This window comes from Salvelinus fontinalis, chromosome 18, assembly GCF_029448725.1.
Source record: "Salvelinus fontinalis isolate EN_2023a chromosome 18, ASM2944872v1, whole genome shotgun sequence".
NCBI lineage: Eukaryota > Metazoa > Chordata > Actinopteri > Salmoniformes > Salmonidae > Salvelinus > Salvelinus fontinalis.
The window spans coordinates 5,418,998-5,707,355 of record NC_074682.1 but is presented as its reverse complement, the minus strand read 5'-3'; the positions used below and the strand labels follow the sequence as shown (position 1 = coordinate 5,707,355).

The 288,358-nt window shown below is 41.8% G+C and overlaps 1 protein-coding gene, 1 long non-coding RNA gene and 1 other non-coding gene across 3 annotated transcripts; 1 reads left to right on the top strand and 2 right to left on the bottom strand.

Annotated features, from left to right (window-relative positions):
• The first annotated feature begins 26,794 nt into the window (after positions 1-26,794).
• Positions 26,795-30,294, top strand: LOC129815943 (uncharacterized). The gene is made up of 3 exons (XR_008753497.1): positions 26,795-27,140; positions 28,538-28,589; positions 29,782-30,294. It is a non-coding gene; the product is annotated as an uncharacterized LOC129815943 (long non-coding RNA).
• Positions 30,295-148,550: 118,256 nt separating this feature from the next.
• LOC129814845 (neurexophilin-1-like) lies at positions 148,551-246,565 on the bottom strand. The gene is made up of 2 exons (XM_055867931.1): positions 246,104-246,565; positions 148,551-150,388 (listed from the first exon to the last, which is right to left on the bottom strand). Exons 1-2 carry the CDS (start codon positions 246,155-246,157, stop codon positions 149,513-149,515), a joined length of 930 nt encoding a protein of 309 aa, XP_055723906.1. The 5' UTR covers positions 246,158-246,565; the 3' UTR covers positions 148,551-149,512.
• On the bottom strand, positions 182,100-182,153 carry LOC129816064 (U7 small nuclear RNA). The gene has a single exon (XR_008753508.1). It is a non-coding gene; the product is annotated as a U7 small nuclear RNA (small nuclear RNA).
• Positions 246,566-288,358: the final 41,793 nt, after the last annotated feature.

Here is a 288,358-nt window from a genome sequence, read left to right as displayed (position 1 = left end):
CTACAGCGTGACTACCCAACCAAGCAAGCAACCGGAGCTCGGTACACAAAGGAGGGAAGACAACAAAAGGCTTCAGACGTTGCCTCTCTCAGGTGTCCCTCAGTCTTCTCCTCTTGGCCATTCGACACAGAGTAATATGGTGCCTCCTCGCCAACAACAATATGGTGCCTCCTCACCAGCTTCTCCTCTTGGCCTTTCGGCCCCAATTCTCCCCACAGGATGAAGCCAACCTTCTCCGCGCACTTGGCACGGAATGCCTTGACAAAATCGTCAAAAACATCTGCACCAGTGACCCCATTCCAGGGAAGCCAAACGACACAGATGTTCTTAGCAGACATAGAAAACGCCTTGGATGTATACCCGGGTACTGTCAGGCTTTTCCTGTTGAAACGAATGTCGAATAGACGCGTGACAAGGTTCATCCGTCTACAACAGCAACAAGTGCAAAACGACTATGCAAAACTTGCCACGGCTTTGAAAATAGAATTCAGTAGTTCTGCGACTCGCAAACACAACAGCTCACAGGCTAACACCGTCAAACAAGCTTGGAACGAACACCCACAACCATACTATTATAGGCTTCGTTCAGCTTACTTTGGCCTGCTCACTGAAACAGGAATGGAAGAGCTATTGCCATTCAAACAAATGGTTCTGTCGAACATGTATCCCTGCTTCGTTAACTACTTGGGCCCTACAGCCCACGTTGGTTTGCTAATCTCAGAACTGAGAGCTTTTGAAGCATCAGAAGTGAGCTGCGCTAAGAGCCCCGACATTGAGCAGGAGCACTCGCTCCAGTTAGAGGGTGCGTTAACCTGTTGAGGACAGAGGGCGCTGTTTTCACTTTGGGGGAAAATCGTGCCCAATTTAAACGGCCTCGTACTCAATTCTTGCTCGTACAATATGCATATTATTATTACTATTGGATAGAAAACACTCTCTAGTTTCTAAAACCGTTTGAATTATATCTGTGAGTAAAACAGAACTCCTTTTGCAGCAAACTTCCTTACAGGAAGTGGAAAATCTGAAATCGATGCACTATTCTAGGGCCTGCCTATAAAGGTCCTTGATATTTATTAGAATACATGCACTTCATACGTCTTCCACTAGATGTCGACAGGCAGTGAGAGAAGAAATGGAGGGTGTAACTTGATCTGGGGTCGAATAATAGCTTTCGGAATGACGTGTCACCAGTTTCCTGTTTTCTGGAGAGTGCGTGAAGGGACCTGGATTTGCCTTCTGATAAGCTGTCGTTATGGACGACTAATATCTCCGGCTTTGATTTTATTTGATACATGTGACAATATCATCGTAAAGTATGTTTTTTCAATATAGTTTTATTAGATTATTGAAATTTATTCGGGACGTTAGGCGTGTTGCGTTGTGTGCCTTTGTTCAGGAAGGAGAGCTTAGCGCCACTTTGCTATCTTTCCGTGCTAATTGACTGGAGAAGAGGACATTCTAAATCCAAACAACGATTGTTCCCGACAAAGGACTCCTTGTACAACATTCTGATGAAAGATCATCAAAAGTAGGATCCATTTTATGATGCTATTTCATATATCTGTCGAACATGTTGTACTAGTCGTTTGCGCCCAGATTTTGGGTACTCTCTTGCTATACCTAAGCTGGATGTCGTAATGAAGTTATTTTTAGAATTCTGACACGGCAATTGCATTAAGAACTAGTGTATCTATCATTTCCTATACAACATGTATTTTCTAGTAACGTTTATGAATAGTTATTTGGTCAGAATAGTTGGAGTGTCATAAAAGTATTCGCACATTCTGGGAAAAAGATGCTACGTTAGCACAATGTATAACCACTGATTTCAGCTCTAAATATGCACATTTTCGAACAAAACATAAGTGTATGTATAACCTGATGTTATAGGACTGTCATCTGATGAAGGTTAGTGAAAATTAATATCTTTTGCTGGTTTATTCCCTATCGCTAACGTGCCTATTGCTATCGCTAACGTGCCTTGAAGAATGAATGCGGTAGTTTTGTAGGCTATTGTAGTAAGCTAATACAATGCTATATTGTGTTTTCGCTGTAAAACACTTAAAAAATCGGAAATATTGGCTGGATTCACAAGATGTTTGTCTTTAATTTGCTGTACACCATCGATTTTTCAGAATTTTTTTATGATGAGTATTTATGTATTTGACGTTGGTGTCTGTAATTACTCTGGCTGCTTCGGTTCTATTTCTGGCGGTAGCTGTGATGGTAGCTGCAATGTAAAACTGATTTATACCTCAAATATGCACATTTTTCGAACAAAACATAGATTTATTGTATAACATGTTATAAGACTGTTAAGTTGTTTCTTGGTTAGTTTGGTTGGTTCTTGGTTAGTTAGGTTGGCTTTGTGCATGCTACCTGTGCTTTGAAAAATGTCTGTCCTTTTTTGTATTTGGTGGTGAGCTAACATGGTGTTGTTGGTGGTGAGCTAACATGGTGGTGTTTTCGCTGTAAAACATTTTAAAAATCGGACATGTTGACTGGATTCACAAGATGTGTATCTTTCATTTGCTGTATTGGACTTGTTAATGTGTGAAAGTTAAATATTTCAAAAAAATATTTTGAATTTCGCGCTCTGCCTTTTCAGTGGAATGTGGGAGGAGTTCCGCTAGCGGAACGCTGGTGCCAGACAGGTTAACAGAGATGGGAGCGTTGAGTGATGCACAACAAAGGTATCTACCACGAAACCACAATACTAATAAGCACCGCGGTCAAAATAGCTATGAAGTACGTCACCGGCGAAACAACTACCGCTACACTCAACCTCATTGCTACATTCCTGCACCCAACCTACACAAAGTGTCAAGGCACAAGGGTAGCAAAAGGTTCGATGACGAACCAAGCATAGACCAATACTCTCTAGAAGCTCTGCTAAGAGAAGTACAAAAGCGGCAACATTTTGAGAAAATAGAAAAAGATAAGTCACCATGACTGAAGTGGTTCCTCCTTTAAAAGTTGCATCATACTACGGCACACCTTGCGTGCTGCCACAGAATTCTGTGGCACATCATTACATTTTCAGCCATTTTTTTCTGTTACTGCAAGTTACTGCTAGTTTGACCACCAGAGGGCATCTTTGAGATGCATTTGATACTATTCCGTATTTTTTGTAATAACCTAGTATATGGGATTGATTTTAAGAAATTTTGCTTAATTGATTTGATTAATATTATGGTGTTTCTATTCAGAGAAAAATGAAAAAGAACCCTCAGGGTTTCTGTTAGGATCGAATGGAGAATATGGCGCTGTACAACGTGACGGTCGGGAGCAGGCTACAAGATTGGAGGATTCTAAGTTGTTTGCCTTCATTAGACAACTTTGTTACAATATTTCTGTAAATCAGTGATATGTATTCCCATAGTAATTCGTTATGGATCCATAACTATATCAACATCTGCAATTTAAAAGTATTTTTTATCATTATTTTATTAACAAAATTTGTTTTTGTTTATTAGGCTACTGTGCAGTCTACAATACATACTGTAGTAAACATGGGAAAGTGCCTAATTCCTTACATAAGGGAGAGCAGGCCATGTCTGTACTACAGAATGTGGGGCACGCGTGGGAGACCGGTGTTATTTCATAGTTGTGATGTCTTCACTATTATTCTACAATGTAAAAATAAAGAAAAATCCTGGAATGACTAGGTGTGCCCAAACTTTTGACTGGTACTTGCTTAATATTATGGTGTTTCTATTCCATGAAAAAATAAAAAACCCTCTGGATTTCCGTTAGGATGGTACAGAAAATATGGCGCTGTACAACGTGACGTTCAAATTCAGAGCGTTGTCAGATTGTCCGTTTATAAATTCAGACCGTTTTGCTCTCGGAGCGCACACTGGATGTTCGGGCCGAGGAGTAGCAACCCTACTCCTCGGCCCGAACATCCAGTGTGCGCTCCGAGAGCAAAACGGTTTGAGTGTTCTGGCCTTACAACGGCAGTCAAGCACCCAAGCTAACGTTGGCTAGCTTGCTAACTACTTCCAGACACAAATGAGACCACTCTGGCCATTTTACTCACCCTAGCAGAACTGGTCAGGCAGTTTTCATGTTAACCAGAGCATTGGTGACTGTGACTGTGCTGCTGGAAACAATTTAGCTACGCTTTTTTTGCCAACGTTTACTGACACCGGCCATATTCAACGGGTGTTGAGCGCTCGTAAATACATTATTCTGCGCTCTGGTACACTCAGACGAGAGTGCTCTGAAATCGGTGTAGGTAGCCAGAGCGAATTTACAAAATCACCCGAATGTCCATTGAGAACGCACAACGACTATACCATTTAGCTAAGCTAAGAATGACGGGAATAATCAAGTCAATAAACATTGGGTAGTTAGATAGCCTGTACTTAATATACTGGCAAGTTCTATGTACATCTTCTAACATTAGGTAGCTAGCTAACATACTGGTACATACTGCTGTAATGATATGCTTTGTGGTTCGTAAGGACAGCGTAGCTAACAAATTGTCAGCCAACATAACGTGTAAGGTAACTTATTTGAAAAGTCATTACTTTATTACATTGAGTAGCAAGCTACCCCTTGGTCATTAGGGCAAATCTGGTCTGTGATAGGAGGGGGGGGGGGGGGTTTCACACCTAGCTCGGCTATTAGACTATTCTTTAGTAAAGGTTGAATAGTCTATTGTTCAGCTATTAGCCCCCCGCCCCAACTTGCAACAATCTCGTTCCTTTCCCTCTTCCACGCATCATCATTCTGCGCCTGAGTGGCTCGCTTGTGGGCGTGCTGGCAGGATATGGCTGCATTTTCGGTTGTGCGTCAAGAATTCTGCATACAGTAGCACGTTTGTATGAAGGTGTGGTTATTCACAGGCAAATTGTTATTTAACATTTTTATTTAACCTTTATTTAACTCGGCAAGTCAGTTAATAAGAACAAATTCCTATTTAAAATGACGGCCTACCCAAGTCCAACCCGGACGACGCTGGGCCAATTGTGCGCCGCCCAATGGGACTCATATGCTATGGAGGTACATTTGTGTCTTTTTGTCGAGAGCAAAACTTTTCTTTATTTTCAATCAAAAGTAATTGTTCTGAAAGCAACTTTTTTCTGACACAAAGGAACTCATAGCGGACACCTACGAAGGACTGTGTGATGATGGCGTCTCAGGTAAGCAGCACTGGGCGTTCTTCCGTCCAACTTCTACATAGCTAGTAGTTAGCGCCTACGATTCAGTGTCGGTTCATAACATTCTACTATATTACATACATACATACCGTAGAATGATAAATCATGCAATTATTATTCTCAAGCTAACCAAAAGCATTTAGCTACGAACGCCTGTTCTCGCCATTTTCAGTTGAATTAATCTAACTTTCTTTGATGGCAACTCATAAGGAGGCCATGTCATATTTGTTTCATAGTCAATATATAATCATATTTCATGACAGTGTAACGTTTAGCTTTTTTACAGAAGGATGAAAGAACACAATATGTCTGTCACGAAGAGTTAGGGAGTCTTTGCAGCGTGTAGATGGTGCAGGTATCATTGCATATTCCCCTTCACCCAATGAACAACCACAATACCAGTCTGGTGTTAAGCTTTCTGTGCTGTATTGACGTATCCTGAAAATGGCATCTGCTGTTTTAGATTGAACGGTCATATCTCAGTTATTGTTTTCATATCTACAAAAAAACAAGCTATTTTCTTTACTTTCAGAGAGTGAGCTGATCAAGGGGTTGAAAATGTAGTTATTGCCAGATGTTCACTGTCTGAGGAACAGGCCGTGGAAGCTTTATTGCTGGCAAAAGTGTCCATAACCAGAGGTAATTAAACTGTTCTGTGTTCTTATTCTCTCTTCATCTCTGCCTGTCTTGTTGTACATGGAACCTGTCTAACGTGCATTCATTAAAAAAACCTTAAGATGTCAGCAGCTAATTTTCAGATTTACACCACATAAACACAGCCATAGTCACTGGACTATCTGTTGTTGCCAAGTCATGATTTCCCTGGGGGTTAGCCTTGCAATAACCAAGTGGTGAGACACATAGCCCTCTATATTTAAATGTTTCAGGTACACTCCGATAGGTGTCTGCGTCACCTACAGTATCTTCTATTGACGTTATCATCTATTGTTTGTCCTCATGTGTCTGTTTTTCAGCATAAAGTACTCTGTAGCCACTTAGTGTGGACACTACGCTATCCATAGGCTTCATTAATTTCATTCAGACTTGAAGTTGATACAACAACTATGATAGCTGAGGTTCATAGATAGATTCTGAACTCATATTCATACCAAACGTTTTAGGGTCCATACACAGATTGGTTACATACTGTAACTAGCTACACATCCATAGGATACTAGCATACAGTCAGCTGCAGTGCAAGGCAAGCTTATACAATTGTACATTCAATTTGCAGTAAATGTATTAGCTAGCTAGATTCTTTACATCCACTGTTTCACAAGACAACAGCCTGGTTTGCTGGTTTTCTCAGGTGTCCCTAAAACATTAAGCAACATGAATTACAAATTAATTCTCCTGTCATAACACTAGCTAGCTAGATGGCTAGTGTTAGCTAGCCAGATAACTTGCTAAATGGCGATTTTTGTAAATTAACTTTGACAAAAAAATATGCACACGTTTGTCTCTACATTAACTACATTAACTTCTTGCAACTATAGGGGGTGCTGTTTTGCATTAGCATAATTTTCTCTACAGATTAAACTGCCTAGTACTCAATTCTTGCTCGTACAATATGCATATTATTGTTATTATTGGATAGAAAACACTCTCTAGTTTCTATAGCCGTTTGAATTATGTCTCTGAGTGGAAGAGAACTCATTCTACAGCACTTTTCCTCCCAGTGAGTGAGTTTTCAGAACTCTTGGCCTCTGGTTCCAGATCAGTTTTAAAGCCACTGTAGATCCTATGAGGATACAAACACTGCCCACGCCTTCCTCTAGATGTCAGTAAGTGGTGACAATTTGAATGGAGTCGATTGCGCAATCATGGGCTCTATAAATGACCAAATACCGGAAGTAGCGTTCCTTTGGACTCTGCGCTCAACGCAAGAAGGATATCTGACTGGCCTTTTTCCAAGCCTTGGTTTAGCCAGTAATATAGCGTCGGTCATGTTTTTACTCGTTACAGGTGTTAGAAACATCATAAGGTAGTTAATTAATGTGACTACTATCTCCCCTGTCGCTGTTATCAATGACAATTGATTAATTAATTTAACTCATGTTGCAACATATGGAATGGAATCTCCAAAACACTATTCTGATGGTTAACACACATGCCACTAATAAATAGAAACCTCCATTCAGGAGGAAAGTTATTAGAAGTCATGAACCATGATCACACTGCGTGCGACTGGTTCAGTGCTTATAGTGTACTTCCTTCATGAGGTTAGCTCCTCCGTGGATAACATAGCTATGAAATAGCTCCTTCATATCTATCGCCACTACAATGGTGTAAGACAGATTGACTTGTAGTAAAACCACTACAGGTCCCCTTGGCATATGGCTTGAGGTCGGCACCGATTCTTACTGACACACGGTCATTGACACAAGTGATCTGATGAAGTCAGACTCATTCTGAACAGGTTGCAGCCTACTAAGATACTTGGTTTTCTTTCCCTTGGCATGTGCGCTTGTGTCAGCATAATTTCATGAGGATTTATACTAGGATCACTTAATGGTCAGAGCAAACTACCAGTCTTGTTAAAGTTGAACATTTACCCAGAAGCCCTTTGATTTTACAGCTACATTAATCACAAGTTTCTCCCCAGAGGTCCATAGGTCATCCCTGTAGACTGTCAGAAGCTAGTGCCTTACAGCTGTAGACTTATCATGTAGTTATCAACTTAGGATAGTGCCCTAAGCAACACACCGCTAAGTAAGATCGCCCTAAATATGACATTAGACAAAATGCCATGATAGTGATTTAGCCAAGACCGTGGACATATATAGAATGTAGTCCAATTAGATTGTTACAGTGTGGTAACTATATCTTGTATATCTTTTTTTATTTATTTTTATTCATTTTTGTTTCATTTGCTTTGATACTTAGGAAGTGATAGAGCCACAAATAAGTTCCCCATACAACCACCAGTTAGTGCCACAACACCGCTCATTTGGGGAAGAAATGTAATGATGTATTGCCTGAGTGTTGTACGTTGTTAATGTCTGCCTAAGTTACTGCCTAGATCCACCAGCCTGGACAACCGGACGATAGGTCCGGAACAACTATCCACAACCAGGACATCCCCTGGCCATTCTTTTGGTGCTATGCAGCTTGCAGAAATCCTGCCAGGGTAAACCACCAGAGAGGACCTGCTACGATTATCCACAAACCAGGACATCCTGGGTCATTTTTGCAGAATTTGCAGAATCCTTCCAAGATTGAACCCACCAAAGGGGCTGTGTCATGACTGTCCTGTGAGGATCACAATGGATCAGATCAGCTTGGTAATGGCTGACAATAACCAGAACTTCTCTCACCCGCAGAGGGGAGGAGGGAACTGGTGTGGGGTTTTTAACACCTCCACACCTGGTCATAAGTTAAACAGGAGATGACTCTCTCTCTACCCTATAGTATCAACCAAAGGAATATCTTTGTTTCACAGACTGTTCACACTGAGTACTCTCACATGGTCAAACGTGGATAATGGAACAATATTTATAATATACCAATGTGGGGAACGGTCAGTGGGGAGAATATAATATTGCTTTTTATTTTGTGATGTCATTAAAAACTGTATGGACAAACTATTGTAGCTGGGAAAGTATATACCCTTTATCTGTCAAGTTTCCATCCAATACATATGAAACGTGATGAAAGCATTTCTGTTAAGATGGGAATGTGATTTTAGGAGGTATAAAACAATCTCCTATAAACTGTGCATATGTAAGTAGCCACGCCCCGAGTGAGGTCGGAGAGTATGTCAACTAAATTAACAATAGACCAGAAAGCATGGAGCGGTCGCTACACATCTGAAATGGTTGGAACCTTGAACCTCAACACGAAGTGAAGAAAATGAACTCACCCACCAGACCAGGACATTGCCAGTCTGCAGCTGCGAGTGTAAAGTGGTTTGGAACTTTGACTATCTTTCCGAGGTGGAGAGAGGAGAACTCCCATCTCAGACACTGGTACAGCTACGTAGCTGTTCTGAGGAATGAACACCCCATGGAGATTGGACAACTAAGAAGGACATAGAGATCTCTGGTGGACCATCAGAGCATGTACAACTGGGAGATAAACAATGAACGAAGGCATTTCACACGTACATACATTATGATTTCTTACTCCAAACGGGTGGCGGTTTGTGTGCAAAGTATCTGATTAATGAGAGAATAGCTATAGAATGTCTCTCCCTCACTGAATAATGAGCAAGGTTTTGGTTTTTGCAGATGGAAGGAGTAGACGACATTCAGAATGATGCATATGATAAGAGGTAATGATTATTAAGATGACTGTTTATCGATGAAATACATATATACCTTATAGAGTTTAATTCAGGAGATGGTAACTCTTTAAACAACTTCTTCCGTGGTGCCCCAAATCCTAATGAGTTAATTGTTACATGATGAATTTAATTGTGTAACAATTAAATATAGTTAGTGGATTAAATAAATAAGTCATCAGATTAATGAAGGTAAAGTCACGACATATTGAAGGGGTTCGATTAATCGCGCCTCTAGCGTATTTTGCACCAGCTGAACGTTTGGTCATGTAGTGTACCACCACTCATTTCAGCACTGTGAACCTTTCGAAACAAACAAGTAGACTATACAAACATGCAACATAGAAAATGACAAGAACCTGAATGCTTGTTTATTTTCACACAGTGAAAATAATGACCGTATCAGAAGATGGGCTGGTAGCACATCCAGAATAACCCACGGAGGTGTTTACTCATTCATGTTCCCCCCTCACATGGGAAACACAGACCAGCGAAACATCTGGTTCCACCATAACACAGAGCAAAGTGAAAACCAAAACAGCGCAGCTTTAAATAAAGGTTAAATTAAAGAAAATGTAAGCTTCTCACAGACCTGGGTGCAATACAATAATGATTTCAGAGACTTACTTACTTTTATTCAGCTTGCCTGGCACAGTGGAACCATTGGAATAGTCACAAAAGTGCAAACCCCAAATCACCAGGCAGACTAGAGAAAATACTCAAAGTATTTGAAAGATTTCAAATAGTGTTTGAACCCAGGTCTGGAGCCAAGTGAGAACCAAAGCTTCTCACAGTGCCACCATTCTGTCAGCAGGGAACACACAGGTCTCACAGGAATGAGAAACGGAGGCAGGGAAGGAGATGACAGTCACAGGGCACCAGGTTCAACAAAGACAAAGAGAGAAGGAGAAAGAGAGGGCAGACGTATTGTATTTCTTTTTATGTGTGCTAGAATTGGGCCATGGCACTTTTGGCATTTGTGTCACAGTCTTTTGAAAAATGCATCAAAGCCAATGGAAAAAGCAGGAGAGACCGGGACTCTGGGCCTACGGGTAGCCAAAACATAGGACAAGGATTTGAGGCTAGGCTACTCCGGCTGCCTTCCTCCCTACTCACACAGGTGGCTTTGAAATTCAATGTCACATCTTATGAAAATAAAAACGGTCTGAAATGATGGAAATATGGACCTGTTTTTCTTCTTTAATCGGTGTACACCAAGACAAACTTAATTAGAAAGGTTGCTCAATTGACATATCAAAAAAGGCACCAGATGTCATTCAAACCTGAAGAGATGAGGTGAGTGTGAAGTACAGCAACCACAAAGAAATAGCCTGTCCATCTTATGTAGCCCCGCCCACCTGACCTAGTTTCTTTTCTACTTCTGGCCCGTTCTCAAACAAAAGTAAACCCATCGTTATGAATTACATTTGTAAAAACGATTACATAAAGAGCACTGATTTTGATAGGTTCCTTCTATGTTAAGGAAAAGGATTGAAAAACATGTTCACATAGTATAGGCACTTGGAAGCCAGCGTTAGCATAATTAGCATTATCATAGACTTAACATGGCGGGGGACATGCACACACACACCTGATCTCGCACTTTTCTCTCACTCTCTCTTTCTCTCTTCTTCTCTCCCTCTCTCACCTGTCTCTCTATTGTCGAGAACTGTTTTATAATTTAATATGTTTCTTGTTTGTCTATCTTTTTGATGTATTTGTCTACATGTTTATATATGTTTACAACAAGCAAGGGGAAGATATCAGAATAGGGGCATTGGGGAATAATAACATATTGTACGGGATACTTTTGTGCTGTAGTGAAGTCGTCTCTAGAGTAATGCAAGGTCTCTTTCATGATCATATGAAACGTCAATTGCTATGGAAATGTTACACACATAGACACTCAACTATGCAAATTGGCGGAGTTATTATTTATTTGGATAGCACACATTATAGTCTTACTCTTATACAGACATCGTACTCACTCTCACTAAATCACATACAATATCACACACATCAACCTACTCAGATTTACTACACACATAATATATTGTGTCAATTTTCTAACATCTGTTGCATTGGCTCACAGGCAAACAGGCAAGGGAAGAAAACAAATATTGCTAGAACCTATTTCTTGAATTCTAAATAGCAGACATTTGAAAGCTCTAATTTTGACCATCATAATACCTCTGACGGCAGTAACTTTACAAGCACTAATTATGGTCAATTTAGACTGAGAAGAGTATCTAGTTATGGTAATGTCACGTTCCTGACCTTATTTCCTTTGTTCAGTCTTTGTTTAGTTGGTCAGGACGTGAGCTGGGTGGGCATTCTATGTTTTGTGTTTCTATGTTGGGTTTGTTGTTTGGCCTAATATGGTTCTCAATCAGAGGCAGGTGTTTGTCATTGTCTCTGATTGGGGACCATATTAAGGTAGCCTGTTTTCACTGTTTGTTTGTGGGTGATTGTTCCTGTTCGTGTGTTCATCTGTTCTGTGTTCCCATGTTCCCATGTTCAGGACTGTAGCTTCGTTGGTTTTCGTTTGTTTATTGTTTTGTTCGTATTGAAGAAGTATTCTAATAAATGTGGATACATACCACACTGCGCTTTGGTCTACCTCTCCTTCTACCGACGGAAGCCGTTACAGGTAAGGGGTGAAATAAGTATAGCTAGTTACAATTGTAACGGTTTAGCAGATTTTTAAAAAAGATCAGTCTTTACATGGCTAAAAGAAAGGAAGTATAACGTCTACTGTTTACAGGAAACTCACTCTACATCTTTAGATGAAGTTGTGTGGAAAAAGGAATGGGGTGGTGAAATAATTATCTGTCATGGACAAAGGAACTCAAAAGGTGTGATATTAATTAACCAAAATGTCGATCTGAATGTGTAAATAGTCAGGACTGATTCGCAAGGAAGGTGGATCTTTTTGAAAATGAAAGTGGATGAAAAAGAGATTTGGCTCATTAATCTATATGGTCCAAATCAGGATGATCCATACTTCTTCGAAAATATTTATACCAATTTATTGAACTTACAGGCAACAAATGATCAAATCATTATGGTAGGAAACTATAACACAGTGTTAAGTCCCTCATGGACCGTAAAGGAGATCACGCTACAAACTATCATCACCGTGTCCTTAAGGAAATCACAAATATTATGGACACATTAGAAATAGTGGATATTGGGAGACTAAAAAACCCCGACCTAGTGAGATATACACGGAGGAGACAATCAAGCTAGTCGTCTTGACCACTTTCTTGTCTCTTTCTCTCTTGCATCAAAGGTTAAAAAAGTTTTAATAGGAGACACAGAATGTGATCGGATCATCATCTAATTGGTCTTCACATAACTTTCCACGTGGATGGGGATATTGGAAATGTAATCAAAGTTTTCCGGAGGACAATTTATTTTTACTATTAATAATTTTTTTCCAGGATAATATAGGTTCAGAAAATCCCCTTATTGTTTGGGATACCTTTAAATGTACCTTCAGAGGTACCTTCAATTCAATATTCATCAATAATAAAAAGCAGTTTCTGGCTAAAGAGACAAGACTAAGAAGGGAAATACATGAACTAATAGTACAGGTAGATAGCAATAAACTATACTACAGATACAAAATAAGTTAGAGGAAAAACAAAAAGAACTTGATGAACTTATTCAAGAACGATCTAATGTAATCTATTACAAAAATAAAGCAAACTGGATGGAATATGGAGAAGAATGCACAAGATTCTTCCTGGAACTCCAATACATGAACACTAACAAAAATAATTTGCAGAAACTTGTTACTGAAGATGGAGTCATCTATGATTCTCCAAATTATATTTGAACCTGTTTGGGATAGGGGGCAGCATTTTCACGTTTGGATGACAAGTGTGCCCAGAGGAAACTGCCTGCTACTCAGTCCCAGTTGCTAATATATGCATATTATTAGTAGATTTGGATAGAAAACACGTTATCGAACAAATCAAACATTTATTGTGGAACTGGGGTTGTGCATTTTGATGAAGATCATCAAAGGTAAGTGAATATTTATAATGCTATTTCTGACTTATGTTGACTCCGCAACATGGCGGGTATATGTTTGGCTTGTTTTGGTCTCTGAGCGCCATACTCAGATTATTGCATGATTTGCTTTTTCCGTAAATCTTTTTTGAAATCTGACAAAGCGGTTGCATTAAGGAGAAGTATATCTATAATTCTGTGCATTATACTTGTATCTTTTATCAAAGTTTATTATGAGTATTTCTGTAAATTGATGTGGCTCTGTGCAAATTCACGGGATGTTTGAGGCAAAGCCAAATGTAAACTGAGGTTTTTGGATAAAAATATGAACTTGATCGAACAAAACATACATGTATTGTGTAACATGTTGTCCCGGGAGTGTCATCTGATGAAGAATATCAAAGGTTAGTGATTCATTTTATCTCTATTTCTGCTTTTTGTGACTCCTCTCTTTGGCTGGAAAATGGCTGTATGCTTTCTGTGTCTAGTTGCTGACCTAACATAATGATATGTTGTGCTTTCGCCAAAAAGCCTTTTCGAAATCGGACACTGTGGTTGGATTAACGAGACGTTTATCTTTAAAATGGTGTCTAATACTTGTATGTTTGAGAAATTTGAATTATGAGTTTTCTGTTGATTGAATTTGGCGCCCTGCAATTTCATTGGCTGTTGGCGAGGGGTTCCGCTAGCGGGAAAAAAAGAGGAAGCTAAATATTTTTAGGCAGATGTTCTCTTTTCCGTCTCATCCTCTTCCACTGAATGAAGATTACAGTAAGGAATTCTTTCCAAATAATATAAAAAATAGAAAATTAACAAATGTACTGAAAGATCAGTGCGAAGGCCAAATTACAGAGGTATTCTGTGAGGTACTCAGCAGGAAGGTCTGATTTCTCTATTATTAAAACAAGACCCAGATGGCAAATATAAAGACCCAGTCTATCTAAAAAACTGGAGGCCCCTTACACTTCAATGTTGTGATGTAAAAATACTAGCGAATGCATAGCAGCCAGAATTAAAATGGTTTTATCAGGTATTGGTCTTCCTGATCAGACAGGTTTTTTACATGGACGATACTTTGGAGATAATATGCGACAACTACTAGAAAAAATAGAACATCATGAAACATCTAAGAAGCCAGGCTTGGTATTTATAGATTTTGAAAGGTATTTGATAAAGTAAGACTGGATTTTATTTATAAATGCCTGGATTTTTTCAATTTCGGTGATTCTCTTATAAAATGGGTAAAAAATCATGTCTAGCAACGCCAGGTGTAAATAGTAAATAACGGCTACTTCTCAGAGTTTTGGATTGTCAAGAAGAGTTAAACAGGTGTCCGCTGTCACGTTATCTATTCATTATGGCCATTGAAATGCAAGCTATTAATATCAGATCCAATAACAACATTAGAGGATCAGAAATCCAAGGCTTAAAAACAAAGGTGTCCATGTATGCCGATGGCGCAAGTTTTATATTAAGTCCGCAAGCTACATCCCTGCAATGTCTCATTGAAGATCTAGACAAATTTTCTGTACTCTCTGGACTAAAACCTAATTATGATAAGTGTACAACATTACGTATTGGATCTTTTAAAAATACAACTTTTACATTACCCTGCAGTTTACCTATAAAATTGGCTGATGGTAGAGTAGACATACCTGGTATTCATATCACAAAAGATATAAAATAAGCTCTCCACAATGAATTTCGGTAGAAAACTTGTAAAAATAGACAAGATCCTGCAACCATGGGGAGGTAAATACCGGTCTATTTAAGGAAAAATTGCCCTGATTAACTCCTTAGTCACTTCTCAGTTTACTCTGGTGCTTCTAACTCCTTATTTATACATTTTTCAAATCATATGAGCAAAAATATTTAGCTTTATCTGGGACGCTAAACCAGACAAAAAAAAGCATGCCTACCTATATAATTAATATGAATTGGGTGGGTTGAGATTATTAAATATAAAAGCACTAAACCCCTCTAAAAGCTTCACTTATTCAAAAGTTTTACTCGAAGCCTAAATGGTTCTCAAGTAGATTACTAAAATAAGCTCATCCATTGTTTAGAAATGGCCTTTTTGCCTTTGTGCAGATTGCCATTTCTCATTTTCGATTAATTGAAAATTATGCTCTTTTCAAAGTATCTCTGTTTTTCAAGCAAGCATTGCAGAGCTGGGTACAATTTCAATTTCATCCCCCTTAAAAGATAGAACAAATATTACAAAAAATATTATGGCTTAACTCAAATGTGCTGGTTGATAAAATACCTGTATTTATGGGAAAGATGTTTGAAAAGGTTATTTTGTTCTTAAATTATATTGTAAATTGGAATGGTAGAGTTATGTCCTTCATGGAGTTATCCTAATCGTACAGGAAGGTCTGATCAATCCAAGAGTACAACCAATTGATTACAGCATTGCCCCAAAAATGGAGGAGGCAGGTGGCAGCGGGAGGAGGTAGGGAACTGGTCTGTCTGCCCAATATAAACAATCAAAACTGTCGGAGGAATAAAAATAGCACAAATCAGAAAGTATACCAGTTTCATTTGAGGACCAGGATGTTGACTGTGCCATACAGATTGCAAAATAGTTGGGAAGAGATTTTTGATGTACCGATTCCATGGTTGATATGTAAAATGACACAAGATTCAAGACTTCGTGCTTTTCAGCTAAAATTATTATATAGAATTCTTGCCACCAACAAGAATTCTGCAGATTTTGTTGTGAGGATACAGAATCAATAGACCATTTATTTTGGTATTGCCCTCAGGTAGCCTGTTTCTGGTCTCAGGTTCAAGAATGGCTGAAAATGCATAGCATTGATCTAAAATTGACCCTAGAAATAGTACTGTTAGGAGATCTGGAGAGACCGGGTCAGTTAATTACTAATATACTAATACTCTTCGTAAAAGTATTTATCTTCAACTCGCAATCTGTGGATTCTATTCGATTAGATAGATTGAAATTGTACGTTAAACATCACAGCATAGTTGAAAGATATACACTACCGTTCAAAAGTTTGGGGTCACTTAGAAATGTCCTTGTCTTTGAAAGAAAATCAATTTTTTTGTCCATTACAATAACATCAAATTGATCATAAATACGGTGTAGACATTGTTAATGTTGTAAATGACTATTGTAGCTGGAAACAGCTGATTTTTTATGGAATATCTACATAGGCGTACAGAGGCCCATTATCAGCAACCATCACTTCTGTGTTCCAATGGTACGTTGTGTTAGCTAATCCAAGTTTATAATTTTAAAAGGGTAATTGATCATTAGAAAACCCTTTTGCAATTATGTTAGCACAGCTGAAAACTGTTGTCCTGATTTAAAGAAGCAATAAAACTTGCCTTCTTTAGACTAGTTGAGTATCTTCAACAAACATTTCTCAATGGCTGGCCATGCCTTCCACCTGGCGACTCCAACCTTGGCCAACAGCCCCACCCCCCCCGCTGCTACTCGCCCAAGCCTCCCCAGCTTCTCCTTTACCCATATCCAGATAGCATATGTCCTGAAAGAGCTGGAAAACCTGGACCCATACAAATCAGCTGGGCTTGACAATCTGGACCCCCTATTTCTGAAACTGTCCGCCGCCATTGTCGCACCCCCTATTACCAGCCTGTTCAACCTCTCCTTCGTATCATCTGAGATCCCCAAGGATTGGAAAGCTGCCGCTGTCATCCCCCTCTTCAAAGGGGGAGACACCCTGGACCCAAACTGTTACAGACCTATATCCATCCTGCCCTGCCTAGCTAAGGTCTTCGAAAGCCAAGTCAACAAACAGATCACTGACCATCTCGAATCCCACCGTACCTTCTCCGCTGTGCAATCCGGTTTCCGAGCCGGTCACGGGTGCACCTCAGCCACGCTCAAGGTACTAAACGATATCATAACCGCCATCGATAAAAGACATTACTGTGCAGCCGTCTTCATCGACCTGGCCAAGGCTTTCGACTCTGTCAATCACCATATTCTTATCGGCAGACTAAATAGCCTCGGTTTTTCTAATGACTGCCTTGCCTGGTTCACCAACTACTTTGCAGACAGAGTTCAGTGTGTCAAATCGGAGGGCATGTTGTCCGGTCCTCTGGCAGTCTCTATGGGGGTACCACAGGGTTCAATTCTCAGGCCGACTCTTTTCTCTGTATACATCAATGATGTTGCTCTTGCTGCGGGCGATTCCCTGATCCACCTCTACGCAGACGACACTGCACCCGCACGCCCGACTAGCATCACCACCCTGGACGGTTCCGACCTAGAATATGTGGACATCTATAAGTACCTAGGTGTCTGACTAGACTGCAAACTCTTCTTCCAGACTCATATCAAACATCTCCAATCCAAAATCAAATCTAGAGTCGGCTTTCTATTCCGGAACAAAGCCTCCTTCACTCACGCCGCCAAACTTACCCTAGTAAAACTGACTATCCTACCGATCCTCGACTTCGGCGATGTCATCTACAAAATAGCTTCCAATACTCTACTCAGCAAACTGGATGCAGTTTATCACAGTGCCATCCGTTTTGTTACTAAAGCACCTTATACGACCCACCACTGCGACCTGTATGCCCTAGTCGGCTGGCCCTCGCTACATGTTCGTCGTCAGACCCACTGGCTCCAGGTCATCTACAAGGCTATGCTAGGTAAAGTGCCGCCTTATCTCAGTTCACTGGTCACGATGGCTACACCCACCCGTAGCACGCGCTCCAGCAGGTGTATCTCACTGATCATCCCTAAAGCCAATACCTCATTTGGACGCCTTTCCTTCCAGTTCTCTGCTGCCTGCGACTGGAACGAATTGCAAAAATCTCTGAAGTTGGAGACTTATCTCCCTCAACAACTTTAAAAATCTGCTATCCGAGCAGCTAACCGATCGCTGCAGCTGTACATAGTCCATCTGTAAACTACCCACCCAATTTACCTACCTCACCCCATACTGCTTTTATTTATTTACTTTTCTGCTCTTTTGCACACCAGTATCTCTTCTTGCACATGATCATCTGATGATTTATCACTCCAGTGTTAATCTGCTAAATTGTAATTATTCGATTTATTGCCTACCTCATGCCTTTTGCACACATTGTATATAGATTCTCTTTTTTCTACCATGTTATTGACTTGTTTATTGTTTACTCCATGTGTAACTCTGTGTTGTTGTCTGTTCACACTGCTAATCTTTATCTTGGCCAGGTCGCAGTTGCAAATGAGAACTTGTTCTCAACTAGCCTACCTGGTTAAATAAAGGTAAAATAAAAAATAAATAAATAAATCTGGATCATCAGCATTTGTGGGTTTGATTACAGGCTCAAAATGGCCAGAAACAAATAACTTTCTTCTGAAACTTGTCAGTCTATTCTTGTTCTGAGAAATGAAGGCGATTCCATGCGAGAAATTGCCAAGAAACTGAAGATCTCGTACAACGCTGTTGAACTTCTCCCTTCACGGAGCAGCGCACACTGTCTCTAACCAGAATAGAAAGAGGTTTGGGAGGTCCCGGTTTAGAACTGAGCAAGAGGACAAGTACATTAGAGTGTCTAGTTTGAGAAACAGACACCGCACAAGTCCTCAACTGGCAGCTTCATTAAATAGTACCAGCAAAACACCAGTCTCAACGTCAACAGTGAAGAGGCTTCCTCCGGGGTGCTGGCCTCCTAGGCATAAGCTAGATACGATTTAGGAAATACAGATTTATTATCGGTGTTTTTATTAGGTAGGAACATTTCCCCACTTTTCTACTTAGTTTTTTTTTTGGTTTTGAGTTCTGTTGTCAGTGGCTGTGTTCTGTCAGAATGTTTTGAAAACAATTCAAACAGATTGTGTTGAATAAAAAATTGTCATTCACTCACAGCCTTAACTGCCAATGCCTTCTGTTTATGAACAACCATTCCTCACACCTTCTGCTCCGAGGGATGGTGAATATCAATGTTAGTTGGATTTTACCTCTAACAAGCATCTCACTGTCAATGAAAATGGGATAAAATTATCAAATGATAATGTTTTCTTCAACTAGGTAAGCCAGTAATGACAACCTGGCAAGGGGCAAGTGCATGGCCGTATAAAAGTACAAGTCAGATATTGACATAGACAGGTTGAATAGATGTAATACAATGGTCCGATTTGGCTCAGTTGTTGCTAGCACCATGCTTTTACCATCACGGTCCTGGGTTCAATTCCCACGGGGATCATATGTATGCACTCACTGTACTGTAAGTCACTTTGAATATGTGTCTGCTAAGTGACATTTGTTTACTTTCATGTCTGTAACTGTTTCAGTGTAGCCCCTGGTCATTCTGCTCCAGTCCAGTTGTATAATAAAACCATGGCCACAGAGGAGCAGAAAGTAGTCAAAGCAGCATCCATCATTTGTCAGGGAGGCAGCTGGGTCATAGCCAGGGTCAGTGTGTTGCTCCAGACCTGGTTTAGTTGAAATGAGACATCTGTATTCCCCTAGCAAAGCTAGGCTAACCCTTGTCACTGAGTCTGCGCCTGCGTATCAAATTGCACCCTACATAGGGGATAGGGGGCCATTTGGGACACATGCTGGGACTCACATCTCTCCACTCCTTTCCCACTCTCCACTTTGCAGCCTGCAGGTAAATCAGGCATCCTATTAGAACATGTAAAGGGGTTGTGTGTGTCGGGTCGTGCAATGTATCGGGGGTATCCAGGCCTGGGCTGGCGGCTGGTGTGACCTGGCTTTAGTAGAGGATGGTGTGGGGCATGGAGAGGTGTGTGTGTGACTGCGTGTCATCCATATGTGCGCATGTGTGTGTGTCGTCCTCATCCGTTCTAACAGAGAAATTTAATCAGAAGCACTCTTCCTGTTAACTGAATCATAAATGGAAAACATTTAAATGTGCTGGATTGATATTGCACTCTGATTCTTCTTTTGAACACAGAGCGGAGCAATCCTTTGGGAGTACAATGGCTGATGCCTGAGACTGATGGGGAAGGGGCTAAAAGTATTGACTTTTTTTCCCCCTCTCCTAATGCATCTCATTTTCCCATCCGTCTTTTGTTTGAACACCTTTCCTTCCCGACCGTCGTCAATTTCTCTATCTCGATCCCTCGCTGCGTGTTGAAAGTTGGCGGCCATTACCGTTGTCATGATGAGGTACAAAAATAGCATATTGTTCTCCTGAGAAATGTCAAATACAACTTCTTTATATAAACTCACATGGATTTTTCTGGGCATGGCACATCATAAGATTGAAGTAGAATGATTAGAACGGGAAGCTCTAACTCTGGCAATTTGACTGGTAAACTCATGGGTACACTACAATGGCTGCCTGGTATTGTGATGCAATCATTTCCATGGTAATTTGGAATGTTCCATCAACTGATGCTGGATCGCCATGGTAATGTAGAATGTTCATTCAAATGATGCTAACTGATACGGCTCATGCAATGGAATGTACAGTTGAAGTCTGAAGTTTACATACACATAGGTTGGAGTCATTAACTTATTTTTCATCCACAAATTTCTTGTTAACAAACTAGTTTTGGCAAGTCGGTTAGGACATCTACTTTGTGCATGACACAAGTAATTTTTCCAACAATTGTTTGCATACAGATTATTTCACTTATAATTCACTGTATCACTATTCCAGTGGGTCAGAAGTTTACATACACTAAGTTGACTGTGCCTTTAAACGGCTAGGAAAATTCCAGAAAATTATGACTTTAGAAGCTTCTGATAGGATAATTTACATCATTTGAGTCAATTAGAAGTGTACCTGTGGATGTAGTTCAAGGCCGACCTTCAAACTCAGTGCCTCTTTGCTTGTAGACCTCCACAAGTCTGGTTCATCCTTGGGAGCAATTTCCAAACACCTGAAGGTACCACGTTCATCTGTACACACAATAGTACGCAAGTATAAACACTATGGGACCATGCAGCCGTCATACCGCTCAGGAAGGAGGCACGTTCTGTCTCCTAGAGATGAACGTTCTTTGGTGCGAAAAGTGCAAATCAATCCCAGAACAACAGCAAAGGACCTTGTGAAGATGCTTGAGGGAACAGGTACAAAAGTATCTATATCCACAGTAAAACGAGTCCTATATCGACATAACCTGAAAGGCCGCTCAGCAAGGAAGAAGGCACTGCTCTGAAACCGCCATAAAAAAGCCAGACTACAGTTTGCAACTGCACATGGGGACGATCATACTTTGTGCAGAAATGTCCTCTGGTCTGATGAAACAAAAATAGAAATATTTGGCCATAATGACCATCGTTATGTTTGGAGGAAAAAGGGGGAGGCTTCCAAGCTGATGAACACCATCCCAACTGTGAAGCACGGGTGTCACGATCGTCTTTAGGTGAATGAGTGGACCAAGGCGCAGCGTGATACAAATACATCTTCTTTTATTAGAGAAGACGAAACACGAAACGAACACTTTTGCAAATACTAAACAAAACAACAAACGACCGTGAAGCTACAAATGAAAGTGCATACACAAGCTACTAACGTAGCAGCCTATGGCTGCCTTAAATATGGCTCCCAATCAGAGACAATGAAAGACAGCTGTCTCTGAGAACCACTCAGGCAACCATAGACATACCTAGACACCTACACTGAACACAACCCCATAAACTCTACAAAACGCCCTATACAATACAACCACCCAAGACGAGACAAATACACACAAACATCCCCCCTGTCACACCCTGACCTAACCAAAATATTACAGAAAACAAAGATAACTAAGGCCAGGGTGTGACAACGGGGGTGGCAGCGTCATGTTGTGGGGTGCTTTGCTGCAGGAGGGACTGGTGCACTTCACAAAATAGATGACATGAGGGAGGAAAATTATGTGGATATATTGAAGCAACATCTCAAGACATCAGTCAGGAAGTTAAAGCTTGGTTGCAAATGGGTCTTCTTATTGGACAATGACCCCAAGCATACTTCCAAAGTTGTGGCAAAATGGCTTAAGGACAACAAAGTCAAGGTATTGGAGTGGCCATCACAAAGCCCTGACCTAAATCCTGTAGAAAATTTGTGGGCAGAACTGAAAAGGCGTGTGCGAGCAAGGAGGCCTACAAACCTGACTCAGTTACACCAGCTCTGCCAGGAAGTTTTGGCCAAAATTCACCCAACTTATTGTGGGAAGCTTGTGGAAGACTACCTGAAACGTTTGACCAAAGTTAAACAATTTGAAGGCAATGCTACCAAATACTAATTGAGTGTATGTAAACTTCTGACCCACTGGGAATGTGATGAAAGAAATAAAAGCTGAAATAAATCATTCTCTCTGCTATTATTCTGACATTTCACATTCTTAAAATAAAGTGGTGATCCTAACTGACCTAAGACAGAGAATTTTAGGATGAAATGTCAGGAATTGTGAAAAACTGAGTTTAGATGTATTTGGCTAAAGAGTACGTCAACTTCCGATTTCAACTGTAGCTGCTGTGATGTCAACTGAGTTGACTCAACAGATCACAGCAATAATTGAAGGGTACACTTCCTGCTTTTACTTCCTGGCATAGGAACACTCAAAATGGCTGCCAGTCCACGCATTATGCCATCGTTGACTTGAATTGGGACATCAGTTTTATTCATTATATTTATCTGCATCAGAAGCACAATGGTGTGCTTCTGTGTTCTGGATGTAGATCTTGCTACTACTTAGATTTTGTAATGTTTTGGCCCATGCATTCTAATTAGTATGGTCGTGTGGATATTGACGTACAGGTACATCCAAAGCCATGCATTTAAATGGCTCTCGGTACTCCCTTTGCCCTGTAGAGGACATTAACATTAACAAATTGTGTCTCATTACTTCCATACGTAACACCTTGTCTCTGTCCAGTTGTGTTGTGCTGTCTGGAGAGTATCTATTTCCCCTGAGGTACGACCTTTGACTCAGGGATGATAATAGTCATTGATTGGCCCGTAATGCAGCGACTGCAGACCTTTAAGGTCCTTAACAGCAGTAATGTAATTACTAACTTCCAGAATGCAATGTTAAAAAGAAAAACACGCAATCACTGCGACACACTACAGGTGTGGCCCCCTGCTGTAGCCACACACACACACACACACACACGCACACGCACCTGCTTCATCGTGTATATTCCCCATTATCAAGTCAGTGTCCGCCCTGAGATTGGAAGGTTGGGGGTTGATCCCCGGTCGAATCATCCCAAAGCCTCTTTTGTACACTTTTGGTGTTCCCGGTCAAAAATGACTGGTCATTAGAAATGAATAGGTGAAACTACAATTAGTGTATACAATTGAGTTCAGGCACATGCCCGTTAATCAGATGGACACCCTTCCTCTCCAAGAGCCCCACATGCATGTGTGTTTGAGCATGCACGCACGCACACACACACACACACACACACACACCTTGCTCCCCTTCTTGGCTTCCATGGCAACCCCCACGGGAACCTTTCCCCAATAGAATCCTTCCCTCACGGGAACCACACATGTTGGCATTCTCACAAACAATCTCAACATTGTTTCAATAATATATAGAACTTTTCTCGCAGCTCTGGTATATAAAGCTTTTTTGAGGCCTTGGTCACAATTCATTCTGTGGCAGCACAATGACCAAACTATATACTGTATGTGAGGCTCTTGATCATATCTTTGCTCATGACAATGGTGAGGAGAAAGAGAGTCCTTGTTAAACTTTGACACAAAGTAGTCTGTGATAAACAGCACAAAATGTTCATCTGAGTATTTGTTATAGTCAAAATAATCCATACATTATGCTTTTTTTACTCAAAACGAGTTGTATGAGCTCAGGTCAATGAGGCCTACAGGCCATGAATAGCAAATAGAAGTTCAAAACTTGTAATGTTCATGATAACTTAAGGTGATAAAAAGATCTAACACAACATTAGGTGATAACACATGTGTTATTCTGGATTTATAATCAGCTATAATGGGGGCGGACATTTTGAACCTGGATCCCAGAATGAATGAACATGAAAGGAACACAACAGGAGTGTTAAGTTCATATGAACTCTGCAACGCTATCAAAGAACAGCTTAGATGGAGTTGTACTGTGAGTGTGGCCTAAGTTAGCCTCTACTATGACCCCTGGAAGTATCCCAAAAATGATTTGATCGGGAAATGATTCATTACTAATAGCCTTACTGCTATTAGCCCATACCAAAAGCATTGAATAACAGATTCACAACATTGAACAACAGCCCCCCCCCCCCCCCCCCAAAAGAAAAATCAAAAGGAAGTTTGTTCTGAAGTGTCTGTCCTTTATCTGAGACATGTAGAAATATCAGAAAACATTTTTCTTTATTTACTTACATGTATTTAACCCCTTACACACCGCTCGAGCTCTGTCACCTTTCACTGCAGATGCGGAAGTGCGACCTCAGCGGATGCGGTGGACTGAGAAACATCCAATGCAAAAAAAAAACATATCTCTATCTTAAACTGACAGATTTTTCTGGGGAGTTTTTATTATTATGCTAATTAGATTTTCACGAGGGCGTGGACATCGACTCTCGGGTTTTTAAAAACACTAATTGAACCCAGGTCTGGGTGTCCCTGCCACTCACTCACCCCTCTCTCTCGTCTCTTCTTTTTCCTCTGACCCCCTTCTGCAATCTAGGGAGCAGGGAGGGCTTGCAACAGGTCCCTGCTCTGCCCTGCACTTTCACTCTACTGTACATAAATCTGCATAAGAGAGCTGGTTCCTACATGGACACAATAGCATACATTTAGTTAGTTTGTATTTAAAACATATCTCTTTTTTTATGTGGAAGTGTTTTGGGATCTGGGATAAATATGCTGATCAGGAAAATAGTTGATTTAGATTTCAACCCTCTTGAGTCAGGTTCAATCTGTAGCACTTGGCACACATTTAAGTGCTTTAGGATAATAATCAGGGGTGTAAATCGGGGCGACCTGGTTCTCCAATGGAGGGAAATCATTTTGACAGGTGAATTCGAAATTTTACATTAGTGGATTCCCACAGTGACTTTTTTTCAATTACAACCGTGCTAATAATCAGTAGAATATTGCTGACTCTCTCATGGATGATGCCCATCATCTGCCCAATGTCTCACCACTATGCTGGCTGTAGTCTAGGCAGGTTTGTGCATATACCAAAGTAGCACATTTAATACCTTTCATAACACATGATTAAATACGTCATAATACATTATTCAATAGAAAGTCATATGGTGATAGACTCCCTGTGTCACTGCAGTACATATAGTTACCGAATATTAAAAAGCACTGACGCAGTCCTAGTGCTTTGTTTTCTGTGTCGCGCCACAGACATGAAAATCAAGCTGCGGGCGACCCAAATTCTTAAATCGACAGACTTGACTTGGCAGTCCACCAAAATAGTCATACATGCAACAGCAATATCGAACCGAGCTCACAGAATACGCACGCTTTGTCTCGTGTTGGTTGGAGTCACGATAATGTAGGTAGGGAAACTTTCCCAGCTGCAGGTACCGCAGATGTTTCAAAGTCCATACTAGGAATACATTAGCACTAGCGAGTGGACAGCTTCCTGTTTGCGTCCAAAATGGCACCATACTATTATTATTATTGTTGTCCTGTCTGTCTGTTTCGCTGCCCAGGCAACGTGTTCATGTTCTGCAACACTGGCAAAGGCTGGATTACCTTTTTGCGGTGACCTAATCATCTAGTCTATCAAACAGCTTAGAGTCAGATTTAGACCAGCACTGTTGACTGAATAGGCCCCTGAGTCACTTATTGATCTCAGAAAGCCGTGAACAACATGTTCACATCTTATATCACACGTTTATTATTAGGCTAGCATAATCAAAATCACTTATTTATAAGCCTATTGTCCATTCATGTAGACCTACTAAAATGTGGAATTAGAAAGGAATATTTATGGAAAACATTGGTCAGAACAACATAGCCTAGCTAAATAGGCTACTTAATCTACTTAATGGGTTGCTTCTACTGTAGGTTACGTTTTCACCAGCTGCTGGGGTGGTACCACAAGTAGCATGTTATGACACAAGGCCTGGCAGCGTAATTAAAATAACGAGATCATAATATAATAACGAGAGGATTGAATCAGCCTCACTCTCTCTCTCTCTTTGACTGTTTCTCTCTCTCTCTGTATCACCCCTGCCTTCGTGGTTTAATTTGACGTTTCAACATCCCATCTATCCCTTAATGTGCGTTTTCTATTTAAATTCCTGTCGTCGTCACCCTGCTGTCCCGGAAGTCTGCGGTGTCTTATCCTGTCACTCACATTGACAGGCAGCCAGGCAGAGGCAGGCAGGGAGGAAAGGAGCTCTGTGTGGTTGGGTGGGTGGGTGGGTGGGTGTGGGGTTGGGTGCGTGTTTGAGAGAGGCAGGAAACCATGCAGTGAGCGAGCGAGCAGCGATCTCTCTCTTTACCCTGCTAGTGTCCTTGCCCGCTCAACCCAGCCTGACAGCCTCAGCGCCTCACATGGCCCTCTGGCTCATACATATGTAGGAGGATAGGGAGAGGAGAGGAATAACAACCACAGAAAGTGTGTGTGTGTACCATATATTTTTCTTCCTGAATATGTGACAGGCAGCCCACATGCGTACACACAACAATGTGCACACACGTCGTGTGGCTCGAAACACCAATATATCCTCCTTACTTCCTTAAGCTCTTCCCTCAGTTCTTCTTCCTGATAATAGGTGTGCCTGTCTTACCAAGGGACCCCACATCAGGTAGGACCTCCTGCATCTTATCTGTTCATTTCTCTGAAGATGAAACATGTCACCTGTGCATTTTATGACCGACTGTTTCTGCATCTTGGTTGATGAGCAATATGTTAAAACACAATCACTGTTTAGTAATCAGCACTGTGGTCGTTCCTGTTTTGATCCAGTATTTGGACACTGAAGTCATCCCTTTGTTCTCGTAAACTCTCTGGTCTTTGGTCATTATTGGGGCCACATGATAGAGAGGAGAGGGACGTGCTGGCCTGGCCATCAGTCTGTATGTGTTTGTGTTTGATCATGCAATAGGGAGGATTAGACACTCTGTCATTCACTATGAAAACTGAATAGTGAGTGAACGGTCGTGATATGAAGAGTTTATTTACAAAATGCTATATATATTTTTTTAAATCTGAAATTCTTACTTATGAGTACCTTATGAGTACCTTCACTTACGAGTACCTTCATGTGTGTTAAATATTACTGTTTTTAGCAAAACAATGCACGAATGGAATGTTCGTGTTCTGTGTGTTTGACTGTGATATGTGGTTGTCTCACTTGTCTCACTCTCAATCTTAAGAGGAACGCTCTACTGTATGTCGCTCTGGATAAGAGCATCTGCTAAATTACTCAAATGTCAAATGTGCATGTTTTACTTGCAGGTCTCATATTACTGTATTGAATTATTTAAGAAACAAACAACAATAATATTGATGTCTCAAATGTAGCATTTTTACATTTCTTTATAAGCAATTTAGTTTTTCGTTTCAATTCTTTTTGTAAAACCTAGCCGTATCAAATCCAATTTTATTGGTCACGTACACATGGTTAGCGGATGGTATTGTGAGTGTAGCAAAATACTTGTGATGGTCAAAAGTAGACACTATGTACTACTACCTATTTGTCCGCGAGTGAGGCGGATATATAGCATTTAGGGAAAAAAACACGATTGTTTTTTTATCTGAAATGAAACCATCAAGTGATACATTTTAATGAAATACATGTCTGTCATTGAACAACTCCATGCCATGATTAGATAGTGAAAAAACACACCAATCTTTTTCATAATTTCTTGAAACAATAAAAGCTAGCTTACCAACATTCCTGAAAAGGATATATAGCGTTTTGGAATGAAACTCTTCATATAGACAGTAGGGGGATGTGCTGGCCTGGCCATCATTGTCTAGATTCACTAGAGTGTCTTTGTTTGAGTATGACTGTGTAGAACAATGGGAACCAGACTTAGTTACTGTAATGAATAGAGGAAGTCTGCCATGAACTGTCTGTCTTAACCCCATCTCTCTCTCTGTCTCTCTGTCTCTCTCAATATCCCCCCTCCGCCTTCCCTCTCTCTCTCTCTCTCTCTCGCCCTCCTATCCTTCACCTATCCTCTCCATTTGGAACAGGAAGAACAACCCAGAGCCTTGGAACACATACGTTCCAGACGATCAGTACAAGGTAAATATCCCACCCTCCTCTTCACACCCACAGTAGTACTACACCTCAAGGCTACAGTACATCCCAAATGGCACCCTATTCCTTACATAGTGCCTACTTTTGACCATAGCCTTATAGGCCACTTGGGACGCAGCCCTAGACAGTGGCACTACACAACTACACTGATTACCTTAGTGGCCAAAGCAATCCAGACATTGAGGCCTCTTCTTACTCTCATAACAAATTGAAACGTCTCTATTCGCCATAACTAACACAATACATTTTGTACGGCTAGTTTCCCGAATCCACACACACGCATGCCTTGAATAAGGAGCATCACCTCAAACATCTAATGTTCATATTAAACAAGAGAAACACTAATGGAATGGAAAACAACTGAACAGAAACCTCAAAGGATGGTCTGTTTGAGTGGGTTTTTCCAAGGCTGTAGCTTTGTGTGTCTGTGCTTCTGTGCGTGTGTGCATTTGTGTGTGCATGTTGTGTGTCAGCCTTAGTGCCATAGTGAAAGTCATGACCGACGAAAGGTCACAACACACGCCATGTTTAATTCTCTAAAGCAGGCAAAGGTCTCACATCCACATTCCACTTTAGTCCACCACGATAATAGTATTGAAGAGAGGATGGCGAAAGAGGGGAAGGGAGAGGAGAGGAGGGAGACAAGGGGTTGACAGCCGACCAATCAAGGAAAATATGCAGGGTGAAAATAATCATTGGCGACGCTAAAACGTGTCGTCTGTCACGTTTAGTTGGGAGGCTGTGTAGCCCTGAACAGTGCTGTCCTTGACACATGCATGGACGCATGCTCACACAGCGTCCATGTTCATGACGTCTGCAAAGAACAGCAGTCCTGAGTTGCTCAGTGTGACGAGGTCGTTGGAACATGCTAAATAAACGAACATGCTAAACGAACACGCTAAACGATGTGTGTGTGTGTCCCAGGCGGCTGGGCTCATAGTAATGGATGGAACAGAATACATGGACTTGTTTCAAATACATCACACATGTTTTATAACGTTCCATTCACTCCATGCCATTATCATGAGCAGTCTTCCCCTCACCAACCTTCTGTGTGTGTATGTGTGCGCGCGCGTGTGTGTGTGTAAGCAGCCAGTTTTGTATTCGCTTTCCTTAAAACACACTGATGAATTTAATTTAAGCAAAACGTATTTAAATGTATTCACTCCCTCCGCAGTTGGTGGCCGTCAATATGGACTACAAGGCTCTGAAGAAGGAGGGCCCTGACTTCTAAAGGTCCTTCAGGCAACTCCAGGAGCACCAAGTTTGGCAGGACCTCCTGTCATCCTAGTGGCAGGGTCGGGGCAGCCTGAGCCTCGGTCGGGTCCTCTGTCTGTCCCCTCTGCTGTCTCTTCAGAATGCACAACATTTCATTATGACTGTCTTTTCGTGCACTAACCTACAGTTATAGAAGCAATTGTCTCCATGTGCACCAAAAAATACTGTTATTATAACCTACCTGTCTCTTCAGACACCACACTACAGTGCAAATCTCTTCATGTATAAAAACCCTATAGAGATGTAATGTAACAGGCTCACTTTCACAAACCCTACAGTTATTAGAACCTGTCTCTTCACAACCCACAACAGCACACTCATATATCAGTCTCTTTTTTATTTTCAGCAACAACAACCCTTACAGTGATGTATCCTTCTTCATGCCTCAACCCTGATGTTACATAACTGTCTCTTAACGCTATCTTGAAAACAAAACTATTAAACATCAGTCAAAGAGGTCTGGTTACGTTGATTCACATGGTCTGTGTATATACTGTACACTAAAGGGGGGCTATACATGCCTACATGTGTTGAGTAGAGCTTGAAGGGTGCAGTGGAAGAGAATAGGAGTTGAGTAGATTTAGAATTAATCAGACATTGTGAAGTGAAAAGCAGTGGATTTTGATAACATAGTGTAACAGATGTGAAATGGCTAGCTAGTTAGCGGGTACGCGCAACTAGCGTTTCATTCAGTTACGTCACTTGCTCTGAAACCTAGAAGTAGTGTTGCCCCTTGCTCTGCAAGGGCTGCGGCTTTTGTGGAGCGATGGGTAACGATGCTTCGTGGGTGTCAGTTGTTGATGTGTGCAGAGGGTCCCTGGTTCGCGCCCGAGGTCGGGGCGAGGGGACGTACTAAAGTTATACTGTTACAATTGGAATCACCAGTGTACAAACATTTGACTTCACAAATAAGTCAGCCGAACAGAAGACATTTCATGCTGTGAAATGCAGCTGTTGAGCACTAAAATAGTAACAAATCACTGGGGGAAAAACTAGTTCAATCAACGTTGGTTCCAAGTCATTTCAACGTAAAAAAAAAAAAATTGAAACGTGACGACATCGAATCAACGTGGAAAATTGTCGTTAACGTAAGGAGAATTTAGTATTTTTTTCACCCAAATTTGAACGTTTCGTCAAGTGGCACGGTAAAATGTTTTGTTGATTTCCCATTGAATTCACGTCAGTAGACAACTCAACCAAATGGAAATCAAAACTAGACGTTTTAACTGACGTCTGTGCACAGTGGGAAGTGTTTGAGGCAGCTCAAATAGACAATTTGAGTAGACAAAGGACACATTGTGAACTGATTATTAGAGCTTCCTGACCACCTCCGGAGGGAGTCGAAGATGCATCTTGTGTGGATATCCTTGAAGTATAAACGAATCATGACAGCAGAATTGTATGAATTTGACTAACATTTCGGTTTTGCCTCCCTCCTAAAAAGAAATCACACCGGACAGTTAAGGTAATTATGGACAAAGATACCTTTACAATTCCTCCAGAAATAAGATCATGGTCTTCATTAGAAACCTTGCACCTACTGGCACTCTGGTTGGATGCCACAGTCCAATCGAAAATAGATAACGCATACAGTATAGAAATGAAGATATTTATGACGAGATATCGCCCCAAATGAGAGAGAAGGGGTTCTCCCATTCCCATGTCCAATGCAGCACAAAATCAAATATTTGAAAACGTCGTACAGAAAGGCGAATGACTGAAATAGCAGGAGTGGGAACGGGAGAACTCAACACCCATTTTATTTTAGAGCTGGAAGCAATACTGGAAGCAGTATTCCACCGCCTGCCCACCGTTCATTCTGGACAGCGCTGTGGAGGACTGGATGGCAGGAAGCTTGGCCCCAGTGATGTACTGGGCCGTATCCACTACCCTCTGTAGCGCCTTAAGGTCAGATGCCAAGCAGTTGCCATACCAGGCGATGATCGGTCAGGATGCTCTCGATGGTGCAGCTGTAAAACCGTTGAAGGATCTGTGGACCCATGCCAAATCTCCTGAGGGGGGAAAGGTGTTGTCGTGCCCTTTTCATGACTGTCTTGGTGTGTTTGGACCATGATAGTTTGTTGGTGATGTGGACACCAAGGAACTTGAAACTCTGGACCCGCTCCGTGCAGCCCTGTCGATGTTAATGGGGGCATGTTCGGCCCTCCATTTCCTATAGACCACTATCAACTCCTTTGTCTTGCTCACCTTGAGGAAAAGGTTGTTGTCCTGGCATCACACTGCCAGGTCTCTGACCTCCCTAAAGGCTGTCTCATCGTTGTCTGTGAACAAGGCCTACCTCTATTGTGTCGTCATCAAACTTAATGATGGTATTTGAGTCGTGCTTGGCCATGCAGTCGAGGGTGAACAGGGAGTACAGGAGGGGACAACAGCCATTAAACTCTGCAAATGTTTTAAAGTCCCCATTGGCCTCATGGAGAAATACCTGAGCGGTTTCCTTCCTCTCCGGCAATTGAGTTAGGAAGGACACCTGTATCTTTGTAGTGACTAGGTGTATTGATGAACCATCCAAAGTGTAATTAATAACTTCACCATGCTCAAAAGGATAATCAATGTATGCTATTTTTATTTTGACCAATCTACCAATAGGTATTTGGTATTTTATTAGGATCCCAACTAGCTGTTGCAAAAGCAGCACCTACTCTTCCTGGGTTCCATAAAAAACATGAAACATGATATAATGCAAAACATGAATAAACAAGAATAACTCAAGAACAGAACTATATCAATTAAAAATACATTTAAAAAAAAAGCCACACGTAGCCTACATATCAACACATGCACACAAACTATCTAGGTCAAATAAGGGAGAGGCTTTGTGCCGCGAGGTGTTGGTTTATCAATTTTTTTAAACCAGGTTTGCTGTTTATTTGAACAATATGAGATGGAATGGAGTTCCATGCAATAATATAATACTGTACACTTATAATATATACACTTATGTACACTTTCTTGAATTTGTTCTGTTTTTGGGGACTGTGAAAAGACCCCTGGTGACATGTCTGGTGGGGTAAGTGTGTGTGTCAGAGCTGTGTGTAAGTTGACTATGCAAACAATTTGGAATTTTCAACACATGAATGTTTCTTAGAAAATGAAGAAGTGATGCAGTCAGTCTCTCCTCAACTCTTAGCCAAGAGAGACTGGCATGCATAGTATTTACATATATCAGCCCCTCTGATTACAATGAAGAGCAAGACGTGCCGCTCTGTTCTGGGCCAGCTGCAGCTTAACTAGGTCGTTGCTTGCAGCACTCGACCACATGACGACAATAATCAAGATAAGACAAAACTAGAGCCTGCAGGACTTGCTTTTTGGAGTGTGGTGTCAAAAAAGCAGACCTCTACCCATCTTTACAACCATTTAATCAATATGTTTTGACAGTTTACAATCTAAGGTAACGCCAAGTAATTTAGACTCCTCAACTTGTTCAACAGCCATACCCTTCATGACCAGATTCAGCTGAGATCTAGAATTGAGGGAATGATTTGTACCAAATACAATGCTCTTTAGTCATAGAGATGTTCAGGACCAGTTTCTTTACGAGGCATCGGAAAAACGTACGTGGTCTTTGTGGTTGAATCTGTGTTTGAAATTCACTGCTCAACAGAGGGACCTGAGAGATAATTGTATGTGTGTGTGGTACAGAGATGAGGTAGTCATTCAAAAATCATGTTAAACACTATTATTGCACACAGAGTCCATGCAACTTTCTATGTGACTTGCTAAGCACATTTTTACTCCTGAACTTATTTACACTTGCCACAACAAAGGGGTTGAATATTTATTGGCTCAAGACGTTTAAGCTTTAGGTTTTAAAATAATTAGAAATAAAATTATATATATATATATATATATATATATATATATATATATATATATATATATATATATATATATATAGACACAGAAATACCTTATTCACATAAGTATTCAGACCCTTTGCTATGAGACTCGAAATTGAGCTCAGGTGCATCATGTTAAACATTACTATTATTATTCCCCTTTGACATTATAGGGTATTGTCTATAGGCCATCTCAATATAATTTTATATTCAGGCTGTAAGTCAACAAAATATGGAAAAACTCAAAGGATGAGAACCTTTTCTGAAAGCACTGAATATCATATTTTTATGACATTTATTATTTCAGCTGGAAAGTTGAAAGCTTCCAAAGTTTTGAATAGAAAAGACCATTCAAGACGGTCAAAATACTTTTTGGCATGAACAGCCATTATTGATGAATCTATATCTTGTTTTTTAGCGTATTAAACTGAAATCATGTTCTTGTATATGTTTGTAAGTGTCTATTTTTAATAAACACTGTTTGATTAATATGTATCGAGTGTGGTAAGACTTTTGCCATTTTATTGCTTATGAGCTTTGTTATTATTTTATTGACACAATTTATTAAACGTATGAGTTTAAACAGCAGGGGACCCCTCCAGATTTCCCTGGTTTTCATATAACTGAAATAACTGATTGATAAACGGAACTAGCCTTTTCACGTGTGAGTTCCAAATGTCTTTAACGGTCGCCCCAGCATGATTTTTTTTGATGCGCGTGATGTCAGAATGCACTCACTGTTACAAAATGTGATTACTACGCAACAAGTCAGTTAACCCACACTGCCCTGGTAACCAAGGCACGCTGCCTGGTAACCAAGGCACGCTGCCCTGGTAACCAAGGCACGCTGCCTGCTAATTATCTGAAATGGCTAGGTTTAGATTTGTCGATTTAAAATGATTTTCGAACAAGTTTTATTTTCTAGCAACAGTTTGAATCGAGGTGAGGTGTGTTCCGCCTGCTCATTAATTCACATAGAAGTAGCCCACTTCACTGTTGCAGACAATTGTGACTCATTATAGGAAATTAGGCACATGTCGCACGTCACTACTTCAAAGGAGAGGCATTTGAATGTAAACGTTTATTTTGTTTCAAAATGCTCTTTTTGGCAGTTTACATACACCCAATTAGTATTTGGTAGCAATGCCTTTCAATTGTTTAACTTGGGTCAAATGTTTGGGGTATGCTTTCACAAGCTTACCACAATAAGTTGGGTAAATTTTGGCCCATTCCTCCTGACAGAGCTGGTGTAACTGAGTCAGGTTTGTAGGCCTCCTTGCTCGCACACACTATTTAATTTTTGACCACATATTTTCTATAGGATTGAGGTCAGGGCTTTGTGATGGCCACTCCAATACCTCTACTTTGTTGTCCTTAAGGAGATCACGTCAGTGACTCAACCCACTCAAGTGACGCACCCCTCCTAGGGACGGCATGAAAAAGCACCAGTAAGCCAGTGACTCAGGCCCTCTAATAGGGTTAGAGGCAGAGAATCCCAGTGGAGAGAGGGGAACCGGCCAGGCAGAGACAGCAAGGGCGGTTCGTTGCTCCAGAGCCTTTCCGTTCACCTTCACACTCCTGGGCCAGGCTACACTCTATCATAGGACCTACTGAAGAGATGAGTCATCAATAAAGACTTATCGGTTGAGACCGAGTCTGCGTCTCTCAAGGATGAACCAGACTTGTGGAGGTCTACAATTTTTTTTCTGAGGTCTTTGCTGATTTCTTTTGATTTCCCCATAATGTCAAGCAAAGAGGCACTGAGTTTGAAGTAGGCCTTGAATTAGATCCACAGGTACACCTCCAATTGACTCAAATGATGTCAATTAGCCTATCAGAAGCGTCAGAAGGCAGAGTCAACTTAGAGTATGTAAACGTCTGACACACTGGAATTGTGATACTGTGAATTATAACTGAATTAATCTGTCTAGTAATAATGTACTTGTGTCATATACAAAACTGTAGTTTGTCAACAAGAAATTAGTGGAGTGGTTGAAAAACGAGTTTTAATGACTCCGCCCTAAGTGTATTTAAACTTCCGACTTCAACTGTATGTATGTGTTTGTGCGAGTCTCATCCATATTTGAAGCAATTGGTGATATTATCTCTCGAGGAGCTTATCAGTCATCAGTATTGTAGAATGTTTTAATGTTTGGGAGAACGCTGATTTTTTTAGACCCTATCAGTATCGACAAATGCCTCAATGATGCACTTAGTGAATGTTCTCTCTGCGTGGTGTTAAGGGAAAAGCATGTTACATTCGGCCGTTGTATAAAAAGTTGCATCGTTAAATCATGAATAAGTCAAAGTTCCATCGCTGCCCTAAGTTCCAACCGGGCCAAGATGTCTTTGGAATCAAGCTGTGTTAGCTTCTGCTGAGCTATCATGTCACCACATATGGACACTGATTAGCTTCCATGCTCATTTACGTAGCTGTGCTCTACCTTAATGACATTGAAAGTTACTCCTCTAATTTTGTTTTACACAAGCTACTGTATGTTAAAGTAATTTCGGAGTGAGGTTGGGTTTATGGAGGCCACATTCAATGTAGTACATTGACATTCAATGTTGTACATTGACAAATTATGGTGTCAAAGGGCACCACGATTTCAAAGTGTAGCTAGGTATCTTATCTTTCATTCATGATTCATCTTTAGAAGTTTAGAAGTATTGCCATTAGCCTTATAAATAGGATGCCAAATCAACTTCTCCCTTTGTACTGTATATTGTATTTTATAAATATGTTATTCACAATATATATGGATAAGACAATATCCAAATGTAAATGTTTCTTATATTAATATCTTGAATTTGGAGTTCTATTTATAGGGCTAACATATGATGTTTTGTGATTTATATTGCTTGAAGTGTTACCACACTAGTGGAAAAGGTGTTTTGTCAACCTTATGTGTAATCATTAGACCGATTCTGTTGCAAAACGTTGCGTCTGCTGCAAAACATTCTGCAACAGAAACCGTTTACTCCAAATGGAAAATGCTAATTCAGGTAGGTCACTCCCCGTTTGGTTTGTTTGGTTCTTAAATGGTAAACGGTTTCCATAATGAATACACCCTTGTTCGTGATGTCATCTGACCGCTGCACCTGATTTACCCAATTTCCTTATTAGTATGGGTAGCCCACGATAATTAACACAGAACTCAATCAATTTCAAGTTAATCAAGTGATGAGATTAAGAGGTTGTCAGTGTCTGAAGCAGGATCTACCCAAAATGCAACGAAGGATGGGTTATGTGTCAAACTGGCATCTTGGGCTAATGAACACAACCTCACCAGGGGTGCAGTAAGTCGTTTATTGGTAATTGTCAGAGAAAAGGGGCTTAAAAGTTCCAAAAGATTCACGCACACTTATGCATACTCCCAGCCCTTGATCATGATTCTCAGTTCCTTTGCATTACACGTGTCATTGGACGAAGGCGTCTTCTGCACGGGGGAGTTTGGTTAAGAGCCTCAGCGCTTGGTCTGAACATTAACCCGTACAGTTTTGGAAGCATAAGGACCTTATTTTTCATATCAGCGAGAAACCATTTTTTTTTTTAAATCAACGTTAAATTGATACACATCTTTATATTGTTCTTGTTCCCACACAGCCATATCTCCATGTTACATGGAATCTCCATGTTTATGGAAGACAGATGGAAGGCAGAGGGACCACCTGTGCTAATTGGCTATCTAGCATGCTCCGAACACCTGTGTATAACGGAAGGAGGTCGCCAGTATCGTGTTGCCACAGAAAAATGCTGTCAGCTGCAACTGTGATAAAGCTGGTTAAAACTACCCAGTTTTCCACATTAGTCTCCTTAAGAGTACATCTTAGGAAAGGATGCACCCAGAGAGTATAGTATAGTGAAGACTCTAGTTGAACATCCAGATTTCATTGAGGATTCGATAGATTTGAAAATCAAATGTGATGGTGTTCCTTTTTTTTCAAATCATTTACCTGCCAACTTGGGCCTATTTTATACATTTTTAATGATTTCCATCCATTTGTTGTTGCCTTATTCACTAGAGAGGCTGCTCCAGTGCCTGTGGATGATTACCTGAGTGATGTCCTATCTGAGTTGAAGGTGATCCTGGTTTCGGGTATGGATCTGACAAATGGTCAATGCCATGTCACAATCAAAGATTTTCTGTGTGATGCACCAACCATGCTAAAATGCATCAAATCCCATAGTGGATATTTTGCATGCAAAATATGTCAGATTAAAGGCTCTTGGAACGGAAGGCTAGTGGGGAACTCTGAGGGGACACATCCAGCGTGAAATGATGGTGAATTCAATAACTTGGCCTACGTGGCTAGCCATCAGCTAACTACACCTCCATTGGTAAACAGCAGAGTTTCTTGTATTTCAGGTTTTCATTATGTGCATATGGTGTGCTTGGGTGTCATGAGGAGGATGATGATTTTCCTTAAACAAGGCCCTAGAACATGCAGACTGTCTTCCTCTCAGAAAAACAAGTTGTCACAGGCTGATTTCCTTTCGAGACGTATTGCCAACCGAATTTGCCCGACATCCTCAGTCACTGGCAGGACTTGACCAATGGAAAGCCACTGAGTACAGGCGGTTTTTGCTCTTCACGGGTCCCATGGTATTGAACGATGTTGTTTCCAAAAAGGTCTATTGCCACATTGTATCCCTGTAGCCATGTCAATTTTGCGAGATTTCGATGACAGTAGATTTGACTTGATTATGCCAAACACCCGCTGATGCACTTTGTTGTGGTGAGCTAGTGTGCCTATGGTGATACATTTACAATGTACAATTTACATGGTTTCACTGACTTGGCAGATGAGGTTGCATTTCACAACTTCTCACTCAAGTACCTTAATTGCTAACATGCGGGATGGTTGCTTCCTCCTCCAGGACATTTGCCAAAGAAATAAGAGACGATGGAAACCTTGTCTGTGATGTCATTCACCATTCTCAAACTGACAACTTCTTCCTTCTTCCATGTGCCTCCAAAGACTTCAACATGGCAAGTATCTAAAATATCCGCAAATACAAAAAATAAATGATTTATCCCGAGGACCTCATCAGCAAGGCTGTGTCTGCCCTATCCAAGGCAATACAGTTACAGTTTTGCCAAGTAAGATCAGGGCCAGGTTTCCCAAAAGCATCTTAAGGCTAAAGTTCATTTTCAGAACTTTCGTAGGAGCATCGTTAAATCTCAAAGCTGTTTCCCAAACCAGCGATTACGAGCGATGCACATAAAATGCTCAAAATCTAACGGTTGCCTCAGACCAAAACCATGCTGGTCTACAACACTAAAACCACGTTGGTCTACAAAACCGTCATCACAAACATTGGCACGGCCTACAACCCCACTACAGGTATCTTCAAAGCACCAGTGAAAGGAATCTACTACTTCAGATTCGCCGCTACGGACTGCCGGAGCTCTACTTTGGCGGGTGTAAACTTGTATAAAGGGTGATGAGAATACCTCCATCATTCTTAAATGGAAGAAGTTTGGAACCACCAAATCTCTTCCAAGAGCTTTCTGTATGGCCAAACTGAGCAATCGGGGGAGAAGGGCCATGGTCAGGGAGGTGACCAAGAACCAATGTTTACTCTGACAGAGCGCCAGAGTTCTTTTTTTGAGATGGGAGAATCATTCCTTTATGGTAGAGTGGCCAGACAGGCCTTCATGGTAGAGTGGCCAGACGGAAGTGGCCAGACGGAAGTCATTCCTTAATAAAAGGCACATGACAGTTCGCTTGGAGTTTGCCAAAAGAAACCACAAGGACTCTCTGACCATGAGAAACAAGATTCTCTGGTCTGATGAAACCAATATTGAACTCCTTGGCCTGAATGCCAAGCGTCAAGTCTGGAGGAAACCTGACACCATCCCTACTGTGAAGCATGGTGGTGGCAGCATCATGCTGTGGGGATGTTTTTCAGTGGCAGGGACTGGGAGACAGGATTGAGCGAAAGATGAATGGAGCACAGTACAGAAGGATCATTGATTAAACCTGCTCCATAGCGCTCAGGACCTCAGACTGGGGCGAAGGTTCACCTTCCTACAGGACAATGACCCTAAGCACACAGGAAGGCATGGCTTTGAGACAAGTCAATGAATGTCCTTGAGTGGCCTAGCCAGAGCCTGGACTTGAACCTGATCGAACCTCTCTGGATAGACCTCAAAATATCTGTGCAATGATGCTCCCCATCAAACCTGGCAGAGCTTGAGAAGATCTGCAGAGAAGAATGTGAGAAATACACATGTGCCAAGCTTGTAGTGTCATACCCAAGAAAACTCGTGGATGTAATTGCTGCCATAGGTGCTTCAACAAAGTACTGAGTAAAGGGTTTGAATACTTATGTGATATTTCAATTTTTGTATATTTATATATACATATATATATATATACAGTGCATTCTGAAAGTATTCAGACTCCTTATTCAGACCAATTGGCTTTTTCCACATTTTGTTACGTTACAACATTATCTTAATTAGTCCCACAGAATTATACCTTTGGAGTAGCGGCTTCTATGGAGGAATTTTGAACGTCTTTGAACTTCTTAACGTTGGACTCACACACACAATCCCGTTGGCAAAGATTTCCAGATGGAAGACATGCAGTGGAATACGTTTCTGAATGACAGAGTGAGGGTTTTGCATAAGCGATTCGTTACGATTTTTGTGAGACTGGAAAAAATGTCCAGAACGTAAAAAAGTTATTAACCTTTCACGAGCCTCAACCCCGGATCCGGGAGCACCCCCCCCCCCCCCCCCCCCCCCCGCCCCCCACACACTGATTAGCATCGCTAGCATAGCGTCACAATTAAATAGTAGCATCTAAATATCATTCAATCACAAGTCCAAGAAACCTAATGAAAGATACAGATCTTGTGAATAAAGCCACCATTTCAGATTTTTTAAATGTTTTACAGGGAAGACACAATATGTAAATCTATTAGCTAAACACGTTGCAAAAGACACCATTTTTCTTTGTCCTCAAAATCGCACTAAACGGATATAAATTGCTATAAAACGGTTCAAATTAACTACCTTATGATGTTGTTAACACCTATAACGAGTAAAAATATGACCGGAGAAATATTACTGGCTAAACTAAAGCTTGGAAGGAGGCGAGTCCGATGTCCTTAGCGCGCCACGCGCAGGCAGCCAAAGGAAGTTACTTCTGGTATTTGGTGATTTATGGAGGCACTGATTGCGCAATCGACTCCATTCAAAGCGTCATCACGTACTGACACCCAGGGGAAGACGTAAGCAGTGTCTGTTTCTCCATAGCATTTACAGTGACCTTTAAACTGACTCCAGATCAGTTGCCAAGATGTTTGAAATCTGACTCCCTATCATGAAAAGTGCTGTAGATTGAGTTCTGTTTCACTCAGAGACAAAATTCCAACGGCTATAGAAACTAGAGAGTGTTTTCTATCCAATAATAACAATAATATGCATATTGTACTAGCAAGAATTGAGTACTAGGCAGTTTAATCTGTAGAGCAAATTATGCTAATGCGAAACAGCACCCCCTATAGTTGCAAGAAGTTAACTAGTTCCCATTCTATTAAAATAACGGTTCTGTTCTGGAACAGTATAGATCACTTTCGTTTTCAGTTTGGGTTCTGTTCCTCAAATAATTTCATTATTTAACCGTTTTTTTGTTCTGTTCCCTGAACTGATTCCAACCCATAGTTTACACACACATTGACATTTTGTGTACATTCGATTTACTTGGCATAGTTTTTAAGTTTGTATATTGTCGTGTTTAAAATTGCATGAGGAACGTAATCTCTCACCTCCAGCCACTACTGCCTTCAGGTTATGTCAGTATGGTGGCCTGCAATGCTGATTACTAATCAACCCCTTGTTCCCAAACTCTAGCCACTGAACAACCACCTTGACTTTTGACAGACTGGGAGGATCTTCTACCGTATTACTTAAACTGATCCTTTCAAATCTACAAGTATGTGGCTCGTGGGAAAGTAGCCTCAATCCAGACGAAATCACTCCATGTTTCACAATGTTTTTGTGTAGTGAAACACATGTGAAACTGGCTAGGGGGTAGGGGCTTGGGAGGTTAACTTTGCTATGTGGTAGAATTTTGGTTTAAAGTTTGCTAATGGGCTTAGGTCGACTTTTTAAATCTTCTTCATCCAAAACTCTACATATAGAATTTTGGTTTAAAGTTTGCTAATGGGCTTAGGTCGACTTTTTAAAATCTTCTTCATCCAAAACTCTACATATAGAATTTTGGTTTAAAGTTTGGTAGAAAGGATATCGGTTTTTGGTTTCCTTACATACAGTACCCTGGGTTTGTCTTTATTTGTAATATTTTCTACATTGTAGAATAATAGTGAAGACATCAAAACTATGAAATTACACACATGGAATCAAAAAAGTGTTTAACAAATCAAAATATATTTGATATTCTTCAAAGTAGCCACGCTTTGCCAGCTGTGCATGGTTCAGCTTTGCACGCTCTTGGCATTCTCTCAACAAGCCTCATGAGGTAGTCACCTGGAATGCATTTCCATTAACAGGTGTGCCTTGTTCATTTGTGGAATTGCTTTCCTTAATGCGGTTGAGCCAGACAGTTGTGTTGTGACAAGGTAAGCGTGGTATACAGAAGATAGTGCTATTTGGTAAAAAACCAAGTCCATATTATGGCAAGAACAGCTCAAATAAGCAAAGAGAAACAACAGTCCATCATTACTTTAAGACATGAAGGTCAGTCAATTCGGAAAATCTCTTCAAGTGCAGTCGCAAAAATCATCAAGTGCTAAGATGAAACTAGCACTCATGAGGACCGCCACAGGAAAGAAAGACCCAGAGTTACCTCTGCTGTAGAGGATAAGTTGATTAGAGTTAATTGTTAATTGAATAATTGTTTCACAGAGTTAAAGTAACAGACACATCTCAACATCAACTGTTGAGAGGAGACTGTGTGAATCAGGCCTTCATTATCGAATTGCTGCAAAGAAACCACTACTAAAGGACACGAATAATAAGAGACTTGCTTGGGCCAAGAAACACGAGCAATGGACATTAGACCAGTGGAAATCTGTTCTTTGGTCTGATGAGTCCAAATTTGAGATTTTTGGTTTCAACCGCCGTGTCTTTGTGAGACACAGAGTAGGTGAACGGATAATCTCTGCATGTGTGGTTCCCACCGTGAAGCATGGAGGAGGAGGTGTGATGTGTGGGGGTGCTTTGCTGGTGACACTGTCAGGGAATTATTTTGAATTCAAGGCACACTTAACCAGCATGGCTACCACAGCATTCTGCAGCGATATGCCATCCCATCTGGTTTGCGCTTAGTGGGACTATCATTTGTTTTTCAACAGTACAATGTCGATACTGCTGAACGTTACTCTCATTCTTGATCGACGTATTTGGGAAAGGTATTCTAATTGTACCAAGAGTTGCCATGATGTTGTCCAATATTATACTGCTGAGAATCTTGAGCATTCATCCTCCAGGGATAGGTCATGTGGGGCACAGAGGTCTCCTTTTGCCTCTTCAGATGAGAGATCCCTGTCACCAAAGCGTTGCAAAGGCTCAGACCCTTTTCCTATGCCGGGGGCAAGTATGATACATTTATTTTTCAACCGTTTTCTATGATATTGAAATTAGGCTGTTATACTGTATTTGGAAGTGTAGAAATGTAAAACTACTGTTTGGGAATTTTTGTGAGATCCGTGACCCTTTTGAAGGACAGCCGCCTGAGTCCAGTTGAGGAATTTGTCTTCAACCTGAATGATTTACTAAAGATGGAAGAGCAGCTAACGGAGAGTGATTTTCAAAAATACATGGTGAGAAATGAAATGTTTCATTGGTATGAGTTGAGTTACATTATATCGCATATTATATATATATTGTACTGGATGATCCAATACATGTGTAATGCATTAGTTTCCATTTGTAAAATTACAGATATCTCAAAGCTGGGAGGGAAAGACATACTGGACCAGGTGAAGAGTGATGTACCGGTAAACTATTACTATATTTGTTTAACATTTAAATTAGGTGTGTTCCTTGTAAAGTACATATTTTGTGTTCAATACAGAACCCTGACAAAAGGCCTTGTGTCAACGATGAATATGAAATGAAACAAAGGGAAGAGGGCCTTTTAGGTCTCCAACCTTTAATGATGCTGCAAAGGTACGGTGGAGTCCAATTCATGACATTTTACATGACATTTGAATTCCTTCTCTAGCTAATATTTGTTTTCCCCCTTTACTGCAGGTGAGAGTCTTAGCGAATCAAAGGGTACAGAGGCAGAAATACTACAGGCTACATAAACCTGCCTGAAATATGCACCTGACCGCAAGCGGGACAGTGGGAGGGCCAATGAGTAAGGATGAAAGAGTTCTGAAGAATGAAAGAGGGATGAAAGAGTTCTGAAGAAGTTAAAAGCATAAAATCTGGTGTGACAGTGACTTTTTTCTTTTTGTATATCCAAAATGGCAACACTTTACTTGACACTTAGCGTCATAACACGTTATGAACTGACATAACCTGTCATAATATGGTCATAACACTGTCATGACACATATATTTACATCTGTTGTGACATATATTGCGTTGTTTTATGGCTGGCTATGACCAGAGTCTTAAGAGTTTCAAAACCAAAAACACACAAGGCAAAACATGCAATTACATCATAGCTGACTTCTCCACAGTATTTTTGTTGTAATTTTTTCTGAAATTGACCATAATAAATGGTCATTTTAATTGCATACACATTGATGTCAGACATGCACCTAACCCAATGCTCTGTTGCTGATGACTGGGATGAATGCAAGAGCAGATTTCAGGAGCAGGATAAGGTTCCCTCTTTTTGACTGATGACTGATGTGATAGGCCTATCTGGCTCATATGATGCTGATGGTTATAATGCTTCATGACAGTGTCATAAATTGTATTTTCTACAAGTTCTTTAAAATATGGGGAAAAAACCTATTTAGTTTTTAATAAATGGTTTTTTTCTTCATAACCAGCCATAAAATAATGCAATATATGCCACAACAGAACTAAATATATGGGTCATGATACCGTTATGGACATATTATGACAGCTTATGACAAGTTATGTCAGCTGTTATGACATATTATGACATGTTTATGACCGTGTCATAATGTATTATGATGTTAGGTGTCACGTGACTGGGGGGTATTCTAGTTTATTATTTCTATGTGGGGTTCTAGTTAAATTTTTCTATGTTGGGGATTTGTATGATTCCCAATTAGAGGCAGATGGTAATCGTTGTCTCTAATTGGGGATCATATTTAGGTAGCATTTTTCCCACCTGTGTTTCTGGGATATTATTTTGTGTTTTGTCCATGTGCACCACGTAGGCACGTTTCGTTGATAGTTTTTTGTTTTGTTCTTGCTAAGTTTCACTTGATAATAAATATGTGGAACTCAACATCCGCTGCGCCTTGGTCCGTCTCCCTCTCCTCTCGAACGTGACACTAGGTGTCAAGTAGTGTTACCCTAATTTGTTTCCAAGAAGCCTGTGCCAGAAATGCATTGTTGGCCTTTTTTATGAAAAAATAAATTGGGATTGTACATCTATTTGGTGGAGCAATCAACTTTCATTTCAACCGTTTTTGGATTTGACGTGAAAAAAAGATGGCATTACAGTTTTTACATAGACAACGGATTACAAAATGCTGTTCCAAGTTACTGCTGTTATTGTGTTACACAGATTTTTTTGCCAACAGTAGTATAGACCCTAAAGCTCTATTTGCACGGGATTCGTTTTTTGGGGGGAGATAGGGTTATGCAATTATGTTCACAATGTCACGCCCTGGCCTTAGTTATCTTTGTTTTCTTTATTATTTTAGTTAGGTCAGGGTGTGACATGGGGGAAGTATGTGTTTTGTATTGTCTAGGTTTTTTTGCATGTTTATGGGGCAGTGTTTATTCTAGGTGTATGTAAGTCTATGGTTGCCTAGATTGGTTCTCAATTAGAGACAGCTGTCTATCGTTGTCTGTGATTGGGAGCCATATTTAGGCAACCATAGTCATTAGGTAGTTTGTGGGTGATTGTCTATGTCTATGTTGCATGTTAGCACTTAGTTTGTATAGCTTCACGTTCGTCTGTTTATTGTTTTGATTAGTTTGTATAGTGTTCGTTTCGTTTTCGTCTTCGTCTGATAATAAAGAAGATGTATTCATTTCATGCTGCGCCTTGGTCCTCTTCTCTTCCACGTTACAACGATCATGACACACAAGAACAAATAACCACATCTGTCATTTAAATCAAGTCCGAACCTAGTATTATCAGAGGACCTTGAAGTTAGTCAAAATCCCTTTTTTCGCCTGGAATTATTACTCTCCTGCCATGTAAAAATGCCTGACATGGCAGGAGAGTAATAATTCCAGGCAAATAATGGGGTTTTGACTAACTCCAAGGTCCTCTGATAATACTAGTGCTGTGCGAATCAACATCCCTGTGTTTTGAGAGAAATGTCTGAGTTTGACAGGTGTTTGCTCATGGTTTGAGCAAGAAAACAACTGATTCAATAAATTGATGCTTAAAACATCTCTTGGATAGGGAGCAGCATTTTCACATTTGGATGAAAAGCATACCCAAATTACACTGCCAGCTACTCATCCCCAGAAGATAAGATATGCATATTATTAGTGAATTTGGATAGAAAACAATCTGAGTTTTTAAAACTGTTTGAGTCATGTCTGTGAGTATAACATAACTTATTTAGCAGGCAAAACCCAGAGGACAAACAATTCAGATGAGGTCACTCTCTTTTTTGGGGGGATTTCATTGGGAATACAGATTTCTAATTGACCTTCTTGCAGTTCCTACCGCTTCCACTGGATGTCAAAAGTCTTTAGAAATTGGTTGAGGTTTTTTCCTTTGTGTAATGAAGAAGTACGGCCATCTTGAACGAGGGTCACTGGAAGTGTACTGTTAGTTAGAGGCGCGTGACCAGAAAGCTAGCTACAGTTTGTGTTAATCCTGTATTGAACATAGATCATCCCGTCTTCAATTTTATCGATTATTTACGTAAAAAAATACCTAAAGTTGTATTACAAAAGTAGTTTGAAATGTTTTGGCAAAGTTTACAGGTAACCTTTGAGATATTTTGTAGTCACGTTTCACAAGTTGGAACCGGTGTTTTTCTGGATCAAACGCGCCAAATAAATTCACATTTTGGATATATATCGACAGAATTAATCGAACAAAAGGACCCTTTGTGATGTTTATGGGACATATTGGAGTGCCAACAACAGAAGCGCGTCAAAGGTAAGGTGTCACGATCGTCTTGCGAAGAGAGTGAGGACCAAAATGCAGCGTATGGAAAGTACATCTTCTTTATTAAAGAAAGAAGACGAAAACGACACGAACACTATACAACTAAACAAAACAACAAAACAGACGACCGTGAAGCTAATCAAACATAAGTGCTGACACTAAACACTTAGACATAGACAATTACCCACAAATGCATGATGCCCATGGCTGCCTTAAATATGGCTCCCAATCAGAGACAAATGAAAGACATCTGTCTCTGATTGAGAACCACTCAGGCAACCATAGACATACCTAGACACATTCACTCAACCATAGACATACCTAGAAACATTCACTCAACACAAACTCATACACTACACCCAACACCCCCTTTACCATATAACCACCCAAAATGACAAAACACAAACATTCCCCATGTCACACCCTGACCTAACTAAAATAATAAAGAAAACAAAGAATACTAAGGCCAGGGCGTGACATAAGGCATGAATTATATTTTTATTTCTGTGTTTTGTGTCGCACCTGCAGATTTGAAATATGCCTCTCTCTCTTTGTTTACTCCGTTGCTATCCTCAGATAATAACATAATTTGCTTTCGCCGAAAAGCCTATTTGAATTCTGAAATCACAACCAGTGTAGCTTTAATTTGGTATCTTTCATGTGTGATTTCATGGAAGTTAGATTTTTATAGTAATTTATTTGAATTGGGCGCTCTGCATTTTCTCTGGCTTTTGGCCAAGTGACAGTAGCGTCCCGCCTAAACTCCGATTTTTGGATATAAATATGAACTTTACCGAACAAAACATACATGTATTGTGTAACATGAAGTCCTATGAGTGTCATCTGATGAAGATCAGCAAAGGTTAGGGATTCATTTTATCTCTATTTCAGCTTTTTGTTACTCCTCTCTTTGGCTGGAAAAATGGCTGTGTTCTTCTGTGACTTGGCTCTGGGCTAACATAATCGTTTGGTGTGCTTTCGTCGTAAAGCCTATTTGAATTCTGACATGTTGGCTGGATTCATAACCAGTGTAGCTTTAATTTGGTATATTTTATGTGTGGTTTCATGAAAGTTTGATTTTCTGCATTTTTTCTGGCTTTTGGCCAAGTAGGACGTTAGCGTCCCACATATCCTAGAAAAGTTAAAATGAAGTGCTGTGCATAGCCTATATATGAAGAGCTTACATGTATGTATTAACTATCACATTGGAAGCTTTCATTTATGCATTTTGTGCCAAATGCATCAGTAAAAAAACTACACTTTTGGAAAAGTTCACCTTCTCATCCAAAGCCTATAAAATCATCTCAAATGCATGTGCACTGTTTAGCTCACATCTGTAGTCTGGGGGACATTTAGCACGTATTCTACTGCGGATCACAAAAATTAAGATTATGATCACACTTTCTCAATTCAAATATTATGGCAACACCATACCAAAGATGGTTTGATATGGTTTAGAAACTTGGGAGCCAAGCTTGAGTTATAAATGTATCCTATTATCACGTGGTGTCTGTAATATTTGAGTTGTGGAGAAATGACCAGGCAGGAGACGGGAGTACAGTTAGTTTCGTTTAGTCAAAAACCTCTCCTGCTCTACAGTTCCCGGGCCCAATAGTGCGCATGTGCATTTCCTATTAGGTGTAGTAACGTAACACTGTCGTAATACATCACTGCTTAGTAACAGCATAGTAACTAATATAAACAGATGTAGATCCCAGACACTACACTCCTCCACCATAGTGTTTAACTCCCAGAGAACAAGGTAAATATGTTAGGGAACTACTAATGCAATATCTGAACAATGCATTCTTAAACATCTTTCAACTACTGGATTGAAGCAGACTTTTCAGAGCCCAGCACAAATCCAGGAGATTATTCTGCCCCGAAGATTGAATTTTTGTCCTAATAACTAACCCAGGTGATGTCCTTTGTCTCTCCTTTTATCTAGGACATATTAAACTATTTGTTTGTTTTACTGTCTGTTACCTGCCGAAACAGCTCAACTCACAGGTCAAGCTTTTGAGGTGCCCTTTGCTGTCGAATAGGATATCTCCGCTCCTTCTGGGCTTCCGGTGGTGGGCCATGTTCGGGTGGAAGGTCAGGCTCTGTCTCTCTCATACGTCCACAGTCAGGAGAATACTCCTGGGGGTCGTTATTGTTCTTGTTCTCTCGGCATGTCTTTGCTGGGGCGGTGGACCGTAGCAGTTGATCCACATGAACATTGACATGGCAATGACCAAATTGGACTTGGTAAGTCCTCTGTGTTGCAAGATCCCACCTGAGTTCCACAGGCGCTTGGGGTGTCTGAAATCACGTACCATCACCCTCTCTCCCTCTTTGAATTCTCTGACAGTCTTTGAGTGTCTGTCATGAGCTTTCTTCTGCTGTAGCTGGTGCTTTGCCACAGTGCTTGACGAGTATGGTTTCAACAATGTCAGGCAGGTACGTGGGTGGGGTTTCAGAAACCGTTCAACTGGTGTACATTCCGTTACTGTGTGTGGTGTGTTACGGTAAGTAAACAGGAAATGGGGAAGCCTTTGGTGGGTGGGCACAGACTGAACCTCGAGTCTTGTCCAGGCCTTCTTAAAGGTTTGCACGGATCTCTCCGCTGCTCCGTTTGATGCCGGATGGTAAGGTGGTGACAGGATGTGCCTTACTCCGTTGTTCTTGAGAAACATTTAAGAATCGTTTGATGTGAAAGGAGGGCCATTGTCCGATACGAGCTCCTTGACTAGTCCAAAGGATGTGAACAGGTGTTTGATTGTCTTCTCAGCTGTGGTCAGTTGAATGGGGAACATTTCCATCCACTTGGAATGGACATCGACGACAACAAGGAAATGTTGCTTGTCAATCTTGGCGTATTCCACATGGATGCATTCCCATGGTGTAGCAGCCCAGGACCATGGATGAGGCTTGTTGTGAACAGCTTCACAAGGTGAGCAGTGGCCTACTTGCTGTTGAATGTCCTGATCGAGTCCAGGCCACCACAGATAATTGCAGGCGAGTGCTTTCATTCGAGTGATCCTTGGATGTCCCTCATGCAGGTCAGATAGCAGTCTCCTCTGGAATTTGGGAGGTACCACCACCCTTGATCCCCACAGAACACATCCTTGATCAGTGGACAACTGGTCTTTCTTGTTAATGAATGGACAAAGGTTATCGTCATTTACAAAGGTTGGCCAACTGCCTAATGTACAAGACCTTGGAAAGCACTGTGTCTTTCCTCATTTCCTCTGCTATGTCTGAAGCAGATGTGGGCAGTTCGCCGATGAGAGAGATCTGGAAGACTGCTCTATCATCTTCACTGTCGGAGTCACTATTGCATGGTAGTCTTGACAGTGCATCTGCATTTGCGTGATCTCTTGGTCGTCTGTACTCAATCTCGTAATCGTAGGCTAGCAATATCAGAGCCCAACGTTGCATTCGAAGTGCAGCAAGGGTTGGTATGGCGGATTTTGGTCATTGGATGATGGTGTTGATGTGAGCCGCTTCATCAGACCACTTCCATATTGAGAACGTTACTGGTACTTCCTGTTTGATGTTTTTGCTCATAAGCAGAACTCAGGAGGATAGAGTTATGGTCAGATTTGCCAAATGGAGCGCGAGGGAGAGCTTTGTATGCGTTTCTGTGTGTGGAGTAAAGGTGATCTAGAACGCCTGCAGTTTCACAGGTCACATGCTGGTAGAAATTAGGTAAAATGGATTTCAGTTTTCCTGCATTAATATCACCAGCTACTAGGAGCGCCACTTCTGGATGAGCGTGTTCTTGTTTGCGTACGCCCCTATACCGCTAGTTGAGTGTGGTCTTATTGCAAGCATCAGTTTGTGGTGGTAAATAGACAGCTACAAAAAATATGATGAAAACTCTCTTGGTAAATAGTATGGTCTACAGCTTATCATGAGGTATTCTAACTCAGGCAAAACTTCGTTAATTTTAGAGATTGCGCACTAGCTGAGACATACACCTCCCCCTTGAGCTTACCCAATGCTGCCGTTGTGTCATGCCAATGCATAGAAAAACCAGCTAGATATATACACTGCTCAAAAAAATAAAGGGAACACTTAAACAACACAATGTAACTCCAAGTCAATCACACTTCTGTGAAATCAAACTGTCCACTTAGGAAGCAACACTGAGACGGAGTCTACAACCCACACAAGTGGCTCAGGTAGTGCAGCTCATCCAGGATGGCACCTCAATGCGAACTGTGGCAAAAAGGTTTGCTGTGTCTGTCAGCGTAGTGTCCAGAGCATGCAGGCGCTACCAGGAGACAGGCCAGTACATCAGGAGACGTGGAGGAGGCCGTAGGAGGGCAACAACCCAGCAGCAGGACCGCTACCTCCGCCTTAGTGCAAGGAGGTGCACTGCCAGAGCCCTGCAAAATGACCTCCAGCAGGCCACAAATGTGCATGTGTCAGCATATGGTCTCACAAGGGGTCTGTGGATCTCATCTCGGTACCTAATGGCAGTCAGGCTACCTCTGGCGAGCACATGGAGGGCTGTGCGGCCCCACAAAGAAATGCCACCCCACACCATGACTGACCCATCGCCAAACCGGTCATGCTGGAGGATGTTGCAGGCAGCAGAACGTTCTCCATGGCGTCTCCAGACTCTGTCACGTCTGTTACATGTGCTCATGTGCTCAGTGTGAACCTGCTTTCATCTGTGAAGAGCACAGGGCGCCAGTGGCGAATTTGCCAATCTTGGTGTTCTCTGGCAAATGCCAAACGTCCTGCACGGTGTTGGGCTGTAAGCACAACCCCCACCTGTGGACGTCGGACCCTCATACCACCCTCATGGAGTCTGTTTCTGACCGTTTGAGCAGACACATGCACATTTGTGGCCTGCTGGAGGTAATTTTGCAGGGCGCTGGCAGTGCATTTCCTTGCATAAAGGCGGAGGTAGCGGTCCTGCTGCTGGGTTGTTGCCCTCCTACGGCCTCCTCCACGTCTCCTGATGTACTGGCCTGTCTCCTGGTAGCGCCTCCATGCTCTGGACACTACGCGGACAGACACAGCAAACCTTTTTGCCACAGTTCGCATTGATGTGCCATCCTGGATGAGCTGCACTACCTGAGCCACTTGTGTGGGTTGTAGACTCCGTCTCATGCTACCACTAGAGTGAGAGCACCGCCAGCATTCAAAAGTGACCAAAACATCAGCCAGGAAGCATAGGAACTGAGAAGTGGTCTGTGGTCACCACCTGCAGAATCACTCCTGTTTTGGGGGGTGTCTTGCTAATTGCCTATAATTTCCACCTTTTGTCTATTCCATTTGCACAACAGCATGTGAAATTTATTGTCAATCAGTGTTGCTTCCTAAGTGGACAGTTTGATTTCACAGAAGTGTGATTGACTTGGAGTTACATTGTGTTGTTTAACCTGTTGGGGATGGGGGCGCTGTTTAGACTATTTATGCTAATGTGGCTAATTTTTTAAACGGCTTCCCACAAAATCCTTGATCGTACAATATGCATATTATTATTATTATTGGATGGAAAACAGTCTATAGTTTCTATAGGAGTTGAAATTTTGTCTCTAAGTGGAACAGAGCCCATTCTACAGCAATTTCCCTGACATGGAGTCAGATTTGAGAAATGTTGGCCACTTTTCTGAAGTCAGTTAAAAGGGCACTGTCGTTGCTATGACTATACGGACACTTCTTACGTCTTCCCCTGGATGCCTTTACGTGATGACGATTCCAACGGGCTCGATTGCGCGTTCACAGGCCCTACAAATGAAAAAACTCTGAAGCTAGTCATTCTTTGGGAGCTGCGTAACGCGCGTGGAAGACACCGACCCTCTCCTGTTCCAAGCGTTAGTTTAGCCTGTTATATTTCTCCGGTCATCTTTTCACTCGTTATAGGAGTTACAAACATCACAAAGTAGTTAATTTAAAGCGTTTTATAGCAATTTATATCCGTTTAGTGCGATTTTGGGACATTTATTTTTGCAACGATGTGAAAAGTTGGGCACGCTTTTCAGTTCATCCCGAACGTAGTTGACATTTCCACATGGCAAGAGGACAGCTTTCCACCAAAAGACGATTTCTCCCAAGAAAGGATCCTTTGCCCAAGATACTGATGGAAGAACAGCTCAAGGTAGGACATTTTTATTATGATAAATCGTGTTTCTGTCGAAACATTTTAGTGGCTTAGGACGCCATGTTTTTTGACGTAGCTTCGCTTGGCGCAAACTGTATTGAAAAGTAAGGATAAATTAAAAAATGTAATAACGCAATTGTATTAAGAATTAAATTGTCTATCAATCCCTGTCCACCCTATATTTTTTAGTCACGTTTATGAGTATTTATGTATAAGAGTAGATCACTGTCTAAGTGGCGCAAGGACAAATTCTGACCAGCTGAGTTACATTTCACATTGTCTAACCATGATTTTGGTGGCTAAATATAAACATTTTCGATCAAACTGTATATGCATGTTGTAATGTGATGTTACAGGAGTGTCATCGGAAGAATTCTGAGAAGGTTAGTGAAAAAATTAATATCTTTTGGCGATGTTGACTTTTATCGCTCACTTTGGCTAGAATCAATGCTGGGCTGCTAATTGCTATGTGCTAAGCTAATATAACGATTTATTGTGTTTTCGCTGTAAGACACTTAGAAAATCTGAAATATTGTCTGTATTCACAGGATCTGTGTCTTTCGATTCGTGTATGCTGTGTATTTTTACGAAATGTTTGATGATTAGTAGTTAGGTAAACACGTTGCTCATTGTAATTATTCTAGTCCATTTGTGATGGTGGGTGCAATTGTAAACTATGCCATATACCTGAAATATGCACTTTTTTCTAACAAAACCTATCCCATACCATAAATATGTTATCAGACTGTCATCTAATGAGTTTTTTTGTTGGTTAGGGGCTATAAATATCTTAGTTTAGCCGAATTGGTGATGGCTACTGGTGTTGGTGGACAAATAAAAGATGGTGGATTATGCTAATGTGTTTTTAGGTAATAGATGTACATCTTTACATATTGTGTCTTCCCTGTAAAACATTTTAAAAATCGGAAATGTTGACTGGATTCATAAGATCTGTGTCTTTCATTAGCTGTATTGGACTTTAATGTGTGAAAGTTAAATATTTTAAAAAAATATTTTTTTTGAATTTCGCGGCACTGGTTTTTCAGTGGGGGGGGGGGGGGGGTGCCGCTAGCGCCACGCTGATCCTAGACAGGTTAAGTGTTCCCTTTATTTTTTTGAGCAGTGTATATACATCGCACTACATTTACATTACAATTTAGCCATTCAGCAGATGCTCCATCTCACAGCAACCCACAGCTAGTACCATCATCTTAAGATAGCCAGGCGTGGCAAGCACACATCACAGTCGTATCCCAACCACAATACAATGCATAATACAATGCAAAATGCATAAACATTTCCGTGTGTCTCTTCACAGTCCCGTCATACCGTAAGGTGTTCTTTTAATCTGTTTTTATTGCTAGCTTTTGTTACCTGGGGTGGCAGAGAGTTCAATTTAGTCATGGCTCTATTTTTCCCAGACTCTGTTCTGGACCTGGGGACTGTGAAGAGACCTCTGATTGCGTGTCTGTGTGATACCAATGAGTGTCCGAACTGTGTGTCAACTGCTTGAAAAGACAGTTCGGTACCTTCAACACCTCGCACAAAGACCAATAGTGAGTGGGTGTGTCTGTGTGAACATTGGACATGTTGACTCAATCAGTCACTGTTGTGACAGTGGTATGGTAGTCCTGCGGTACAGGCTTGGTGGGCCAATAATTTGCATTCCCAACACCGCACCCAGACCTCCTGTCACAACTAACCCTGACCCTTGCAGCCATTAGCTAGCTTAAATTTTTTCTACAAATCAAATGAAATGTTATTTGTCACATGCGCCGAATACGACAGGTGTAGACCTTACTGTGAAATGCCTACTTACGAGCCCTTAACCAACAATGCAGTTCAAGAAATAGAGTTAAGAAAAGATTTACTAAATAAAATTTAAAAAAAGAAACACAATAAAATAATAACAAGGCCATATACAGGGGTACCGGTACCGAGTCAATTTGAACCTAGACTTGGCTCTCCGGTAATGCTTGCCGTGCGGTAGCAGAGAGAATAGTCTATGACTTGGATGACTGGAGTCTTTGACAATTTTTGGGGCCTTCCTCTGACACCGCCTAGTATATAGGTTCTGGATGTCAGGAAGCTTGGCTCCAGTGATGTACTGGGCCGGACGCACTACCCTCTGTAGCGCCTTATGGTCGGATGCCAAGCAGTTGCCATACCAGGTGGTGATGCAACCAGTAAAGATGCTCTCGATGGTGCAACTGTAGAACTTTTTGAGGATCTGGGGACCCATTCCAAATCATTTCAGTCTCCTGAGGGGGAAAAGGTGTTGTCGTGCCCTCTTCGTGAGTGTCTTGGTGTGTTCTCGACCTGCTTCCCGTCAATGTGAATGGTGGCGTGTTAACCTGTCTAGGATCAGCGTGGCGCTAGCGGCACACCCCCCCCCCCCCCCACACTGAAAAACCAGTGCCGCGAAATTCAAAAAAAATATTTTTTTAAAATATTTAACTTTCACACATTAAAGTCCAATACAGCTAATGAAAGACACAGATCTTGTGAATCCAGTCAACATGTCCGATTTCTAAAATGTTTTACAGGGAAGACACAATATGTAAAGATGTACATCTATTACCTAAAAACACATTAGCATAATCCACCATCTTTTATTTGTCCACCAACACCAGTAGCCATCACCAATTCGGCTAAACTAAGATATTTATAGCCCCTAACCAACAAAAAAACTCATCAGATGACAGTCTGATAACATATTTATGGTATGGGATAGGTTTTGTTAGAAAAAAGTGCATATTTCAGGTAGATGGCATAGGTTACAATTGCACCCACCGTCACAAATGGAATAGAAAAACTACTTAGAGCAACGTGTTTACCTACTTACTAATCATCAAACATTTCGTAAAAATACACAGCATACACGAATCGAAAGACACAGATCCTGTGAATACAGACAATATTTCAGATTTTCTAAGTGTCTTACAGCGAAAACACAATAAATCGTTATATTAGCATAGCACATAGCACATAGCAGCCCAGCATTGATTCTAGCCAAAGTGAGCGATAACGTCAACATCGCCAAAAATATATTAATTTTTTCACTAACCTTCTCAGAATTCTTCAGATGACACTCCTGTAACATCATATTACACATTCCATATAGAGTTTGATCGAAAACGTTTATATTTAGCCACCAAAATCATGGTTAGACAATGTGAAATGTAGCTCAGCTGGTCAGAAAATGTCCTTGTGCCACTTAGACAGTGATCTACTCTTATACATAAATACTCATAAACGTGACAAAAAAATATAGGGTGGACAGGGATTGATAGACAATTTAATTCTTAATACAATTGCGGAATTACATTTTTTAATTTATCCTTACTTTTCAATACAGTTTGCGCCAAGCGAAGCTACGTCAAAAAACATGGCGTCCTAAGCCACTAAAATGTTTAGACAGAAACACGATTTATCATAATAAAAATGTCCTACTTTGAGCTGTTCTTCCATCAGTATCTTGGGCAAAGGATCCTTTCTTGGGAGTAATCGTCTTTTGGTGGAAAGCTGTCCTCTTGCCATGTGGAAATGCCAACTGCGTTCGGGATGAACTGAAAAGCGTGCCCAGCTATTCACATCGTTTCAAAAATAAATGTCCCAAAATCGCACTAAACGGATATAAATTGCTATAAAACGCTTTAAATTAACTACCTTATGATGTTTTTAACTCCTATAACGAGTGAAAAGATGACCGGAGAAATATAACAGGCTAAACTAACGCTTGGAACAGGAGCGGTCGGTGTCCTCCACGCGCGTTACGCACCAAGAAAAGACTTGCTAGCTACAGGTTTTTTTTCTTTGTAGTGCCTGTGAACGCGCAATCGACCCCATTGGAATCGTCATCACGTAAAGGCATCCAGGGGAAGACGTAAGAAGTGTCCGTATAGTCATAGCAATAACAGTGCCCTTTTAACTGACTTCAGAACAGTGGCCAACATTTCTGAAATCTGACTCCATGTCAGGGAAATTGCTGTAGAATGGGCTCTGTTCCACTTAGAGACGAAATTTCAACTCCTATAGAAACTATAGACTGTTTTCTATCCAATAATAATAATAATATGCATATTGTACGATCAAGGATTTTGTGGGAAGCCGTTTCAAAAATTACCCAATTGCATAAATAGTCTCAACAGCGCCCCCATCCTCAACAGGTTTTAAGCCCTCCTTTTCATGTTAAAACTTTAGAATTGCAAAATGACATCAAATATATCGACAAACACTGGTTATCAACTTGATATAATTGTTGAATCTAACTACAAAGCAGGTGATGCAATCAAGACAACAAACTTGGTCCCCAATTATTTTTTTTTCCCAATGAAGTCCACAGTCTATCACAGGCTCTTGCTTCTTCACATGAGAGTTGAGGACTAAACTGAGCATGTGCACAGCGAGTCATATGATTCTAGCTTGTTCCTGATTGAAGATATGGAGAGTGTTACAACCATCCCTGGTCTCACCTACATGGGATGTCACTTTTCAACAGGAAAAGTTCGAAAATCGCTGGAGGATGTCTTTAAAGCTATCCCACTGGACACACCACATCCTTTGACGGTGGAAAGGTGGGTGACATTTGGTTGAGATGTTGATCAATGAGATTCCAACCTTTACTCACCCACTCGAAAAGACTACAGTAATTTGGTAATTTTGGTACTATCAAGTTTGAAAACTACTCAATAATTCAATTTAAATATTGGAGTGAGGTGGAGAACACATTGTGTTCTGATTTGACCAAAACACACTATGAATCCAACCAACAACCAATCCATGAAGGGTGGTGATTAGATGTTTAGAAGGAGTTGCCATTTTGTGATGTAGGCTTTTTGACATGAAATAAGGATAAGAGCTAAGAGTAGGAAAATAAACTGTATCAACTAGGACCTTTCTGATGTTGCACACTCTCGAAAAGCACCCTGGTTTGTATAATACAAATTCTACTGATGATGCAACATATATCTTCCAGACTTAAGCCCTATTCGCACCGACTAGTACAGTATTACTAGAAAACGTTGGTTATGTGATTATTACCTCAGAATATCCATTATTCCAGAGGAGGATTCGGACGGGATTTGTTTTTTCCAAACTGTCCCTGTAATTTTTTTAAATAAATGGAACATTATGATGGAATCCTGGAGGTTTTTTATTCTAGGCGTGAACATATTTCAACATTTCCAATTGTAACGATGTACGCTGAGAGTTGGGTAGCAAGTTCAGGGAGTGAATACATAAAAATAAATAAATGAACAAAACAAGAAACACAAACAGCGCACATGAAACAGCAACAATGACGACTGGGGAAGAAACCTAAGGGAGTGACATACATTTGAAGTCGGAAGTTTACATACACTTAGGATGGAGTCATTAAAACTAGTTTTTCAACCTGCTGTCATAAGGGGAGGCCCAAGGCAGGTTGGATTCATTTGTATACAGGGAGGGACCAGGGAATCTGGGTGGGCAGATAAGAGACAATTTTATTACCATGTGTAAACGCAACAAATCTCGATCAGATAGTGATCTGGTCATCTGGATTGGATGACAAAAACGACATGTTAGTGCAGTGTGTAACCACAGCTTCTGTGTCATAGATCTGTGAATTACATGTTATTCTGGGTTGCAAATAAAACGTACTGTACATCAACAGGATGCATTTGAATCCCAAAGGATAAAATATGAAAACATAAATGAAAACACTTATTTACAAAGCTATCCCTGATTGTGAAACAAACTTTGGAATAATATTTCCGGTTTGTTTTTCCTGGTCACGTGGGCAGTCAGGGAAAACACTTGGCCCTGATGATATACAGACGGAAACATGACTTTCATTTGCAAAAGATTCATTTGAAGAGAAAATGGCTGACTTGAAATCAATCACTTCAATCAATCACTGTTCCTTTTTCTCCCACATTGTCAAGTCAATTGAAAGAGTGTACCTGGGATTGACTATATAACACAACACATACACATGCAATCATATGTCAATCCACACTCCAAACTCACTGTAATTGTCTCTATGGCAAGTCATTCAGCTCTGATAACACACAACAAAACAGTCCATTCCAGGGTCTCTGAGTTTACGACAGAAAATATCCAGCAGAGTAGACATGGCTCAGGAGAGGAAGCTCCTAGCAGGGGGTCTAGGTAAAATATTGCCCACTTGATAGTGTGCTGCTGTGGATGGTGTCACACAGTCACAGTGTTGCTGTGTGTAGCCCGGTGTGTGTAGCACAGTGTGTGTGGCATGATGCGTTGCGTGTGGCATGGTGCGGTGTGTGTACTGTAAGTCTGTGACAGTGATTACGCCTCGGCCTCTCCGACGGGAGCTCCACACCACACAGTGCCACATGCACACACACACTCACACACACATTATCCGAGGGGAAGGCTTCACAGGGCATCATGATTGCATTCCCTCCATGTGTTATTCTATGTATTACTATCCGACTGGAGACCACAGGTAATTGTAATAGACGCACAACCCAGATTGAATTCCAAAAGTTGACATTTTAGGTAAAAAGGCCTCTATTAGCATCTGTTGTGTTTCTTTGCTTGTGTTGCTACCGTCTGAAAATATCTTGAAGTAACTTTTCACATTTGGACACACACACACGCTCAATCTGCACAAATGTCCCCTCTGTCTCCCTTTTTCAAACTTGAGATTTGTGGTAAAAGTTTCTCTGTTTGTCTCCAATCACAATCAGTCTTGTGACGATCAACGTCGGACCTTTGATGTACAGTATTAGGGCAACTGGGCCTACATCAACTCCGACATGAGCAGAGACCTCTACATGAAACGCAGAGAATTTGACCCCATGAAGAAAAAGCTACGGGAAAAATCGAATCCCACTCTCTCTGGTGTATTCCGCACAGCTACGGGTCAAATGGACGGAAAGAGACGTCACACTGAAATCAGCAAAAGAAGCTACCCGATTCCTGGATAACCTGGACAAAGAGAACGGTGGAAATGGCAATTCATTTTAACAGATGCATGGGGCATTGGAGTATTGAATTGTTTAGGCTACTGAAATGATGTGAACAATGGACTATTACGCCGCACCACATTAGACACAAAAGAAAAAGGTATGTGTTGTTAATGCCTTCACTCACACGCCTATTGGAAGACAATCACAGCACCACCCAGGCGATCTGCCTGAAGGAATAACACTTGAATGACTATTGGCTCTACAACCTAAATGACAACACATTCATTGGTGGGCTATAGCCATGATCTATTTGTTTAAGTAACGAACTGACAAGTGAACAAGACAACATGATGAGTGCTGTGATCTGGGTAATTATTTGTGAATGCTCCCCAGCTCATGGGCTATAAAGGTTTAAGTGGGCGGGGAGATCTTAAATGGTTCGTACGTATGTGAAAAAAGACTGAGAGCGATCGAATGGCATACAGCGTAAGATGCAGAAATTGTGAGCAAAGCCCACAAATATGCACCTTTCAATCATTATTTCTAGCTTCATGTTGGACAATAATATCTACATGAATTTATTAATTGAATCCAAAGGTGGAATGTACAAGAAATGTATATAGACCAACTGAACATGTAGACGATAAACCCTGAAAAATCACGTGAATAAATTACACTCGCTTTAGCTCTACCAGTGCCTAGAGTAGACTGATGTTGCATTAATGTTACAAGTCACTATACCCACCAGCTCTCAGTGATCAGCCTGCTCTGTCCCCCTGTGGATCAAGATGAGTGCGCCCCACATGTGGTTGCTTGCAGTACAACGTAACTGTAGGTTACTCCAGTGGTTATAGGCCTACATCTGTTTTCAATTTCTCTCTTTAATAGACTATACTGATGCCTAATGCATAAATAATCAAATTCATTTTATTGTCAATTAACAGTGATGGTAAGTGCTTTTTAAATCGTTTTTCTCATTATTGTCCCTGAGTGGGATCATCTTTAGAAGGGTTTCATCTATCTCAAAAGGTAGAACCATCCCTAGACAGGACTCCTTAATAATAAGCACTATATTTACTTCACAAACACTAATTATACTAGTTCACTGAACATTGCATGGACACTGTAGTACTAACACTCACTTCCCAGTGGTTGGGAATGGGTATGCGAGCGACCCAGACCCCTCTAATGTTGGAGATTACAAATACTGACTCAAATAAATTAAAAAAATAATCAATATAATACTTTTTTTTAAATGTTTCATTTTGTCCTAGTTGGGAAATATATTGGACTTACCAATGGAATCATAAGTCATAGTATTATAAAGCTACAAGCTTGGCACACCTGTATTTGGAGATTTTCTCCCATTCTTCTCTGCAGATCCTCTCAAGCGCTGTCCAGTGCGATGGGAAGCATCACTTTAGGCTTCTCCATAGATGTTCGATCGGGTTCAAGTCCGGGCTCTGGCTGGGCCAATCAAGGATATTCAGAGACTTGTTCCGAAGCCACTCCTGCATTGTCTTGGCTGTGTGCATAGGGTTGTTGTCCTGTTGGAAGGTGAACCTCCACCCCAATTTGATGTCCTGAGCGCTCTGGAGCAGGTTTTCATCAAGGAGCTCTCTGTACTTTGCTCTGTTCATCTTTCCCTCTATCCTGATTATTCTCCCAGTCCCTGCCTCTGAAAAACATCCCCGCAGCATGATGCTGCCACCACCATTATTCACCGTAAGGATGGTGCCAAGTTTCCTCCAGACCTGACGCTTGGCATTCAGGCCAAAGAGTTCAATTTTGGTTTCATCAGACCAGAGAATCTTGTTTCTCATGGTCTGAGAGTCTTTAGGTACCCTTTGGCAAATTCCAAGTGGGTTGTTAATGTGCCTTTTACTGAGGAGTGACTTCCGTCTTGCAACTTTACCATAAAGGCCTGATTGGTGGAGTGCTGCAGAGATGGTTGTCCTTTTGGAAGGTTCTCCCATCTCCACAGAGGAACTCTGGAGCTCTGTCAGAGTGACCATCAGGTTCTTGGTCACCTTCCTAACCAAGGCCGTCCTCCCCCGATTGCTCAGTTACCCCGGGCGGCCAAAAGTCTTGGTGTTTCCAAACTTCTTCTATTTAAGAATGATGGAGGCCACTGTATTATTCGGGACCTTCAATGCTGCAGACATGTTTTTGTTCTCTTCTCCAGATCTGTGCCTCGACACAATCTCAGAGCTCTTCGCACAATTCCTTCAACCTCATGATTTGGTTTTTGCTCTAGCATGCACTTTCAACTGTGGGACCTACACCTATAGACAGGTGTATGCCTTTCCAAATCATGTCCAATCAATTGACTTTAGATGGGCACAGATGGACACCAATCAAGTTGTATAAACATCTCAAGGATGATCAATGGAAACAGGATGCACCTGAGCTCATTTTCGAGTGTCATAGCGAAGGGTATGAATACTTATGTAAATAAGGTATCTTTTTTTATATACAGTTGGTCAGAAGTTTACATACATCTTAGCCAAATACATTTAAACAAAATTTTTCACAATTCCTGACATTTAATCCTAGTAAAAAGTACATGTTTTAAGTCAGTTCAGATCACTTTATTTTAAGTGAATGTGAAATGTCAGAATAATAGTAGAGAGAATGATTTATTTCAGCTTTTATTTATTTAAACTCATTCCCAGTGGGTCAAAATTTACATACACTCATTTGGTATTTGGTAGCATTGCCTTTAAATTGTTTAACTTGGGTCAAACATTTTGGGTAGCCTTTCACAAGCTTCCCACAATAAGTTGGATGAATTTTGGGCAATTCCTCCTGACAGAGCTGGTGTAACTGAGTCAGGTTTGTAGGCATCCTTGCTCGCACACGCTTTTTCAATTCTGTCCACAAATTTAATATAGGATTGAGGTCAGGGCTTTGTGATGGCCACTCCAATACCTGGACTTTGTTGTCCTTAAGCCATTTTGCCACAACTTTGGAAGTATGCTTGGGGTCATTGTCCATTTGGAAGACCCATTTACATCCAAGCTTCAACTTCCTGACTGATGTCTTGAGATGTTGCTTTAATATATCCACATAATTTTCCTCCCTCATGATGCCATATACAGTTCCTCCTGCAGCAAACACCCCACAACATGATGTTGCCACCCCCGTGCTTCACGGTTGAGATGGTGTTTTTCGGCTTGCGAGCTTCCCTCTTTTTCCTCCAAACATAATGATGGTCATTATGGCCAAACTTCTATTTTTGTTTCCTCAGACCAGAGTACATTTCTCCAAAAAGTATGATCTTTGTCGCCATTTGCAGTTGCAAACCGTAGTCTGGCTTTTTCATGGCGGTTTTGGAGCAGTGGCTTCTTCCTTGCTGAGCGGTGATGTTGATATAGGACTCATTTTACTGTGGATATAGATACTTTTGTACCTGTTTTGTACCTGTTTCCTCCAGCATCTTCACAAGGTCCTTTGCTGTTGTTCTGGGATTGATTTGCACTTTTCTCACCAAAATACGTTCATCTCTAGGAGACAGAACACGTCTCCTTCCTGTGCGATATGACGGCTGCGTGGTCCCATGGTGTTTATACTTGCATACTACTGTTTCTACAGATGAATGTGGTACCTTCAGGCATTTGGAAATTGCTCCCAAGGATGAACCCAACTTGTAGAGGTCTACAATTATTTGGCTGATGTCTTGGCTGATTTCAATGTTGTCTTGGCTGATTTCTAATGATTTTCCCATGATGTCAAGCAAAGAGGCACTGAGTTTGAAGGTAGGCCTTGAAATACATCCACAGGTACACCTCCAATTGACTCAAATGATGTCAACTAGCCTATCAGAAGCTTCTAAAGCCATGACATAATTTTCTGGAATTTTCCCAGCTGTTTAAAGGCACAGTCAACTTAGTGTATGTAAACTTCTGACCCACTGGAATTGTGATACAGTGAATTATAAGTGAAATAATCTATCTGTAAACAATTGTTGGAAAAATTACTTCTGTCATGCACAAAGTAGATGTCCTAACCGACTTGCCAAATCTATAGTTTGTCAACAAGAAATTGTGGTTGAAAAACGAGTTTTAATGACTCCAACCTAAGTGTACGTAAACTTCCGACTTCAACTGTATATACATTTTGCAAACATTTCTAAAAACCTGTTTTCGCTCTGTCGTTATTGGGTACTGTGTATAGATTGATGGGGAAGAATTTTTTAAAATCAATTTTAGATTAACGCTGTAATGTCTTAAAATGTGGAAATGGTCAAGGGGTCTGAATACTTTCCGAATGCACTGTATGTACTGAATATGGTTAAGGTGACTAGGCATCAAGGTATATGATCAACAGAGTAGCAGCAGCGTAAATTATGATTGCATGTGAATGTGTGTGTTTGTATTGTCAGTATAAATGCGTGTGCATGTTATGTGTGTGTTGGAGCGTCAGTTTGCGTGAGTGTCTAGAGTCCTGTGAATGTGCATAGAGAGAGTGCCAAAATAAACACAAGGGTCAACTCAGATAGTCTGTGTAGCCATTCTGTTAGCCAGGGATAGAAGCCTGTTGGTGTCAGACATGTAAACAATCTATGGCTTGGGTAGCTGGAGTCTAACAATTTTCCGGGCCTGATATAGAGGTCCTGGATGGCAGGGAGCTCGGCCCCAGTAATTTGCTGGGCTGTCCGCACCAACCTCTGTAGCACCATCGAGGGTGGTGCTGTTGCCATACCTAGCGGTGATGCAGCCAGTCAAGAGGCTCTCAATGGTGCAGCTGTATAACCTTTTGAGGTGTCGCACCTTTTATGTCCTTAGTGATTTGGACACCACGGAACTTGAAGCTCTCGCCATGCTGCAGCCCAGTCGATGTTTACCTCATATCTCAACACACAGATATACATTTCTGGGGAAATAAATGATGTTGAAGTATGCCCAACTGTTGTCTGGACAGGTCTTAAAGCGTATATGAGAGGTTGTATCATGTTTTACCCTTCACATAAGAAAAAGAAGGCCCGCAAATAATTAGAAACAGTACTAGAAAATACAGAAAATCCACAGCTTAGAAAGATAACACAGTTTAGATAGAAATGCTACCACCCTTCAACAGTTGAACACTTTGAAGCTTGAATATAACACAATCTGCAGAGATTGCTGCCATGATATCCAAGCAACAGTACGTTGAGAAAGGTGAAAGTGCAGGGAAAATGCTTGCTTGGCAAATTCAAATCAAATCAAACCAAATCAACGTTTATTTGGAAAATCTCCTGGTAATGATAGATTTGCAGAGGAATTTAAAAAACACTTTCGTCCCGAATTACTAAAGCCTATGTTACTTATGCTCACGGCAGCTCTAGAGAAAAATGAACTTCCCCAGTCACTATGTTTGGCTACAATCACCCTACTTAAAAATAAAATAAGGATCCATTGTCATGCGGATCCTTCCGCCCAGTATCACTCTTGAATGTGGATTGCAAAATCGTTGCTAAGGTATTGGCTTTTCGCATAGAAACAGTAATACAAAAGTTGATCTACTCAGATCAAACAGTGTTTATACGGAACAGGATGTCTTCAGGCAATATCTACAATTTTTTTCAATATAATCCTTCATAAGAACTTGAATGCTCTAAAAGTGGCAGAATCAATAGATGCTGAAAAAGCATCAGAGAGGGACGAGACAGGGGTGCCCTTTGTCTAGTTATGTATTGTCTTTAGCCACAGAACCCCTAGCATTTATAATTAGAATTTATGGCTCAATCCAGGGCATAGAGATAGGTGACGATTAACATTGTTGTAATTGTTATTTTAGTGCTGCTCTTTAATTATAGGTCACTTTTATTTCTTATTCATACTTTTTTATTTTTTTAAACTGCATTGTTGTTTAGGGCTTGTAAGTAAGCGTTTCACTGTAGGGTCTGCACCTGCTCGGCGCATGTGACAAATAAAATTTGATTTGATTTTAACATGTGATATCATAGTTTGCGGATTACAAATTTACTTAATCTATCTGAACCACAACATTCTCTGTCATTTATTGTACTACTGTTGTACACATATGATGCTGTATCAGGTTTCATGTTGAATTGGGAGAACTGAAATAAGGCACATTTCTAATTAGGACTTGTCACGGCTCCTCCTCTGCAGTGCAGGGGGCGGTTCCTCCTGCAGGCAGAGGAGGGTCGTTAAGTGATTGGAGCCACCTGGGCTCAGGGTATAAAACTGCTTACTAATCACCTCTGTCTCTCTCTCTCTCTCTCTCTCTGCTCCTCCAGGTATGCTCATGATTTGTTTGTTCCTTTTTAGTTTTGCATAGTTTTCACTCAGTCATGTTCACACACACATATTCATGCACCCGTGCACTTTACATACACCTTACATTATGATACATCCACACCTCATTCCTTTTTCTTAGTTTAAGTTAATAGTTTTGTTTATAATAAAGAACACTTTTAAATTGGCCTATACCTGTTGTTCGTGTCCCCTCATTTTTGTCACAGGCTATGAGCTATCAAGCTTACAAAGTCAATTTAAGTGGAAATGGACAAAAACACAAAATACTTGGATGTAAGACACATGAAATACGTGGGTGTACTGATACCATGCAATCTGGAGGAGGCATATAAAGTGTATTCTTTTCCTTTAATAGATAAGATTGAATGTTCATAGATGGAGATCTCTCCCTATTTCTATGTTAGGTAGGGTCAACATAATGAAAATGAATACTGTACATTACCAAGGTTGATGTACTTATTCCAGGACCTGCCAGTATTCAATTCCATCCAACTTTTTGAATAAAATAAATGGCCTGCTCACCAACATGGCAAGATCTCATGATTCAAATTGACTGTTTTACACTTTCTTTCTTTCTTACACAAAAAAAGACAATCCAATGATTCTCAATCCATCCGTAAAAATTTACAGAAATTCATGAGGTGGAAAGAACCAATATTGCCAGGCACCCCAATTTGGAATAACCCCACCTTAACTTCCAGTATTTAATGACAACACATTCAATCAACTACAATAATGATTTGTTCGATTTCTTTAAGTTCTTATAACTCAGAAATTGTGTTCTATCGCTTCAACAGAATATGGATGAACCTTAGTCATCTAGCATAGAAAAATACTAAAGGAAGCTGCTACTCCAAAGAAGTTGATTGCCAAGTTACAGTGCCTTCAGACAGTATTCATACCCCTGGGTGAGGGTGAGTCTGGGTGAGTCTATAAGAGCTTTGCACACCTGGATTGTACAATATTTGCATATTATTTTGAAAGTTCATCAAGCTCTGTCAAGTTGGTTGTTGATCATTGCTACAGAGCCCCTTTCAAGGCTTGTCATAGATTTTCACGCCAATTTAAGTCAAAACTATAACTAGGCCACTCAGGAACATTCAACGTTGTCTTGGAAAGCAATTCCAGTTTATATTTGGCTTTGTGTTTTAGGTTATTGTCCCGCTGAAAGGTTAATTCATCTTCCAGTGTCTGGTGTCAGCAGACTGAACCAGGTTATCCTCTAGGATTTTGCCATTTCATTTCTTTTTTATCCTGAAAACCTCCCTACTCTTTAACGATTACAAGTATACCCATTACATGATGCAGCCAACATTATGCTTGAAAATATGGAGAGTGGAACTCAGTAATGTGTTCATTGGATTTGCACCAAACACTTCGTATTCAGGACAAAAAGTTAATTGCTTTGCCGCATTTTTTGGAGTAATACTTTAGTGCCTTGTTGCAAACAGAAGACACAATATGTAAATCTATTAGCTAAACACGTTAGCAAAAATCAACATTTTTCTTGTCCACCATTTTCTCTCAACACCAGTAGCTATCACCAATTCGGCTAAACTAAGATATTGATAGCCACTAACCAAGAAAAAAACTCATCAGATGACAGTCTGATAACATATTTATGGTATAGGATAGGTTTTGTTAGAAAAATGTGCATATTTCAGGTATAAATCATAGTTTGCCATTGCAGCCAGCATCACAAATCTCACCAAAGCTCCTAGAATTACTATAGACAGCAACGTGTATTACCAATTTACTCATCATAAAACATTTCTTAAAAATACACAGCACATAGCAATGGACAGACACAGATCTTGTGAATTCAGACAACATTTCAGATTTTCTAAGTGTTTTACGGCGAAAACACAATAAATCGTTATATTAGCATTCCACATACGCAAACGTTACCCGAGCACTGATTCTAGCCAAAGAGAGCGATATCATATCATCGCCAAAATATATTAATTTTTTCACTAACCTTCTCAGAATCCTTCAGATGACACTCCTGTAGCATCATATTGCAACATACATATACAGTTTGTTCGAAAATGTGCATATTTAGCCATAAAAAAACGTGGTTATACAATGAAAATAGTAGCAAAACAAGCCTGGTAAAGTCGGTCGCCATCTTTGAGTGATCTAGTTTAATCAATAGCTAATCATATACTTGACTAAAAAATACAGGGTTGACAGGAATCGAAAGACAAATTAGTTCTTAATGCAATCGCTGATTTACATTTTTTAAATTATCCTTACTTTTCAATACAGGTTGCGCCAAGCGAAGCTATAGCAAACAAGATGGCGACATAAACGCTTAACATTTATCGACAGAAACACGATTTATCATCATAAATTGTTCTTACTGTGAGCTGTTCTTCCATCAGAATCTTGGGCAAAGAATTCTTTCTTGGGTCTAATCTTCTTTTGGTCGAAAGATGTCCACTTGTCCGTCGAAATGCCCACTAACGTACGACCGGGAGCCCGAAATGTGCCCAGCGCGTCAAAGTGCACAACAAAGCAATGCCTCAAAATCGCACTAAACGGATATAAATTGCTATGAAACGGTTTAAATTAACTACCTTATGATGTTTTTAACTCCTATAACGAGTAGAAACATGACCGGAAAAATATAACTGGCTACACTAATGCTTGGAAAAAGAGCCGTTCAGTGTCCTCCACGCGCATGACGCATCTGGGAAAGAGTTCCTACCTACACGTGTTTTTGTTTTATAGGGGCTGTGATTGGGCAATCGACACCATTCAAATCGTCATCACGTAAAGGCATCCAGGGGAAGACGTAAGCAGTGTCTGTATGCTCATAGCAATAACAGTGGCCTTAAAACTGACTCCAGATCAGGGGCCAAAATGTGTGAAATCTGACTCCATGTCAGGGAAATTGCTGTAGAATGAGTTCTGTTCCACTCAGAGACAAAATTCCAACGCCTATAGAAACTAGAGACTGTTTTCTATCCAATAATAGTAATAATATGCATATTGTATGATAAAGAATTTAGTAGGAAGCCGTTTAATCTGTAATGCAATTATGCTAATAAGAAAACAGCACCCCCTGTAGTCGCAAGAAGTTAACTGGTTTAAAGTCACCATTGGCCTCATTGTGAAATCTCTAAGTGTTTTCCTTCCTCTCTGGCAACTGAGTTAGGAAAGGTGCCTGTATCTTTGTAGTGACTGGGTGTATTGAGACACCATCCAAAGTGTAACTGATAACTTCACCATGCTCAAAAAGATATTCAATGTCCACTTTTTTATGTGCCCTTTTTCGCTAGGGATTGAAAAACCTCCCTGGTCTCTGTTGATGAATCCCTGTTTGAAATTCTATGCTCGACTGAGGGACCTTACAAAAATTGTATGAGTGGGTTACAGAGACGAGGTAGTAATTAAAAAAGGATGTTCAACACTAGTATTGCACACGGAGTGAGTCCATGCAACTTACGTGACTTGCTAAGCAACATATTTCTCCTGAACTTATTTAGGGTTGCCATAACAAAGGGGTTGAAAACATATTGACTCGAAACATTTCAGCTTTTCATTTTTAATTCATTAGTAAAAATGTCTAAAAACACAAGTTCACTTCGACATGATGGGGTATTGTGCGTAGGCCAGTGACACATCTACATTTGATCAATTAAAACATTTAGGCTGTAAGACAAAATGTGGAAAAACTCAAGGGGTGTGAATACTTTCTGAAGGCACTGTATATCAAGGGTCGATTGAAACTCTACCTGATGGTTCAGAACCTAGAAGAAAAAATGGGAAACAGATCTAAAAGGAAGAATTTAAGGAAAACCATTAGTCACAGATGTATAAATGTCCAAACCTGCGACATAAACTACTGCAATTTAAGATAATTCATCAGATTTACTACACTCCTGCCAAAATGCATGTATTGCATCGTCTGTTGTAGACGCATAAAGCACAAAGGAACACTATTACATATGCTGTAGTCATGTGATAAACTGACACCATTTTGGGATAATGTATGTGCTATCTTTTCATTGTGTCTAGGAATCTATATCCGTCCATCTCCACGATTATGTCTGTTGGGAGAGTTTTGTAATCTAGGAAAATCTCCACCCCCCCCCAAAATGTGTTTCCATCAATTGGAAAGCCTCATATTCACTCTCAATAACAAACCGGAGGACTGAACCATCTAGCTACATACCGTTGGATTTTCTATATTATAAATGTAAACAAAAACCGGAACTGTCTCATGACATTTGTAAACCATATGTTGATCACATTGGGGAATGTGTTGTATTTGTCGTTTTGTTTTTGTGTTGTGTTGTTTGTGGGGTGTTGTGAAAAACAATAAAAAAAACAATTTGTCAAACAGAGAGAAAGAGAAAGCGAGAGAGCAAAATGGAATACGTTTATGTTTTAGGTAAGGTTTCATTAACGTGAGAGATAAGTTGTGCACAGCTGGGAAATCCACATACACAAATAAATGCGTAAATAGGCCAGCTAAGCACCAAACAGTTGTGGTTGGTGTTGAAGAAATGAGAGAGACGGGAAGACGAGGGGGATGAGGATAAGGGGTGAGAAGAAGCCAGTAAAGGTGAGGGGAAGAAAGGGGGGAGAGGAGTGGACACGAGGAGAGAGGAGTGGACATGAGAGGAGAGGGAAGGAAGGGGAGAGAGGACAGAAGAGGAGAGGAGAGGGAAGGAAGGGGAGAGAGGAGAGGACAGGAGAGGAGAGGGAAGGAAGGGGAAAGAGGAGAGGACAGGAGAGGAGAGGGAAGGAAGGGGAGAGAGGAGAGGACAGGAGAGGAGAGGGAAGGAAGGGGAAAGAGGAGAGGACAGGAGAGGAGATGGAAGGAAGGGGGAAGAGGAAAGGACAGGAGAGGAGAGGGAAGGAAGAGTAGAGAGGAGAGGAGAGGGAAGGAAGGGGAGAGAGGAGAGGACAGGAGAGGAGAGGGAAGGAAGGGGAAAGAGGAGAGGACAGGAGAGGAGAGGGAAGGAAGAGGATAGAGGAGAGGACAGGAGAGGAGTGGACACGAGGAGAGAGGAGTGGACACGAGAGGAGAGGAAGGGGAGAGAGGAGAGGACAGGAGAGGAGAGGGAAGGAAGGAAGGGGAGAGAGGAGAGGACAGGAGAGGAGAGAGGAGAGGACAGGAGAGGAGTGGACACGAGGAGAGAGGAGTGGACACGAGAGGAGAGGGAAGGAAGGGGAGAGAGGAGAGGACAGGAGAGGAGAGAGGAGCGGACAGGAGAGGAGAGGGAAGGAAGGGGAGAGAGGAGAGGAGAGGGAAGGAAGGGGAGAGAGGAGAGGAGAGGACAGGAGAGGAGAGGGAAGGAAGGAAGGGGAGAGAGGAGAGGACAGGAGAGGAGAGGGAAGGAAGAGGAGAGAGGAGAGGACAGGAGAGGAGAGCAAAGAAGAGGAGAGCAAAGCAAAAGAGAGGAGGCCCGGGGCGGATGGATATACTGATCCAGCAGAGATAGGCGTTTCCTTTTCATAATATATGCCATCAAGCAGATGCTTTAATCTCCCTACTAGCTGGCACTTAATCTACCACTGGGCATGCTCACTATCACTGGCATGGCTGACGACACACTTTCTGGGACAGACACTCCCCACAGGGGCCTGGAGTTGTTCCTGGAAATGGCCAGGTTCTAGTTAAACAGTTATGACTATATCCCAGTTTTTCCTGATAAGGCCATTTAAGCTAGTAAGTTATTCAGAGAAGACAATCCTGTATTATGGACACTCAGGGAGAGTTTGGAGACTGTACTGCACTGCAGTCACAATGTGGTAGAATGATTCTGTCCAAACTTCCAGGTATCGTCCTCCTGAGCATTGCTCCTTACAGTTGCCACAAGCATGTTTACAGTCGCTAGGTGAGAATAGCTCACCGTGAGAAAAACAGGACAAAGATTTCTGCTGCCGGGGCACTTATTATGTACAGTATCCCTTCACATCGCAGGGAGGCGGGCAGTGGGAAGGAGGGGAGGGGGGGGGGATGTCTCGTGAGAGAGGAGGTGAAAACGGTTTGCAAGAATTGTTGGTTGCAGCCGGAGGTTGAATGTGAAAATCTGTTTATCAAGATTGTGTGTGGGGATGTGGATTTCTCACACACACACACACACACACACACACGCCTCTCTCTGTCAGTTGTGTGAGATGTGCCTGGTGTACGTCAGCACCTCTGTTGGGCCTGTCAGCCAGCTAATTGATGAGCTGAACACTTCCGTACTCTCCCCAGTGTGTGATGGATACACATACCCCAGTGGCGGTCGGTGCCGTTTAAGATGAGGGAGGACCATTTTTGTTTTTAATGAGCATAGCCTTATTTCTATAACAGCATATTGGATGACTGTCATTCATATTCCATTTAACCAGTTCAATGTAACATCGATAGGTTAATACAACCTTGGCTATTGTCACGTTCTGACCTTAGTTCCTTTTTTACGTCTTTATTTTAGTTCGGTCAGGGCGTGAGTTGGGGTGGGCATTCTATGTTGTTTTTTCTATGTTTTGTTCTGTTGTTCTATTTCTATGTGTTTGGCCTAGTATGGTTCTCAATCAGAGGCAGGTGTCAGTCGTTGTCTCTGATTGGGAGCCATATTTAGGTAGCCTGTTGTCTATTGTGTTTTGTGGGTGATTGTTTCCTGTGTCTGTACCATACGGGACTGTTTCGATTTTCGTTTGTTCATTCACTTTGTTATTTTGTATTTTTGTAGTGTTCAGTTTTACATATTAAAATGGACACTTACCAAACTGCATATTGGTCCGATATGTCTTACTCCTCGTCAGAAGAAGAGGAAAGTCGTTACAGCTATGAATGAAAGTTAACAACGTAGGTGACACAGGTCGAGAGGAAACAGTTGCAAATGAGAGTTTCTATTGGCAGAAACGTTTTCAACAGAATCGGCAGAATGATTACACTTATGATCACAGGCAAACATACACTACATGAGCAAAAGTATAGTACCAGTCAAAGTTTGGACACACATACTCAAGTTAGCCCTATTTGGTAAAAGACCAAGTCCATATTATGGCAAGAACAGCTCAAATAAGCAAAAAGAAACTAATGTCCATCATTACTTTAAGAAATGAAGGTCAGTCAATCCGGAACACTTCAAGAACTTTGAAAGTTTCTCCAAGTGCAGTCGGAAAAACCATCGAGTGCTATGATGAAACTGGCTCTCATGAGGACCGCCACAGGAAAAGACGACCCAGAGTTACTTCTGCTGCAGAGGATAAATTCATTAGAGTTACCAACCTCAGAAAATGCATTCCAAATAAATGCTTCACAGAGTTCAAGTAACAGACATCTCAACATCAACTGTTCAGAGGAGACTGTGAATCAGGCCTTCATGGTCTAATTGCTGCAAAGAAACCACTACTAAAGGACACCAATAATAATAAGAGACTTGCTTGGGCCAAGAAACACGAGCAATGGACATTAGACTGGTGGAAATCTGTCCTTTGGTCTGATGAGTCCACATTTGAGATTTTTGGTTCTAACCGCCGTTTCTTTGTGAGGCGCAGAGTAGGTGAACGGATGATCTCCGCATGTGTGGTTCCCACTGTGAAGCATGGAGAAGGAGGTGTGATGGTGTGGGTGTGCTTTGCTGGTGACACTGTCAGTGATTTATTTAGAATTCAAGGAACACTTAACCAGCATGGCTACCACAGCATTCTGCAGCGATACACCATCCCATCTGGTTTGCTCTGAGTGGGACTATCATTGTGGGACTATCACCCAACACACCTCCAGGCTGTGTACAGGCTATTTGACAAAGAAGGAGAGTGATGGAGGGCTGCATCAGATGACCTGGCCTTCACAATCACCTGACCTCAACCTAACTGAGATGGTTTGGGATGAGTTGGACTGCAGAGTGAAGGAAAAGCAACCAACAAGTGCTCAGCTTATGTGGGAATTCCTTCCAGATGGTTGTAAAAGCATTCCAGGTGAAGCTGAAGTTTCCCTCTTTTGAAATGCATACAAAATGAATCCCAAACATTACCAATAAACTTATCCAAACAAGTCAATCAACATTTATAATCAAACATTAGGTACCCTAATACGCAAATAAACAATAACATTTAAGACGGAGAATCGTTTTTGTCTTTACCGGAGATAGAACGTGCTCTCTCGTCCATGCGCATGGAAACACTACAACCAAAATAGGAGCCACTTAGATAAACTACAACTTCTCCATCATTTAAAAAAACAAACAGCCTGAAACTCTTTTTAAAGACTGTTGACATCTAGTGGAAGCCCTAGGAACTGCAATAAGCCCTAGGAACTGCCTGATAATAAAAGTGCCAGCCATTGAAATCAGTGAACATTTTTTTGGGGGGGATGGTTTGTCCTCGGGGTTTCGCCTGTCATTTCAGTTCTGTTATACACAGACATTATTTTAACAGTTTTAGAAGCTTTAGAGTGTTTTCTAGCCAAATCTACCAATCATATGCATATCCTAGCTTCTGGGCCTGAGTAACAGGCAGTTTACTTTGGGCACACTTTTCATCCGGACGTCAAAATACTGCCCCCTAGCCCAAAGAGGTTAAAGAAAAGGGCCACCTTGCTTGGTGGGAGTTCAGCCTCCACGCTGTCCGTATGTACTCCAGGTTCAGATGGTCGGTGAGGATGATGAATGGGTCCTTGGCACCCTCCAGCCAGTGTCTCCACTCTAATACCAACTTCACCGCCAGGAGCTCTTGATCGCCAACGTCATAATTCCTCTCTGCAGGAGACAGTTTCTTAGAGTAATATGCACAAGGATACAATTTATGGATTACCTTGTCGTTGAGACAGGACAGCCCCCACACCCAACTCTGAAGCATCCACCTCCACCAAAAAGGGTAGCATAGGATCTGGGTGTTTGAGCAATGGGGCGGAGGTGAAACGTCCCTTCAGTAGGTGGAAGGCCTCGTCAGGTGCTGGACTCCACACCAACCGACGGGGACCACCCTTGAGGAGAGAGGAGAGGCGATGGAGCTAAAGTTCCTGATGAAACGGTGGTGGAAGTTGAAAAACCCCAAAAAACGTTGTAACCCTTTATGGTGGTTGGGACTGGCCATGACCTGACTGCATCGACCTTGCTAACATCCATCATCACTCCTTGCGGGCTGATCTGGTAGCCTAGAAACGAGACCACTTCCTGATGAATTTGGAACTTACTCGGATGTGAGCTATGTGATAACCGAGTAGACCAGGATGTCATCAATATACATGAGCAACTGGCATCCGAGCACGTCCCGGAACACCTCGCTGACAATGCCTGGAACACTGACGGAGCATTGGCTAAGTCAAAAGGCATCACCAAGTACTCGTAATGAACAGACATTGTGCTGAAAGCTGTCTTCCATTCATCCCCCTCCTGGATGCGAATGAGATTGTATGTACTCCGCAGGTCCAATTTGATAAAGAACCGGGCCCCGCGGAGCTGTTCGATGGCTGCCGGCACCAACAGGAGAGGGTAACGGTCCTTGGTGATGATCTCATTCAGTTCTCTGTAATCAATACACAGGCGTAATCCTCCATCCTTCTTTACCACGAAGAAGAAGCCTGTAGACGCAGGAGAGGTGGACGTGTGGATGAAACCTTGTTGGAGTGCCTCATGATGTACTCCTCCATAGCCTTGGTTTCAGTCACCGACAGAGGGTAGATGAGTCTGTGCGAGGGCGCAGAGCATGCAAGCAGGTCGATGGCACAGTCCCAGGGACAATTAGGAGGGAGACAGGTGGTGCGGGTTTTGGAAAAAAACGCTGCACGTCCTGGTATACCTCCGGGATGTTGGGCTGAAGAGGGCAACCACAGGACTCTCAAGTGACGTGGAACCACAGGGGACGGGAAAGCAGGTCCTCCGACATTCGGGTGCCCGGTCCGTGATTTTCATCCTTGACCATGAGATGCTGGAGTTATGGTATTGGAGCCATGGGAGGCTGAGGATGGTCTTGTGACCTGCTGCATTAATGATGAAGAAGGGAATGTTCTCCTGATGGATGAACTCCACAGGGGGTGAGTGGTGTGGTGACGTGTGTGATGATCCTGGATTCTAGTGGTCGATTATCAAGGGCTTGGACCGGAAACGGAGAGGAGAGCGGTTATGAGGTGATGTTAAGAAAGGAGGCAAGGGTCTGGTCAATAAAGTTCCCCGCGGCAACCGAATCCACTAGCACTGTAGAAACAGTACATGAGGAACAGTCAGCTAGTGTGATCAACACTTAAAAGGGTTTGGAAGCAAGTGATGAAGGAGATGGAAGATCACGTGACCGTCCCTCTGCTCTCGTGGTTCCCAAGTTGGGACGTACCGGACACTTCTGAAGCTGGTGCCCACCTTGACCACAATAGGGACAGAGCCCCAGCTGTTTCCATCTGCGTTGGTCCGCCACGGGGAGGCATGTGACCCCTACTGACATAGGTTCAGGCTCTGATACAGAGTGTTCACTGAGGGACGGACATAAGCGATGAGGGTACCAATGCTCCCGAAGTAGGTTATCCAGCCGGATGGCCATCACGATGAGTGTGTCCAAGGAGAGGTTGTCGTCTCGACATACCAGTTCCGTCTGGACCTCCTTGCGCAGTCCTCTTCTGAATAATGTATGGAGCGCCGGCTCATTCCATCCGCTGGATACTGCTACTGTCCGGAAGGTGAGTGCGTACTCAGCAGCGGTCTGGTCATCCTGCCGTAGTTGGAGATGTCCACATTTCCTGCTGCTTCCATTTGTTGAGGCAGTATTCTGTAACGGACACGCTGGGAGTCGAGATGCAGGTGCAGCTGGTGAGTTAAATAATACAATGAACATGGACCGATACAAAACAAGAGTAGCGTCTGGACAAGGAACACATAACCAATACTGCCTGGAGATTGAAACTAAGGGAGTGACAGATATAGGGGAGGTAATCAGTGAAGTGATGGAGTCCAGGTGTGTCTCATGATGGGGCGCAGGTGCGCGTAACGATGGTGCCAGGTGAGCGTATTGATGGTTGTCAGAGCTAGTGATTAGTAAACCGGCGACGTCAAGCGCTGGAGAAGGGGAGCGGGAGTAGACATGACAACACTAGCTCCATCCTGATGGTGCCGTTATGTCGTGTCACGAAAAATATATATGTTTGCATGAGTAATGCCTAAGGAAATGTATTTCCATGTTTCCGTGCTTTGAGTTCAAAAAAGTTAACCCAAAATAAGCTAGCAGTGATATTAAAAGTCTTAAAAATTTAAGGAAGATATTCAAAAACCTCCAAATAACCAATAATTTCCATTCTCAGAGCATTAATACAACTTCCCAGGAGCCGGTGGACTAACCAATGGTTGTGTGCCACATCATCGACTGTGTAATCAACTATAACATATGTGGTTTGATACTTAAAATACCTATCCAGGTGTTGCAACATCTGTCAGGCATCAGGGACGTCTAAGAGTCTAACGTGGCCTGTGTCTCCATGAGACGCCATCTTAACCAGACTTCTTTGGCTTCAAATGCGCTATTGAGTCTTCACATGGGAATGAATGAATGAATCACGTGATCAATGGCTTTGTCCATTCATATAATCGTTGGTCTTCAGCACTGATTGTAAATTTGATGTTGGAATGCGCACGCATCACTCGATGGTAAACAATGCCATCCTATCTGCTTCTCCCAGATCATCATCATCCATCATCCCTACAAGTTTCTGTCACAATTTATTGATTCATCATTGTTATTTTTTTGTTTGTACTTCAGCTTTTAGTTGCCATGTATACAAAATAGAATTAAACACAAACAGAGAAAGCAGAGCATACACTCACTCGCAGTCGGACACACACTAGACTGGCAGGGACAGACCGCTATTACGCCACCAACGAACACACCACTCATGTTTTATTATGAGATAATTATTGTGCATTAGCGTGGGGTTGTGTAAACGCAGCCAGACAGCTCCACTTAGTAAGGCTTGAGTGCATTCATTACCTACTGTTAAATAAGACTGCTGCTGCAGCCATCCAGACATGATTATAGACGATGTGTACATTCTGGAAAAGGTTTGAACATGTGTTTTTATAGAAGACACAAATGACAGGTTACGGTCCAGACATTAAGCTTTTTACGCGTGAGTTACAAATATCTCTAACCGTTGCACCTGAATGAGTTTTTTCATGAGCGTGATGGCATAATGCTCTCACTGTTCTAAAATGTGATTGCTACGCAACAAGACAGTTACCCGCGCTGCCCTTAAACCAAGGCACGCTGCCTGCTAATTATCTATAGGCTATGTTTCAGTTTGTCAATTTCAAATTATTTTCGAACAAATTTTATTTCCTATCAACAGTTTGAATTGAGGTGTGTTCTGCCTCCTCGTTAATTCACATAAGAAGTATCCCATTTCACTGTTGCGGACAATTTATGTTATCGTGTTGTCGTTTCTGCTGTAGCACACTGTAGTGCTGTAGTGTGTAGTGTGCTGTAGTGTGTGTATGTATGTATGTATGTATGTATGTATGTATGTATGTATGTATGTATGTATGTATGGATCATAATGTATTTACTGTTTTATTCATTTTTTCAAGTACTGGTGACAAATCATGCATTCCGATTCTTGTATAGATTGTAATGGACTCGTATGATGTGTGTAAAATACTTTTTGGAATGTTGTACTGACTATGATGAGCTAATGCTAAGCTATTTGCCGGTTATGTGTGGCACCATGTTTGTTTGTCATCATACAATGCATTCTGGTTGTCACGTAAGCGTCTGTCAGACCAAAGATGTTATAACAAGGTGTAGTTAACTCGACTGACTTATGGTGCTTTCAAGACAACTGTGAACTCGGAAAAACACTAGGTAAAATCATGACGTCAATGATCTTCAGGTCGGAATGTCGGAGCTCTAGAAAGAGGCCCGAGTTCCCTAGTTGGAATTCCAAGTTTGATGATCGTTCAAAATAATTTTTCCCAGTCGGAGCTTGTTTTTTCGCGAGTTCCCAGTTGTCATGAACGCACTGAAGTCGGAAGTCGGATATTTCCCAGTTCCCAGTTGTTTTGAATACGGCATCAGATTATAACTTTGGTACCTCAGAGTTGCCAGCTCAGACACTCCTTTCCAGGGGTTTTATTTAGTGTATGAACTTCTCTTGTGTTTTCCCCCATTTATTGACAAATCCCCTGTAACGATCGTCTTGAGGACAATGAGTGGACCAAGGCACAGCGGGTGATGAATACATAATGAATTTAATTGGCAAGACGAACACTGACACGAAATACACTTGAATAAACTATAAAACAACAAACGACGTTAAACAGACCTGAACATGAGAACTACATAAAACGAACAACACACGAACAGGAAAAATGAATGAACGAACGAGACAGTACCGTGTGGTGCAACAAAACACAGACATAGCGACAATCACACACAAACAAACAGTGTGAACAGCCTACCTAAATATGGTTCTCAATCAGAGGAAACGTAAAACACCTGTCCCTGATTGAGAACCATATCAGGCTAGTTAACATGAACCCAACATAGAAACACATAACATAGAATGCCCACCCCAACTCACGCCCTGACCATACTAAACAAAATACAAAAACAATGGAAAACAGGTCAGAAACGTGACATCCCCCCTCATAGTAATATTTCATGCATCATATCCCCCCATGATGCCTTCCCCCATGGACTTGAAAACCCCCCACAAACCCCCATAAAATGTTTTCATCCCTGTTAAGCATTCACACTACAGTTAGGCTAGGCAGTAGGCTTGTATTTGATGAGATGATCTGTGATGTGATAACATTTTATTTGCTTTGTGATTCGTCAAAAACGGGGAACGACTTGTCAAGTCACGTGCATTCCTGTATACACTAACAAGTACATTGACGATTTGTAACATACTGAAAAGTGGCTAAACTAAGTTCATATTTTTCAGGCAATTTCTTGTTAAACACAAGAGCAGTGGACCAAGCCTTGTAGAGTGAGTAGCCTCTAATTTAATATCAGACCCAATGCTCAATCCATCTGTTTTACTCCTTCAATTTACTAAAATATTGCATTATTGGATGCTATCTGAAAGCCAGTTACCAATCTGTGTTACTTTCACTGGTCTCCATAATCTGTTTCCTTCAACTAAAACCCTTCTTCCCAATAGGAATACCTCATCACTACTGCTTAAACACACATATCAATCTCAAACAACATTTTGCTTTTCCCCCTATTACAAGGTTTAAAACAAAACAAACATGATAACTTTCTCCATATTGGAAGGCATTGTTCTCATTTTAGTATACCTTCAAAAAGTGACTATATTTGTATTACCAATCTCTGTTGGATATTCACTTTCTGCTTCAATATTTATTAAATGTTTATTATTTTAAGATTCATATGTAGTGCTTGGGAGGGATCAATATATATTAACTGGGTTGCACTGTCTTAGTCCCCAGTAGATGTTGCTCTCCGTCCATAAGAAGTCTGGCACCTGAGACCGTCACACCCTGATCGGTTTCACCTGTCTTTGTGCTTGTCTCCACCCCCCTTCAGGTGTCGCCCATCTTCCTCATTATCCCCAGTGTATTTATACCTCTGTTCTCTGTTTGTCTGTTGCCAGTTCGTCTTGTCAGGTCTTACCAGCGTGTTTTCCCGTCTACTTGCTTTCTCAAGCTCTGTTCCCTAGTTACCCCGGTTCTGAACATTCTGCCTGCCCTGACCCCGAGCTTTCCTGCCGTTCTGTACCTGCCTGACTCTGATTACGGACCTCTGCCTGCCTTTGACCTGTATTTTGCCTGTCACCTGTTTGGGTCAATGAATATCTGTGACTCTAGCTGTCTGCATCTGGGTCTTATCCTGAGCTCTGATAGAGACAACAGGGAAAGAGATGCAGTCTCCATTTTGCCTACTCACAAATTGGTTTAGAACTTCATCATGTGGGATGTCAACGGAAACTTTAGTTAACAGAAAACCATGTTCAACATTCATTGGTTCTATATAACAGGGTATGGACTTCAAATCGAATCAAAGTTTTTTTTGTCACGTGTACCGAATACAACAGGTGTAGACCTTACAGTGAAATGCTTACTTACAGGCTCTAACCTATAGTGCAAAAAAGGTATTAGGTGAACAATAGGTAAGTAAAGAAATAAAAACAACTGTAAAAAGACAGTGAAAAATAACAGTAATGAGGCTATATACAGTAGCGAGGCTATAAAAGTAGCCAGGCTACATAGACACCGGTTAGTCAGGCTGATTGAGGTAGTATGTACATGTAGATATGGTTAAAGTGACTATGCATATATTATGAACAGAGAGTAGCAGTAGCGTAAAAGAGGGGTTGGTGGGTGGCGGGACACAATGCAGATAGCCCGGTTAGCCAATGTGCGGGAGCACTGGTTGGTCGGGCCAATTGAGGTAGTATGTACATGAATGTATAGTTAAAGTGGCTATGCATATATGATAAACAGAGAGTAGCAGCAACGTAAAAGAGGGGTTGGGGGGGGCACCCAATGCAAATAGTCCAGGTGCCATTTGATTAGCTGTTCAGGAGTTTATGGCTTGGGCGTAAAAACTGTTGAGAAGCCTTTTTTGTCCTAGACTTGGCACTGCGGTACCGCTTGCCATACGGTAGTAGAGCGAACAGTCTATGACTGGGGTGGCTGGGGTCTTTGACCATTTTTAGGACCTTCCTCTGACACCGCCTAGTGTAGAGGTCCTGGGTGGCAGGCTGCTTAGCCCCAGTGATCTACTGGGCCGTACAGACTTATTTCAAAATGCATTAACAGGGTGGAGGAAATCTTCTAAGTGTTTATAGTTTTTATTGGTTAGGGGTAAGTCAAGTCCCGTACAATTATTTAACCTTATCATACAAATGATCCATCAAGGGACCACTCTGAACAGAATACTTTTTACTCCACTTACGTATGTCGACGTGTGGGTGTGCTAGTTTTATATTATTATTATTTTTCTATTCTTACTTCTTCAGGTCATCATAATAATAACCCATTATACAAAGATGTTACTTTATCTATAATAACTTTCATATCACCCTACATAATAACGTTATACATCAAACTCCACCTGTAGATCCAACGACGGTGTTGGACAGACACCTAGATAACGTCACAGATTGAAAAACAGCTCACAGAACTGGTTGGGGCATTCATTCACCTCTTTCACACGTCGTCAGTTAGTCCCCTGACAGCTTTCATTCACTCATTACTTAATAGCTCAATTTCAATCTTATTATCCACATTTCAATGTCTTTAACATCCACATTTCAATAAATAATTTTGTCATCCAAATTCCAATGAGTTTAACAGCCAAATTCCAATCAAACAGTTTATCATCCAAATTCCAATCAGATTAGCACATCCTTACCACACTCACACAACTCTCACCCAGGGACTAAACCCCTGTTCAGTTAGTTAGTCAAGCACACAGTACTCTCATCCACATTCACTTAGTACTATTCCCAAACACACACAGTAATCTCCCGTATTACTCAACATGACCTCCTATGCATACATATGTATCTTCTGCGGATTCCGTATATTCCATCGTCACCCGAGTCTCTACAGTATCTATACTCTCTCCAGTATCTATTGTCTCGCGTCTCTATAGTTTCTCAGTGTCTATAGTCTCAGTAGTCTATGTAGTGCATAGTCTACAGCAGTGGTTCCCAAACTTTTTATAGTCCCGTACCCCTTCAAACATTCAACCTTCAGCTGCGTACCCCCTCTAGCACCAGGGTCAGTGCACTCTCAAATGTTTTTTTTTTTTGAGTGGGAGTTTTTGTCACAACCCGGTTCATGGGAAATGACAAAGAGCTCTTATAGGACCAGGGCACAAATAATAATATAATAATAATCAATCATTTTGCTCTTTATTTAGCTATCTTACATGTAAAACATTATTTGTTTCATCGAAAATGGTGAATAACTCACAACGGGTTAATGAGAAGGGTTTGATTGAAAGGATGCACATAACTCTGCAATGTTGGGTTGTATTGGAGAGAGTCTCGGTCTTAAATCATTTTCCACAGTCTGTGCCTGTATTTAGTTTTCATGCTAGTTAGGGCCGAGAATCCACTCTCACATAGGTATGTGGTTGCAAAGGGCATCAGTGTCTTAACAGCGTGATTTGCCAAGGCAAGAAACTCCGAGTGCAGCCCAGCCAGAAATCTGGCAGTGGCTTCTGATTAAATAACATTTTCACAGAACTGCTTGTTGCAATTTCGATGAGGCTCTCTTGTTCAGATATCGGTAAGCGGACTGGAGGCAGGGCATGAAAGGGATAAGAATCCAGTTGTCTGTGTCGTCCGTTTCGGGAAAATACCTGCGTAATTGCGCCCCCAGCTCACTTGGATGCTTCACTATATCATTTTCTGCATTTTTGTTTTAGATTCCGTATCGCACAGTTTAAGTGTACCTATGATAAAAATTACAGACCTCTACATGCTTTGTCAGTAGGAAAACCTGCAAAATCGGCAGTGTGTCAAATACTTGTTCTCCCCACTGTAGATCCCCTGAACGCAGCTCACTTTCCAGATCCCAATCACCTGAATTCTGAACACCTGTTCACACACCTGTATGTCATTATCACACACTATTTATTTCAGTTCTTTGCACCCCATCATTGTGAGGTGTTGTTTGTTTTGTGACACACTTCTATTCGGAGCTCTGTTTTTCCTGTAATTTAATCCTCCCGTGTATGATAGAGAGGCAGGCAAAAACTAACAACGCCTTTTGCCTGCCTGTACTTTCGCCAATCGGATTTCCTGTTATCAACCTATTGCCTGATCTCCCGGACAACGTTACTAGCCTTTTCCCTGCCTGTACTGTTACCTTTTTGGAGTCCCTGTGTATAACCTTCTGCCTGCCCCTGGACCCAGCTCCCTGCCTCCTCCTGTGGTCCTTTACAATAAACACCTGCTGCGCTCTGCGCTTGAAACCAGCTCTCTGTCTCCCGTCGTGTTCATTACAGTCTTAGGTGACTTTTGGCACACCCCGAACGGGCTGTCATTTGCCTTTTACTGAGGAGTTGCTTCCATCTGGCCACTCTACCATAAAGGCCTGATTGGTGGAGTACTGCAGAGATTGTCCTTCTGGAAGTTTCAAAGGAACTCTGCTCACTCTTTTTAAAACTTGAGACATCTGTGGGGCATTGTGTTGTGTGCAACAACAAAAAATCAGCTCATGAAACACTGGACCAACACTTTACATGATGCGTTTACATTTTTGTTAATTGTATATTATGAAGGCAACAACCTTCTCTGTCTGTTGTAACGGATTTTGCCGTAACACAAGCAGGACGCAGCCTTCACATTGCATTAGGGCAAAAATATATTGTTTTGTGGGATGTAACCTCTATACGGTCATATAGCCAGAGTTGCTAAAAAATATATCTTTACCTCCCAATAGCCAATGTTTGCACATTAAATCGATTTTGACACCCTGTCTGTGTCTTGCTTGTTTGATATGCTACGTACGTATAGCTTGCCTAAATTCTGCATGAAATCCTGAAAACAACATGAACTTGCACGTCTGCCTGTTGTGCCGCGCGTGCTTGTGTTTGCAATAGATTACGGTTACAATAGAAAAATACGTTTCTTCGAACTGTCTTTCATGCAAGTGGCAGCAGAATCACTGAGTGAGTGAAAGGACTCGGTCTCGGATGGACAAGCGGTAGCGGATCCTTAACATGCTCTGAAATCTCTATCATTAGCTAAGGAGAAAAAAAATCCAGAACCGCAGAAACTCAGAGAAATGAAAAGCATTTGAAAATATAACTAATGATCAAAACTCATTCTGGGAATTATACAAAAAACATTAATAACAATAAAACATAATTAGCTATTCAACATGGAACAATCTGGAGAAAGTACTTTGAAAACATTTACAATGAATTTGAAATAAAGAATCTAAACCCCTCTGAGATAAACAGAAACTAGAGGATATAGAAATTACAACTAAGCTTAAGCAGAATCCTCTCGACTTCCCCATCACAACGAATGAAATAAAAGATGAAATGAAAACATAAAAATTAAAGACAGACTGAGCATTCCTTTTTATTTATTTATTTCACCTTTATTTAACCAGGTAGGCTAGTTGAGAACAAGTTCTCATTTGCAACTGCGACCTGGCCAAGATAAAGCATAGCAATTCGACACATACAACAACGCAGAGTTACACATGGAATAAACAAAACATACAGTCAATAATACAGTAGAAAAATAAGTCTATATACAATGTGAGCAAATGAGGTGAGATAAGGGAGGGAAAGGCAAAAAAAAGGCCATGGTGGCAAGGTAAATACAAAATAGCAAGTAAAACACTGGAATGGTAGATTGGCAGTGGAAGAATGTGAAAAGTAGAAATAGAAATAATGGGGTGCAAAGGAGCAAAATAAATAAATAAATACAGTAGGGGAAGTGGTAGTTGTTTGGGCTAAATTATAGATGGGCTACGTACAGGGGCAGTAATCTGTGAACTGCTCTGACAGCTGGTGCTTAACCTGTTGGGGATGGGGGCGCTGTTTAGACTATTTATGCTAATGTGGCTAATTTTTTAAACGGCTTCCCACAAAATCCTTGATCGTACAATATGCATATTATTATTATTATTGGATAGAAAACAGTCTATAGTTTCTATAGGAGTTGAAATTTTGTCTCTAAGTGGAACAGAGCCCATTCTACAGCAATTTCCCTGAAATGGAGTCAGATTTGAGAAATGTTGGCCACTTTTCTGAAGTCATTTAAAAGGGCACTGTCGTTGCTATGACTATACGGACACTTCTTACGTCTTCCCCTGGATGCCTTTACGTGATGACGATTCCAACGGGCTCGATTGCTCGTTCACAGGCCCTACAAATGAAAAAAACCTTTAGCTAGCAAGTCTTTTCTTGCTGCGTAACGCGCGTGGAAGACACCGACCCTCTCCTGTTCCAAGCGTTAGTTTAGCCTGTTATATTTCTCCGGTCATCTTTTCACTCGTTATAGGAGTTAAAAACATCATAAGGTAGTTAATTTAAAGCGTTTTATAGCAATTTATATCCGTTTAGTGCGATTTTGGGACATTTATTTTTGCAACGATGTGAAAAGTTGGGCATGCTTTTCAGTTCATCCCGAACTCAGTTGACATTTCCACATGGCAAGAGGACAGCTTTCCACCAAAAGACGATTTCTCCCAAGAAAGGATCCTTTGCCCAAGATACTGATGGAAGAACAGCTCAAGGTAGGACATTTTTATTATGATAAATCGTGTTTCTGTCGAAACATTTTAGTGGCTTAGGACGCCATGTTTTTTGACGTAGCTTCGCTTGGCGCAAACTGTATTGAAAAGTAAGGATAAATTAAAAAATGTAATAACGCAATTGTATTAAGAATTAAATTGTCTATCAATCCCTGTCCACCCTATATTTTTTAGTCACGTTTATGAGTATTTATGTATAAGAGTAGATCACTGTCTAAGTGGCGCAAGGACGTTTTCTTTACCAGCTTGTCTACATTTCACATTGTCTAACCATGATTTTGGTGGCTAAATATAAACATTTTCGATCAAACTGTATATGCATGTTGTAATGTGATGTTACAGGAGTGTCATCGGAAGAATTCTGAGAAGGTTAGTGAAAAAATTAATATCTTTTGGCGATGTTGACTTTTATCGCTCACTTTGGCTAGAATCAATGCTGGGCTGCTAATTGCTATGTGCTAAGCTAATATAACGATTTATTGTGTTTTCGCTGTAAGACACTTAGAAAATCTGAAATATTGTCTGTATTCACAGGATCTGTGTCTTTCGATTCGTGTATGCTGTGTATTTTTACGAAATGTTTGATGATTAGTAGTTAGGTAAACACGTTGCTCATTGTAATTATTCTAGTCCATTTGTGATGGTGGGTGCAATTGTAAACTATGCCATATACCTGAAATATGCACTTTTTTCTAACAAAACCTATCCCATACCATAAATATGTTATCAGACTGTCATCTAATGAGTTTTTTTGTTGGTTAGGGGCTATAAATATCTTAGTTTAGCCGAATTGGTGATGGCTACTGGTGTTGGTGGACAAATAAAAGATGGTGGATTATGCTAATGTGTTTTTAGGTAATAGATGTACATCTTTACATATTGTGTCTTCCCTGTAAAACATTTTAAAAATCGGAAATGTTGACTGGATTCATAAGATCTGTGTCTTTCATTAGCTGTATTGGACTTTAATGTGTGAAAGTTAAATATTTTAAAAAAATATTTTTTTTGAATTTCGCGGCACTGGTTTTTCAGTGGGGGGGGGGGGGGTGTGCCGCTAGCGCCACGCTGATCCTAGACAGGTTAATAATACCACTTCTCTCTCCCGGATCCAGGATCCTCCTCATCAAAAAAGCTGACTAGCATAGCCTAGCCTAACGGGACAGGGATATCATATAATATAATTTTCATGAAATCACAAGTCCAATACAGCAAATGAAAGATAAACAGTGTTTTACAGCGAAAACACAATATGTATTTCTATTAGCTAACCACAATAGCCAAACACACAACCGCATATTTTCACCATGTTTCTACCGCATAGGTAGCTTTCACAAAACCGACAAAATAGAGATAAAATTTGTCACTAACCAGGAAACAACTTCATCAGATGACAGGCTTATAACATGTTATACAATACATTTATGTTTTGTTCGAAAATGTGCATATTTGAGGTATAAATCATAGTTTTACATTGCAGCTACCATCAAAAATATCACCAAAGCAGCCAGAATAATTACAGAGAGCAACGTGAAATACCCATCATAAAACATTTATGAAAAATACATGGTGTACAGCAAATGAGAGAGAACCATCTTGTGAATCCAGCCAATATTTCCGATTTTTTAAGTGTTTTACAGCAAAAACACAATATAGAATTATATTAGCTTACCACAATAGCCAAACACACAAACGCATTTATTCACCGCAAAAGGTAGCTTTCGCAAAAACCAGCAAAAGATATAAAATGAATCACTAACCTTGAACAAATTCATCAGATGACAGTCTTATAACATCATGTTATACAATACAATTATGTTTTGTTCGAAAATGTGCATATTTAGAGCTACAAATCCTGATTATACATTGTGAATAAGTAGCATCGATTCACCAGAATCTCCAGAGATATGTTGGACACTCACCTAATCTGACCAAAGAACTCATCATAAACTTTACATAAAAATACTTGTTGTATGGCAAATGAAAGATACACTGGTTCTTAATGCAACCGCTGTGTTAGATTTAAAAAAATTACTTTACCATAACATACAGCGTTATTGCGAGACAGCGCTCTCCAAAACGGCAGAGAATAGGACTCAACATTTTACACAGAAATACGAAATAACATCATAAATGTTTTCTTACTTTTGTTGAGCTTCCATCAGAATGTTGTACAAGGAGTCCTTGGTCCAGAATAAATCGTTGTTTGGTTTTAGAATGTACATTTCTTCTGTCGAATTAGCAACCTTGGCTAGCCATGTGGCGCGAACATGCCCATCAACTCTTGGCGCAAAGAACGGAAAATTCCAAAAGGCCCAATAAACGTTGAATAAACTGATAAAACTCGTTTGAAAAAACCTACTTTATGATGTTATTATCACATGTATCAAATAAAATCAGAGCCGGAGATAATCGCCGTGTATACGTAACGCTTTCGAGCTCCGCGGCGCGCCTTGGTAGACAAAGAAAATTCCTGACCTGCCACTCCAAAAGCTCTTGTTCGGCCTCAGATCAAGCTAGACACCCAATTCCACCTTCCACTGCCTGTTGACATCTAGTGGAAGGCGTATGAAGTGGATGCATATCGATAAATATAAGGCAATTGAATAGGCAGGCCCTGAAACAGAGCCTCGTTTTCAGATTTTTCACTTCCTGCATGGAAGTTTGCTGCAAAATGAGTTCTGTTTTACTCACAGACATAATTCAAACAGTTTTAGAAACTTCTGAGTGTTTTCTATCCAATAGTAATAATAATATGCATATTGTATGATCTAGAAAAGAGTACGAGGCCGTTTCATTTTGGCACGTTTTTTTCCAAAGTGAAAACAGCGGCCCCCTATTGACAAGAAGTTTTAAAGCTAGTGAGGGAGATAAGTGTTTCCAGCTTCAGAGATTTTTGCAGTTCATTCCAGTCATTGGCAGCAGAGAACTGGAAGGAAAGACGACCAAAAGAGGAATTGGCTTTGGGGGTGACCAGTGAGATATACCTGCTGCTCTTCTTAACTGAATGCGTTCAACTGAAATGTTTCTTTGCATTTAACCAAGTCCCTTTGAATCAGAGAGGTGCAAAGGACTGCCTTAATTGACATCCATGTCATCAGCACCCGGGGAGCAGCTGTTATTGTTTGGGGTTTACTGCCTTTAGGGGGCAGAACAACAGATTTTTCCATCATGGTGGCTCGGGGATTTGAACCAACAACTTTTCGGTTACTGGCCCAACACGCTTAACGGCTAGGCATCTGTGTGTGCAGTAATATGGGGAAGATTTTGCAACATATTGAACAATAACTGAATTCTTACTTTAATAGACAAAATACCCTGAACAAATGTCAAATTGGCTTTTTCCCCAAACGGAGAGCATTTTAAGCTATCAAACCCAAAGTCAGCAACAGAAATATCCCAATAAATATTTGGTTACAACTTCTATGCAATTCTGACCCCAATACTGGTTGCGAAGTATAGGGCTGGGCGATATGGCCAAAACATCAGATCACAATATTTTTAAAATGTTTAATGGTATGATGGTATTTTATGTTTTTGAATTAATAAAATATCTAAATTATAGTAGTTTATGGCTCTAGGAAGGCAACACAAATAAGGGATTTCAAATGGGGCTTTCATTCTGATTGTGTTATAACGTTCAATCCACGTAAAAAAAATATATATGCTTATCTAGGCATACACCAGCACTGGTACCAGACTGTATTAGTTGGCTGCGTTTGTTCTGACTATTAATAAATTTAGCAAGCTAGCTAACATGAGCCAGCTAACTAGTGATTAGTATTAGCAGTTAACACAATATATACTGCCAAATTCTTTAAAACAACATTGGAGGCGGCTTATGGTAGAGAAATTAACATTAACCCTTTCATGCGTGAGTTCCAAATATCTCTAACGGTCGCCCCAGCGTGAGTTTTTTTATGCATGTGATGTTAGAACGTTCTCTCCATTCCAGAATGTGATCGTTACACAACAGTACATTTAATCCGCGCTGCCCTCAAACCAAAGCTGTTTTTATTTATAGGCTGTTTTCAACTTGTCAATTTCAAATTATTTTAAAGCAAGTTTATTTTCTAAGAACAGTTTGAATTGAGGTGTGTTCCGCTTCATTCACATAAAAGTAGTCATTTTTACTTTTGCGGACAAATTAATATTTCAGATATTTTTGACCCGGACAAAATTCCCCAAACACTTCCCAAATGTTTGTGCAGTTCTGCAGACATTTGCTCATCTCCCGTCCTGCACACACGTGTTCACATTTTCCGTCTCTTGCCTGCATCGCAGTCATAGTTGTTTTTGTTACCAATAATAACTTGGAAATGTGTGCGTTTCTATCAAAGTAAGTCCCTTATTACGTTATAATAGTTTCTGCATGTCATGTTATGTCGTTTCTACTGTAGCATAATATTTTTGTGTATATTCCTTATAACCGCGGACACGCGAGGTAACGCTATTCATTTCATAACCTTTATGGTGTTATACTTAATGCTTAGGTAGCTAGCTACATTCTATTAGCTCTGGAAAACAATGCTAATTGCGTCAGAGAAGTATTAGCATGTGTTGTATTTTGAAGCTACTCTGGCCTTATGACTCCCAAGTGGCACAGCTGTCTAAGGCACAGCGTCTCAGTGCTAGAGGCGTCACTACAGATACCCATATTCAAATCCAGACTGTGTTTCTATCAAAGTAAGTGCCTCATTACGTTATAATAGTTTATGTTTGGCGTGTTCCACTGTAGCTCACTGTGTGTATGGAGCATAATATATTTGTGTATTTTCCTTATAACCGCTGACACGCGAGGTAACGTTACCTTTATGGTGTTATATTCAATCGTGCTTATGTTGCTAGCTACGTTCTTCTATTAGCTCTGTAAAACAATGCTAATTGTGTCAGAGACGTATTGGCTTGTTGTATTTTGAAGCTACCCTGGAAAAATTGAAAAATATCTTCTTATACCACTTGATTGTTTTCTGAGTGCATTCCACAAAGCTCTTTATCATGTCAGCCTTATCCACTGCCCCCATTTTGAGGTTATAGTCAAGCACGCAGTCTAGTTTGATTTTTCTCTCTCTCCCGTCAGGTGGTCCACCTTCCCTGTGGCCGACATGGTTGCTATATGGACAGTGGAAAGGACATGGATGTCCTGTTTGTTATGCCACTTTACTGCCAGCTGTTGACATTTCTTATTTTGTATGACGGGTCATTTAGGATGGCAGTAGCATTGTTGATGAAATGGAGCCATCGCAGCAGAACTAGGAAGCAGTCTTGGGAAAAGAGGGTGGCAAAGAAGGGAGTGGCAAACATAGGACTTGTGTTCCAGTATTCTCTTAGGGAGTTCTTCTTTACTATCCCCATGAGAATGACTGTCACCAAGAAGGTATACATTTCTCTAATTGTGGTTGTCCTCCCCACTCCTGGCTGCTCTCTCTTCTCATGTAGCTCCAAGGCATAGCGATTGGTCTCTGCTATGTCTCCCACCAGCTCCTCTGTCCAAAACAACTAGAAGAACTCTGCCTCAGATGGAAATGGCAAGGGGCTTTGCACTCCAGACTGGGAATCATCAAAGCAAACAGCAGGGCCAGGAGGGGTGAAATGTCTGGCAGCCTTCCAGCTACCACAGAACTCCTGTACTTCATCCACTGTCAGTCTGCCTCCATCACCACCAGCATCTTCAAAGGGAACTGGGACGTTGTCAGTGGACAAGGGGTCCTCAGATTCATGGTTCTCAATTGTTGGGGGCAGCTCCTCACTGTCACTGTCAGAATGTTATTCCTGACTTTCAGACTCATTGTCAGAATGTTTTTAAATCTCCAGAAGTTGTCTCCTTTTGAAAGACATTGCTAATGCTACAGCTTAGCTCACTAGCTACATACATAAACAACAACACTGAATGGCTGAGAGTGGGAGTAAGAGGTTACGTGATTGACTGCCTGCACGCACCATTTGTATCATTAAATCACTGTCAGAAAAGTGTGGTAATTATTGATATATTTACTGTTTTATTCACGTTTTTCAATTACTGGTGATAAATCATGCATTCCGATTCTTGCATAGATTGTAATGGGCACATTTTGGGTGAAATACTTTTTGGAAGGTTGTACTGATTATGATGAGCTAAGCTAATTCCAGCTATGTGTGGAGCCATGTTTGTTGACATACAATGCATTCTGGGTTTCACGTAATCATCTTTCGGACCAAAGATGTTATAACAAAATGAGGTAAGGGCTCACTCATTTTTTGAGAACTTCAGGAAGTGAATGGTGGGATGTGAACGATGGTAGACGACACACCCCTTCAACATGCATACTATAAACAGACCAAACTCATCTTGTCTTCTATTATCTTTGGTTTCTGTGAGGAAAAAAAGTATGGCGGTGTGCTGAAACTAATCATCGTCGGATTACTTTCGATTTCTAGAAAGTGTTTTACTCAATTATTTAGATCAATGGTGAGCTCACCCGTGATGTGATTAATTATACATAGTAATTGCTATTAGCTAATTCATATTCTAGTTTATGTCAGCCGAGAGTTAGAAAATGTGACCGCTTGTGTTGCGTCAATCTTTCCTCAGTTAGCGCTAGGACAACTATAGCCTACATTTTTCCGATTTGGATGATTGTGTTATGCTATAAATATCTCTATGCTATCTGAACATTGCATCCAAAAATAAACTGCTCACATTCTCGACATAACTTTGTAAGGACTGTGTTTGTGTAAATAGTTTCTGAAAAAAAGTGTGGCCTGCTCAAATGCTGAATGTTGCGTCATTTGAAACTGGATGTTCTAAATAAGCGCACTAATCACACGGGGTGTGATCGTACGCTGCAGGGACCACTGTAGAACGATCACACCCGTGACAAGGATTAAATTCTCTGACAACAGCTCTGGTGGACATTCTCGACAGTCAGGATGCCAATTGCACGCTCCCTCAAAACGTGAGACATCTGTGTCATTGTGTTGTGTGACAAAACTGCACATTTTAGAGTGGCCTTTTATTGTCCCCAGCACAAGGTGCACTTGTGTAATGATCATTTTGTTTAATCAGCTTCTTGATATGCCACACCTGTCAGGTGGATGGATTATCTTGGCAATGGAGAAATGCTCACTAAAAGTGATGTAAACAAATTTGTGCACAAACATTTGAGAGAAATAAGATTTTTGTGTGTATGGAACATTTCTGGGATCTTTTATTTCACCTCATGGAACATGTTACCAACACTTTACATGTTGCATTTATATTTTTGTTCAGTATATGTTTTCCCCTTTCTCTAATCACCATTATTTAATTATTTTGTGTTGTTGTTGATGTCATCTCACTTCGCTTTAGCATCCGTGGCCTTGTCATTCATGCTATAATATCTTATCTGAATCTGAAAGAGAGAAGACCAAGAAAGAAAGAGACAAAGATAGAGATGAGAGACATAGAAGACCGACAGAGAAGACAGAAAGCGTGAGAGAGACAGTAAATGAAAGTGTCTGTACCTTCATAAAGTGAGCATAGTCAATGACGCATGCATAGGCGCTGGTACCTGAAATGATCACCTTGGGCCGGAAGAGACGGGCGGTCACTTCCAGCTGGTTGTAGTCAGTGAGTCATATGGCAGGCTGGTGAGAGGGAGGAAAGGAGAGAGGGCAAGAGAGATGGAGGGCAAGTGTGAGAGATGGAGGGAGAAAGGGATGAACAAGTACGTAAACACCTGTTAGAGACTGAAGCTTTACAGCTAAATGAGGGAGTAAGAAACCTATGCATACAGGCAGAATGCACTGAAAAGGTATACGTTGCTCCATATCGGTCCCATTCAATTGTCATCAACCCCAAAGCTTTGGACCCACAGCTTCTTAAGGACAGGGAAACCTGCTTTATTTAGACAGAGGAATAATCTCCCATCTCTAGATCCCTCCTCACTTCATCAAGGTGGTCTCACACACACACACACACACACACACACACACACACACACACACACACACACACACACACACACACACACACACACACACACACACACACACACACACACACACACACACCACACACCGCCCCTCACTACATCAAGGTAAAGATAATTTTGAGGATGGAGGACAGAGAGAATAGGACAAAGTGGTGTGAGTGAGAGAGTAGGATAGAGTGATCCCCGCCAGCCGGCATGTTAATTTCCTATTATCTCTCCTACAGTGGGGTCCTGCCCATTCATCCATCACACAGACACACACGCAGAGTAGAGGAGACACACACACCATTGATCACATCCCCATCACACCACACACGGATAGACACACACACACCCAAACTTTGCACACACACACACACTGGAGCGCACACACACACACACACACACACACACACCAAAGCCTTGATCAGCACAACACACTACATTGATCACCTGCAGTGATTCCCCTAAGATTTTTTTCAGCAGAGATGGCAAAGGTAGCACCACTGCACTGTAGGGAGATGAGGAAGGAGCAGTAGCTGTGGGTCTCATTCGCGCCCCTGCTCGCTCTGTTTGCTACAAATGTAAGTAGTAATTAGTCACTCTGATATTAAAGGGATATTGTGGGATTTTGGATTTTAAGCCTTTTTTTCTACTTATCTAGACTCAGATGATTTCATGGATACCATTTGTATGTCTCTGTGTGCAATTTGAAGGAAGTTAAAAGTAGTTTCGCGAGCCATTGCTAACTACTAGTGTTACCAACATGACTGGAAGTCTACAAGAACGGCCTGTCATTGCAGTAACACTAGTTAGCAACTTCCTTCAAACTGCATGCAGAAGCATAAAAATGATATCCAAAAGTTCATCTGACTCTGAGTAAGTAAAACAAGGGCTTAATTGCCAAAATCGCACACATTTCTGCAGAAATATTTTTTTAAAATGTGCAACGGTGGCCCGCCGACAGTAAACAAAATATAGGGGAAACACTAACCTGATCAGTTATCAGGAATGGATACAAACCAGTAAGTGCTCAATGAGACAGAACTACAGTACAGCACTGACCAATATGAACCAGTAAAATAGATCTAACAGGGCAGAGTAGGATATCTCTGATTATCTACTGTTACTACCTATTATATTATATCAGTGACGAGTAGCATTTATAGTAGTAATACTGCGACCACAGATGAGGAGAAGTAAGGCCATGAATGTTCCCCACTAGCGTAGCAGACGTGAGCAGTGAGGGTGCGAGGGTGTATAGATCAGAGAGTGTGGACACTGGACTGGGTTACATTAGGGCTCTCAATTCATATAGGAGGAAAAGATCCAAGGTCCCTTCCCTCAGACCTTCTGCTCCAAAGGGAAGGAGGTGAGGAGAGAGGACACAAGCAATCGAGGAAAGGCAAATTGAGAAAACCTAATAACCTGGGGTGGGGGTAGAGAGGGTCTCTACTTACATTGAGCTTGTAGGGCAGGGACTCAAAATAGATGGAGGTAGCAGAGATCCTGTTCGTGTCAGACATGTAACCATGGGTCAGACTGCAGAAGGACCACAACGACAACGTGTTAGGCAACATGACATTAGGTTATTTGGTATACATTTACATAACATGTTGTAACTTACAATAAATGTAATATATGCACAATATTTTTTTCTTCATATACGTTGTCCATGTCATCTAAATTAACAAGACAATACCTTTGAAAAAATATGGAACACACTATGATAGTAAAAGATACTGAGTTAGTGGCAGCCAGTGTATCACATTTCAGGTAAGACCCAAATGCAGACTGTGTTGAAGTAACAATGTTTATTACAGCAACAGGGGCAGGCAAACGACAGGTCAAGGCAGGCAGGGGTCAGTAATCCAGAGTGGTGGGGCCAAGGTACAGGACGGCAGGCAGGCTCAGGGGCAGGCAGAGTGGTCAGGCAAGCGGGCTCAGAGTCAAGACAGGCAAAGGTCAAAACCAGGAGAGCGAGAAAAAGCGAGACTGGGGAAAAGCAGGAGCTGAGACAAAGCGCCGGTTGACTTGACCCACAAGATGAACTGGCAACAAACAAACAGAGAACACAGGTATGAGTACCCAGGGGATAATGGGGAAGATGGGCGACACCTGTAGGAGGGTGAGGAGACAAGCACAAGGACAGGTGAAACAGATCAGGGCGTGACACAGTGACTTGGTGAGAGAGAAAGTGAGAGAACAAGATAGAAATGGAGACCATGAGATAATGTAGCAACAGTCATCAAAATTGTTAAAAGGTTTAAAATATCATTCTGGTAAATGCAACAGTTGGATACAAATACTCCAAACATTTGGGAAAAAAATGTATCCATCATATATTGATTGAATTATAACTAGAGATGCACGATATACCGGTGAAGATATCGGATTCGGACGATATTAGCTAAAAATGCCAACATCGGCATCGCGCCGATGTGCAAAACCGATGTCAAAGCTGACGTGCACACCTGTATAACGTAGGTACATGACGTAATGACGCCGCGTACAATGTTGCGCTACACGTGCAACACAGCATTCCTAACCTAGCCCACAATGTCTGCTGTGTGGATCGAGCAGTCAACAAGTCGAACTGCAATTTCAACAGCTTATGAGAACAAGTTTGAAACTTGGAAACATGAACACACTAGTTGGCTCCATTCGAACAACTGACTCGAGAAATAAGCTCATCAACTGTGCCTGCAGTAGGCGTGATACCCTCTGTCATGGCATTGAAATGCCTGCTCAACAAAACTGCCGAAACAGGCTGTGAACAAGCGATTCGGTGGCATTCTCTCTTTACTGTGTCACCACCATGCTCGATGCTATGTACAAGGACCGCTAATCCGATGCACTCAAGAAACAGGGTTTATGTGAAATGTTACATACACAGAACTTACATGCTAACCAGATCGGACACGTCGCGTACGTGAGTGTCGCAAAGTAAATTTAGAAATCATGTTGAAATCCACGTGCACTGCTCACGCGCACTAACAAGTGTCTGCAACGCCAAGGGCTAAAATAGAAGTCATTCCTATTTCTGACGCAGATCACGCTGAAAGTCCTGCATCTCCCATCTCCTCATTGGTTTATAGAAGCAGGTACCCACGTGCCATCTCCTCATTGGTTATACACACGTGGGTGATTGAAAGACGAACTTTGTTGCCGGTTGTCGTGGTAATACTATGAAAGTTTAGATGCGATCACCATATAAGTTCAAAGATGAGAAAGCCTGGAAGGAGGAGAGATGAGTAGAAACGATTCGATTGGACGTTTTATGTGTGGAATAATTGTCGGAGTAAAAGACCTTGTGCATTTCAGGTAAAATAACAACTCAATGTTTATATCCCAGGACAAATTAGCTAGCAACAGCAAGCTAGCTAAATAGGACAAATTAACATTAGCTAGCAAGTGCAAGCTAACTAGCTAAATTGCCATACATGTTTAATGCTTTTCGACCTGTCCCCAAATTAATGTCATTGGTTCAGAGTTTGTTTTGATATTTTAACCTGCGTGTCGTGATCGCGTTTGGTGTGGGGAAGGCAAAATACATTTATGCACGACAGCGCACGCAAGCAGCCGGTTTGGGTTCCGTGTTAGGAAGAGAGGCCACAGACAAGCAGAGCTGAAACTTCACTGCTTGACATGTATGATGAAATCCTGGTAGAGAATGACACGATTGCACAAATGAACAATGAAACAGCACAGCAAGTAAGTGAAAGTAATAGGTTTTGATTTTGTTTTACTGGTAATGGGGACATATGTAAATGCCAACAAAATAACTTTTGGGTCAGTGTGGTGTGTATGTGTGTGTGACCTTTATTTAACTAGTCAAGTCAGTTAAGAACACATTATTATTTACAATGGCGGCCTACCCCGGCCAAACCCGGACAACGCTGGGCCAATTGTGTGCCGCCCTATGGGACTCCTAATCATGGCCGGATGTGATACAGCATGGAATCGAACCAGGACTGTAGTGACGCATCTTGCACTGAGATGCAGTGCCTTAGACCGCTGCGTCCATGTGTGTGTGTTAACTATTTAACTGTCTGGAATGCTTAAAAGGCCGCTAAAATGTTAAATATCGGTATCGTTTTTTTGGCAAGGAAAATATCGGATATCGGTATCGGACAAAAATGTCATATCGGTGCGTCACTAATTATAACATATACAACATTTGCATGGACAAATAATTAATGGAGTTCAGGCAATTTGGTGGGAATTCAGGTAATCAATTTATTGTAAAATGTCACCACTTATTATGCACTCATATACAGTACCAGTCAAACATTTGAACACACCTACTCGTTCCAGGTTTATTTTTATTTTTACATTGTATAAATAATAGTAAAGATATCAAAACTAGGAAATAACACATATGGAATAGTGTAGTAACCAACAAAGGGTTAAACATATCAAAATATGTGTTAATATTTGCGATTCTTCAAAGTAGCCACCCTTTGCCTTGTTGACAGCTTTGCACACTCTTGTCATTCTAGAATGAATTGCAATTAACAGTTGTGCCTTGTTAATTTGTGGAATTTCTTTCCTTCTTAATTAATGCGTTTGAGCCAATCAGTTGTGTTATGACAAGGTAGGGGTGGTATACAGAAGATAGCCCTATTTCGTAAAATACTAAGTCTATATTATGGCAAGAACAGCTCAAATAAGCAAAGAGAAACAACAGTCCATCATTACTTTAAGACATGAAGGTCAGTCAATCCGGAAAATGTCAAAAATGTTCAAGTTTCTTCAAGTGCAGTCACAAAAACCATCAAGCGCAATGTTGAAACTGGCTCTCATGAGGACCGCCACAGGAAAGGAAGACCCAGAGTTACCTCTGCTCTAGAGGATAAGGTCATTAGAGTTAACTGCACCTCAGATTGCGGCCCCAATTATATATGCTTCACAGAGTTCAAGTAACAGACACATCTCAACATCAACTGGAGACTGCGTGAATCAAGCCTTTGTGGTCGAATTGCTGCAAAGAAATCACTACTAAAGGACACCAATAATAAGAAGAGACTTGCTTGGGCCAAGAAACACAAGCAATGGACATTAGACCGGTGGAAATCTGTCCTGTGGTCTGTTGCGTCCAAATCTGCAATTTTTGATTACAACTGCCGTGTCTTTGTGAGACGCAGAATAGGTGAGTGGATGATTTCTGCATGTGTGGTTCCCACCGTGAAGCATGGGGGATGAGGTGTGAAAGTGTGCGGGTGCTTTGCTGGTGACACTGTCAGTGATTTATTTAGAATTCAAGGCACACTTAACCAGCATGGCTACCACAGCATTCTGCAGCGATACGCCATCCCATCTGGTTTGCGTTTTGTGGGACTCTCATTTGTTTTTCAACAGGACAATGACCCAACACACCTACAGGATGTGTAAGGGCTATTTGACCAAGAAAAAGAGTGATGGAGTGTTGCATCAGATGACCTGGCCTCCACAATCACCCGATCTCAACACGATTTAGATAGTTTGGGATGAGTTGGACCACAGAGTGATGGAAAAGCAGCCAACAAGTGCTCAGCATATGTGGGAACTCCTTCAAAACTGTTGGAAAAGCATTGCAGGTGAAGCTGGTTGAGAGAATGCCAAGAGTGTGCAAAGCTGTTATCAAGGGTTGGTACTTTGAAGAATCAAAATATGACTTGCAAAAATCACTGGCTGGAGTCTTATATCTCCCTCACTAACTTTAAGCATCAGCTGTCAGAGCAGCTTACCGATCATTGCACCTGTACACATCCCATCTGTAAATAGCCCACCCAATTACCTCATCCCCATATTGTAATTTATTTTTTGTTCCTTTGCACCCCAGTATCTCTACTTGCACATTCATCGTCTGCATATCTATCACTCCAGTATTTAATTGCTTAATTGTAATTATTACGCCCCTATGGCCTTACCTCCCTAATCTTACTACATTTGCACACACTGTATATAAACTTTTCTATTGTGTTATTGACTGTATGTTTGTTTATCCCATGTGTAACTCTGTGTTGTTTGTGTCGCACTGCTTTGCTTTATCTTGGCCAGGTCGCAGGTGTAAATGAGAACTTGATCTCAAATGGCCTACCTGGTTAAATAAAGGTAAAATAAAATAAAATGAAAATTATAAAATAGATTAAAATGCTTTTTTCCCTCATTTATATACACACACACACAATACCCAAATTTACATTTTTTTTTTTTTATGTCTACAAATTTATAAAAAAATACAAAACTGAAATATCACATTTACGTTAGTATTCAGTATTTTGTTGAAGCACCTTGGGTATGACGCTACAAGCTTGGCACACCTGTATTTGGGGAGTTTCTCCCATTCTTCTCTGCAGATCCTCTCAAACGCTGTCAGGTGGGACGGGGAGTGTCGCTGCACAGCTATTTTCAGGTCTCTCCAGAGATGTTCGATCAGGTTCAAGTCTGGGCTCTGGCTAGGCCACTGAAAGACATTCAGAGACTTGTCCCGAAGCCACTCCTGCGTTGTTTTGGCTGTGTGCTTAGAGTCGTTGTCCTGTTGGAAGATGACCCTTCGCCCCAGTCTGAGGTCCCGAGTTGGTTTTCATCAATGATCTCTCTGTACTTTGCTCCGTTCATCTTTCCCCTCGATCCTGACTAGTCTCCCAGTCCCTGCTGCTGAAAAACATCCCCACAGCATGATGCTGCCACCACCATGCTTCACAGTAGGGATGGTGACAGATTTCCTCCAGATGTGACGCTTAGCATTCAGGCCAAAGAGTTCAATCTTGGTTTCATCAGACCAGAGAATCTTGTTTCTCATGTTCTGAGAGTCCTTTAGGTGCCTTTTTGGCAAACTCCAAGCGGGCTGTCATGTGCCTTTTACTGAGGAGTGGCTTCCGTCTGGCCACTCTACCATAAAGGCCTGATTGGTGGAGTGCTGCAGAGATGGTTGTCTTTCTGGAAGTTTTTCCCATTTCAACAGAACTCTGGAGCTCTGTCAGAGACCATCGGGTTCTTGGTCACCTCCCTGACCAAGGCCCTTCTCCCCCGATTGCTCACTTTGGCCGGTCGGCCAGCTCTAGGGAGAGACTCGGTGGTTCCAAACTTCTTCCATTTAAGAATGATGAAGGCCACTGTGTTCTTGGGGACCTTCAATGCTACAGAAATGTTTTTGTACCTTTCCCCAGATCTGTGCCTTGACACAATCCTGTCTCGGAGCTCTATGGTCAATTCCTTCGACCTCATGGCTTGGTTTTTGCTCTGACATGTTCATGGGAATTGGGTGAAAAGGTGTTTACAGTAGGTGTGTGTGTTTGGGTGTGAGTGTGTAGGAGGTGGGAGGGGACCAGGGGACAGAGTAAATTCTGTCCATCTGTTAGTCATTCAATCTGACAATTCCAGTAGTTTCATTTCATTACGTAGTAAATGCAGTGGACCGTCTGGGGACTGAAATAATGGAGAGGGAGAAACATAATGCCTGTCAAAAATGTGAAAAACACAAATAATTAACAACAAAAAAAACTGCTTTACACCACTGTTCTGTTACCTCAACTAGTCCTACAGTATCCACAGTCTTGCCTCCTGCCTGGGTACCCCTCTGAGTACTTGTTGTTGAGGCAGGATCCCTGGGCCTCGAGAGCAGCCAGTCTGCAGAAGTTCTGTAGGGAGGAGAGAAAAACCAGAAGAAACATGCACGTCAAGATCAGATCAATGCAGGAGACAAAAGGACAAGACCTTGTTAAATTAAAAACTGCTAAGTGATTAGCAGAAATCTCTCCTGGAGCCAGTAGCAATCATTACACTATCGAACCCAGTCTTCATACACTTATCTACAACAACGAAAAAGAAAAGGGCAAAAAAGCACAACCACTTCTATAAGCGGTGGCACTGTTTCTCCTCCTAGTCACCTGGCTCGGTTGCCCCCCGCCTAAGAGAGCTTGGGTTCTATGGACAGTTTTGGTGGTAGAGGGCCTGGATAATACTTTGTTCGCCTTTGGGCCCCGCATGGAAAATAAAGTAGGGGGAAGACTAAGCGGTGGTAATGCACCGTGTAACGTTTAATCAGAATTCTGAACACCCTCACAGTTTTTTGCCAGTGGTGCTAGTGGGGAATCCTAGGCCTGCTATAACCACCATAACTACAGTGTCAGCTCCCACCCATGGAGAGCGAGGGGACTGTAAGCACTATTCAGTGTCACGGAGGTGACAGGGGACAGACAGGCACCTCATTGTGGCATTCTGACACTCCCAGCCCAGATTATCACAGCGCCTGTCGGGTGTCAGGCCATGCTCTGCCACACACACACTCGCTGATACACACACGTCTGGCACAGGGGCCTCCCTATAGGGTTGTATGCTAATGCCTCTCAGACCTCCACTAGAGAAGGATATGAGAGATAACATAAAGGCTCAGGTAATAGCTTACACACACACACACACACACGTATCAACAGCTTTCTGCTGTGTGCGTGTGCCATGCTGAGAAACAACCCCATTCCTCACATTAGACTTGGAAATGCAATCGCTGCCTGCGTGTCGTCCTTTTAAAACAAGCAAGCAAGCGGCGTAGCAGCAAGCTCATCTAGTGGCACCTCAACCAGGAAGCCTTGGCTGTAGCCTGCCTGCCGAGAGGAGGTGAGGGTGTGTGTGTGTGTGTGTGTTTCAGAGGAGAGAAAGGGGGCGGTATGAAGATATCAGCTTTATCTCAGACTAAAGTGGGCCAGTTTTGTGTTGAGAGGAAGCTGATCTACTCCACTGAGCAGGAATTGCAGGGCTGGAAGGAAGGAGGGAGGAGGAGAGAGGATGAGGAACCTCTCAGGATATAAAGGACCCGCGCGTTACGAATTTCCCTGCCGAGGGCGCTGTAGGACTATTTACCAGCGTGTGTTTGTTTATATCTGGCTGGCGCCGCGTAGTTTAGCTCTCCCCCTCACTTGAGAGATATCGATCCCCTCCGGCTCGTTGCTTCAGCCAAATCGGACTCTCCCCATGCATCCACACCCTGTTCATGCACTGGTCATGCATGCTCGCTAGCACTGCACTGGCCGGACAGGTCCGTGGCAAGGGTATAAATACAGCCAGGGCCTGGACGGTGATATTCCAGTCTCAGAACGTGGGTGGACTTATGTGCATGTAGTAATTGTTGTTTACCTTGGCTATACTGTGCCGCTGTAATCGTTATTTAGCAATTACTATGTTAAGTATGTATGCCATCTCATTGTAGCTTTGCTTTAGGTTACTTACTGTCATGTAAGTAGTCCTAGTATGCTTATTACCTTAGATACAGTCCTTACCTATTGGGCTGTTGCTGTTCGGTTCCATTTCTATTCACTGTTGTGTTCCATTTGATATGCATACATTCATCCTGCTCTATTCATCACACTCCATGTGTATTCCTTTCATTTCAGTATTACAGATCCATCCTCATGTACATCTCTTGCTGTGTGTGTGTGTGTTTGAATAAAGTTTCCTGTGTGTATGAACTCTTGGGCTCCCTTATTACCCTCTAACCGGGGGCAGTGTCAGTGGGTCACAGAGTTGGGTCACGTCCTTTCACCGTGTGTCTTTGTTTGAATAGTAAAAAATCTCCTGGTTCCTTCAAATGTTTATGGAATGGAAAGAAAAATATGCACTGATTTATCTAATGACGTGTACAGTGTTTCCCCCAATTTTTTATTTTTAGCTAAGGCAATGGGTTGGGTTGGGTTGGGTGCCTGGCTTAAATCGGCCAGAAATTGGAGGCAGAGAGGAAAATGTGCTGTTATTCAGGTAATTTCCTGCAATTCTATGAAGTGTTCCATGGAGCTAAGAGAATTTTGCAGTGTGAAAGCTCATTTCTTACCATTTTAAGCATTTTGCCATGGCTAATTCTGTGTTCTTCTGCTCAAACATTATAACAAAACCAATGGGGACCCCAATCGGGGACATTGGGCATGTACCCTGCATGCTCCTTTAAGAGAAGCCACGCCAAAAACAGATTCATCGTTTTTAGAATGTTTGACTCTCCCTGACTGTCTAGCTTTTCTTCCGGTGGTTTCGACTTCTCAAAGATGATATTATTTCAAAATATATTGGTAAATGAGTTCGGCTGCATTTAGATAGTCTTTAAAACCTGAACCTAGGCAACACAAGAACTAGGGTTCTGGTTTCAATTATGGCCTCTTTTGGTTCAGGTAGTTGATGAAAATTTGCCACTTGCGAAATGCACTCATTAGCTACTGTTTTGTATTTTAGTCAAGCGGATAAACTAGTGACCCAAGCAGTGACGTAGTTCCTCTAAAAGAGCCCATATCATTGAAACCAGACCTTAGTCACTGTGTTGCTTAGGGAAGGTTTTCGAGACTAGCGTTTAGACAGGCAGCCCAGATCTGATATCTGAGAAAGATCTAATGTAACAAGGTCAGATGTGATTTTGTCAAAAGACCAATTAGAGGAAAAAAAGATCAGATTTGGGCTGCCTGTTTGAACGTCAGTTAATGATCAGGATCTGGGGTCATATGTAGGCTATCAAGTGTATCAGAGTAGGAGTGCTGATCTAGGATCAAGTCCCCTTTGTCCATGTAATTGTATTCATTGTGATCTAAAAGGGTAAACTGATCCTAAATCAGCACTCCTACACTGAGACTCTTGATACATACAGCCACCGATTGAAAGTGAATGGGATTAAGCCTAAGTGTGTCTTGTAATTACTAAACTGACAGTGCCAGCCTGACAGCTCAGTTTACCTCTGAAGCGATGAGCTGCACTGTCTGTCCTCTTTCTGCAGCAGGCCCCACATCTCAGGGTCCTCCTGGGCCAGACTGTCCTGCCCTGTCCATGGGCCTTGTGTTCCACATTACTGGTAGCGGCATGCTGACCCCTCCTTGCCCCCACGCTGCAGAGAGCCACCGGGGCACGGTTGGCAAGCAGCTGGAAGAGGGGAGAGAGAGGACACAGGGACAGAGAGAGGTTATTCATGGGTCCATAATACAAAGACAACTAGGTCGTGTTCACTTGGTGCCTTGGGAACAAAATATTTGAAAACGGAGGATGTATTGGCATGCTAGATTAGCAATTGCCCAACAGCACATAGCTCTTCCACAAATCTCAATAAATTAAGGCAACAATGGTAGCATGGCATGTTGTTATGTACATTCATATGATTACTAAAGCTATCATAAAACCCAACAAGATTATGAATAGTTGTTAGGGTTGTAAAATTTAAGGGAATTCCAGGTTTGGAGGTTCAAGTTACCGGAATTATTCAAACCTAGTTGGCGTAGTTGGCAGTACTTGCACATCACCAGCTCTTGGCTGTAAATTGATGTGTTGGAGATACAGAAGAAGCTAGAAGTGTCAGAGACTGTGACTACATAATCAAATTGGCTTCTTGGGAACTTACTGTGTCTTGTGAAAAAGAGACACATGGAGTGTGTTCTCACTATCGTTTAAACAATGAATACATTTGAAACCACGTTCAAACTTCAAAAAGCATGAAGTATAAAAATAGAATCTTATGTCTCCCTCTCATGCAGTCCAATATGTAACGAAAAACAGTCAGCGGCGTGTTTTTCAGATATCAATAATCAGCGTGGTTGTTCAATTATGTCTATCAGCAGTACAGAGAGGAGGGCTCTAGTTGGCTCCTTTACTGCCCAGTGTACCAGACCCTGGCAGAGGAACAGTATAGTACATATTCAGCACTTCCTCTTATCTAATCTCAGCTAGCTCAGTATGCCTAGCGGCGCCATACTCTGTTCCATGCTGCTGCTGCTCACTACTGGATATCGTGGGTACAATGCATACAGAGTCCACACAGTTTAAGCTTCCCTCTTTCACACATTAAACATAGGCCTATTCCTATTAGATCCCTTGTGAATGATGTCTTTTGACCTCAATGGAACTTTCCTGGTTACATTAAAGGTTAGATCCTGTTCTGGGCCCGGTTTTGCCATAGCGATGGAATTTATGCTTACAAGTGTTTTAACGATGAATCTTTCCTACAATGGCCAAAGATGTAACATGTGTTTCCTAAAACACCACGCAGAGACAACATTTACCTAAGTGCGTCGTTGAGACATGTGTGGATACCGAATGGATCGGAAAGGCAGCACTGCTCAAGGATTAGCTTCATCCATTAAAATCTTCATTAACATTAGAATTATTTGCCAATACTGACAACGGATCAGCTCCTAGAAAGATTTTGGTCGCCTTCCCCTGCTCAAACATTGCATGCATCGACCAATGGTTACATGCCACGTCATCAACTGTGTCATCGACTGACAGATTGCTTTAACATATGTGGTTAGCTGACACGTACAATACCTAACGAGTCATACGTTTTGGCAGGCGTCATCAACGCTTGGGCAGAGAAACGAGCCCATTATCACCTATGGCTGCAAATATTGAGTATGTTTACATGCACACTAATAATTAAATATTAAACTGATTATGGCAGTAGGCCACATATGGAAATACTCATGTAAACACCTTACTCTGCTTATCTTAATCGGTGTATGGTCAAAATCAGAGCAAGCATACACCGATTAAAACACCTGGTTTTCTGAGCAATCTTTTGAATTATAAGGACACGTAAAAAGTTGAATCAGTGTTCCTGGATGTCATTAGGTGAATGCTGGATGTCATTAGGTGAATGCACCAATTTGTAAGTCGCTCTGGATAAGAGCGTCTGCTAAATGACTTAAATGTAAAATGTAAATGTTCCAGTGGTGTGTATTTGATCTGCGCATGTGCCAGCACCGGTAGCGCAAGCCTCCCTCTTATATGCGAGTGAAGGGAGTTCGAAAAAACTGGAAGTATGAAAAATATTTGTTAGATGCTAAAACTTCATGTCTGAACTCAAAAATAACATGGTCACTGTGGTAGACTGGGGCTAATCCCACTGCTGACTACATGTGAGAGAGCTGGCCTACTCTAACACTTTTATCTCAATATCAAATAATTTCTGGGTGACAATTAAGTACCTTACTGTCATTGTTTTCAATTCAAATGGTCAAAAATAAGCAAAAATACTTTTCTTAGTAGTGATGTTACGTTTGATAACGAAGCCCAGAACCATGCATCGGAATCACTAAGCAGTGTACTTCGAAGCAGTGTGCCGATGCTTGTAATCACTTTGTCAGAAGCACGTCATCAATGACGTCCGGAAATAGTTTCGTTAAACAACAACCTGAATAATGTAATGAACCTATTTGACACAATTGGATGCAAAACCTCTGATTCAGAAAGCTTCATTTCCCCAGCACTACTTCTTAGCAAAAACCAATTTCTCAAGCAAGAATTTTGCTAGGACTCTCTGGGAGTGGTCTGAGTAAGGAGGGGAAAACTGAAAACTAGCTGTTATTGGCTTAGTGGTTTGGAACTCTTTTATATTGATCTATTAACTAATTTAGGTCAAAACTCCATCCCACAAAACAGGCTGAAATTTCAGGTGGTTTCTTTCAATTAGCTCTTACACTAAAAGGGCATTATCAATATTTTCCAGTATTATTCCAACCTCATTGTGGAAATATATATAATACACAGGAAAAGCACAGTGCCTTTAAAAACAATAACTAATGAAAAAGGTTCAAAACGACTTAATGTTTTTTAAAACTGCAGCGCAAGTAAAACCATTGGCAGTAAAAAACATCACCTTGCTTGAAGAACCTCCAATTAGCTAAAATCATGTGCACCTGTATCAGTTTACCAGCATGAAATGAAACAACCAATCAGAACACAGAAACGAATGACAAGACAATTAGCATTTTGGGTGTGTGCTATTGCCAATCAGCTCAGGCTATGGAACATCCTGTTGTTGGAAATTAAATTAAATAAACAAACATTACTTGCTTCCACAGTTAAATAAGTTACTTTAAAATTAGTCTTTAGTCCAAGTGAAGGTCTCTCCTTTACACTTTCCCTTCACCCTCCCGTTTACTCAGTCTCTCCCTACACAGCCAATTAGGGGGATAGTATTCACATACTGTACATGTAAGGGGGGTGGAAGATGTTTGTTGTGTGCTTTAAGATTTCACAGTCTTGGATAGTCAGAAGAGGCTGTCTAAAAACACAGAATAGATCTGGGACCGAGCTACGGCCTCAGTTTGTGTAACTACAAAAGTGCTGAATTGTTACAATCTTTGCAGAGGAGGGTGCATAATAAATAAATAGCTCATCACCATTTATTAAATAGCAGGACTAGCCTAATAATTAGGGATGTAACGTATCACCGATAAGCATCGGTCCCCAGTTCAAATGTTTAAGGCTGAATACCAAATCGCACCCTTCTCCTCGCCCCTCCACTTCCTTGTTCACGTGCACCTCTGCGATTTGCACAAATTCCCCAAAGCTGAGGGAGTGAAAATGATAGAGTGTAGGGGCTAATTAGCCCCTCCGGTAAGCACTTCGACTGAGCCTGCAACACTGCTGGCTTCATAGCGAAGTGGAATCTGGCAAGGCACCGCGTTCTTGGAGTTTTGCTCAATTTCACACAAAAGAATGGAGAGGCGTGCCTAATTATATGACACGTGCATTTGTTTGTCTGATGTTGTAAAAGATGTTTAACTGTTACCAAGGTTTATATTTTGTAAAACAAATTTCATAAATTGCATCATTCAAGTCACAAGTGGGTCCCGATGATGATGGGTTTATTGATCCTCTGGGATTGAGTGCAATAAATTAAGTGTTGAGCACTGCTCACGGTATACTAGTTAAGGATCATATCACCTCCACCTTACCTGACATTCTTTTGATAGAATGGCTCCGGAGGAGATGGTTGCCGTTTTACGGGCTCCTAACCAATTGTGTGCTATTGTGTGTGTTTTTTACGTTATTTTGTACATAATGTTTCTGCCACCGTCTCTTGAGACCGAAAAGGTGATTCTGGATATCAGAACAGTCATTACTCACCTCATACTGGACAAAGATTTTTTCTTTAACGAGTCGGACGCGAAGGATTTACTTCAGACGCAGGACAAGGCCCAAATCCCCGACATTCGTAGGAAGAAGAGACGAAGATATAGGTCAAGGTGCCTTGTAAGGATCCGACAGCAAGTGGGTAATCCGCCTCTACCATCCGTCCTATTAGCCAACGTGAAATCATTGGATTTTTAAACTGGATGAGCTCAGATAAAAGACTATCCTAACAACGGGACATTAAAAACTGTAATATCTTATGTTTCACCGAGTCGTGGCTGAATGACAACATGGGTAACATACAGCTGGCTGGGTTTTCCGTGCATCGGCAAGCTAGATCAGCTCTCTCCGGGAAGACAAGTGGTGGCATTCTATCTATTTGTCAATAACAGCTGGTGCATGAAATCTAATATTAAGGAAGTCTCGTGGTTTTGCTTGCCTGAGGTAGAATATCTCATAAGCTGTAGACCACACTATTTACCAAGAGAGTTTTCATCTATATTTTTCGTAGCTGTCTATTTACCACCACAAACCAAAGCTGGCACGAAGACAGCACTCAACAAGCAACTGTATATAAGGCCATAAGAAAACAAGGAAATGCTCCCCCAGAGGCGAAGCTTCTAGTGGTCGGGGACTTCAATGCAGGGAAACTTAAATCCGTTTCAACTCATTTCTACCAGCATGTTACATGTACAACCAGAGGAGTCAAAAAACCTCTAGACCACCTTTACTCCACACAAAGAGATGTGTACTAAACTCTTCCTTGCCCTCCATTTGGAAAATCTGACCATAACTCTGTCCTCCTGATTCCTGCTTACAATAAAAAACAGGGAGTACAAGTGAGTTGCTCAATATGGAAAAAAGCAGGGAGTACAAGTGAGTTGCTCAATATGGAAGTGGTCAGATGAAGCAGATGCTAAGCTACAGGACTGTTTTAATGGCACAGACTGGACTATGTTCCCGGGATTCTTCCCGATGGCATTGAGGAATACACCACATCAGTCACTGGCTTCATCAATAAGTGCATCGATGACGTCGTCCCCACATTGACCGTACGTACATACCCCAACCAGAAGCCATGGATTACAGGCAACATCCGCACTGAGCTAAAGAGTAGAGCTGAGGTATCAACACATCTGCCACATTGATCCTCAACACGGGGGCCGCTCAGGGTGCGTGTTCAGTCCCCTCTTGTACTCCCTATTCACCCATGACTGCATGGCCAAGCGTGACTCCAACACCATCATTAAATTTGCCACAACGCTTAATGCTTGATGACCGACAATGATGAGACAGCCTATAGGGAGGAGGTCAGAGACCTGGCAGTGTGGAACCAAGATAACAACCTTGCCCTCAACATGATCAAGACAAAGGAGATGATTGTGGACTACAGGAAAAGGACGGCCGAGCACACCCCCATTCTCATCTATGGGGCTGTATTGGAGCAGGTTGAGAGCTTCAAGTTCCTTGGTGTCCATATCCCCAACAAACTATCCTGGTCTGAACACACCAAGACAGTCGTGAAGAGGGCACGACAACTGTTATTCACAATATATTTAGCATTGGTCCTTAGATCCTCAAAAAGTTATACAGCTGCACCATCGAGAGCATACTGACCGGTTGCATCAAATCAAATTTTATTTGTCACATACCCATAGTTAGCAGATGTTAAGAAAGGAGGCAAGGGTCTGGTCAATAAAGTTCCCCGCGGCAAACGAATCCACTAGCACTGTAGAAACAGTACATGAGGGACAGTCAGCTAGTGTGATCAACACTTAAAAGGGTTTGGAAGCAAGTGATGAAGGAGTGTACCCGGCACAGCCAGAAGAGGACTGGCCACCCCTCATAGCCTGGTTCCTCTCTAGGTTTCTTACTAGGTTTTGGCCTTTCTAGGGAGTTTTTCCTAGCCACCGTGCTTCTACACCTGCATTGCTTGCTGTTTGGGGTTTTAGGCTGGGTTTCTGTACAGCACTTTGAGATATCAGCTGATGTAAGAAGGGCATTATAAATACATTTGATTTGTGGGTGTGATTACAGGCTCAAAATGGCCAGAAACAAAGACCTTTCTTCTGAATCTTGTCAGTCTATTCTTGTTCTGAGAAATGAAGGCTGTTCCATGCTAGAAAATGCTGAGAAACTGAAGATCTTGTACAACGCTGCGTACTACTCCCTTCACCGAACAGCGCAAACTGGCTCTAACCAGAATAGAAAGAGGAGTGAGAGGCCCCGGTGCACAACTGAGCAAGAGGACAAGTACATTTGAGTGTCTAGTTTGAGAAACAGACGCCTCAGGTCCTCAACTGGCAGCTTCATTAAATAGTACTTGCAAAACACCACTCTCAACGTCAACAGTGAAGAGGCGACTCTGGGATGCTGGCCTTCTAGGCAGAGTTCAAATAATTTTGGTAGTTTTGATTTAAACAATTGAGTGTTGAAAACACCTTCCAAATAGTTAAAACCATTCAATTTTCAGACAGGGTAAATCCAAAATTGTGCTATATATTCATTGGCAATGTCATAGCACATTTCTTAAGTAATACTGATACATTACTAGCTCAAACACTTTTAATTTGGGAAAATGATAAGTGGGTATTGGTGATTTCAGTTTAAAAGTGTGGGGAGAAAAAGTATTGGCTACATTGCCCCCTCCCAATCTGACAGTGGGGTTGTAGATGCACACTAGTATCCCTTATGGCTCAGCTCAGGTGACAACATACATCATTTACCCACCCACACACGCAGTCAGCTCAGACAGATCCAGCTCTGAGAGGCCCAGCTCATGAGCTCCATCAGCAGCAGATATTAATATTTACCCAGACCCCCTACCTAGCCATGGTCTCAGCTGTTCAGGTGTACTGCAGTGTGATGGAAAACTTCACTTTAAGTGTTATTAAAAACCAATTAACAAAATTATGTTGAGTACTTATGGCAGGGATCATTAACTAGAATCAACCGTGGGCCGATTTTTCTCTTGAGCGTATGGTCGGAGCATAATTACAAAAAAAATGTGTAGGCTGTAAATTGACTGCAAGAAGCCCTAACAACAGATATAAAGAGATATATCTATTTGACTAAAACATAATAATTTCATACCTTGCTTACATGTGGCTACGATTACGTTCCGCTATGCTGCCTGGCAGACTTCTTTGGAACAGATTTCCAAAATTAAAATCACTTGGAGCTTACTTCCTGGTCTTTTATGTCCAACAATGAATACAATGTTTTATCTTGGGGAGCCAAATGAAGACAGCTGGGGAACCCTGACTTATGGTCATCCAGATGAGTGTTCTATGCTGTCTTGTGTGTGTGTCACTTAGTCATACAAAAAAAATGCATTTCTGCAAGCCAATGTTTGCTCCCAGTTTCCTGGGCAAGTAACATCAAGTAAAAACGGGCTGATTTCATGCCTTGAAAAATAAGCTACATCAATTATTTTGCATACTGCCAAGTAATAAATATGTTAGCTACAGACCATATGAACAAGTTAAGTCAAATGACCGTTTTTTACGTAACATCACATCTTCATCACAACCGTTAAACCTGCACCTGCTTCCTCTTAGAAAAAATGGACAAAAACCTCCAGAAGCTGCCTGGCAGACCTGCAGTTATTTCCCCTCAATTTTACCCTGGTGGTTGCGCCTGTGGTGATGAGGAGGGTGATATCTAGCGCCCCATCCTCCCCATCCCAATGCATCCTCTCCCCAGAGAGGCTAGCGGACATGGGGACAGGGGCTTCATTTATAACCATTACGTAGATTTCACACTAAATATCTGCCTGCGCCATTTCTGAAGACTGCACACGTACGTAGGAATGTATAGGTCCCGTGTGGCTCAGTTGGTAGAGCATGGCGCGTGCAACGCCAGGGTTGTGGGTTCAATTCCCACGGGGGGACCAGGGTTCAATTCCCACGGGGGGACCAGGATGAATATGTTTGAACTTTCCATTTTGTAAGTCGCTCTGGATAAGAGCGTATGCTAAATGACTTAAATGTAAATGTATAAAGTTGGCACTCGCCGTATACACTGTATGTCACGTCCTGACCATGTTGTCTTTGTGTTGTGTTTGGCCTGATATGGTTCTCAATCAGAGGCAGCTGTCTATCATTGTCTGATTGAGAATCATATTTAGGTAGCCTGTTCCCACCTGTGTTTGTGGGTGGTTGTTCCCGGTTTAGTGTTTGTGTCACCTTTCAGGACTGTGCGTTTCTCGTGTTTGTTGTTTTGTTTAGTGTTGCATATTTTATTAAATGATATGAACACTTACCACGCTGCAACTTGGTCCTCTTCTTCTCCTCCAGACGACAATCGTTACACTGTACGCATGTGTCCCGTTAGGAATCAGACCGTCCTGAAACTGTGGAGTGTGAATGAGCATCAAAACTCCACCTGGAAACCTCCATTCACCTTTTGTTGTGACAATAATGCCCTTATCTGCTGTATACTTTGGAAGTGTTGGAATTAACCCAAAACAGTATGTAAAGGAAATAGCAACTTCGAATGTCTCTGAATGTGTTGGCAGAATGTTTGCAACTTTTACAGTGACATTTGCTGTACGTGACAGTTTCTGAAAGAAATACAATTGTTGTGGACCTTTAAACAGATTGAGCATTTACTTTGTACTTTTTCCCCCCGAACCTAAATATGCTGCAATGCCTGTGTATTCTGAAACATTGTCGAGTATGTCAACTATGTCAACTAATGTAAAACTACAGTAGGCCTACATACAGTGGTAGCCTACACACTTCAAAGATCATCTGTGAAATCCTACTGTATATTATAAACTACGCTACCTTTCGGAATGCATAGAGCAAAATCCCTTAAATAGCCTATCTAATAGGCCCAATTAAATGAGATGTGCATGGTCATTTGTAGGCTAAAGCATCGGGAAAATAAGCAAATAGCCAGAAAAGGTAGTGAGGAATTTATTCTGCTATGGTTATGAATAATGTATTACGTAGGTCTATTGTGTTTATAAATGAAATATTGTTTACTTGAGACATTTGAAATTACAGTAGGTTAAAAAAACAAATAGAAAAGGTGAACTGTCTCCGGATCAGATTGCATAGAGCAGAATACTTAAAATAGTTGATCTAGGCTATTTGCTACTGTAAAGTGGGTCCAATTAAATGAGAGATGGGGACGTTGTAGGCCTACAGGCTACTTCGCAAGTATGAAACCATCAGTCAGAAAAGGTGAGGAATTTATTCTGCAATGATCATGGAAATGAAATAGATGCCCATTTTAGAATGAAAAGATGCAAACTCACGAATGGCAAATGGATTGCATCTTATAATATTAACCTGATTTTTGTTATGAATAAGCGTGTCATCATATCCCCCATTTGCACAAAATACTAGGTTATTGCCTGCTTGCAATGCAATACTTCAACCATTACAAACTATGCGTACACACAAAGTTTGCGGGAAGCTAAGCACATTCTCACGTCAAGTTCAGTTTTAATAAATGCCAACTTTTGCTTAAACTAGCACGTATGTTTTGGGGTATAATTTGTGTGTACGCTACATTTTATAAATGAGGCCCCAGGGTAGGGAGCTGGTACACTAATGGGTGATGGTGGAGCCCAGCTCCCCTGGCCTTCTGTCAGACTGCGGGGCGTGGGTTGGCCACTCCGTGTGAGAGAGGCCTGGGGGCCAGGAACAAAAAGCGTGAGGAGGGTGAGAGAGGAGCCGTGGAGGTCAGGGAGAAGGGGAGAGAGAAGTCCTGGGGAGACAGCTCGGGTCCGCCCGCCTGTTCTCTGAGGACACGTTCCACACAAAGAAATCACACGGGTCATTAAGCTCTGACGGGACCCGTCCTTTGCTGTCTGCATTTCCGCTGGGACACCCAAGGCTGGCGCACACACGCGCACGCACAAAGTGTCACACACAGCCCTGCTTACAGCAGAGAGAGCTGTGCCGAGGGCGTCCCCTCTCCCCCTTCTCTCTCTCCATCCCTCTCTCCTTCCCTCTTTGCCCTGGTGTCACTGTAAGATGCTAAACAGTCTGAGCTGAGTGGCACTGCAGCCTTTTTATTAGTCTCTCACACTCAGTCCATCAATCAAGCTCTCCCTCCGTCTTGCTCTCCATATCAATGTCTCCCTGTCCTCTCTCTGTGTGGCCTGGGCAGCAGGCCTGCTCTCCTCTAAACAAACAGATCTGACGTCTTATCCTCCCTGAGGCCTGCTCTGCCTGCCGTTTCTCCTCATCACTGGATTAATTAATAAACAACATGATGAATTGATCCTAGAGAAGAAGTGAGAGGATGCTACGAGGCTGCGGACCAGATCTGTCACTGTTGTGTTTGGACTATATTTAGATGACAGATTACTGTCTTTTGAAGGTGAACTTGATGATACACTTTGGAAGTGAGGAGAGTAGTACGTCTGATCAGCATGTTGTCTACTGTATTTTAGCAGGGAGGGAGGCGTCGCATCACGCATCACACACACACACACACACACACCTCTCTCCGCTGCTCTGTATCATGATGTTGATGATGCATTGGTTTGTCATTTCCTGGCCGCCCGTATCTAGGCCTAGCCTGCTACTATCCGGTAAAAAAACAAAAACACACACACACAATCATGCCATCTTCCAGATGACTGCTGCCCATCAGGCTTGGTGCGAAACAATAATCAGCCTCGAAACAACAATCAGCCTTGCAACACGGTTGACAGAGAAAAGAGTGAGTGAGGAGGAGAAAGGAGGGCAGGAAAGGGGAGTCAACAGGGCAGCAGTACCAGTCAGGATGACAGACTGACTAATAGGAGAACTGCCATTACAAATTGCCCTCTGATTCAGCTGGGATGACACGAGGCGCACGGGAGCGAGAGGGGAAAAGAGAACTGGCCAGGGTGAAGGGGGTGGACGTCTGGCTGGACGAGGCCTGTGTGTGTAGGCAGGCATCTCTCTCACACACGCATGCACAAACACGTGCGCACACACATTTTAGGCCAAGGCAATGTCACAAGAACAATCAGCAGGGCTCAGCCTCAGTCTGGAGGCAATTTCCAGGAGAGCCTCCAAAACATCACGACAATAACACTAACCCCTTGTAATACTGTAATAGCCCAGTGTCAGGAGTAAATCTGGCCTGTTCATTTCCCTACAACATCCCATGTTTACATGTGGAGTAAACAAAGCGGATTCTTTTCTGGTGTGTTTGATATTTTACTTTGCACTTAAAGGCATCTGTGCAAGTCAGTTCTTCAAACATAATGTAAGCGTCATAAGCAACAACGTGTTCACGATAGTTCGGTCACTGATAGAGAGGCAATTCCATGGTGAAAGAATGACGCTGAGACTCAGATTTTTCACATTAAAAGTATGCCAAACAAAAAACATTAATTGCAAAGTTCAACAAATCATTGGGGATGTAACGAATCACCGCATTGGTCCCAGTTCAAATGTTTAAGATATGAGTGCATCGGTCCGCGGGACCCCAAACCAATCCAAATGTAGCATGCATCATCAGGAAATAGATTCAAACGTTACGAATCATCAGCTCACAATTTTTCTTGCTCAAATTACTTTCTACCTTCCAAAAATACCTCTAATCTTTTGTGACAACTGCAACCTCTTCTTCAGTGTCAAACGAATTATGTCATTGTGTTGACAGTCATTGATCTACAAGTCATTTTGCATGCTGAACAACCCCAGGAATATCAGTAGTCTAGTCAAACTGCACGCTGTGCGCAGTTTCGTCCACTTACCAAGGAGAGGAAGGTGTCACGGCCGTCGTAGGGAGGAGACCAAGGCGCAGCGTGGTAAGCGTACATTCTTCTTTTTTTATATAACGAACACAGAACAAAACGAACAAAATGACAAAACGAACCGTGAAGCTAATATGGATTGTGCAGGACAGGCAACTAAACATAGATCAAGAACCCAACAAAACCAAAAGGGAAAATGGCAACCTAAATATGATCCCCAATCAGAGACAATGATAAACAGCTGCCTCTGATTGGGAATCACTTCAGGACACCATAGACATACACATACCTAGACTTACCAAAACCCCTAGACATACAAAAAACCCTAGACAATACAAAACAAGCATACCCACCCTCGTCACACCCTGACCTAACCAAAATAATAAAGAAAACATAGATAACTAAGGTCAGGGCGTGACAGTACCCCCCCCCACCCCCCACCCCCCCCACCCCCCAAAGGTGCGGACTCCCGACCGCAAACCTGAACTTATAGGGGAGGGTCCGGGTGGGCATCTACCCTCGGTGGCGGCAATGGTTCTGGACGCCGCCCCCCCTCTTTACACTGATCCCTCCGCCTTTGTAGATCCAGACCGTGGATCATCGCTGGAGGTTCTGGACTGCGGATCCGTACCGGGGACCCTCGCTGTAGACCCAGGGCTGGGGACCGGTGCTGGAGACCCCGGACTGGGGATCATCGCTGGCGGCTCCGGACTGGGGATCGTCGCTGAAGGCTCCGGACTGGGGATCGTCGCTGGAGGTTCCGGACTGTGGCCCGTTGTTGGAGGTTCCGGACTGTGAAACGTTGCCGGAAGAACTGGACTGGGTACTGTCGCCGGAGGCTCTGGATTGGGTACTGTCGCCGGAAGCTCTGGACTGAGTACTGTCGCCGGAAGCTCTGGACTGGGTACTGTCGCCGGAAGCTCTGGACTGGGTACTGTCGCCGGAAGCTCTGGACTGGGTACTGTCGCCGGAAGCTCTGGACTGGGTACGGTCGCCGGAAGCTCTGGACTGGGTACTGTCGCCGGAAGCTCTGGACTGGGTACTGTCGCCGGAAGCTCTGGACTGGGTACTGTCGCCGGAAGCTCTGGACTGGGTACTGTCGCCGGAAGCTCTGGACTGGGTACTGTTGCCGGACACTCTGGACTGGGTACTGTCGCCGGACGCTCTGGACTATGGAAGCGCACTGGAGGCCTGATGCGTGGTGCTGGAACTGGTGGTAACAGGCTGAGAACACGCACCTCAGGGCGAGTGCGGGGAAGAGGCACAGGCCATATTGGACTGTGGAAACGCACTGGAGGCCTGGTGCGTGGTGCCGGCACTGGTGGTACCAGGCTGAGGACACGCACCTCAGGGCGAGTGCGGGGAAGAGGCACAGGCCGTACTGGACTGTGGAAGCGCACTGGAGGCCTGGTGCGTGGTGCCGGGACTGATGATACCGGGCTGAGGACACGTACCTCAGGGCGAGTACGGAGAGGAGGCACAGGACGTACTGGACTGTGGAGTCGCACTGGAGATCTACAGCATAGAGCGGGCACAATGCGTACTGGCTGGATGCTCACTTGAGCCCGGCAAGTGCGGGGCGCTAGCACAGGACGCACTGGGCTGTGCAGACGCACCATAGACACAGTACGCAGAGCCGGCGCAGGATATCCTGGTCCAAGGAGGTAAACTGGAGACCAGGAGCGCTGAGCCGGCACCACCCGTCCTGGCTGGATGCCCATTCTAGCCCGGCAAATGCGAGGATCTGGAATAGAGCGCACCGGGCTAAGAATGCGAACTGGAGACACCGTGCGTATCTCTGCATAACACGGTGCCTGACCAGTTAGACGCTCCCCGCGGTAAGCGCGAGGAGTTGGCTCAGGTCTCCAACCTGACTCAGCCAATCTCCTCGTGTGCCCCCCCCCCCAAAAAAATTATTGGGGCTGCCTCTCGGGCTTCCTTGCTAACCGTGTCCCCTCGTATCGTCGCCGTTCCTCCTGTGTTATCTCCACCTGCCTCCATGCAAGGTCTTGTTCCCTACCATTTCCTCCTCCCAGGTCCAGGATGTCCTCCACTCATCTTTCTCCCGGGCCCAGGATGTGCTCTCCTCATTCACATGCTGCTTGGTCCTTTTGTGGTGGGTTCTTCTGTCACGGCCGTCATAGGGAGGAGACCAAGGCGCAGCGTGGTAAGCGTAAATTCTTCTTTTATTTATAGAACGAACACTGAACAAAGCAAACAAAATAACAAAACGAACCGTGAAGCTAATATGGATAGTGCAGGACAGGCAACTAAACATAGATCAAGAACCCAACAAAACCAAAAGGGAAAATGGCAACCTAAATATGATCCCCAATCAGAGACAACGATAAACAGCTGCCTCTGATTGGGAATCAATTCAGGCCACCATAGACATGCATATACCTAGACTTACCAAAACCCCTAGACATACAAAAAAACCTAGACAATACAAAACAAGCATACCCACCCTCGTCACACCCTGACCTAACCAAAATAATAAAGAAAACATAGATAACTAAGGTCAGGGCGTGACAGAAGGCCTATTCTTGATCTGGCACCTGTGTCACCTTCAGCACTGAAATGTTTGTAAAATGGTGCAATGTTAGACTTTATTAGTTGAATGACTAACTGGGGTGGGGGGATAAATCAGGGGAATAAATACATCGGGGGAATAAATAAATCGATACAGTAACATATGGAGATATTATTTTTGAAGATGTATCGATAATATCGCAATATTACGTTTACGGTAGTTGGTTGTACCTGCACCAAAACCCCAGTAATTTTCCTTCATAGCTTGTTCTCCATCTTTTTAAAATTGAGAGACAATTTGGTTCCAGCACTTTTACAGATTTTACGTTAGCTATGAGTGGTTGATGTGGAGTCAGGCGCAGAGAGCAGAGTTTTCAGAAAAGACGTATTTATTCCCAAGATTGGTCAGGCCAAAAAACAACAGGCACAAATGACCAACAAAACGGGACACCAAACAATACGTAATGTAACAGAACACAAACCTCCACTGATAGAACAGAAAGTAAGCCCGCACAAAAGCAGGCGGGCCTTGAAGGCTTAAATAGCTCCGAATTAACCACAAACAAGGAACAGATGAAACCAATAAAGACAAAACCAACAGAAAAGGGGAAAAGGAATCGGTGGCAGCTAGTAGACCGGTAACGACGACCACCGAGCGCCGCCCGAACAGGGAGAGGAGCCACCTTCGGTGGAAGTCGTGACATACTGACTGATCAAAACATGTATTCTCATGACTCTCTTGTCCCTCTGCAGCAGACATAATGGTGAGCAATATGTTTGGAACATCGAATCTCAGTAAAATCCCAGTATCGAATAGCAATACATATAGAATCATGATAATCGCAATACATATCATATCGGCACCTAAGTATCGTGTATCGTATCGTGAGGTCCTTGGCAATTCCCAGCCCTACTAACAACCAATATAATCTGCTTAGGCACATATGTGCTCCTTGTAAAAAAAAAAGTCTGCGTAGAGCCCAGTATGTTGTTTTTATTAAATGCAGTTGAATTGTTTTACTGGACTTAAAGCACCCTAAACTGCCCGCGGAGACACTACCCATCTGGCTATACATTCTGATCGGGGCTTGCATTAGATTTTATTTTCATTTTTCAGGTTAACCATCAGCAATAGTTTTTGTAGTTTTGCTTGAAACTGTGTGTGTTTGTGTGTGTGTGTGTGTGTGTGTGGTAGACATTTTTAGATATACATGGTGAAGTTAATCATTTCATAACGAGGACTGCAATCCCTTTTGCCACCCGCACTGCATGGTCAAAGAGGGAGAAGAAAAGTGTCAAAACGTACAACGGTCTAAACCATTCGATTTTGAGACGGGGGTGAAATCCAAAGGTATGCTTTATATTAATTTGCAATGTCATAGTGAATTTAAGATAAATATTGATACACCCCTAGATCTAATACTTTCAATCTGAAATGTTTTTTGAAATTAATGGGTGATGGTGATTTTAGATCCAAAGTGTGTGTGGGGGGGGACACAAAGTAAACATTTCCCTCTAACTCACATATGTCAGAGTCAAGGCCCGCGGGCCGGAGAAGGTTTTTTACGGCCCCTGGGATGATCTTGATTTATTATTAGAACCGGCCCGCAGACCGCAGCAAGCCGGCAGCCCGCAGATCTTTTACACGCACCAATACTACATTTCCCACAATGCAACGGTGACGCACCGAGCAGTAGGCTGCTTCATTTCAATATTTATTGGCACAGCAGTCGTCAGCATCACAGTAAAATTAACTTTCAGATACCCATCAAAAATGGCAAAACGGAAGGTGGACACTGAGAACCGGGGGTTTCAAACAAGGTGGGAGTCGGAGTATATGTTCACGGAGGTAGCTGGAAAACCTGTGTGTCTTCTGTGTGGAGAAAGTGTGGCGGTACTGAAAGAGTATAATCTGAGACGACATTATGAAACGAAACACGCGGACAAAAACAAGAATATGGACATGGAACAAAGGCTACAAAAGGCAGAGGAATTAAAACGAGGCCTCAAATCTCGACAGGCTCTGTTCAAAAAAGCCAAATCACAAGGCCAGGCTGCTGTCAAGGCCAGTTTTATTTTGGCAGAAGAGATCGCTAAATCAGCCCGGCCATTTACGGAGGGGGATTTCATCAAAAACTGCATGATTAAAGTTTGTGACGAAGTTTGCCCAGAAAAAAGGCAACTCTTTTTAAATGTGAGTCTGAGCAGAAACACCATTGCCGAGAGAGTAGACCAGTTGTCCATCAATCTAAAAGAGCAGCTTGTGAAAAAGGGAAAAGATTTTCATTGCATATTCCTTGGCTGTGGATGAGAGCACCGACATTTCTGACATTGCCCAGTTGTCAATTTTCATCCGCGGAGTGGACTCCAGCCTAAGCGTGACAGAGGAGTTTTTGGCTTTACGTCCTATGCATGGCACAACTACGGGGCATGATTTGTATGAAGAGGTGTCAAGATGTGTAAATGAGATGGAGCTGCCTTGGGAAAAACTCGTGGGTTTGACAACCGACGGAGCACCTGCGATGTGTGGACACAGGAGCGGACTGGTGGCGAAGATACGGGAAAAGATGCAAGAGGAAAACGCGACAGGTGAGCTGACAGCTTATCATTGTATCATACACCAGGAAGCGTTGTGCGGTAAAGCCTTGAAAATGGAGCATGTAATGAGCATCATCACGCGCACAGTTAACTTTATCAGAGCCAAAGGTTTGAATCACCGCCAGTTCAAGGCATTTCTGACGGAGTTAGAAACGGAGCATGGTGATTTGCCTTATCACACAGAGGTGCGATGGCTAAGCCAGGGAAAGGTGCTTCAAAGATGTTTCGAGCTTCGTGAGGAGATTTGTTTGTTCTTGGACAGCAAAGGGAAAGACACAACACAACTCCGAGACGAAATGTTTCTGTGTGAAATGGCTTTTCTGTGTGACATTACGAGTCATCTGAATGCAATGAACTTGCAGCTGCAGGGTCGGGATCATGTCATCTCTGATATGTACAGTATAGTGAAGGCATTTAAAACCAAACTGACTCTGTGGGAGACGCAGATGCGGAAAGAAAATTTGAGCCACTTTCCCAGCTGCCAGACCATGAAAGAGAAGCTCTCTACCAGTGCGTTCCCGAGCGCACAGTTGGCTGATAAAATAGGTATGCTTGCCGCTGACTTTCGACGCCGATTTGCTGACTTTGAAGCACAAAAAAGCAGGTTGGAACTGCTCGGTAACCCATTTGCTGTTGACGTGGAAAGCTCACCACCAAACCTCCAAATGGAGTTGATTGACCTCCAATGCAATGATGCACTGAGGGCAAAATATGCGGCAGTGGGTGCTGCGGAGTTCGCCCGTTTCCTCCCCGACACAATGCCCCAGCTGCGCATCCAGGCTGCTCAAACGTTGTCTATGTTTGGCAGCACATACCTGTGTGAACAACTGTTTTCTTTGATGAACCTGAACAAAACATCACACAGAAGTCGACTTACTGCTGAACACCTCCACTCAATTCTGAGGATTTCCTCAGCTCAGAGCCTTACCCCGAACATTGATGAACTTGTGGAAAAGATGGGACACCACCAAGTATCACCCTCAACCTCAAACAAGTGAACATTACTGTGCAATCACATATTTAGAGTTTTTACTCAGTTCAAGTTTAAAAGTTAAAGTTTAATATTTGTTTTCACTGCATGTTACTTCTCCTTAAACAAAGTGTTGTTTTTGATTAATAGATTTTTGCACTTTATTTTATTGTATTTCAATCCAATTATATTTTAAAAATATTTCAGTTGAGTGGATGATAGAAAATTGCTATTATTGTTTTTTTCTTTGAAGTAAATTTAGCCCACTTTTGCTAAAATAGAAAATATAGGCTACTGATGGTGCCTTGAATACCGGTTTCTTTCATTTAATGTTCATGTTATGGGGATTTTTATATAAAGGAAATTTGTCTTTTGTGTCTGTTGAAAATTAAAGATTACTGACAGAGCCATAAGAAAATATTGCTTTATTTATCTGATCATATTGGAATATATTTGTTAGGTTTTCAGTAGGTTCAATTAGGTTCACTAGACTATATGCGTCATTTAAAAATGTTTCAATGAACATTCGAACAGTCCGGCCCTCGGCTTGTAGCTAAATTTTTTATTTGGCCCTCCGTCCATTTGACTTTGACACCCCTGCTCTAACTGATAGTGGGGTGGCACAGGGCTCTACGCTTTTACAATGAGCACATGTGCCTACATAAATTAAAACATGTAGGCGCACACAGACATTTAGGAGCACGATGAAAGATATTTTAGATAGTAAAAGCTGCAATCTTACATTTTTATAGGCGCACTGTTGCCCTTAAATAAAAGTAAAATGGTCACACAGTAGAGCCATGTGGTAGATGCCCAGCTTCCCTTATGGCTGAGCTCAGGTTCCTAAATACATAATTGATTTGCTCGCACGCACAGTCAGTTTAGGCAGATCCAGTTCAGAGAGGCCCAGTCATGAGCTCCATCAGCCGTAGATTTTAATTTAGAATGAAAAATGAATGTGCTTATGCAACAAGATCAGTGCATCGAATCATTTCACACTGATTTGTTCCTCTAAAACAAACAATCGCACTAATATAATTTCAAACTAAAACGTATTGTTCCTGTATCTTAGCCAACGTATCTAGATGCGTATCAAATTGTTTTGAATGAGAAAGATGCACTTCCCTACAAACCATCAACTCTTTGCATAAGGAATACGTTTAACAATCTCCACTGAAAAATGTTACAAAACACATTTACACATTTACTCATTTACTCAAAGAACAGTGCAGATGTAAAGCTTGGTAACAAAATGACAGTAAATTCTCCCGCAGTTTTTTTTTTTAAATATCCAAATTAAAATTCAAAGTCGTCCGCAGAAAGAATGGGGTGTCAGCTATGATATGACACATTGAGCTATAATTTTTTTGGGGGGGGGTGATTGAACTACAATAAGTGAAGAGGATTAACACCCGGTATCAGAATGATGGTAACAGAATGACATCACGGGTCACTGATCTGTACTATACAGAAATGCATAATTATGAATGTCATTCTCTTCATGGTTATCTATCCTGAATAGATAGATAAAGGTAGAAAAATGTAATATCCTCCTTTGCATGTTTGAGTATTATTATTCTTCACACTGGCTATTTATTTGAATGATCTCTGCCCCAAACAATACCACATTTGGTTGGTCCAGACCGAATATGTACCAATCATAGACATCTGTTTCAAAGTACAGCACAGTATAGTTAATTCCGATACAGTAAAGTAGCCAACAGTACAATACAGTAAATTATACTGTACTCTAGTGTGCTATTCTGCACTGTACTAAATTCTACTGTACAGTACTATACTTTTCTTTACTGTGCTCTACTGTTCTGTACTGTTCATACTTGTGAAACAGATGTCTATAATTTGTTCAGATTTGAATTTGCCAAATTTCCACTACTTGTCAACCTCCATGGACATCCGGTGGCGGTCGGTGCTCAGTGGGTGAGAGGACTGGTTACAGTAAATGGAAAGAGGGGGCTCATGGGTAGGTGTCAGTAAGAGCCAGGAGAGGCGACATTAACTGGAGAGAGAGAGACTGTTTTCACACATTTGCTTGACCACTAGTCGACAGAAAGAGAAAGAAAAGTTATGAGCTGATCACAAGTATGCCGCTGGAAGAGAGGACAGTAGCAGATGACCCAACTGTGGTTTGTGTAACTACTATGAATTCCCATTGTAGCCAATTCAGTTACCGATTTTCTGGTCCTTCTGTCACTGATTTGGTTACAGAATTATCTGTTTTAATCGCTTAATAAATCATAAATAAAATGTATCAGTAAAAACACTAACTAATTGTTAGGTCTACCTTACTTCTGTGGTAGAAATGTGACAATATCTTAAAGATGTGGGGTATGGTAACAGAACGACATGACACTAGGCAATATTTCTTAAACTTACAGAAGGAAAATAATTTCCGCAAAACTAAATGTAAATGTTGATATTAGTTGGCAAGCATCTTTACTTGAACAATAGTATTTTAATGTATTTCTAATACCTTTTTAGACTTTTTCTTCTAGATGTTTTCTAAGACCCTTTTCCATCTGTTTGACCAGAAATCAAAGCCTTTGCTTATTCCACATTTTTAGGATGGAAAATGGTTGAAATGTAAATGCATTAATTAAAAAAACAAATAGACTTTTCACTTTCATTTGACACCAAATTTGATGTGCTCCTATCAACTTCACATGTTAATGCTCACGGGGCCTTTTACATGGAAATGCCCAGAGGCAATTTTTCATCTTCAAGTATATGTATAACCATCCAGCTTTGGAGTAGTTAGGTCTATTTCACTGCGTTTGAGAGGAGCCAACTACTGTACCTGGAAACTTACAGCAATTATGCTAAGCAAACGATATGCTATCTTCAATCATCTCCAAACTGCACTCAGAGACAAAAAAATGGTACCCATGAGTTCATCTGACTCTGGGTAAGTAGAATAATCTCACAGTGTTATGACAGAGCTTTGAATTTGATTTATTTGCCCAATAAAAAATACTATCAAAATCAAGCTAACAAGGTGGTGCCCAATTGGCCTTCCGGGATGTCCTTGCATTGCTAAACTTAGGAACCCATAGCCATTGCATTGGGATGTCAGCCTGTGACCACCAAATAGTGGAGAGGAAACTCAAACTACCCCCCTTTTTACCCTCCTTTGCCAAGTAATGTTAATTGCGTTAGAGATACATAGGCTGCTACAGTCTATAATGTATACTCTCCTACAACCTTACACACTACGTACAGTAGGTGGCGACACCTCTTAAACCCTCACAGAAGAAGCCAGAAAGACCAATGTCATCAACAAGAAGTGAGTATACTCCCTCAAACGTGGTAGAAGCTATAGAAAAATGGTGATGGTAGGCTTTTGGAACAAAATAACAGTTAACTTGTTTGTATTTATCACCACCAAACATTTTGAAATACCGAATATATGCTAGTGGCACACTGTCAGTCAATAGATGGAGCACCAATTTGCTGGCCTGGATTTTGAATCATGTAGAGCGATTCTATTGGTCCTTGAGCAAAACCCCGACCCATGTTATCTCACAGAAAGGAAAAGGTCTACTGGGATTGGCTCGTGGGCTTGTCGCCAATTCCAATCCATCAATTTTCATAGTAGTTTTTTACTGCGACACATCAAGTAACATTACTTCTTCCCTTCTGTTGTTACATGTTACCATTCCGACTATTGTCATAGATAATACAAACTTTTATAACTTACGATTGTCCGTCTGTAATGTTTGCTCAAACAGTAACCTTAACACGTTAAGCTAGCAAAGTAAACTCGACTTGACGTTGAAGTACATGCTAACTTAGCTGGCGTTTTTCACTGCATTATTTTTAGGACAACGCTAACGCAAGTCGCTTACGTTAGTGTGGCGGTATGTTAGCTTGCTAGCTAGCAGCTTGTATGGCATTGCTAGCCTAATATTAGCTAGCTAGCTAACATTAGTTGCTAAACGGTTTTGTTGTGTTAAGTTGACTAGCAGGAAAGATGTTGCTTTAAGTTGATGAAGGGAGTAGGTAATTTGGCCGAATTTATGTCTCTGATATACCCTCATTTTAACTGTTAGTGTAAATAACTTGCCTGATGTGACAGTGTTTTGCGGTATAATTCATGCCTCTACCTTATTATTCACTGGTCTAAACACTTGGGAGATGGCACAGATGTAACATGCAAACATTGAGGTGCCAGTGGACGATAGAGTTGCTATGTTAAATCCTCTCTAGGGTACGTGGGACGGTAGCGTACCACCTGACCAACATCCAGTGAAATTGCAGAGCTCCAAATTTGAAAACAGAAATACTGATTATAAAAATTCAGAAAACATACAAGTGTTATACATAAATAGAACTGTTTGGCCATAATGACCATCGTTATGTTTGTAGGAAAAAGGGGGAGGCCTGCAAGCCGAAGAACACCATCCCAACCGTGAAGCATGGGGGTGGCAGCACCATGCTGTTGGGATGCTTTGCTGCAGGAGGGACTGGTGCCTTCACAAAATAGATGGCATCATGAGGAGGGACAATTATGTGGATATATTGAAGCAACATCTCAAGACATCAGTCAGGAAGTTAAAGCTTGGTCGCTAATGAGTCTTCCAAATGGACAATGACCCCAAGCATACCTACAAAGTTGTGGAAAAATGGATTAAGGACAACAAAGTCAAGGTATTGGAGTGGCCTTCACAAAGCCCTGACCTCAATCATATCGAAAATTTGTGGGCAGAACTGAAATAGCATGTGCGAGCAAGGAGGCCTACAAACCTGACTCAGTTACACCAGCTCTGTCAGGAAGAATGGGCCAAAACTCACCCAACGTATTGTGGGAAGCTTGTGGAAGGCTACCCGAAACGTTTGACCCAAGTTAAACAATTTAAAGGCAATGCTACCAAATACTAATTGAGTGTATGTAAACTTCACCCACAGGGAATGTGATGAAAGAAATAAAAGCTGAAATAAATCATTCTCTCTACTATTATTCTGACATTTCACATTCTTAAAATAAAGTGGTGATCCTAACTGACCTAAGACAGGGGATTTTTATTCGGATTAAATGTCAGGAATTGTGAAAAACTGAGTTTAAATGTATTTGGCTAAGGTGTATGTAAACTTCCAACTTCAACTGTAAGTATTTTTTCTACATAGATTTATTTGTCTCCTCTATGAAATGGATGCCACTTCAAGGGGACGAGTCCAATGTAAGTGGAGCATTAAACTAATGGAAATTCAGAGGAGATACGAGCCACTTTATTCATGTAATCTGTCTTTTAATTAGGACAAACAAGTGTCATATTCTCCAGTATCATATTAACCACAGCTGCATGTGGAGGACAGTCATGTAGGTATGTAGTACATGAGTTTGCCTATCTGTTGTTTTTTGCACAGTATGTCATTGTATTAAAAAGTGTTAGAGTCTGGGTAAAACTACTCAGAAGTAGAGTATCTGAGGAATGATAGAGATTGGTTCTTACATCAGAAGTTAAGGGTTATCTGTAGGAGCCAGATGGCTTTGGAATGTGCTGGATGGATGGGAGGAAGTCACAGGATGGCTATAGGGGATACAGATGGACATCTGTGGATTAGGCAAATGAGGGGTTGAGGTCAGGTCAGATCCCCTTAAGGGAGAAATTATGGTTTATTACCCTAATACTTTGTCTTCCTGTCAAACCATAATTGATGTAAGGATTGGAGAGGAGGAGTGCCTAAATTGGAGTATATATACTTGTGGTGGTGGAAACATGTTTTGTCTGAATGCAGCTGTATTGATCCTCTGGGAAGAATTAAACTTGGTTAATTAAGCTTTCATAGTGTCCGTTGAGTTATTTACTCTGAGAATTAGAACCTAACAAAAGTAACCTGTCATTTTCCACGATGGTAACGTTTAACCTTTTTAAAAAAAAAAAGAAATTGAGACTCCAGCAGGAAAACAAATCGCTGAAAGAAGACAGGGCAGAAAGGAAAAGACTCCAGCAGGAAAACAGTGCCCTGAGGGAAGAAGTTAAAGTGTTAAGGCGTGGCAAAGCTGGTTAGATCTTACTGTATATTCATTCTAATGTTGACTTCTTCCGAGACTCCAGAAATGACTCCCTTGACAGGTGCCCTACTCTGTAGATCAAAACACTTCCCATAGTACTCCACTCCGGAAACCGTTATGACTCCTCCCTCCCTACATTGCCAAAAGGGTGTTCAGGAGTTGTAGTTTTGTAAGGATTACTCAAGAGTCATGTAATATTTTCACGTTATCAGCTGTGATCATTATATTATACTTTTCTTTGTCGTAAATGATCGGTTCTATAATAAGAGCAGCTTTCCTTCTTTTGGAGGGTGTTTTGTTTGATTTCTCGATTTTGTCAACAGACAATGCAAACATACATATTATATTACATGATTATGATCCATGTGTAAAACATTTTCACTTGAATATGAATACATTTGCTACAGCAGACTTAATTAAAAAAAATATATATTTAAAAAGTGAAATCCCATGGAGACCAATGCCGCTTTCACATGCTAGTCGGAACTAGCAAACTCTGAAATGTCCAACTTGCTAACTGGTTGAACACCGCACGTGTATAACAACAGCCAGTACTGAAAATTCTGAGCTTCCTAGTTACGACTAGCATGTGAATGCGGCAATAGGCCTATTTTACCAAGGGAATCTGCACACAGTCATACAAATTGACAATATTTAACATTTCTAACGCAATAAAAACATGCAATACACATTTGATAAAAATGTACAAAACATGATTACGATAAATAAATACTTCTCAGTAAAATTCATCCAACTTTAGAGTTCTGAAGATCATTCCACAAGGTGCAAAAAAACCTAAATGCAGATCTAGTGACTAACTCAGTGGAGACCGAAGGGCTCTCCGGAGTTAGACATCCCTGTAATCAGGTCTTGTGACTCGTATGTCTGTAATTTAACAATGAAGTAAGGTATGGCGGAAGTTTGCACAAGAGGGCTTATTCACAGCCCTTGACTTTTTCCACATCTTGTGTTACAGCCTAAATTTAAAATTGATTAAATTGAGATTGTGTCCCTGGCCTACACACAATATCCCATAATGTAAAATTGGAATTACAGTGCATTAGGGAAGTATTCAGACCCCTTGACTTTTTCCACATTTTGTTACTTGACAGCCTTATTCTAAAATGGATTACATAAAATGTTTTCCTCATCACTCTACACAAAATACCCCATAAGGATAAAGCAAAAACAGGTTTTTAGATTTTTTTGAAAATGTATTAAAAGAAAAAACAGATACCTGATTTACATACGTAACTATTCACACCCTTTGCTATGAGACTCGAAATTGAGCTCCGGTGCATCCTGTTTCCATTGATCATCCTTGAGATGCTTTTAAACTTCATTGGAATCCACTTGTGGAAATTAAATTGATTGGATATGATTTGTAAAGGCACACACCTGTCTATATAAGGTCCCACAGTTGACAGTGCACGTCAGAGCAAAAAACAAGCTAAGAGGTCAAAGGAATTGTCTGTAGCACTCCGAGACAGGATTGTATCTAGGCACAGATCTGGGGAAGGGTACCAAAAAATGTCTGCAGCATGGAAGGTCCCCAGGAACACAGTGGCATTCATTCTTCAATGGAAAAAGTTAAGAATCACCAAGACACTTCATAGAGCTGACCGCCTGGCCAAACTGAGCAACCAGGGGAGAAAAGCCTTGGTCAGGGAGGTGACCAAGAACCCGATGGTCTCACTGATAGAGCTTTAGAGTTCCTCTGTGGAGATGGGAGAACCTTCCAAAAGGACAACCATCTCTGCAGCACGTCACCAAGCAGGCCTTAATGGTAGAGTGGCCAGACGGAAGCCACTCCTCAGTAAAAGGCACATGATAGCCCGCTTGGAGTTTGCCAAAAGGCACCTAAAGGACTCTCCCGACCATGAGAAACAAGATTCTTTGGTCTGATGAAACCAAGATTGAACTCTTTGGCCTGAATGCGTAGCATCACGTCTGGAGGAGACCTGGCACCGTACCTACAGTGAAGCATGGTGGTGGCAGCATCATGCTATGGGGATGTTTTTCATCGGCAGGGACTGGGAGACTAGTCAGGATGTAGGGAAAGATGAACGGAGCAAAGTATAGAAATCCTTGATGAAATCTGCTCCAGAGAGCTCAGGACCTCAGAATGGGGTGAAGGTTTACCTTCCAACAGGACAACGACCCTAAGCACACAGCCAAGACAATGCAGGAGTGGCTTTGGGACTAGTCTCTGAATATCTTTGAGTGGCTCAACCAGAGCCTGGACTTGAACCCGATCAAACATCTCTGGAGAGACCTGAAAATAGCTGTGCAGCGACGCTCCCGATCCAACCTGACTGAGCTTGAGGATCTGCAGAGAAGAATGGGAGAAACCCTCCAAATACAGGTGTGCCAAGCTTGCAGTGTCATACCCAAGAAGACTCAAGGCTGTAATCGCTGCAAAAGGTGCTTCAACAAAGTACTGAGTAAAGGGTCTGAGAACTTATGTAAATGTGATATTTCAGTTTGCCATTGATTCATTTTTAATACAAAACATCTGTTTTTGCTTTGTCATTATGTGGTATTGTGTGTGGATTGATGAGGAAAACATTTAATTTAATCCATTTTAGAATATGGCTATGACGTAACAAAATGTGGAAAAAGTCAAGGGGCCTGAATACTTTCCGAATGCACGATGTTTATTAAAAAATTTTTTTTTTTAAAACCCATGTTTGCAATAAGCAGAGGTTAAAGAAAACTAAATCCGATGACTGAAACTTAAGTCGATCTCGGATCGATTGTCTGGGGCCAAGTAAAACTCCCCTTTCATGTAAGAAAGTCATGACCATCATGCTTTCAGGGAAGGAGGATCATTTTGTACATGTATTAAACGGATAGCTTGACCAATTCCAGACCCCTTGCTTATGAATGGACTGCTTCCTATGGCTCTCGTAATTTGAATGAGCCTCGAGAGGGATATCTATCTCGCATAGTACACACAACAAGCCGACCAGGTAAATAGGTAAACTATTCTACTATGGGGTTGTCTGATTTGGTTTTCTTAACAACATTACATGGCAAAAATAGTAGCACTGGAAAGTTACATCCTGAGTGATAAAGTATAGGCTTTGAATTACTTTGCCAGCTGTAACGGCTGTCGTCGGAATGAGACCAAAGCACAGCGTAGAAAGTGTTCATGATCTTTATTGTCAAGAATCACTCAAACAAAAAAAACGAATACAAAAACGAAAGCGAACAGTTCCGTCAGGCACAGATACTGAATGGAAAACAACACCCCAACAAAACCCAATCGGAAAATGACAACAATTATATGATCCGATAGACAGCTGCCTCTGATTGGGAACCACACTAGGCAAAAACAACAAAGAAATAGAAAACATAGATTCCCCCACCCGAGTCACACCCTGACCTAACCAAACATAGAGAATAAATAAGGATCTCTAAGGTCAGGGCGTGACAGTAACCTCCCCCCCCTAAAAAGGTGCGGACTCCGGCCGCAAACCTGAACCTATAGGGGAGGGTCCGGGTGGGCATCTACTCTCGGTGGGGGCTCCGGTGCGGGACGCAGACCCCACCCCGCTTTAGGCTCCCCCCACTTCGGTGGCACCTCCGGTGCGGGGATTGTCGCCAGGAACTCCGGACCGTAGATCATCGCCGGAGGCTCTGGACTGCAGACCGCCGCTGGGGGCTCTGGACTGCAGATCGCCGCTGGAAGCTCGGGACTGTAGATCGTCGCCGGAGGCTCTGGACTGGGAACCCCCGCTGGAGGCTCTGGACTGCAGCTCGTCGCTGAAGACTCTGGACTGCAGATCATCGCTGGAGGCTCTGGACTGCGGATCGTCGCTGGAGGCTCCGGACTGGGGACCGTCGCTGGAGGCTCCGGACTGGGGACCGTTGCTGCAGACTCCGGACTGGGAACCCTAGCTGCAGGCTCCTTGCCATGGATCATCACTACAGACTCCGGGCCATGGATCATTACTGGAGGCTTCGTGCCATGGATTACCACTACAGGCTCCGGGCCATGGATCATCACTGGAGGCTTCATGCCATGGATCATCACTGGAAGCTACGTGCCATGGATCATCACTGGAGGCTTTGGACTATGGATCATCACTGGAGGCTTTGTACGTGGAGCCGGAACAGGTCTCACCGGACTGAGGAGACGTACTGGAAGCCTGGTGCGGGGAGCTGCCACAACACGTCCTGGCTGGATACCCACTTCAGCTCGGTGAGTGTGGAGAGCTGGCACGGGACGCACTGGGCTATAAAGGCGGACTGGAGGCATAGTGCGTAGAGCCGGCGCAGGATGTGCTGGGCCTTGGAGGCGCGCTGGAGGTCTGGAGCGCAGAGCTGGCACAACGCGTCCTGGCTGAATCCCCCTTGTAGCACGGCAAGTGCAGGGAGCTGGAACAGGCCGCACTGGGCTGTGCTGGCGAACTGGGGATACCGTGCGTAGAGTTGGCGCAGGATATCCTGAAGCGAAGAGACGCACCGGAGGCCAGGAGCGCTGAGCAGGCACAATACGTCCTGGCTGAATGCCCACTCTAGCACGGCAACTGCGGGGAGCTGGAACAGAGGGCACCGGGCTATGAATGCGTACTGGAGACACTGTGCGCATCACTGCATAACACGGTGCCTGACCAATCACACGCTCCCCACGGTAAGCACGGGGAGTTGGCTTAGATCTGAACCCTACCTCCGCCAATTCCCCCATGTGCCCCCCCCCCCCCCCCCCCCCATTTTTGGGGGGGGCTGCCTCTCGTGCTTCCGTCGTTGCCTTGACTCCTCGTATCGTCGCCGTTCCTCTTTCGCTGCCTCCGCCTGCTTCCATGGCAGGGTCTTGTCCCCTGCCATTACCTCCTCCCAGGTCTAGGATGTACTCCTCTCACTTTTCTCCCGGGCCCAGGATCCCTGCTCCTCCTGGCCACGCTGCTTGGTCCACCTTTTGGATGGGGTGTTCTGTAACGGCTGTCGTTGGAATGAGACCAAAGCGCAGCGTCGAAAGTGTTCATGATCTCTATTGTCAAGAATCACTCAAACAAAAATAACGAATACAAAAACGAAGCGAACAGTTCCGTCAGGCACAGATACTAAATGGAAAACAACACCCCAACAAAACCCAAACGAAAAATGACAACTATTATATGATCCCCAATCAGAGACAACGATAGACAGCTGCCTCTGATTGGGAACCACACTAGGCAAAAACAACAAAGAAATAGAAAACATAGATTCTCCCACCCGAGTCACACCCTGACCTAACCATACATAGAGAATAAATAAGGATCTCTAAGGTCAGGGCGTGACACCAGCATGTACAGCTGTAGGCTACAGTAGGTATCGCTTTCTGAGTTGAAAGCTGCTGTGGATAATAGACTATTTAATTCCCTTCATGCATGTCAGTTCTGTGCACACAGAGTAACAGAGAATATAATATTTGGGAATATATTTTGTAGAACAGATTCTGTCTGTATTATGCTATGTCAACATTTATTGACTCAGGGGTGTGAATACTTATGTAAATTAGATTTCTCTATTTCATTTCCAATACATTAGCAAACATTTCTAAAAACATGTTTTCACTTGTCATTGTGGGGTATTGTGTGTTTTAAAGAAAATCAATTTTGAATTCAGGCTGTAGCAAAACAAAATGTGGAATAAGTCAAAGGGTATGAATACTTTCTGAAAGCACTGTAACTTACTAACAACATTATGCTTTTTGAAACACAACTTTTCGGCAATCAAGATACCCAGATATTTATAAGCAGGGACACGGTCAATCCAATGTACACCTGAATAAATGATCAGATAAATCTTAAAGCGTTTTGGAAGAAAACACATACTTTCATTGAACTAGGCAAGTCAGTTGAGAACATTCTTATTTTACAATGACAGCCTACCCCAGCCCTTAACCCAGACGATGCTGGGCCAATTTTCCTCTGCCCTATGGGACTCCCGTTCACGGCTGGTTGTGATACAGCCCAGGATTGAACCAGGGTCTGTAGTGACACCTCTAGCACTGAGATGTAGTGCCTTAGACTGCTGCGCCACTCGGGAGCCAGTTTCACCTGCGTTAAGTACCAATTTCAGTTCTACAAAGGCTTTCTGTGAAGCAAAAGTATTGTCCGCATACAAGTGGTTACAATTTCTTACAGACAAACCAATATTATTTATAAATATAGTAAAAAGTACAGGGCCCAAAATCGACCCTTGGGGGACACCTTTAGTAATATCAAGGAAACCTGAACACCATCAGAAGAAACACATTGGCTGTGTTTCAAAATAAGCACTTGCTTTCTGTTCTCCCGTTCTTTCAGGGGTGATTTTCCAAGAACACCTGAGAGAGCATACTGTCTAGCATGGGAGAACGCAGAATGTGTAAATCTGTTCCATTTGAAATGTCTTCGACGTGACCTCTAACCTAAACAGGAAACCACATCACGCAGCCAGCGTCAACAAAACTAGCTCCAGGCACTTGATCGTTATGCTAATGTAGCAGCGTGAGCAACTAGTGCTAGTAATTCAGGGGACAACTATCCCAGAATGGAAATATTGAACACAAATAACAAGTAACAGAATTTGTCTCCTCAGTACCTGTTACTGAATTAAGCTAACACCAACTAGAATAATTATTTTGCTGGGTCCTCCTCTCGCACATTGCTTGGTCTGCTGCTACATCTTTGGACGTACGACCGGTAAGCTTGGAAGCATGGTAGAGAGGCTGAAGCCCCCCCAAAAATTTAATGAGCTATTTTGCTTACTGTTTAATGAATGATCGAGCCAGAATGGTGGTGTTTCACTGTGACACTAATATTGCATTGCATTAGGACTGCAGGTGATGTATTTCCAATGAACAGGCTTGCATTGTGATAAATTCATACAGCGCTAACACCCATGCATATTATTAAATTAACCTGATGTTCTAGATGACTTGATTTCATATTCACCTTGTGCGTAGGTAAATAATATTCATAGGCGATATGCAATGTAACTAGATTAGAAGGCCTAGGCTACTTCATCCTAAGCTAAATGCATTTGGATACAAAACAAACACTGGCATATTATAAAGGAGGACATGTCCAATTTAATTATATGCGTGCATATCAAACAGGAATATATTAAATTAAATGAATACACCATTGTAATATTATTAATGGCTTTCTCTCTCCTTGCAGCACCCAGATGCCCAAGCCTCAAAACCAGACCCGTGTGGAGACATCAACACTTGTCATTGTTCATAAATTACCACTTTTATTGTTGCCCTTTAGTAGTGGTTTCTTTGCAGCAATTTGCCCGTGAAGGCCTGATTCACGCAGTCTCCTCTGAACAGTTGATGTTGAGATGTCTGTTACTTGAACTTCAAAGCATTTATTTGGGCTGCATTTTCTGAGGCTGGTAACTCGAATGAACATATCCTCTGCAGCAGAGGTAACTCTGGGTCTTCCTTTCCTGTGGCGGTCCTCATGAGAGCCAGTTTCATCAAAATGCATGATGGTTTTTGCGACTGAACTTGAAGAAACTTTAAAAGTTCTTGAGATTTTCCGAATTAATTGACCTTCATGTCTTACAGGTAATGATGGCTTGTCGTTTCTCTTTGCTTATTTGAGCTAATCATATAGCTAACATTCTTTGATATTTGGTTAGATGGCGTTATGTATTTCCAAAACGTTGGTTTACTTTAATCAAGGTTAAAAATCTGTTTGTGCCACTGATCAAGGCAGTTAACCCACTGTTCCCCGGGCGCCGATTCAGAGGGGTTGTGTTAAATGCAGAAGACACATTTCAGTTGTACAACTGACTAGGTATCCCCATTTCCATTCCCTTTAATGTAGCTGTAAGCTAGGTGTTGATGGCAACTGGCTGACTAATTCACTGCTTATTTAATGTTAGCAGACTAGTAGGGCTAAAGTTTGCAGGCTAGTAGGGCTAACGTTAGCAGGCTAGATGGCTAGCAACCATGCAAGTTGATTAGTAATAATACATTCATAGAGTATTTGCTTGTAATTTGGCTGACATTTAAATTGAAAGCAGTAATCATGAGCGCAAACGATATGGTTTAATTTGAAGTTATACATTTTGAACTGATTTCTGTTGGAGTTTACAATATAGGTTATAGGCTAGCTTAGCGAGTCCTCCATATTACATCACACCACGAAAAAACATGACTTCATCAACTTCGGAATTCAGACCAGCTTTATGTAATAACTGAACAAATTGAAAAGTTAGGTGTAACTTTGCATTGGGACTTTTGATGTATATACTAATGCAAATCCATTTGTTACATGTGGTTAAGTTTATGCTACCTACCCTTAAAGGAGCCTACCGTTAATTTCACCGCTGCTCTATTTAACTATACAGTTGAAGTTGGAAGTTTACATACACTTAGGTTGGAGTCATTAAAACTCGTTTTTCAACCACTCCACAAATTTCTTGTTAACAAACTATAGTTTTGACATGTCATTTAGGACATCTACTTTGTGCATGACACAAGTAATTTTTCCAACAATTTTTTTATAGACAGATTATCTCACTTATTATTCATTGTATCACAATTCCAGTGGCACAGAAGTTACATCCACTAAGTTGACTGTGCCTTTAAACAGCTTGGAAAATTCCAGAAAATGATGTCATGGCAACAGAAGCTTCTGATAGGCTAATTGACATCATTTGAGTCAATTGGAGGTGTACCTGTGGATGTATTTCAAGGCCTATCTTCAAACACAGTGCCTTTTTGCTAGACATCATGGGGAAATCAAAAGAAATAAGCCAAGACCTCATAAAAAAAAATTCTGGTTCATCCTTGGGATCAATTTCCAAACGCCTGAAGGTACCACGTTCATCTGTACAAACAATAGGAATCAAGTATAAACACCATGGGACCAGGCAGTCGTCATACCAGTCAGGAAGGAGACGCGTTCTGTCTCCTAGAGATTAACGTACTTTGGTGCGAAAAGTGCAAATCATTCCCAGAACAACAGCAAAGGACCTTGTGAAGATGCTGGAGGACACAGGTACAAAAGTATCTCTATCAACAGTAAAACGAGTCCTATATCAATCACCTGAAAGGCTGCTCAGCAAGGAAGAAGCCACTGCTTCAAAACCGCCATAAAAAAGCCAGACTACGGTTTGCAACTGCACATGGGGTCAAATATTGTACTTCTAGGAGAAATGTCCTCTGGTCTGATGAAACAAAAATTCATATGTTTGGAGAAAAAGGGGGGGGCTTGCAAGCCGATGAACACCATCCCAACCGTGAAGCACGGGGGTGGCAGCATCATGTTGTGGGGGTGCTTTGCTGCAGGAGGGACTGGTGCACTTCACAAAATAGATGGCTTCATGAGGAAGGACAATTATGTGGATATATTGAAGCAACATCTCAAGACATCAGTCAGGAAGTTAAAGCTTGGTCGTAAATGGGTCTTCCAAATGGACAATGACCCCAAGCATACTTCCAAAGTTGTGGCAAAATGGCTTAAGGACAACAAAGTAAAGGTATTGGAGTGGCCATCACAAAGCCCTGATCTCAATCCTTTAGAAAATGTGTGGGCAGAACTAAAATAGCATGTTTGAGCAAGGAGGCCTACAAACCTGACTGAGTTACACCAGCTCTGTCAGGAGGAATGGGCCAAAATTCCCCCAACTTATTGTGGGAAGCTTGTGGAAAGCTACCTGAAACGTTTTACTCAAGTTAAACAATTTAAGTGCAATGCTACCAAATACTAATTGAGTGTATATAAACTTCTGACCCACTGGGAATGTGATGAAAGAAATAAAAGCTGAAATAAATCATTCTCTCTACTATTATTCTGACATTTCAGATTCTTAAAATAAAGTGGTGATCCTAACTGACCTAAGACAGGGAATTTTTACTAGGATTAAATGTCAGGAATTGAGAAAAACTGAGTTTAAATCTATTTGGCTAAGGTGTATGTAAACTTCCGACTTCAACTGTATATTCGGAGAGCCTGTTTCTGTCCTGCCCTTGACTTTGGTGCAGGGCATGTGATGTCCTTTGCGACAAAGAGGTCTTCTCAAAATATATGTTTGTCTAGCTGTGTCCAGTCCAGGTGGTGCTTGTACAGGCAGACCATTTATGGGAGGAAGGATGTCAGCGTTTCGCAGCAGCTGAAACCTGGTCCTAACGCTCCTTGGTGACAACAACACCAGGCTCCAGAGCATCAAAGCTGTAAAACAAGAAATGACAAAAAGACATTACAACCTTGCACAACATCAAGTCACCTCCCAAGTTTAGAAAAGAAGAATAACCTCATACAATGCAATGAAAATGATATTCACCTGAAGTGCTGGTACTGCACTGTGGCACCGGCCTGAAGTACGGAGTCAGGTGTTGTTGCCAGCCATAGCTTTCCACCAGCACCGTACCATCCTCCAGTCCAACCAGCTGTGGGATGTTGACCCCTGTCAGTGCTGTCCTTCACAACACCAATAATGTCAGATGGGGTTCACTCTGGTCTTTCTGAATCGCTGCTTTTTTGAGGCCGACACACTAGTGGGGGGGGGGGGGGGGGGGGGGGGGGGACTTGGTGTGGACTGTGATCAGGAAGTGAAGGTCAGACTGGTGGAGCTTGTGCATGGTCCGCCAGGCAAAATACCAGAGCATAAGCTTGTTCTTGTTTTGGCCACTGTAGTTATCACAATTCAGGTCCACATGTGTTTCCCCAACTCCGTAGTTGGTGAAGAAATGGTGCACGTAGTTGATGACTGCGCTGCTGCCTTTGCTGGATGACAGACCTTCATCAATCAAGTAGTTGACTTGTTGTTGCATTCCAGAATGTTCTTCAACTGGTGAACCTCTTCTTGTGCTGCGTAATGGAAGCTGTTTTAGCAGGCTTTGGTGCTGTGGCGATGTTGGAAGGGATGTTGGGTTTCGGGATCCTGTGACTCGGGCTCCTTGTAGATAACCGTCTGGTCCTTTCTGCACTCCGCAGCCAGGTGGACAAGCCTCTCGTTCACTTTCTTCACTTCCCGCTGCTTTGATTTGTACGGCAAGTCTCCTGGAAAGACATGAAGACGGATCACGAAGATGTATAACCACACAATAATCCATGTTCATCTGTAAACAAAAAAGGGTGCAGTAGACTGGTGTGTGTTTTGCTACACTCAGTCAAAAATGGGGCTGTTAGCATAGTTTGAGGGGGGCTTGATGTGTAGACAGTCTAGTCGTGTGCTGTTGTGTATGAGCACGTACAGTTGTGCTGTTGAATAGACAAACACTGCCAACAATAGAGTGAGTAGGCTAGAAGAGTATACTAACAGCCCCTCTCACCCATGCCAAAAATCTGACTGTAAGGGTGTGAAAAGTTTGAGGAGCACTAGACAGTTTAGTGTATTGGTGATTTTTGTTTTCTCAAGAGGGTGTTGTGCTTTCACAAATACCTTCGGCTGTGCTGGCTTGTTTCAACGTCAGATGATGTTGAGTTTGAGCTTATTCCAGGCTGAAAGCTTTCATCCAATGGGTCTACAGGCTGTGTACTACTAACGCTGGTGTCAAGGTCATTGTTGTCATTAGCAGCAGGATGAGACTGTAGGACACACAGTAGTCAGTGACTAGCCAACATTTTGCTACTTTGCCCCCATCAATACACACTCAAACAAGGTGCTATATCCACCCACCCCCTTTTGCAGACTAAGTTTTACACACAATACCCCCCGCCCCACAACAGACACCAGTCAGTCACCCACACAATCCCTTCCTTACTAATACCTACTAGAACAATCAACTGAACGTGCATAATACAGGAAGAACTACAGTGGAAGTTGTGGCCTACTTGTAAACACACTAACTACGGCAACAAGCCACGAACCATGTCCATGCCTAGCTCCAGTATATTGATTTGCTTGTCATGGAAATATTGAGTTGATTTTAATAAGGTTTTAGAAGGTGACTTGCTCCACTTTCTGGTGCTGAGCGTGATGTTGATGCATCTGCAGAGGTTGATGGGATCGGACTCTAAATAGAACACACAGTCACATTAGCCTATGCGATAGTTAGTTAGCTAGCTAGCTAACGGTTAGCGATTGTAACCTAACGAAGCTTGAAATTCTCCGGATTGACTGGCCTTCACGTCTTTAAGTAATGGCTGTCATTTCTCTTTGCTTATTTGAGCTGTTCTTGCCATAATATTGACTTGGTCTTTTACCAACTAGGGCTATCTTCTGTATACCACCCCTACCTTGTCACAACACAACTGATAGGCTCAAACGCATTAAGATGGGAAGAAATTGCACATATTAACTTTTAACAAGGCACACCTGTTAATTGAAATGCATTCCAGCTGACTACAGTGGTTGCTCAACTAAAAGTTGTGTGATTATGCTGCGGGATTTAGAGGTAATTTGTGGTTTAGTACAGTACCTTGCTTCACTACTTCATTGCTCCAGACCAGCGCAAGGGGAGTTAGAGCACTGATTATGCTTTTGGGTCCCAAGGCGCTACTGTGACTAACTGACAATGAATAGGCGACATAAACCAAATAGAAACTGATAATTGTGTGTGACTTCAAAATTGAATTTCAATGAACTGAATGATGAGGATGAAGAAGGTGATTGAGTTTAGAACAATAGTGTAAGAATTGCTATTCCTCTGTAATGCACTTGCACACCCAGCAAAAAAACACTTCTTTTTTTTGTTACTACTCATCAGTAATACTTACTAAAACTGTTTTAACACAAAGTTTTTTATTCTAAGAGAAACTTAGACTCTAATTAGGGTGTGGAAATGTTAGGATTATTTTGCCCTTACTGTAGTAGAGTAGACTACTCCCAACCAGTCATGTTGTACAGTGCCTGAGTGGTGCAGCGGTCTAAGACACTGGCGTTGCTACAGATGCTGGTTCAATACCTGTGCCGGCTGCGACCGGGAGACCCATGAGGCGACGGTAGGCTTTTGGTTTCTCTCCGTCCAAAAACAGAAATAAATAATTCTAAATAACAAACGGGCTATATTTACAAATTAGTAACAATGTCTATGTTCAAGAACGGCCTTTTTGACGCTCACTTTACATTATTTGAAAACAAAATAATCTCCAAAATATTTGTATTTTTTTAACAAAGCGATTATTATTAATTAATTTAGAATTACATAAAAGCCCCTTAGATATTCTCACAGATCAGATTTGCCCTAACGAAAAATGCCCCTTAGATATTAATTTAGAATCCTCCAATCCTCTAAATCTAATTATTGGCTGAGAGTCAAGTCATTAAAAAATATATATATATATATATACTGTAGGGATACCGTAGGGAACTTGAGTCTCACTAGTGTTGAGTAATATGCTGTTAAAAGTGGTGTAAGTCTTATATATTTAAAAAGCATATTGAAGTTAGAAGCAATAGGATTTGTGTAATGGTCCTGTGTGTAGCTGGTGTAGAGAGGCAGGCGCAGGACAGCAGATATGAGTAATCAACGTACTTTACTAAAAATTACAAACAATACAAAGCATCAGAGCGAGCCCACAAAAACGGACCAAAAAACACAAAAAACAATCACTCACAAACAAAACAAGGGGAACAGAGGGTTAAATAATAAACAAGTAATTGGTTGAGTGAAGCCAGGTGTGAAAGACACAGACAGAGCAAATGGAAAATTAAAAGTGGATCGGCGGCTAGAAAGCCGGTGACAATTTGAAGCAATAGTCTACCTGCTGTGGTCAACTATTTCAGCACCGTTGCACTTTGCTCTGAGACAAGCATGGAGACTGGTCTTGATAAATCAATGAGATTTTTATTTTCACTGAATCTCTGTTTGGGTATTGGTTAGACTACAAATTAGCGTGTGGAAATGTTATTCTCATAGTACTGTAGCCTACTCCCGACTGTCACATTGTATAGCGCCATATTTTCCATTCCATCCTAATGAAAACCCTGGTTTCGTTTTTTCATTTTCCTTGGAATAGAAACACCATAATATTAATCAATTGAATTAAGCTACATTCTTGAAATCAATTCCATATATACTATGTTCTTACCAAAAAGGTTTTAAATTCTCTAGTACAGCCAATATTGAAGTCTATCACATGCTTCTCAAAGATGCCCTCAGGTAGTCAAACTAGCATTAACTAGCATTAATGGTAACCATGGCTGACAATTAAATAACGTGTCATAGAATTCCGTGGCAGCCTGCAAGGTGTGCTGCAGTATCATGCAACATTTAACCTCTTTGGGCTGCAGGGGCAGTATTGAGTAGCCTGGATAAAAGGTGCCCATTTCAAATGGGCTCGTACTCAATTCTTGCTCGTACAATATGCATATTATTATTACTATTGGATAGAAAACACTCTCTAGTTTCTAAAACCGTTTGAATTATATCTGTGAGTAAAACAGAACTCATTTTGCAGCAAACTTCCTGACAGGAAGTGGAAAATCTGAAATCGATGCTCTGTTCTAGGGCCTGCCTATACATGTCCTTGATATTTATTAGTATACATGCACTTCATACGTCTTCCACTAGATGTCGACAGGCAGTGAGAGAAGAAATGGAGTGTATAACTTGATCTGGGGTCGATTAAAAGCTCTTTGTATGACGTGTCACCAGTTTCCTGTTTTCTGGAGAGCGCGAGAAGGGACCTGGTATTGCCTTCTGATAAGCTGTCGTTATAGACGACTCATATCTCCGGCTTTGATTTTATTTGATACATGTGACAATATCATCGTAAAGTATGTTTTTTCAATATAGTTTTATTAGATTATTGAATTTTTTTCGGGACTTTAGGCGTGTTGCTTTGTCTGCGTATGTTCAGGAAGGAGAGCTTCGCGCCACTTTGCTAGCTTTCCGTGCTAATTGACTGGAGAAGAGGACATTCTAAATCCAAACAACGATTGTTCAGGACAAAGGACCCCTTGTACAACATTCTGATGGAAGATCATTAAAAGTAGGACCCATTTTATATATTTCATATATCTGTCAAACATGTTGTACTAGTAGTTTGCGCCCAGAGTTTGGGCACTCTCTCGCTATAACTAAGCTGGATGTCGTAATGAAGTTATTTTTAGAATTCTAACACGGCGATTGCATTAAGAACTAGTGTATCTATCATTTCCTATACAACATGTATTTTTTAGTAACGTTTATGTATAGTTATTTGGTCAGAATAGTTGAGTGTCATAAAAATATCCGCACATTCTGGGAAAAAGATGCTACGTTAGCACAATGTATAACCAGTGATTTCAGCTCTAAATTTGCAAATTTTCGAACAAAACATAAGTGTATGTATAACCTAATGTTATAGGACTGTCATCTGATGAAGCTTGTGCACTGTAACTGCCAGATCATTTTTGTTCTTTTATTTTACTTTATTTGTACTTTCTTTGTGTTCCTACAATAAAAAAAAGTATAAAAAATAAAATAAAAATTATATATCTTTTGCTGGTTTATTCACTATCGCTAACGTGCCTATTGCTATCGCTAACGTGCCTTGATGAATGAATGTGGTAGTGTGGTAGGCTATTGTAGTAAGCTAATATAATGCTATATTGTGTTTTCGCTGTAAAACACTTAAAAAAATCGGAAATATTGGCTGGATTCACAAGATGTTTGTCTTTAATTTGCTGTACACCATCGATTTTTCAGAAATGTTTTATGATGAGTATTTAGGTATTTGACGTTGGTGTCTGTAATTACTATGGCTGCTTCGGTCCTATTTGTGACGGTAGCTGTGATGGTAGCTGCAATGTAAAACTGATTTATACCTCAAATATGCACATTTTTCGAACAAAACATAGATTTATTGTATAACATGTTATAAGACTGTCATCTGATGAAGTTGTTTCTTGGTTAGTTTGGTTGGTTCTTGGTTAGTTAGGTTGGCTTTGTGCATGCTACCTGTGCTGTGAAAAATGACTGTCCTTTTTTGTATTTGGTGGTGAGCTAACATAAATATATGTGGTGTTTTCGCTGTAAAACATTTTAAAAATCGGACATGTTGGCTGGATTCACAAGATGTTTATCTTTCATATGCTGTATTGGACTTGTTAATGTTTGAAAGTTAAATATTTCTAAAAAATATATTTTGAATTTCGCGCCCTGCACTTGAAGTGGCTGTTGTCATAATTTGCCCGGCTTCGGGCTTGCAGCCCAAAGAAGTTAAAGGAAGAACCACTGTACCTCAAGAAGCTGGTTGAGAGAATGCCAAGAGTGTGCAAAGTTGTCATCAAGGCAAAGGGGGGCTACTTTGAAGAATCTCAAAATGTTGATTTGTTTAACACTTTTTTGGTTACTACATGATTCCATATGTGTTATTTCAAATTGTTGATGTCTCTACTATTATTCTACAATTTAGAAAATAGTACAAATAAAGAAAAACCCTTGAATGAGTAGGTGCCCAAACTTTTTACTGGTAATGTAAAGATATAGTGGTGAAAATAATTGACATACTTGAGTGAAAGTAAAGATACCCTAATAGGAAATGTCTCAAGTAAAAGTTACCCAGTAAAATACTACCTGAGTAAAAGTCTAAAAGTATATGGTTTTAAATATACTTAAGTATCAAAAGTAAATGTAATTGCAAAACGGTACTTTAGTATCAAAAGTAAAAGTATAAATCATTTCAAATTCAAATATTAAGCAAACCACATGGCACAATTGTCATTTTTTTTTAAAACATTTGCGGATAGCCAGGGTCACACTCCAACCCTCAGACATTCAGAAACAAAGCATTTGTGTTTATTGAGTCCTTTCAAGGGGTGCGTAACTGGTGGCATGGAAGTCAAACGCAGGAGAGCAGAACTTGGTAACTAGCCGGAGTCGTTTAATGTACGTAACTACCGGCATACAAAAATAACAAAACACATGGGCACAACAACCCGTATCGCACCAGTCACATAAAGCACACGTACTTACAATAAACAATTCCCGACAAGGACATGGGGGAAACAGAGGGAACATATACAACATGTAATTAGGGAATTGAAACCAGGTGAGTGCGACAACCAGACAAAACAAATGGAACATGAAAAATAGATCGATGATGGCTAGAAGACCGGTGACGTCGACCGCCGAACACCGCCCGAACAAGGAGAGGAACCGACTTCGGAAGAAGTCGTGACAATTTCGCCAGACCAGAGGTAGTAGAGATGACCATGTTCTCTTGATAAGTGTGTAAATTGGACCATTTCTGTTCTGCTAAGCATTCAAAATGTAACGTGTACTTTGGGTGTCAGGGAAAATGTATGGAGTAAAAAGTACATAATTTCCTTTAGGAATGTAGTAAAGTTAAAGTTGTCAAAAATATAAATAGTAAAGTACAGATACCCCCCAAAATGTCTTAAGTAGTACTTTAAAGTATTTTTACACCACTGCATAAAAAACACAACTATCTTTGTAGTTATAGGTAACCAGATTGTGAATACAGCTAAGTTACTAAGTCTTTGACCACACTGCTTCCTATAAGAGTCCATCTTGGGCTAGCCTGCTAGCTTGCTCGCTATCTTGTTCGACGAGCTAACTTAGCTTGGCTAGCGGGCTTATAAACAGCAGTGACTCAACATTTGGAAGTAATTTGTTGAGCATTTTAACATCATTTGGTAAATAAATAAACGTAATACTTACATTTAACAAAGGTATTCCTTATTCCTCTAGAATATTTTCTCCCAAGCGGGGACTTCAGTCCCCCATTAATTCAGAAGTTTGGGGAATTTTTCGCAGCGACCCAAGGTGTTATGGGATAGCCTATGTTATGGGATAGGGATCGAAAAAGCAAAGACAGTACAAATATGCGTCCCTGCGTGCTGTTTTCCAGACCTCCTAAGTAAGGGTATAGAACTTCTAGTAAGCTTAGTACATACTTGCCTTTTCACGTTCATATGTTTGGAATCCATAGTGAGAAATAGAGGACTCACCATGGACGGTAAATGGCACAAATACAAAGACGAGTCCTTTATCTCTATGTTGGAATTGAATTTGAAAAAGGACAGTTGTGTTCTGTACTTGCTATACACCCTAGATAGAACACAAGTGCGCATTTTTAAACACAGCCAGTGTCCTGTCTTTCAGGTTGTTTTCAAACCAAATGCAAATCCAATTGCAAACAGTCTACGAATGAATAATGAATGGTCAGTAGAGTTGAAAGCATTAACAGGTCTATAAAAACGGGCAGTACAATGCTGCCTTTTGTCCATGCAATTTACGGTGTAATTTAGCACCAAAGAAGCAGCCGAAATAGTGCTATGACTTGGGCCTGAAACCAGACTGATGGACACTTACTTTACATTTTGAAGCTGTAAAATATTTCATTTATACTTACTTTTCTACATATCATAATCATTCAACATGCAGGGCTCCTTCATTCATCGTAGACTATATGTTTACTTATCTTGCATCTCTAAAGTTTCTTCAAAATAAATGTGCTCTGTAAATACAACACTTGGCAATATAGACTACGGGGCTGGCGATGCAGTCTGTCTGCTCGGGTCCATCCCCAGTCCTCAGGGCCTTGACACGGGCTGCTCACTGTCAACGTGGACAAGTAGGCTTAAGAGAATGCAATATCAAAGCAATGTCCTCGCTGCAGAAAATATTGTTGCATGACCTGTGTAGTTACTTCGAACATGGCTGATTTATTATGGATTAAACACACACACACACACACATACAGATGCACTTACACGTGCGTGCATGCACACACACACACACACACACACACACACACACACACAGAGAGAGAGCGAGAGAGCGAGACACAGAAAGCTAGAGAGACATACACACACATATCCTCATACTACTCTTCTGGGAGAGAGTGTCAGAGTCAGTGTCAAGGAGATGGAGCATAACATGGAGACCCTTCCCAACCACAACAGTGAGACGTGATAAAGACGTGCTCTCCTGGGACGAAGAACTACATAAATCTCTGTGTCCTGTGTGTCCTAAACAGCTCCAGAAGAAACAGTACATTTTGTGTGTGTGTGTGTGTGTGTGTGTGTGTGTGTGTGTGTGTGTGTGTGTCCTGAGCGGATCCAGAAGATACATGGGTAGTAGAGCTCCGGGGTCTTCCATTCCATCTGAACGTCATTGATCAAGAACATAATAGGATATCGAGCACAATTCTATTAAGCACTAGCAATGGGTTATTTAATGAAAATCTGCAGCAGGTTCCAATCTTACCCCTGGGCGCACGTTTAGTTTTGTGCCCGAGCATTACACAGCTGATTCAAATCATCAAAGAGTGATGATGAGTTGGTTATTTTAATCAGCTGTGTAGTGCTAGGGCAAAAAAACAAAAGTGCACCTAAGGGGGCGCAGGACCGAGTTCGGGAAACCCTGGTCTATCCCTGAAAGTGTAGCAAGACAGAGAGAGAGAGCTGACAGTGATACATACTAGAAGAAGACCGGTATAGGGAAGGTGAGTAAGAAAGACACAAACATCTGAAACAACATCTGAATGAATTTTTGCAAGCAAATAAAATACAAATCATGATGTCCAACTGAAGATTAATTTAAGATTCCTTTATTTTTTATATAATGCCTCATACAATGCTCTTGACTCATACAATGCCGAATAAATTTGTTCAGTGAACGTAAAATATAATATAATGTGAAAATAAATCCCAGTACGTTCACCATTATTCAACGACCTGAAGCAGATCATTTTAATGTGGTTTGCTCATATATTGTATGCATATCCAGCGTATATCATTACTCATACGTATAACTCCAGGACTATATATTCTCTTGAATCCAGGGTTTGAAAAGTTTGAATGAAAACATGACAGTCTTCTAGAACCTATAATGCCGTACAAGGTCTAGTCTCTTGTGGCAGACTGTTGCACACGCAAGATATGGTTCCCGGGTTCCAAGACTCTGGGTTCCGAGATTATACTGCACGATAGTATAATAGGGACAGCATGACACATTCAGATCATCAGATAGAATATGACATCATCAAAATCAAACGTCCATACTTCCCAGCTTGTTTTGAAAGTTTAAATCGAACGGACAGAAATGATTTAAAATTGATAACCAATGTCTAAAGAGCAGAGATGTATAGATTTTTTTGAAACATTATTTACATACATAAATTAAAGTCAACTAATACAAGGGTTTTTAGGTCATTTTGAAAAAATCTGCCACATAATGTATTTCATCCATGATGCCGACTAGCCGTACTTCTCATTTATAATATCCACAATCCAACAGGAGGTTGAGAGCAGAAAAATACTATCCCTGTGGTCACCAGTCCTGTCATTGTGAGTGTTTGAGATCGACTACAATACATTGGAGTCGGACTTCACGGGATCACTGATCTACAAATCACCTCGCATCGCAAATAACTACACATTCTCGGATCAATATTAGCGATTCTGCGTCTGGACCCTTTCCCAAACGGATCCCCCCAGACGCGCTTAAGATTCTCTCCCCCTCCCCTCTCCTCTCCTCTCCTCATCCCTCCTCTCTTATCCAAGGTAAGGATGATCACTCTGGAAGTTGTAGTCTGGACACACTTTCTGCACGAGCTTATAATCGATACTGAAGAAGGAGATGAAGATGCAGATGACTTTAAATGGTTTGGCGCAGAGCCAGGCGGCGTGGGACTGAGTGTGCTCTGAGAAGCAGGTCTGGGACGGGTCGTAGAGGCAGGGCTTGGGCTTCTTGGAGCGGTTAGTCTTCTCGTACTCCACCCGGCAGTTGAAGGTCTTTATCTCTTTGGGGTCGATGGTGGACTGGTGCGGGGTCTGTTGTTGGGTGATCTGGGTGAGCTCTGGGTGGAGCTGAGCGTGGAGGCCTGGCTGGTGGTGCTGCAACACCTCGAACTCCACCACCTTGGTGGGAGGGACAATACTGACGGAGACGTTGCCGAGGCTGGACGAGTTGTGGCGGAAGTAGACGGTGAACGTGCCGTTGATGTGGTCCACGATCTTCCCCGTGACCAAGAGGCTGAACTTCATGGTCTTCACGTTGAAGTAGAAATCCCCCCAGCCAAAGATCTTCTTGGTCTTCTGGGCCGTCTTCAGTGAGGGTTTGCGTTTGTTGCGGTAGCCTGTCTGGTCGAGTAGGAGCGACTGATTACGAGCCCAGTCGTAGGGGTTAAAGAAGCTGTATGTGGGGGTTTTCAGAGGAGGCTTCATGGGCGGATTGCCGACCCCGTCCATGCCAGTGGAGAAGATGCGGGAGGTGGTTTGGTAGGGGGGTTTGACTCCCCCTGTAGACCCTCCGCCGGTGCCGACGGCTCCCTCTCCCATGCCATACGGTAGGGTCTTCATCACTGAGCCTGCTGGACCCAGGTCTAGTCCAGGGTAGCCCTTGGCCACCTGCTTCTCCAGTCCCTGCACCTGAGGAGAGAGAGAGGGAGAGTGAGAGAGAAAGAGAGAGGGGGGAGAGAGTTAGTGTCAAGGAATATTGATTATCATTCATCTCATACACTATGCAGGTTGTTAGATGACTTGGATGGCTTTTCTTCATCCCCCGATTCCACCCAGACACAAAGCATCTATTTTTATAATGACATAATTTGTTGTCGATGTTGTTTTACACAGTAAAGCAGATTTTACATGTGAAGATAATGGACGGGTTTGTTCAGACAGGCGATACAGCTTTAATCCACAGTCTAGTAAGTGGTGATTCACAGAGGTGATTGACTAGACATCTTCCCTTGTTCTCCCTTCATGTCTCCTCAATCATGTCACTGCCAAACACATAGACTATGAAACACTGTCGCATACACACACTCTGCCACACACCCCAGAAGATGACGGTTTGACGTTTAAAACTGCAGCTTTTCTTAAAGGGTTATAACAGAGACACATCGCAATCCAGCTACAGTATAAACAATTCTCCTCATAGATAAAGAAACCAGCAAACAAGCAAAACCAAAACTCAAAACAGAGAGCAACAACCCCCACAGTCAGACGTCGGCGTAAATAGTCATGCAAGAATGATTTTTGTCTCCTAATTCTGTCTGAACAAACCAGCGACGTAGAACAGACAGGTTTGTGACAAAACTCTGCTCATTTGCTATCAATCATTAATCCCAATAATAACCTCATGTTGCCATTTGTCTCAGACTCCTAATACAGTACTCAATACACACATTAAGGTATCTATGTCTGCGTTCCAACTGGCACTATATGGTGCATTACTTTTGACCAGTGCCAATAGGGTTTGGCCATAGGGCTCTGGTCAAAGTAGTGCACTGTATAGGGGATATAGGGTACCATGTGGGACGCAGCCACTCATTCAATGAATGTATGCATTTCTCCTGCTCATTCATTAACATGGGGCTAAGCGGGCCTCATCAGTCTGGTTTTAAGGTGAATTGATCGGGGTGAAATGACTGGAAGTATATTGAGCGCTGGCTGAATTAATTAAAAGACAGATGTTGATGAATGGCTATTGATCTGATAACGAGTTGCTGGTGGATTTTTAACAGTCGCTGGAGTCCCCTGGGTGGGTTGCTACGTGTGTGTGTACAAGGAGGGGGGGCGGGGGGGGGCAGTGAACTTACAGAATCTAAATCAAAGATAGGTAAGATGGACTTGACTGCGAGATGACCGAGAAAGTCAGTAAGTGTCTAAAAACCTATTTAAACATAATTTGCATAGAAAGGCACAGTAAAAGTTGAAGTCTGAACTTTGCGCGTGACACAAGTCATTTTTCCAACAATTGTTTACTGGCAAATGATTTCACTTATAATTCACGGTATCACAATTCCACTAAGTTGACTGTGCCTTTAAACAGCTTGGAAAATTCCAGAAAATGATGTCATGGCTTTAGAAGCTTCTGATAGGCTAATTGACATCGTTTGAGTCAATTGGAGGTGTACCTGTGGATGTATTTCAAGGCCTACCTTCAAACTCAGTGCCTCTTTGCTTGGCATCATGGGAAAATCAAAAGAAATCAGTCAAGACCGCAGAAAAAAAATTGTAGACCTCCACAAGTCTGGTTCATCCTTGGGAGCAATTTCCAAACGCCTGAAGGTACCACGTTCATCTGTACAAACAATAGTACGCAAGTATAAACACCATGGGACCAGCCATCATACCGCTCAGGAAGTCTCCTAGAGATGAACGTACTTTGGTGCGAATAGTGCAAATCAATCCTAGAACAACAGCAAAGGACCTTGTGAAGATGCTGGAGGAAACAGGTACAAAAGTATCTATATCCACAGTAAAACAAGTCCTATATCGACATAACCTGAAAGGCTGCTCATCAAGGAAGAAGTCACTGCTCCAAAACTGCCACAAAAAAAGCTGGTTTACGGTTTGCAACTGCATATGGTGACAAAGATCGTACTTTTTGGAGAAATGTCTTCTGGTATGATGAAACAAAAATAGAACTGTTTGGCCATAATGACCATTTTTATGTTTGGAGGACAAAGGGGGACGCTTGCAAGCCGATGAACACCATCCCAACCGTGAAGCACGGGGGTGGCAGCATCATGTTGTGTGTTTGCTTTTCTGCAGGAGGGACTGGTGCACTTCACAAAATAGATGGCATCATGAGGTAGGAAAATTATGTGGATATATTGAAGCAACATCTCAAGACATCATTAAAGCTTGGTCGCAAATGGGTCTTCCAAATGGACAATGACCCCAAGCATACTTCAATGACCCCAAGTTGTGGCAAAATGGCTTAAGGACAACAAAGTCAAGGTATTGGAGTGGCCCACACAAAGCCCTGACCTCAACCCTATAGAACATTTGTGACCAGAACTGAAGAAGTGTGTGCGAGCAAGGAGGCCTACAAACCTGACTCAGTTACACTAGCTCTGTCAGGAGGAATGGGCCAAAATTCACCCAACTTTTTGCTGGAAGCTTGTGGAAGGCTACCTGAAATGTTTGACCCAAGTTAACCAATTTAAAGGCAATGCTACCAAATACTAATTGAGTGTATGTAAACTTCTGACGCACTGGGAATGTGATGAAAGAAATAAAAGCTGAAATAAATAGTTCTCTCTACTCTTATTCTGACATTTCACATTCTTAAAATAAAGTGGTGATCCTAACAGACCTAAGACAGGGAATTTTTATTAGGATTAAATGCCAGGAATTGTGAAAAACTGAGTTTATATGAATTTGGCTAAGGTGTATGTAAACGTCCGACTTCAACTGTACATAGGTGTAGTGTAATTCCAGTGTATTTTGTTACATGTCATGTAGGTTTTAGCATAATTACAATAATACATTTATACATGTGTGAATGTACATGTAACACATGCATGCAGAGGTTAACCTTCTCTGACAGGCATGTCAGCATTGCTGTCAGGTATCGCCATGTGTGCCAATCTCTCAGACTAACACTGAATTACACGGCATTATTAGACCTAATCATCACAGCTCCGTCAGCATGGTGTTATGCAGAGGCTCCGTGTGTGTGTGTGTTTGTGTGTGTGTGTGTGTGTGTGTGTGTGTGTGTGTGTGTGTGTGTGTGATGAACATAGTGGTTATTATGTTATTATGGCTCCATGATCATCACACCAGCAAGGAGCCTGAACTCAAAATTGGAGCTTTAAAGGACAGCTAAATCATACTCCTCACTACAATATCCAGGCTACATAGGATATACGTTGCCTTCAGTAAGTATTCAGACCCCTGGACTTTTTCCAACTGTTGTTGAGTTACAGGCTGAATTTAAAATGTATTACATTTAGATGTTGTGTCACTGATCTACACACAATACCCCATAATGTCAAAGTGGAATTCTGTTTTATAGAAATGTTTACAAATGAATAAAACATGTCAACCTGAAAAAAGCTGAAGAATTTGCTTAACAAGTCAGATAATAAATTGCATGGATTGACTCTTTCTGCAATAATGGTGTTTAACATGATTTTTGAATGACTACACCATCTCTTTACCCCACACATACAATTATCTGTGATAGGACAAAAACTGAGGATGGAACAACAACATTGTAGCTACTCCACAATACTGACCTAAATGATGGAGTGAAAAGAAGGAAGCCTGTACAGAATAAAAATATTCCAAAACATGCATCCTGTTTGCAATAAGGCACTAAAGTAAGACTGCAAAAAATATAGCAAAGAAATTTACTTTTTGTCCTAAATACAAAGCATTATGTTTGGGGCATATCCAACACATCACTCAGTACCACTCTTCATATTTTCAAGCATGGTGGTGGCTGCATCATGTTACGGGTATGCTTGTCATCGGCAAGGACTGGGGAGTTTTTTAGGATGAAAAAAAAGGAGTAGAGCTAAGCACAGGCTTTCCAACAGACACGGGGAGACAAATCTACCTTTCAGTAGGACGATAACGTTACTTACCAAGACAACATTGAATGTTCCTGAGTGGCGTAGTTACAGTTTTGACTTAAATTGGTTTGGAAATCTATTGCAACACTTGAAAATGGCTGTCTAGCAATAATCAACAACAAACTTGACAGAGCTTGAAGAATTTAAAAAAGAATAATGGGCAAATATTGTACAATCCAGGTTTGCAGCACTCATAAAGACTTACCAAAAAAGACTCACAGCTGTAATCGCTGCCAGATGTGATTCTAACATGAATTGACTCGGGGGGTTGAATACTTATCTAATCAAAATATATCTGTGTTTTATTTCAATTAATAGTTTTGTGTTGATACATTTTTCTTCCACTTTAACATTACACAGTAATACAATTAAGTATTAATTTTACAATTTTACAAAATTCTTATTTTACAATGACGGCCTACCCTGGCCAAACCCTCCGTTAACCCGGATGATGCTGGGCCAATTGTGCGCCGCCCTATGGGACTCCCGATCACGGCCGGTTGTGATACAGCCCAGGATCAAACCAGGGTCTGTAGTGATGCCTCTAGCACTGAGATGCAGTGCCTTAAACCGCTGCGCCGCTCGGGAGCAAAATCCCACTTTGTAGCACAACAAAATGTATGAATAGTTTTTGATTCACTGCACTCCAATCAAAATATCCAATTAGTTCAATGATGTATGTTCACTGTATATATGTTTATAGCACAATATTTCAGAATGATTTTATGATACATACAATGCGATTAAAAACAATCCACAGTTATAAAAAAAATAATAATAAGCTAATGATCCTCTGTGGCCGAATCATGCTTTTTGGTGTAGTTGCCTATTTTTAATGATTTATATTAATTTATGTATAGACAGGTGTAGGCTAATTAGGTTACATCATTTTGGCAATTTAATTCAATTTACTTTACTTTAGGGGAAGCTTAGTGATCTCATCGAACCACATTTTGGAGTCCATTCACTCATTTTTTATGCTTCTGACATGCGGTTACAGGGTTGGGTAGGTTACTTTCTAAATGTAATCCGTTACAGTTACTAGTTATCTGTCCAAAATTGTCATCAGTAACGTAACTTTTGGATTACCCAAACTTAATCTGATTACATTCAGTTACTTTTAGATTACTTTCCCCTTAAGAGGCATTCGAAGAAGACAAAAAATGTATGTTACCAATTGAACGACATCTATTGCAGGATAAATCAATGTTAAAGTTTACATAGCTGGCCATATCGATGTAACATTTTACCTCATGGGTTGGTTATGTAGACTTATTCTAACCCATCGCTTTCTACTACATATAATAATTTGATAAAATTATATCTTTACATTAATATGTATAATTTATACGTCCAAAAATTGATGTTGCAACTACAGATTGCCCCTTTAAGTCTATCAAAAGTGTACGACTTTGAGCATGTGTCCATTAGGCCTATGGGTGTATTTTTTGTCAGCATGAATTAGAATGAGTAATAAAAGCCTTACTTTTATTCCATAGGCTGGGATCCGCACTATGCAGCTGTTACATGAGCACATTTTCACTGGCTGTCCACTGGTTTCAAAAACAATGATTGATAGGCTGCCAAAACTTCTTGAATTCAACTATTATTGGGTTCAAATACCCATTTAGATTTGTGAATAGACATCCACAACAACCACAATACGTAAGGCGCAAATAGCTAAATGAGAGAGCAGCAGTGTGATTCACATCAATGTGCTGTGTAGATATCAATAATAATTTATATTCATATCACCGTAGACTACACCACTGCTGTCATCCTTACCTCCAAGCGTTTATTCAAGTTGGATAACCTGTCTAGGATGAGGGTGCCGCTAGCGGCACTCCCCCCCCACCCCCACTGAAAAGGCAGAGCCGCGAAATTCAAAAAAAATATTTTTTTTAAATATTTAACTTTCACACATTAAAGTCCAATACAGCTAATGAAAGACACAGATCTTGTGAATCCAGCCAACATGTCTGATTTTTAAAATGTTTTACAGGGAAGACACAATATGTAAAGATGTAAATCTATTAGCTAAAAACACATTAGCATAATCCACCATTTTTCTTTGTCCACCAACAACAGTAGCTATCACTAATTCGGCTAAACTAAGATATTTATAGCCCCTAACCAAGAAAAAAACTCATCAGATGACAGTCTGATAACATATTTATGGTATGGGATAGGTTTTGTTAGAAAAATGTGCATATTTCAGGTAGATGGCATAGGTTACAATTGCACCCACCGTCACAAATGGACTAGAATAACTACATAGAGCAACGTGTTTACCTACTTACTAATCATCAAACATTTCGTAAAAATACACAGCATACACTAATCGAAAGACACAGATCCTGTGAATACAGACAATATTTCAGATTTTCTAAGTGTCTTACAGCGAAAACACAATAAATCGTTATATTAGCATAGCACATGTGCAAACATTACCCCAGCATTAATTCTAGCCAAAGTGAGCGATAACGTAAACATCGCCAAAATATATTATTTTTTTCACTAACCTTCTCAGAATTCTTCAGATGACACCCCTGTAACATCACATTACAACATGCATATACAGTTTGTTCGAAAATGTGCATATTTAGCCACCAAAATCATGGTTAGACAATGGGGAAAGTAGCCCAGCTGGTGAGAAAATGTCCGTGCGCCATATTAGACAGTGATCTACTCGTATACATAAATACTCATAAACGTGACTAAAAAATATAGGGTGGACAGCGATTGATAGACAATTTAATTCTTAATACAATCGCAGAATTACATTTTTTAAATTATCCTTACTTTTCAATACAGTTTGCGCCAAGCGAAGCTACGTCAAAAAACATGGCGTCCTAAGCCACTAACATTTTTCGACAGAAACACGATTTATCATAATAAAAATTTCCTACTTTGAGCTGTTCTTCCATCAGTATCTTGGGCAAAGGATCCTTTCTTGGGTCTAATCGTCTTTTGGTGGAAAGCTGTCCTCTTGCCATGTGGAAATGCCAACTGCGTTCAGCATGAACTGGAAGCGTGCCCAGCGATTCACAGCGTTTCAGAAATAAATGTCCCAAAATCGCACTAAATGGATATAAATTGCTATAAAACGCTTTAAATTAACTACCTTATGATGTTTTTAACTCCTATAACGAGTCTTAACATGACCGGAGAAAGATTACTCCCAACACTAATGCTTGGAACAGGTGCGGGTCGGTGTCCTCCAGGCGCATGACGCAGCTCCAAAAGAGTGACTAGCTACAGGGTTTTTTAATTTATAGTGCCTGTGAACGCGCAATCGACCCCATTCAAATCGTCATCACGTAAAGGCATCCAGGGGAAGACGTAAGCAGTGTCCGTATACTCATAGGAATAACATTGGCTTTAAAACTGACTCCAGAACAGTGGCCAAAATTTCTGAAATCTGACTCCATGTCAGGGAAATTGCTGTAGAATAGGTTCTGTTCCACTTAGAGACAAAATTTCAACTCCTATAGAAACTATAGACTGTTTTCTATCCAATAATAATAATAATATGTATATTGTACGATCAAGAATTTTGTAGGAAGCCGTTTCAAAAATTACACGATTACCATAAATAGTGACAACAGCGCCCCCAGCCTCAACAGGATAATCTTTGGATACCGACAGCAGTCGCACCATTGGAAGACATAACTTAGACCGTAGCCTACAAAATGCCTTCTCCTGCTCTTTTTCCGCGATCCATCAAACACATTTGGTGTGTGATCATAGCGGTCTCTGACTTGTGGTTAGAATCGCTCAGGTGGAACGAATTTAAACTTGCACCTTTTTCAATTATGATTTGAATGTCATTGAGAAAACAGAGAAGTGTCAAATATTTTTTTTCACAAACATCCTTTCTGAATTTAAAAGTAATCCATGAAGTAATCATCTAATTATCTGTAATCTGATTACAATATTTTAGCTGGTAACGTAACGGATTACAGTTACAGTTTTTTGTAATCCCTTACATGTAACGGATTACATTTAATCAGTTACTCCCCAACCCTGTGCGGTAATGATAAAATGTGATGAAATAGCCTAAAGCTTTCTTGACATTTTGTCTCAATTATTGTTACAGGCTTATATTTTACCAGTATGGTAAATATTTATTTTGCTGGGATGTCGTACCGGACCGTACCGCCGTACTTTCGCCCCTGCATACACCTCACAGCATATACAATATCCATGTGATAACCTGGACTTGTCATTCCCATTTCAGCAGCCGAAGCAGAAAAAGGTTGAAGTATAAAACAGACAGAGTACCCCCTTTTGAATGCATCAGCGAGGAGGAGTCCTAAATACTCCTATTTTATATGTGGAGTCAGTCCAGGATATTCATCCTTACATAGAGGTTTAAGCTGCATCTGTCCATCAAAAGTGACTATCTTAGAATCAAAGACACACACTAGATAGAGGTTGGTAAGGACTAGGGCTGTTACGGTGACCACATTACAACTACACCGGCGGTCACGTGTCATGAAGAAGGTCAAATTCCATGTGACTGTTTAATCACAGTAATTAGGCTACTCCAAGCTCTGATGCTGCTGGTGGTCATTAGTAGCCTACAAAACTTGCTAACTACCTGGTACTCAGTGCACTATTGTCCCTCTAATCACTCTGACGTCAATGCAAATGTGATTGAAAATCTAATCAAACACTTCATGAGAACATATGAGCTCATGTTGCGCAACATTTCTATTGGCTATGCAATTGCGTGAGAAAACAGAGTGATGGCCTCTATTAAAAAGAGGATCCCATCAGCTTTCTATAGGCTAGGCCTACTATATTTATACCTCAACTGTCCTAGTATTAAGCACATTGCTTGTCTTTACAACAGGAGTATAGCCTACCTGGCTGGCATGAAAATGAACCACTGGAAAAGCGTCCTCCATTTGCTATTTAAGTGCATAAATGACATGTATTCTTTTCCCCATGCCCCTGTTTGAGACAGCTGCATGATAATGGCCCATTCTAAATTAAAACAAATTTCACGCATTATTTAGTATATGTAAAGACAAGATTGAATCAACAATAGTCTGATGGGTGACATTATTAGCCTTGAGCCTTCGGAAAGTATTCACACCTCTTGACCTTTTCCAAATGTTGTTGTGTTACAGCATGAATTTGAAGTTGATTAAATTGATACAATACACCCAGTCACTACAGAGATACAGGCGTCGTTCCTAACTCAGTTGCCGGAGAGGAAGGAAAGCACTCAGGGATTTCACCATGAGGCCAATGGTGACTTTAAAACAGTGACAGAGTTTAATGACTGTGATAGGAGAAAACTGAGGATGGATCCATACCATTGTAGTTAAAGTACTCCACAAAAATAAACTAATTGGCCTAAATGACGGAGTGAAAAGAAGGAAGCCTGTACAGAATAGAAATATTCCAAAACCTGAATCCTGGTTGCAACAAGGCACTAAAGTAATACTGCAAAAAATGTGGCAAAGAAATACACTTTTTGTCCTGAATACAAACCATTATGTTTAGGGCAAATCCAACACAACACATTACTGAGTACCAGTCTCCATATTTTCAAGCGTAGTGGTGGCTACATCATGTTATGGGTATGCTTGTAATCCTTAAGGACTGGGGAGGTTTTCAGGAAAAAAAGAAATGGAATGGAGCTAAGCAAAGTCAAAAGCCTAGAGGAACACAAGGCCAGATCTACACTGGAGTTGTTAACCAAGTAGACAGTGAATGTTCCGGAGTGGCCGAGTTACAGTTTTGTCTTAAATCTACTTGAAAATCTATGGCAAGACCAGAAAATGGTTGTCTAGCAATGATCAACAACCAATTTGTTGTCCAGGTTTGGAAAGATCTTAGAGACTTAACCAGAAAGACTTACAGCTGTAATCGCTGCCAATGGTGCTTCTACAAAGTATTGACTCAGGGGTGTGAATACTTATGTCATTATGGGGTATTGTGGGTAGATGGGTGAGAAACAATATCTATTTAATCACTTTTGAATTCAGGCTGTAACACAACAAAATATGGAATACGTCAAGCGGTATGAATACTTTCTTAAGGTACTGTAAATACACAAAGTAATTCCGCAGTACCATTAAAAAAGACTTACTGTGAGTACTGTAGGCCTACACCTGAAAAGCTGACCAATATAGCCTCCCTCAGATAGTAATCATAAAACGGAGTGAGGCAATCTTTCCCTCTTCTCTGACAGAAATAGATTTCTTCACACCCTACAAGCACTTCAAATCAACCCAATAATCTCATTCACCAAAACACAGTTCACCTCTAAGGGACAGGTGGTCAATTGAAGTAATGCATCTGTGTTATTTGGCATGCCAGCATGATATATGTCAGCAACGTTTCACAGCTAAGATGACTTTACACAAGATTCTCTCTCAGCCCCCCCACCAATTTATTTGTCAAGCTTGTGGTTTGGGAGGGGAACGGATAAAGATGAAGTGATTTTTTTCTTCTGGTAAAATCTTGCATACATATATATGATACAGGCAAGCAACTTGCCAGGAAGAGAATTGGATTACGAGACATTACAGGAGAGAGAATAAGCCAAGGAAAATGTTATTACTGAAGAGGTGAGACGAGAGAGAAGGGCATGAACATGCACTTTCTCTAGGGGATGTTGAAACATTAATAACACTTTAACTGCATTCGGTGGGTCTACGAGCAAAAAGCATCTTAATACACTGTTTAGGAAAGAGGAGCGCAGAGCTAGCCGAGCAACTGTAAGTGCATGCGGAGAGAAGCAGGCTCTGTCCCAAATGGTACCCTACTCCCTGTGTATTGCACTACTATTCCAGGGTCTTTTGATCCAGGGCCTATCGAGCTCTGGTTGTGAGCAATGCACTATATACGGAAGAGGGTGCCATTTGGGACCTGCAGTGATTGGAAGGCCAGAGCATGTTCGATGCAGCAGGAGGAGAGAGTAGCTTCATACTCACTTATCAAATGCTAGAGGGTTAGGGTGTCAGGTGAAATTGACTTCTGATCTGTCCATGACTGCTACAATTAAGATCTATTTTCATCATTAGGAAGCTTTGGATCAATGAGCTGGCAGCCGCAATGTTCTGATCCTTGATCTACAGTTCACTCGTACTCACATTTATCCTTTAAAACCTATCCTCCTCCTAGAGAGAGAAAGATTGAGTGAGTGAGTGTGTGAGTGACTGTGTGGCCAGAGGATGTGGCCTGCACTGCCTGCCCACCATCCCATGGCTGACATTGCTCTCTCTCCCAGAAGAGTAATATGAGGATACATGACTCTCTATCTCCCCTCCATAGGAGTGATAGTAGGAGGATGATTGCAGCCCATCTTGGAGCATTTGACCCGCCAGGCTTTTCGTTTGCTTAATTGGAGTTTTATTTGTGACAATCAATTCATTTCTCTCTCTCCCTCTGCCCTCTCATCTACCATTGATCTGCTGTCACTGAGAAGAGTCAAATTGACCCCCCATCCTCTCTCTCTCTCCCTCTCTCTCTCACACACACACACACACACACACACACACACACACACACACACACACACACGCACACGCACACGCACACACACACACATGGCCTCCCGAGTGGCACTGTGGTCTAAGGCACTAGTTGTGCCACTAGAGATCCTGGTTCGAGTCCAGGCTCTGTCGCGACCGGGAGACTCATGCACAATCGGCCCAGCGTCATCCGGTTTAGGGGAGGGTTTGGCCGGCAGGGATGTCCTTGTCCCATCGCGCTCTAGCGACTCCTGTGGTGGGTCTGGCGCATGCATGCTGACACGGTCGCCAGGTGCACTGAGTTTCCTCTGACACATTGGTGTGGCTGGCTTCGGGGATAAGTGGGCATTGTGTCAAGAAGCACAAGTCCGTACGGGAGTTTTCTTCCGAGTCCGTATGAGAGTTGCAGCGATGAGACAAGACTGTAACTACCAATTGGATACAACAAAATTAGGGAGAATAAGGGGTAAAAAGAAAAAAAGAATAAAGTAAACACACACACATTGTGTACCAAATAAAAATGATCTCAAATATTTAATTATAACATGGCCGGCGGCCCATGGGCCTGTTTTTATTTGTATATATATATATATATAAAAGTTATAATAATTTCTCCCCAATTTTGTTATTACGATCTTGTCTCATCGCTGCAACTCCCCAACGGGAAAGGCGAAGTTCGAGTCATGCGTCCTACCAAACATCTACCGCCAAGCCTCACTTCTTAACCTGTTAACCTTAACCTGGTTTTTGTTCGGAATTTCGGATGACTGACGTGCCCAAAGTAAACTGCCTGTTACTCAGGCCCAGAAGCTTGGATATGCATTGGATAGAAAACACCCTGAAGTTTCTAAAACTGTTACAATAATGTCTGTGAGTATAACAGAACTGATATGGCAGGTGAAAATCAGAAGAAAATCCATCCGGTATTATTTTTATTAAGCTCCCATCCACTTCAAATGTGAAGCTTTTGAAAACTATGACTTCCGCCTCCCAGATTGCAGTTCCTATGTCTTCCACAAGATGTCAACAGTTTTTATACATGGTTTCAGGCTTGTTTTTTGAAAAACCAACGAGGAATAGTAGTTTATCCATGTGGAGCACTAAGGCAAAAGTAGTCTCTTTGAACGTGTGAACGAGGGCGCGCTCTTCGTTATTTTCCTTCCCTATTGAACATACTATTCTCCGTATTAAATAGTATAGTTTATTTAGATATTAGACTACCTTAGGATTAATTAGAAACGTCGTTTGACTTGTTTGGACGAACTTTACCGGTAACTTTTGGGACTTCTTTGTCTGTATGTTGAATGGGTGGATTACTGAACTCAATGACGCCTACTAAATGGACTTTTGTGGGATACAAAGAAGGACTTTATCGAACAAAACAACCATTCATTGTGTAGCTGGGACCCTTGGGATTGCAAACAGAGGAAGATCTTCAAAGGTAAGTGATTTATTTTATCGCTATTTAGGATTTATTTTACGCCTGTGCTGGTTTGAAAACATATGTTGTTGTGGGGCACTGTCCTCAGATAATCAAATGCTATGCTTTCGCCGTAAAGCCTATTGTAAATCGGACAATGCGGTTCGATTACCAAAATTCTAAGCTAAAGAATCATGTATGACACTTGTATTTTCATTAATGTTTAATATTCCGATTTTGTATTTTTAATTTGGCGCGCTCCGATTTCACCGGAAGCTGTCGAATTTTGATCCCGCTAGTGGAATCAGCGTGCTACGTTAACATCCGCATGCTTAACTCGGAAGCAAGCCGCACCAATGTGTCAGAGGATACACCATTCAACTGACAATTGAAGTCAGCCTGCAGTCGCCTGGCCCACCACAAGGAGTCGCTAGAGCGCGATGGGCCAAGTAAAGCCCCCACAGCCAAACCCTCCCCTAACCCAGACGACGCTGGGCCAAGTGTGCCCCACCCTATGGGACTCCCAGTCATGGCCGGTTGTGACAGCCTGGGATCGAACCCTGCCTGTTATATTATTATAATACATGTTTTTCAGACAATTTCTCATAATAATTTAGCAGAGTAATATATATTAAGCATTTGGCTGACCAGTGACAATAGCCGGTCCCCCTACCAAGATGGGCTGGTCCGGATTTATGACTGGCTGAACTGAGGTGGCACGAACTCACATTCAAAGTCAAACTCGCCTCCTCAAAGGGAGTGAGACCCGCTCTGACTCTTTGTCAGTCACTCAGTCAGAACAGAAACATAGAAAGGTAGAGAGACCAAAAAAAGGATTGAGGCCAATGCTGCTAAATGTGTGAAATTAACCGACTTATTTGCTAAAAGTTCAGCTTCTGCTGGTCCAATGCTGTGTCTATGTCTGTGAGAAATGACAGATCAGATGCTTTGGTGCAGTCAAGGTAGGAAGAAAACAGAGAAAGACACTTACACACACTGACACAGCTCATGTATGTAGCCTCATGTATGTAGCCTCATGTATGTAGCCTCATGTATGTAGCCTAATGCTGCCAGTTAGGGCTAATATTTTGGCTGTATATTGTATGAAATATACTGAACAAAAATATAAACGCAACATGTGAAGTGTTGGTCCCATTTTCCACGAGGTGAATTAAAATATCCCATAAATGTTTGATACACACAAAAAGCTTATTTCTCTAAAATGTTGTGCACAAATTATATCCCTGTTAGTGAACATTTCTCCTTTGCCAAGATAATCCATCCATCTGACATGTCTGGCATATGAAGAAGTTGATTAAACAGCATGATCATTAAACAGATCCACCTTTTGCTGGGGACAATAAAAGGCCACTCTAAAATGTGCAGTTTTGTCACACAGCACAATGCCACATTAATGTTAATTTCTCTACCATAAGCTGCCTCCAATGTTGTTTTAGAGAATTTGGCAGTACGTCCAACCGACCACACAACCACAGACCACGTGTAACCACGCCAGCCCAGGACCTCCACATCAGGCTTCTTCACCTGCGGGATCGTCTGTGACCAGCCACAGACAGCTGATGAAACTGAGGAGTATTTCTGCATGTAATAAAGCCCGTTTGTTGAGGAAATACTCATTCTGATTGGCTAAGCCTGGCTCCCCAGTGGGTGGGCCTATGTCCTCCCAGGCCCACCCATGGCTGCACCCCTGCCCAGTCATGTGAAATCCATAGATTAGGGTCAAATGTATTTATTTTAATTTACTGATTTCCTTACATGAACTGTAACTCAAAAACATATTTGAAATTGTTGCAAGTTGCGCTTATATTTTTGTTCAGTATATAATTCATACCTACTATAGTAGGCTAATTAGGTAAGGGGGGATTCGGGGGAACATTTAGACCCTAGGCTACTTGCAATATAGCCTAACATGTCGTTAGACTGGCTTATATAACACATAGGTAAGGCAATAGCCATCTACTAGACATTTATAGAGTGCTTCTTATTAAACACAAGTCATCATGTATTACAATAAAAGTAAATTTGAGGATTGTATGTGTATTTAAATTGTTTTGTCAATGTTTATTCTCTTCAGCCCAGCTAGTGGTTTATGAGCTGTCGTAACGAGTACCTCTGCTGCATAGACATTAAAACCAGTAGATAGTCATAGTGCTCACATCATCCACATATTCATATAGAAAACTCCAGATGGCGCCAGAAGAATTTGAATTTGAAGCGTGCCATGTTGCTGAATGGGGCTGAATGGCGCCAATAAATCCCTAGAGATCATGGTGAAAGTGACCGTAACTAGCAAAGGATCATGGTCGATGTAGTAGTTTTCATCCTGCCTGAGAGAGTCAACCTTAATGGTTATGGCATGAGGGCGCGAGCCTCCTCTTAGCCTGCTAGCCTGTGATTGGTCTGTGTCATCATGTGGTCCTGTGTGACGATAAATGTGGTAGTCAGAATGGATCACATTTAATTAAATATCTTGATTTGTAGCTAACTTTAAAATAATTCACCGTGGGGATTGACCTTAATCGTAATAAATTCAATTTAACAGGCAAAACGGCAATCTAAAATGTTTTTATTTGGCCTTTCTTGCGATCGCGTTTGGCTCCACTAGGTTGCTACGCAGTAGCCAAACAGCAGAGCTCGTGACATCAGTTTCCAGACCGGACACTAGGGGCGGATTACATTACATAGCCACCACCACTGAAGGCTGAAAAGTCCAGTGTATATCCCGTTTATTTCGTACACTGAAAACACATCACTTCTTGGCAGAAATATACACATACGCGTGCAGCACTGTCAAACGGAGCACAACACTGGAAATCTATCCGCATCCACATAAACTTGTCCCGGCATCATTCTATGACAAACACAGAAGGTGTATACTGGATTCAATAGAGGAAAACAGTGAGAAAGAGACATTATATGTAGCCTAATATTTTAAAACTTAGCTACATCCGCAGGGGGAACACATGACATGCACTTTTTTGAAATACAGTGAGCTCCAAAAGTGTTGGGACTGTGACACATTTTTGAATGTTTTGGATCTGTACTCCAGCACTTTGATTTGAAATGATACAATGACTATGAGGTTAAAGGGAAGACTGTTAGCTTTAATTTGAGGGTATTTTCATCCATATCGGGTGAACCATTTAGAAATTACAGCACATTTAATACATAGTCATTTTAGGGGTCCAAAAGTATTGGGACAAATTCAGCTTTGCACACTCTTGGCATTATCTCAACCAGTTTCACCTGGAATGCTTTTCCAACAGTATTGAAGGAGTTCCCACATATGCTGAGCACTTGTTTGCTGCTTTCCTTCACTCTGCGGTCCAACTCATCCTAAACCATCTCAACTGGGTTGAGGTCGGGTGATTGTGGGGTCCAGGTCATCTGATGCAGCACTCCATCACTCTCCTTCTTGGTCAAATAGCCCTTACAGAAGGTTTCCATCAAGGATCTTTCTGTACTTTGCTCCGTTCATCTTTCCCTCAATCCTGACTAGTCTACCAGTCCCTGCCGTTGAGAAACATCCACACAGCATGATGCTGCCACCACCATGCTTCACCGTAGGGATGGTGCCAGGTTTCATCCAGACGTGGCGCTTGGCATTCAGGCCAAAGAGTTCAAGCTTGGTTTCATCAGACCAGATAATCTTGTTTGTCGTGGTCTGAGAGTCACCTCCCTGACCAAGGCCCTTCTCCCCCGATTGCTCAATTTGTCTGGGCGGCCAGGTCTAGGAGGAGTCTTGGTGGTTCCAAACGTCTTCCATTTAAGAATAATGGAGGCCATTGTGTTCTTGGGGACCTTCAATGCTGCATAAATGTTTTGGTACCTGTAGTATCCTTAGAGGCTTCTTAGATTGATGACTCATGACACGTAAGTACGGTTTAGTATTTCATTGTCACTTAGAATAACATTCTCCAATGCACCTGGCTTAAGCTACCTGAAGCGTTCTTAAATCACGGTTATATAGGCAGACATAGGAAACGGCTACGGATAGCAGAAAGCAAATCCCCCATCTTGAGTCAATACTGCCATCTATTGGTAAACATAAATATACCAGGTTATTACATTCCCCCCCTTTAAAGCTAATAAATCAACTTAATTCCTTTCTGAGCTATACTATTTTCTTATTTAGATTTTTTCAAACATGATCTCCTTTGGAATCTGAAAAAGTCTGGCGGACATCTCTCTCTAATAGAGCGTCTCAGAGGTGGTGTAGCTGGTGCCACCAGCTCTTCACCCCTTGATGGTGAAACAAAGTCCTTTTGTGGAGACTTCACAGGAGGAGGTCGTCCCGGACTGGTGATCTCAGGAAGTTGAGCATTGTTGGTCTCTGGTGGTTTGTCCAACTGCAACTCTGGAGAACGTTCCAATGTCCGGTCCTGCTCGTTTAAGCATTGATCCAGATGGAACTGGAATTCGAGCTCGGATCTGATCCACGTGTCTCCTTAGTCTTTGTCCACTTCCGATGATCACAGTATAGGTTACTGGTCCTGAGCAATCCTCAATGGTAGCTGGAATCCATTTAGGACCAAACCCATAGTTCTTGTATAGACATCATCTCCAGGTGAGAAACTTCTGAGTTTGGCTCGGTTGTCATGATTACATTTTTGATTACATTGCTTTTGTTGTATTTTCACTTTCAGGTCTGGACTGATGAGATCCAAGGTGGACCTTAACACCCACTTGGCATCCACCTTGTGACCCAGGTACTGCACTTTATCAGCTAATAGTGTACACTTGCTCCTCTTCAGCCGGAGACCAGCATCCTCTATCCTCCTCAAAAATTCACAAGTTTCTGAGATGTTCCTCCTTCGTGACTCCTGTGACAAGAATGTAGTTGAGATAAACCACTGCTTGGGTATCCCCTGCAGAACTCCCTCCATGGTTCTTTGGAAGATAGCTGGTGCAGAAGACACCCCGAAAGGTAAGCGTTTATAGGTAACCATCCCTCTGTGGGTGTTTATGGTCAGGTACTTCTGTGAAGCTTTATCCATTAGCACTTGCTGATATGCGTGACTCATGTCCAGTTTTGTGAACTGTTGCCCTCCGGTTAACGTTGAAAGCAAATCCTCCACTTTGGGTATGGGGTACTGCTCCAGAGAGGAAACTCTATTTACAGTCAGCTTATAGTCACTGCATAATCTGATTGAGCCATCTGGTTTTAGTATGGGAACAACTGGTGATGCCCACTCAGAGAACTTGACAGGTATAAGTATATCCTCTGCTAAGAGTCTGTCGATTTCCACATCCACTTTGGGCTTCACGGCACATGGAACTGATCTTGGCCTATAGAATCTGGGAGTAGCATCAGCAGCAACATGAATGGTAGCTTGGACCCCTTTTAATGTCCCTAGCTCTTCTTTAAACACACACTCATGTTTTGAAAGCACCTGCTGTAGTTTCAATGTCTCTGTGGTGACATGTTTGATTTCATCTCAGTTCAATTTTATTTCCTTCAACCACCCTCTCCCTAGTAAGCTGGGGCCATTACCTTCCACTACTAAGAGAGGCAGATTTTTCTTCTGTCCTTGATATTCCACTTGAACATCAGCAACTTCAATCACAGTGATCTTCTCCCCTGTATACGTTTTGAGTTTAATGGGGGGTGTCTCTCAGTTTAGGCCTTTCAACGGTTTTCCACTTCCTATAGAATTGGGACCTTTTCATCAGCGTGACACTAAATCCATTTATTCACATTTCCACAATGAAAGGCTACACCTTTTTCATATTCGCCCCCTGAACACTGTACATTGAGAATGTTTGCTCTGTGTCTGCGCACTCACTTTCACTTTCCATAACTTGATTAGAGCGGTAGCTAGAGAGTCTGGAGGTATTCGGTTTTCTGTCCCTCCTCTTTTCTGCAGCCCGTGGCTCTTTTTTTTATTTTATTGCAGCACGCCCTTGCAATGTGGCCTATTATCCCACATATATAAGACTTTTCATGTTTGAATTTACAGTCAAACGCTGCGTGTTTGCCTTTGAAACGATAACAGTCTCTGTTTGCTGCTGCCCTACAGCTTTCCGTTCTTTGAAATTCAGCGCACTCAGAGCTGCTCTCTTTTACTGTATGGCACGTAGTTGCGCCCCTTGCCTGCACATCCAGTGCATTTCTGTTCGCGGGCTCCATGACCTGGGCCAGTTTGAGTGCATTCTCAAATGTGGGATTAGGCTCTGATAACAAGCGTATTTGTACCCTGTCATCATTAATCCCACACACCAGCCGATCACGTAGCATTTGCGATAATGTAATCCCATCGTTACAGTCCAGTGCTAGTTCTCAACTCAGCCAGATATTCCTCCACTGATTCTGTAGGATTTCTCATACGTGAATCAAACTTGAATCTTTGCACTATCTCACTGGGTTTGGGGTTGAAGTGGTTTTTTAATAGATCGACTAGATCTATGAATGACTTTTCTCCTGGTTTATCTGGGCTCAACAGGTTTCTCATTAAGCTGTACGTCTGTGCACCGACAACGCTTCTGAGTATGGATTTCTGTATAGCGGAATCAGTTATTTCATTAGCAGCAAAGAACCATTATTTCACAGTACTCCTCCCATTCCTTATGTTCAAATGGTGGTAGCGAGCCTATTGTTGCCAAAGCCATCTTTTCCGATTCTCTCTCCCCTCACACTGTCAATAATTTGTCCTACCAGTATCCAGGGAATCAAACATTCAAACCTTCTTCCACCGCTCACTTGAGTCTCACATCCAGGATAACATGCCAAACACTCCATTGAATTCGTGGCAAAAAAATCCAACAGTCCTCCATAGTTATCCTCGTCGCCAAATATGTAGTATCCTTAGAGGCTTCTTAGATTGATGACTCATGAGACGTAATTACGGTTTAGTATTTAATTGTAATTTAGAATAACATTATTCTAGAGATGTTATCCAGAGAAAAAAAAACAATTTCATCTCACATGCTCTTATTATGGAAACCTATTGGAAACCCATATGTCCGTCACCCAAATTGCAATTCCTATGGCTTCCACTAGATGTCAACAGTCAAGGTTTCATTCAAGGTTTCAGGTTTCTTTTTTGAAAAACAAACAAGTATTTGGAGTTTCTGTTGGGAGAGCACCTGGCCCAAATCAGTCTTTGAGCGTGCGCTTAAGAATTTTCCTTTCCTATTGAACAATGTACTCTCCGTGTGAAATATTATAGTTTATTTACATGTTAGACTACCTGAGGATTAAATAGAAACGTTGTTTGACTTGTTTGGACGAAGTTTACCGGTAGCTTTTTGGACTCCTTTGTTTGCTGTTGAACGAGTGGATTACTGAAATCAATGGCGCCAACTAAACATACTTTTTGGGATATAGAGAATAATTCTATTGAACAAAACGACCATTCAAGTTGTAGCTGAGACCCTTGGGATTGCAAAAAGAGGAAGATCTTCAAAGGTAAGTGATTTATTTAATTAATATTTGTGATTTTGTGAACCCTGTGCTGGTTGAAAAATATGCTGATGTGGGGCGCTGTCCTCAGATAATCGCATAGTATACTTTCACCGTAAAGCCTTTTTGAATTCTGACAACGCAGTTGGGTTAAAGAGAAGTTAAGCTTTTAAATGATATAAGACACTTTTATGCTCATGAATGTTTAGTATTACAAATATTTATTTGAATTGCGCGCCCTCCAATTTCACCGGATGTTGTCAGCTTCTATCCCGCCAGCGGGACACCTAGCCCAAAGAGCTACCTGAAGCTTTCTTAAATCATGGTTATATAGGCAGACATAGGAAACAGCTACTGATAGCAGAAAGCAAATGTCTTGAGTCAATACATCATATCCAATCAATTGAATTTACCACAGGTGGGCTCCAATGAAGTTGTAGAAATATTTCAAGGGTCATCAATGAAAACAGGATGCCCGAGCTCAATTTAAAGTCGCATAGCAAAGGATCTGAATATTTTTTTTAAAATGTATACATTTTTAAAAATTCTTTCTGTTTATTTTTAAAAACTTTTAATCTCGTTATTTTATTTATTTTAATTTTTTTACACCTTTTTCTCCCCAATTTTGTGGTATCCTGTCATGCCTGCTCTTCCCTCCTGGCACAAAAGGGGAGGAGTCTGAATACTTTCTGAATGCACTGTATTATATAATAATAATATTTTTGTTAGCAAATTTTAATTACTCTTTAAAAAATATATGAATTGTTTTTCACTTTCACAATACATTGTATTTTTTAAATGTTCCAATTTTATTTAACTTTTATTTTATCAGGGAGTCGTACTGAGACCAAGGTCTCTTTTACAGATGAGCCCTGAATTACATAAATTACAGAAAATACACACATCAAAATATAAATACAAAATGCAAGTAGCAAAAAGTTGAATGCAAGCAGCAAAAACACTAACACTTCCTTTGTCCCCCATACATACAACTTCTGTAAGGTCCCTGAGTCAAGTATTGAATTTCAAAACACAGATTCAACTACAAAGACCAGAGATCTTTTCGAAAGCTTCTTAAAGATGGGTAACAATAACAAATCAAAAAACATAACCTGGCGGAGACCCGGAAAAATGTGTTTTGTGTCTAACGGCGAATAAACTACAAACTATCAAAATAAAGGAAGTCGCACACTCCATATATAAACTCCCCAGGAATTTATTGGGTATTTACCCATGTTTCGGCATCACTGTGCCTTCCTCAGGGTAATGTCATGAATACTTGAACCAGGTTATGTAGACAAACAGTGCAATTAGTGAAACCAATGACAATAGACATTGAATATGTAGTTAATAATTATGCTGTAGATTATTTATTAAACCATCCAGACACATCAAATATACAGTCATCCTTCTGAACCGAGCTGCAGGACAGGAATGAAACTGCTCAGGGATGTTACCATGAGGCCATTGGTGATTTAAAAACAGTTACAGAGTTTAATTGCTGTGATGGGAGAAAACTGAGGATGGATCAACAACATTGTAGTGACTCCACAATAATGACTTTACTGACAGAGTGAAAAGAAGAATACAAATATACAGAATAAAAATATTCTAAAACATGCATCTTATATTCAACAAGGCACTAAAGTAACACTGCAACAACAACAAAAAACATGACAAATGAATACAGGAATACACTTTTTGGCCGAAATGCAAAGATGTTTGGAGCAAATCATAGCCAAATATACACTGGAGTTGCTTACCAAGAAGACAGTGAATGTTCCTGAGTTGTCAAGATACAGTTTTAAATCGGCATGAAAATCTATGGCAAGACTTGAAAATTGCTGTCTAGCCATGATCCCCATTATCTTGACAGAGCTTGAAGAATTATAAAAACAATAATGGACTAATATTGCACACTCCAGGTGTGTAAAGCTCTTACCCAAGAAGGGGTATGAAGACTTTTGCAAGGTACATGTGGATAATAATAACTAGCTTACAAGCATTTACACATGTGGGAGTAATGATGAATAAATGGTGAGCGAGCGGTTTGTAAATGCCTTATAAATGGTTTATTAATATGGACCCTTAAAATACAGTTTTACCCTAGGATGTTGCTGCGCACAGCACCGGCAACATGGTCCCTTGGCCTTCTGGTACCAGTACTGTGGAAAAGGATGCTAGCAGAGACAGCTCAGGGGTGAGTGCAGTGGAGGTAAGAATTTAACAGAGAGACACAGATGTACTGCAAGTCCCTAATATGTTGTCTCTGTATGTTATAGCAATTAACACTTAGGAGTGACAGACAGACAGAGTGACAGACAGACAGACAGTCAGACAGACGGTGTCAACAGAGGAGCACAAGGAGAAGAATAGATAGACCGACAGAGAGTGACAGCAGTGAAGATGCAGAGACAGACTTCACAACAGGGAGGCAACAGAGGCACAGTTACAGTGTTGAGTTGTATCTCAAGTGGTGCTTTTACATGTTGCATTTGTCTTAATCATGAGCTGGTTAACAATAACTGGTTACAAAAGGAGTAGGATTATGTTTTCCAAGTCTGCCCCTACACACACACACTACACTTTCATTAAAAAAAAGGTGCTAAGTAGACCCATGTAGGGTTCTTCGGTTTTTCCCAAAAGGGGAACCCTTTTTGGTGCTAGGTCGAACCCTTTGCAGAGGGTTGTACTTAGAATCCTCTATGAGTGGTTCTTCATAAAAAAAAACCTGTATATGGTATTACCTAGAACCCTAACACAGAGGTGTTAGAAAACTCATGGGTTACAGGTCACATCAGGCCTGCAAGTAATATTATACTAGCTTGCAAAGTGATGTATAGCTCCTATTGGGATTCAGCCAGAGTTATGATATCCAACAGTTGGAATTTGTATTCACCCACAACCTGCATCCTGAATGACTGCCGGGGTTAGGAGCATTGGTAAAGGAGACTACCTAAACCCCTAAAACTCATCTCTGGACCTCAGAGCCAGTTCCACTGCATTTTTCAATGTTCCCCTCTAATCAGGGACTGATCCATACCTGGGACACCAGGTGTGTGCAATTCATTATCAGGTAGAACAGACAACCAGCAGGCTCCGGACCTCGTAGGGTAAGAATTGAGTACTCCTGACCTAAACCATATGAACTGTAACAGGTGGAATAAATACAATTTTACCTGATTGGATTAGTTTAGAAACATGTCATCTTAAGTCTTATTACATAGAGCCGGGAAGAACTATTGGACATAAGAGCAACGTCAACTTACCAACATTACAACGGAGAAGGGGCAGACGGAGCGGTCTTCTGGTCAGGCTTCGTAAACGGGCACATCGCTCACCGCTCCCGAGTATACTACTCGCCAATGTCCAGTCTCTCGACAACAAGGTAGACGAAATTTGAGCAAGGGTTGCCTTCCAGAGAGACATCAGAGATTGTAACATTCTCTGTTTCACGGAAACATGGCTCTCTCGAGATAAGTTGTCGGAATCGGTTCAGCCACCGGGCTTCTCCATGCATCGCTCCGACAGAGATAAACACCTCTCTGGGAAGAGGAAGGGTTAGGGTGTATGCTTTATGATTAACAATTATTGGCGCAATCATAACAACATGCAGGAACTCAAGTCCTTCTGTTCACCCGACCTAGATTTTCTTACAATCAAATGTTGGCCATTCTACGTACCAAGAGAATTCTCGTCAGTTATAGTTACAGCTGCGAACATCCCCCCTCAAGCGAACACCAAGACAGCCCTCAAGGAACTTCACTGGACAATATGCAAACTGGAAACTATATATCTGGAGCCTGCATTTATTGTATCTGGGGATATTTAACAAAGTAAATTTGAGAACAATGCTACCTAAAATGTATCAGCATATTGATTGCATGACACGTATGGCTAATACTCTTGACCACTGCTACTCTAACTTCTGTGATGCATACAAAGCCCTCCCCCGCCCTCCCTTCAGCAAATCCGACCACGACGCCATCTTGCTCGTCCCGGCTTACAGGCAGAAACTCAAACAGTATGTACCAGTGACGAGAACCATTCAACACTGGTCTGAAAAAATCGGAAGCCACGCTCCAAGATTGTTTTGATCACGCGGACTGGAATATGTTCCGGTGTCTGGGATTATGTCTGAATATAAACAGTGTAGTTAATCCCTCCGCAAGGCAATCAAACAAGTGTAATGCCGGTACAGGGACAAGGTGGAGTCTCAATTCAACGGCTCAGACACGAGACGTATGTGGAAGGGTCTAGAAGAAATCAAAGACTACAAAAACAAAAACAGCCACGTCACGGATACCAACGGCACGCTTCCAGACAAACTAAATACCTTCTTTGCCCGCTTTGAGGACAATACAGTGCCACCGTCTCGGCTCGCTAACAAAGTCTGCGGCACTCCCTCTCCTTCTCAGTGGCTGAAGTGAGTAAAACATTTAAACATGTTAACCCTCGCAGGCTGCTGGCCCAGACGGCATCCCTAGCCGTGTCCTCAGAGCATGCGTAGACCAGCTGGCTGGTGTGTTTACAGACATGAAGGTAGGAAACAGCATCTCCACCTTGCTGACCCTCAACACTGGGGCCCCACAAGGGTGTGTGCTCAGCCCTCTCCTGTACTCCCTGTTCACCCACGACTGTGTGGCCACGCACGCCTCCAACTCAATCATCAAGTAGGCAGACGACACAACAGTAGTGGGCTTGATAACCAACCACGACGAAACAGCCTACAGGAAGAGGTGAGGGTACTCGGAGTATGGTGTCAGGGAAACAACCTCTCACTCAACGTCAACAAAACAAAGGAGATGATCGTGGACTTCAGGAAACAGCATAGAGAGCAACCCCCTATCCACACCGAAGGGACAGCAGTGGAGAAGGTGGAAAGTTTTAAGTTCCTGGGCGTACACATCACATACAAACTGAAATGGTCCACCAACACAGACAGTGTAGTGAAGAAGGCGCAACAGTGCCTCTTCAACCTCAGGATGCTGAAGAAATTTGGCCTGTCACCCAAAACCCTGATGAACTTTTACATGTGCACAATTGAGAGCATCCTGTCAGGCTGTATCACCGCCTGGTACGGCAACTGCACCACCCTCAACCGCAAGGCTCTCCAGAGGGTGGTGCGGTCTGCACAACGCATCACTGGGGGCAAACTACCTGCCCTCCATGACACCTACAACACCTGATGTCACAGGAAGGCCAAAAAGATCATCAAGGACAACAACTACCCGAGCCACTGCCTGTTCACACACAGCGAGGTCAGTACAGGTGCATCAAAGCTGGGACTGAGAGATTGAAAAACAGCTTCTATCTCAAGGCCATCAGACTGTTAAATAGCCATCACTAACTCAGAGAGGCTGCTGCCTACACTGAGACCCAATCACTGGACACTTTAATAAATGGATCACTAGTCACTTTAAACAATGCCACTTTAAGTAATGCCACTTTAATAATGTTTACATATCTTACATTACTCATATCACATGTAAATACTGTATTTTATACTATCTACTGCACCTTGCCTATGCCGCTCGGCCATCGATCATCCATATATTTATATATACATATTTTCATTCACCCCTTTAGATTTGTGTGCATTAGGTAGTTGGTGAGAAATTGTTAGATTACTTGTTAGATTTGTGTGTAGTAGGTAGTTGTTGGGAATTGTTAGATATTACTTGTTAGATATTACTGCACTGTTGGAACTAGAAGCACAAGCATTTCACTACACTCACATTACATAACCATGTGTATGTGACCAATTCGATTTGATTTTGTATGTTATTTATCATGGTGTAGCATAAGATTAATAAATTAATTCATGGAAATGGAAAAAACAAAGACAATCATAAAAAATCCGCAAATGTTTTACTCTCTCACTGGCTAATTTGCTGTGTTCAGGTTCAGAAGGCTTCTACGTAGAACCTTCTTGTCTTCCAAAGAATATTTCTTACCTTCCAAAGAATCCTCAAATATTTTTTCCCCCACAAAAACAGTTCTTAGGATGTTAAAGGTTCTAGGTAGAATCCTTTGCCTTACAAAGAACCCTCATCTTCCAAAAATAGTTATTCAGATGAAGACGGTTCTTGGTTAGAACCCGTATCCTCCACAAAGAACCCTTTTGTAACTATTTTTTCCCCTAAGAATCTACCACCGCCACCTCGACCACCCCACATGCACTAGAGATGAGCAATGAGCCGGCTGGAGTTTGGATTTTTTTGACTTTCTGCGTACTCCACATATTACTCTTCTCGTGTCCGCTTGAGCGAGCATACTTTTACATTTGGTAGCTGTACCTCAACATTTCTTCCTTTTGCTCGCTCTACTGTTCGATTTCCTTTTCAAGCAAAACATAACAAAAATGTTTTTGATAAACCCGATGTCTGAATTTCACAATGAATGATGAGATAAGACATCTACTATCTGGCAAGTAAGGTTTGATTATGTAAGAGAGAATCCAACAAACTACACCTGCACATGCTGTGTTTGATATAATCGTATGTTACACTGCATTGCATTTGAGCTACAAACGTAGCTCAGCCACAAGGGTAAAAGTATCTAAAATTATTCTCACAAATTGAAATGGCATAGTTCTGTCAGTCTTGATTAGTGTAGTAGTACAGGTTGCTAGCTTACTGGATATATGATATGAGATAAAACAATGTTATTAGCATGGAAATGAACTTGAAAGGAGTAGAATATAAAACTGAAGTTACAGCACTATACGGGTCACACACAAGATGACAGATACTGTTTTCATTCAAATGAATAAAACGGTTTTCAGAAATTTAGAATTATATTGTTGTCACTCCATAGATAGCTGGTGGTGGGGCTTCAGTGTACTGCCAAGTCACAGAGTCTGCATCCCAAATGGCAATCTACACTCTTAGCGGAAAAAAGGTGCTATCTAGAACCTAAAAGGGTTATTTGACTGTCCCCATAGGGGAACCCTTTGAAGAACACTTTTGGTTCCAGGTAGAATCCTACATGAAACTCAAAAAGGTCCTAGCTGGAACAAAAAGTGTTCTCCTTTTTTTTTGTGCGTATTCCCATGCGTCTCTGGTCAAAAGTAGTGCACAATAAAGGGAACGGGATGGAATTTGGGCTGCGTACTACAGATACAGGGCAAGGACGTATCCATCCATTCTATTTTGACAATGATCTCATAATAAAATAATACACTTTTTTCCATTCGCCGAAGAAGAAGGGAGAGCTGGAAATGACATTTAATTACAGAGAGCAAAATAAAGCCCCAAGGAAAAGAGATAAACCGGTTGGGGAAAAAAGAGAAAGAAAGAGAGAAGGCAGTAAACGCGATTTGGCAGTCTAGTGGTGTTGCTGGATTATCATGAAAATGAAAGCGACTGAGTCAGGGAGTATCAGTCAGCAGGGAAATGGAGCTGTGGCAGATAACACATAACCACAGTAAGGGGGGGGGGGGGGGACAGAACGAATGAGAGGAGTGTGGGGAATGAGAGAGAGAGAGAGAGTGGGAGAGAGAGAAATAGATGGAAGAGAGGGAGAGAGAGAGAGAGGTGGAAGAGAGAGGAGTGTAAGGAAGAAAGAGTAGAAAGGGAGAGAGAGAGAGGTCTAATAAGACATACAAGAGAATATCAAGGGAGATTGCGAGAAAGAAAAGAGAAAGAAAGGCCAAATAAAAACAATACATGACACAAAGAGAGATTAGGAGAGCATAATAACAGAGAAATGAGGATCTCTTCACCCAATAATGAATAATCTTACTGTGGCTTCTACAGCAGTAATATCTCAAATGCAATTTTAAGGTAGTTCTGGGACTGTGATTTTGGCTGGAGGACTGATAGGCGTAGTCAACAATAATTTATCTGTAAATCATGATAGAATCATTTTAAAAACAACTGCTCGATCATTAGGTATAATGGCTGGTTGATTCGAAACACACCGGGTACTTTACATCACTGGAATGAGGAACCAATGAGACACAGTAGCCTGCTATTTACATATTTCATTGTTGCTTGCATCTGTATAGACGAGCCAGATTGTTTGTTTAAGGCTTTCCGTGCCTGCCTTCACACAGTTATGTACTGTATAAACATGAATTTGAAACAAATAATACATGTAATCGTGTAAATGAATGAATGAATGAGAACAATAAAGCATGTCATCATGCCTGTACAGTAAGATTGAAACCTTCCTTTCCATTGCTACTATTCTCTTAGTAGACTCTGGTTTAACGGTAACGTGCAGCATGTGTTGCAGAGTACAATATGAGCGTTGCGCTGAGGCTTCAACAAGAGAGAAAAATAAATCAGGACCCGGGGTACGAGTATGAGCTATAAAATATTCAAAAAAGTTTATGGATAGACAGATGATGTCAATGACTGAGCTCGGTAAAGTAAAAAAAGCAGGGTTTGTTAGAATAACAATCCCTTCAAAATGAATGAATGCATGGTATTGGCTGCATCCCAAATGGCACCCTATTCCCTATAGTGCACTACTTTTTTTACCAGGGCCCATAGGGGAATAGGGTGCCATTTAGTACATAGCCATTTGGGATGCAAGTCTTCTCTTCCTTAGAAAGCCAACGGGATCCAAGACACACACACCTAACTCAGAGAGAGAAGACAAAGCTATAACTCCTGTACTGTATTTCTTGTGGCTGACTTGGCCTGTGTTGTGTTTTGGCATTGAGTCAGGAGATAGATATACAGTGTAGACTAAAGGTCTCTCTCTAATAGGGCTGCAGGGTTAGTAGACAATTTCCTAGAGCTCTCCTCCTCTTTATACCTTTATACCTACAGTTAACCACTGCCTCCTAATCTCCAAACTGGAGGCACTGGGGTTAACACTATCCCTCTAGGCTGGGTAAAGTCCTATTTATTAGGAAGGGAGGAAGTGGTAGAGGTTAATGGTTCACTGTCTCAGGCAAAACCAATGAGTTGTGGCGTTCCGCAGGGGAGCGTGCTTGGGCCTCTGCTGTTTTTATTGTATATTAACGATATGAAAGATGCTTGTTCATGCCGTCTTTTTCTTTATGCGGATGACTCTACACTTCTGGTGTCTCACAAAAGTAAAACTATGTTGGAGAGCACACTTAGCACAGAGCTTACTAACATTAGCAAATGGCTTGGAGATAATAAGCTATCTCTGCACTTAGGGAAAACTGAAGCAATTATTTTTGGATCCAGACCTAAATTGTGTAGGTTGTCTGAAATCAGAATGGAGTTAGGGGGTGAGGTGCTGACTTCTAAAACCTCTGTTAGCTACTTGGGATGTATCCTTGATGGAAGCTTGGGAGGTGTGAGCATGGCCAATAAGGTGCTAGGAAAGGTTAATGATGGACTAAGTTTTTGGCTAGAAAGTCCAAGCTGCTCAATAAGGACTCTATGAAAGTGCTAGCTACTGCCCTCATTCAATGCAATTTTGACTATGCTAGTACTTCCTGGTTTGGGGGCTTATCTACATTTTTGAAGGGGAAGCTCCAGATAGCCCAGAATAAGCTGATCATGGTAGTATTGAAGGTGAGTCCACGTACTCACATAGGCAGGAGCTGCTTTCAGGAACTAAACTGGCTGCCTGTTGAGGCTAGGGTGTCCCAGATTAGACTAGGTTTGGCTTACAGGAGTATTTATGGTCCTGCGCCCAGATATCAAAGTGATTACTTTCCTCGTGTTAGGGATGCACACAATCACAGCACCAGATCAGGTGTTGCTGATGTGTGCTTATACAGGTTCAGAAGTAATGCTGGGAAAGGTACTTTCTTGTATACTGGAGCCTCAGAATGGAATGAGTTGCCTCTGCCCATAAAATCAATGTCCTCTCTGGGCAGCTTTAAAAATAAAGTAAAAATATGTTTGATGTCCTCTGTGCCCATATGAATAACCCCTATGATGTAACAGGAATGACGAGATAGATGTTCTTCTTCTCTGTTTTTGTTTTATTATTTCATTGCCAGACTGTGTTTGATCTTGTCTAGCCATCTTGTCTCAGGAGGACCACAATGGAAATAAGTCCCAGACTTTATTGTGTGTTATCATCTATGATTTTATTCATGTGCATGTATGGCGTTTTCAAGTTTATGTGTGCTTGTTTTTTAAAATGGTTGAATTAATAAACTAAACTAACACAAACTTTATACCTTCACAGAACAGCGCAAACTGACTCTAACCAGAACAGAACGAGGAGTGGGAGGCCTAGAAGACAACAGTTTTCAGCTGTGCTAACATAATTCCAAAGGGTTTTCTAATGATCAATTAGCCTTTAAAATTATAAACTTGGATTAGCTAACACAATGTGCCATTGGAACACAGGAGTGATGGTTGCTGATAATGGGCCTCTGTGCGCCTATGTAGATATTCCATTAAAAATCAGCTTATTCCATCTACAATAGTCATTTACAACATTAACAATGTCTACACTGTATTTCTGATCAATTTGATGTTATTTTAATGGACAAAAAATGTGCTTTTCTTTCAAAAACAAAGACATTTTTTTGTTGTTTTTTTGTTGTTGTGTATTTTCACCCCTTTTTACTCCCCAATTTCGTGGTATCCAATTGGTAGTAGTTACAGTCTTGTCTCATCGCTGCAACTCCCGTATGGACTCGGGAGAGGCGAAGGTTGAGAGCCATGCGTCCTACGAAACACAACCCAACCCTGCCGCACTGCTTCTTGACACAATGCCCATCCAACCCGGAAGCCAGCCCCACCAATGTGTCGGAGGAAACACTCTACACCAGGCGGGCGTGCACTGCGCCCGGCCCGCCACAGGAGTCGCTAGTGCGTGATGAGACAAGGATATCCCTGCCGGCCAAACCCCCCCCTAACCCGGACGACGCTGGGCCAATTGTGCGCCGCCCCACGGGCCTCCCGGTCGCGGCCAGCTGCGACAGAGCCTGGACTCGAACCCAGAATCTCTAGTGGCCTTAGACCACCGCGCCACTCATGAGGCCCCTACAAGGACATTTCTAAGTGACCTCAAACTATTGAACGGTAGTGTATACTATACTGTAGTAATTACTGTAGTGTTTTTGTAGACTGTATAATTATGTAGTACCTCCATACGCAATTGGAAAATCTCTGCCCCGTGCAAAATGCAACATGTTCTCTCCTCCAACAAGAGGGGTGTGAAAAGTTTGGGGTCGCATGGTTTGTAAGGTGGGGGTTTGCTATTACACCGATAAATGACATTATCCATCCGGACCTTAATTAACCACCTAGGAAATGTGTGTGACCGGACCTTCTCAAATAGTACTACAAATAGACTGAGTACCCCTGCAGTCGTATTTACTGTAGTGTTTTTGCATATTGTAGTACAGTACACTGTAGTAGTTACTGTAGTGTTTTTGCGTATTGTAGTACAGTACACTGTAGTAGTTACTGTCGTGTTTTTGGGGACATTACTGTAGTATTTGTTAAAGTGTTTTTGTTTTATTAACTTCAACAAAAAAGTGGGGGGCTTTCTCCTTTAGGAAACCTACTGGAGAAATACTAAAAGAGCAAATTTCCCATAACCTGTAGGAAGGTCGGACTGGGTTCTGAACAGAGAGTTCAGAGCTCCTGCTCTTTTTATAACCATAGGGAACACACTGAATGGTCTATACTTGCCATGTTGCTTTCTAATTTACAGGTGGCACAAATTGGGATACAAGGGAGGGGAATGGGCAATGGTATTTGCAAATTAAATACTGTAGTATTTACAATAGTTAAAAAAAATTGTCTTTTAGCGGACGGTAGTGTTCTTTCTGACATTACTTTGGTATTTACTATAGTGTTGTTGTGTGAACATTACTTTGGTATTTACTATAGTGTTGTTGTGTGAACATTACTTTGGTATTTACTATAGTGTTGTTGTGTGGATAATACTTTAGTATTTACTATAGTATTCTAGAGTATGCTACACAATTCTGTACGAAGTACTACCCATGATCAAGGGATACTACAATATGTATTCTACAGTATACTACAGTATACTACAGTTTACTACAGCATTCTATAGTAAGTACTCTATAGTCAACTTTTAGTATTTTTTTTATTACCTCATCAATCAACACAGTAACTCTTCCATCTAGAGATAAGGTCTTCATAATAGGTTTTGGGGTAATTCAGCATTTCTCTGTGCGTGTGTGTTCTCAAGGTTTCAGCATTCCTTCCAACATAATTATAACTCTAACAGAGAGACAGGTGATGATGATGCTAGAATGCGTTCTTCTACAGTGTGAGTGTGACTGTGCATGATGTGGAAGAGCCAAAGCCATCGGAACCTCCTTTCTTTCTTTCTTTCTTTCTTTCTTTCTTTCTTTCTTTCTTTCTTTCTTTCTTTCTTTCTTTCTTTCTTTCTTTCTGGAGTAACTTCAGTGACTGATAGATCAGCGAGAAGTAAGCAATCTTCCTTCTATCTCTCTCTCTCTCAGATCAGCATATCTATCTCTCAGATCAGCATGCCCTGCTCGGGTGGCCGTTGGGTGGGTGGACTACGATGTTGTCACTGATGCCGCTCCACCTTGATCAATCACACTGTTTTCAGAGTAGAGAGAGGGAGAGAGGGAGGAGGAGAAGCAAAGGTAGAGAAAGGGAGGTAGAGAGAGAGAGAGAGGCACAGAGCGAGAGAAAGAGAGAGAGAGAGAGGCAGAGAGAGGGAGGTAGTGAGAGGTGGAGGGCATCTCTTTTGCATGCCGGATGGCAGGCAATGCATCAAAAGATGACAGTTTTCCCATTCTTCTTTAAATAAGAGTAGCAAGACTCCTGGCTGTGCTTTAAGTTTAATCATTCATCTAAATAAGTTGCACAGAGAAACTCTCGGAGTTGGAGGCTAGAAGCCGGGCGCTAGGCGGAGGGGGGAGAGCTAGGCAGCCTCCCAGGGGGCGAAAAAGGCAAAGCGGAATAAGAACCGACGTCGCGCTGCTGAATTTCTCATTTGTAAACGTGTAAACATATATTTGACTCAGATTGCCGACGCCAAACCGTGCCCCCTTCGCAGATGTATGTATTGGTTGAGTTCATGGCAGTTAAAGGAGGAGAGGAGGGAGGAGAGCGAGAGGCAGAGGAAGAGAGATATAGTGAGAGAAAGAGAGGCAGATAGGAGAGAGGGCGCGTATGGTGGCAGAATGAGAGACGGGACTCGTTGACGCGTCGTTGCGTTGAGGCGCTAAGTGACAGTGATTGATGCTCTCTGTGTTCTCAACTTATCAAGCCGTATAAGCAACGACGCTGCAACTCCATAAGAGATAAATAGCAGAAATATACTGTATATCAGCGATGAATAAAGAAGAAAATAAACACCAGGGATGGGGGTAAACCAGAGAGACCTATCTACATAATGAATAGAAAAATAGGGGAATGGGGGGAGAGGGAGGGAGAGAGGGGTAGTGGGGGGGAAAGACGAAAGAAGGAGAGGGGGAGGAGCAGAGGGGGAGATGAGAGGGGGGAGAAGGGGAGGAAAGGGAGAAGGGGAGAGAGTGAGGGAGAGAAAAGGAGGTGGAGAAATGGAAGAGAAGAAGAGAGAAGTCCCAGCGGGAGAGGGGACGATGAGGGAATGGCGCGGAGCAGGTTGGGGGGGAGACATCAGCGGGATTGGGATTGGGATGCCGGGAAGACATGGGCCTTGCTTCTGACAACGCAGACAAGCAAGTCACCCAGGCGGCAAAATAAAGGCTGTGTCCCAAATGGCACTCTATTCCCTACATAGTGCACTAATTTTGACCAGGGTAGGGAATAGGGTGCCGTTTGGGCTGCAAGCAAAGCCTGGTCTGCCTGTGATTTGTTTCCCCAGCTCATCAGTGGGAAAGCTGGATGACGGATGGACTGGCGCTGGGTGCTCTGCGGTCTGCCCAAAGTGTCAAAGTTACTCGCACTAATAAAGACCCACTTTTCTTTTTGTCGCCCTTCCTCCCTTCATTCTCCCTACTGCACGGTCGGTCGAGGCTTCCTCCTTTTTCTTGTTCTTTCCCATTTTTCTCCATCTCCCTCTGTTCCTTCCCCCAATGCATTGCCAGAGCTGTGCGATCTGGTCTTCGCCTTCCAATTCCTCACAGAGCAAAGTGGGTATCAAAGGAATTGGAGTGGTTTGTAAGGCAGGCAGGAGCGCTAGGCGGGATGTAATTGGCTGATTAGAAAATGATGAAAAGACTAAACGTTTCATGTCTGTCTTCCTCCTGCGAGCTGTTCTCTCTGTGTTTCAGAAGGTTTTCTCTTTTCCTCTCTCTGACCTTCTCGCTCTCTCTCGTTCTCTCTCGCTAGCTGGCTCCCTTTCCTTCTCTCTCTCCCTCCCTCTCTCTCTTCCCCACTCTCTCTCTTGTCCCTCTCTCTCCCTCTCCCCTCTCTCTCTCTCTCTCTCTCTCTCTCTCTCTTTGACTTATTATTTTTCGCTGGCTCAGAAATGGAGAGATGGCTGATGATGGTTAGTTGGAGCTGAGGCAATGGATGGTGCTTATGAATATGTCCCTGATTCCCCTCTGTGCTGATCTGGCCGATCTATGGGCACACACAATCATTACCCTATCACCTACTAAACTACAGCAGAGGAGCACAATTCCTTTGGCAAAGGCTCGGGTTTCAGATGGGGCCAGAAAATGGTACACGAATGTCAACAATTTGTTACTATTAGATATCTAAATAGTGTAATATCCTTTGCAAATAACAGCAATCACTGTAGCTACCACTTTCAGTTATTATCCCAACGCTTTCCCGTGGTCTGGAATCTGAGCTGAATACACAGCGCAGTGCTTTCTGCGCAGTGAGGTCTTCCTCTCACGCATTTTTGGGATGCTTTTACTTTACCACCGAATGTCCGGCTGTATGAAACACTGTTGTCTGTCCAAGGACATAGCATAGGGACCCCTTACCGGGCTCTCAACAGTCCACACCATCTGGACATAAAGGCAGTAGTGCTGACCACATCTCTTCTCCTACTGCTCTCCTCTCTCCTGGAGAGAAACTGCTAGATGTGGAGATGTGGATCAGACGTGGGTTCAAATACTATGTGATACTATTCAACAACTTTCAAACAGTACATTTGCTCTAGCCTGCCTGGAGTGCCAGATGGGCAGGGAGTTTGTGGTTTGCCATTTTGGGACTATACTATTGGTTACATTGTATCCAGGCGATCGAAATAAAGCTCTGATAAAATATGAAATGATGTGAGATCTGAATGTGGGGTAGCTGATGTGGGTTAGCTACAGAACAGGCTAATCGATCCAGTGTAGCTCGATCGTTCTCCTGGGATGAGAGTGGTGCATCCACAGAGGAGTTGGATTGGGAGTGAGGGCGTGTATGTGAGGGCGTGAGAGAGATGTGATGTATGTCAGTGTCTTTACTCCTCCAGAACTGGCCTGAGAGGGAGAGAGTGAGAGACGTAGAGTGAGGGAGATCCCTCCATCCGCTCCCGAGACTGACCGGGCACTTCTTCCATCACCAGTCCACTTGGTTTCATTCTCACAAGTCCAATATGTGAACAGATGTGAACAGAGAAAACGTGAATGTGACAGTAGGTAGCCTAGCGGCAAGTAACATGTTGTGTTGCACATCGGAGGACACCTACGGTAATGACATACGGTAATCGGAATGAATGGATTCAGGAATTAAAGTGGACCTGACGGCGTTTTAGCAACATGAAATCTAATTCAAATCTGTTCATATACACCCACAGGAAGACTATGACACCTTTTTTTCACTCATTTTCTGACAAGCAAGCACTTAGATTTGGTCATTTTTACGCCTTCATAAATGCATAGAATGTTTGGGAATTATGTAGAGTAAGGCATTTGTGGAAATTCTATTGCGATATAGAGTGGGAAAGCGACCGTGCATTTGGACAATTAATAGACACTGCCGTAAATAAAACCCATCTGTCTCGTCCAGGACCAGAGTCTATGCAGACCGGTGCGCCATAGCCAATCAGAGCTACATTGGGCCTTTATGCAAATAAGCTTTTGGCCACAAAGGCCTGCCACCATTCACTTTGAACCGGACTGTGTGTTTACAGGCAGTTGCAACAGCGCGAATTTAGAGCATTAGGACACGTTCACCAACAGCCGTAAAATACACCCGAATGGATTTCGGCAAATATGTAAACACCATGGGATTCCTCTTACATTTGTGAAATATACTGTCCTGTTGATCAAACAACCATGAGAAGGTAGGCTCGCTCCCCCTCAGTTATTCACGTCAACAACAACAAGATCAACAACGAATGCTAGCCAGAGCGAGGTGAGCTCAAATCTAACGAGGGAACATTAGATAAACCCTCTCAAACTTTTTCAGCTAGCTGGCCGTCAAATTGCACTGATAAACAATGGGGAATAGTAGCCTGCTCGTCCTTCTGCAGCTTCCCTGCAAATGCATGCTTGTCCCAACCCACGTTCTGACAACTGAATGGGAACCCGCCTGCCCATTTGATCGACGCTAAATACATTTGACTGACAACTAAGTGTGGGTTCATAAATTGCCTTCAGTGTGTCAGAGTGTGCTCGGGGTGGTTCGTCAATGACGAGCCCTGTCAGATTGTGTTTTTGTAAATTCAGAGCGGTTCACTCTCTGAGCATTCTGAGCGCACACTGCACTATTTACACTGGAAGATCTGGCCCGAGGAGTAGGGTTGATTCTAGTGTTCCACACAACTGCAGTCAAGCAGTTGGCTAAAGTTGGCTAGCTTGCTACCTACTTCCAGACACAAATGAGAGAACATCTTACTCTGACCATTTTACTCACCCTAGCAGAGCTGGTTAGGCTGTTCACATGTTATCTAGAGCGTTAATGACTAACTGTGCGGCTAGCAACAATTTAACAAACTTTTTCTTGCTGACTTTTACTTACACATGTCATATTCAGCTTGTGTTGCGCATTTTGGAAATGAATCAATTTTTCTGCTCTCTGGCACAGTCAGATGAGAGTGCTCTAAAATCGGAGTAGATACACACACGCACACACTCTCACCCAGAGGTGTCATTCCATAGGGGGAATAAAGGGCACGTGCCCCCTCAGAGGGGGAACACTGACTGGACAAGGCAACGAGTCCCCTCCCCTCATTCTCCTAAGTAAGAACAGAAGTCCGATAGAAAAAGTATCCCGATTGGGTTTTAAACAGTTACATGTCATAAAGTATCGACACATAAATAAATACATTTAAAAAATATTTCCTTTGTTTCAACTATATTGTGCAAATATAACATAAGTTAATTTGTTGTATTCAGAGGGTGAACAATGTATACAACGTCTGTTTCCTATTTGGACATTTAAGCAACTTTTGGAACAATCTTATGGGGTTTTTACAGGGGTTTCTGTTAGGATGTTTGCAGCCTCCATATGTTTGCAGTAAGTAGCCTATTATCGTTTCCCATTGCTGGATCTTGGCTCTCTCCTTTTCATGAGGTTCTTCAGAAAGTTTCCTATTTTGGCCAACAGGAGCAGACACCACAGGCTCCAAACTGTCGAAGGGATACATAACCAAAAACTCCGTGACACGCAAGAGCTCAAAGTATGACGCTAGGTAGTCAGCACGCGAACAGCTGTGAATGACACGCGCATGAAAAAATATGATCATATACTATGGTATGAATACTAAAGTATTCCCACTGTAGTATTTACTGTGGTATATTGTAGTATTTACAGTTACCTATAGAATAAATAACATAGTCAAATAAAACTGTAGTGTATACTTCAGTATTCACTGTAGCGTTTTTGTATACTATATACATATACATATATAGTATACTATATGTTAAGGTTTTATTATTGTCAACATAGAAATTGAGGCTTTCTCCTTCAGGAAACCTACTTCTATTAACACAACAACTTTCCATAACCTGTGGGCAGGTAAGACTGATAGTTCAGCACTTCAGCTCTTCTCTATTATCTGTAGGGAACATAATACATGGTCTATACTTGACATGTAGGTTTGTTACTTATGGGTGGCACAAATTGCAATACGCGGGAGGGGAATGTGCAGGGTATTTGCAAATTAAATACTGTAGTATTTACATGTATTATATTTACAGTACCTTCATAAAGTATTCACATCCCTTGACTTACTCCACATTGTGTTGTGTTACAGCCTGAATTAAAAATGGATTTAATATGTGAATCACTTTTGGCAGCAGTTACAGCTGTGAGTCTTTCTGGGTACGTCTCTAAGAACTTTGCAAACCTGGATTGTACAATATTTGCACAATATTTTTCAATTCTTCAAGCTCTGTCAAGTTGGTTGCTGATAATTGCAAGACAGTCATTTTCAAGTCTTGCCATAGATGTTTAAGCCGATTTAGGTCAAAACTGTAACTAGGCCACTCAGGAACATTCAATGTCGTCTTGGTAAGCAACTCCACTGTATATTTGTCTTTGTCTTTTAGGTTATTGTCCTGCTGAAAGGTTAATTTGTCTCCCAGTGCCTGTTGGAAAGCAGACTGTACCAGGATTTTGCCTGTGCATAGATTCATTCCTTTTCATTTTATCCTAAAAAACTCCCTAGTCCTTGCCGATGACAAGCATAACCATAACATGATCAACTCAAATCAAATTGTATTGGTCACATACACATGGTTAGCAGATGTTATTCCGAGTGTAGCGAAATGCTTGTGCTTCTAGTTCCGACAGTGCAGCAATATCTAACAAGTAATTTCTAGCAATTCCACAACAAATAACTAATGCACACAAATCTAAGTAAAGGAATGGAATAAGACTATATAAATACAGTGGGGAGAACAAGTATTTGATACACTGCCGATTTTGCAGGTTGTCCTACTTACAAAGCATGTAGAGGTCTGTAATTTGTATCATAGGTACACTTCAACTGTGAGAGACGGAATCTAAAACAAAAATCCAGAAAATCACACTGTATGATTTTTAAGTAATTAATTTGCATTTTATTGCATGACATAAGTAGGCCAAATTTTTATTCTGTACAAGCTTCCTTCTTTTCACTCTGTGATTTAGGTTAGCATTGTGGAGTAACTACATTGTGGTTAATCCATCCTGTTTTCTCCTATCACAGCCATTAAACTCTGTAACTGTTTTAAAGTCACCATTGGCCTCATGATGAAATCCCTGAGTGGTTTCCTTCCTTCCTAACTGAGTTCCTTCCTTCCTAACTGAGTTAGGAAGGAAGCCTGTATCGTTGTAGTGACTGGGTGTATTGATACAGCATCCATTGAGTAATTAATAACTACACCATGCTCAAAGGGATATTCAATGTCTGTTTATTTTTTTATCCATCTGCCAATAGGTGCACTTCTATGCGAGGCATTGGAAAACCTCCCTGGTCTTTGTGTTTTAATCTGTTTGAAATTCACTGCTCAACTGAGGGACCTTACAGATACAGTGCATTCAGAGAGTATTCAGACCCCACATTATATTACGTTACAGCCTTATTCTAGAATGGATTACATTATTTTTCCGCCTAATCAATCTACACACGATACCACATAATGACAAAGCAAAAACTGTTTTCCATGTGCTCGCCAGAGGTAGCCTGACTGCCATTAGGTACCGAGATGAGATCCTCAGAGCCCTTGTGAGACCATATGCTGACACATGCACATTTGTGGCCTGCTGGAGGTCATTTTGCAGGGCGCTGGCAGTGCACCTCCTTGCACAAAGGCGGAGGTAGCGGTCCTTCTGCTGGGTTGTTGCCCTCCTACGGCCTCCTCCACGTCTCCTGATGTACTGGCCTGTCTCCTGGTAGCGCCTCCATGCTCTGGACACTACGCTGACAGACACAGCAAACCTTCTTGCCACAGCTCGCATTGATGTGCCATCCTGGATGAGCTGCACTACCTGAGCCACTTGTGTGGGTTGTAGACTCTGTCTCATGCTACCACTAGAGTGAGAGCACCAACAGCATTCAAAAGTGACCAGAACATCAGCCAGGAAGCATAGGAACGGAGAAGTGGTCTGTGGTCACCACCTGCAGAAACACTCCTTTATTGGGGGTGTCTTGCTAATTGCCTATAATTTCCACCTTTTGTCTATTCCATTTGCACAACAGCATGTGAAATTTATTGTCAATCAGTGTTGCTTCCTAAGTGGACAGTTTGATTTCACAGAAGTGTGATTGACTTGGAGTTACATTGTGTTGTTTAAGTGTTCCGTTTATTTTTTTGAGCAGTGTATTACAGCATTGTTGACTACTTTTTTCTGATTGGCTAGAAGGGCATTCTAGAATGGACATTGAATAATGGGACAGTTGGAAAAGACATCGGGACAGTTGGAAAAGATATCGGGACACCTTGCAATCGTGAAATATGCGCCTACACATGTAGACCGTACTTGCTACAAGGCTACAGAAAGCTAAACCAACAACCACACGAAACTAAATTGGTTACATTGTAATCACAGGTCCAACGGGGGAAAAATTTATTTATTTTATTTATTTTATAAATTTACTTATTTTATTGGAGCATATGATGACCTAACGTGGTGAGTGATGAACATGGATTTCTCCGGTCCCTACGTTGCCTAGTATTTGAAATGCAATGTGATCTCCTCGTAATTAAACAGTGTCGAGTGTCCTGACGAGAAGGCAAACTTTTCTAGCTACGCCAGGGCAAAATCGGGCATCATCAGCTCATTGTTATGGATGTGTCCAAATGAATGTCAATAGAAAACAGCTTAAATAATCGCAAATGCAGCTACTTTGCTGTTGATTTGACTGCAGAGGTCATGACTGTGTTAGCCATAGCTAGTTGGCTAGCTAGCAAGCAACGGACAATATTGTTGCCAGCAAGCATGGCAACGGAACATATAGAACACACAGTGCATTCAGAAAGTATTCAGACCCCTTTACTTTTCCCACATATTTTTTCATTACAGCCTTATTCTGAAATGTATGAAATTGTGTTTTTTCGCCCCTCAATCTACACACAATACGTGACTCAGTTTGGCAAAGCAAAAACAGTTTTTCAGAAATATTTGCAAATGTATGAAAAAAAATAATAAAATGATATCACATTTACATAAATATTCAGACCCTTTACTCAGTACTTTGTAAAGCACCTTTGGCAGTGATTAAAGCCTTGAGTCTTCTTGGGTATAACGCTACAAGCTTGGCACACCTGTATTTGGGGAGTTTCTCCCATTCTCTGCAGATCCTCTCAAGCTCTGTCAGGTTGGATAGGGAGAGTCGCTGCACAGCTATTTTCAGGTCTCTCCAGAGATGTTCGATTGGGTTCAAGTCCGGGCACTGGCTGGGCCACTCAAGGACAATCAGAGACTTGTCCTGAAGCCACTACTGCATTGTCTTTTCTGTGTGCTTAGGGTCGTTGTCCTGTTGGAAGGTGAACCTTCGCCCCCAGGTCCTAAGCGCTCTGGAGCAGGTTTTCATCAAGGATCTCTCTGTACTTTGCTCTGTTCATCTTACCCTCAATCCTGACCAGTCTCCCAGTCCCTGCCGCTGAAAACATCCACACAGCATGATGCTGCTCATTTTTACAGGGCGGCCAGCTCTAGGAAGTCTTGGTGGTTCCAAACTTCTTCCATTTATGAAAGGGAAAGGAAAGGGGGATACCTGATGGAGGCCAATGTGTTCTTGGGGACCTTCAATGCTGCATAAATCTGTGCCTTAACATAATCCTGTCTCGGAGCTCTATGGACAATTCCTTCGACCTCATGGCTTGGTTTTTGCTCTGACGTGCACTCTCAACTGTGGGACCTTATATAGACAGGTGTGTGCCTTTCCAAATCATGTCCATTCAATTGAATTTACCACAGGTGGACTCCAATCAAGTTGTAGAAACATCTCAAGGATGATCAATGGAAACAGGATGCACCTGAGCTCAACTTCGAGTCTAATAGCAAAGGGTCTGAATACTTATGTAATAAGGTATTTCTGTTTTGTATGTTTAATACATTTGCAAAAAAATCTAAAAACCTGTTTTCACTTTATAATTATGGGGTATTGTGTGTAGATTGATGAGGGAAAAAAAGATTTTATACATTTTTGAATAATGCTGCAACGTAACAAAATGTGGAAAAAGTCAAGGGGTCTGAATATTTTCCAATTGTACTGTATCTGACTAATCGAACAAATGACTTGGTCGCATCTCTAGCAACAAAAAGATGAGAAAATCTGAATTATACTATTTTTTTTAAATCTAAGATTTTTATTTCTACCAATAAATATATGCTTTGGTATTGTTTTCTTTGGCAACTGTGGTATAAGCGTGATAAACATCTTTGTTCTGTACATTACCTTGTAAAAAGGAACTATGCAAAGGGAATCAGCATCCATTATTGCCAAGGTAATGTACAGAATGTCTGTGTTTATCCCTTATGTACACTACGTATTACGTATACAGAACATAAAGAACGAACAACTGGGTCACGTCCATGAAAATCTAACTAATCGACCAAACGACTGGGTCGTGTCTCTAGCGACCAAAAGATGAGAAAGTATGAATTCTCTTATAAAATACAATTCTATAGTAAGTACTGTAGTAGGGTTGGGCAGTATCCAGATGTTCATACTGTCATACTGTTTCTGTACCATACCATGGTATACAGTATTACTAAATGTGCACACAAGGGGCACTATTTAAAAAAGATATATCATACCGTCGGTATTTCGAAATACCCTGGTATATGGTATAAACGGTATATCGCCCAAGCCTATACTGTAGTATTCTATCGTAAACTGTAATATTTTTGGGCAGCTGTCTATCACCACATCTGGCTGACTAAGTCAGGGGTTAGCCTAAATGACTAAGATAAGGTTCTGATTACATTCCTAAGTGTGAGAAAAATATTTAGAGAACCCTAACTTACAACTGAATAGAGAAATATAATGGAAATTTTTTGCTAAATGACTCACTTTTGCGCCAGATGCCAAAACCATATGGCATTTTCCATTCATCTAAACAATGGACATAGCGCATTTTGGATATTGCATTTAGTGAAAAAAAAAATAAAGCACACCTGAAGTAAATGTTTTAAAAGTTTGTAATAATTCATACACGTAGAAAGGGACCCATGAGCCTTAATTTCAGATGAAAAAATGCAAACATGAAAAAATTGCTTTTATCGCGTTTCGAAAATAAGTTCTTCATATTTACGAGATTGGATATTGGTACTACTATCTCAAATTGATGTTTTCCAGCCTTAAGGAGTTTTCCTCACTGTGGTGTCTGGTCTTTAAAGAGAAGAGATAGCTGGACAGAATTATCCACCTTGACCTTTGTAATAAAAGATACAGGAAATGAACAATGACATATGATCCCAACTGGTCACTGTTGTAAAATATATGCCATTTCACAGACGCCTCAAAGATTTTCTGCTGAAAAGTACAAGCTTCATTAATTCAAACATGTGGGTTTCCATGCCTAGAATGTCCAGTGTTATTACTCTTGTCATTCATATTCATATTTACAGTTTTTCCTCATTCGCGTTCAAGCAATTGTTGGATCTGGTTTGAAACGTATCTAAAGCAGAACAGCAATGATCAAATGCTCAAATACACTTACCAAACTCGTCTTCTTAGTACCTGACTTGGATATCTTAGACCACCTTTTGCAAAACGTTAAATACAAATGTCATTGAATACAAAATTTACATCAGTGTATTACTATGTAAAATGGAAAGATCTAGTCAACGGGGACTGTCATATTTTTATGGGGTTTTTTGCATGCAGAGATGCAGAAAACGAAGTTAGGTTACTTATACATAACTTTGGGTTACTCCTAAGTTATCATCTCCATCATTGTGGCCTTCCACTATAGAGCTTTGCTTCGGTGTGGATTTAGGCCTGTACATTCATATCAGTTGTGGTCCTCCATTGTATTCACCTTTCCTTATTTCTATTGTGGACTGTGTTTCTGTACACCAATTGAAAGTCTACAAAACTATACATAAACCGACCTTTGTATTGAATACATGGAATTGGATTGTGATGATACTGATGAATAAATCATGCACACATTGTGCTTATTATTTTATATATTTTCTTTCCTCAGGAATCATTTTGGATTTGAGCTGTATGAAATTGTTTGGTAAAGTATGCATACAAAGAGAGCAATTGCCCAGAATTATAGACCTTTGGATAGTTGTACTTCCAATTTTGATCATGATTTAGTGACTGCAAAGAAAATGTATTGATCTATTCTGACTTTTAGAACAGACACATTTTATTTCTTGTCTGCTTGCACTCAAGAGAGAAGAATGGTTGTGTTAGTCTTTTTGTAGGCAGTCATGTTTGTGAATGAATGTATTTGCAATCCAAAGAGCTCTGATTTTCATGTCATCCAGCAAATGTATGCGCCTGGAGTTTGCTGAACGGCGGTGAAAATTTTTGATCAAAAACCGAATGATCATCACCACTGTTTAATTCTCAAGAAACACAATTTGTTAAAGATGGAATCCGCATTAGGGGAAACAGCGCCACTGTCCGCCCCAACACCTTTGCTATTGTTTTTGTTTTGTGGACAAAATGGAGGAGTGGTGCATCGAGCAGTGTGGTCCAAAAAAATGTGCAGTATATATCCTGCTGTTCCATCGTGCACGCAATAATGTCAGAGAGAACAAAGTGTATGTTTGTTGTTTTCAGTAACTTCTTTGTTGTTGTAATATCACAAATGGGCGTGGCAGTTTCACCCAGTTTCACTTGGATTTCAACTTTGAGTTTGGAAAGTTTTTGTGAATGTTCAAATGTAAAGCTGTTTTAAAAAAAAAATGTTTAGTCAAGTGACTACTATATATAGGGTCACACGCTAGGGGAGCAGTGAATGGCAACAGTAGAATTCCAGTGTAGAACAGCTTTTGACCAATCAGCATTTTCCTTAAAAGCTGTTCACCACGGCAACCAACTTCCCGAAAAACGTAGAATGTACAGCTATTGTCAGTGCGTTTACGCAAAAACTGAAACAGCGCTGTAGTCATCATTAACCCTTTTTTTGCTGTTTGGTTTTGGTTACGTTTTTTTTTACTGTTTTTACAACTTATATTTCCAATTGCAATGTGTCGCGATGATTATTATGTACAACGTCTTCACTCCTGTGTGGAAACATATCTGTATGTCCTGACCTCAATTATTTTTGTCCGATTTTTGTATGTTATCTGGTCATATATAATGTTCTTGTTTACATGTTCACCTTCCCAGGTACTGCAGATAGAAATGAGCTGTTGGCTAAATCTAGTCCAACACATCTGTTCTCAAGTGCACTGAGTGTCACATCACACCCTGATCTGTTTCACCTGTCTTTTTCTTGTCTCCACCTCCCTCCAGGTGTCGCCCATCTGCCCATCATCCCCTGTGTATGTATATCTGTGTTCTCTGTTTGTCTGTTGCCAGTTAGTCTCGTCTTGTCAGGTCTTACATGTGTTCTTTCCCGCCGTCCTGTTTCTCTAGTTCTGATTCCTAGTTTTACCTGGTTCTGACCTTTCTGCCTGCCCTGACCCCGAGCCTGCCTGCCGTCCTGTACCTGCCTGACTCTGACCTGATCACGAACCCCTGCATGTCCTCGACCTGTTCTTTGCCTGCCATGTGTTTCTAATAAATCATCTGAGAACCGTACTATCCGTCTCCAGTGTCTGCATCTGTGTCATATCCTGAGTCGTGATACTAAGACTGTTTTGTTGTACAGTACATTGTCCCTGTTGAAATAAACGTAATTATTCCAGTACGTAATAATTTAAAGACTTTGAAAGATTTTCCACATTGATGGAAAATGCTGCAATTTCTGGAATACTGAGATACTGGCCATCTCATTCAAGGATTTATATGTTCAATTTGTACATTTGAAGCGCTTCATTTCAAAATGCTATATATCCATTTTCAAAATTGTTGGTAAATTAGCTTTTATTGTTTAAAGAAATTATGAAAGATATTGGTATTTTTTTCACGATTCAATCATGGCATTGTTCAATGAAAGACATGTATTTGTTTAAAATCTATCACTTGATGGGTTCATTTCAGAGAGACAAATAATCATGTGTCTTTGTGCAAAATGCTATACATCCACCTCACACTCAGTGAAATAAGTAGTACTGCTAGGTTTTACACAGTCAAATGTAACAATATTACTACATTTTTAATTAAGAACTGTAAAACGTATATATCTGTGACATCAATCTGAGGCTTATGTCAAATGTAAATGTACTGACCATTGTGATGAATTGTGGTGAAGCTCATTGACATTGTTGCCAATGATGGGGAATAACCAATCGCAATGAGGCATCGACATTTGTGGAAGCTTCAGACCATCAAATGTTGCAATGGTAAAACATTTTATTTAATTTTCGCCTGACACAAGCACATTGATCCCTCTTAATTCTTCGCTAATATGTTGGTATGCATAATCATTTTCTTTCGTACAAATTCTGGTGCTTGTCAACACACTCTTCACTCCCATTTAACAACTCTAAATTGATTTAATGTTTAATGCTGAAATGTCTTGAGTCAACAAGTATTCAACCTCATTGTTATGGCAAGTACAAATAAGTTGAGGAGAAAAAAAATTGCTTAACAAGTAACATAATGAGTTGCATAGACTCACTCTGTGTACAATAATAATGTTTAACATGTTTTTTTTAAGGACTACTTCATCTCTGTACCCAACACATATAATTATCTATAAGTTCCCTCAGCTGAGCAGTAAATGTCAAACACAGATTAAACCACAAAGACCAGGAAGGTTTTCCAATGCCTCGCAAAGAAGTGCACCTATGGATATATCGCTAAAAATAACAAAGCAGACATTTAATATCCTTTTGAGTATGATAAAGTTATTAAATTACACTTTGGATGGTGTATCAATACACCCAGTCACAACAAAGATACAGGTGTTCTTCCTAACTCAGTTGCCGGAGAGGAAGTACACCGCTCAGGGATTTCACCATGACGCCAATGGTGACTGGGTTGTGCCGTGGCGGAGATCTTTGTGGGCTATACTCGGCCTTGTCCCAGGATGGTAAGTTAGTGGTTGAAGATATCCCTCGAGTGGTGTGGGGGCTGTGCTTTGGCAAAGTGGGTGGGGTTATATCCTTCCTGTTTGGCCCTGTCCGGGGGTATCATCGGAAGGGGCCACAGTGTTTCCTGACCCCTCCTGTCTCAGCCTCCGGTATTTATGCTGCAGTAGTTTATGTTTCGGGGGGCTAGGGTCAGTTTTTTATATCTGGAGTACTTCTCCTGTCTTATCCGGTGTCCTGTGTGAATTTAAGTATGCTCTCTCTAATTCTCTCTTTCTCTCTTTCTTTGACTCCTTGCTGTCCCCAGTCCACCTGGCCGTGCTGCTGCTCCAGTTTCAACTGTTCTGCCTGCGGCTATGGAACCCTGACCTGTTCACCGGACGTGCTACCTGTCCCCGACCTGCTGTTTTCAACTCTCTAGAGACAGCAGGAGCGGTAGAGATACTCTTAATGATCGGCTATGAAAAGCCAACTGACATTTACTCCTGAGGTGCTGACTTGCTGCACCCTCGACAACTACTGTGATTATTATTATTTGACCATGCTGGTCATTTATGAACATTTGAACATCTCGGCCATGTTCTGTTATAATCTCCACCCGGCACAGCCAGAAGAGGACTGGCCACCCCTCATAGCCTGGTTCCTCTCTAAGTTTCTTCCTAGGTTTTGGCCTTTCTAGGGAGTTTTTCCTAGCCACCGTGCTTCTACAAAGTGATCAATATTCATTTGGAAGAGTCAGCTTTTTAAACCAACATGGCTCAGTTTAAATTGTTTTTACATTGTAGTAAAACAAAATCTCATTTGATATGTGTTTTGACATAAAATTACTACATTCTGTAGCAATGAATGTTTTTTCCCATTAAAATGCAATTTGATTAAAGTTAATGCCTTCAACTGCAGGTGATGCAAAAGGGTGTCTGGACCATAAAAAAATATCTGTTTGCTGTTTGGGGATTTAGGCTGGGTTTCTGTACAGCACTTTGAGATATCAGCTGATGTAAGAAGGGCTATATAAATAAATTTGATTTGATTTGACTTTAAAACACTTACAGACTTTAATAGCTGTGATAGGAGAAAACTGAGGATGGATCAACAACATTGTAGTTTCTCCACAGTACTAGACTATTTGACAGAGTGAAAATAAGGAAGGTGCTCCGCCAAAGGTGTTTACTAGGTGCTCAAAAACTCTGAAAACCAAAATATACAAAATATACAAAATAGTACAAAACCCGTCGCACACCAGAACATATCTTGCACATAGCTTACAAACAAACAATCACCGACTAGGACAATGAGGGGGAACAGAGGGTTAAATACACAACATACAATGAATGGGATTGGAACCAGGTGTGATAGAAGACAAGACAAAACCAAAGGAAAATGAAAAATGGATCAGTGATGGCTAGAAGGTCGGCGACTTCCACAACCAAACGCCACCCAAACAAGGAGAGGGACCAACTTCGGCGGAAGTCGTGACACTGTACATAATAAAAATACTCCAAAACATCCATTCTGTTTGCAATCAGGCGCTAAAGTAATACTGCAAAAAAATGTGGCAAAGAAATGAACTTCATGTCCTGAATACAAAGTGTTATTTTTGGGGCAAATCCAACACAACACATTACTGAGTATCAATCTCCATATTTTCAAGCACAGTGGTGGCTGCATCATGTTATGGGTATGCTTGTAATCATTAAGGACTGGGGAGTTTTTCAGGAAAAAATAAACTGATTGGAGCTAAGCGCAGGCAAAATCCTAGAGGAAAACCTGGTTCAGTCTGCTTCCACCAGACATTGGGAGATGAATTCCCCTTCCAGCAGGACAATAACCTAAAACACAAGGCCAAATCTATACTGGAGTTGCTTACCAAGAAGAAGGTGAATATTCCTGAGTGGCCGAGTTATAGTTTTGACCTAAATCTATGGCAAGACCTGAAAATGGTAGTCTAGCAATGATCAACAACCAATTTAACAGAGCTTGAAGAATTTTAAAGAGAATAATTGCAAAATGTTGCACAATCCAGGTGTGGAGAGCTCTTAGAGACTAACCCAGGAAGACTCACAGCTGTAATTTCTGCCAAATGTGTTTCTACAAAGTATTGACTAAAGGTTATTAAATAAGATACAGTTGAAGTCGGAAGTTTACATACACTTAGGTTGCAGCCACTAAAACTCATTTTTCAACCGCTCCACAAATATCTGGTTAACAAACTATAGTTTTGGCAAGTCGATTAGGACATCTACTTTGTGCATGACACAAGTCATTTTTCCAACAATTGTTTACAGACAGATTATTTCACTTATAATTCACAGTATCACAACTCCAGTGGGTCAGAAGTTTATATACACTAACTTGACTGTGCCTTTAAACAGCTTGGAAAATGACAGAAAATTATGTCTAGGCTTTAGAAGCTTCTGATAGGCTAATTGGCATCATTTGAGTTGGAGGTGTACCTGTGGGTGTATTTCAAGATCTACCTTCAAACTCAGTGCCTCTTTGCTTGACATCATGGGAAAATCAAAAGAAATCAGCCAAGATCTCAGAAAAATAATTATAGACCTCCACAAGTCTGGTTCATCCATGGGAGCAATTTCCAAACGCCTGAAGGTACCACGTTCATCTGTACAAACAATAGCACGCAAGTATAAACACCATGGGACCAGCCATCATACCGCTCAGGAAGTCTCCTAGAGATGAACGTACTTTGGTGCGAATAGTGCAAATCAATCCTTGAACAACAGCAAAGGACCTTGTGAGATGCTGGAGGAACAGGTACAAAAGTATCTATATCCACAGTAAAACGAGTCCTACATCGACATAACTTGAAAGGCCGCTCAGCAAGGAAGAAGCCACTGCTCCAAAACCGGCATAAAAAAAGCCGGACTACGACTTGCAACTGCACATGGGGACAAAGATCATACTTTTTGGAGAAATGTCCTCTGGTCTGATGAAACAAAAATTGAACGGTTTGGCCATAATGACCATCGTTATGTTTGTAAGAAAAAGGGGGAAGCTTGCAAGCCGAAGAAATATGTTTGGGGTCATTGTCCATTTGGATATATTTGGATACACTGAAATAACATCTCAAGACATCAGTCAGGAAGTTAAAGCTTGGTCGCAAATGGGTCTTCCTAATGGACAATGACCCCAAGCATATTTCCAAAGTTGTGGCAAAATGGCTTAAGGACAACAAAGTCAAGGTATGGGAGTGGCCATCACAAAGCCCTGACCTCAATCCTGTAGAAAATTTGTGGGCAGAACTGAAAAAGTGTGTGCAAGCAAGGAGGCCTACAAACCTGACTCAGTTACACCAGCTCTGTCAGGAGGAATGGGCCAAAATTCACCCAACTTAATGTGGGAAGCTTGTGGAAGGCTACCCGAAACGTTTGACCCAAGTTAAACAATTTAAAGGCAATGCTACCAAATACTAATTGAGTGTATGTAAACTTCTGACCAACTGGGAACGTGATGAAAGAAATAAAAGCTGAAATAAATCATTCTCTCTACTATTATTCTGACATTTCACATTCTTAAAATAAAGTGGAGATCCTAACTGACCTAAAACAGGGAATTTTTACTAGGATTAAATGTCAGGAATTGTGAAAAACTGAGTTTAAATGTATTTGGCTAAGGTGTATGTAAACTTCTGACTGTATTGCTGTATTTCATTTTCAATAAATGTCTAAAAGTTTAAAAAAATATGTTTTCACTTTGACATTATGGGGTATTGTGTGTAGATAGGTGAGAAAAAAAACATATTTCATTAATTTCGAATTCAGGCTGTGTGAATACTTTTTGAAGGCACTGTATATACATGCCTAATTTCGGCATCTTTTTAAATACTTTTCAAGTGTCAGTTCCAAATATCTCTAATGCTTGCTCCAGCACTAGTTTTTTTTTATGTGCGTGATATCAGAAATCACTCACTGATCCAAAATGTGATTGTTATGCAGCAGGAGCGTTAACCCGCGCTGCACACAAACCAAGGCACGCTGCCTGCTAATTATCTATAATGTTTAAACTTGTCAATTAAAAATTAGAGGCCCAAGTTCCCGAGCTGGAATCCGAGTTGGATGACCGTTCAAAAAGTTTTTACCAAGTCGGAGCTCGTTTATTCCGAGTTCCCAGTTGTCATGAACGCATTTAGGTTGGAAGTCTGAGATTTCCGTGTTTCCAGTTCCAAGTTGTTTTGAACGCATCATCAGATTGTAACTTCGGGGTTGCCAGTTTAGACCCCCCTTTCCCGGGGTTATATTTTTATTTAGCGTATAAATGTATGCTGTGTTTGCCCCCCCATTTATTGATAAAACCCCCATCATAGTAATATTTCCTGCATCATATCCCCCCACGATACCTTCCCCCATCTCTACCCCCTATGGACTTGAAACCCCCCCACAAATTAAACCCCCCCAGAAACCCCTCTAAAATGGTTTCATCCCTGTTTAGCTTTCATGCTACAGTTAGGCTACGCAGTAGGCTTGTAATTGGTGTGATGATCTGTGAGGTGATAACATTTTATATGCTTTGTGATTTGTCAAAAAGGGTAAACGACTTGTCATGTCATGTGCTGAAAAGTGGCCAAAACGAAGTTAATGTTTTTCAGGCAATTGGCGCAGACATCGTTGACTTTGACTTTAGCTGTGTTCGAATACCCATTCTAACATACTGTATACAACATACTTAATGAGTATATACTACATACTATGTACTATTAGTTCATTTTAGCATACTGTCAACATGGTATCCTTTCAGTTGAGCGTACTGGCGCTACGCCTCTCTACCGGAAGTTGACGCTGTTGCTATGCAACCTCTTGCTAGCTTGTTAGCATAACAAATGACAAGCTGGACATTTTACGACTTTGGGTGTGTTTGTAAATTCAATCTGGAGGGCCAGAATGCGCTCAGAGTGCACTCTGTGCGTTCGTAAATTCAGAGCGTTGTCAGTTTGTCCATTCGTAAATTCAGAGTGTTTCCCTTTCGGGAGCATTCAGAGCGCACACTGGATGCTCTGGCCGAGGAGTAGGGTTGATCTGAGCATGCTGACCTCACAAACGCAGTCAAGCACCCAAGCTAACTGGCTAGCGTTGGCTAGCTACTTCCAGACACAAATGGGAGAACACCTCCCTCTGACCATTTTACTCGCCCTAACAGAGCTGGTTGGGCTGTTTTCATGTTATCCAGAGCGTTGGTGACTGTAACTGTGCTGCTGGCAACTATTTAAATACCCTTTTCTGCTGTACTTTACTGACACCATCCATATTCAACGGGTGTTGAGCGTCCGTAAATTCATCAGTTATTCTGCGCTCTGGTACACTCAGATGGGAGTGTTCTGAAATCAGATTAGATAGCCAGAGCGAATTTACGAACGCACCCGAATTAACAATGTCCATTGAGAATGCGCAACGACTATACCACTTAGCTAAGCTAAGAATAACATGAATAATCAAGGCATTAAACGTTAGTTAGATAGCATATAGTTAATATAATGGCAAGTTCGATGTATTAGTAGCCAACTAACATTAGGTAGCTAGCTAACATTCTGCTGTAATGATATGCTATGCGGTTCGTAAGGATAGAATAGCTAACAAATTGTCAGCCAACATAATGTATAACCTAACTTATTTGAAAAGTCATTACTTTATTACATTGCTCAACATAATTAGTTAAAGCAATTAATTTGTATCCGCTCTGGTCAGACTTCGGCTTGCATATTTTCCAACATTTTCTTCAAATCTGAAAATGTTGAAGCCATGCCCATTTTCGGAAGAATGGCATTATGGGCCCTAAAAGCACGGAAATAGTGCTTGCATACTTCGTATTTTGGTGAATGTAGTACGACATCTGGGAACTTTTGGTATACTAACTATGTCCATTGTATGACCAATAAGCATACTACATACTCAATTTACGTCACAAATAGTACGGTTTGTGCGGCTAGTATGAGTATTCGAACACAGCTTTTGTTTATTTGCGTCTTATAGTGAATGGCATTCTGGGATTAGGTTTTCGCTTGTCCAACATAAACAAACATGGCTGCCATCGTAAAGAATTTAGCTGACGTTAGCTTAGCTGGCATGCATTTCATTTCTAAACAACATTACATTCGTCTCTTGGGCTCGCCAGAGATGTGGTACATTGTAAACAAGTCTAGCTTTTAGGTTGCTTAGTTATGTTTCGTTTTTTTGTCAGCTCAACCTGTTATTTAGACTGGTTTATGGAATAAGTTTGGCTGTGAATGTGTTCCGTTTGATGTTTGGATGACGAAGTTCGCATTTATCTTTTACCCTAAATGGTGAAATCTAGACATAAACTTGTGAAGACCTTTATTTCCCATCAGTACAAAACAATGTTTAGATGGTTTTCAGACAACAATCCTGTTTAGACGTGTTTGTTGCAGCATACGTTCTGTTTCTACTGTTCCAATGTGATCGTACACGTCAAAGGGTCAACAATGTGTTATTGCGCTCAAAAGGGATAACTTGAAATAACATGATGTAGGTTAATTAAATAATCTAAAGAAAAATACAGTGCCTTCATAAAGTATTCATACCCTAACCTTACCCTAGCTAAAAAGTAGCAAGTAGTTGCAAAGTTGCTAATTAGCTCAAATTGTCTGTGATGAGATTGGACCACGTTATACCCCCTGACCAACCACCCTCCTTTAGTTTTGCTTTATGTACCCTACTGTCTTTTTTCACAATACCATATGTAACATATCATACTAATTTGAGTGGCCCGGATTTACTTTACTATGTTACGTCTAGTCTTCGAGACCAAACTGGCATTCATTGATATGCTGTATATATAAACACATTAGCTAGCAACCAACCTGCTGGAACCAATCCCATGCAATCACGGTAAAATACTGTAAAATACAAACCCCAACCCCAAGTAATGCATTGTACTGTTGTTTTATGGTAATTTACAGGCAACCGGATGCCTGTAAGTTACCGGAAAACAACAGGAAAAGTTTTACTGTGTAGTTCAAATATATTTCATTTTGTGTAACTAAAGTAACATAATCCAAGACGTAAATAGGAACAACAGGTAGATATTTCAAATGTAAAAATGTGGACATACACATCCCACGCACACAGCCCTTATACCCACCCCCCATTTAGAATGTGGACTGGTGCCAGTATTGGTGTAGAGCAGATGGGAGCCTAGTGGGGGATGGAGGGATGAAGGGAGGAGGGATTGGAGGGAGGAGGGGAGGAGGGAGTATATCTATCTGTAATTTCTAACAAGCTGTGAGACTGTGAGCCAGGCAGGGCCAGGTCAGTGTCACAGAACAGGAGGACACACACTCTTCACTTTGACACACACAAGGACGTACAGATGAACACACAAACACACAAACATAAATGCACTAACACAAACACACACACACTTCACCCTGACACCTCCCTGCCTGTAATCCTACTGTGACAGCCAGGCATTCCTGCTAATTATAACACTAGTTAATGATCCAAGGCAAACAAAGACTGGAGAGGCTGAGACTCTCTCTCTCTCACTCTCTCTCTCTCTCTCTCTCTCTCTCCATCTCTCTCCCTCTCTCTCTCTCTCTCTCTCTCTCTCTCTCTCTCTCTCTCTCTCTCTCACTTTCTTTGTTTTGTGTGTGTGTATATCTCTCTCTCTCTGTATCTTTCGCACTCTCTGTCTCTGATTCTCTGTCTCTCTCTGTCTCTAATTCTCAACCTGCATACTTCCGGTACTTAGTGTTACAAAATTATGTAGGAGTGTCTTGTAGAGTATACGGTTTTTGTTGGAGACCCCCGTTCTCAGTTACTGTTAAGAGAGAGAGGAAAGAAGGAAAATGTGAACGAGAGAGAGAGATAGAAAGAGAAAAAGACAGAGGAAGAGCGAGAGTGCCAACACATACAAAGAGGGAGCGGTGATGAATTTGGGGACAACAAAGTCAAAGAAGACAACTCATCCACTCTGGCATCCCTCACATGTGGCGGAGACACCTTTCCCACAATACATCTCTCCAGGGATTGGTGACCTTCAGGAACAGTCGTTAGCTAGCATAGTTACTCTACTGCCTTCGTGTGTGTGTGTGTGTGTGTGTGTGTGTGTGCGTGCGTGCGTGCGTGCGTGCGTGTGTGACTGTTTTCAGCCACAGAACAGGGGACGATAATAGGAACTGGGTTCTTCTGAGGCCCTGACACATTCACTCACACAGGCAGACAGACATCTGTTTCTGTAAAAGAAAATGTTTCCAAATATGCAACCAAGCTCCCACCATCTTGAGGGTGACGATAAACACCTGCGAGGCGGTTTAACATTGTTTTTCTGATTATGCTTTTCAATATTCAGCGTTATTTATTTTATTTCCACTGAGAAAGATTGTTTGCGAGAAAGGTAAATGAGAAACAGTGTGAAAACACAATTTGATAATGAGCTAGAGCAAACCTGGCTATAAATGTCTTAAAATACACAGATGGATGGACACCCTAATGGATATCTCAACACTTAACTAGAGAAAGTAGTTTGGTGTAGGTGGTGGACATTATGGCGGTGAGGGTTTGTCTCCTTGGATCTTCCCATTACAGATGTGAAACTGGAGACATCTCCTGTGGTCAATAACGCATTGGAATACAATTTCTTTCTCTGGCTTTTCAGAGACCCATTGCCCTCTCTAGAGCATGTCAAAATACACCCTCCAACTCTCTCTTCTTCTCTCTCTCTCTCTCTCGCTCTCTCTCTGTCTGTCTCTCTCTCGCTCTCTCTCTGTCTGTCTCTCTCTCTGTCTGTCTGTCTCTCTTTCTCTCTCTGTCTCTCTCTCCTTGCCTTCAGACAACACAAACTGGGTGTTGTTTAATATTGCATTATTGTCAGTAAAGCATTTGAGACTGTTAATCTGTTTGTGTTTGGTATCGTTTAGCTACGAAGAAATGTGTTTAACGAAAGTACCTAGCTAGCTATCTTTAGCAAGAGACGACTCGCGTTTACGTAATATGCATTAGTTTGCAACATACTTTAACATAACGTTAACATTAGCATTAATAATGACACTACTTATCTACTAGCAAAAGGGAACTTCCTAGCGCAGTAGCAATAGGTTATCCCTCGTCATAATCCATGGTTATTTAGCAAGCTGCCCAATTAGCTGCTTAGCTAAGCTATCACTCATCATGATCCATGGCTACATGGGCTACTAAACAGCCTTCAAGTACTCTGTCAACCCTTCGGAAAACATGCCAATATAACACTGGACGCCATCCTCTCTGTCAAATATTACTTTTTGAAGTAAGATAATGGGAGACGAGAGATGTGCATGCCTCACAGTCACCTCAGCAGCAATACTAGCAACTCGCTATGCCCTGTAACATTACTGCCTGTTCACTCAATCTGCTGCCAGGCAAACGGCAACACAGACGACGCAAGATAACTACTTAAACAAACTCTTAACTTAGTAATTTTCAGCTATCTATATGTGAATGATAATAATCTAGCTAGCCAGCTAGTTTAATAGACAAACCTAAAACTATTGTAATGAAAGGTAGATTCCTATTTGTAAATTCTTCATGGCAAGCTAGCTACTAATTCTTTGTGGCTAGCTAGCTAGGTAGACTTATTATTGTCTTACAATGGGGTTGTGATCTACGCACACTACAGTGTGTATTGTAGGCAGGTAAACATGCTAAAATAAACACAAATTGAATTCATTAACGTATCAAGATAAAATATTATGGTCAGGCAACATATGAGACGTGAATGGGCAATATCTCATTCCAAAGTTTGAGGTTATTTTCTCTCGCTTCAGCCCAAAAAAATGGCTGCCATTGATTTCAAGAAATGTTGCATCGTTTTTTTACGCTTGCGTCATATTTCTGTGCATATATTCCGTTGAAACTTGCATCAATACATGCTTCAAAATGTGTACAAAAGGAGTACGCATCCGCGAAGTGCCGTCCATGCTCCATTTCGCATACTTTGATTTGGCCTCATAATCCGACCGATGCATGCTTCAATTTGCAAAATCAGAGCACGGTAATATCCACGTTCAGAAACACCCACTGCCTCCATTCCTCTCTCTTCCTGTACTTTGAACCCAGTCGGGGATCTGGCTCTTGATCAATACTTGGCACTAAGCAAATCTGCAATAATAAATGCATTATGGGCTTGAGTAGGAAATAACACCGAATTGTATTAAATATGGGAGATCCGCTCCCCTTTCTCCTCCTATGAGAGAGAAAGAGAGAAAGGAGAACGAGTGAGAGAGAGAGAGAGAGGAAGAGAAAGAAGAAGTGGAGAGAGAAATGGAGAAAATTAGATAAAAGAGAGAGAGAGAGAGAGAGAGAGAGAGGAGACAGAGTGAGGGGGTGGAGGAGAAGAGAAGGGATTTCCCTTCTCCTTGGACAGAGAGAGGGAGGGAGGGAGCACAGGAGAGCAGCATGGCTTTGATCCCATACTATGTTCTGTGATATTGAACAATCGAAGAGCAGAGTCTGTGTTGCAGGGAGAAGGTATAGACCAGGCTTAGCATTCTGTGGAGCTCCTCACTGTATATATATTTAATCTACTTGACTTTTAGATTAAGACCGGTGGCTCAAAACAGGCACTCATCTTTATTTCATTTTGGAATGTTTTTAATTTTGAGATGCTGTTTCGATTTTTTATTTTCTTATTTTAATCCCTCTATCGCGCCTCCCTTCTTCACTCGATGGTGCTTTTTAAGATCATGAGCACTCATGATCTGCACCGTCTCTCTCTCATTCTCTGGGGAGGGGGTTTAGCCCATCAACACACACATACACACACGCACATCACACACATGAGCTATAGGTAAAACACACATTAATGGAGCATTTCCTCTGAGGATTTACCCTGATGATTTACCCAAAAGGCTCAGACTTTTTTCTGTTTCCATCTACGCGGGCCGGCACCCGTGTCTCACTGGGCCATGGCTCCGGCGGACCTGCTCTGACTTGGGGCCAAGTCCAGTCCACTGGTTCATTTTAGCATGCATTTACATAACAATGCCCTCTAGTGGCCTCATGGGTGGAATGTTATTAATATTTTTCATAATTTCACAATGAAAAAACATTATTTAAAAAAAACTGCGAAAAACCTGGTGTTTCTATGTCAAACGATTTTGTTATATTTCAGTCAGTTTAACACCTTTAACCTCACAAAGAATTGTCTTGATGATGCAGAGGTTGGTAAATTTGCATTTCACAAGTCCTCAGTGTCAGCCATAGCTATATGGAAAGAGAGCCTACATTAACATATTCGTTGGCGACACACTGGTGCTATATTGGAAATCTCCATAGCAATCCCCCGTGGCCAGGCCTCATTGTTTACACATTTTTTTGTGGTCTCCAAACTCTATTTACAGCTCTCTGTACTTGAGCTAATTAGCAGGTCACCATAACTGTTCCCCTGGTGCCAAAGCTATAGGCTTATAATATACCACTGACTGACTGCCTGCCCGCTGCCAAGTATATATGGTTATACATTTACATTTCAGTCCTTTAGCAGACGCTCTTATCCAGAATGACTTACAGTTAGTGTGTTTATCTTAAGATAGCTAGATGAGACAACCACATACAGTATCTCAGTCATAGTAAGTGCATTTGTCCTCAAGAAAATAGCTAACTTCAAAGTCAGTGCTAGGAGTAAAAAGTCAAGTGTGAGTGTTAAACTCCTTCCAAGCTTTTTTTCCGCTTAGGTTGCCGCCCACTTTTTGCAGACTTTTCTTTATATCTGAAAGGTATTGCCGGCATCAAAGCCTGTACTTTAATTTCTACCAACCGACCTAGTCATGATTGCAGTAAAGTTCTGCATACGGCTAAGTACGCACGTAGACGTAATGCTGAGGCGGCATTGGCTCACACTACGTCTTTGCTCTTGATGAATCCTAGGCACCTCAGCATGCCACCTTTCCAACAAATCAGTTCGTAAAACGTCTGCTCTGCTAGAGCTGTCCCGGTCAACTGTAAGTGCTGTTATTGTGAAGTGGAAACGTCTAGGAGCAACAACGGATCAGACGCAAAGTGGTAGGCCACACACGTTTATTGAACGGGACCGGCAAGTGCTGAAGCGTGTAGTGCGTAAAAGTCGTATCTCCTCGGTTGCAACACTCCCTACCGAGTTCCAAACTGCCTCTGGAAGAAACGTCAGCACAAGAACTGTTCATCGGGAGCTTCATGAAATGGGTTTACATGGCTGTGCAGCTGCACACAAGCCTACGATCACCATGCGCAATTCTCAGCATAGGCTGCAGTGGTGTAAAGCTTGCCGCCATTGGACTCTGAAGCAGTGGAAACGCCTTCTCTTGAATGATGAATCACACTTCACCATTTGGTAGTCCGACGGACGAATCTGGGTTTGGCGGATACTAGAAGAATGCTACTTGCCCGAATGCATAGTGCCAACTTTTACATTTACGTCATTTAGCAGACGCTCTTATCCAGAGCGACTTACAAATTGGAAAGTTCATACATATTCATCCTGGTCCCCCCGTGGGAATTGAGCCCTGGTCCCCCCGTGGGAATTGAACCCACAACCCTGGCGTTGCAAGCGCCATGCTCTACCAACTGAGCCACACGGGACCAACTTGTCTCACTCCTAAACTTGCCGGCATGTGCACCGGAGGTATAAAAGGCTTATCCCGGCAAGAATATGGTAAAAATAGGACTGTATGAATTGGGTTCTAAAACACATTGCCTGATCTTTTATACAGGCAACATACTGTGAATCCTATGTGAAAGAAGTATTAGTTCACGAAAGACAAGGGCGTTAGTTAGTTGTTTTTTTGTTATTGGTTGCATACAACATTTAGCAGATGTTGTTGCACCTTAATTGGGAAGAACGGCTCGTGGTAATGACTGGAGCGGAATCAGTGGAACGGTATCAAATGCATCAAACACATGGTTTCCAGGTGTTCGATGCCATTCCATTTTCTCCGTTCCAGCCATTATTATGAGCGGTCCTCCCCTCAGCAGCCTCCTGTGATATATGCATTCAGAAAGTATTCAGACCCCATGACTTTTTCCACATTTTGTTACTTTATAGCCTTATTCTAAAATTGATTAAATTGTTTTTTTTTCTCATCAATCTACACATAATACCCTATGATGACGAAGCAAAAACAGGTTTTTAGAAATGTTACATTTTTTTAATAAATAAAAAAGTACTGAAATATGACATTTACATTAGTATTCAGACCCTTTACTCAGTACTTTGTTGAAGCACCTTTTGCAGCAATTACAGCCTCGAGTCTTCTTGAGTATGACGCTACAAGCTTGGCACACCTGGATTTGGGGAGTTTCTCCCATTCTTTTATGCAGATCATCTCAAGCTGTCAGGTTGGATGGGGAGTGTCTCTGCACAGCTATTTTCAGGTCTCTCCAGATATGTTTGATTGGGTTTAAGCCCAGGCTCCGGCTGGGCCACTCAAGGACACACCTGACACACATGTAGTTAAATAAAGGTTCAATATATATATATTTTTTTAAAGGACATTCAGAGACTTGTCCTGAAGCCACTCCTGTGTTGTCTTGGCTGTGTGCTTTGGGTCCACTTAGGGTTGAAGGTAAACCTTGGCCCCAGTCTGAGGTCCTGAGCGTACACTGGAGTAGGGTTTCATCAAGGATCTCTCTGTACTTGCTCTGTTCATCTTTGCATCAATCTTGACTTGTCTCCCTGCCACTGAAAAACCACAGCATGATGCTGCCACCATCATGCTTCAAAATAGGGATGGTGCCAGGTTTCCTCCAGACGTGACGCTTGGCATTCAGGGCAAAGAGTTCCATCTTGGTTTCATCAGACCAGAGAATCTTGTTTCTCATGGTCTGAGAGTCTTTAGGTGCCATTTGGAAAACTCCAAGCAGGCTGTCATGTGCCTTTTACTGAGGAGTGGCTTCCGTCTGGCCACTCTACCATAAAGGCCTGATTGGTGGAGTGCCACAGAGATGGTTGTCGTTCTAGAAGGAGCTCTGTTAGAGTGACCATCGTGTTCTTGTTCACCTCCCTACAGGTGTGTCAGGTGTGGTTCCAAACTTCTTCCATTTAAGAATGATGGAGGCAACTGTGTTCTTGGGGACCTTCAATTCTACAGATATTTGTTGGCATCCTTCCCCAGATCTGTGCCTCGATACCATCCCGTCTCAGAGCTCTACGGACAATTTTACACCGCTGCTACTCTCTGTTGTCATAATCTATGCATAGTCACTTTAATAACTCTACCTACATGTACATATTACCTCAACTAACCGGTGCCCCCGCACATTGACTCTGTACCGGTACCCTCCTTTATACAGTCTCACTATTGTTATTTTACTGCTGCTCTTTAATTACTTAGTTACTTTTATTTCTTATTCTTATCTATATTTTTTTTAAACTGCATCGTTGGTTACGGGCTTTTTGTTGGTTAAGTAAGCATTTCACTGTAAGGTATTACCTGTTGTTTTCGGGACATGTGACTAATACAAATGGATTTGATTGATTCATTCGACCTCATGGCTTGGTTTTTGCTCTGACATGTGCAGTCAACTGTGGGACCTTATATAGACAGGTGTGTGTCTTTTCAAATCATGTCCAATCTATTGAATTTACCACAGTTGGACTCCGATCAAGTTGTAGAAACATCTCAAGGATGATCAATGGAAACAGGATGCACCTGAGCTCAATTTCAAGTCTCATAGAAAAGGGTCTGAATACTTCTGTAAATAAGGTATTTCTGTTTTTGTTTTTTTATACAATTGCAAACATTTCTATAAACCTGTTTTCAATTGGTCATTTGTGTGTATTGTGTGTAGATTGATGAGGGGGGAAAATTATTTCATACATTTTAGAATAAGGCTGTAAAGTAACAAAATGTGGGAAAAGTCAATGGGTTTGAATACTTTCCGAATGCACTGTATATATGTGATAGGATGTATAGACAATACAGACAATATATGGATAAAATGTACGTGAAGAATAGTATATGAACAGCAGTAGTTAAATAGGATAGGCCTTGACTAGAATGCAGTATATACAAAATCCTGCTCAGTATTGTTCCGTTCTCCAAGCCTCAAATTCTGAAGTTGCCCAAAACATCACATTTAGAAGGTTAACAGTTAACAGTTAAGGTTTTGGATTGGGGTTAAAAAAAAAAATTTTTTTAAATGTACTGCCCGCCACTGGGATCAAACATGCAACCATATCCAGAGTCATGGGATTACATCAAATTTCAAAGTTGCTCCAAACATCAAATTTAGAATGCTAGCCCCTCGGGAGGCTGAAAAGATTTGGGATGGGCCCTCAGATCCTCAAAAAGTTACACAGCTGCACCATTGAGAGCAGGGCCTAAAATGAACACCTGCCACTTGCCAAATGCCGGAAGATTTTGGCATTGGCAGGTAAGAATGTCTAATTCACCAGCCACATTGGCAGGTGGTCACACTTAGGGCTCTAACGTGTGAGCATTTCCTAAAATGTGTCAAAAGTCAAGTCTGGGCACGTGTGAGTAGTGATTTATAGCAAAATAAATCCTGCAGTAGCTGTTTTCTAAGTATTTATGCCGTTTTGTTTCATAGCTGGTAACGCACATAGAAATAGGAAACCTAACGTTATAGCTATCCCACCTCGCGCAGCCACACTGCCTGGCTGGGCGACTGCTGTATGTACTGTGAGTGAAGTGCAAAAATATACGTTTTTAGAAGCAATGCACACAGGTCATAAAAGTTGGTCTAACTACTAAAGTGAGACTTTATCCTCGTGTTTCTTGGATATTTCCATTGTTTTGTTCACAAATGAGGTTGTTTTTCAATGTTTGAGTTTGCTTCCACTGCTAGCAAAGAGATGTTGTCTGCCTCTACTAGTCAGATTTTCACATAAGGACTCAAGTGGCCCGTTACCGAGTTAACCTTAAAGGGGCAGTTGAACATTTTTGTCTCATCTGTGATATTTTGGTTAAAAAACTCAAGTCACAAAATATTAAATTAAATGGAACAATATACCACATTACTTCCTGCTAGCAATCAGTGACGATTTTAGCATGTAAATCTTGGTGTGGCAGATGAAGACAAACATTTCTTTAGATGCATGCCAGCAAAGCCACTACCAAACACAACACTAAACAATACATTCATTGCAGTGGAAATACATTCTCTGGCATGATGATTCACGCTTAACCATCTGGCAGTCCGACAGACAAATCTGGGTTTGGCGGATGCCAGGAGACCGCTACCTGCCCCAAGGCATAGTGCCAAATGTAAAGTTTGGTGGAGGAGGAATAATGGTCTGGGGCTGTTTTTCATGGTTCGGGCTTGGCCCCTTAGTTCCATTGAAGGGAAATCTTAACGCTACAGCATACAATGACATTCTAGACGATTCTGTGCGTCCAACTTTGTGGCAACAGTTTGGGGCAGGCCCTTTCCTGTTTCAGCATGACAATGCCCCCGTGCACAAAGCGAGGTCCATACAGAAATGGTTTGTCGAGATCAGTGTGGAAGAACTTGACTGGCCTACACAGAGCCCTGACCTCCATCCCATCAAACACCTTTGGGATTAATTGGAAGTCCGACTGCAAGCCAGGCCTAATCGCCCAACATCAGTCCCCGACCTCACTAATGGTCTTGTGGCGACAAACAGTGCCTACAAACTGTTAGGGCCTACATAAAGCTGTCCCAACATCAGAGCTTTCTTTTCGGCACCATGGAGTGAATCCTTACCACCGCTACACCTGGCTATCAGCGGAGACTTGTCTGGCAGTGAAACAGTTCATTCAGGCTCATTTACTGGCTTTTTAAAAACCGTAGATGATATTGCTGACTTGCTTAAATAAATATGGTTTCCACTGACTTCTTGTGGACTTGTGTAACTCGATAAGAAGCGCGTTCTCCTTCAATAATAACGAATGCCGACATGGGTTTTGACTTTTGAACCATACACAAATATTATTACGTTCATGTTTTCGTTCAAGTAAATTCTTAATGTTTGTTCTTAAATCTTTAAAAATTAGCTCTAAGTATAAGCAAGTGAAAGCAAACGAGCTGCGACAAGGTAGGCCTTTGTTCAGCACCTGAAAAATGGACAGCGACAGAAATTCGGAACGATGTTAATTCAGATAAAGGCCTTAACTTTGCTTTTCTTTAAGTCACCACAAACAGAGAGAGATATGAGAGAGATGGGTTTAGCATACCATTTTAAGTATTTAATTAGGGCCGATGTGGTCTAAAAATGAAGGAGAATACAATCAGTAATGTATTTGTGTTGTATACACAAAATACATCTACTTTTATAGACAATATACTGATGCACAGACAGCGCAGTGGGCAAACAAAACAGCCCTTGCAATGTCAACTGGGATTACATCGGCCTATTATTGAACTTGTTGTTGAAAATGAATGGCAAACATGGTTACAGACCCAACAACAATATATAGTATCCCCTCATCGTGGAGAGAAGCACATGAGCTAATTTTAACACACAAAGTAAGCAAAACAATGAAATTGATCATTCCAACATTGCCTAAAATGATGAATAAGATACTGAGATATAGATAGAGTATAAGCAATATAACAATTGAGATGTACAAACTTTGGCATAAGAGAGTGACAAGCGGATAAAAGGCGAGCAGTAACTCCGATGAAGACATTAATGCGCGTGAGCTAAAACGAACGTGGTGATATGCCTATTTGTTGAGCACTTTTGAAATGGACAGCGACAGAATTCAGAAAATGGGCCGTTCTTACCGTATTCTCTGCATATATTAGCAGACAATGAAAGCTCTTACAATATTTGATGATGACAATTCTCTAAAACAGGGTATAGGATACATGTGGACCACCAAGTCATTAGGCTAAGTTCTGAGGGGGAGAGGGACTACATTTTTAGAGTGAGACACATGGGCTACTAACAGCTTACTACAAAACATACACTTAGTATTAATTTCTTAGCTACAGTATAAATATCTCCATGGCATATCTCTTCATTTATGCAGCAGAACGGATGACATACAGTTGAAGTCGGAAGTTAACATACGCCTTAGCCAAATACATTTAAACTACATTTTTCACAATTCCTGACATTTAATCCTAGGAAAAATTCCCTGTTTTAGTTCAGTTAGGATGAACACTTTATTTTAAGAATGTGAAATGTCAGGATAATAGTAGAGGGAATTATTTATTTCAGCTTTTATTTCTTTCATCACATTCCCAGCGGGTCAGAAGTTACCATACACTCAATTAGTATTTGGTAGCATTGCCTTTAAATTGTTTAACATGGGTCAAACGTTTCGGGTAGCCTTTTACAAGCTTCCCACAATGAGTTGGCCCATTCCTCCTGACAAAGCTCGTGTAACTGAGTCAGGTTTGTAGGCCTCCTTGCTCACACACACTTTTTCAGTTCTGCCCACAAATTTTCTAAAGGATTGAAGTCAGGGCTTTGTGATGGCCACTCCAATACCTTGACTTTGTTGTCCTTAAGCCATTTTGCCACAACTTTGGAAGTATGCTTGGAGTCATTGTCCATTTGGAAGACCCATTTGCAACCAAGCTTTAACTTCCTGACTGATGTCTTGAGATGTTGCTTCAATATATGCACATCATTTTCCTACCTCATGGTGCCATCTATTATGTGAAGTGCACCAGTCCCTCCTGCAGCAAAGCACCCCCACAACATGATGCTGCCATGCTTCACAGTTGGGATGGTGTTCATCGGCTTGCAAGCCTTCCCTTTTTCCTCCAAACATAACGATGGTCATTATGGCCAAACAGTTCCATTTGTGTTCCATCAGACCAGAGGACATTTCTCCAAAAAGTACGATCTTTGTCCCCATGTGCAGTTGCAAACCGTAGTGTGGCTTTTTCATGGCGGTTTTGGAGCAGTGGCTTCTTCCTTGCTGTGCGGCCTTTCAGGTTATGTCGATATAGGACTAGTTTTACAGTGGATATACAATTATTTTTCTGAGGTCTTGTCTCATTTCTTTTGATTTTCCCATGATGTCAAGCAAGGAGGCACTGAGTTTGAAGGTAGGCCTTGAAATACATCCACAGGTGCACATCCAATTGACTCAAATGTTGTCAATTAGCCTAACAGAAGCTTCTAAAGCTATGACATCATTTTCTGGAATTTTCCAAGCTGTTTAAAGGCACAGTCAACTTAATGTATGTAAACTTCTGACCCACTGGAATTACGATACAGTGAATGATAAGTGAAATAATCTGTCTGTAAACAATGGTTGGAAAAATGACTTGTTTCATGCACAAAGCAGATATCCTAACCGACTTTCCAAAACTATAGTTTGTTAACAAGAAATTTGTGGAGTGGTTGAAAAACGAGTTTTAATGACTCCAACCTAAGTGTATGCAAACTTCCGACTTCAACTGTATTTTTGGACTGTACTGTGCTGTTCTTGAACAAGAAGGTGGCATGGCGGTCCTTCTTGGGCACGAACTTTGTCATCAAATTTCATCATCAAAGTCTGTCAGTCTCTGGATTTATGGTGCTTTCAAGACAACTAGGAACTCAACAAAAAAAAACGAGGTTGAATCACGACGTCAGTGATCTTCAGTCAGAGTTCTAGAAAGAGGCCCGAGTTCCCGACTTGGAATTCTGAGTTGGATGACCGTTCAAAGCGTATTTTCATAGTCGTAGCTCGTTTTTTTCAGAATTCTCGGTTGTCTTGAACGCAGTGAAGTCGGAAGTGGGAGATTTCCCGAGTTCCAAGTTCCCAGTTGTTTTGAATGCTGAAGAAGTCATGCTGGATTGACAGTATGGCCAATGTATTCAACCAATGTTTATTTGTTTAAGGTTGTAAAATAGACCCTTTAAGACAAATGTTTTAAATCCCTAACCACACATCCTCTCCACCGGATAGCAGACAGGGGAAGCAAAATAGTGATTGCTTTGTAACGTTCGCAATTAGCCACTGATTTCTTCCAAACCACTCAATGTTAAAGTTGCAATTTCCGATTTGTTGTGTAATGTGCAATGGCCCATGAGCGCCAATACGTTTTGTCTATCGTTTCTCTTCATATCAAATCAAATCAAATGTTATTGGTCACATACACATGGTTAGCAGATGTTAATGCGAGTGTAGCGAAATGCTTGTGCTTCTAGTTCTTGACAGTGCAATAATATCTAACAAGTAATCGAACAAATTCACAATGACTACCTTATACACACAATGTAAGGGGATGGAATAAGAATATGTACATATGGATGCGCGATGGCTGTGTGGCATAGACAAGATGCAATAGATGGTATACAATACTGTACATATGAGATGAGTAATGTAGGATATGTAAACATTATTAAAGTGGCATTATTTAAAGTGACTAGTGATACCATTATTAAATCCATGTATTAGAGTGCCAGTGATTTGAGGCTGTACGTTGCAGCAGCCTCTCTATGTTAGTGATGGCTATTTAACAGTCTGATGGCCTTGAGATAGAAGCTGTTTTTCAGTCTCTCGGTCCCAGATTTGAGGCACCTGTACTGACCTCGCCTTCTGGATGATAGCGGGGTGAACAGGCAGTGGCTCGGGTGGTTGTTGTCCTTGATGATCTTTTTGGCCTTCCTGTGACATCAGGTGCAGTGATACACCCCGACAGGATGCTCTCGATTGTGCATCTGTAGAAGTTTGTGAGGATTTTAGGTGACAAGCCACATTTCTTCAGCCTCCTGAGGTTGAAGAGGTGCTGTTGCGCCTTCTTCATCACGCTGTCTGTGTGGGTGGACCATTTCAGTTTGTCTGTGATGTGTACGCCAAAGAACTTAAAAATGTCTACCTTCTCCACTACTGTCCCTTCAATGTGGATAGGGGGGTGTTCCCTCTGCTGTTTCCTGAAGTCCACAATCATCTCTTTGGTTTTGTTTACGTTGAGCGAGAGGTTATTTTCCTGACACCACACTCCGAGGGCCCTCACCTCCTCCCTGTAGGCTGTCTCCTCTTTGTTGCTAATCAAATCTACCACTGTTGTGTCGTCTGCCTACTTGATGATTGAGTTGGAGGCGTGCATGGCCACCCAGTCATGGGTTAACAGGGAGTACGGTTTTGAGGATCAGCGGGTGGAGATGTTGTTTCCTACCTTCACCACATGGGGGCAGAGTCCAGGACCCAGTTGCACAGGGCGGGGTCGAGAACCATGGTCTCAAGCTTAATGACAAGGATTGAAAAGTATTTTCCAGTAGATTGTCGACACAATTGATGATGATGACTGCTAGCTAAGATTTTGAAAGTATGATGTTGACATGATCAGTTCAATCAAAGCTATGGTCGATGTAAATGTATGGCAGCACCCAAAGGGGCTTGAACTGTCTAGCTCTCCCTGTAGATTCTGCAGTGACGTAGTGGCCCAATGAGTGACAGAACACTGAGCCAATCACGGTGCAACTAGCGAGGATTACCTATGTCTACACTCTGTGCTTTGGCTGGCTGCCCCTCCACCACAGAAAGCATTGAGCTAGGCTGAAACGCCTTCATGGAGCTGCCTTACTCAAGAAAGACACCAGTTTGTATGCGGCTTTATTAACTTAATTATTTTAAAAAAGACATTGTTTGCAAACTGAAACGTAACATGAATTAATGCCAAAATAACCTGCCCTGAATGACGGGTCACCACTGCTAGTAATACATTCCTTGCTTTAGAAATGAACCAAAAATATTTGGGCTGGTAAAAAATCTCAGTGGCTGGTCGATTTAAAAAAAGATATATCTGAGTGGCTGCTACAGTGGCTGGTAGTCGCTGGTAGACAAAGAAGCTAGTTAAAGGCCCTGATTAAGAGCATCTTGACTGGCTTTATGACCGCTTCGTATGGCAACTGCAAGGCACCCGACCGCAAGGCACTACAGAGGGTGGTGAGTACGGCCCAGTACAAAAATTGTCAAAGACTCCAGTCACCCACGCCATAGACTGCTCTCGTTGCTACCGCACAGCAAGTGGTACCTGTGCACCAAGTCTGGAACCAACAGGACCCTGAACAGCTTCTACCCCCAAGCCACAAGACTGATAAATAGCTAATAAAATGGTTACACGGACTACCTGCATTTACCCTTTTTTGCTCTAACTCTCTTGCACTGACTCGATGCACACACAATGCACTCTACCCACACGCTCATACTTACAGTACACTAACACTTTTTTTGGTTACTACACGATTCCATATGTGTAATTTCATAGTTTTGATGTCTTCACTATTATTCTACAATGTAGAAAATAGTAAAAATGAAGAAAAACCCTGGAATGAGTAGGTGTGTCCGAACTTTTGACTGATACTGTATTTACATGCAGTAGCTACCTCAAATACCTCGTACCCCTGCCCATTGACTCGGTACTGGTACTCCCTGTATATAGACATGTTATATTTGTTATTCACTGTGTATTTATTCCTCGTGTCACTATTTCTATTTTTTTTAAATGTTTACCTTTAAGTAAGCACTGTTAGTCTACACCTGTTGTTACGAAGCATGGGACAAATACAATTTGATAAGGTTAAGGTTTGAAATAAGGTGAAAAAAAATGTTCACCGCTGGGATTGAACACACAACCTTCTGATCCAGAACCTATCCACCATCCCTGTCCCTAATGCCCTTGACAAACCCAAGCCAACTTGATGGTAATTGCGCTCAATGTTGCCCCTAGTGGTCGGGTTTTGAAGTGACTTCCCGACGTCCTCAGGACATGGATAGACATCCAATTTTGAAGTCACTCTTGAGCAATCTGCCTGTTATACTATACCCCTGACTGACTGCCTGCCTGGTACAGTCTATAGGCTTATACTATACCTCTGACTGGCTCACTGCCTGCCTGCTTCAGTGAGTCTATCAATGTGCTTCATTGCCTGTCTGCCCTCCAGGCTGTGTGTTTCCCAGATTCAGACTATGACTAGATCCCAAATGGCATCCCTATGGGCTCTGGTCAAAAGTAGTGCGCTATGTAGGGGATAGGGTGCCATTTGATAGCACGCCATGACTACATAAAGCGTGTGACTCTTGATGTAATCATTGCGTGCTAGGAATATGGGAAATACTACACTTTTGACTACTTTAATACACATAGATGAATTTGTCCCAATACTTTTGGTCCACTAAAAAGGGGGGACTTATGTATGCAAATTGTTGTAACTTCTAAACGGTTTACCCGATATGGGTGACAATAGCCCATTGTATCATTTCAAATCCAAAGTGCTGGAGTAGAGATCCAAAACAACGACAAAATGTGTCACTGTCCCAGTACTTTTGGAGCTCACTATATGTATGTGATGCTTGTACTTTCATAAGTTATATATTACCTGGAGATTGTGCAATACCCATGTATGTCAGGGGGAGAGGGGGGGGTTGTGTGTTCACCCGGCTTGACCCAGGGTTAGTAGGTAATCCCGGAGAATATCAGTTGAAACCATTCATGAACATAAAACGACAGTACTACAGTACTGATACAGGCCAAAGGTACTGTACCATACATGTACCTCTTAGTTTATTTCTTTCGGGCATCTGCTACATCTACATTTTACAACGCTTTCCGGACACTAACAATCCCAGACGCTAACAATCACAGACAAAACATTCTAATGTACTGACAACATGTGTCATCGAATAATGCTTCCAGAACACTAACAATCACAGGCAAAACAAAATGTGTCATCAAATAAATTGGGACACATTTTGTGGGCCGAATTTTGGTCGATGAAATTAAATTAAAACCAAGGATAGAAATGCAATAAATTCCAGGCAGGCAGTGCAACAGCATGTCTTATGGTACAGTAGGTGTGTGCATGTGTGTGTTTGTGGTACACTAGTTGCTTACTGCTTCAAGGTCCTGGGGGGGGGGGGGTGACGGTACAACAACTACAAGGATTTCTTTGGTAGCAATTCTGGTTTACAGGGCCATTAATCTATTTTTTAATCTCTCTCGATCCTTCTGTCCACCTTTCCGGTGATTGATGTTGTCAGACAGGCCTTCTAGAATCACCTGGCCTTCTAGATCGGGTTTACCCCCAGACTAGTCTCGGCTCCACTGGGGCTGGTTTAAAACGGCCTATAGCCTCTTCCACGCTGTCTATCAGGGGTACACGTTTCAATTCACGCGCAAAAGACGCGATTTCAGTCCCTTGTCTCTGCCACTGCGTTCTCTCAAGAGCTTTACGGTCATTGTCAACTGGGGCCTGCTGAGGGTGAAACCCCTGTTCAAAACGATGTTCAGTGTAGAACAGATATAGAACAGTGAAGCGAGTCAGCTGTCTGAGGGTTGAATTTCACCTCACTAAATGCACAGCTGGACTGCAACACAACATCACTGCATTTACCTCCTTTAACGGTTACTATAATATTGTGGATAGATGGAGATATTCTCCCCAGTTATTGAGAGTAAGAACAGCACATCAGCACTCCCCTGCTGGTGCCGTGGGGGGGTGGGGGTGGGGGGGTGGGGGTAGATACTCTGCTTACGGTACATCATTTTGTTCATGCAGCGTTGCATTGTTCACTCTTCTCTACGGGGAACTGCACTGTACTGCCTTTTCCCTTCATTTGGTGGACTCCACTCCTCCCTTGCCCTCCCGTCCCCTCCTCCCTTGCCCTCCCGTCCTCTCCTCCCTTACCCTCCCGTCCTCTCCAACCTTGCCCTCCCGTCCTCTCCTCTCTTGCCCTCCCGTCCTCTCCTCTCTTGCCCTCCCGTCCTCTCCTCCCTTGCCCTCCCGTCCTCTCCTCCCTTGCCCTCCCGTCCTCTCCTCCCTTGCCCTCTTCCCTTCCTCTTTTCTCCTCTGAGGGGTCATGTTGTTGTTACTACAGAGGACTGACTGTGTCTCGATTGGATCTATCTCTGTGATCTAGGAGCTAACCGACAGAAGGATGACATCTGGTAGGTTAAGTGATCTAGGAATACAGGGGAGCTACTGTATGTTCCGTCTGCACAGTTCCCTGGACTACAAGATGGCAGCCGTCTGTGGACACAATCTGGGGATGTCTGATATGGAACCTTATTCCCTATATAGTACACGAGTTTTGACCAGGAGCCGATAGGGTTCTAGTAAAAAGTAGTGCACTAGGTAGGGAATAGGGTGCCATTGCAGACAAATCCTCTGTCTGGGATGGCTCTGTTATGACGTGACGACATTTTAGCTAAGGCAGTAGTCCAAATATTCTAGCTCTCCATGTTCTCAACCTTCTTTTCAGATCATGTCAAGTCAAACTCCTGCAAAGTTACGCGAGGCCCACGCAGAGGGAAATGTCTGAAGTGTGAACATTTAACAACCCCCAAAAAAGCATTACGCTGAAAAGATCTGTCACAGTCATTCTAATTCATTCAGACAGTTCAAGTGCAGCTTGAGCAGAAGAACACTTCAAATCTGTCCTGGTGGTGAAAAATGTGAGACAAGTCTTCTCCTCTCCTCTTCTCTCGTCTCTTCTCCTTTCCTTCCCTTTCCTTGCCCTCTTGTCTTTTCCTCTCCCCCTGCTAAATCACAATTTCTGTTTGTTCCTCTCCCTCTCCTTGCACAGCTCTGACCCCATCCCCAATAACCTCCTTTGGGCAAACTTGGACCAAGTTAAAGGAGAGAGAATCCAACCCCCCCCCCCCCCCACCCACCCCCCCCCACCCCCTCATCCCACCTCCCTACGACTAATTAACTAAAACCCAAGCTGGGATTTTATATTATTCAACAGTGAATATACTGTGTGATTCATATCTGTGTGTGTGTGTGTGTGTGTGTGTGTGAGTGGGTGTCTGCCATTGCTGTCTGTTCCACTAACACCCTGAGAGGCTCACAACACTACAGGAGCCAGAGAACCAGCACAGACTGTACACATAACCAACACAACTCCAGCACCAGCACATAGTACCAGACTAAACACTACACACACCACTAAACACTACACACTACAGTACAGACTAAACACCAGTGCACACACTACCGCACCATAGATACAGAATTCGCCTAACACATTTCATATCTACAAGGCCTACAAGTTCATCAGCTTCACTTGCAAAAGGCTGAGGAGACACATGGCACCAAAGTAGGGTAGGTTAGCCAGGCTACAATCAGAGACTAGTAGTACCAGGAGTTCTAGTAGAAGAGAAAGAAAAAGAGAGAGGTAGAGGAAGAGAAAAAAAGAGGAACAGGAAAAGGAATAGGTGGAGGACGAGGAATAGGTGGAGGACGAGGAATAGGAATAGGTGGAGGACGAGGAGAAGGTAGAGGACGAGGAATAGGTGGAGGACGAGGAATAGGTGGAGGACGAGGAATAGGAATAGGTGGAGGACGAGGAGAAGGTAGAGGACGAGGAATAGGTGGAGGACGAGGAATAGGTGGAGGACGAGGAATTTGTGGAGGAATAGGAATAGGTGGAGGACGAGGAATAGGAATAGGTGGAGGACGAGGAATAGGAATAGGTGGAGGATGAGGTATAGGTGGAGGATGAGGAATAGGTGGAGGACAAGGAATAGGTGGAGGACAAGGAATAGGTGGAGGATGAGGAAGATGGTGGAGAGCGAGGAATAGGTGGAGGACGAGGAATTGGTGGAGGACTCGGAATGGGGGGAGGACGAATAATTGGTGGAGGATGAGAAATAGGTGGAGGAAGAGAAAGAAAGAGAAAAGAGAGAGCAAAAGGAAAGAAGGAAGGAGAGCAGGATGTGACAGGTTGGCCAGGATTGAAAGGCAGGTGCAGAAGATGAATTAGATATATTGGTGTTCAAATAGTGCTTGTGCTCTCTTCAGGTAAATTATATGTTTGCCATACAGTCTTGCCAACAGAAAAATGACATAAAGGCTTTATGGACAAAATCTTTTCCTGGACATTATAATTCTAAAATAACAAAAAGTCTTCCCTTTTCTTTAACATTTTCCACTTATTTATTAGTTATGGGCAAAAAAAAATGATACAATTACATTTCGGGATAGTATTTTTGACAATATTGCAATATTATTTGTGTGCTAGTCAGCTGTACCTGCACAAAAATGACAGTGTTTTTCCTTCATAGCTTGTTCTTCATCTTCTTTTTACATAGTGAGCCATGACAGATCAAAACTAATTTTGTCACGCTCTCTCTTGTCCCTCCGCAGCAGACATATGGTGAGCAACATGTTTGGAACATCAAATCGCAGTATTGAAACGCAACAGACATACAATCAGGAGAACCGCGAAAATCATAATACCTATCATTTTGGCACCTTAGTATCGTGATAACATTGTGTCGAGAGGTCCCTAGCAATTCCCAGCACTACTATATATCCTCTGATTTAAGGCAATACACCATATCTATTTTTACATAGTGCATCTATCTTAATAAAAACCTAGACACTTGTATATGTCTGTCTAATACGGATTTTTAGAAATGATTTCCAATCTCTTCTGTATTTATTGTGTGTATTTCAAAAGGTACAGTGCTTTCCGTCTGGCTTAGCAGGGTCATCATTTCAGCTGTGGACCACTGATTTTTTTTCTCTCCAATAAATTCAATGTGTGTCTGAATTAATGCATTACGAGGCACAATGGTAGAGATATTAAAAAATGATAGAAACTAATCCTAATAGCCCAGTCACATCTGTAGCCGGCCGTACACGGGCACTCGCACGCACACACACACACGCACGCGCGCGCGCACGCGCGCACACACACACACACACACACACACACACACACACACACACGCGCACACACACACACACACACACACACACACACACAGGGTTCGGCCTGACCCTGAGCACTCCCGTGTGCAGTATGAGTTATGATATTTGGTGTCTCTGGGATTACACTTTAATATTTCATTACATGCACAAAATCGTCCTCTATATATCTCTCCCAGGTGTGTCACTATTAATCACCAACAACATTGTGAAAACCCAAGGCTGTCTAATAACTCAAACCACCTTGGTACACATACATAGTGCACACACTCTTCAGCACCTATTGGCACCTATTGGTAGATAGCAACAACATCAAAAAACGGACTCTGACTATCACTTTGAGCATGGCGAAGTGAATCACTCTTTGGATGGTGTATCAATAGACCCTGTAACTATAAAGATGCAGGCGTCCTTCCTAACTCAGTTGCTGGAGAGGAAAGAAACCACTCTGGGACTTCACCAATTGATTTAATTAACAGTTACAGAGTTCAAAGGCTGTGATAGGAAAGGCCTGAAGAAGGATCAACAACATTGTAGTTTCTACACAATACTAACCTAAATGACAGAGTGGAGAAGGAAGCCGGTGCAGAATAATGCATCCTGTTTGCATTAAAGGCACTAAAGTAATACAGCAAACAAATGTGGAAAAGAAACAAACTTTTTGTCTTGAATACAAAGTGTTATGTTTGGGGCAAATCCAACACATTACTGAGTACCACTCTTCATATTTTCAAGCATGGTGGTGGCTGCATCATGTTATGGGTATGCTTTTCATCAATAAGGACTGGGGAGATTTTTAGGATAAAAAGAAACGGAATATAGCTAAGCACTGGCAAAATCCTAGAGGACAACCTGGTTCAGTCTGCTTTCCAACAGACACAGGGAGACAAATTCACCTTTCAGCAGGACAATAACCTAAAACACAAGTCCAAATATACACTAGAGTTTAGGGCTGGGTGGTATAACGTATTTTACGATATACCGGTATTTATGCACGGACCGGTTTGGATTTTTACTTTACCTTCTATAATGGTATTTGAATGTTTGGTTTGTTAAATGTGATACGCCATGTCCATTTTTGTAGTTTACTTCGCTACTTGAGTCATCTCTCTCCGCTCTCTCTCCATGCTGCTTTCCACACAGACTTAGCCCCGCACCCGTCACTTACGGAGCACATTTGTTGTTCCTCGACTACGAGACACTTGCGTTCAGTCTGAAGGGTCAATGCAGCACACGCAACAATGTTGATGACGACGTTGGTGTTTTCACTTCGTTTCTTAACCCTGGTGTTGCCTTAAGGGTAAAACATGACCTTCCACTATGTTTAACAGCAGAGAAAAACCTTCAAAATGATATTTTTTTCAACTTGAAATTGCATGACTTTTCCTAGAGTGACAACAACATTAGAAAAAGTGAAACATCGCCTTTGTTCATATTTCCATGACAGCTGTACACCACCAGGTTACAAATATTGTCTTAGGGTCATTTTTGACCCGGCAGTTATAAAATTATTTACACACCACAAACAAACACAAAGACACACACACACACAATGAGAAATTGAGATTGTGTGCTACTGATTGAACTCAGCCGGCAGCTCCTGAAGAGGGTGGCACAGTTAGAAAGAAAGATCATGGGAGGCACAGTTAGAAAGAACAAGCCTAAGCTCCCCCCTGCACTCCTCACAACAAGGGGGAGAGAGGCCTTCTCATCTAAGTTTGCCTTCACCCCCACCCTCACTCTAGTTTCTTACCTCCCAAAGAGGAACAAGAATGTGGTCCTCCTGAGCACACTGCACAAAACGGCTGAGATCAGTGATCGTGAGGACAGGAAGCCAGCCATCATCCTGGACTACAACCACAACAAAGGAAGCGTGAACAACCTGGACAACATGATTGGAACCTACAGCTGCAGGAGGATGACTGCCCGCTGGCCCCTGGTCATCTTCATGTGTAGGGTGCCGTCTTTCGGATGGGACGTTAAACGGGTGTCCTGACTCTCTGAGGTCATTAAAGATCCCATGGCACTTATCGTAAGAGTAGGGGTGTTAACCCCGGTGTCCTGGCTAAATTCCCAATCTGGCCCTCAAACCATCATGGTCACCTAATAATCCCCAGTTTACAATTGGCTCATTCATCCCCCTCCTCTCCCCTGTAACTATTCCCCAGGTCGTTGCTGCAAATGAGAACGTGTTCTCAGTCAACTTACCTGGTAAAATAACGGTAAAAATAAATAAAAAATAAATCTTCCGAAACACTCATTCAATGCCTTCGTGATATGGAACAAGATCAACCCTACCTGGATGCCTGATAAGCGGAACAAGAGGAGGGTGTTTCTGGAGCATCTAGGAAAGATACTTGTAACCCCACAGCAGCCTCTGCAGCACTTGTGAAAGCTGTTCAGGGGGCTGGATCTTGTTCTGATTCACCTGAGGCTGCAGCTGGGGCAGTCAAGAGGAGGATATGTCAATGCTGCCCCCCAAAGAAGGACAGTAAAACAAATACTATGTGCTGCACGTGAGAAATACATCTGCAAAGTCCATGCACACACACTTGCATACTGTCCTACATGTGCTAATTAGAGTTGATTGATTTATGTTCTTCACATTTTTGTTTTGTATCGATTATCTTATTTTATTCGTATTTATTGTTGTTGTTTATACATCTTGTGGGTGGGGGCAATGGTTAACAAAATGTGAGAAGACGAGTGTTTGTAGTTGAATTCCTCATTGTACAGCATATAAGAATATATCACTATGTTGCCAAAAAAGTTCAAGACTGTTGTTTCCCTTCAATAAAATGCATTCAAAACTACTTCCTGCATACTTCTGCTACTTTCTTAGGCTATACAAATGTGTTTACACCTATGCAGTACCTTTAGCAATAATAATAATAATAATAATAATAATAAACCTCTACTTTAGTAAAGAAAACAATCATGACAGGTGTGTTGTAATTAAAACGAGTGGCGTCCACTGATTATATGCAGTCTTTCTGCATTGTGAACCCAGATATTCACAAAGTTTGTGATGAATGACAGGTTGTTTCTTCATGCAAAAGAGTTTTAGGGTAAAACATTAAATTAAGCTGCTTTACTTTAGGGGTTTATTGAAGGCGGGTCATTTTTTACTCTTAGGACAAGGGGAGTATACAGAATGCTAAGACTACACAAGGGTTAATATAAATCCACGTTTGTTCTATAATTACACTATTAGTTTGTGTTTCTTACATCTGCAAACAGCTAGTTTGAGTATGTACAGCATTTGAAAGCTAGTTCAGAGTAACTCCTCCCTGGCATTTTCATTCATCTACATGGCAGTGTAGTAGGATCTTAAAACCTGATGAGGACAGAGGGCGCTGTTTTCACTTTGGGGGAAAAACGTGCCCAATTTAAACGGCCTCGTACTCAATTCTTGCTCGTACAATATGCATATTATTATTACTATTGGATAGAAAACACTCTCTAGTTTCTAAAACCGTTTGAATTATATCTGTGAGTTAAACAGAACTCATTTGGCACAAACTTCCTGACCAGGAAGTGGAAAATCTGAAATCGATGCTCTCTTCTGGGTCCTGCCTATAAATGGGCATGATACCTATTAGTATACATGCACGTCATACACCTTCCCCTGGATGTCAAGATGCAGTGAGAGAAGAAATGGAGTGTTTATCTTGGTCTGAGATGGAATACGTCCTCTTGGAATGACGTGTCACCCATTTCCTGTTTTCAGGAAGGCGCGATGTTGGACCTGGATTTGCCTTCTGAATAGCTTTCGTTATAGGCGACTAATATCTCCGGCTTTGATTTTATTTGATACATGTGACAATATCATCGTAAAGTATGTTTTTTCAATATAGTTTTATTAGATTTTTGAAATTTATTCGGGACGTTAGGCGTGTTGCGTTGTGTGCCTTTGTTCAGAAAGGAGAGCTTCGCGCCACTTGGCTAGTGTGCTTGCTAATTCAAGAGGGAAAATGGACGTTCTAAATCCAAACAACGATTGTTCTTGACAAAGGGCACCTTGTACAACATTCTGATGGAAGATGAGCAAAAGTAGGACCCATTTTATGATGTTATTTAATATATCTGTCGAACTGTGTACTATTAGTTTTGCGCCCAGATTTTGGGCACTCGGTCGACATAACGTAAGCCTTATGTGGTAATGAAGTTATTTTTAGAATTCTAACACGGCGATTGCCTTAAGAACTAGTGTATCTATCATTTCCTATACAACATGTATTTTTTAGTTATGTTTATGAATAGCTATTTGGTCAGAATATGTGTGTCAGAAAAAAATCCGGACGTTGTGGGACAAAATAGCTACGTTAGCACAATGTATAACCACTGATTTCAGCTCTAAATATGCACATTTTCGAACAAAACATAAGTGTATGTATAACCTGATGTTATAGGACTGTCATCTGATGAACCTTATCAAGGTTAGTCAAAAATTATATATCTTTCGCTGGTGTGTCACGATCGCTAACTTTTACTGCTGGGAAATGGCTTGTGTTTCTGGCTATTGTGGTAAGCTAATATAACGCTATATTGTGTTTTCGCTGTAAAACACTTAATAAATCGGAAATATTGTCTGGAATCACAAGATGCCTGACTTTCATTTGCTGTACACTATGTATTTTTCAGAAATGTTTTATGATGAGTATTTAGGTATTTGGCGTTGGTGTCTGTAATTATTCTGTCTGCTTTCGGTGCAATTTCTGATTGTAGCTGCAATGTAAACTATGATTTATACCTGAAATATGCACATTTTTCGAACAAAACATAGATTTATTGAATAACATGTTATAAGACTGTCATCTGATGAAGTTGTTTGTTGGTTAGTTTGGTTGGTTCTTGGTTAGTTAGGTTGGCTTTTTGCATGCTACCTGTGCTGTGAAAAATGTCTGTACTTTTTTGTATTTGGTGGTGAGCTAACATAAATATACGTGCTGTTTTCGCTGTAAAACATTTTTAAAAATCGGACATGGCTGGATTCACAAGATGTGTACCTTTCATTTGCTGTATTGGACTTGTTAATGTGTGAAAGTTAAATATTTCAAAAAAATATATTTTGAATTTCGCGCTCTGCCTTTTCAGTGGAATGTGGGAGGAGTTCCGCTGGCGGAACGCCAGAGTCAGACAGGTTAAATGATTGCAGAAAACGCTAACATTTTGGGTTGAAGTTGAATTGTACAGTATAAAACAAATGTGTTCGCATCTTTTCTTAGCAAGTTGGGCCTAAATTGTGTTCGCATCTAATGCTAATCGCTAGTTAGCTGGCTATCTATCTAGCTAGCTAATGAATGTACTGAGTCAGAGTAAACGTAATTAGCTGTACAGCTTGATAATACCAGTGATGGTGTAGACCTAAATCATCATGTTGTTTGTGCAACAGTATCTTCTAAATCAAAAAGGAATACACAAAGAGTGAATATGTTAGCTACATAAAGTATCTAAGACAAAACATTCAGGTTAGCCAAAGGTTATAGGGTCCCCGACAAAACACTTTGGTTCCTACCATGTCAGAGTAACTCCTCCCTGGCATTTTCATTCATCTACATGGCAGTGTAGAATGATCAAAAATGATTGCAGAAAACGCTAACATTTTGGGTTGAAGTTGAATTGTACAGTATAAAACAAATCAAAATGAAGTCACTTAGAACGTATGTGCTGCCACCCTAGAGTCATGCACTACTCATAAAGCAAATGTTGAACTTTTATTATTTATTTATTTATTATTAAAATACCATGTAATACCGTCATACCATAAAAAAAATGACATACCGTGAAATGATATTTTGGCCATATCAGCCCTACAAGATTTCGTTACCAAGATTACATTAAATGTTCCTGAGTGGCATAGTTACACTTTTTAAATCAGCTTGAAAATCTAGGGCAAAACTTGAAAATGGCTGTCTAGCATTGATCAACAACCAACTTGACAGAGGTTGAAGAGTTTAAAAAAGAATAACGGGCAAATATTGTACAACCCAGGTATTGCAAAGCTCTTCGAGACTTACCCAAAAAGGCTCACAGCTCTAATCGCTGCCAAAGGTGATTCTAACATATATTGACTCAGGGGGTTGAATATGAACACTTATCTATTAATTAAGATATATTCGTGTTATATTTTCCATAAAAACAAGAAAAAATATATAATTCTCCTTCCATTTTGACCGTAGGAAGTATTTTTCGTAAATCGCTGATAAAAATGTTTCAATTAAATCAATTTGAATCTCACCTTGTAACACAACAAAATGTTGAAAAAGTTGAGCTTGAATATTTTCTGAAGGCACTGTGTAACTAAGATTTTAAAAAACAACCACAGTGGTGCTAAGACGATCAGTGCCAACCAGTCCTTCCGTCCCTTATGATGTGATCTATTTCATAGCCTTCCTCAGAGCTATAGTGGGGAACACATTTATTCACTGCTCACATTTCACATCTCAGCCACGACTGGGGACCTCTCTAACTGGAGCATCAGAGCAATCTAAAGTAGACCTGACCACTTCATCTGCTGAACACACTACACACTACACCCCCAATCTAAAGAAGTGCTGACCCCTTCATCTGCTGAACACACTACACTCCCAATCTAAAGTAGTGCTGACCCCTTCATCTGCTGAACACCCTACACACTACACTCCCAATCTAAATAAGTGATGACCCCTTCATCTGCTGAACACCCTACACACTACACTCCCAATCTAAAGTAGGGCTGACCCCTTCATCTGCTGAACACCCTACACACTACACTCCCAATCTAAAGAAGTGCTGACCCCTTCATCTGCTGAACACCCTACACACTACACTCCCAATCTAAAGTAGGGCTGACCACTACATCTGCTGAACACCCTACACACTACACTCCCAATCTAAAGAAGTGCTGACCCCTTCATCTGCTGAACACCCTACACACTACACTCCCAATCTAAAGTAGGGCTGACCCCTTCATCTGCTGAACACCCTACACACTACACTCCCAATCTAAAGTAGTGCTGACCCCTTCATCTGCTGAACACCCTACACACTACACTCCCAATCTAAAGAAGTGCTGACCCCTTCATCTGCTGAACACCCTACACACTACACTCCCAATCTAAAGTAGGGCTGACCCCTTCATCTGCTGAACACCCTACACACTACACTCCCAATCTAAAGTAGGGCTGACCCCTTCATCTGCTGAACACCCTACACACTACACTCCCAATCTAAAGAAGTGCTGACCCCTTCATCTGCTGAACACCCTACACACTACACTCCAAATCTAAAGTAGGGCTGACCACTACATCTGCTAAAGACAATAAACTCCCCTCCTTCGGTATTATTAGATACATGCAAAGAGGCACTTAAAGGAGACACCACTACGGTGAAGGCAGACTCACCACACAGAGTTAACATAAGTGATGATGATGATGATGATGATGCCTCTTATAGTCCTCACTCGTCTCTCCTGTATTGCGGTGACACTCTCCCTCTTTCTTTTTCTTCCTGTCTATTTCTCTCTCCCCTCTCCCTCCATCTGCCTCCCTCCCTCCGTCTCTCCTCCTCTCTCTCTCTGCAGGTGCATTCTAAAGGCAGATGTGGTGTGGCGGTTGTGATGGATAGTGGACCACCAGGAGGAGAGGCTCACAGGGCATGACAAACCCTGCTATAATGTCCCCTTTATCGGTTCCCGCAAAGTGTTCATTTTCTCCACTGCCATTAGGCCTGTGATACCTCAATGGTAATTGCAGTGTAATAAATACACTCTTTGTCTACCCCCTCGCACGCTGACACCAGAGGCACAGTATATGCGAGCGTTTCCTCGTTTTCCATGGCTTTCCATGCCTTAGCGTCGGTAATATATTTCTGTTTTGGCCTATTCATTTCCAGTGTGCTCTGCTGGTTGCGTGGTGATATATAGCTGTATCTGTCACATAGATTTTTACTTGGGATGAGCGTATTGCCCGGGATATTGTGAAATTGATTCCTTTTTTAGACATTATCGTCTACTCTGAAAAAATAATTCCCTGCCTTTTCTTCTTTTCGGGGAGCAGTTGTATGCTGAGTGATTACACAAACACAATGCCGTTGTGATGCTCTGTCACCCATCCATTGAGCAAGGAATGTGTGTGTTGTGACTGTGTGTGTGTCAAATCAAATCAAATGTCATTGGTTACATGCGCCGTATACAACAGGTGTAGACTTTACCGTGGAACGCTTACTTACCCAACAATGCAGATTTAAAAAGTACGTTTTTATATATATATATATATATATATATATATATATATATATATATATATATATATATATATATATATATAAAAGAAGGAAATAGTAACACAATAAAATAACAATAGCAAGGCTATACACAAGGAGTACCAGTACCAAGTCGGAACTAGAAGCACAAGCATTTCGCTACACTCGCATTAACATCTGCTAACCATGTGTACGTGACCAATAAAATTTGATTTGATTTGAGGATTTGAAGACAATTCAATGTGCCGGGGTACAAGGTAATTGAGGTAACGCAGTATGTACATGTAGGTAGGGGTAAAAGTGACTAGGCAATCAGAATATATAATAAACAGAGTACCAGCAGTGTGTGTGTGAAGAGTGTCGAAGAGTGACTGTGTGTGAGAGTGTGTGTGTGTGTGTGTGGTCTCAATATGCATGTCTGTGTCTGTGTTTTGTGTATGTGAGCGTATGTTGTGTGTGTGTGTGTGTGTGTGTGCGTACATGTATGCGTGTGAGTGTGTGGCTAGAGTCTAGTGAGTGTGCATAGAGCCTGTGCAAATAAAAATGTACATAATACAGGGGCTCAATGTAAATAGTCCGGGTAGGCATTTGATTAACTGTTCTGCAGTCTTATGGTTTGGGAGTAAAATCTGTTTAGGAGCCTTTGGTCCCAGACTAGGCGCTCCACTACCCTTTTCCGGGTGGCTGGAGTCTTTGACAATTTCTAGGGCCTTCCTCTGACACCGCCTGGGCCGTACGCACTACCCTCTGTAGCGCCTTGCGTTCGGATGCCGTGCAGTTGCCATACCCTGCGGTGATGCAGCCGGTCAAGATGCTCTCAATGGTGCAGCTGTAGAACGTTGTCGCGCCCTCTTCTCAACTGTGTTGGTGTGTTCGGACCATGACAGGCCCTTAGCGATGTGGACACCGAGGAACTTGAAGCTCTCGACCTGCTCCACTACAGCCGCGTCGATTTCAATGGGGGTGTGTTCGGCCCTCCGTTTCCTGTAGTCCACGATACGCTTGTTTGCCTTGGCCACATTGAGGGAGACGTTGTTGTCCTGACACCACACTGCCAGGTCTCCGAGCTCCTCCCTAAAAGCTGTTTCATCGTCCTCGTCAGTGATCTGGGCTGTTATCGGGCTGTGTGTCTGTGTGTGGGCTTTGTGAGTGAATTGAAATGCGAGGCATGTGCTAGCTACACCACACATGGGGCCAGAGTAGACTAGCTAGACCCGGCAGGTTTCAGGCATCCATACGTCGCCTTGGCATCAGCATTTGTGGGCCTCTGAGGCGGAGACTAGTACTGGAAGCCCCCCTCCACCACCACACCTTCACCACTACCAGGCTGGCCCCAGTACAGAGGAAGCCCCTCCCCGCTGGGCAGAGAGAGAGGCGCGTCCTGGAGGAGTAGGGCAGCAGCTGGCTATGGTCAGCTCCAGAGCAGGCTGGCACCATGTACTGTAGGGCACCATACACCCAGACCTGGCCAATCTAGACAGGCTGAGGTCTGATCTGGAGCCCAGTGCTCTCGTTCTGCCTCTCCTCTCCCCACCCTACTGGGAGGCAGGAAGGCAGTACGGCGGGGAGAGGAGATACCGAATATGATCACGGAGAGCAACCATTAACACCACCAGTAAAGACGGCAGCCCCTCCTCCCCTCACCATCCGATCCGTAGTCCAACCGTAGTGTCTGATAGTTAATGACCTGAGGTGTGCCCCCCTGTGGACGTAGGGGAGAGAGTTGTGAGGAGTGTCCAGATCAGGCCAGATAGATGGATGGATCAGAAGCCATCTAATTTAACAACCATGGCCCACCAGCAGAGAGCCTGAACAGATGGGGCTAATTTTTTTAGAAGAAGTGAAGAAGAAGTAGACCAGGCCTCCCCAGGAGGAACCAGAGCACTGGCAGGGAGGGAGGGGGAGAGGGGGCAGGGTAGAAGGGGAAGGGAGGGAAGAAATTTGAGGGTTAGGGAGGAAGGTGGGAGGGGAGGGGAGGCAGGGGGAGAGAAGAGGAGAGGAGAAGAAAAGAGAGAGGAGAGGTGAGAAGAGGAAGAAACGAGAGGAGAGAAGGATAAGACAGGAGAGAGATAATAAGTGGGAGGAGAGAAGAGTTGAGTTTGAGGAGAAGAAAAGAGGAGAGGTCGAACTAGAGCACTGGTAAAAACTGGATGTGATACAATTCCATTGGACATTTCCTGCAGAACAGTAAATGAATTATTGCTGATTATTTTTTGGTATGCTGTCCATCTCATTTACTGTAACACTCCATAGATAATTCCAGGCTGAATGAGAAATATGTTTGCAGTGTTCTTGATCTTAATGGAAATTGGTTTAAGTAAAATAAAAATGTTTTATGTACAAACACCAACACACGTATTCGCTTGCCACACTACAATGAATCCACAATGCTAAGGCTGTGTGTGTACAACCAGCCAGAGGTCTGAAGCAGGCCTTGAGATCAATGAATAGAACATACTGGCATGTCTGAAATTATTGATAACCTCCTGGTTGTATCTCTAGACAATCCAAAAGAAAACCAGAGAAAATATGTAGCACCATGGCCAAGGTATTTTGTACTCGTTGTAAGAAAGGTCTTTGGTAGTCTGCAATGAGTCATATAAAAACAGTAGGTTGTCTTGGCCGAAATGTGGATACGAATGTCAACAATTTAATTGGGACGGAAATTAATAATTGTAGGTAGGCCAAATGTAAAAATAACAAATCCCGGTGGCTATAGTTTGATCTGGCCAATGGGAATGGATGCTGTTTCAGAGGGAATACAGTAGCTATGATAAATATACACTAGGCATAGATAGATACTTACTCGTCTGGTATACCAGTAATGTGATTGCTTTTTTCATCATGCAACAGATTACACAACAGATTATGGGTTAGTGAACATAGAATATCATTTGACAGATTAGGGGACCTATTGTGGATGATTCTGGGTCTTGAAAATGGGCCGGATGACTGCCAGTCATACACTCATACCTACCTACCTACCTACCTACCTACCTAACAAACACACACACACACACACACACACACACACACACACACACACACACACACACACACACACACACACACACACACACACACACACACACACACACACACACACACACACCCTTCCCCTTCTACCCTCTCTCCCCCTCAGAGAGAGCCATATGACCTGGCAGGGAGAGGAACAGTTCTACTCTAGCTGCTGGCTCAGGTGTCAGACTGACAATAGAATGAGCACATGCTTCAGAAGGGGAGGTTGGAAACAAAATTACTTTCCAATCGTTTGGTTCTGAACAGAAGCATTCTTTTTATTTGTTCTGTTTCACTGTTCTGACCGGCAAAATAAAGTTATGAACCGTTTAATCCCCAAAAAAGTAACGGTTTACATCGTTCCTTTCTGTTCCTTTTTAAACCTCTGAATAATTATTAATTTGTTTTACATTTAGATCAACATTACATTACTTCACCAATCAGTGCGGATATAGCAGCTTTCTATGGAGTGGGCAAGCACTCCATAGTGTCCAATGCACCCAATAAAGGGTCTGAGAATGAATCTAGTACTGAAAGCATAAGCTACAGCTAGCTAGCACTGCAGTGCATAAAATGTGGTGAGTATTTGACTCAAAGAGAGAGAAAGGCAATAGTTGAACAGTTTTAAACAAATACATTTCTTCCAAAATTAAGGAGACGCAAGAGAGAGAGAGAGAGAGAGAGAGAGATTTCATAGTATATATTTTTTAACTTTCACTGATTTAGCTAGCATTGACTGCAGCTAGCTAGTTTGAGCCTACTCAAACACCCGGCTCAAACAGAGAGGGATGCTATGTTAGCTAGCTGGCTCTGGCTATCCAACACTGGAACTCTTCCAAATCAAGGTAAGCTTTTGGTTTTATTCATTTATTGCCACCGGGGCCAGCCGGTGTAACTGCTAAACTGCACTGAAGTCCACAAGCGAAGGGCAAAGGTGAGAGCACGTAGGCAGATGCGAGAAGGAATTAAATACAAGACTCAAGATACAAGACATTACATACAAGACATTACTATGGCGGGAGATTACAACATGGTTTTAAATACCTCAATGGACCGTAAAGGAAATCACGACAAACTATTACCCTCATGCACTTAAGGAAATCACGAATATCATGGATATATTGGAACAAGTGGATAAATGGAGGCTTAAATATCCTGACCTAGTGAGATATACATGGCGAAAGCTCAATCATGCTAGTCGTCTTGACTACATTCTTATGTCATTCACGATAGCACCAAAAGTTTAAAAAGTGTTGATAGGTCGACAGAATGGGGTCGGATCCATCAAATAATTGTCAAAAACATTACTCTTACAGAATGTCCATGTGGGCTAGGATATTGGAAATTGTACCAAAGTCTATTGGATGACCTACTTGTTTTTAACCACAACAGAATAATTTATAACTTGCTTTTTTCCGACATAACATTCAATGCATTCGTAAAGTATGAGAAGAATGGGAGAAACTCCCCAATAAACAGGTTACGTTACTGCCTCATTCTAAAATGGATTAAATGTTTTTTTCCCCTCATCAATCTACACACCACACCCAATAATGACAAAGCGAAAACGGGTTTTTAGAAATGTGAGCAAATGTATTAAAAATAAAAAATGTAAATACCTTATTTACATAAGTATTCAGACCCGTTGCTATGAGACTTGAAATTGAGCTCAGGTGCATCCTGTTTCCATTGATCATCCTTGAGATGATCTTGATTGGAGTCCGCCTGTAGTAAATTCTATTGATTGGACATGATTTGGAAAGGCACACACCTGTCTATATAAGGTCCCACAGTTGACAATGCATGTCAGAGCAGAAACCAAGCCATGAGGTCAAAGGAATTGTCCGTAGAGCTCCGAGACAGGATTGTTTCGAGGCACAGATCTGGGGCAGAGTACCAAAACATTTCTGCAGTATTGAAGGTCCCCAAGAACACAGTGGCCTCCTCTTAAATGGAAGAAGTGTGGAACCACCAAGACTCTTCCAAGAGCTGGTCGCCCGGCCAAAGTGAGCAATCGGGGGAGAAGGGCCTTGGTCAGGGAGGTGACCAAGAACCCGATGGTCGCTTTGACAGAGCTCCTCTGTGGAGATGGGAGAACCTTCCAGAAGGACAACCATCTCTGCAGCACTCCACCAATTTGGCCTTCATAGTACAGCGGCCAGACAGAAGCCAGTCCTCAGTAAAAGGCACATGATAGCCCGCTTGGAGTTTGCCAAAAGACCATGAGACCAAGATTCTCTGGTCTGATGAAACTCTTTGGCCTGAATGCCAAGCATCATGTCTGGAGGAAACCTGGCACCCACCTGGCACCCTGTTTTTCAGTGGCAGGGACTGGGAGACTAGTCAGGATCGAGGGAAAGTTGAACGGAGCAAAGTACAGAGAGATCCTTGATGGAAACCTGCTCCAGAGCGCTCAGGACCTCAGACTTCATCCTAATCAGACATGTTTTTTTCATGGACGATACATTGGAGATAATATAAAACAAATACTGGAAACAATAGAATACTATGAAAAATCTGGGAAACCAGGCCCGGGATTCATACTGTAGCTGACTTTGAAAAGGCTTTTGATAAAGTACGACTAGAATTTATATATAAATGCCTGGAATATTTCAATTCTGGCGAATCTCTTATACAATGGGTTAAAGTTATGTATAGTAAAATAGTAAATAATGGCTACTTCTCACAAAGTATTAAACTGTCAAGAGAAGTAAAACAAGGTTGTGTGCTATTGGCATATCTATTTAATATGGCCGTAGAAATGTTAGCTATTAAAATCAGATCCAAAAATAATACCATGGGGCTAGAAATTCAGGGCTTAAAACCTTACAGTGTCACTGTAAGCTGATGATTCATGTTTTATTTTAAATCCACAATTTGGATCCCTCCACAGCCTCATAGAGGATCTAGATCATTTTTCCAACCTCTCTGAATTCCAACCAAATCTAGATAAGTGTACTTTCAACAAATTCAGACAAATTCAACTTGTACATTACCATGTGTTGTTTACCAATAAAAAGCTCTGACGGTGAAGTGGACATGATCGTATTCGTATCACAAAAGAAAGAAATTATATTATATAATAATTATAAATTATATAATGAATATGAAATCAGAGAACAGAAATGATTCAATATTTAAGCATTAGACCTCTCACTAAAAGCTTCAGTCATAAAAAAGCTGTACTTAAATCCGAACTGCTTCTCTGGCAGATTAGTAAGAATGTCTCACCCCATGTTCTAGAATGGCCCTTTTCTCTTTATTCAGATTACAACTTCTCACTTTCGGTTACTTGAAAATAAAATTATCTCCAAAATATCGCTATTAAAAAGTTGGTTACAATTTCAGTTTAATCCACCAAAAATACAATTTTTACATTACAAAATGAAGCCGGACTTCAACAAATATTATTGATTAAAAAAACACACGATGTTTGGAGAAAAATAATTTAAAAATGTATAATCTTTGTAAATGATATAATTAATAGGACTGGTTACAGTTGAAGTCGTACGATTATATACATTTAGGTTGGAGTCATTAAAACTCGTTTTTCAACCACTCCACAAATTTCTTGTTAACAAACTATAGTTTTGACAAGTGGGTTAGGACATCTACTTTGTGCATGACACAAGTAATTTTTCCAACAATTGTTTACAGACAGATTATTTCACTGTATCACAATTCCAGTGGGTCAGAAGTTTACATACACTAAGTTGACTGTGCCTTTAAACAGCTTGGAAAATTCCAGAAAAGTATGTCATGGCTTTAGAAGCTTCTAATAGGCTAATTGACATAATTTGAGTCAATTGGAGGTGTACCTGTGGATGCATTTCAAGGCCTACCTTCAAACTCACTGCCTCTTTGCTTGACATCATGGGAAAATCAAAAGAAATCAGCCAAGACAGAAGTCCCAAGAAATTGGGACCACGCAGCCGTCATACCGCTCTTAGAGATGAACGTACTTTGGTGCGAAAAGTGCAAATCATTCCTAGACCAACAGCAAAGGACCTAGTGACGATGCTGGAGGAAACAGGTACAGAAGTATCTATATCCACAGGAAAACGATTCCTATATCGACATAACCTGAAAGGCTGCTCATCAAGGAAGAAGCCACTGCTCCAAAACCGCCATAAAAAAGCCAGACTACGGTTTGCAACTGCACATGGGGACGAAGATCATACTTTTTGGAGAAATGTCCTCTGGTCTGATTAAACAAAAATAAAAATGTTTGGCCATAATGACCATTGTTATGTTTGGAGGAAAAAGGGGGAGGCTTGCAAGCCAAAGAACACCATCCCAACCGTGAAGCATGGGGGTGGCAGCATCATGTTGTGGGGGTGCTTTGCTGCAGGAGGAATTGGTGCACTTCAAAAAATAGATGGCATCATGAGGTAGAACAATTATGTGGCTATATTGAAGCAACATCTCAAGACATCAGTCAGGAAGTTAAAGCTTGGTTGCAAATGGGTCTTCCAAATGGACAATGACTTCAAGCAAACTTCCAAAGTTGTGGCAAAATGGCTTAAGGACAACAACGTCAAGGTATTGGAGTGGCCATCACAAAGCCCTGACCTCAACCCTATAGAACATTTGTGGGCAGAACTGAAAAAGTGTCTGCGAGCAAGGAGGCCTACAAACCTGACTCAGTTACACCAGCTCTGTCAGGAGGAATGGGCCAACATTCAACCACCTTATTGTGGGAAGCTTGTGGAAGGCTACCTGAAACGTTTGACCCAAGTTAAACAATTTAAAGGCAATGCTACCAAATACTAATTGAGTGTATGTAAACTTCTGACCCACTGGGAATGTGATGAAAGAAATAAAAGCTGAAATAAATAATTCTCTCTACTATTATTCTGACATTTCACATTCTTAAAATAAAGTGGTGATCCTAACTGACCTAAGACAGGGAATTTTTACTTGGTTTAAAATGTTAGGAATTGTGAAAAACTGAGTTTAAATGTATTTGGCTAAGCTGTATGTAAACTTCCGATTTCAACTGTATATGGAAATGTCTGCTCTACCAAATATTACAACCAACAAATTGCAGCATTAATGCAAACATGGAAGAGGCAAGTGGAAGAGGGAGAAAGTAAGGAACTTTTATTAAAGACCAAAATTGGTTAAAGAAATAAAAAAAGTACACCAGTTTAATTTAAGGACCAAAAGATTGACAGCTGTGCCATATAGATCGCAAAATAGTTGGGAAGAGATTTTCGATCTACCGATACCATGGCACATGGAACTGATACACAAAACGAAGCCGGATTCAAAACCTAGAGTTTTTCTATTAAAATTAAGATAAAAAATTATTGCAAGCATGTTATATATTTGGGGGATACAACCATCCCAGCTCTGAAGATTTTGCTGTGATGAGAGAATCATTAGATCACTTGCTTTGGTACTGTCCATATGTAGCTTGTTTTTGGTTACAGGTTCAGGAATGGCTAAAGAATTGCAACATTTATCTGGAGCTAAACTCTGCAAATAGCACTGCTGGGTGATTTGAAAAGTAATAGTCAATCAATCAATAATATAATAATCCTTTTAGCAAAAATAATAATCTGATCTGAGAGTCCTTTAGGTGCGTTTTGGCAAACTCCAAGCGGGCTGTCATGTGCCTTTTACTGAGGAGTGGCTTCCGTCTAACCACTGTACCATGCCTGATTGGTGGAGTGCTGCAGAGATGGTTGTACTTCTGGAAGGTTCTCCCGTCTCTACAAAGGAACTCTTGAGCTCTGTCAGAGTAACCATCGGGTTCTTGATCATCTCTCTGACCAAGGCCCTTCTCTCCCGATTGCTCAGTTTGGCGGGGCGGCCAGCTTTAGGAAGAGTCTTGGTGGTTCCAAACTTGGTGGTTCCAAACGGGAGGCCATTGTGTTCTTGGGGACGGAATGCACAATTTATATATATATATATATATATATATATATATATATATATATATATATATATATATATATCTATATATATATATATATATATATATATATATATATATATATATTTATATATATATATATATACAATATATTTTTATAGATTTAAACACTGAACAAAAATATAAATGCAAAATGCAACAATGTCAACAATTTTACTCAGTTACAGTTAATATAAGGAAATCAGTCAATTGAAATAAATAAATTAGGCCACACTCTATGGATTTCACATGACTAGGCAGGGGCGCTGCCATGAGTGGGCCTGTGAGGGCATGGGCCCACCCACTGGGGAGCCAGGCCCAGCCAATCAGAATGAGTTTTTCTCCACAAAAGGGCTTTTTTACAGACATAAATACTCAGCTCCTTCCCCCAAGCCATAAGATTCCTGAACAGCTGATCAAAGGGCTAACCAGACCCCTCTTTTACACTGCTGCTACTCTCTGTTTATTATCTCTGCAGAGTCACTTTATCTCTACCTACAAGTACATATTACCTCAACTACCTCCACTAACCAGTGCCCCCGCACATTGACTCTGTACCGGTACCCACTGTATATAGCCTCATTATTGTTATTTTACTGCTGCTGTTTAATTATTTATTACTTTATTTAAAAAAATGTATTTATCTATTTTTTACTTAACACTTATTTATTCTTCAAACTTCTTAAAGCATTATAGGTTAAGGGCTTGTAAGTAAGCATTTCACTGTAAGGTCTACTACACCTGTTGTATTAGGCGCATGTGACAAATAAAATTTGATTGGATTTGATTTGATTCAGTTTCATCAGCTGTCTGTGGCTGGTCTCAGATGATCCCACAGGTAAAGAAGTCAGGTGTGGAGGTTCTGGGCTGGCGTGGTTACACGTGGTCTGCTGTTGTGAGGTCGGTTCGGACATACTGCCAAATTCTCTAAAAATGACTTTGGAAGCGGCTTATGGTAGAGAAATAAACATTCACTTGTTTGGCAAAAGCTTTATTGGACATCCCTGCAGTCAGCATGCCAATTGCATGCTCCCTCAAAACTTGAGACATCCGTGGCATTGTGTTGTGTGCCTGCACATTTTAGAGTGGCCTGTTATTGTACCCAGCACAAGGTTCTTGATTAGCCACACCTGTCAGGTGGATGGATTTTCTTGGCAAAGAAGAAATGTTCACTAAAAGTGATATAAACAAATTTGTGCACAACATTTGAAAGAAATACGTTTTTTGTGTGTATGCAATATTTCTGGGATCTTTTATTTCAACTCATGAAACATGGGACCTACACTTTACATGTTGAATTTATATTTTTTGTCAGTGTATACAATATTAGATAGGCTATGTAACATAAAATCGTCATCAAAATGTAATAATAATAATCCGATTTTAATACTACTCGTAAAAATATGACTAAAACATAATTCCATATCAGCTAACGGCGATGGGTCGTTTTACATCCACCATGAAAATGTGTGATCATCCCTCTTCAACGCCCAACGCTGCGTAGTGCCTGGAGTCTAAACAATCTCTTTCTCTCTCTCTCTCTTTCTTTCTCTTTCACACATATTCTGCTTCTTTCCGGTCCTCCCTCCCTCCCCCTCTCTCTCTCTCTCTCTCTCTCTCTCTCTCTCTCTCTCTCTCTCTCTCTCTCTCTCTCTCTCTCTCTCTCTCACTCTCACTCTCTCTCATTGACCCTCTCGTGTAGTATTCTACAGGCCCATAGGCTTATAATAATAACTTGATTTCACCCTAGCAATTACTTAATGTTCTCTCTATGCTATAAATGTCCTGAAGACATGTATTGGAATAGTGTTTCAAGACACATTATTACATTATGGGTGCAACGCCAACATTAAGTGAAACCAATACAGTTGCAGCTGAGTTGTACTCTGATGTGAGAGCAGAATACAGGTGTAATTTATGACCAGTAAAATGTTTCAGTTTGTGTTCAAATCCTCAAAAGAACAAAGTGTCATCTGTCACAATAGTTGGCGTAACCTCAATCTGCCAGATGACAGGGTGTTTTTAACATTCCCAACATGTCTGTAAGCACACACACACGCACACACACCCACACACACACACACAAACAAACACACACAGATACACACAGGGACGTAGGCACGCAGACAGACACGCAGGCGCACACACAAACTGCTGAAAATGATCGCCTCGGCCTCTTCTCACAGCCCTAGTAACACTAAGGTTTGTCACTTTGAAACAATGTATTCTGTTGGATTCCAGGCTAAAAAGAAAGACTTGTTTTACACTTCATGGCTGCTTTTAAGTCGTTTTAAAAATAGCTAAAAAGCTACTGAGCTGTCGCCATAGCTACTAACGTTTGAGTGAGTCTGTTCTTTTGTCTCTGATTCATGTTTTCATGTGATGAAAAACAAACACAATCATGAGAATTAGGGTAATATAATGTCAAATATACTGACATCAATAATAGAAATAATGTTAGAGTAATAAGAGAATTTGAGGTGTGGCATATCAATATTCACAAGGTCACCGAAATGCATCTTTTCATACCTGCACACACAAAAAAATGCAGGCCTGTTTGCGTGATGCACTGTATGTCTTATCTGGTTGAGAGGGGTTTGTTTTTCTAAAAGGTTTTATAGTAAGGTTGGTGCATAGGTCATGAGTCACGACCCTTCCTATGATGCAGATCACATGGTGAACTTGCCAGATTTGAGATTTGACCACCGCTACTCATCCGCAAGCACTTCTAACCAAACCTTCCATTGTAACCTTCTTCAAAAACATTGCCCCTCTATATGAATGAGTGGGTTTGATGGTTGATCACATGTAGACCATTCCTATGACCTATGACCTATGACCTAGGTTTGAACCGTATTTATGGATCAAAGTGGCAAACAACAAGTTTGTTCAGTCCACAATAAAAGACAACTAGTCCTCCCAAGTTCCAAGAATTTTTACGCAGTACATTCTATACTGCCTCTCACACACACACACACACGCACGCACGCACGCACGCACGCACACGCACACACACACTCACACTGTAAATTCCAACTATAATAAACACAAACTCTTTGCTTAGTAAAACGATGTGAAGATAAAACAAGCTCAAGGCATTTTTAACTTCTGAAGAAATTTTAAGGAAGTTGCTGCCAGCGCAAATAGATAAATAGATAATGGCGGGATGCTTAAGTGGGGGGAAGGGAAACGCTCAGACGGAATAATTGAGTCAGCGAAGCGCGGGGCTGTGCGCCAGTAAGGATCTGGAGCTGTATGTCTGCCTGCTGCTTTACGGTTGAAAATCGGCCAAGCGAGCCTCCGCGCGTGGCAGGGTGTGTGCGGAAAAGTAATGCGCTCGCTCTTCCATTCCAAAGAAGCTCACCATTCTCCCGAACTGTTAAAAACACAATCCTCGGAAACATATGCTGCTTCGTCATGAGATACAAGCAACTGACAAAACCCCCAAAACTTGAAATTAAAGTGGGGTTGAAAAGCGCACTTATGTATCTGGACATCTCATCACTTCTCAACTGGGCTGGACTGGCAGGTCACACAGGTGGAGTGTCAAATAGTAGGTTATCCTATTTGGTCGATTTTAGAGATGAGCCCGACCTAACATCTCTATAGGCTAAACGTTTCTTGTCTATGAATGTATTTGAAAATGTTCTCGTGATGATGGGGTCCATTACCTTGTGAAAGTCTTTTTGATTACCACCATTTACAGACAACATGTTTGACATTTTACAAGAAAATGAGTGAAGAACGATGCAGCAACTTTCTGTTAATTCAATACGTTAAGGTTCAGTAGCCTAACCAGCCGTTATCCGACTCGCTTACCTTCCGTAAAATCCACTGGTAGAGGATCACAATGGTCCAACCGAGTACCTTCATCGCAGCACACCTTCCGTTGCGGACCACCCTGACACTACGAGCCGCCTTGAGTTAACATACACACAGCAGCAACAGCAGGCAGGGAGCGCACACAAAACAAAAAAAATCACAAAAAGTTTCGATGTAGGTATTTATCAGTCTATTTTACAGTGTTTTCGACACGAACAACTAGTTGCAGGATTAGCTTCTCCGGTCCGTTTCGTTAGTGTAATGCATATCCATAGTTTAGAAGGATGGATGCTGACGGAAGTCGAGAAGTTTGCGCGCAGATGCAAAGTCACCTTCGCAAGGAGAGAACGTGTAGGCTATGAGAGTGAAGATCACGAGAGCATCTTTCTGTTCCACTCAAAGCTCGAGAGGTTGCTGAGAAAATGTGTCGTTGGTTTACTTTTTTTTTCTCTCTCTCTCTCTCTCTCTCTCTCTCTCTCTCTCTCTCTCTTTCTCTTTCTATTTCTCTCTCTCTCTCATTCTCTCTCATTCTCTCTCTCTCTCTCTCTCTCATTCTCTCTCTCTCTCTCTCTCATTCTCTCTCTCTCTCTCTTCCTCGCACCTCTCAGACAGACCTCTCGACTCGACAGGTAGCCTACCGTTTTACATCTCCCTCACCTGTATGCAAATACAAAATACCAGCCTTGTGTAGCCTACTGAGCTGACGTGTTCTTTAAAAAAATACATTTCCAGAACTGTTGGTAAAAGTTGGCATAAATCTGGAGGCGAAAGAAACGCACATTTATTTAGGTGAGGTGCTGGCTAGCGGAGTAGAACACTTGACATATTAAAGGAGAGTCGCACACTCTCGGAGCTCAGATGCAACAATTTAATAGCCTACTATCCAACGTTTCGACAGACGAGCTGTCTTCATCAGGGTATAATATATATATATATATATATGTCTGTCGAAATGTTGGATATTAGGTTATTCAATTATTGCATCTGAGCTCCGAGTGTGCAGCTCTCCTTTAATTAGTAAACAAATTGATTATATAATTTACACATTTATTTTGTTTGAATTGAACTCCCTAGTTCTCCCATGATGACTAACTCACTAGTTAGTCATCATGGGAGGTTATGGCCGAGATGATTGTTAGGCTATGCACGTTTGTTTTCTAGATGTTTGCAGTCAGCAGACCACGATATTCTAACTTTCTCGGACCTTAGTCCTGCTTGACACTAGGCCACTCTACATGTCTGTGAACTATAGTTTTTATTCAAATGACACACGTACAATTACACATGTAAATAATAAAGCAAGCAAGCCAGTAGGGCTAATGTTAACATTTATATAAACATTTATACTTTAGGCTACTATGAGATCATTAGTTTGAGTAGAAAATGGGAGGTGAGGGAATTTTCTTTCCCTTTTTGTCGCTTCAAACTATTCCTTTTTTTCCTTGTTCACAATCACCTTGGCCTGCTGTCTTATGCGCAACAGTCCATCCCTTTCTTTCTTTCTTTCTTTCTTTCTTTCTTTCTTTCTTTCTTTCTTTCTTTCTTTCTTTCTTTCTTTCTTTCTTTCTTTCTTTCTTTCTTTCTTTCTTTCTTTCTATATTTCTCAATTTCTATTTCTAGTGTTATTGCTCATGTACGGTTGTCTCATGAAAAAGAGGGACAACAAAGTGGTTTTTGTCTAACTAAATTTGTCACCTTCTGAAATGCAATTAACTTGTAAGACAAAAATTCACGTTATGGGATGAAACCCCAAAATCGAACCTAAAAACTAAAATAAACACAACATCTAGAAATGCAAATTTGGCACCTCAATCTTCCAAAAAAACGTTCAAATATCAAGAAATGTTCAATTTTAGGATAGATTTGACTGATTAGTTATCTTTGTTCACAATTAACTAATGTGTAGAGAAGGCCACACAAAATGAACAGTATCTAGGCTTACAGTTGGTAGTGTTGCTTTAAAAGCTGTGGTAAATACAGGAAGGAACTCCACATCACCCCGAGAGGATGATTCAAAACTCCATTCTCTGTAAACAATTTTGAAATATTAATGTTCAATGGGTACAGGGCATGGTGGCCTCAGATCTCTCTTCATTTACAGCCAAGCTATAGCTGTTTGCAGTTTTACCATCCGTGTCTGTCTGTTAACACACACACGCACGCACGCACACACTCACGCACGCACACTCACACACACAAAAGCTCTCTCTCATACACACACACAAACAAACAAACACATACACACACACACACACACACACACACACACACACACACACACACACACACACACACACACACACACACACACACACACACACACACACACACACACACACACACACACACACACACACACACACACACACACACACACAGGCCCTTACAGACCTGAAGCCACTTTCTAATTTTACAATATTGATACGGAGGGTCTTTGGTGTATGTAAAGCACTTATGGCCTATGTGCTACTGTTCCTTAGTGACTGTGATGGAAAACATGGCTCAGCCTCACGGCACGGCATGATGCAGTATGTGTCAACCCCAGCCGGCCAAAGTGCACAGCATGTCGATGAACTCAGAGGGTGCGTCCAAAATGGCACTCGTTTCCATACGTAGTGCACCACATCCATAGTGCACACATTTTCAAAAGCAGTCCACTGTGAAAGGGAATAGAGTGCCATGTCAGAGACAGTGGGGGCCAGAGAGACCTAGCATGGAAGGAGCAGGGGTACACGGAGAACAACTCTTAGATGGAGAGGGGAGTGACAGACTGTGTGATAGAAATGATTTCATTTATGAAATTGTAGGCCGAAAGTGTATTTTGTTGGATCTGTTGCTTACTTGACTATGGAGCGTGAAGGGCCAGTGCGTCTCTCCATACTGACAATGTGGCTCTTTACTGCCACCTGGTGAAAGAAAGAAACATGCCATTTGTTAATAGGGTAGATGATGGTACAGCTGCACAGTGCATACCCTCCAATACCGTGAGAAAAACAACAAACAAATACATGCTTTGAACTTTTTAGCACCTAAAATGTTGGCAGTATTAAAAAAAAAAAAAAAAAGTTAAGACAAGACAAGAGAAGTGAGATGTCAGTGTCAGGTCTCCTTGGCGATTACTGTACACCATGTGACTGATACCAGTCAGTAGAGAGGCCTATTGTTGCACAAGGAGGGAAAAGAAGATGAACTTCACTTAACATAATTTAGGCATTTGCTCAAATAGGCTCCATCGCTCCTGATACGTCTTCACAGCTTCACTCTCCGTGATAACGTGACGAAGTGACAGGCAATTCAGTGACAGACACTTCAGTGGCAGTCTTAGGTAAACAGAGTTCTTCTATCAATCCTGATTTGTCTTCAAAGATCTACGGAGAAGCTCCATCGGAATATTACAGTTAGATTCCAAATGTAGTAGTGACAGACAGAGGGACAGAAACAGTTTTCTGTCAACCCTGATTTGACTTCAAAGTTATTTTCCAAGTGACAGTTGGAGTTATTGACGTGTTACAACCGTGGCGTGGGCCTATTTCTCATTTCTTGCGGTCTCAATTTGCAACACAACTATGCGTTTATTTACTCGATCTCTCTCTCTGTCGTGTTGCTTTGTAGGATTACCAACACACGTCTGTTCTTCTTTCATTTCATCTCTCTCCAAGACGCGGTGCGAGACGTCGGCCGAGCGGGGGTTGCCGGGTTGCCCGCGAGTCGCGATATGTGATCAACATTGAAAGTGGCAGTTGAATTCCACCCAGCTGCTGATGTGCTCTGTACCACTTAGTAGAGCCACTCCTGCTCTACTCTGGTCCCTCTCTGCTCCACACGTCACACTGCGCTGCTTAGCGCCGCTAATGAAGGAACATGCTCGGGGAGAATGAGAACCATTTGCTATACAATCTCCACATCGTTTTGCCCCTCCCCCTTAATCCTCAGTCACCACTCCCAAACGGCATAGTTATTCAAGAATGATGAACGGGAACGATGAAAGGGAACACAATCCCAGCACTTGTCTTGACGTTTCAGTAACCCTCTATCATAGGCCATTGTGACATCATCCTGTGTTATTGGGCCATGTGCTAGCTCTTAACTGCTTACCGTGTTTGCTTAGAAACAGGCACATACAGTGTTCAGGATGTATTGTATGTGTGTGGACTCCCAGTGTGAATTTAAATTATTTTGGGTAAAAAACATATACAACAAAACACTTGTTTCCAGCATGGACTCCGGAGTGGTCCTCCAGCGTGGACTCCAGAGTAGTAGGTAGTACAGTCAGCATTTAGAGTGCCTTGTTTTTGTGTAGACTACCAGTGAAGTCGAGAGGAACAACAGTAGCAGGTAGATAGCAGCAGTAAATCACACAGACAGGACAGACCAACCTGGCTCATCACTAATTACATCAACACTATCTCAGGTACACATCCCACACAACAAAAGCATGCATGCACGCACACACGCACACACGCACACACACACACACACACGCACACGCACGCACACGCACACGCACACACCCACACCCACGACAGACAGAGCCAGGGTACAATGCCTCTCTCCTACAACATTGGGAACAATGGTCAGATCAGTTGAATTACAGAATCCCATTTACCCTAGTACAATATTTGAAATGGTGTACAGGACACACACATAGAGCAAAAGTGTGCATGGGAGATAAAGATCTGGAGAGAGGAGAGAGACAGAGGAGCATAGAGAGAGAGAGAGAGAGATTGAAAGAGAAGGAGAGCGATTGAGAGCGAGAAAGAGAGAGAGAGAGATTCCTAGTGAGAGCGAAAGAGAGTATTTCTAGCCTCCTTCCAGTAGAGCAGGTATAAACCACCCGGGTACACAGAGGATTACAGCACAGAGCCCGTCCTCCCCTCTCACTCGTCCCGAATGACACACTATTTCCTCCCTATATAGTGCATTACTTTTGACAAGAGCCCTATGGCCATTCAATAGGGTATAGGGTGCGATTTGGGACATATACCCAATCCCCAGCCCGTCCCAGGGTGCCCTGTTCAGGGGCCAGGCATCACAATAGCACCAGGTCAGCCACAACTAATGGAACCTTTTGTACCGTGGAAACACTCATTTCCCTCTGTAGTGAGGAGCTATTTCAGACATCACCGTATATGTGTGTGTGTGTGTGTGTGTGTGTGGGCGCGAGTGTTTGTGTGTGTCAGACAGTGGTGATATGAAACCAGGTCGTTTGTTTTGCTTCTGATCGATTTGAGATTGGAGAACCCATTGAAGGAAAGGGAGGGGGAGCTGTACGGAGCACTAGTCAGGGAAATGTTGGTAGGGGTATTATAGGATCATGCCATTGTCATTCAAATGTTTTGTCGCAGGAGGGAATTTCAAAGAATGAGTAATGATTGTTAATGGGCAGCCGAGGAAGGAGAGGAGAGCAGAGGAGAGGAATAATTTGATGTGATTCTATCTGTCTGTTAGAACATGATGCTACTGTACAGGGGTTTTGACAGTCACACGTTGGTGATTCTCTGTAGTTGACCATTTTAAGCTAGCATGTCGGCCTTAATGAAACAAAATTAGTTTGGTTAATCACGCGGACAAGAATTTTAGAAATGTGACTTCTCATGCGGGCACAGTGACAACCTCTCACTCTCCTCCCTCCTCCTCTCTGGTTCAGCCGCCAGGAGGCATAAGCAATGACAGGTAGCAGCCTTCTCTCTCCCTTGGGGTCTGGGCAGGGGAGCGGGGGTGAGAAGGGATGGGGGATGTTGAATGGGAGTGTGTGTGTGTGTGTTTGTGTGTGATGTGCTGAAGTGACAAGGAGGGGAGAGTGTGTGTGTGTGTGTGTGTGTGTGTGTGTGTGTGTGTGTGTGTGTGTGTGTGTGTGTGTGTGTGTGTGTGTGTGTGTGTGTGTGTGTGTGTGTGTGTGTGTGTGTGTGTGTGTGTGTGTGTGTGTGTGCGTGGGTGCGTGTGTGTGTGTGGTGCTGAGTTGACGAGCAGGATTATCAACTCAAAGATGCCTTCCTGCAGATAAGAGGTCTCCAGGGAGGAGTCTGAGATTGTTAAAGTCTGTTTAACGGTGGGGCTGTCACACACACACACACACACACACACACACACACACACACACACACACACACACACACACACACACACACACACACACACACACACACACACACACACACACACACACACACACACACACAAACAAACACAATCCTAACTCTTAACTCTCATACTGGTTTGTTCTCAGAAACGAGTAAATCTACACATTCTGACCCCTAAAGCAAACATCCAGCTCCTCAGAGCTGCAGTGCAGTGTGGGGGTAAAGAGGGACTCATCCCCGTGGTTCCTCCCTGGTTGTACCATGTTAGCAGAGCTCAGTGAAGTCCCCCCACCAGTCCCCATTGAGCTGACCCTTCTAGTGCTTAGGCTGTGTCCCAAATGGCACAATGTTCTCTATACAGTATATTACACTACTTATGACCAAGGCCCTGTTGTGTGGAGCTAACCTTCCTATGTAGTTAGGGGCCGAATCAGACTAAGCACGCATTTCCTATGCACTTCTCAGTAGTTGGTAATCAGACTTATCTGGAGGAGGTACGTAACGAGGTTTACGGGTATGGTTCTGTTGCGGGCACTGAATACATTTAATTCAACCCCAGAAAACACCTACTCGGTAGCCTACCAATTTGATCAGGGAGTTTTTGTTCAATTCGTTTTTCGGTTCATTTATCTGAAGCAATCCCTTTAAATGTTCTTTTTAATTCGAATTTGAGTAGCTAATCATGGAACATACCCCTCCGCCCTTCTTCTTCCCGGAGAGATATTCGCCATGAAGATAGCCATGAAAACATATGCATATTTGTCTCCATTTAAAGACACTCTGATTTCACACATTGTTTATGTTTAGGGAATCATGAATCTTACGATAGAGCCTTTATGCACAAAAAAAAAGGTGGTTTGATTCATTCTGAAAGTTGCCACATTCAATTCATCAATGGTGACGTTGGAAGTAGGCCTAGTGTAGCCTACAATAGGTCTATAATTATAATATAGAGAATAGTGTATATCAGTATGTACTAAAAAATATACCCCAATTGCCAACACTGACCATGGAACTGTGTGATGGCAAGTGCCAAGTCTTGCGCTGTGCATCAAGTTCAAGGTAACAGTTTGAGCTCCATAATGAGCTCCACAATGGTTTAATAAGCCTACATGTTCCTTTTAATGTTTACTACAATTTGTATTTGGCCTTCATTAAATAATATCCACTATTATTTGACCCTCAGCCACAACCACAAGGACTGACAGCATTTTTAAAGGAAATAAATAAAAGTTGGCTAATTCAGTTAGCCAATACAGTATTATTCATATATTATTATACAGTTGAAGTCAGTAGTTTACATACACTTAGGTTGGAGTTATTAAAACTCCACAAATTTCTTGTTAATAACAAACTATAGTTTTGACAAGTCTACTACTTCTACTTTGTGCATAACACAAGTAATTTTTCAAACAATTGTTTACAGACAGATTATTTCACTTATAAATCACTGTATCACAATTCCAGTTTACATACACTAAGTTGACTGTGCCTTCAAACAGCTTGGAAAATTACAGAAAATGATGTCATTGCTTTAGAAGCTTTTGATAGGCTAATTGACATCCTTTGAGTCAATTTGAGGTGTACCTGTAGATGTATTTCAAGGCCTACCTTCAAACTCAGTGCCTCTTTGCTTGACATCATGGGAAAATCAAAAGAAAAATCAGCCAAGACCCCAGAAAATAAATTGTAGACCTCCACAAGTCTTGTTCATCCTTGGGAGCCTGAAGGTACCACATTCATCTGTACAAAAAATAGCACGCGAGTATAAACACCATGGGACAACAGCCGTCATACTGCTCAGGAAGGAGACGCATTCTGTCTCCTAGAGATGAACGTACTTTGGTAAAAAAAAGTGCAAATTGTTGGAAAAATTACTTGTGTCATGCACAATGTAGATGTCCTAACCGACTTGCCAAAACTATAGTTTGTTAACACGAAATTTGTGGAATGGTTGAAAAAACAGTTTTAATGACTCCAACCTAAGTGTATGTAAACTTTCGACTTCAACTGTATATATACAGTACCAGTCAATAGTTTGGACACACCTACTAATTCTAGTGTTTTTCTTTATTTGTAAAATTTTCTACATTGTAGAATAATATTAAATACACCAAAAATATGAAATACACACATGGAATCATGTAGTAACCCAAAAATTGTTAAACACATATATATTTTATATTTGAGATTCTTCAAATTAGCCACCCTTTGCCTTGATGACAGCTCACTCTTGGCATTCTCTCAACCAGCTTAAGGAGGTAGTCACGTGGAATGCATTTAAATGAACAGGTGTGCCTTGTTAAAAGTTAATTTGTGGAATTTCTTTCCTTCATAATGCGTTTGAGCCAATCAGTTGTTGTGATAAGGTAGGGGTGGTATACAGTAGATAGCCCGATGTGGAAAAAGACCAAGTCCATTTTATGGCAAGAACAGCTCAAATGTCACGGCCGCCTTGATTTTGTCTCATGTAGCAACATTTGAAATTGTGTTTTTACATTGGGTAAAACCAGAGACTCAGAGCTACAAAATGGTATATCATACACTGCATTTGAGGAAGAATGGGAAAATAATTCTGCTTTGAAAGTTGATAAACTTGTAACCTCACTTTTGAGAAAATGACCTTTGAATGTGTTGGTGTCAACTGGAGAGCTCTCCTTCACCCATTCAGCATTGTTCACACACTCTTAAGCCAGCCCCACCCATCTCTTTAAAGATTCACATGTGAGATCATGTGCTAAACAGTGAGTAGTGTAGTGAAGATTAAGACCAAAAGTGGTAAAAGTAGTAGCCTACAATAAGGAAAAATTCCAGGTGAACAGAAAGTGTCCAGATAAAAATTTGTTATAAATATTAGTTGACGCTTACCCAGACACACTTGTCTAAATTGATGGGTCATGTGAAAGAAATGCCATAACCCCCAGCCACATCTTACTAAGTGGATGGGTCTCTACAGAAGGTGTAACGTTACAGCGAAATGGTCACTTGCATAGTAGCAATATAAGAAATCGATAGTGTCAATATAAATAAAATAATATACAGTATGTAGAAGAACAATATCAAGAACAATATAAGTGATAGATGAGGTAGTTATATGCATACAATCAGGGGTAAAGTGGCTGAGCAGCAGGATAAAAAAATAGTACCAGCAACGTATGGCGTGTGTGTTAGGAGAGAGTCATTTGAATAGAGGCACTGCAGATAGTACTCGCCCCCAGTGATGAACTGGTCTGTCCGAACCACGTTTCTAATTTTGTCAGAAAGTTGTTTTTGTTTTCATTGAAAGCTTACTGTTAGCTAGCTAGCTGACGTTAGTTAGAAATGTATGTCTAAAACTGTAGCTAGACTCTCACCCGTATACATGGATGAACGCTTCACGACAGACTGCAACCCCTTTCATTAGATAAGACGTCCTGTGTCATTTCCATTTTGTTTGTACAGCTTGCTTGGGCCGTTGTGTCAAGCCACTCTGGTTCACACTGACCGTGTGCAATGGCATAAGAATAATCTTAAACTTCAGCCCCTACCCAAACTTTGACCATTTTACTCAACCTAGCAGAGCTGGTTAGGTTGTGTTCATGTTATCCAGCACGTTGGTGACTGCAACTGTGCTCCTTGCAATAGTTTAATTACGCTTTTTTGCCAACATTTACTGACACCGGCCATATTCAACGGGTGTTGAGCGTTTGTAAATTCTTCAGTTATTCTGCGCTCTGGCACACTCAGACGAGAAAGCTCTAAAACAGTTGTTGCAGTGCATTTCTATTGAAATGGATACTTGCATAGTGGAGTCTTTTGTTAAGTTTTACCACATGATACATAAACAAAAAAGCAGTGTTAGCCAGGATTACATACACATACTGACCAGCTCAAATAGACAGAAGCGTGCTATATGGCAGACAAATCCAAACTCATCTCTCGGCATGTCCAACCCACTCATTATCTCAGCCAAAAATGTTCAAACGTTGAAACGGCTCTCCTGTGAAGTAGTGACCCGTGACATATGCCTAGTTTCCTGAAACGGGTCACAAATAAACAAAGAGAAACGACAGTCCATCATTACTTTAACACATGAAGGTCAGTCAAACCGGAAAATTTCAAGAACTTTGAAAGTTTCTTCAAGTGCAGTCGCAAAACCAATCAAGCGCTATGATGAAACTGGCTTTCATGAGGACCGCCACAGGAAAGGAAGAGAATAAGTTCATTAGAGTTACCAGCCTCAGATATTGCTGCCCAAATAAATGCTTCACAGAGTTCAAGTAACTGACAGATCTCAACATCAACTGTTCAGAGGAGACTGTGTGAATCAGGCCTTCATGGTCGAATTGCTGCAAAGAAACCACTACAAAAGGACACCAATAAGAAGAAGAGACTTGCTTGGGCCAAGAAACACAAGCAATGGACACTAGACCGCTGGAAATCTGTCCCTTGGTCTGATTAGTACAAATTTGAGATTTTTGGTTCCAACCGCTGTGTCTTTGTGAGACGCGGAGTAAGTGAACGGATGATCTCCACATGTGTAGTTCCCACAGTGAAGCATGGAGGAGGAGGTGTGATGGTGTGGGGGTGCTTTGCTGGTGACACTGTCTGTGATTTATTTAGAATTCAGGACACAGATGACTTGGCCTCAACAATCACCTGACCTCAACCCAATTGAGATGGTTTGGGATGAGTTGGACCACAGAGTGAAGGAAAAACAGCTAATAAGTGCTCAGTATATTTGGGAACTCTTTCAAGATTGTTGTAAAATATTTACAGGTGAAGCTGGTGGTATTTTATAGTTTTGATGTCTTCACTATTATTCTACCATGTAGAAAATAGTAAAATTAAGAAAAACCCTTGAATAAGTAGGTGTTTCCAAACTTTGGACTGTTACTGTGTATATATATTTCTATTATTATATAGATATATGAATATTATAATTATTATATATTATTACTTATGGTCACTACAGACAGTGGCTAATAATATTTAACATAGGCTATAGCCTACAAATTAGAGGAAACAGGAAAAGTTGGGGCATATGATTAAATCATTACAGAGCGCAACTGACCAGTCAGCAGATCAGTCAATTTGACAATAAGAGATTTGCTGACCCCAGTAAATTTGACAACAAGAGACGGTTTGTTGTTGAATTGGTACATGTAGTAGCCAACCTTTAAAATTTGCCGCGACTCTTTGCCTGGTCCTTCATTTTGGCTTGCGTCCTCAAATTCAATCCTTACAAGGCCATGCAATCCAAAAAAATTTTTATAGCATTCATATTTTTTGTGTTTCAACAGTATTTAAATGAGCTCACAATGCATTTCAATGGCAACGAAAGGGCCATAGACTTCAATCGGGAACATTTGGCCACGCAACTCCTTATGCCGTTTAAGCTGTCAACACCAAACCAACGTTGAGATTTTCAGGCGGACTCAACTTAGATTGCTTCCATTCTGAATTTTTATAACATTTATACTTTTGAACTATAACCATATTAAATGAGCTCTCAATAGATTTAATTGGCAAAAAAAGGCCCATCGACTTAAATGATATTGAGATGTTTAAACTGACCTTACAGTGGTTCTTCCTTTAAAAGTTGCGGTGTACTGCAGCACAGCTTGCGGGGTGCCACAGAATTCTATGGCATGTTATTTAAGTGTCACCCATAGTTGCCAGACTGACGCAGTTTACCGCAAGCTGCCACCATCTACCACAAACGGTCATGGCATAAGTTTTTTAAATGACTTTTAAAGGAAGAACCACTGTACTTATAATGAATGCATTCAGAATTTTAATACTATTTATACTTTTTTAACAATAACCATTTTAAATGTTCATAAAAGCTCCATAGGCTTGAATGGGAAATATTTGGATTTACTACAGTTCCTACGCTGTTTAAGCTATCAATGTCAAACTATCGTTGAGATGCTCAGACTGACGCCAACTTAGATTGTTTGCATTCAGAGTTTTGATACTACATATACGTTTTGAACTATAACCATTACAAATGTGCATAACTTAACATGGGTTTAATACAGAGGTAGCTATACAAAATGGTTCTACTCCTTGGCCAATGAAGCTACAAGACCGACTTAAAGAATTCAGGCTATGCTAAATTCAAATTCTTTCAAGTATTTATCAACTACAACTATATACATTTGCCTACATTTGCAAAATAACTCACCAACAGTAACTCTTGAACCGTTCAAGGTTAAAGAAACCAAACCAACTTTCACATGTTGAGGCTATCCTATCTTATCCTGTTCATTCATTCAATCTTCCCATCTACCTACTTTTTCAATTATAACCAGTCACTACCATTACTATAACTTATTTCACAACCATAAACACTTTGTAACAAGCTAGCAAGCACAACACGTTTCCTTCAGAAAATTTATTTTTCTAGTTTACCTAGCTCTTACCAATAGCTCTTATCATATCAATTTATAAATTACAGTGCATGGGGAATGCTGTTATTTCTATTGCGAAAAGGGATATGCTTTTTCCACTTGGAAGCGGCAGGTTCGCTCGACTTTACTCACGGTTTCCTCACACATAAAGGTCGTGGAATTATTAGGGAATTAAGTCAAGTTTAAAATATGACACAACTCCGCCACACCTCCATCTCTTTGATCTCCGCCCCAAACACGCACCTTTCTGACACTGCCAAATCTCCCCATGCTTCAATTCAAGATCAGAATGCACATGCAGGTAAAAGTGCAAAAAAAAGGGAATAAAGTTCCATTTACGTGCATAAAGTTCCGTTTCCCCCTTAATGAGATGGTCGAGTTAGACAGGCCTGGATAATGCCTTCACACCTCTCTGATTAGTGTGAACCTCCCCAAGGGCTCCAGCTCCTCTCCCACAGCAAGATACTCATTATCCCCAGGGACCAGAGAGGGGGCCATGGACCCACTCAGCCCAACAACGCGGCCTGGTCTAGTGGGAGAGAGACCCACTCACACTAGGAACACTAGACCTCCATGCCATGGCACCATGATGACATCACAATTACCCACAGACTCTAGACTAATAGCAATACTATTAGGTCATTATTTCTAGGCTCCTAGTCCTGCAACTGAACATGCAGAATGCACTCACTACAGTTTTAACTGATCAAACAAACAGCATCCCTGTTGGTTAATTTGTCCACCTGATGTAAAGTAAGTTAGTCTCACAATGCTATCAGCTCCTTGGTTGTGTCCTAATGTTAAGGATCTAAATGCTGTGACGCTAGTTGGTTGTGCAGTGCATTGAAACAAATACATTGGCTGATTAACCACTTGTAAGAAGTCGTGTTGGTTTTTGTAAAAGTGACTAAACAGCAGGGTAGTGTAACCAGAGTATAATGAATCATAGAGACTATCATCAATTCAACCTCACACGTTAACCACAGAAAACACCACTAACGATCCTCCAAACATTAGAGAAATGTTTCTTATCTTCTCATCTTTCACACAAATTTTTAAACACTAGACATCAAGATGGCACAACCAATTAAACATGTTAGAGAGCCAGAGCACAGGGAGATTTTAATTGCAAGGGAAAGTTAAAAAACAAAGGGAAAATAATAGAGAAACTTCATAATGAAGGAATCATTTTTTTTTATATGTGGTTGTCATATCTTGCTATCTTAAGTTGAATGCAATAACTCTAAGTCGCTCTGGAAAAGAGCATCAGCTATACTGAACAGGAATATAAACGCAACATGTAAAGTGTTGGTCCCATGTTTCATGAGCTGAAATAAAAGATCCCAGAAATGTTCCATACGCACAAAAAGCTTATTTTCAAGATTTTCAAGATTTTTTTCTTTAACGAGTCGGACGCGAAGGATTTACTTCAGACACACGACAAGGCCCAAATCCCCGTCATTTGCATGAAGAAGAGACGAAGATATCGGGGACGTAGGTCGGGGTGCCTTGTAAGGATCCGACGGCAAGTGAGTAATCTGCCTTTACCATCAGTCCTATTAGTCAACGTGCAATCACTGGATAATAAAATGAATGAAGTTCCGATCAAGACTATCCTATCAACGGGCCATTACAAATTGTAATGTCTTATGTTTCACTGAGTCGTGGCTGAACGACGACATGGATAACATACAGCTGGCTGGGTTTTCGGTCCATCAGCAAGAATGAACAGCTGCCTCCGGTAAGACACGGGTCTGTCTATTTGTAAATAACAGCTGGTAAACAAAATCTAGTATAAGGAAGTCTCTAGGTTTTGCACGCCTGAGGTAGAGTATCTCATGGTAAGCTATTTACCAAGATAGTTTTGATGTTTTTTTCGTAGCTGTCTATTTACCACCACTAACCGATGCTGGCACTAAGACGGCACTCAACGAGCTGTATAAGGCCATAAGACAACAAGAAAATGCTCATCCAGAGGCGGCACTCCTAGTGGCTGGGAACTTTAATGCAGGGAAACTTAAATCCGTTTTACCTCATTTCTACCAGAATTTACATGTGCGACCAGAGGGAAAAAAACTCTAGACCACCTTTACTCCACACACTGAGACGCGTACAAAGCTCTCCCTCAACCTCTATTTGGCAAATCTGACCATAACTCTATCCTCTTGAGTCCTGCTTACAAGCAAAAGCTAAAGCAGAAAGTACCAGTGACTCGCTCAATACGAAAGCGGTCAGATGACGCAGATGCTAATCTACAGGACGGATTTGCAAGCACATACTGGAATATGTTTCGGAATTCTTCCGATGGCATTGAGGAGGAAACCACATCAGTCACTGGCTTCATCAATAAGTGCATCGATGATGTCGTCCGCACAGTGACCGTACATACATACCCCAACCAGAAGCCATGGTTTACAGGCAACATCCACACTGAGCTAAAGGGTAGAGCTGCCGCTTTCAAGGAGCTGGACTCTAACCCGGACGCTTATAAGAAATCCCGCTATGCCCTCCGATGAACCATCAAACAGACAAAGCGTTAAAAATGGACTAAGATTGAATCGTACTACACCGGCTCCAATATTTGTCAGATGTGGCAGGGCTTGCAAACTATTATGGACAACAAAGGGAAGCACAGCCGCGAGTTGCCCAGTGACACGAGCCTACCAGACGAGCTAAATAACTTCTATGCTCACTTCAAAGCAAGCAACACTGAAGCATGCATGAGAGCATCAGCTGTTCTGGACGACTGTGTGATCACGCTCGCCATAGCCGATGTGAGTATGACCTTTAAACAGGTCAATGTTCACAAGGCCGCAGGGCCAGATGGATTACCAGGACGTGTACTCAGAGCATGCGCTGACCAACTGGCAAGTGTCTTCACTGACATTTTCTACCTGTCCCTGACAGAGTCTGGAATACCAACATGTTTCAAGCAGACCGCCATAGTCCCTGTTCCCAAGAACACCAAGGTAACCTGCCTAAATGACTGGTCAAGGTTCACATAAACACCATTATCCCAGAAACCCTAGACCCACTCCAATTTGCATACCACCCCAACAGATCCACAGATGATGCCATCTCTATTGCACCCCACACTGCTATTTCCCACCTAGACAAAAGGAACACCTATGTGAAAACGCTATTCATTGACTTCAGCTCAGTGTTCAACACCATAGAGCCCTCAAAGCTCATTTCTAAGCTAAGGACCCTGGGACTAAACACCTCCCTCTGCAACTAGATCCTGGACTTCCTGATGGGCAGCCCCCAGGTGGTAAGGGTAGGTAACAACACATCTGCCACACTGATCCCCAACACAGGGGCCCTTCAGGGGTGCGTGCTGAGTCCCCTCCTGTACTGCCTGTTCACCCGTGATTGCATGGCCAAGTACGACTCCAACACCATCATTAAATTTGCTGAAGACAACGATGAGACAGTCTATAGGTAGGAGGTCAGAGACCTGGTAGTGTGGTGCCAGGATAACAACCTCTCCCTCAACATGATCAAGACAAAGGAGATGATTGTGGATGACAGGAAAAGGAGGGCAGAGCACTTTCCCATTCTCATTGACGGGGCTGTAGTGGAGCAGTTTGAGATCTTCAAGTTCCTTGGTGTCCACATCACCAACAAACTATTATGGTCAAAACAAACCAAGACAGTCGTGAAGAGGGCACGACAACGCCTATTCCCCCTCAGGAGACTGAAAAGATTTGGCATGTGTCCTCAGATCTTTAAAAGTTCTACAGCTGCACCATCGAGAGCATCCTGACTGGTTGCATCACTGCCTGGTATGGCAACTGGTTGACCTTCAACCGCAAAGCACTACAGAGGGTAGTGCGTAGGGCCCAGTACATCAGGGCCAAGGTTCTTGCCATCCAGGACCTCTATACCAGGCGGTGTCAGAGGAAGGCCCTAAAAATTGCCAAAGACTCCAGTCACCCTAGTTCATAGACTGTTCTTTCTGCTACCGCACGGCAAGCGGTCCCGGAGTGCCAAGTCTTGGTCCAAAAGGCTCCATAACAGCTTCTACCCCCAAGTCATAAGACTCCTGAACAGCTAATCAAATGGCTACCTTGACTACTTGCATTGCCCCCCCCCCCTGCTGCTCTCTGTTTATTATCCATGCATAGTCAGTTTACCCCTACCTACATGTACATATTGCCTCAATTACCTCGACTAACCTGTGCCCAAGCACATTGACTCTGTACCGGTTCCCCCTGTATATAGCTTCGCTACTGTTATTTTATTGTTGCTCCTTAATTATTAAAAATGTTATTCTTTTTTACTTAAGTTTATTTTAGTAAATACTTTTTTAACACTTATTTTCCTCAACTGCATTGTTGGTTAAGGGCTTGTAAGTAAGCATTTCACTGAAAGGTCTACACCTGTTGTATTCTGTGCATGTGACAAATACAATGTGATTTGATTTTGATATGATTTCTCTAAAATGTTGTGAACAATGTGTTTGCATCCCTGTTAGTGAGCATTTCTCCTTTGCCAAGATAATCCATCCACCTGATAGGTGTGGTATATCAAAAAGCTGATTAAACAGCATTATCATTACACAGGTGCACCTTGTACTGGGCACAATAAAAGGCCACTCTAAAATGTGCAGTTTAGTCACACAACACAATCCCACAGATGTCTGACGTTTTGAGGGAGGGAGAGTGCAATTGGCGTGCTGACTGCATGAATGTCCATCAGAGCTGTTGCCAGATAATTTAATGTTGATTTCTCTACCATAAGCCGCCTCCAACAACGTTTTAGAGAATTTGGCAGAACATCCAACCGGCCTCACAACCGCAGCCACGGGGGGGAGGGGGGGGGTTCTGACTTTAATAAAGCCATTTTGTGGGGTAAAACTAATGAACTAATTCTGATTGGCTGGCTACGCATGGCTACGCCCCTGCCCAGTCATGTGAAATCCATAGATTAGGGCCTATTGAATTTTTCAATTGACTGATTTCATTTTATGACTGTAACTCAGTTAAGTCTTTGAAAATGTTGCATGTTGCGTTCATTTTTTTGTTCAGTCTAAATGACAAAAATGTAAATGTTATATACAGTTTTTCTTATCGCTTTGGTGCTATTTTCACAAGTGTGGTAGAATTTCACAATTCTTAGTACAAAACTGGCCATCAAAAAATGCCATATTGTTTTTACTTTAAGCATGTTTTAAATTGACTAAGTACAACACACAAAATCATACAGTAATTGTTTTAACGAACCTAATCAGTGTTTCATCTACAAATGTCTTTCATATATAGTAATTGCCTTTCTCTTCTCATGTGTTTAAATGCATTTGACCATCACTTAATCCAACTGCACTTAATGGTTGATCACTTAACCGTTTGGTAAACCTATAGATTTTAAACTGGTTTGTCTACTATATATGGACTACTATAAAGTATAAACATCTAAATTACATAAATGATACATGAAAACCATACATAATGACTACTCCATATTGTTAATTGATTTCACAAAGTGGTAACCACAATTGGTCACCATATAAAAGGGTGTGTGTGAACACTTACAATTTCTTTCAACATGGAGCAGGATAGACAGCAAGAGAGAGGATGAAACGAAAGAGCTGGTGGACAAGGGGCCATTCAGAGAAGTGGGCATGATTCCAATCAAAGAGGTCAAAGAGGTGGGCATGGACCCCATCGAGGAGGTCAAAGAGGTGGGCATGGGCCCCGTCTAAGAGGTGGACATCAGCGAGAGGGAGGATGACGGCAGGGGACTGCTGTGTCTAATGAAGTCCGGGCCGTCGTCGTTGACCATGTGGTAAACAGAGGACTTACCATGGCAGAGGCTGCCAGATTAATTCACCCCAATCTGAAAAGATCAACTGTCATTTCGATCATGAGAACATTTTGCCAAGAAAACCAGTAAGTCTGCAGGATAAGCGCTATGCTTTACCGTTACATTTACAGTAAATTACATATTGTAATGCATGTAAATCCATCAAACATGTTACAATATTCTTACTGTTCTACCCTCAGAATTGACAGAAGACCCGATGGTGGTGGCCGTGCCGGTGTTCTGACCGACCAGCAGGAGTGGGCAGTGGTCGAAATGGTGAGGGCCAGGAATAACACACGGCTGTCCAAAACCTTTGAACATGTGGCATCCATCAGCCTACCAACAATCACCTGCCTTTTGAATAGGCACCAGGTATCTACGAAACACATTTACCTGGTGCCTTTTGAGAGAAACAACGACCGGGTGTAACAACTGCGGGCCGAGTATGTTCAGGCACAGCACTATATACTGTATTACTGTTACTATTTGATGCACATGATATTTCACAATATCATATTGGACCTAAACCGTAAAAACAACAAACCAAAATATATTTTTAGAGGATGATGGTGCTTGATGCTGCTGTGAACCATCACAAGTACAGGTTTGTTGATGAAGCGGGCTTTAAACTGTCCAAAGGTCAGCGCCTGGACAACGTGGGGGAAACATCTCCATGTGCGCAGATATCTCTGAAGATGGTGTGGTGGTACGTAGGCCATTACTTGGATCCTACATTGCTGCACACCTCATTGTGTTTCTCAATGAAATGAAGCAGGCCTGTCAACGGGAAGGGAGTCACCTATGTCATTGTGTGGGACATTGTCAGGTTCCACCATGCAGAGGTGGTTCAGGCATGGTTTCGGGCCCATCCCTGATTCATGACCCTACACCTGCCCTCATACTCTCCTTTCCTCGACCCTATTGAGGATTTTTTTCATCACAGAGGTGGAAGGTGTACTATCGCCATCTCCATGAGCGTGCCATCCTCCTTCTGGCCGTGAATGAGGCATGCGACGACATTATTGCAGACCAATGTCAAGCTTGGATTCGCCATGCCAAAAGATTTTTCCAGCGATGCATGTGAGGACAATGAGGACATTCACTGTGATGTGGATGAGAATTTATGATGCAGACCTTACAGTGAAATGCTTACAGTACACCTATGTTGCAATTAGATCTGGAAAAATGTCATATTTAATTGGCATGAATGATTGTAGAGGATGTCTTCATTGATCATACCTTTGATTACACTTTGGATAGATATTGTGGAAATGATAGATTTTCTGTAACATTTTTGGGGTAGTGTAAGTGTATTGCCTAATGTGAAAACTGTGCAATCTATTGTAATTTACAGTACTGTATCAAATCTAATCAAAATCAAAATGTATTTGTCACATGCGCCGAATACAACAGGTGGAGACCTTAAAATGAAATGCTTACTTACAAGCCCTTAACCAACAATGCTTTAAAAAAGTTTTAAGAAAAAATAAGTGTTTAAAGTAAAAAATAGATAAGTAAAAATGTTTAAATAAAAGTAACAAATAATTAAACAGCAAGCAGTAAAATAACAATAGCGAGGCTATATACAGGGGGTACCAGTACAGATTCAATGTGTGGGGGCACTGGTTAGTCGAGGTAATTGAGGTAATATGTACATGTAGGTAGTTAAAGTGACTATGCATAGATAATAAACAGAGAGTAGCAGCAGTGTAGAAGAGGGGTCTGGGTAGCCCTTTGATTAGCTGTTCAGGAGTCTTATGGCTTGGGGGAAGGAGCTGTTAAGAAGCCTTTTGGACTTGGCGCTCCGGCACCACTTGCCGTGCGGTAGCAGAAAGAACAGTCTATGAACTAGGGTGACTGGATTCTTTGGCAATTTTTAGGGCCTTCCTCTGACACCGCCTGGTATAGAGGTTCTGAATGGCAGGAAGCTTGGCCCCAGGGATGTACTGGGCTGTGCGCACTACCCTCTGTAGTGCCTTGCGGTCGGAGGCCAAGCAGTTGCCATACCAGGCAGTGATGCAACCAGTCAGGAGGCTCTCGATGGTGCAGCTGTAGAACTTTTTTAGGATCTGAGGACCCATGCCAAATCTTTTCAGTCTCCTGAGGGGGAATAGGCTTTGTCGTGCCTTCTTCACGACTGTCTTTGTTTGTTTGGACCATGAGAGTTTGTTGGTGATGTGGACACCAAGGAACTTGAAGCTCTCAACCTGCTCGACTACAGCCCTACACTATTACTTTCAGCAGTTCTAAGGGCGATTTGAAAACACGTATCTTGCATTGTTTGCTATTGGATTATCTGGTCGTTAAGACGACTAAACTGAGCAGATATCACTATGTCATGTTTTGATGATTCTCATTTTATTTCACACTTCATTTATATTTTTAATCAATGGTTGTGTGGTGAAAGTTGTTTAGACTCCAAATGAATGCACAATCACAGGTTTTGAATGAACCTGTCATTGGCTGCGTTATAAGTGTGACCAGTTTGGAGTTTTGTACTAAGAGTTGTGAAAATGTACCACCTATTGGTAAAAATAGTACCAAAGCAAAAACAGACTCTATTTTTCCCTTTGACGTGGTGTTGGTTACGGAGCTTGTTGTCCTCCTCTCCTACTAAAATGGATGGCATACATATATGTATTATGATGGAAAAACAAACAGCTCACTGAATGCAGGACAGAATATAAACTAACCACGAAGTATGTTGGAGGTTGAAGGAGTCAAAGGGATGCAAAAGATACTCCCCCACCGTTACAACCACACACACACGCACACGCACACGCACACACACACATACACACACGTACACACACGTACACACACAGTCATTAGCATGCATTCTCTTCTTCTCTGGACTGGAGTGCAGTCAGTGCTCAGGTCCTTCATTTGGATAAGAGAACAAAAAGGTAGAAGGAGGGGGGATGGAAGGGAGAGAGGCCAGGTTATCGGGTCTATGTTGGTCTACACTGTGGCAGTTAATGAGGTCCTCGGTGTGTTACACACACAAACACACACACACGCACACACAATACACACACACACACACACACACACACCTTCCCCACATGCTTTCCCTCAGCTGGGAGAGTAGGAGTGGGTTTCAGACAACCTGGGATCTCGTTAGGAAGCATTTTGGTTTAAACTATCATCCCCCCTCTTTTTTGATGACAACACCTTCTCTCCCTCCTCCTCCTCTCCTCTCCCTACCTGCCTCCCTCGCTCTCTTTCCCTCCTCTCCAGTTATTCAGAACAGATTTTTTTATATTCAAATCCCCCTGAAGTTGGCAGCAGGTGAGGATTCCCCTGGGGGATAGAGCGAGATCCAGATCCAGACGCGTGGTAAGAGCAGGTTGACAGTGAGGACTGAGTGGCACCCAGACAGCTTGCGGTACAGAGCAGGGAGGTGGAGAGGAGAAACTCCGCCTGTTGTAGGTGTTGGAACTGTCATGATTCCATTCATAGTGTTTCAGTGAGGAAGGAACTCATGTTTGATGAGATGCTAATCAACATTCGAATTCTCGAATAATAGTTATATTACAGAGAGGATAATATCCTATCAAGGGTAAGGGGGATTAGAAAAGTATAATATCGTAGAGGAATGTAAAGAATAATTTGATGTATGGAAGAGGAAATATGATCTAAACTCTCCCCTCTGGTCTAAACTCAAGACTGTGGTCGAGGTCCTGTCGCTCCTCCTTACACAATCAAAATGGCAGCGTTTCAAATGATGTCATGTGAAGTTTAAAGGACAAGGTCACTTTTTTTGGGGCGGTCAAATTTCTTCACGTAAAATGACATGTTAGAGAGGTGTCCAGTTACTTTTTGTTTGAGATTACTTACCCCAGCAGCAATAGAATTCCTCTTGCTCGTTCTCCAGCTCGAGGGGCAGAGTTAAAACATGAACAAGGGCTCCAAAAACACCCTTTTAGAAACGGCAACACTCTCAGTATATGTTGTACATACGAAAGGAAGTCATTCCCGAACTTGATCCGCAACGTTATACTACATTGAGTTGGACTCGAGCGGTGCATTTACGTGGGTGAGCATGTACCGGCTTTCTCCTTCCCACTGTGCTGATACGAGAAACGAGACCGCACACACGTGCTCACACATGGAAATGTATTGCTCGAGTCCAACAGCAAAAGGAAAAAAAAAATGTGCGGATAAAGTTTGGAATGACACAATTGAATTGCATGTGTGCAACATCTAAAGACCTGCATCGCTATACTGAGAACTTTGCCGTTTCCAAAAGGACGTATTCGGGTGTTTTTGGGAGCCTTTATTCATGTTTATCTGTGCCCCATGCAATTGCAGAACGAGCGTGAGGGAAGTCAATCACCGATGTGCTAAGATCTGTCCTATTGATTGTTCATTCAAACAATCATCCAGCATTGATGAACTCTAGATCGGGCACGTTGTTTGCCATTTTACTATTCCCAATCGCTACACAGTGGCACGCTGTCATCTGCAATGCAATCGCATTGCCTTAGGCTAACATAGTTGTTGGGAGAGAGACGAGCGGCTGAGTAGCAAGGGAGAGGACAAACCCAATGAGTGTTGTTGAAAACACGTGCATTTGTGCACGTCGCAGACACACGCGCACACGAACAGGCACGCATGCACACGTGTTAACACACACACACACACACACACACACAAAGGCTCTCTTTTACCAGTGACACAATACCCTTGTTCGACGGAAGGCAGACATGCAATACGAACAGCTGTATGACTTATGTCATAAATAAAAGATGCCAGGCAGCTCAACTACTCTGCTATGACTGACATGTAGGGAAACTACTAGGGAGGCCCTGGCCATTTCCACATGCCCAGCCTTCATCACACGTGGTCCCGTGTGGCTCAGTTGGTAGAGCATGGCGCTTGCAACGCCAGGGTTGTGGGTTCATTTCCCACGGGGGGACCAGGATGAATATGTATGAACTTTCCAATTTGTAAGTCGCTCTGGATAAGAGCGTCTGCTAAATGACTTAAATGTAAATGTAATTACCCATGCTGGAGCATTCAACACACACATATTACCAATTTAGGAGGGTTCTCCGCCGGACTACCATGGGACTCATTACTTTATTGCTTTGAGATGCCCGAGACATACACGGAGCTGTGTGAGCTGTGTTTCTGTGTGTAGAAACAGACCTACCTCTGACCTACTGCAGTCATGTTGATGTGGTGTCTGTCAAACAGAGCTAGGTGGAGTACAAGGGTGCAAGGGGGAGATAGGGCAAGCACGGAGATGTGGAGCCCTGAGGGTGAACAGGGAAGTGGCAAACACTATTGTGGTATAATGTGTGTGTGTGTGTGTGTGTGTGTGTGTGTGTGTGTGTGTGTGTGTGTGTGTGTGTGTGTGTGTGTGTGTGTGTGTGCTCGTGTGCGTGTGTGTAAAAAAAAAAAAAGGCAGTCCTGCTCCCCTCCTCTCTACCTACATTTCCTTCACAGTCCCCTTAGTTTTTACTGCTCAGCCTACCTTAGCTGTCACTCACCAATCATAGCTCCTCCATTTCCAACCAATAAGAGCGCTTGGGAATGTACAGTGTGTTAGAGTGTTATCGTCGTCCGAAGGGAGAAGACGCACATTTTTCTGAGGACTGTTCATTGTGGACATGAACACGAATACCTGAATGTCGTGTGTGCATCGAGATGTAAGTTGCATGGGGTTCTAATTGGGGGGCGGGTTTACATGCTGTGTAATAATGGGTAAATACCACTAATTACCTCAAATGAGTTTGATACGTTTGCAGACATATTTTCTACTGTGTAGCTGTTACTATTCTGTAACGTTAATGTTCCGATACTGTTCTGCATATTGTCTACAGTTCATTGCCTGTTTGCCATATGTGTCATTATTGCATTGGTTGCACAAATTGTTATGCAGAAGTTTGTTGTCTCTAGCTTGCATTGGTAAACAGTCTGCTCTATGCCCATGCTACCGCAGTGCTTTCCATAGTAGCCTTGTTTTTATTGTTTTGTTGCGCTTCTGTGGACAAGCTTCTAGAATCTTCGAGATGGTTCTTGGAGCAGAGTCATTTCTGACCTTTAGACACTGGGTAGATCACAAAAGATCTCTAGCGGCAAACGTATCAAATGTAACTTTCAGCAATTAGTGGTAATTGCCCATTATTACACAGCATGTAAACCCTCAATAAGCACCCCCCTGCAACTTACATTCCGATGCACGCACGACATTCAGCTATTTGTGTTCACGTCCACAATGAACAGTCCTCAGAAAAACCGTGTCTTTTCCCTTTGGACGATCGATAACACTCTAACCTGAGTGGGCCGGTGCAGTGTCCACGTGTGCATTTTCAAGCACTCTGATTGATTGGGAATGGAGGTGCTATGATGTGTGAGTGACAGCTAAGGTAGGCCGAGAAGCTAAACTAGTGGGACCTAGGGAAACTAAGGGGACTGTGAGGGAAAGTTAGGTTAGCGAGGACGGAAGCGGCACAACCTTTTTTTTACAGCCGACCCAGTATTTCTTACGGAAATATTAACGTCCACGAAAAGGCCTCTAACCTGAAGGGCACAGTTTCTAACACACCTATTTCTATCTAGAGGGACAGGCAGGGCAGAGGGGCAGAGCAGCGAAGGGACAAGGCAAGTCAAGTCCTAGTATGTTTCTGGCCAAACTAAAGTGTGTGAGTGCCTAATGTGTGGTGGTGAAGAAGGAAAAACAATAAAACCCCTGAAAGGAGAAGCATCTGCCTTGTTCTTACAGGACATCCTGTAGAGGGTCAGGACCTAAGTCAGAAACAGCTCAAGTATACTAGCATGTGTCACCACCCACACCACACACATGAATCCGTCGCGTCGCAGAGGAAGATGAGCTGCAAGGCCCTACACCCCTCCCTCATTGTACTTTTGACCAGCCCTCATCCAGGTCTCCTCAGTGGTCATAGAGTGACGACAACCTCACAAGTTGAGGGGGCGTATCTAGGTCATCCCAGCCTGGTCATTGCCGCGGGAGCATCGGTACCGCCTCTACTCTCCTGACCACCGCTCTAGGCTCCCCCGGCTAGAGTAATCATTGATGCTCCACGAGACGGCCCAGCTACTCCCCTGAATGTCACTACTCCAGAGCATTCATCACCTCCACAGGACCGTTGGGACTTCCACTATGTCCCGAGTTATTCACCAGATCGTTATCGCTCCAGCAATTAGCATGAGGTTGTAAGTAACAAGAACATTTCCCAGGGCATAGACATATCTGATATTGTCAGAAAGCTTAAATTCTTGTTAATCTAACTGCACCGTCCAATTTACAGAAGCTATTACAGTGAAAGAATACCATGCTATTGTTTGAGGAGAGTGCACATTTATGAACTATTAATATTCCAATTAGGCACATTTGGGCAGTCTTGGTACAACATTTTAAATAAAAATGCAATGGTTCATTGGATCAGTATGAAACGTTGCACATACACTGCTGCCATCTAGTGGCCATAATCTAAATTGCGCCTGCAATGGAATAATACATTATGGCCTTTCTCTTGCATTTCAAAGATGATGATACAAAACAAATATAAAAAAATATTTGGTTTGTTCTTTGTATTATCTTTCACCAGAACTAATGTGTTATATTCTCCTACATTAATTTCACATTTCCACAAACTCCAAAGGGTTTCCTTTCAAATGGTATCAATGATATGCATATCCTTGCTACAGGTCCTGAGCTACAGGCAGGTAGATTTGGGAATGTCATTATAGGTGAACATTTTAAAAAAGGGGCCTCTGCCACGGGGCTGTTCTGGCTGCCATTGCGGAGTTGTCCTCTACTCCCTATGAGGAGCCCCTACTGGTCAAGATAGAGACACTCGGGTGCCTGAGGTTCGACGATCTGCTACCTTGGAACCTTCAGCCACAAAGACTCTCCCTCGTAAGCCACTCCCTGCTCCTGGCCCAGAGTCCAAGACAGTGGTGGATTCTTCGCCCACTCCTAGGATGGAGCAACAGCCTGCAGCTAAGTCCAGCCCAGATGTTGGGACCCTCCAGTCATGGCCTGGTAGGATCAGCTCCTTCCGGTATTTCAAGTTCAGCCTGCAGCCACAAGGACTCAGCCCGCTCCTGCTGGGCTGGCCCCATCAGTCCCTGCCTGGTAGGACCTGCTGGTCCCAGGCCTGGGGTCCCTGCTGGCCCCATGCTAGCACCCTGCTAGCTCTAGTCTTGAGTATCTCGATACCTCCAGATCTTCCAAACCTCACCTCAGGGGATCCTCCAGTCCTCTCCATGGGGGACTCGTTAGACATCATCCCAGGTGAACCACCAGAAGTCACCCCCAATGCACCCCTTGTCCTAGACACCCAGTTCCCTGTCGTCCCGATAGGGTCAGAGCTCCATACCCCCATGGTAGGGTCAGAGTTCCCTTCCTCTCCGGTAGGGTCAGAGTTCCCTTGCTTCCCGGTAGGGTCAGAGTTCCCTCTCTTCCCGACAGGGTCAAAGTTCCCCTCCTTCCGGGTAGGGTCAGAGTTACCTGCATCCAGGATAGGCTCAGAGTTCCCGTCACCACGATAGGGTCGGAGTTCCCTTCCCAGTAAGGTCAGAGTTCCCTTCCTTCCCGGTAGGATCAGAGTTCCCCTCCTTCTTGGTAGGTTCAGAGTTCCGCGGCTCCCTGTTAAGCCTTCAGTGTCCTGCCCCTCACGTAGGCTTTGAGTCTTCTGCCCCTCAGGTAGACTTTGAGTGTCCTTCCCCTTCTGGTAGGTGAATATTATCCTACCCCTTGGGGAGGTCAAGTCTCCCAGCTGGCCAGCTGTTGCCACTAGGCTTAGAGTTACCAGTCTCTCCAGGAGGCCCAGAGCTCTCCTACTCTCCAGGCCCAGAATCAGTGTCCCTGGAAAATCCAAAGTCAGTTTCCCTGTCAGGCCCAGAATCAGTTTCCCTGGCAAATCCAAAGTCAGTTCCCCTGTCAGGCACAGAGTCAGTTTCCCTGTCAGTTTCAGAGTTGTTCTCCCTGTCAGGCCCAGAGACAGTTTCCCTGTCAGGCCTAGAGACAGTTTCCCTGTCAGGTTCAGAGTGGTTCTCCCTGTCAGTTCCAGAGACAGTTTCCCTGTCAGGCCCAGATACAGTTTCCCTGTCAGTTTCAGAGTTGTTCTCCCTGTCAGGCCCAGAGACAGTTTCCCTGTCAGGCCTAGAGACAGTTTCCCTGTCAGGTTCAGAGTGGTTCTCCCTGTCAGTTCCAGAGACAGTTTCCCTGTCAGGCCCAGATACAGTTTCCCTGTCAGTTTCAGAGTTGTTCTCCCTGTCAGGCCCAGAGACAGTTTCCCTGTCAGGCCTAGAGACAGTTTCCCTGTCAGGTTCAGAGTGGTTCTCCCTGTCAGTTCCAGAGACAGTTTCCCTGTCAGGCCCAGATACAGTTTCCCTGTCAGGTCCAGAGTGGTTCTCCCTGTCAGGTCCAGAGTCTGTTTCCCTGTCAGGCCCATAGACAGTTTCTCTGTCAGGTCCAGAGTTGTTCTCCCTGTCAGGCGCAAAGTTGTCAGTGCTAGGCTCCCAGCTTTCAACCGTTTTAGTTTCGCTGTCTACAGCCCTAGTCGTCCCTCAGTCTGCTGCTCCGCCAGGCTTTAGGTTCCCTGCCCAACTAGCTCTCTGCCTTCAGTTTGTCAGCAGCCCCCAGCCTCAGTTAGACCGCAGAGTGAAGGTAAATCAGCCAACAAGTGCTAAGCATACGTGGGAACTCCTTCAAGATTGTTGGAAAAGCATTCCAGGTCAAATCAAAATCAGATCAAATCAAATTATATTGGTCACATACACATGGTTAGCAGATGTTAATGCGAGTGTAGCGAAATGCTTGTGCTTCTAGTTCCGACTATGCAATAATTGCTGACAAGTAATCTCACAATTTCACAACAACTACCTTATACACACAAATGTAAAGGGGTGAATAAGAATATGTACATATAAATATATGGATGAGCGATGGCCGTGCGGCAGAGGCAAGATGCAGTAGATAGTATAGAACAGTGTATACATATGAGATGAGTAATGTGGGATATGTAAACATTATTAAAGTGACGTTATTTAAAGTGACTAGTGATACCTTTATTAAGTCCATTTATTACAGTGGCTAGAGATTGAGTCTGTATGTTGGCAGCAGCCTCTCTGTGTTAGTGATGGCTGTTAAACAGTCTTATCCCCTTGAGATAGAAGCTGTTTTTCAATCTCTTGGTCCCAGCTTTGATGCAACTGTACTGACCTCGCCTTCTGGATGATAACGGGGTGAATATATGCATATATATATATATACACATAGTCACTTTAACGATATCTACATGTACATACTACCTCAATCACCCTGACTAACCTGTGTCTGTATGTAGCCTCGCAATTTTTATAGCCTCGCTACTGTATATAGCCTGTCTTTTTACTGTTGTTTTATTTCTTTACTTACCTATTGTTCACCTAATACCTTTTTTGCACTATTGGTTAGAGCCTGGAAGTAAGCGTTTCACTGTAAGGTCTACCTACACCTGTTGTATTCGGCGCACGTGACAAATAAACTTTGATTTGATTTGAACAGGCAGTGGCTCTGGTGGTTATTGTCATTGATGATCTTTTTCGCCTTCCTGTGACGGGTGCTGTAAGTGTCCTGGAGGGCAGGTAGTTTGCCTCCGGTGATGTGTTGTGCAGACCGCACTACCCTCTGGAGAGCCTTGCGTTTGAGGGCGGTGCAGTTGCTGTACCAGGCGGCGATACAGTCGGACAGGATGCTCTCGATTGTGAATCTGTAAAAGTTTGTGAGTGTTTTAGGTGACAAGAAAAATTTCTTCAGCCTCCTGACGTTGAAGAGATGCTGTTGCGCCTTCTTCACCACACTGTCTGTGTTGGTGCACCACTTCAGTTTGCCAGTGATGTGTACGCTGAGGAACTTAAAACTTTCCACCTTCTCCACTGCTGTCCCGTCGATGTGTAAGGGGGATGCTCCCTCTGCTGTTTCCTGAAGTCTACGATCACCTCCTTTGTTTTGTTGACTGTCACGAACCGGCTCGAAGCCCTTATCAAAAAAGGAGACAACGTGGAGTTAAGGAATAACAAAAATAGATTTATTAACTGTACAAATAAATGTACAAATAAACAATGATGTGTAGTCAGTAATCAGTAGTGTAAGTGAGTGCTTGTGTGTATAGATGTGATAAGGAGGAGTGTTGAAAGATGCCAAAGCAAGCAACAAAAATGCTACAACCAAAATCAAACAGTGTGTCTGCATAGAGAGAGTCTCCTCAATGAATGGGGAATAGGTGTATTTATCCCAGGTGACACCCAGGCCCAGGTGTGTCCCATTTCGCTGACGACCCTCCTGGCTCCGCCCACCGACATCCTAATATGGAAAACAAGAGCAAAGACAAAGAATATAGCAGACAGAGTGGGAGGGTGAGAGGTTATTTTCCTGACACCAAACTCTGAGGGCCCTCACCTCCTCCCTGTAGGTCGTCTCATCGTTGTTGGTAATCAAGCGCACCACTGTAGTGTCATCTGCAAACTTGATAATTGAGTTGGAGGCGTGCATGGCCACACAGTCATGGGTGAACAGGGATTACAGGAGAGGGGTGAGAACGCACCCTTGTGGGGCCCCAGTGTTGAGGATCAGCGGGGTGGAGATGTTGTTTCCTACCTTCACCACCTGGAGGCGGCCCGTCAGAAAGTCCAGGACCCAGTTGCACAGGGTGGGGACGAGACCCAGGGTCTCGAGCTTAATGATGAGTTTGGAGGGTACTATGGTATAGCTGTAGTCAATGAACAGCATTCTTACATAGGTATCCCTCCTGTTCAGATGGGATAGGGCAGTGTGCAGTGTGCTGGCAATTGCATCGTCTGTGGACCTATTGGGGCGGTAAGCAAATTGGAGTGGGTCTAGGATGCGCATGCTCTGAGGATGCGGCTAGGGATGCTGTCTGGGCCGGCAGCCTTGCGAGGGTTAACACGTTTAAATGTTTTACTCACGTTTGCCACGGAGAAGGAGAGCCCACAGGCTTTGGTAACGAGCCGTGTCAGTGGCACTGTATTGTCCTCAAAGCGAGCAAAGAAGTTGTTTAATTTGTCTGGGAGCAAGACAACGATGTCCGCAACGAGGCTGGTTTTCTTTTTGTAATCCGTGATTGACTGTAGACCCTGCCACATACGTCTCGTGTTTGAGCCGTTGAATTACGACTCTACTTTGTCTCTATACTGAAGCTTTGCTTTTGAAGCTGGTTGACAGAATGCCAAGAGTGTGCAAAGCTGTCGTCAAGGCAAAGGGTAGCTACTTTGATGAATCTCAAATATAAAATATATTTTGATTTGTTTAACACTTTTTTGGTTACTACATGATTCCATATGTGTAATTTCATGGTTTTGATGTCATCACTATTATTGTATAATGTAGAAAATAGTAAAAAACTTAAGAAAAACCCTTGAATGAGTAGGTGTGTCCAAACGTTTGACTGGTACTGTACGTTTGATTGTAAATTTAAGATTTTGTAATAATCTCACTATTGTTTACAGGGAATGTAGTACTAGATCTTTCTTCAGTAAACTTTAAAGTACATTTTCATGTTCTTAGTTAATGCATACATTATTTGTGTATTTTCCAGGAGCTTTCTAGATTGTCTTGATGAAAGAAATCAGGGATTTTTTCTCCAGTTTACTCCATATTGGCTTAAATGGGTTTCTGTTTTTTCGCTTCCCTCTGGAAAATCTGTTGTTAATATCAAATAAATATTAATAACTACATTATTTATATTGCCATTTGTCATTATTGTGTACCTTTACATTTATTGCTGTGTTTTGCTGTGTTATAATGTTTTCTAATAATGTTGTATAATCCCCTTCCGGTGTAAAAAACATGGAAATAAAAAGGCAATGGGAAGTAGGCATTGGTCTGAAGCCGAAAAAGAAAGGAAATTCACATGAGCGCCACAATGCGTACTTCACCCATGCTCTACCAATGTTTTGCAGCACACAACGTTGACCTACTATAGTAGCTCTGTTGATCTCTTGTACTTCCGACAATGTGTAGGCAGGCTGCTGAGGATTCAAACCTTCTCAAACAGCCTAATTCATACTCTTCAGAGGGATAATGGACTTTACAGTGTCTTGCTATTAAAAGAATGTATACAAAACATTAGGATCACGTGCTCTTTCCATGACATAGACTGACCAGGTGAATCCAGGTGAAAGCTATGATCCCTTACTGATGTTACTTGATAAATCCACTTCAATCAGTGTAGATGGGGGGGGGGGGGGTAAAGAAGGATTTTTAAGCATTGAGACATTTGAGATATGGATTGTGTGCCATTCAGAGGGTGAATGGGCAAGACAAAAGATTCAAGTGCCTTTGAACGGGGTATGCCAGACGCACCTGTTTGTGTCAAGAACTGCAACTCTGCTGGGTTTTTCACTCTCAATAGTTTCCTGTGTGTATTAAGAATAGTCCACCACCCAAAGGACATCCAGCCAACTTGACACATCTGTTGGAAGCATCCCTGTAGAATGCTTTTGACACCTTGTAGAGTCATGACCTGACAAATTGAGGCGGTTCTGAGGGCAAAATGTGGATTGGGTGGGTGGGGCAGTGCAAATCATTATTTGGAAGGTGTTACTAACATTTTAGGTACACCAACCCGTTCACAAAAATGGTTAGCTCCTACAGACAGGCAGACAGGCATCAAGGCATTCAGTTACTGTTTGATTGAATGTTAGAATGAGCAAAACGAGTGACCTAAGCGACTTTGAGCGTGGTATTCTCGACGGTGCTAGGCACACCGGTTACAGTATCTCAGAAATGGCCGGCCTCCTGGGCTTTTTTGTCATGCAAGCTAACAGGAGGGCCACAAACAGGCAAATAATTGTGCAGTACAACAGTGGTGTACCGAACGGCATCTTATAACGCACAACTTGTCGGTCCTTGTCACGGATGGGCTATTGCAGCAGACGACCACATTGGGTTCCACTCCTATCGGCTAAAAACTTGATGAAGTGGCGCCAGTCGGCAGGCGATCGCCAACACTGGTCAATTGAGGAGTGGAAAACCATTGCCTGGTCTGACGATCCCTGGTTCCTGTTGTGTCATGCTGATGGCAGAGTCAGGATTTGACGTAAGCAGCATGAGTTCATGGCCTCATCTTGCTTGGTGCCAACTGTACAGGCTGGTGGTGGTGTAATGGTGTGGGGAATGTTTTCCTGGCACAAGTTAGGTACCAAATTGAGCAACGTTTCCATGCCCTGAAGAATTCAGGCTGTTCTGGAGGCAAATGGGTGTCCAACGTGTGTATTACTGTAGCGTCATCATATTTTTTGCAAAAATCAATACAAATACACACATAACTGAAGAACAAGTGGTTCTGATCACATGTCAATATTACACAGGTAAGGTAACTGTTCCAGAAATCAGGAATGTAGACAGGCTCTACAGACCTCTATATCTATATGAGTGACTGTGTCCAACACACCACCCCCTGTCGTTATGTTGGGTACCTACTGGCCATTTTTCAATTAATGTATTGTTAAAATAAAGGTTTAAGGATAAAGCAAAGCTTGCTTTCAAATAATTTTCAAAAAGCTTGAAAAGGTTATGGAATGGGGTAATTTCTTAGTGTGGGGTGAGAAGAATGCGGTACATATCACATCAATGTGGGGGCATCTCCTCCAAAAGTATGAATTAGGCTGTGTGCTGGAAAACATTGGTAGATCATGAGCCAATGCCTACTTCTCACTTAAAACATAGTTTTTTTGTTTTTATTAGCCTTCATAGATGCGTTATAAGTGTCAAATCAGATCAAATAAAAGCTTGTTGGTCGCATGCACTGTTTGGCAGATGTTTGCAAAAAAATATATGGGGGATTGGAAGTGATACAGACAATTACATTGATGGAAGCTACAGTCTATCTGCAATATTTAAGCTGATCTACCCCATAAAAAAACAGTATATAAATAAATATGCGATGTGTATTAACAATGTAACTAAATACAGTAGTAGAAATATTAGAATGAGCTATTCGGGAATACAGTATTTAATTAAATACTAAGTGTGAGTGTGAGTGTGTGTGTGTGTGTGTGTGTGTTTGTGTGTGTGTGTGTGTGTGTGTGTGTGTGTGTGTGTGTGTGTGTGTGTGTGTGTGTGTGTGTGTGTGTGTGTGTGTGTGTGTGTGTGTGTGTGTGTGTTTTGTGTGATTGAATGTGCATCACCTGGTAGACAGTTAATGATGGATGTTCAATGGCTGTTCAACAGTGTAATGATGAATGTCATTTATTCCTGTACATACACTGAGTGTACAAACATTAGGAAAACATTCCTAATATTGAGTTGCACCCCTTTTGCCCTTAGAACAGAACATACATTTCTCGGGGCATGGACTGTACAAGGTGTTGAAAGCGTTCCACAGGGATGCTGGCCCATTTTGACTCCAATGCTTCCCACCGTTGTGTCAAGTTGGCTGGATGTCCTTTGGGTGGTGGACCATTCTTGATACACACGGGAAACTGTTGAGCATGAAAAATTCCGCTTGCAGATCTTGACACACTCAAACCGGTGTGCCTGGCACCTACTACCATACCCTGTCCAAAGGCATTTACATTTTTTGTCTTGCAAAAATTGTATTAACAAGACACATAATAAGTTGCATGGACTCTCTCTGTTTGCAATAACAGTGTTTAACATGATTTTTGAATGACTACCTCATCTCTGTACCCCACACATACAATTAAGACTAGGGAGGTTTTCCAATGCCTCGCAAAGAAGGACAGCTATGGGGACAAATAAAAAAAAGCAGACAATGAATATTTGGGCATGGTGAAGTTATTAATTACACTTTGGATGGTGTACCAATAAACCCAGTCTCTACAAAGATACAGGCAACTTTTCTAACTCGGTTGCAAGAGAGGAAGGAAACCGCTCAGGGATTTCACCATGAGGCTAATGGTGACTTTAAAACAGTTACAGAGTTTAATGGCTGTGATAGAACACTGAGGATGGATCAACAACATTGTAGTTACACCACAATACTAACCTAATTGACAGAGTGAAAAGAAAGAAGAAAAAAAAAAAGATTCCAAAACATGCATCCTGTTTGCAATAAGGCACTAAAGTAAAACCCCACCCCAAAATGCTAAGAAATTAACTAGGTCCTGAATACAAATTGTTATGTTTGGGGCAAATCCAACACAACACATCACTGAGTACCACTCTTCATATTTTCAAGCATGGCAGTGGCTGCGTCATGTTATGGGTGTGCTCGTCATCGGCAAGGACTAGGGATTTTTTAATTTGGAAAATAAATGGAATAGAGCTAAGCACAGGCATAATCCTAGAGGAAAACCTTGTTCAGTCAGCTTTCCAACAGACACTGGGAGATTATTTCACCTTTCAGCAGGACAATAACCTAAAACACAAGGCCAAATATACACTGGAGTTACTTACCAAGACGACATTGAAATGTTCCCGAGTGGCCTAGTTACAATTGTGACCTAAATCGACTTGAAAATCTATGGCAAGACTTGAAAATGGCTGTCTAGCAATGGTCATCAACCAACTTGAAATAATTATTTAAAGAATAATGTGAAAATATTGTACAATCTAGGTGTGCAAAACTCACAGCTGTAATCGCTGGCAGGTGATTCTAACATGTATTGACTCAGGGGGTTGAACCATTTTTTCAGTGAGCGTATGTGTCTGAGAGTGAGTGTGTGTGTGTGCATAGATGTGTGTGTGCATAGATATGTGAAAATCCGTCATCAGACAATGATTTAGAAGGCTCTCTTTATCTTTCTTCTTGCCCGACTCTCTTCGGTCAGCTCCCCTCGCCCACCAGCCTGGTCTCAGAGCAAAGCGTATTATATTTGACGAAATCTGTGCGACTCCTTGAAGTATGATATGTTACATTATATTGACTAGACGTAACATATTAAACGTAAATCCGGGACACAAAAATGTGTATGATATGTTAAGTTTGGTATGGACAGTTGAATAACACGGCAAAATTTAGATTTCACGTCTAAATAGACCACAGAAGGTTGGTGGGACCTTGTTTGGGGAGGACGGGCTCGTGGTGATGGTTGGAGCGGAATAGGTGGAATGGTATAAAATACATCAAATGCATGGTTTCCACTGAAATAGACATTACCCAAACGTAATTACTTTTCATGAGATGGCCATAAACAATAAATGGTAATGTTGCATAGTCTGGAACTCACCTTTCTGTTAAAAATAGTTATAAATTGCTGAGGTGTACTCCCTTTTGAGGACACAAGCTCAAGTGATAGTACAAATAAAATATATAAAAAATTTGAAAAACAATTTGTGATTCTTTTTCTATTCAACAAAAGTGGGGCATTATGGCATGAAATGACTGAAATGCTTTCTAACTATAGTAACAATCAAATTATAATTATCATCACAATATGTCTTATGACTGTAAAATAAATATGGTCATACTTAGTGACAGTACAATAATGGCACCATTTCCTATAACTGTTGACAGAGAATTTTCTCCTAAACATCCACTGAGCGGCGCAGGGACACCATACCGAGTGTGCAAACTCGGTATAACCTGTTAAGGCTAGGGGGTGCTGTTGTCACTATTTATGGAAATCGTGTAATTTTTGAAACGGCTTCCTACAAAATTCTTGATCGTACAATATGCATATTATTATTATTATTGGATAGAAAACAGTCTATAGTTTCTATAGGCGTAGAAATTTTGTCTCTAAGTGGAACAGAACTCATTCTACAGCAATTTCCCTGACATGGAGTCAGATTTCACACATTTTGGCCCCTGTTCTGGAGTCAGTTTTAAGGCCACTGTTATTCCTATGAGTATACGGACACTGCTTACGTCTTCCCCTGGATGCCTTTACGTGATTACGCTTTGAATGGTATCGATTGCCCAATCACATCCACTATAAATGAAAAAATCCTGTAGGTAGGAACTCTTTTCTTGGTGCGTCATGCGCGCGGAGGATACCGACCTACTGTTTTTCCAAGCATTAGTGTAGCCAGTTATATTTCTCCGGTCATATTTTTACTCATTATAGGAGTTAAAAACATCATAAGGTAGTTAATTTAAAGCGTTTTATAGCAATTTATATCCGTTTAGTGCGATTTTGGGACATTTATTTCTGAGCCACTGTGAATCTCTGGGCACCGTTCCAGTTCATGCCGAACGCAATGTGCATTTCTGCATGGCAAGAGGACAGCTTTCGACCAAAAGACGATTAGACCCAAGAAAGGATTCTTTGACCAAGATTCTGATGGAAAAACAGCTCAAAGTAGGAACAATTTATTATGATAAATCGTGTTTCTGTCGAAAAATGTTAGTGGCTTAGGACGCCATTTTTTTTGACTTCGCTTCGCTTGGCGCAAACTGTATTGAAAAGTAAGGATAATTTAAAAAATGTAATTCCGCGATTGTATTAAGAATTAAATTGTCTATCAATCGCTGTCCACCCTATATTTTTTAGTCACGTTTATGAGTATTTATGTATACGACTAGATCACTGTCTAATATGGCGCACGACATTTTCTGACCAGCTGGGCTACTTTTCTCATTGTCTAACCATGATTTTGGTGGCTAAATATGCACATTTTCGAACAAACTGTATATGTATGTTGTAATGTGATGTTACAGGAGTGTCATCTGAAGAATTCTGAGAAGGTTAGTGAAAAAATTAATATATTTTGGCGATGTTTACGTTATCGCTCTCTTTGGCTAGAATCAATGCTTGGGTAATGTTTGCACATGTGCTATGCTAATATAAAGATTTATTGTGTTTTCGCTGTAAGACACTTAGAAAATCTGAAATATTGTCTGTATTCACAGGATCTGTGTCTTTCGATTAGTGTATGCTGTGTATTTTTACGAAATGTTTGATGATTAGTAGTTAGGTAAACACGTTGCTCATTGTAATTATTCTAGTCCATTTGTGACGGTGGGTGCAATTGTAAACTATGACATCTACCTGAAATATGCTTATTTTTCTAACAAAACCTATCCTATACCATAAATATGTTATCAGACTGTCATCTGATGAGTTTTTTTCTTGGTTAGGGGCTATAAATATCTTAGTTTAGCCGAATTAGTGATGGCTACTGTTGTTGGTGGACAAATAAAAGATGGTGGATTATGCTAATGTGTTTTTAGCTAATAGATTTACATCTTTACATATTGTGTCTTCCCTGTAAAACATTGTAAAAATCGGACATGTTGGCTGGATTCACAAGATCTGTGTCTTTCATTAGCTGTATTGGACTTTAATGTGTGAAAGTTAAATATTTAAAAAATATATTTTTTTTGAATTTCGCGGCTCTGCCTTTTCAGTGGGTGTGGGCGGGGGAGTGGGGGTGGGGGGGGGGTGGGGGGGGGGGGGGGGTGGGGGGGGGACTCATCCTAGACAGGTTAAGAAGGAAAGAAATCCCACAAATTAACTTTTAACAAGGTACACCTGTTAATTGAAATGCATTCCAGGTGACTACCTCATTAAGCTGGTTGAGAGAATGCCAAGAGTGTGCAAAGCTATCATTAAGGCAAAGGCTGGCTAGTTTGAAGAATATAAAATATAAAATCTATTTTGATTTGTTTAACACTTTTTGTGAAACACATGATTCCATATGTGTTATTTCATGGTTTTGAAGTCTTCACTATTATTCTACAATGTGGAAAATAGTTTTAAAAAACATTGGACTGATACTGTATGTCAGTGGAGTGTCCTCAGAGGAGGAAGGGGAAAATACAAATAGTGAAACCATTAAAAGTTATTCTTTTTAGATAAAACTATTCTAAATGTATTCACATGTCACAAAATAATTGATTAAAACCCACTGTTTTGCAATGAAGGTTTACAGTAGCCTCCGTAGCAGCACTCTGTAGGGTAGCACCATGGTGTAGCTAGCTTCATTTCTCCTCTGGGTACATTAACTTCAATACAAAACCTAGGAGGTTTCTGGTTCTCACCCCCTTCCATAGACTTACACAGTAATTATGACAACTTCTGGAGGACGTCCTCCAACCTATCAGAGCTCTTGCAGTATGAACTGACATGTTATCCACACAATCAAAGGATCAAAGAATGAATCTAGTTCTGAAAGCATACGCTACAGCTAGGTAGCACTGCAGTGCATAAAATGTGGTAGTTGACTCAGAGAGAGAAACATAATAGTCAAACAGTTTTGAACAAATTAATTTTATCCACATTTAAGGAGAAGGACGAGAGAGAGAGCTAGCTATATTTCAAAGTTTTATTTTTTTCACTTTCACTTTCACTTAGCTAGTGTAAAATGCAGCTAAGTAGTTTAGCCTAAACATAGAGGGTTGCTATGTTGCCTAGCTGGCTATGGCTGTCCAACACTGGAACTCTTCCAAGTCAAGGTAAGCTTTTGGTTTTATAAATGTATTGCCACCGGGGCCCGCTAGTGTAACTGCTAAACTGACTGCTGCTTACTGTACACTGTACTGCATGATTGTAGTGGGTTTGGGTTTACTAATGCTTTAGTTCTAGTAGCTATGTTGACTCTGATGTGACAACAATGTAGGCTGTGTGTAGAGGTTAGCATTCATGATATGAAGGTTTGGCTTGGAAAGGTTTTTTCATCTGGTCACAGAAAGCTGACGTGTTGTGCACTGAAATCCACAAGCGAAAGGATGTAGGAGAGGAGGAGAGCAGATACGAGAAATAATGATATATACAACAAGCTGTTTGTGTGTGTCTGGTATGAAAGTGAACTGTGCGTGTGATCAGGGGTATATTCATTTCGCCAATTCTGTTGAATAAAAGTTTCTTAACCCCTGTGTGGTGTGTGGTGTCCCGGGTCTGATGGACCCAAAACATTATTTGTTTTTGAAAATAATACGGCCTGACAATGTATGTAAAAATACTTAATACTTAATACTTAGATGTTGACTTATATCAATTACAAGCAATATAGACAGCATACATGGTTAATATTTGCCATTTACCTACCCCTTCCAGCTCACATTTATCAATAAAAGCACTATTCGTTTTTTTTAAATTAAATTTGACTTTTGTAAACAAATGATCAAGACATGGGTGGAATAATTCATGTTTATCTCGAACAAATATAAATTAAACAAGGTTTTCATCACTATTGATGTTTATTGCTTTGGACTGAACAAATTGGAAGGACAGATTTTACATACAGTATAGCTCCTGTCCCAGCTTGTGCGAAGTAAAAAAATGTATTGCATGGGATGTTGTGGCCACGGAGTCCCTGTGTCACGTCCAGGACAACCCGCATCCATTCAGTACGGTATGTACTGCCTGAAGGGGCAGCGGCCCCTAAATGGCATAAGCTGCTCATCAACAGTAATGTTGGACCCAGGGTTGTAAAACAGGGGAAGGCGGTCCACCCACTTGTCCCACACTGACCTGATTGCAGCTAGCTTGTCTCTCTTCCGCCGAGCTGGTCTGGTGTCTCGGTTATCGACGCAGATAATCCTGGAAATAATATGGACGTTTTCCAGACATTGTTGCACAAAAAAAGTTATCTGCCAGTTTCTGCATCCCACAGGGATTCTGTGGATTCCCCATTGTATCTGAAAACACCAGCAAGGATAAGGACCCCAAATGATGCATGTATATGAGTTTAGTCCATCTCCTTCCATCTCTCTCAAAAACATGCCTTCCCTCCAAATTAGTGCAGTCCAGAATGATTTTCTGGATGGTGTCTGCGATGAACAGTTCAAAAACATTACAACTAATGGCAACACGGCTATCAAATCAAATTGTATCTGTCAAATGCACAGAATACAACGGGTGTAGAGGTGCTTTGAGGGATCTTGTCTAGGTATAGTTGCCTGTGAGCATATTGTAGTGGACCAAAATGCAGCGTGGTATGTTTCCAGGATCCAGTTGCAGAGGGAGGTGTTTAGTCCCAGGGTCATTATCTTAGTGATGAGCTTTGAGGGCACTATGGTATTGAACACTGAGCTGTAGTCAATGAATAGCACTCTCACATAGGTGTTCCTTTTTTGCAGGTGGGAAAGGGCAGTGTGGAGTGCAATAGAGATTGAATTATCTGTGGATCTGTTGGGACATTATGCAAATTTGAGTGGGTCTAGGGTTTCTGGGATAATGGTGTTGACATGAGCCATGACCAGCCTTTCAAATTACTTCATGGCTACAGATGTGAATGTTATGGGTTGGTAGTCATTTAGGCAGGTTGTGCTTTTGGGCACAGGGACAATGATGGTCTGCTTGAAACATGTTGGTATTACAAACTCAGACAGGGAGAGGTTGAAAATGTCAGTGAAGACATTTGCCAGTTGGTCAGCGCAATCTCGGAGTACATGTCCTGGTAATCCGTCTGGCCCTGTGGCCTTGTGAATGTTGAGCTGTTTAAGGTCTTACCCACATCGGCTGCGGAGAGCGTGAACACACAGTCGTCCGGAACAGCTGACGCTCTCATGCATGTTTCAGTGTTACTTGCCTCAAAACGATTATTGAAGTTATTTAGCTCGTCTGGTAGGCTCATGTCACTGGGCAGCTCTCGGCTGTGTTTTCCTTTGTGGTCCTTATCACATTAGCAGCCATGCGGGCTGACTCATTGGGCAAGAAGATCATTCAATTTCACAATTTTTTAAAATCCATATTTCTCCTCCTGCAGGCTGCTGATGAGCTGGTTGCTGACCAGCTGGTCCTAGGGCTAGCTCATGACGGGCTGGTCCTGGGGCTGGCTGAGGGCTGGCACAAGCATACTCATCCCAGATGGCGTAGCAGTCAGACGCCTTTGTGCTCGTCTTGTTGTGTCCTGTGTATATTTATTTTTTCTTCGCATATATATATATATTATTATTGTTTTTTTTTAAATGTACTTGGTACTCATCCCGGATCCGGGAGCACCCTCATCAGTAAAAAAGCTGACTAGCATAGCCTAGCATAGCGCCACAAGTAAATACTAGCATCTAAATATCATGAAATCACAAGTCCAAGACACCAGATGAAAGATACACATCTTGTGAATCCAGCCATCATTTACGATTTTTTTTTTTTTTTACAGGGAAAACACAATATGTATTTCTATTAGCTAACCACGATAGCAAAAGACCCAACCGCATATTTTCACCATTTTCTTACTGCATAGTTAGCTATCACAAATTTGACCAAATAAAGATATAAATAGTCACTAACCAAGAAACAACTTCATCAGATGACAGTCTGATAACATATTTATTGTATAGCATATGTTTTGTTAGAAAAATGTGCATATTTCAGGTATAAATCATAGTTTTACATTGCAGCCACCATCACAAATCTCACCAAAGCAGCTAGAATAACTACAGAGACCAACGTGAAATACCTAAATACTCATCATGAAACATTTTTGAAAAATACATGGTGTACAGCAAATGAAAGACAAACATCTTGTGAATCCAGCCAATATTTCAGATTTTTTAAGTGTTTTACAGCAAAAAAACAGTATAGCATTATATTAGCTTACCACAATAGCCTACCACACAACCGCATTCATTCAAGGCACATTAGCGATAGCGAATAAACCAGCAAAAGATATACATTTTTTCACTAACCTTCTCAAACTTAATCAGATGACAGTCCTATAACATCATATTACACAATTGTAACGGCTGTCTAATTCCTCCTCTTCGGATGAGGAGAAGGAGTAGGGATCGGACCAAAACGCAACGGTAGATAAATACATGAAGTCATTTATTTAAAGACGAACACGAAAAACACTTGGAAAATTACAAAACAACAAAACGACGTAGACAGACCTGAACTTGAGAATTTTCAATATAACACAAATAACAGGAACAGACTAACCAAACGAACGAACACGAAACAGTCCCGTGTGGTGCGACAGACACAGACACAGGAACAATCACCCACAAACACACAGTGAGAACAGCCTACCTTAATATGGTTCTCAATCAGAGGAAACGTCAAACACCTGCCTCTAATTGAGAACCATATCAGGCAACACATTTAACCCAACATAGAAACACATAACATAGAATGCCCAC

Excerpts from the sequence above, each read along its gene's own strand:
- LOC129814845 (XM_055867931.1), bottom strand. The coding sequence starts at position 246,157 with ATGAAGGTACTCGGTTGGACCATTGTGATCCTCTACCAGTGGATTTTA. Across the intron at positions 150,389-246,103 it reads ACCAGTGGATTTTACGGAAG|GTGCAGGGACTGGAGAAGCA; the intron begins GTAAGCGAGTCG and ends CTCTCTCCTCAG.